This window comes from Mobula hypostoma, chromosome 3 (assembly GCF_963921235.1).
Source record: "Mobula hypostoma chromosome 3, sMobHyp1.1, whole genome shotgun sequence".
In the NCBI taxonomy this organism is placed as follows: Eukaryota; Metazoa; Chordata; class Chondrichthyes; order Myliobatiformes; family Myliobatidae; genus Mobula; species Mobula hypostoma.
Genome location: NC_086099.1, coordinates 152,952,780 through 153,162,038, shown reverse-complemented (window position 1 = coordinate 153,162,038; position 209,259 = coordinate 152,952,780). Strand labels below are relative to the sequence as shown.

The window sequence follows — 209,259 nt, the reverse complement described above, 5'->3', positions numbered from 1 at the left end:
AAAACCTGGACAAAATTGGTGGAGAGTTTTTCTTTAACAGCCTGGCATTATTCAGATGCCAGCATCATGATATTTATCTCTCTTAAAACCAGCTTATGTTCATACACAAAAGAGATCCACAAAATGGTTCCCAACTAACGACATTCAAAATAACCTTTATTATATGAAATGTTGAAGGACATTTTAGGAAAGGGGAAAAAACAGTAGAAGTTAGCAGAAGTACTAGGTAGAGAGAGATCTGTGCAGGCAGAAAACAGATGAAAGTGTTCAGCAGGACAATGCTTAAATCACCTTGGCTACAGACCAAATGCTGGTAAATGGGATAACAGGAGATAAAAATAAACACGAAAAAGCCTGCAGATGCTGGAAATCCAAAGCAACACACACAAAATGCTGGAGGGACTCAGCAGATCAGGCAGCATCTATGGAAATTAATGAACGATCCACGTTTTGGGCTGAGACCCTTCTTCAGGACTGAGAAGGGAGGGGGAAGATGCCAGTATTAAAAGGTAGGGGGAGGGGAAGGAGGCTAGCTGGAAAGTGAAAGGTGAAGCCAGGTGGGTGGGAAAGATAAAGGGCTGGAGAGGAAGTAATCTGATAGGAAAGGAGAGTGGGACCATGGGAGTAAGGGTGTAGTTAAGTTCTTGAAGGTCAGCATGGAACATGGGTTGCCTGTATCACTCTAGGACAAGTGTCGCAAAGTCAGTGAAGTGGGAATACATGGCGCAGGTGAAGCATGGAGATGGAATAAGTTAGTTTGAATACTGCATTGTGTTCAAGTGTGATGCTCAGGACTGTGCACCATAAAGACAAAAAGACTGCTTGAAGGATACTAGGCAAGACTTACAATGGAGAGTTTTTGAACAATCTTCACCATGTTTGAGCAGCATCATATACATGTTATGCACATAGTTTGTTAAATTTTGCTTACACTAAGCTGCAGAAGTTCCAAATCATGTACAGCAGTTTCCAGTTAATTGCGCCATTGGTTATTCGGGGTAACTGCTTACTTGGGACAATTCTTAAAGAAGGAAAAACAACTGTGAAAATAGCCAGGATTCCTTTTGTTTATTTGGGACACTATGCCACCTAATTGGGGCAGGACACTGCTACATTTTTGTGGCTGTTAGACACCACACTGCACGTTAGTGAACAATTTTGAAATAGCATCAGTTGCATGTGTTTGTGTTCAAATGCAGTGATTGCTGTCACTGATTGTTAGTGAGAAATAAGCAGTAAGACAATTCAGAACTGTTCCGCTCACTGTGGTTTTGAGCATTCATGCTTGGTGATGCCAGAAATAGCAGAGTGAAAAATGAGATGTTTTCACTACTTCAACGAGTTAGGAACTGTGAAGGATTTGAAGATATAGACAACCATCTTAAATGTTACAATAAATGTTGAAGATTTGGAAGATGCACTCATCGCTAGCATCCTATGAAGGAAGTACACAGCATGAATTCCTCTGTTGATAAATATTAGGAACTAATACACAAGTTATAGTACTTTAGTACTATTGATAGTGTTCTAATTGTTCTGTATTTTATTTAAGTATATAATTTGTTACTCAGTTAAACGATAGTTTGTCTTTTTTATTACCTTGTTAACTATTTCCGTGAAATTTTGGATGGGTCAAAACGTACTGGTCTCGATGTCCAGTCAACTGAAATCCAGTGTATAGGGGCAGTACAGTAGAATGCAGTTAGTACAATTGCTTTATAGCACCAGTAACCGAGGTACAATCCCGGTCACTGTCTGTAAGGAGTTTGTATGTTCTCTCCATGACCGTGTGCTTTTTCTCCGGTTACTCAGGTTTCTTCCCACATTCCAAAGCCAGACGGGTTAGTAGGGTAATTTGATCAGATGAGTGTTTATTAGACAGCACGGCCACATTGGCCAAAAGGGCCTGTTAACGTTTGTATCTCTAAGTAAATAAATATCTGCCAGAAGAAACATAGGATACCATTACTCCAGAAGGTATATAGAATATTGACAGAGAACGCAGTTCCGCTGAACTGAGAGGAGTCTGGAATATGTTCAAAACTAAGCTAAATCTGTTTAAATCCTGTACTGCCTGAAACATAATATGTTTCCGCAATTCCTCTCTCCATCACTCCAGTTTACGTTTAATGCCAGAAACTCAAATTGAATAAGATGAACCAACCTTGATATTCAGTTCAAGAGATAGTTTTAAGAATGAAAGCTGCCACAAACAGTCCTTCCGTGATCACATTCAAAATCTGTGCGATCAGAGTTGCCGCAACTTGGGTTCAATACTGACTGATGTGACCACGTGGGTTTCCATCCACATCTCAACTGCCCACAGCATATATGGGTGTGAGAGAACCAGGAGAGGGTTAACGTGTGTATGAAAGAAAAGGATACAGGGAAATAAGTGGGAGAATGTGAATGTTCAGAGGTAGCAGAGAGATGGCAGTCTGACTAGCCTCAAGTGTTGCAATGAGTGAAAAACTATCAAGCAGAATGCAGCACAATGCCAAGGTAAAATAGAATTTCATTTCATTTCACATCCCTAAATACTCACAAGGCTTAGCATACAGAGATATACAGATATATGCAAACAGCTACTTAAATAGGCTTATTGAAAATCTGAAAAAGTAAGTTACATGAAACAGATAGGTAATTTACTAAAGATTAGATTCAGGTTCACATTAAACCCACATGAATAAATTCTCACCTTAGGGAAACAGGTTTGGGAGCAGGCTGATTAACAAGACATGAAAAAATGGAAAGATGCATGTCGTTAACAGAGCTGATTTAAGTAGAAATCCCCCAAGGACAACCTCATTAAACATTCCAAATAAAATATTGAAAAAGCTTTCTTCTATAAGTAGTACTCCTATTTGTGTTATATAAGCCGCAATTTGGTGAATTACAGGACAAATGCCCAGATTTGTTTTGCAAAATCTGGGGAACAATTAACTATTATGTGTGCAGCTTCAGTAACTGTCAATTTCCAGCAAATGAGTAGATTAAGCAAAAGAAATCCCATATTGCCATCTGCGATTTAAACCCTCCTCTGCATTGAGCCAATCAAAGACAACTGACAAGGATCCCAGGTATTTACAAATTAGACTCACTGCAAACTCCCTAGAGATATTATACTTGGTTGCACAAATTCCTCATGAATCTTTGAAGGCACAATTACTGCTTAGTAAAGCCTTTGGTTCTTAAATTCATAATTTGTGTGTATGAATTCTAAGATCCTCAAATGTTTCTATTTATAATCGGCAAAATTCTTTTCAAAAAGTTTGAAGTATCACTTTATTACAGTCACATGAGTCAGCCTCAAAATAATTAACTGCTGAACAAGCTAATGATTTCATATTTGACAGACATGAGAGAGCTTTCGAAATGAAGCCCGATAGCAACCATCCTCAGAACAGTGGGAGTTTCACACCACAGAGTTTATTATGTCTTTGTAAGCAGTCTTCCTCAAGATCACAGCAAGTGATATCACTCCACTGCTGACCATAAACTTTAGGCTGAGAAAAGGCATTTCCTCCAAAGCTTCTGAAGTACTTGCTCAGTTATAAATTGATTGTAGTTAACTTGATAAGACAACAAACTGTTGTGGCTGAAAATCGAAAACCAACAGATGTTAAGAAACTAAATAAAAACTGAAATTGCTGATAAATGCAGAAAGCCAGGCACTTCTATAGAAAGAAAAGTGGTGTTAACGTTTTAGACTTGCATGCTGGTGAAGGGTCCTTGACTTGAAACATTATCCACATATTTCCACAGATCCTGCCTGGCCTCCTGAGGGTTTCCAGCAATTTTTATTTTAATTTTATACAGGTGAGTGTACTATCATTTTGCAGCAAACATTGTGTTGTTGACATTCTCATTAAAACTAAATAGTACTAAAGAGAAATTTAGCCTGAAAGAAAAGTTACATTAAGACAGGATTCGCTTAACATTCTATGCAATTAAATCCTGTAACTGCTAGTTGCTTTTCTTTTACATGTGATTTAACTTTAGATTTCAGGATGATAGTTAATAGACAGCCAAGATGGAAGCTAATCTCAGATCACCATTGTAGCTTTCTGCAATGAGATGAACATTATAATTTTAAGTACATTTCACTTCTGTGTAAAAGTGGGTCGGCATGAAGAGATAAACATTTGGTATAAAAGAGAAAAAAACTGAAGATTTGGATTCAGTACTAGTTTAGTGAGGCGTGTGCTTAAAACATGAGCAGTAGTAGATGTTGATTAAGTACATGAGGATTGAATGAAGAAATGTTTTTTTGAAATATCAAAACAACAAGATTTCAACTTTTTCAGGGAACATGGAAAAATTTAAATGAATTGATTTAACAAGTGTGTGGTGAAGAGAATGAAGATATATGCATTCTGTACAAGTAATCAGAATGAAGGATATGGCTTGATGATGCATTAGGAATATCACGAATATCAAAATCAAAAGTAGCTAAAGGATTGATGACCTAGCAAGCCATTGAACTGATAGAAAAGAAGATGGATCCCTAATGTTCGGACAGGTGCTATGAGTTGAGAACAGACTGACTAAGCAAAAGCATAGACTTGATAACTGTTATATATGTAGTACCTTGCTTGAAAACACACAGGAGGAAAGGTTTTCTAAAATTGAAACTATTAATTAGACAGTTGACCTACACGAAAAAACCATTGCAAAGCACTATTATTGGCTGATCCATTGGAAAGAGCTTAATAATTTGAAATATCTGTATATATTTTTTCAAAGTTCAAAGTAAATTTATTATCAAAGTACTTAAATCTCACCATATACGGCCCTGAGAATTTTTTTTGCGGGCATTCACAGTAGATACAAAGAAACACAATAGAATCAATGAAAAACTACATACAGACAGACAAGCAATCAATGCGCACAAGACAAACTGCGCAAAAACAAAAATATCTAAGTAGTGAATAAGTAATAAGTAATATTGAGAACATGAGTTGTGGAGTCCTTGGAAGTGAGTCCTTAGGTTGTGGAATGAGTTCAGTGTTGAGGTGAGTGTAGTTATCCACACTGGTTCAGGAGCCTGAAGGTTGAAGGGTAATAACTGTTCCTAAACCTGTTGAAGTGGGACTCAAGGCTCTTGTACCTCTTTCCCGATGGCAGCAGTGAGAAGAGAGCATGACCTCAATGGTGGGAGTCCCTGATGATGGAAGCTGCTTTCTTGTGGTAGCTCCATGTAGTTGTGCACAATGGGAGGGGGGCACGTGGGGAAGGCTTTTCCTGTGATGGACTGGGCCATATTGTCAGCCGTTCTATATAAAAGCTTCCTTGAATTGCTTGGATAGTTGAAATGACTTGTTCTACTTAGAAAAGTAGAACTGTGGCGAAGATTTTTTTTAAAATCTCAAAATATACTTTATTCAAAAATAAATATATACAATAAACCATTCAATAAATTTTCATCCTTTACATACGTTTCCATTATAGTCAGTACATATCCATATTTATAGCCACCCACGTGGCACTCCAGTAGTTCAGCTTACCATATCATTGTTGAGGGGTATACTCCCCGCCCCCTGACCCCTCCCACTCCCACAGGTGGAGAAACCTATACTGTGGTCCTTCCCCACCGGGCGTCCCTCAGCATGTACTCTTGCAACCGAGAATGTGCCAGTCGGCAGCATTCTCCCACGGACATCTCCATGTGCTGGTAGATCATCAAGTTTCGGGCTGCAAGTGGTTTGGGATTAACCAAGCTCACCTGGCTGGGTAGTTCAAACGATAGAGGATGAGAGGTGAACCAGTAACAACTTTACACTTCCAGCAGGGCCAATGCAAATCTCCCGGGTATACACCTCACTATTCTCACTGCATGGAAGGAAAACACAAGGCTTAAGTTATGCTGCATTAACACTGATCCTTGCAGCTGAGGTTATCGATAAGAATTGAAAGCAGAGATACCCTATTTTGCTCTTCCATTTGAAACTCCACCATTCCACAAGACACTTTACTGCAGCTCCACTTTTTAAGCACCAAACCAATCGCCCTCAAATCCATCAATGTATAAAAATTGTTCACTCTCTAATGTGAGCACAATCAGCAATTGAACCACTGCAGCCCTCTTGGACAGAGAATTCGGATAATTCATCAGCCTCTGGATGATGAAATGATGGGCTCCTAAAAATCCAACTCACAACAACCAATTTGCCCTCACCTGCACTGTTTGTTACAGCCTCAGAAAGTTCCCAGATTTGACAAACATGATTTCCCCTTCATAAATTGATGTTGATTGTGCTCAATGCTATTGTTTCTTAAGTGTCCCTTATCACTTTCTTAATAATAGATTCTACCATTTTTTCTACGGTTGTTGCCAGGCTAATTTTTCTACCATTCCCATTTTTTTCAATCCCTTTGCACTTAAATGGTGTTTTGAATTCCAAACAGATGTCAGAGGCTCTGTCAAGGTGGAAGACTATTACCAAGTTCGTGCAGCTGACCATTTGCTCTGTGGAGGGCGTAATGGAGTCCAGGTACACCATAAAGCTCCAAGTACATCGAGTCCTCCATGTTCTAAGATCAAGCTCATTCTCAGTGTCACAAACGAGAGACAATCTGCAGATGCTGGAAATCCAAACAACACACATAATATATGGGAGGAACTCAATAGGCCTGAAACATCGACTGTACTTTTTTCCCCATAGATGCTGCCAGGTCTGCTGAGTTTCTCCAGCATTTTGTGTGAATTGCACATTCTCAACATATTATATTTGCCATGTATTTCCTGCCATATGCCCTGCTCCCTATTGTAACCAGTGTCCTTAAAGTCTACAATACGTACAGTTGTTAAGATTATAATCGGGAAGGGATAAGATTATAAATTCCAAATTTACAGATTCAATATAATAAAATATATGCTGGATTGGGCGCACCAAGACTGGATCAGGGAGATCGTTAGCTAATTGAGCCTTAAAGTTTGAGGGGCCGTATTAACAAAGGCAATCAGAAAATATGCCAAAAGGCAGCTCACTTTGAGAAATGCTTCCAAGAAGTGGCAGTCACTGTACATGCTCGGGTAAAGACACATGGAATGCAAAATCAATTACATGCACATCTATAGATCATAGGGAAACCAATTACATGTGAAACTTCAGATCATAGGAACTCAATGCTCCTACACAACACTACCAGCTCCAATGTCAACTAATCGATTCTGTCAAAGGCTGCCTTCAACCATTTCCTGACAGGAAAGCTTTCACAGCTGAAACAACTACAAAAGGTAAACAAGTTGTTAAAAAACTCCAGCTGCTTGGAGCACAAATGGTGAGAGATTAGATCATCACAAGCAAGCCATACATACATTAAGTAACTTCTTTTTGTATTAATTACAGTTAGTTTAAGCTTCTCAAAACACTGAGAGGATGCTCTTCAGAAATTGCCATTGACATATATACTTGATAAATTATTTACTTTATACTGTATTGAAATATTTCTGGGAAATTAAAATATTTTGCACATACACACACACAAAATGACCCAACCAGGGTCTTGACCCTTTAAAAGAACATCAGGAGAGTAAATGAATGTCAAATATATTATTCATGCCCCTATTCAGAATTGCTTGCTTGCTTTTGGAAGCAAAATTAGAAATAGATTTAATTATTTTCTGTTTAAAAATATGGTGCAAAATATTAAAATACCAGATATATACAGTTTATATTAATACTGTGTATATAAATATGATTGGTTTAAAAGATGTACCTTTGTAGATATACGATTTACCATGCTCAATATCAAACCTCTTTAAATGTGTTTTGGGTCAGTCTCAGAGTAATCTTGCATTGCAGCAGTTGCTCCATTCAGTTTGCTCACAGTACTGAATCAATGTTTAAACAGGTGTGGACAGAGCTCCTTAATGATGCACACACCTTTAATAAATTTGCCAAAGTGTTCTCTAAAATTATTTCCCAGTCTAACCATAGCAAGCATTTTGAAGATCTTAAGGTATTATATTTGCTCTCCCTGAATCCTCCTTCTATATGTTTTTGATTAAGGATTGATTGTTGTCCAATTTGTCGGCAGTACTTTTGCATAGCACTGAACGGTTTTTAGAAATTAATGGTCTCATGGGTTGAAACATCGTCTTGACCTTTGGCTGATAAGCAAGCTATTTTAAAGGAATGAGAGAGAGTTAAGTGCCCCTGTGGGAATCCAGATAACTATACAGTAATTCTTTGGCAATTGCACCTGCCCAAGGGAGTTCTTTCAGGCTTTCTATTGGTAATTGACTGTCAGTTTTTATATTATCTGTGTTAGATGTCAGTTCTGATAGCAAAAGTTTCATGTGAGCATACAAAAAGGATGTACAGCAGTAACTGAACATATTTGGTTCTACAAATGAAGATAATTCATCAAATAGTCATAGAGCAGGAGGCAGTTATTCAGCACTATGTAAAATAGCGAAACAGCTACGGTGCTACTCCTGGAGCCTTAGCCCCACAAACCCTCGTCTTTCTGATAGCTACCCTGCTCTCTTTTTGAACACTACTAATAGATTTGCTTTTACTACTATCTCTGGCAGTAGATTCCAGGCTCGGAATCTATTAATTTTAAAACTACTAATTACAAAATCCATGTATCAGTCAAAACAAAAGTATATCATAAATAGGTATGCATACTTTCCTTTCTTAGGGAGGGGCTGGTTGGTGATGAACCAACTATCTCAGGGCTTCTTACTAAGAAGTATCCATTCTGCATTCCATAGATTGAAAATGAAAATCCCTAGTTTTGGACTTCATGAGAAAGTCCCAACTGCAAATTAAATTTACTCCTGGGCCAAAGAAACAGGTTTAAGTAAGAGTCAAAGCTCAGACTCTGGAAGTTCAAACACAGTATCAATAACACCAAATTTTTAATTTAAAAATTATTGAGAAAATTAAATACTTAATGGAATGTATACAATTCCAGAAATTGCAACATAACTATATTTCATAATCTGTACTAAGATATTGATGGTTTCTGTTACTCATTGGGCACATTGCCCAAACACTTAAATGTACAAAATTGAAGTAATATCACCATGTCCCACACTCTGAAATCAAAAATTGAACATAGCAGTATAGCAAATAAATAAAATATATTTAAGGGTCTCTTCAAAGGTGTAGTTATTTGAAGAAAAGTGATCACTGTCCTTTGTCCTTTGGCTTCAACTTCTAATACGTAATGTAAATTGGAAATTCTTTCCTATAGCACACCATTTCACAGACATTCACAGTTAGAAAATATCCACTGTGTTATTGCCAATTTACTTTCCTATCAAGTGCACATCTGGTTATAAACTCTTATTTGTGCAAATCATTTAAAGATTTAAAAGAGTCATACAGCATGGAAACAGGCACGTTGGCCCACAGTATCCTCTCTGCTCGTCCCAGTTGCCTACGTTTGGCCCATAGCCCTTCAAGCTCTTCCCCTCCATGTACCTATCCAAATGCCCCTTAAACATTGTAATTTTATCCACCCAACCAGCTCCTTGGACAGTTCATTCTGGGTATTCACTACGTGCTGTATAAAAATGTTACCTCTAGGTCCTTTTAATTTTCTCCCCATTTATGTTGTATCTGTGCCTTCTGCGTTTGGACATCCCCAACCTAGGGATCATCCACCCTATCCATACCCCTCATGATTTTATAAACTTCTGAGGTAATCCCTCAATCTCCTGCACTCCAGGGAATAATGATCCAACATGGTCAACCTCTCCCTATAACTTAGACCCTCTAGTTTGGACAGCATCCTCATAAAACTCTTCTGCACCCTCTTTTTCTTGACAATGCCTTTTTCATATAGCAGTGTGACCAAAACTTCAAGTGCAGTCTTACCAATGACTTGTATAACTGCAACATAATGTCCCTACTTCTAGACTCAATGCCTTAACTGAAGGCAAAGCATGCTAAATGCCTTCATCACAACCTGTCTACATGCACAGCTACTTTCAGCAAACTGTGCACTTGTACTCCCGGGTCCCTCTGTTCCACATACTCATCAACGCCTTGCCATTCACAGTATAGGTCCTTCCCTGGATTGACTGTCCAAAATGCATCACCTCACACTTATCCAAGTTGAAATCCATTTGCCATAGCTTAGTCCATCTCCCCTTGTAATTCATTGTAACTTGCTTCACTGTCAACAGGATCCGCTATTCTGGTATCTTCAGCAAACTTGCGAATTTTGCCATGTGCATTCACATCCAAACCTCTTCAAAAAACTCCAAAAGATTCATTAGACATGACCTCCAATGCACAAAAAGATGCATCACTATTCTTGATCAGGCCTTGACTATCCAAGTGATGGTAGATCTTGTCCCTCAGAATCACTTCCAGTGACATCCCGAGAACCGAAGTCAGACTCACCAGCCTGTACTTCCTGACCTGCCCCAGCGACTTTTCTTGAACAATGGAACAACATTAGCCACCCCTCCAGCTTCTGGAACTTCACGAGTACATAACGACAAAGCAAATATCTGTACAAGGACCTCAGCAATTTCATCTCTGGCTTCACATAAGTTCACACGTCAGGCTCTGGGGATTGCCCACCTTAATGTGTTTCAAGGCTGCAAATCCTTCCTTCTTCGTAATTTGCATGTAATCAAATACCTCACTACTTACCCTCATTTCTTTGGCTTCCATGGTATTCTCCTCAGTGAACACCAAGGAGAAATAGACATTAAAATTCTCAGCCATCTCCCAAAACTCCACACGTAGGCAAGCCTGGTAATCTTTAAAAGAAACTAGTCTCTCCCTAATCACTCTTTTGCTGTTAATATAACTGAATAGCCTCTTGGGATTATCTGCAAATCTATTTTATTGACCCTCGTTTTGCCTTCTGCATTTCACTCCAAAGAGTGTGCTTAAATATCTTGGATTAGTTGAGGGATTCATTTGTACCCATCTGCCTAAAAGCAATGTCTCCTTCCTTCTCTTTCCTTACCAGTGCCTTGATATTTCTCATTAGTCATGGCTCTCTGAACTTGGTATGTCTAACGGGAACATGCCGTCCCTGGGCTTGATATGATATTTTAAAGCCCCCAGCTTTGTCAATTACTCCTTTGACTTTAAAAAGAGTCACACAGTCAATCCTGGCAAGATCCTGCCTAATGCCCACAAAGTTGCCCCTACTCCAGTTTAGGACTTTTAACTAGTGAACCTGCTCTATCTTTTGCCATAACTATTTTAAAACTAATAGAATTGTGGTCACTGGATCCAAAGTACACCCCAACTACCATTTTAGTAATTGGCCCACCTTGTTCCCTAACAGGAGGTCCAGTATTGCTCCTTCCGGAGAAATCAGAACCAGAATCTGGTTTGATATTGCTGGCATATGTCATGAAATTTGTTGTCTTTACGGCAGCAGTACAATGCAATACATAATAATGAGTATTTACATTAAATAAGTGTGTATATATATAAAATAATTAAATTAAATAAGTAAAAATAAAAATAAAGAATAGTGAGGTGGTGTTCATGGTTTTAATGTCCATTGTAATCAGCTGACAGAGGGGAAAATGATGTTCCTGAATTGTTGAGCATGGGACATTTACAAAGACAGGTGCAATAAAAGAGCCCGAAGGATCGTTGGGGACCCAAGTCACCCCAACCATGGTCTATTCCAGCTGCTACTATCTGGAAAACAGTACCGCAGCATAAAAGCCAGGACCAACAGGCTCTGGGACAGCTTCTTCCACCAGGTCATCACACTGATTAAGTGTATTTCTATGTTACATTGACTGTTCTAGTTATTATAAATTACCATGATTGCACATTTAGACAGAGACGTAACGCAAAGATTTTTACTCCTCATGTATGTGAAGGATGTAAGAAATAAAGTCAATTCATTTCCGGCTTCTGTACCTCCTTCCTGATGGTAGCAATGAGAACAAGGCATATCCTGGGGGATGGGCATCTGCTTTTTGAGGCATTGCTCCTTGAAGATGTCCTGGATACTAGTGCCCATGATGCAGTTGAATATGTTTACAACCTCCTGCAGCTTATTTTCGTCCAAGTCAAAGTTCAAAGAAAATTTATTATCGAAGTACATATATGTCATCATATACAGCCTGAGATTCATTTTCTTGTGGACATTCACAGTAAACACAAGAAACACAGTAGAATCAATGAAAGACCACACCAACAGGGCAAACAAGGTGCAAAAGGCAACTATGCAAATACAAAAAGAAACAAAAATAAATAAACAAACAAAGAAGCAATAAATATTGAGAACAGGAGAAGAAAAATCCTTGAAAGTGAATCCATAGGTTATGGGAACAGTTCATTGATGGAGTAGTTATCCCTTGACGCTTGGGGGTAATAACTGTTCCTGAGCCTGATGGTGTGGGTCCTGAGGCTCTCGTACCTTCTATATATTGCATGACGAAACTGTCTTGAATGCACATCACATGAGCACATCAAAATGATTAATAATTTTGATAAATAACATCTTCACAAATAATTCAAATTAGGCTTAGATTCTAGATACAAAGCTAATGTCCAACTTTCAATATGTGTTGGAAAACACCTTCAAATATTCTAATAGAAATATAGAAAACATGGAAAACTACAGCACAATACAGGCCTTTTGGCCCACAATGCTGTGCCAAACATGTACTTACTTTAGAAGTTACCTAGGGTTACCCATAGCCCTCTATTTTTCTGGCTCCATGTACCCACCCAGCAGTCTTTTAAAAGATCCTATCGTATCCACCTCCACCACGATCACTGGCAGCCCGTTCCACGCACTCACTACCTCTGCATAAAAACTTACCCGACACCTCCTCTGTACCTACTTCCAAGCACCTTAAAACTGTGCCCTCATGTTAGCCATTTCAGCCTCCGGACTACCCACACGATCAATGCCTCTCATCATCTTATACATCTCTATCAGGTCACCTCTCATCCTCTGTCGCTCCAAGGAGAAAAGGCTGAATTCACTCAGCCTATTCCAATAAGGCTCACTCCCCAATCCAGGCAACATCCTTGTAAACTTCTCTGCACCCTTCTATGGTTTGCACATGCTTCCTGCAGTGAAGTGACCAGAACGGAGCACAGTACTCCAAGTGGGGCCTGACCAGGGTCCTATATAGCTGCAACAATGCAATCTAGCTTTTGAGCTTTCAAATGATGAAATGAAATCAAATTTAGCTCCAAAATAGAAAATATATTAATAGTATACAAGAAAACTGGGCATATTAACAGAAGAAAGTAAGGACCCAGCATTTCCACTTCATCAGATTGTACAAACAAAGGATAATCACTTTTCAATACTTTCAGAAGAAAGTGGCCAATTTTGTTGAACCTTTTTTTTAAAAAAATCAATATTTCATAATAATATTATTCAATCTTCATAGTTTGCAAATGTGCTTGCACTTATGTTATATGATGTATTTTGTAGGTGTATAGCAGTAAGCAATCTTATCTAAGGAGTGTAAGTTACTTCATTATCTTAAAAATAGCACCCGTTCAAACAATATCCACGAATGAGAATATTATTATTTTTATATATATATCTCCCAACTATCTAATTGTGTAAAAATGAATTGGTAAGTTATAAGTAGAACATATTGTGTATCCCTTTTGCCAGTCTATTTATAGTTTTACATAAATTCCATTGTATTGCTGCATTTTACTGTAAATGCAAGAAAATGAATTTCAAGACAGCATATTGTGAATACATACAGTACTCACTTTATTAGGTACCCCATGTATCTAATAAAATGGCCACAGAACTAATGCTTACTGTTTTTTCTTGTGCCATCTTCTGTAAACGCTAGAGACTGTTGTGCGTGAAAACCCCAGGGGAGCAGTAGTTTCTGAGATACTCAAACCACCCCACTGGCACCAACAATCATTCCATGGTCAAAGTCATTTAGAGATCACAATTTTCCCCCATTCTGATGTTTGGTTTGAACAACTAAATCACTTGACCATGTCTGCATGCTTTCATGCATTGAGTTGCTGCCACGGTTAGCTGATTGGATATTCGCATTTGAGGTGTACAGGTGTAACTAATAAACTGGCCAGTAAGCATATATCACCAAACATTGGGGAGGGGATGATAGGCCATGAAATGAAAAGAGCTATTATGGTCACAGAGAATTAGTTACATTGCTGTATATAGAACATTCCAGTCATTGATCTAATAAACTAAAACACTGAAATGTGATTGAGTGCAATTTATCAATTAGAACACTTTCATAATCCAGTTTAAAAAGCATCAGATGTTTTATGGTCACAGATCTCAAGTTCAAGCTATTAACTTGCTCCCTGCGGTTAAAAGACAATAGAAGATATTGCTTTTATGCTTATTGAGCAAAGCATCAATAACTCCAATTCACTGAAATAACATCAAATATTAAGTGATACTGTAATATTATCAATATGCTGCTTTGAAGGTACAATTGAGGAAAGTATTTAGTTGGGATCATTAAATTGTAATGTTAGCATTATTTCATAGGGTGTCCATACATCAATAAATGTGCTATTTATCCTTTCCATTTTAAATATTTAGCGTCCAAAAAAACATGTAAAAAATTTGAATATGAAAATAGAGTATCTTAATACTTGCTTCCTATTAATTTCAAAAATGATTGTTTGGGGAGTTGCTACTGTAAATTTAGATGCAGATCAGGTTCCAGCAGAGCAATCTCAGAAGTCCTATTAACCATCCTTACTTCCACATAGTTCTGTAACTTCGTTGATTCTTTTACCATTCATCTTCACTGAGAGTTAGTTTGCAGGAGACAATTAATATGCAGCATATCGTTAAGATGAAGGAGTAAACCAGTGCATCAGTTGGAAGCACATAGATGACTAGGAGAAAATGTAAATTACATAACTGTCCATAGCTGCACTAAGCTATCATACCAATTACATTTACTACAGAAAGCACCCAATTCCCAGCTTGGATTTGAAACTCTGGCAACTATGATGCTAATTTTAAGATTGTATGAACTTTCATTATACAATTTTAATAACCACATATTTATTGGCATTCATTCTCATTGCACAGTAAAAAGGACAGCCAATTTTGACACAGCACAGCCTTTCTTTGCAGGAAGCTTCTTTTACAATACTATAAAATAAATTGATGAAAATTTCAGGAAAAAACTGGTCTTGCTGTAATCCCCACAAAGTGTGCTGCTTTTTCACACAAGGCCTCAAATGAAATAAACAAGCAATGTCATTATTACTTTTAGCCTTGGGCCTAAATAAAAATGAGTCACTCCCTCAAATATTTCTGAATAATAATGTTTTTTTCCCCTCAATTGATATTTGTCTTGTACCTTATGCTTAAAATGCACTTTAATATTTAGCACTCTAAAATATTTATCATTTTTTTAAAAATTGGGCTTATCTTTAAATCTGCAGTCAGCTGACCAACTGCTCAGCCAGTTATAGCATTACAGGGGTCCCACTGAAATGATATCAACCAATGTTGCAAAAAGAAAGGAAATGTGTGTCAGAGATCTTATCTTGTGTTCAACTCTATTTAACAATGAATGCTATCACTGGTCTTTACTCAAGCTGCTCTAGATTGGCTTTGTTCTCAGCGGAACAGGATCTGATGAGTCATAATCAACTTGATGTATAACTCCAGTTATTTTGCTTACTTTTCCACCAATGATATATAGCTTGGGAAAGAGGAAGAAAGCCTGAAACATCTATATATAGTTGTTACGTTTAGCAACTTAAATCTGCAGGACAATTCTGAAACACTGCTGTTTTGTTTGCATCAGAGAAACTTGAAATGACATGCAGAAGAGATACACAATCCACATCTGAAGCAGTTTAGGAAAGTAAAGTAAAGAGAGGAAAATCCTTTTACCTTTGCTGCAGTATTTCAAATGTGACTCATTGTGTTGTAATGGCAGAAAAAGTCTGCAATCATTTCCAGTCCTCTCAATTACTTTAAGACTACATGCTCCTGTATAAATGCCACGAAAAGAGAAGCTGGCAAAAGCATTATTGGGTCCTCTTGTTTTGTCTTCTACTCAATTGTCCAAATGAATAAAAGCTATGCTCTTCACAGTACTTCGTCTTCAGTAGAATTGTTATAAATCTTCATTATATTCACATTAGTAAGGCATGATAATAGCTTTAAATACATTTAAAATGTTTTTAGATTCATGTTATTTATCAGTGCAATTAAAATAATTCTTACAGAAACACAATTTAAAAGAAAGTAATGCCATTTCAATAGTGTGTGCAAAAGGGCTGGAAATATTAAAATGTCTTAAGTTAAATACCCAGGCTTATGTATACCAGATTATTACAAAAAAATAAGGACCAAAATAAAGGTCTATCAATTTTCCATGGCAACAAGATTAGTATCAGAGAACTGGAGGACTATTAACATGGCACCATTGTTTAACAAAAGGTATATTGAGCATTTGAAAGCCCATCAAGCCTAACAACAGTGGCAGGCAAACTAATGGAAAAAAAATCCTAAGGGACGATAGAAATCATTATATAGAAAGCAAAGATTAATAAAGGACAGTGTCCGCTCTGATTAACAATGATGTTTGACAAGGTTCCATGTGGCATAATGATCTGTAAAGTAGAAGTCCAGAGATCCAACTAAAGTTTCAATCTGATTCCAGGACTGTTAAGATTAGCCAATGGTTAATCAACTCTTGGTGACTGGAAAATAGCACCCACACTCCACAGGTTGTAGTGCTAAGCCCCAGTTTTAAAATTTTCCTCTCCAATCATGATCTTTATTTAATCAAAACATACAAAAAATAACTAGATATGAAAATTAAAAGGAAAAATAGCAGAGCTTTGGCAAAAAAATACATGTGTGAAACTAGTGAAGGCCACATTGGGAGCACCGGGTGCAATTGACGGCCCCAGCAGATTTGCAGGTGAAGTGTTGCTTCACCTGGCACAGACTCAAATGGGCAAACTGCCTTCTTATGCTGTACAGCAACAGGAATTCTGCAGATGCTGGAAATTCAAGCAACACACATCACAGTTGCTGGTGAACGCAGCAGGCCAGGCAGCATCTGTAGGAAGAGGTGCAGTCGACGTTTCAGGCCGAGACCCTTCGTCAGGACTAACTGAAGAAAGAGTGAGTAAGGGATTTGAAAGTTGGAGGGGGAGGGGGAGATCCAAAATGATAGGAGAAGACAGGAGGGGGAGGGATGGAGCCAAGAGCTGGACAGGTGATTGGCAAAAGGGATATGAGAGGATCATGGGACAGGAGGTCCGGGAAGAAAGATGGGGGGGGGGGGGGGAGAACCCAGAGGATGGTCAAGAGGTATATTCAGAGGGACAGAGGGAGAAAAAGGAGAGTGAGAGAAAGAATGTGTGCATAAAAATAAGTAACAGATGGGGTACGAGGGGGAGGGGGGGCCTTAGCGGAAGTTAGAGAAGTCGATGTTCATGCCATCAGGTTGGAGGCTACCCAGACGGAATATAAGGTGTTGTTCCTCCAACCTGAGTGTGGCTTCATCTTTACAGTAGAGGAGGCCGTGGATAGACATGTCAGAATGGGAATGGGATGTGGAATTAAAATGTGTGGCCACTGGGAGATCCTGCTTTCTCTAACACTTCACCCGTGAGTCGACTGGGGTGATATACTGCGTCCGGTGCTCCCGATGTGGCCTTTTATATATTGGCGAGACCCGACACAGACTGGGAGACCGCTTTGCTGAACATCTACGCTCTGTCCGCCAGAGAAAGCAGGATCTCCCAGTGGCCACACATTTTAATTCCACATCCCATTCCCATTCTGACATGTCTATCCACGGCCTCCTCTACTGTAAAGATGAAGCCACACTCAGGTTGGAGGAACAACACCTTATATTCCATCTGGGTAGCCTCCAACCTGATGGCATGAACATCGACTTCTCTAACTTCCGCTAAGGCCCCACCTCCCCCTCGTACCCCATCTGTTACTTATTTTTATGCCCATATTCTTTCTCTCACTCTTCTTTTTCTCCCTCTGAATATACCTCTTGCCCATCCTCTGGGTCCCCCCCGCCCCGTCTTTCTTCCCGGACCTTCTGTCCCATGATCCTCTCGTATCCCCTTTTGCCTATCACCTGTCCAGCTCTTGGCTCTATCCCTCCCCCTCCTGTCTTCTCCTTTCATTTTGGATCTCCCCCTCCCCCTCCAACTTTCAAATCCCTTACTCACTCTTCCTTCAGTTAGTCCTGACGAAGGGTCTCGGCCTGAAACGTCAACTGCACCTCTTCCTACGGATGCTGGCTGGCCTGCTGCGTTTACCAGCAACTTTGATGTGTGTTTCTTATGCCGTAACCTTTTCGTAATTCTGTAAAGTAGACAAATTGTTTTCAAGAGTATGCAAAATGACTGCAGCTCTGAGAAGACAAAGCAGGTATTGACTGTCTTGTTGGATGAACAGAGAGAAAGTAAAATCAGCAAAATGAATTAAAGTGTGAAAAGCCTAAAATACATCTGGAAGGCAAACAAGAATGCACAATAAATAATATTGAGGTTTGTTGGAACAGATTGCCCTTGATATTTATGTTCACAGACCACTGGAAGGAGGACACATAAATAACATTAAGGCAGAGATTTTCTTTTGTTGATCAAACTAACGGATACAAAACTTGAAAGATCAAGGTAAAACTGAATATTGGTCAGGCAATAAAAGGAATACCCTAGGGGAAGAAGAAACTTTGCTGTGGGTTTTCATACTTGCCTTAAGTCTGAGTACATCCAGTATTTTCTCTTTTTATCTGTTTTAGAGTCTCTGCATTGTAGGGTACAAATCAATATAATTTTCAGCATTGTCAGTAAAGTAACATTTAGGCTCCGAAAATGAATTTGTCTGGCTGGAATTGTTTTCTTTAGGAAAGGAAGAGCTTACAGAAAATTTAATTGCAGTGCACTAAATTGTGATAAACTGGAGTGGACGGTAAGGACCTGTTTCCTCTGGCTGTGAGGTCAATAACTAGGTAATTGGAAAGAGGTTTGCAAAAGAGTTGAGGAAATGTTTTTCCACATACAATATGTGAGAGATCTGAAACTTCGTGCTCGAAAAACTGACAAGGGCAGAAACTTGATGCATATAAAAAGCATTTAGATGAGTGCTTGAAATAACCTACAGAACAATGGGCCAAAATCAGGAATTGGAATTAAGTTAATTGTCTGTTTCCTACACAGCAAGAACACTGTGGACTGAATGGATTTGTTCAGTGGCACAGATTTCTGTACTTCTATGTTCATAATGCTAATGGACCAAGGAATGAAAAAAAATTAACAGCTTGAAGTGTGTTTCTGTAGACATCCAGTCCTCAGATCATTTCTCTAGTGAGCTAAAAATCTAATCATAGACATTTACATTTTTACTATACCACCTCATTTCATTGACTTTGCTCCAGAATGCGTACTTGGTTTCAACAAGTCTTTGATACAGGGCCATATAATGGAATTTTTGCCACTGATCACAACACAACTGTGCCTGGCAGGTGCTGAGATTTTTAAACAAGCTTTCCCATTTGAAGATCTTATGATAACAGCTTTCAAAACTAAATGGCTTACAGAAAAAAATTACAATATGAACCGTCCATTAAGCATATTTTATACTCCCAAGAGATTTCCACTCATGGATCTGTAGTTTGAAAAGGTATCTTCACATTTCTGTTATTAATTCACTTCAGGTCATTGTTATTAAAACAAGTTACTTGAATTTTCAGTAGAGAACACATGAACTCCAAAACGTCATAAGTCACTGCAAATTTCTGGTATCTGAGCTTATTTTCAGTTATCTTAAAAATATTCCATGTAATATTTCATGGTACTATGCTTGTTGCCTTCCTTAAAGCCAAATAACCAGTCACAATGTCTGAAGGAAGCATCCGGATATATGAAAACTCCTTTGTGCTGCTAAACCGAAGTTTGCTTTGTGGGTCTGTATAACTAGCCTGTAAGAGAAAAGCAAAATAAAATCACTTTACATGCCAAACAAACGAATGAAACACAAATTGGGTCACTATATTGAAAATTTTAACACACGGTGTGCACAAACATCATAAAAAAACTGAAGATAGAATCATTCAGCTCAACCTGTATTTAATTGATGGCCATTCAATACTGAGTAACAGTATTGCTCAGTTTTTGTTTCATTTTGTGGTTTTTAAATAATTCCATTTGTCAGTACATCTTGATTTTGGACAAGTGCTTACTTGATGTTTTGTAAAACTGCATTATTACAAGTTCACACCAGTCATGTCATTTGTTTTAAAATGAGAATTTAATGACAATTAGTTTATTTGGAGGTAGCATCTGTAGTACAATTTGCATGAATTAGCTGAAGGGAGTCAATGAGGCTTGTGTCAATGTTTTATGGATGCCAAATGAACACTTGCCACTGGGTGAGGTTTGAAAGTTTCAACTATTCTGACTCCAACGATCTTTAGCAGTGTAGTTGTGCGAGAACACAAATGACATTATTTTAGCACAAGCTTAACATATATAATTCATAGCTACCTCCATTTCTACATTCAGTAACTGATTGCTTTTTTCTCCTGTATTATTCTCAACCCCTTGCCACTGGCCTAGTTCAACCACAGCCCTCTGCTACACAACATACGCAAACTGGTTGCCACCACTGCTTCACAGATCTCTTTTTCTTTCAACTTCCTGCTCAGATTTATGTGATTTTCTGCTCTACTCTCAACATGTTCTGTTATGTAGATCCTGCTCCTACTTCTCTGAAAGCAATAAACTCTCTCATCTGAAGTCCAAGCATCAGTCATTTAATTGAACAAACTAACGGCCTGTAGCATGCTGAGTCTTGGGGTTCCAATGCTTTTGATGCAATGATTTTCCAACTCTCTTCTCTGTGCTGAAGTTGAACAGCCCTACTACAATGACACACCGCACTTCAATTCTTGGCATGAAGCTTCTTTATTCCTACAACTTCATGGCAAATTCACAGATGAAATTTTTACTTGACCACCGCACGGAATGAATCCTACACTCGTTCATTCTTTGTCACGAGTTGCCCATTTGAACTGAGTGAATATTTCCAGCTACAAACTCAGTGTTACTTATTTGTCTTCCAAATATCAACACAGAAATGCCAATTTGCCAGATCTACGAAAGCCTTATTAAATGAAATTTAAACAACAGGAATTCTGCAGATGCTGGAAATTCAAGCAACACACATAAAAGTTGCTGGTGAATGCAGCAGGCCAGGCAGCATCTCTAGGAAGAGGTGCAGTCAACGTTTCAGGCCGAGACCCTTCGTCAGGAGTCCTGACAAAGGGTCTCGGCCTGAAACGTCGACTGCACCTCTTCCTAGAGATGCTGCCTGGCCTGCTGCGTTCACCAGCAACTTTTATGTGTGTTGATTAAATGAAATTGTTCTGTTGGCATTCATGTTATAGTTAATTTGTTCTATGAGTGGAGCTCCTGACATTGTCCTAAAAGTACAAAAATTTCCAGCAATTGCTACATGATTGACATATTTATTGCTAACACTTAAAGTAGCACAATCAGAGCACAAATTCATCCTCACCCTGACACATTCATGGAGGTGTTCATTTTATATACTGGAAGCCCCTTGTAGAAAATGGTCCACATCAGAAATTTTTGTAACACAAAGCCACAACATCTGCGCAAATATTATGAAAAGAGCTGGAAAAATAGATCTTGTATTTACATTTTAAATCACATAAATGCTGTGAGAGTAATTTTTTTATTCTGTAGTTCAAATTTTTTGGTAGTGACATATGTACAAAGGAAAATTTGTTATTGAATGGCCATGATACAGGGGCCACCTGTACTTATAGTCCAGCAATGTTCTTACAGCTCTTTTATGAGGAATTAAAAATTATATTATTCTGTTCTTTTGTTTATAGATCTCTGAACAAAAAAGCAGTAACGTATGGTAGTAAGTCCAATTGTATAAAAATTCAGACAACTTTCCAGGAGAGTGAATTATTCTTGCATAATTAATCAGCACTTATGAATGAAAACAAGTCCTTATATGTAGTTGCAGACTCTCGCAATCCTTGCTTTGTACTATCCTCTGTTCCTCTTCCCTCATTAAAAATTCACATTAATTATATTCTTACCAAATCACTTGTTGAATACCTTGGCTCTATAATATGATTCTGTATCTACAGTGTGGCTCCTTCATTTGTTGTGATTGTTGTAATTCTACATGGACATGGGTTACTGCTAGGGCCTTATAGGCATCAATTCTATTTTTGCACATTTGTCCAATATCCCTCAAGATTCTTACCCACCAACTTTAAAAGCACAAATTGACACAAATTCCAAAGCATTTTGGAGAACTTCTGGTTTAAGATGGCACTGGTAAAGTGCAGAGAATTCTTGCTGGCAGCAAAAACAACTATTAACTACTTTATAAATTACACTTTTTCTCAAAACCAATCATTGCAATCAATAGCCTGTAACTTCCCTTTTGGAGTTGAACTTTTGATTCGCCTGCATGACTTGGCATTTTTGCGGTGTGAACTGAAGTCTCAACGGTGCAGCACAGGTGTGACATGGGATTACAGGCCAAAATGAGGCAGTGGGGCCTTGGCCCTGGGCCCCAGAGCGAGGAACAAGCCGAGGTTTGTCTGCAGGAGTGGACTTGGGAGGCGATTCGAAGCAGGAGAACTGAGGTGAGGCAGAGTCAAGGTGGCAGGCCCCAGGCCCAAGAGCCAAGAAAAAGCTGAGGTTTGACTGACTTGAGCACTGGGCCAAATTGGAAAGGTTGGGTATGGACCAAATCAAGGCAGTGGGTCCCGGGCCCTAGAGCATATCAAAGGGGCAGAGCTCTGCTCGGACTGAGAACAACCCATTATTTTGCCAATTTAAGTGCTGGGCCAGATTGAAAAGGTCAAGGCACTGAGGTCAGCGGTGAGGGAACAGGCCGATGTTCAGCCTGCTCCTCCGTGAGGTTTACTTGCCTCTGTGCTGAACTGAGGCTGTGGCCTGCAACTAATGGGCTCCTGGACCAGCTGCTACTGGCTTCCTCATTGTGGAACACACACAAAATGCTGGAGGAAATCAGCAGGCCAGCAAGCCTAGCTGTGGACTCACTTTCATGAACTTCAGTTCTGAATGTTATTTGCTTATTTTTATTGCCTGTAAGATTTTTGATTTTTTTCAGTACATTGGGTGTTTGACAGTCTTTGCTTTTACTGGGTTCTTTAGGATTTCTCTTTTTTGTGGCTGCCTGTAAGGAGACAAATCTAAATGTTGTACATAGTATACATACTTTGAACTTTAGAAAGTTCTAAACTGATTGTATAAAAACAAAACGCTGGAAATATTTAGAGGTCAGGCAGATTTTGTGCACGAGAATCAAAAGGTTTCAGGTTGATGGCCATTTTCTCTTGGTCTCCACCTCATCACAGATGCTACTCTTTATCCAACAGTACAAGAGGCCAAACTGGGAGCATGATAGCATCTGACAGCTTAGGATTGTCCTTCTAGGCCGGACAAATGTTCTGGATACAGATAAGTGAAATGGACATATAATTACATTCCCTAAGGTAAAGCAGCCCACACCAAAGCACGCAATGTAGAAAACTTTATTGAATATCATACAAATACAACACTGCTTTGCCTGGAGGAAGTGCTTGGGTGCCTGGATGATGGGAAAAGGAGGTAAAGAGGCAGGTGTTGCAACTCTTACATTGCAAGGGAAGAGAACATCTGTCTGGTTGTAGTATTACATGAAGAGAATGGAGGTTATACAAGTTAATGTGCTGAATATGGAAGCTGGCAGGGTGAAATAAAGAGAGACTCTGCTGTTGTTCTAGGAACAAGTATAGGGGCAAGACCAGACATATGGAGTAATGGAACAATTGCGGCTTAAAGCCCTGTAGATTGAAATAAAACATGACATATTCCAGATTGATAATAAAAGCCAGAACTGATTGAATATAGAAAATAGAGGGCAAGTGAGAAAGGATATGAAAGTGAGAAAGAAGCTACAGGAAAACATTCTAGCAGTTAACATGAAAGGGAACCTGAAAGCCTTTCTAAGAACAATTTTTACTGAATAAACAGGCAAAGTGTGGATACAACTACTGAGACGGTTGGGTTAAATTCAGCAAGAGGATAATAACTAGGTCTGAGTAAGAGAGGTAGAACTAGATGATATGCAAATTGATAAGGACAGTATACTGAAAATTCTGGTCATCATTACGGTGAATGAGTCACCTGGCCCAGACAAGTTAAATCCTAGATTGCTTAGAGATGAAGGTGTATACGTAAATCTTCCCACTATATAAAGGTGGCCTGAAAAAGTTACAGAATGACCAATGGCTACTTCTGGCATCTACCTCTTCACATATGCCCTCTATCCCCACCTGACTCGTCTTTACAAAGCAAAGCTCCATTTGCTGTTGCAACGGAAGGTAAATGTCCCAGAGGGCTGGACCACTGATGCAGAGATGAGCATGAATCCCTTCAAGGCAGCTGAGGTATTTAAATACAAGGATTAAATTTTAAAAAATGGAAATTTAAGAAAAAGAGGGCTTCAATAACAGCAGTAATAAAATTACTTAATTTTCAAAGCTCATCTGGTTCAATAATGTCCTTCATAAAAGTAACTCTGCCCTCTTTATCCACTTTGGTCAATAAACTGAGATCAGTGTGGTTGACTCTTTATAGTCCTTTAGTTCAAGTAATGAGAGATGGACGATAAATACAGACAATGCCTGTGATGTCCATTTCCCATGACCAGATTAAAAATGCTGGAACTTTGCTTTTAATACATATTAACAACCAAGCATGAATATTCAAGGTAAAATTTTAAAATTTACAAATGACAAGTTTGGATGTATGATAACAATGAGGTTATCAGTGAACATTGCTAACTGGAATGGATATGTACAGTACATAGATAGTGAAAACTCCTGTACTGTGATGTGATATATTAGGCAGGTAAAATAAGAGAGTAAATGGCAAAATTCTAAACCAGATCCAATAATGAGAGGGAACAAGTGCTATACAGGAAGTCTATGAAGGACAGAATTTTAATAAAAGCAAATGGCAACATGGACTTCGTACACAGAAGTATAGGGTAAAAGAATGAAAAAGCTATGCTGAGCTTCTTAGATGATAAATCTATGTAAAATGACCATTTGCATCTAATTATGATTCACTCAACACAAGGTTGTAAAACGGAAGTATAAGATATTTTTGCATTGTATGACTTTTCTGTGGCAGCTGGAAACGTGCTGGCAAGATTGCTTTTTGTATACAGGTGTCCCCCGCTTTTCGAACATTCACTTTACGAAACCTCGCTGTTACCAAAGACCTGCATTAGTTCCCTGTTTTTCCTAACAGAAAGTGTTTTCACTGTTACGAAAACAGCAGCACGCAAAAAAAGGCAGCGCACGCCCCGAGTAGCCGCTCTCCCCCGGATTCGGAACTGCATTCTAGCCAGCATTGCTTAAACACGTGCCTGTGAGCATCCATTAGCAAGGTGAGTTCTAAGGTATCAGAAAAGCCTGAAAGAGCTCGTAAGGGTGTTACATTTACTGTAAAACCAGACATAATTAAGCGTTTCGAGCGTGGTGAACGAAGTAAGGACAAAGTGAGTTTGGCTTGTGGAAGTTGACGAAGATAATGTTGAAGAGGTTTTGGCATCCCATGACCAAGAACTGATAGATGAAGAGCTGATGCAATTGGAAGAGGAAAGGATAACAATTGAAACTGAGTGCAGTAGCGAACGGACCGAAAGGAACTGAACGTGAAGCAACTGCGTGAGATTTTCGCTGCAATGATAAAGTACGACTTTAATTTTGCAAGGGTACGTCGGTTTAGGGCATATTTGCAGGATAGTTTGAGTCCTTACAAAGAACTGTATGATCTAAAAAACGCGCGAGGCTAAGCAGTCAAGCAAGCCTTCCAATCAGCCTCAGCAGATGACAAACCTCGACCTTCGACATCGAGGCAGGCATAGAAGATGACCTGCCTGCCCTGATGGAAACAGACGACACCTCAGTGTTCAACCACCCCAACCCCTGAGCTGTGGACAGATTCCGATTCGCAGAGAATGCAGCAGTAGCCGGGAGGCACCCAGCACATCTTTAAGAAAAAAAGCCGAAATAAACAAGCTAATTAATTAGGTGCCGCCCGGCACGTAAACGTTGGCCCAGATCAGAGGCGATTGCCGATTGCGTCGCCCCTGATCTGGGCCGACAGTTACGAACCGGGCAGCACCTAATTAATTAGCTTGTTTATTTTGGCTTTTTTCTTAAAGATGTGCTGAGTGCATTCCAGCTACCGCTGTACCCCTGCATGCTTCACGGATCGGTATCGGATCGCTGCCCGGAGGGTGGGGGCCACTGCACCACCCCAACCTCCGACGACTCAGCTTAACACACCAGCAGTGTGCTCAATGTCTTTCCGATTCCCGTAAGTGATACTACACTGTACATACATTATTTCTACTTTATACAGGCTGTGTATTTTTATGCGTTATTTGGTATGATTTGGCAGCTTCTTAGCTTAAAGGTTACTGGAGAGCACTCGCGCCGTGTTTTTGTCGACAGTGCTTGCATGAGAGTTTTGCTACAGAGAACAGTTCAGGCAATGATTGTGGAAAAGTATTTCTACTTGATACAGGCTGTGTATTTATCATATCATTCCGGCTTTTACTACATGTTATTTCGGGTTTTGTGTGTTATTTGGCATGATTTGGTAGGTTACTTCTGGGTCTGCGAATGCTCACAAAATTTTCCCCATATAAATAAATGGTAATTGCTTCTTCGCTTTACGACATTCCGGCTTACGAACCGTTTCATAGGAATGCTGTACCTTCAGATGGCGGGGGAAACCTGTATATTTATTATGTGTGTGCGAGCTGCTGTGATTCCATACTTCAAGAGCTTTCATAGGCTGTAAAGTGCTTATCATTCCAAGTCATGAAAAGCATTATACAAATACAATCCTACTTTAAAAGCTGTTTTACATTAAATACGTCAGGCCCTCTTTGGTTGCAATTGTAGTGACAATCAAGGTCTTCAGGAGACAGAAAAATAAGACTGCATACATACACAATAAAGGCAGAATTAGATTCCATTATCTCCTTAATAATCTATCTGCTCACTTATCTTTGCACAAAAATATCCTGTAAATAGAATAAGAGCCCACACCAATGAAAACTGTTCATAATGGTAGCTATCAGAGATGATGGAAGAAAACTGGCAGAAACTTTTACAATGATTCAATCAATTAATGAATTTTGTTATCTCAATGGTGTTCTCATCTCCAATATGTATTATATAATACTCAGTGACCACTTTATTAGGTACACCTATTCGGTAATGCAAATAGCTAAACAGCTAATTGTGAGGCAGCAACTTAGTACATAAAAAGCATGCAGACACAGTCAAGAGGTTCAGTTGTTCAGACCAAACCTCAGAATGGGAAGCAAATGTGATCGAAGTGACACTGACTGTGGAATGATTGTTGGTTACAGTTGCGGTGGTTTGAGTACTACAGAAATTGCTGATTTCCAAGGATTTTCACACAGAGCTTACAGAGAATGGTGTGGAAAACAAAAAATAAAAACCAAGGAGCAGGGGTTCTGTGGGTGAAAATGCCTTGTTAATGAGAGATCAGAGGACAATGGCCAGACTGATTCAAGCTGACAGGAAGGTGACTGCAACTCAAATAACCATGAGTTATAACAGTGGTGTGCAGAAGAGCATCTCTGAATGCCCAACACATTGAACCTTGAAGTGGAAGGGCTACAGCAGAAGACCATGAACATACACTCAGTGGCTACTTTATTAAGGACAGGAGGCACCTAAGATTAGGAGTATGTCGTTTGGCCCCAATACTATTCGATTATTTAATAAGATTCTGACTGACCTGCCTCTAACCACCATATTCATGTCTTCTCACTTCCTTATTTATCAAGCGTCTCTATGCAGTGCTCCCTTGAAAATAGTCAAAGGCACTGCTTCCATCTCATTCTGAGGTTAAGGGTTCAAAAACAACTATTTCACAGGAAAATACTGCTTACTCCGGTTTAAATGGATGATCCCTTACTCGTAAATGGTGATTTCTTAGTTCTATATTCTCGCATGAAAGCAAGCAAAATTTGTCAAGACCCTTCATGATTGTATGTATAACATCGCAAAGAAATATTATGACATACATTTTGAAGCTTATTCATCAATTAGTTACAAATCATAACCTTTTGCTTATATTTTTCATGTTCTCATTCCTCACTAAGCTTTTAGCTACCAGTGTCTATTTGATGTTTACTTGTGGCCATGCTGTCAGTGAACCGCACCCCCCACCAGCTCCTTTAAATAATAATTTGGTGAAGCATTTGTTTTTTGTAAATGTCTATTTTTCCCCAGACATTTGAACTTTTTTTTGTTTGTTTCAAAAGCACATTTTTTTTTATTTTAAAGGGGCCATATAATGAAAATTGTCACTACTTCATTATTCGGGAAAATATATCGAGCCTTTGAGGTACAAACAACGTGGTGTAGCCTAACTTTGGAGAATAGCATTGCATAAAAGATTGAGCTTTTTGCATTAACTCAATGCAATGAAATAAAACAATGCACTTTACTTACAGGAAGTCCTGAAATATCTGAGTACTTTTTGGCTGGTTTAAAGGAAGGAAGAGCATCTATGCTGCAATCTGAAAATTCAAAAGAAATGGGAAATCAACACCTGACTAGGTGAACATGACATTTTTACAAACATATAAAAACACATGGGGTTACATATTTTGAAAACACTAATAATCGCTCAAAAATATTATTTCTAGTAATATTCTAGGAAAGCTAGATTTCTGCACATCTTCAAACTATGACCACACCACCAAAATCAAGACCACATACTCCTTCAATAAACAATTTCATTTCTCACAATAAATTGGGTTTTTACACAATCTTATTAACTTAGTCTAAAATATTAAAGCTTAAAATATTCTACTCCCAGCGTACTGGCAGAGTCTAAAGACCTCAGCACCAGTGGTGAGGACCAAGAAGGCATAGTCGTGAGTTGGAGGAGTATTTATAGGACTGCTTTGAGTGGACTGGACAACATTCAGGGATTTATCTTTGAATCTGAATGAATACATCACAGTTGTCCCTGACTTTATCAATAGCTGTGTGGATGGTGTACCTGGTGGGGTATGAAAACCTGTGCCAACTGGCTGGAGTATTCAAAGACATCTTCACTGCTCTCACTGCTGCAGCTGGAGGTTCCCAGCTACTTCAAAAAGGCAACAATTATACCAGTGCCCAAGAGCAGGGTGAGCTGCCTCAATGACTATCACCCAGTTGCATTCATATCTACCGTGATGAAGTGCTTTGAAAGGCTCGTCATGGTCAGACCTTAACTCTTGTCTAAGCAAGGACCAGAACCCGCTGCAATTTGTCTTTCGGCACAGTAGATCTTCAGCAGATGCAATCTTAGCTTTCTGCTCGGCCTTGGATCACCTTGACAATGCCGATGACACAGCTATTGTTGGCAGAATATCAGATGGGGACGAAGCAGCATACAGGAGCAAAACAGATCAACTGGATGAGTGGTGTTGCAAAAGCAACCTTGCACTCAACATCAGTAAGACCAGAGAATTGATTGTGGCCTTCAGGAATTGAAGTTGAGGGAACACACACCCACTCTTATCGAGAGATCTGAGGTGGAAAGGGTGAGCAGTTCCAAGTTCTTGAGTGTCAACATCTCTGAAGATCAATCCTGGGCCCAACATACTGATGAAATTACAAAGAAGGCAGGAAAGTGAATATATTTCATTTGGAGTTTGAGGATACTTGATATGCCACCAAAGCCACTCTCAAATTTCTACAGATGTACTGTGGAATTCATTCTAGCCGGTTGTATCCCAATCTGGTATGAAGGTGCCACCACACAGGATCTGAAAAAGCTGCAGGAAGTTGTAAACACGGCTAACTCCATCAGGGGTACTATCCTCCCAAGTACAAAAGACACCTTGAAAAAGGCGACATCCCCCATCACCCAAGATAAGCCGCCTTCTAATTGCTACCATCAAGGTGGTGGTACAGGAGCCTGACGATGCATGCAACGTTTCAGGAACAGCTTCTTCCCTTCTGCCATCAGATTTCTGAATGGACAATGAACCCATGAACACTACTTTACTATTTATTTTGCTCATTTTTGTGCTACTCATGTAATTTTTAAAAATATATTTATTGTAATTCATAGTTTCTTTTATTAGTATGTACTGCGAAGTACTGCTGCCATAAAACAAAATTTCACTACATATGCCAGAGATATCAAATCCGATTCTGAATATCTGTCAATTTCATACAGCAGAATAACAGCACCGCTTATTACACTTTTGTGACAAAACTTCAACCCACAATTACAAAGTAGAAATACTACTAATTTATATGCTAATTGTAAGATGCAAATTAGAAATTTCAGCATTATGGAAATTTTTCTAATAAATATCAGCAATGTTCTAAAATGAAAATTTAATTTTGCCATGTTTATAATTGATCATATTTTATTACTAAATCTAATATATCCATTATTCAAAAGCCTACGATTATAATAATTTTATTGTAGTCAACCCCGAGATGCTTTAATTAATCATATGTTCTTATGGTAATGCTTTTTCCTCAATAATTTAAAAACAAACTTTGCATAAGTTATGAAGATGTAAAAAGTTGTTAAATCATTCTGGAATCAGGTTAAAAAAACAGCTCTCTTGAATATACAAGAGAAGAAAGAACACGTGTTTGATTCTTATTTGATCTATTGTAGGCACCAAATTACAAACACAAGTTTCTCAGGGATTAGGGAAATTGCAGTGAAAATGCAGATGGAGGAAAATAAAAATGGTAGAACCTGTGTTAACAACAACTACAAAAATCTTGCCAGGCTTCAACGTACATTTTGGACATATTCTGAAAATATAATAAACTGTCAAAGGAACTTACAGTTCGGATCGTTTAGCTTCCATGGTAGCATTCTCTCTGCTGCAAGAATTTGTTTCAGATTTTTCCAGACACGGCTCTTCTTGCCTGCACCTGCACCGCCAATGCCAGAATGCTAGAAATTAAGAGACCATTTCAAAAGAACTGCAATAGGCAATACACATTTACTGTGTTATTCTTGGAAATAATGCTTGCTTCAACCTGTTCACATGATCAACAAACATTGGATTTATAGTTTCAAAAATATCACTCAGAACCTGCTCAGGAACAAATAAATTAAACCATATAAATGTCTATCTGTGTCCAAATAATGAAGAGAATCAAATAAAATACTAATATTTTCAAACTGCTTACTTGACACAGCACAATAAGAATAGCTTGACTACAAATTTCCCCAAAGGAAGCCCTGTTGAACTGCTACTTCCATGCTGAAAATACTAATATTAGCTAATTAAACAAGCCATGAAACAGCTCAGAATTAGTTGTAGTTGTAAAATGGTAGGTCAATATTCCAATGTACAGAAGTTTTGGACATAACAGAATAGGATATAAAGAGGTAGAGAGAATGTCATGACTGCATTTAAGAGAGAACATTTTGGAGGGTTTGCTCAGCAAGGCCATACGGGTAAATAAAGATGGAGTTTATAGTATAGCCTTTGAGTAGGTATATAGGAGCCGGAGGAACAGACATGCAGGCATATCATGAAAGATGCAGAGACGCCTCACCAGAATACACCATTCTCATACATTCCTCTTCATCTTTAGCATTCTCAACATGAGCTGAGGGGTCAGAAATATCCTTAAACCAGAGGAGCCATCAGAAATTAGAGGCTCAACTGGCAGAATTTGTTTGGTGCTCCCAGGAGGGTTTCTTGAAACAATAACTGGAGATGGGACCATACTAGACCTTTAATGAGCCTGGCTAGGTGATCAAGGTTTCAGTGGGGGAGCATTCTGCAACAATGACCATAATTCCACAGTTTTTAAAGGTAGTTATGGAAAGGGCAAGATTGATTCTTGGCTTAAAGTGTCAAACTGGGGAAAGACTCTTTGTGCCCAATACTGTTGTATTGGGCACAAAGAGGAGAAATCTGATCAGAAGCAGTTGTTTGAAGGCAAGTCCACATCTGACATGTGGGAATCTTTTGAAGGACAGCTGATTTAAGTTTAGGACCAGCACATTCCAATGAGGAGGAAAGATTTTTAAAAAATCATAATTTTAGTTAAAAAGAGAAAAAAAGCTATATATTATTTAAGAAACTGAAATTGGGTAGTTCTTTAGAGGATAACAAAGAAAGCAGGAAAGAACTTAACGAGAAATTAGGAAGGCTAAAAGGAGCCAAGAAACATCCTTGGCAAATAGAATTCAGGAAAACCCCAGAGCATTTTATACATACATGTGGAGCAAGAATGTAGCTAGGGAAAGGGAAGGGACATTTAAGGCATAGTGCCAGAGGAAATGGGCGACATACCAGAAGAGCAATTTGCATTGGTACTCTCCAAGGGGAACTATTTGGATGACAGTGAGATTTTGGAGGGATATACAGTATTAATATTCCAGGGCATGTTGATACTAATGAGCAATGTTGGGTGATGAATCCAGTGCCTGATGCAATTTATCCCAAAATTCTAAGGAAAGTAAGGGAGGAGATGACTGGTGTCTTGAGTATAAAAGTTGGCAAATCATACTGTAGCTGAATAAAACTTTGGTTAGGCCACACTTATACAGTGGTATGCAAAAGTTTGGGCACCCCGGTCAAAATTTCTGTTACTGTGAATAGCTAAGCGAGTAAAAGATAAACTGATTTCCAAAAGGCATAAAGTTAAAGATGACACATTTCTTTAATATTTTAAGCAAGAAAACTTTTTTTATTTCCATCTTTTACAGTTTCAAAATAACAAAAAAGGAAACGGGCCTGAAGCGAAAGTTTGGGCACCATGCATGGCAGTACTTAGTAACACCCCCTTTGGCAAGTATCACAACTTGCAAACACTTTTTGTAGCCAGCTAAGAGTCTTTCAATTTTTGTTTGGGGGATTTTCACCCATTCTTCCTTGCAAAAGGCTTCTAGTTCTGTGAGATTCTTGGGCCGCCTTGCATGCACTGCTGTTTTGAGGTCTATCCACAGATTTTTGATGATATTTAGGTCGGGGGACTGTGAGGGCCATGGCAAAACCTTCAGTTTGCGCCTCTTGAGGTAGTCCATTGCGGATTTTGAGGTGTGTTTAGAATCATTATCCTGTTGTAGAAGCCATCCTCTTTTCAGCTTTGGCTTTTTAAAAAAAAAACAGATTGTGTGATGTTTGCTTCCAGAACTTGCTGGCATTTAATTGAATTCATCCTTCCCTCTACCAGTAAATGTTCCCCGTGCCACTGGCTGCAACACAAGCCCAAAGCATGATCGATCCACCCCCTATGCTTAACAGCTGGAGAGGGGTTCTTTTCATGAAATTCTGCACCCTTTTTTCTCCAATCATACCTTTGCTCATTGCGGCCAAAAGTTCTATTTTAACTTCATCAGTCCACAGGACTTGTTTCCAAAATGCATCAGGCTTGTTTAGATGTTCTTTTGAACTTTTTCAATGAACTTTTTGGCCGCTATGAGCAGAGGTACGTTTGGAGAAAAAAGGGTGCAGAATTTCATGAAAAGAACTAGGGATAGTCCGGATAATTATGGACCAGTGAGCCTTACGTCTGTGGTGGGAAAGCTGTTGGAAAAGATTCTTAGAGATAGGATCGATAGGCATTTAGAGAATCATGGTCTGATCAGGGACAGTCAGCATGGCTTTGTGAAGGTCGGATCGTGTCTAACAAGCCTGATAGAGTTCTTTGAGGAGGTGACCAGGCATATAGATGAGGGTAGTGCAGTGGATGTGATCTATATGGATTTTAGTAAGGCATTTGACAAGGTTCCACAGGGTAGGCTTATTTAGAAAGTTAGAAGGCATGGGATCCAGGGAAGTTTGGCCAGGTGGATTCAGAATTGGCTTGCCTGCAGAAAGCAGAGAGTCGTGGTAGAGGGATTACATTCGGATTGGAGGGTTGTGACTGGTGGTGTCCCACAAGGATCAGTTCTGGGACCTCTACTTTTCGTGATTTTTATTAATGACCTGGATGTGGGGGTAGAAGGGGGGGTTGGCAAGTTTGCAGACGACGCAAAGGTTGGTGGTGTTGTAGATAGTGTACAGGATTGTCAAAGATTGCAGAGAGACATTGATAGGATGCAGAAGTGGGCTGAGAAGTGGCAGAGGAGTTCAACCCAGAGAAATGTGAGGTGGTACACTTTGGAAGGACAAACTCCAAGGTAGAGTACAAAGTAAATGGCAGGATACTTGGTAGTGTGGAGGAGCAGAGGGATCTGGGGGTACATGTCCACAGATCCCTGAAAGTTGCCTCACAGGTGGATAGGATAGTTAAGAAAGCTTATGGGGTGTTAACTTTCATAAGTCGAGGGATAGAGTTTAAGAGTCGTGATGTAGTGATGCAGCTCTATAAAACTCTGGTTAGGCCACACTTGGAGTACTGTATCCAGTTCTGGTCACCTCACTATAGGAAGGGTGTGGAAGCATTGGAAAGGGTACAGAGGAGATTTACCAGGATGCTGCCTAGTTTAGAAAGTATACATTATGATCAGAGATTAAGGGAGCTAGGGCTTTACTCTTTGGAGAGAAGGAGGATGAGAGGAGACATGATAGAGGTGTACAAGATAATAAGAGGAATAGATAGAGTGGATAGCCAGCACCTCTTCCCCAGGGCACCACTGCTCAATACAAGAGGACATGGCTTTAAGGTAAGGGGTGGGAAGTTCAAGGGGGATAGTAGAGGAAGGTTTTTTTACTCAGAGAGTGGTTGGTGTGTGGAATGCACTGCCTGAGTCAGTGGTGGAGGCAGATACACTAGTGAGTTTAAGAGACTACTAGACAGGTATATGGAGGAATTTAAGGTGAGGGCTTATATGGGAGGAAGGGTTTGAGGGTCGGCACAACATTGTGGGCCGAAGGACCTGTACTATGCTGTACTATTCTATGTTCTATGTTCTAACCCCTCTCCAACTGTTAAGCACGGGGGTGGATCGATCATGCTTTGGGCTTGTGTTGCAGTCAGTGGCACGGGGAACATTTGCTGGTAGAGGGAAGAATGAATTCAGTTAAAATACCAGCAGATTCTGGAAGCAAACATCACACCGTCTGTAAAAATGCCGAAGATGAAAAGAGGATGGCTTCTACAACAGGATAACGAACCTAAACACACCTCAAGATCCACAATGGACTACCTCAAGAGGTGCAAGCTGAAGGTTTTGCCATGGCCCTCATAGTCCCCTGACCTAAACATCAAAAATCTGTGGATAGACCTCAAAAGAGCAGTGCATGAAAGACAGCCCAAGTACCTCACAGAACTGGAAGCCTTTTGCAAGAAAGAGTGGGCAAAAATCCCCCAAACAAGAATTGAAAGACTCTTAGCTGGCGACAGAAAGCGTTTACAAGCTGTGATACTTGCCAAAGGGGGTGTTACTAAGTACTGACCATGCATGGTGCCCAAACTTTTGCTCCGGATCCTTTTCCTTTTTTGTTATTTTGAAACTGTAAAAGATGGAAATAAAAAAGTTTTCTTGCTTAAAATATTAAAGAAATGTGCCATCTTTAACCTTATGCCTTTTGGAAATCAGTTCATCTTTTACTCGCTTAGCTATTCACAGTAACAGAAATTTTGACCAGGGACGCCCAAACTTTTGCATACCACTGTAATATTATGTGCAATATGCAATTTTTCCACACAGCAGATGAGTACAATTCATAGATTTAACAGGTTGATAACTTTAAAGGGAGTCTGAGGGTGGTTGGTTTCCAGAAAGCACTGCCTGAAGGGGTGCTGGAGGCAGAAACATGTACAACATTTAAGTAGTATCTGCCTGAATTGTCAAGACAGAAAAGGCTTTGGGGCAAGTAAGGCTAAAAATGGGATTGGTATAGATGGATGCTCGATAGCTGGCATGGACAATGTGCCTTTTTCTGAGTGGACAAATTGGTATCTCTCTTACTGCAATATGCTTACAATTGCAGCATCATTCAAAGTCATTTACACTGGGAAAAAGCAGCCTTTGTCACACAAATATGGAGGGATATTGAGACGCACCCTTTGGTCACATAATACGAACAGCACGATTTTAGGATGGCACTGATGTGTTACAATTCTATTTTTCAGGTTTCTTACTTGCAGCAAACTGTCAAAACATTGCAAGATTAAACAAATGTTTCATAATTACAAAAAAACTTAAAAATTGTAGGAGAATGAGGGTATATTTTAAATACAGCAAGCATCTTTCATCTTTTTGATTAAATGACACAACACTGCAGATGTTATTAATTGGTTATTTAAACAAACCTACAGGAATCCATGACAAAGGCAAATATAAAATTACTATTTATACACAAAAGTTATTTCTTCTTGCCAAATGCAATTATTCCCAGCCATTAAAATGGAAACAAATGATAAAGCACCACACACAAAATGCTATAGAAACTCAGGTCAGGCACCGTCAATGGAGATAAAAAACAGTTGATGTTTTGGACTGAGACCCTTCTTCAGGACTGGAAAGGAAGGGGTAATACAGCAGAGTAAAAAGGTTGGTGGGCGGGAAAGGAAAGGACAGTAGGTAAAGCCAGGTGGATAGGAAAGATAAAGGGCTGGAGGGGAAAGAATCTGATAGGAGAGGAGAGTGGACCACAGGAGATAGGGAAGGAGGAGTGGACCCAGGGGGAGGTAATTGGCGGGTGAGAAGAGGCAAGAGGATAGAGTGGGAAATAGAGAATTTTTTTTTTTTTTTTTTTTTAAAAGCAGGAGTAATCTATATTCATGCCATCAGGTCGGAGGCTACCCAGACAGAATAGAAGTCATCACCCCTTCACCCTGAGGATGGCCTCATCATGGCAAAAGAGGAGGCCATTGACAGACATGCCGGATCAGAAATCAGAATTAAAATGTTTGGCTACTGGGAAGTTCTGCTTTTGGTGGATGGAGGGGTGCTTGATGAAGTGGTGCCCCAATTTACGACGGGTCTCACCAATGCAGAAGCTGCATCGAGAGCGCCGGACACAACAGATGATCCAAGCAGATTCGCAGGTGAAATGTTGCTTCACCTGGAAGGCCTGTTTGGGGCCATGAGTGGAAGTGAGAAAGGAGGTGTACCACTTTGACCACTTGCAGGGCCAAGTGCCAGGAGGGATGAGAGGACAAATTGCAGAAGGAACAATCCCTGCAGAGAGTAGGGGGGAGGTAAAGGTACGTTTGGTGATAGAATAGTGGAAATTGTGAAGGATGATGTGTTAGATGCGGAGGCTCAAGGGGTAAGGACAAGGGGAACTCTATTACCGTTAAGGCATCGGGAAGATGGGGTGAGCACAGATGTTTGGGAAATGGAGATGCTGGTGACGGTAGCAACAATGGTGAAGGAAGGAAACATCTGCTCTTTGAAGGAAGAGGACATATCTGATGTCTGGAAAGGAAATCAGTATCCTTGGAACAGATGTGTTAGAGACGAAGGAACTAAGAAAAGGGAAGGATTGAAGACTATGTGAAACAGACATGCAAGAGAACCTTGGGCACTTAACCACGGTCATATTAAATGTTAAGGCAGATTTGAGACAGCCGGGTGGCCTACCCCTGCTTCTACTTCCTTGAGTTCTTCATGCACAGCCTTGCAGACCACACACAAGAGGTGAGAGTTGGGATTAACCAAAAAGCTCTGTAAATTTCCAATTGTTCAGCCAAACAAATCCTATTGACAATTATAAAGCTCCTTGAAGAACTAGAATTCTATTTTGAGTGATGGAAAGGAAAGGCTACATCTGGCAGCCAAAGGTTAAAGAGCAAAGTGAATTACTAGTAATGACAAAAGTACTTACAACAAAATTTGGATCCTTAAAGGCCAGAGGTTTTACTGCAGACTCTACATGTCCTGGACTAGAATCTGCAGCCACACTTTTATTCTCACCAATAGAATCCAATGTGGCAGTCTATAAAACAAAAGAAAAATTTGATTTCTCAGTAGTATTTAAAACAAAAGCAACTGTTTCTTTCTAAATCAACAGTACAGGGACAAAGTTTGATCAATAATTTTCTTTCAGGCAAATCCTAATTGGTTGCATTGAATCTATATTTGCCACCCCAGTCTACAGCAAACATAGCTTTAATAGTTCTGCAATGGAGAACCTAGACAACCACAAACGCTGTGAATTTACTCTGAGGCCTATGTGAGAACATCCTTCAGAAGGGTGAACCCATGGAAAGCATCTGGCCTAGACAGTGAACGTGGCCAAGTACTGAAGATCTGTACTAATCAAGTGGCTGGAGTGGTTACTGACACCTTTCGCTTTTCACTTGGCAGTCTGAGGTACTCAGTTGCTTCAAGTAGGTTTCAATCATGCTAATGCCCAACCAGCACAACAGGTCAACAGCAGATGCCATTTTATTGACTCTCTACTCAGCTCGAGAATATCCGGTCAATGTAAATACATGTATCAGGGTGCTCTTCATTGAGTACAGCTCAGCAATCAACACTATTGTCCCCTCAAAACGAGTCAATCTCCACAGCATAAGCCTTAATACCTCCTTGTGCAACTGGATCCTCGATTTTCTCACTTGCAGACCCCATTCAGTTAAGATTGCAAACAATATCCACTCCACAATCTCCATCAACACAAGTATCACTACAAGGCTGTACACCTAGGCCCCAGCTCTACTCATCTTATGTTTACAAGTGAGGCTACGTGCAGCTCCTATGCCACATTTAAGTTTGCTGATGACACCACAGTTATTGGCCAAACCAAAGAAAGTGACAAATCAGCATTTATGAGGGAGACTGAAAATCTGGTTGAGTGATCTCACTCAACATCAACAAAACCAAAGAGCTAATTATTGATTACTAGAGGAGGAAACTGAAGGTCCATGATCCAGTACTCATTAGGGAATCGGAGGTGGAGAGGGTCAGTACACTCGAAATTCCCTGGTGTTATCATTTCAGAGGATCTGTCCCGAGACCACTACAAAGGCGGCACAGTAGTACTTTTCTTCGAAATTTTCACAGATTCAGCATGGTCATCTAAAACTTTGATAAACTTCTACTGATGAACAGTATCCTGACTGGTTGTATCATGGTCTGGTATGGAAAGACCAATGTCCAACAATGAAAAAGCCTGCAAAAAGTAGTGGATACTGCTCAGTACATCACAGGGAAAGCCATCCCACCATTGAGCACAACTACAAGGAGCACTGCCACAAGAGCAACATCCATCATCATCAACACACATCAAAGTTGCTGGTGAACACAGCAGGCCAGGCAGCATCTCTAGGAAGAGGTACAGTCGACGTTTCAGGCGGAGACCCTTCGTCAGGACTAACTGAAGGAAGAGTTAGAAAGAGATTTGAAAGTGGGAGGGGGAGGGGGAGATCCAAAATGATAGGAGAAGACAGGAGGGGGAGGAATGGAGCCAAGAGCTGGACAGGTGATTGGCAAAAGGGATATGAGAGGATCATGGGACAGGAGGCCCAGGGAGAAGGAAAAAGGGGAGGGGGGAGATCCAGAGAATGGACAAGGGGTATAGTCAGAGGGACAGAGGGAGAAAAAGGAGAGAGAGAGAAAGAATGTGTGCATAAAAATAAATAATGGATGGGGTATGAGGGGGAGGTGGGGCATTAGCAGAAGTTAGAGAAGTCAATGTTCATTCCATCAGGTTGGAGGCTACCCAGACGGAATATAAGGTGTTGTTCCTCCAACCTGAGTGTGGCTTCATCTTGACCGTAGAGGAGGCCGTGGATAGATATGTCAGAATGGGAATCGGATGTGGAATTAAAATGTGTGGCCACTGGGAGATCCTACTTTCTCTGGCGGACAGAGCGTAGGTGTTCAGCAAAACGATCTCCCAGTCTGCGTCCGGTGCTCCCGATGTGGCCTTCTGTATATTGGCGAGACCCGACGCAGACTGGGAGATCGTTTTGCTGAACACCTACGCTCTGTCCGCCAGAGAAAGCAGGATCTCCCAGTGACCAAACATTTTAATTCCACATCCGATTCCCATTCTGACATGTCTATCCACGGCCTCCTCTACGGTCAAGATGAAGCCACACTCAGGTTGGAGGAACAACACCTTATATTCCGTCTGGGTAGCCTCCAACCTGATGGTATGAACATTGACTTCTCTACCTTCCGCTAATGCCCCACTTCCCCCTCGTACCCCATCCGTTATTTATATACACACATTCTTTCTTTCACTCTCCTTTTTCTCTCTCTGTCCCTCTGACTATACCCCTTGCCCATCGTCTCATTTTTTTCCCTCCCCTCCCCCCTTTCCTTCTCCCCAGGCCTCCTGTCCCATGATCTTCTCGTATCTCTTTTGCCAATCACCTGTCCAGCTCTTGGCTCCATCCCTCCCCCCCTTGTCTTCTCCTATCATTTTCGATCTCCCCCTCCCCCTTTCAAATCTCTTTCTAGCTCTTCCTTCAGTTAGTCCTGACGAAGGGTCTCCACCTGAAACGTCGACTGTACCTCTTCCTAGAGATGCTGCCTGGCCTGTTGCGTTCACCAGCAACTTTGATGTGTGTTGCTTGAATTTCCAGCTTCTGCAGAATTCCTCATGTTTACCCATCATCATCAAATATGCCCATCTCTTCTCGCTGCTACCATTGGAAAGGAGGATCAGGAGCCTTAGGTCTCACACCACCAATTTCAGGAACAGTTATCACACTTCAATCAGGCTCCCGAACAAGCGGGGATAACTTCAATCACCTCAACAATGAACTGACTCCATAGCCTATGGACTCACTTTCAAGGACTCTACAATTCAGGTTCTCAATTTTTTTTGGGGGGCAGGGGTGCTTGCATCGGCACAGTGGTAGTTTGTCAATCTTTGTGTGTAGTTCTTGACTGGTTTATTGTATTTCTTTGTTCCACTGTGAATGCTCACAAGAAAATAAACGTCAGTGTAGTATATGATGACCTACACATACTTAGATAATAAATTTACTTTGAACTTTCAGCAAAGCATACATCAAGCTGATTACAACTAAGCGTTCAACACAAGTATCCCCTTAGGACTAATCACCAAGCTTCCAAACCTGCTCCACTTTCTGCTACCTCCTCTGCAAACGGATCCTCAACTTTCTCATCAGGAGACCACAGTCAGTGCAGTTCAGTAATAACATCTCCTCACTGACACCAACACTGCTGTACCTTCATGCTTAGTCCACTGCTCTATTCTCTCTACTGAATAGTGTTGTGACAACAATCTTGCAGACAATATCAGCAACATAAAGAATTGATTGTCGACTTCAGGAAGGGGACGTCGTGAGAACACGCACCAGTCCGCACTGTGGGGTCAGCAGTGGAAAGAGTGAGCACTTACAAGTTCCTGGCCATAAACATCAGAGGGCAGTCCTGGGTCCAACTCATTGATATGATCATAAAGAAAGCATACCAGCAGTTCTACTTCGTTCAGTGTTTGAGGACATTCAGTACAGTACTGTGCAGAAGTTATATTTCACCCTCTGAGTGAAGAAGTTTCCCTTTCACCCTTAACTCATGAACTCTAGTTGTAGTCTCACCCAACCTCAGTAGAAAAGCTTGCTTGTATTTACCTTATCTATGCCCCTCATAACTTGTATACCTCTTTCAAAATCTCCCCTCACGACATTCTAGGGAATAAAGTTCTAATCTATTCAATCTTTCCTTCTAATTTAGGTCCTCCGGTCTTGACAACATCCTTGTAAATTTTCTACGTACTCTTTCAATCTTATTTACATCTTCCTATAGGTAGGTGACCAAAACTGCACACAATATTCCAAGTTAGGCTTCACCAATACCTTTTCCAACTTCAACATAACAACACAACTCCTGTTCTCAACACTTCAATTTATGAAGGTTAATGTACCAAAAGCTTTCTTTACAGACCTACCTACCTGTGGCACCATTTTCACTGAATTATGGACCTGTATTCCCAGATCTCTATGTTCCAGCACACTCCACGTGCCCTTCTGCTCACTGTGCAACCCCTCACACTTGTCTGCATTAAATTCCATCTGACATTTTGCAACCATTTTTCCAGGTGGTCCAGATCCCACTACAAGCTTCAACAGTATTCCTTGCTGTCCAGTACACTCCCAATCTTAGTGTCATCTGCAAATTTGCTGATCCGATTAACTACATTATCACCCAGCAATGATCCCTGTGGCACTCCACTAGCCACAAGCCTCCAGTCAGAGGGGCAACTGTTTACTACCAACATCTCTGGCTTTTCTCACAAAGCCAATTTCCAATCCAATTTACTATCTCAACTTGAATGCCAAGTGACTGAAAGTTCTTGACCAACCTTCCATGTGGAATCTTGTCAAATGCTTTGCTGAAGTCTATTGAGACAACATCCACTGCTTTGCCTTCATCAACTTTCCTAGCAACTTCCTCGAAAAACTATAAGATTGGTTAGAAATAACCTATCACGCACAAAGCCACGCTGACTATGCCTAATTAGTCCCTGTCTATCCAAATTCTCATATCTAGTCTCTTAGAAAATCTTCAAATAACTTTTCCACTACTGACGTCAGGCTCATCGGTCTACAATTTCCTGGCTTATTCTTAGAGCCTTTCGTAAACACCGGAACAATATTAGCTATACTCTAACTTTCCAGTGCCTCAACTGTCACAAAGGATAAATTAAATATCACTGTTAGGGCCGCTGCAATTTCTACGCGCCTCCCACAAGGTTCAAGGGATTTGTCCATCCTGATTTGCCTCAAGGTAGCAAACACTTCCTCCTCTGTAATTTGCATAGGGTCCACGACATCACTGCTGCTTTGCCTCATTTCTATAGACTGTCTACCGAGTAAATACAGATGCAAAAAATCCATGTAAGATCTCCCCCATCTCTTTTTTGGCTCTATGTATAGATTAGATAGATAGTTTATTGATCCCAAAGGAAATTACAGTGTCACAGAAGCATTATAAGTGCACAGATATACAAATATTAGAAGAGAAGTAGGAAAGAACAAAAAATAAGCTACCTCAAACAGTGTAATAGAAGGTGGTCATCACTTCCCCAGCTATAGCTTGACACATTATCCATATACTACTAAAACTCTCATGTTCTGTCTGTCTGTTTGTGATCCCCAATTAGCGCAAATGGTGCATTACAGTGGCATTTTTTTTTGGCTAAACTGAATTAAAATGCGCTAACTTACAGAATGCAGGCGAAGTTCAGGGTCATATATTCGTATAAAATTGCTCATTCGCCAAAAATCAACAGGCTGGCTTTTACCCGAGACCCGATCGGCCATCATGAAAATCGAGATGCGACAACCCAACGCCTGCGCAAGGCCAGTCTCAGCAGCGACACCTACCGGAGCAAAAAGGCAGGGCAGCTCTATTTCAAGGGGTTACATTTTGCTAATCATCATCAGCATGTGCAGGATTGGGACAGATCTAACAGTCACCCATCAATAAGAGATAATTAAATCTTATTGCAATGACGTACTTCGAGACACCCATAAAACCCTTTGCTGCAGTCAAAGAACAGCGGTGACTATATCACATCCATTTAGGAGAGCGCCAACTGCATCATCAAGAATAATCAGTATCCTTTTGATAAAGTTTAAGGGAATGGGGGATTCTCAAGATTCCTGTAAACAATGGATTCAGTACTATGTCTGTGACTGCAGTGTGTTTGAATAATGTCTCACAGGTGCCTTCTTTGGAGCAAGATAAGGGTTAAAGTTCGCCCAGATCTACATAGATGTCTCTGGGCTTTTCACACCTTTTGATTTTGACAAAAAGCAGTACCTGATGGAAATTAGACAGAACATTCCTTTCTTAATTAAAGCATAAATTTGACAAATGTACTTATCCTTGTAATTAAGTTGTGGCTCCAGCAAACCAGGTAGGACATTCTTTTCTTTAATTAAGGTGGCTGGAGTGTCTAACAAATTGATTGTACTTTTGTATCAATAGTGCATTGACTTGGCCAGAATAGTTATCAAACTGATTGTTCTCTGTATCAATAGTCCATTGACTTGACCGGAATAGTTATCAAACTGATTGTTCTCTGTATCAATAGTCCATTGACTTGACCAGAATGGTTACCAAATTGATTGTTCTTTTGTATCGGTGGCCTTATAACTTCTGACAATTCCAACATCAGGCAGTGAACTTGTAGAACCGCCGGGGAGATGAGAAAAGTTCTTTCCCTGATGTCGGGTCCAAGTTCACTCGCTGGCTGAGCTCGAAGAAATAAACGGGTGAAAAGATAAGTAACAATTTTCCTGTGCTGTCGTTATTTGATCTAGCAAAGTTACGTTTACACTTTGGTGTTCGTGCGTCATATCTGCTATCCAGCATTAGGGTAAAAAAAATCCTCAGCCTAATTATGCCACGTGGAAAGAGAAGGGGGACATTATGGTCAAGAGATGTCATCAAACATCGTCGGGAAGCAGCAAGGAGAGGGAGAGAACAAGAATCAGATGAGGTCAGGGCCACACGACTCCAGGATCAAAGAGTCAGGACAAAAAAAGATGAGAGAAGAAGAAACAGGAGGAGGAGAAGCATGCACGTTTCCAGAAGGACAAAAACAGGCACAGAAGGAGGATAGAGGAAGAGACAAAGGAGCTGAGAAATGCACGTCTCCAGGATCAGAGACAAAGAATGAACAGAAGAGATGGGGGATGAAAGGACTGCATGTCTCCAGGATGATGACAAGAGGAACGAGGGTAGCAGATGTGACGACAAACCAAGTCATCAGAAGATTGATACTGATGAGAGAGATAAGGGAGACAATGGAGACGTGTTCAAAATGTTAATGAGAGAGGAGAGAGAGATAACGGAAGAGAAACACAATTAAGAGTATTAACAGACCGGTTGCTTTGAACCTGAACTGTTTGAAGTTTGATGGACAGGCGATACCCCAGCAGGGGGATAAAAGGAACAGGTTCGCTAAGGCACGAGACACCACGAGATCACAAGACCCTGGAAGAGCGGTGTGTCCCCACAAGTTGGTGGGAGTTGGAGGTCTGGTCGCGGGAACCGACCATAGACGCACAGGGTGAAAAGGTACGATCGGCAGGAACCTGGTGTGTGTGTGTCCGCCCTTGCCTGGGTGCCGGGTTCACCGCGGAAGAAAGGTCGTTTCCGGAACGGAGGGGTCATAGTCGGTGACCACAGAAGACATTAAAAGGGTTCTCCCAAAAGCTAACTGCGAAGAACAAAGGTCTGTCTGAATCAGATTTGCATATTATCTCTCTCTCTCTCTCCCCCCAATGGCGCAACAGCGATTACTGCGAACTGTACTAAGCTGAACTGAACTCTGCGTCACTTGAGACTGATCATTTTACCCCTAGACTGCGATAGAGCTTGATTGATTCCTATTACCCTAGTTCTGTGTACATGTGTGTTTTATCATTGCTAACCTGTTGCACTTATATCCTTACGATTAGAGTACTGTGTTACTTATTTCTTTAATAAAACTTTATTAGTTTCTGTTAAACCAGATTCCAACTAAGTGGTCCATTTCTGCTGGTTTGGCAACCCAGTTACGGGGTACGTAACACAGGTAAACCAGAAATGATGCCATCAAAAGTGTCCTTCGTTAAATGAGGAGGAGCTATATTTGCTTTGCTATGCGTAGTTCTTCTTTAATAACTGAGGTTTTCTACTTCAGTTTCCAAAGCAAAGCGATACCAATAGCATTCAGGAAAATTTAATGTTCATTCTGGTCACATTAGACTGCACTACCCTTCTCTCAAAGGGTGCCCCAACGGGTCACCCCATTGTCTAGTAGAACCTAATGGCCAAGGGTAAGAATGTCCTTATACAGTGTTCTTTAGAGCAATGCAGTTGTCTTCGTATTACCATTCTGATCTTCCAGTTTTCCCGTGCAATTCTTTTGCTCTTAACATATCTCTATGCCATTTAGTCCTTTTACAGTATGGGAGTTCTACTCAATATGTGGGAAGTTAAAATCACCTGCTATCACAACCTTATGTTTCTTTCAACAGTCTGCAATCTCTCTATAAATTTGTTCCTCAAAATCCTGCGCAATGTTGGGTGGCCTAGATATAGCTCCATTAATGTGGTCAGACCTTTCTTATTCCTCAGTTCCACCCTTAAAGCCTCAGTAGATGAGTTCTCCAGTTTGTCCTGACTAAGCACTGCCATGACATTTTCCCTAATTACACCACCCCTCCCACTGTATCACACCTAAAGGAACCCCAAAATATTGAGCTGCCAGTCGTGCTCCGCCTTTAACCAAGTCTAATGTGTTGATGAATTTCCTGAGCTTATCAGCCTTTCCTACAATACTCCCTGCATTGAAATATATGCAACTCAGACTATTAGTCCCATCACATGCTTACCCTTTTGACTCGTGACTTTACCTGAGGTCTTAACAAGATGTCTCCACAACCACTCCACTCTGTTCAGGTATTCTGGTCCCCATACCCCTGCAACTCGTTTATATCCCCCCACCCCAGCACCATCTCTTCTGTGCAGATCCCACCTTCCCTGGAAGAGAGCCCAATGATCAAAAAATATGAAGCCCTCCCTCCTACAACAAATCTTTAGTCATGTGTTAAACTGTAGGATCTTTCTATTACTGGCCTCATTCGTATGTGGCAAAGGGTAGCAATCCTGAGATCATTACCCTGGAGGTCCTGTCCTTTAAATTAGCACCGATCTCCCTGAACTCACTTTGCAGAACCATGTCTGGCTGCTTACCCTCCCACTTAAGAATGTTGAGGACTTGATCCGAGACGTCCTGGACCCTGGCACTCGGGAGGCAACATCTCATTCAGGAATCTCATTCTCATCCACAGAATTTCTTTTCTGTTCTCCTAATTAATGAATCTCTTATCACCACAGCTCACTTCTTTTCCCCACTTCCCTTCTGAGCCACAGAGCCAGAGATCTGACCACTGTGACTTTCCTCTGCTAGGTCATCCCACCCAAAAGAATCCAAAATGATATACCTGTTTCTGAGGGGAATGGCCACAGAGGTATTCTGCTCTGGCTGATAAACCCCTTTCATCCTCCTGACTATCACTCAGTTTCTTGTGTTCTGCACCTTGGATGTAACTACCTCTCTTATATGTCCTATCACCCCTTCAGCCTCCCGAATGATCGTTCAGTTCCAGCTCCAACTCCTTAACACAGAGTGTTAGAAGCTACAGCTGGATGTACTTCTTGTAGGTGAAGTCATCAGAGACACTGGAGGTCTCCCTGCCTTCCCACATCTCGCAAGAGGAACATTCAACTATCCTGCCTGGGATCCCGATTGTTCTAACTCTGCAATTACAAGAAAGGAAACAATAAATAAACTGGAAAAAAAAAATCAGAGCTTTTTTTTGCCTTCTCTCACTCGAGTCTCTTGTTGCTGAAGCCTTAGAGCTAAAGTCTCAAATCCACACTCTAACACTGTCCACTCCACTTGCCCCCGCCTTATTTTTATTTGTCCTCACTATCATGTTTGCTGTTAAGTGCTGGGGCAGCAGGCTGAGGGTAGCAGACACCAACGGAATCAAGAAACTCATTCGTAAGGCCAGTGATGTAGTGGGGATGGAACTGGACTCTCTCACAGTGGTGTCTGAAAAGAGGATGCTGTCTAAGTTGCATGCCATCTTGGTCAATGTCTCCCATCCACTACATAATGTACTGGGTGGGCACAGGAGTACATTCAGCCAGAGACTCATTCCACCGAGATGCAACACAGAGCGTCATAGGAAGTCATTCCTGCCTGTGGCCATCAAATTTTACAACTCCTCCCTTGGAGGGTTAGACACCCTGAGCCGATAGGCTGGTCCTGGACTTATTTCATAATTTACTGGCATAATATTTACATATTACTATTTAACTATTTATGGTTCTATTACTATTTATTATTTATGGTGCAACTGTAACAAAAACCAATTTCCCCCGGGATCAATGAAGTATGACCATGACTAATAAATTCTGATCGGCCTCTGTTCAAATGCCAAAAGTCCTGTGAAGTGCTGCATTTTAATGCACATTGTCTCCAATTTGCCACTGTGGGAAGGGGGTAGAGAGAGGGGAATCATGGTTGGAAAGGAGGGGATGGGAGAGGGGAGGAAGCGGGAAGCACCAGAATCAAATAACCTTGCCTGGTGTCTGAGGCCTGGGTGTGACTGCAGCTGCGCCATGTCCCCGCCCTGGCACTCTGCCACCTTTCCCACACCTCTCCTGCAGCACTCGTTTCTCACCATTCCAACATCCTTTTCTCCTGCCAGATTTACAAACTCGCTCTCTGTTCCACATTGACAAATACACGAGTGTGCAAAACTCTTAGGCACCCTAGCTAAATATACGCACCCAAGACTTTTGCATAGTACTGTATATCACCAAAGACTCCTGCAAGTTTCTATAGATATAGGGTGGAGGACATTCTGACTGGTTACACCACAGCCTGGTACGGAGCTGGACTGCAAAAAGTTGCAGACTCCGCCAGTTCCATCACAGGAACAACCCACCACCTTACTGGGAGCACTCATCAATAAAGACCCACGTCAACTAGGGCATGCCACCTTCTGAAGCTACAAGAGCCTGAAAATCCACATTCAATTATTCAGAGGCAGCTTCTTCCCCCTTTGCCATCAGATTTCTGAATGGTACCTGAACATTACCTCATTATTCCTTTTCTGCAATTTATAGTGATTTTATGTCTTTGCACCGTGCTGCTGCGGCAGAATAATAAACTCCATGTCATACAAGTCAGTGAATAAATCTGATCCTGATTCTCTGTGCAGCATAAGGTATTCAGCATATATACATGTTAAATCATACAACATGGAATCAGGCTCTTCAGCCCAAAGTCTGTGCTAATCCTCAAGCATCCATTAGTTTGCATTTTTATGCAATTCCTACTGAGCCAATAGGCTCATGATATTGGAAATCAGTAGCAGATCATGTCCCAGATTGCCATATTGTTTAAAATTTATTAGTGTCAGGAATTTCAAAGGTTACACATTCATTGATTTTATTGAAATATAAAACTCTCATGGCATCTAACAGGATAGACACAGCAAGTTGCCTCTGGTCTTGGATGTTTAGAAACCAGAAGCAAGGGGTCCTGGTTGCACTGTTACCTGCCAGGCTGAAGACAGCATGAGTAACAAAGGCAGACAATGAAATACAGCAGAATGAATGAACTGACTTTCATTGGGAGTAAATGGTGAAAATGTGGCTAGACTGCAAATTACACGTTCTCCACAAGGCTGCTTGATGGATATTACTAAGGCAGTAATGATGCAAGCAACTATTTGGACCCAAATTAATATAATAACTAGAATAAATAGGAGAAAGTAGACCACATGGGCCCTTGACCCTGCTATGTTTTTCCATTATCTGTTCTTAGCTTAAAGGACTATTCATCTGTTTCTTCATCAACTTACCTGTCATTAAAAATCTGTCAACCCTAGCACTGGAATAAATGTGGTTTACATTCTATTTACATAACTGATCATATGGCCAAGATCTGCTATATTAGAGGTGTCATGAAATTTTATTAACATCACAGCCGTCTTATTCATTATTTCTGGCATATGACAGAAGAGGAAAAGATGGATTTTCAAAAAATATTAGAACAGAACATTTCATTGTAAATGATGCTTTAAATCCTTACTCATACTACAAATATATTCACTGAAAATTTGAAAATATAATAAAAACAACAGGTACTGGAAAGCTCATATAAAACAAAACGTTGCAATCTCGAAACTGAGTTTCCAGCATTTTCTGTTTTTCATTTATATAGAAATAATTGGAAACATACAGCACAAACAGAAAATTCTGGAAATATTCACCAGGTCCGCAAGCATTTATGGAATATAATTAAGTAAACGTTTTGGTCTAATGGCATTTGCATCGGAACTCTAGCCCTAACCTTTCCCAGGTAAGTTTGTCTTCCTGAAAAGTTCATCCCTAACTTTCTCCCTATTTTGCGTTGGAAGGTCTTTAGACTATACATTAACCCCATTTCCCCTTCTACAAAGCTAGTCTGACCTGTTGACTATTCCCCGCGTTTTTTATTTATTTCACGTTTGCAGCATCTACGATGGAACTTGACTCCATAATACAGCCTCATATGCCCAGGCTCTACCTCATTGGCGACCGCAAACATTTCTCTTCGTTACCTGCCCTGTTTTCTTCTTCTTCGCAGTTGTACTGCCACTGTTTCCTGGACTTGTCGGTCTCTTCTTATTACGGACCTTAGAGGGAGTGGAAGCTGCTACCGGTACAGGAGAGCCGGCCATCGCCGCCATTCTTTTCCCGTCACGTCGAAACCAGGGCAACTGTTACGTACTTACGTCACACGCGGAATATTATTAGCACGCGCAGTGCATTCAAGTCCAATTGTCTAATTCTGGCAGGAAATTAGAAATATAACAAAATAAGAGTTTATATGTTTTCATTTTTACTGTTCTATGACAAAAAGTAATTTTGCAACAGGTTAAGATGAGGCATTTTTTATTATTGTAATCTCAGAAAACTATAGATGTTTTTATTCGTTTACCATTTTAACTATTGCAACGACCGTTACTAATATAGCACTCTTCCATTTCAAGCAAACTGCAGTTCAGCCAAAGTAATAATTTGTCAGTGATTTCTCTTTTTTGCTTTTTCTTTCCTCGTTGATTCATACACGTGATTTCGAACCCATGTATGTTCCGACATGTCAGGTTTTGGCCAGCGTCTCAACCATTTCAGGCACATTGTGAAGGATTTAAAGAACACCATTTTCTGTTACAGGCACCATGCGAAACTTACCCTTTTTTTGTTTGAATGAGGGAAGTCCCATTTGTTGCAAAGTGCTGTTAGTTCCATTAGATCTGCACGTGAGTACAGTCGTAGTTCGTTACCGTTTTCTGTTACAGATACACGAAAAAAATTATAATGAACGCCATTCGACTTGCTATAAATACACAAGTTAATCAATAAACAACCAGGATAGAGAGTTCAGTAATAAAGACATCAAACTTGGCCGCGCTGTGCTGTGTGTGCAGTGACGTGGAAGCCGCTGCTGCCGTTTCATTTCCGGGTGGCGCAGCTGGTGTGTTTTCGCCATCGGGTGGAGCGCGGTGCGGCGCGGCGCGGCGCGGGCTGGCGCTAACGGTGAGGGATTCGGCACGGGGCGAGCGTCACAAAGGGGCGCGCGGCGTCAGCTAACCGACGCCATCGGGTCGGGCGCACGGCGAGCCGGCTCGGCTCCGCTCAGCCGATGACACGGCAGTAATCAGCCCAGCGGCGGAATGGTGTGCGCCCGCACCTCTCGCACCATTTCTCTGCGCGCAGCTCGTTCTCCCCCGAGAGTGATCCCCGAGCGGAGTGATCCCAACTACCTGGCTGACCTGCTCTGCCTGGCACGGACATTGCCATCAGACAGAGCCCTCGCTGGCCTCTGAAAGGCGAAGGCGAGCGCCCTGCTCACAGACTAGAAGCGGATTAAGTGCTGGGCGCTGTGAATTCAGTTTTGCGGAGCGAGGTCTCTGTGAAAATGTGTCATTAAAAAGGAAAGAGGGGCCAAAGGAGTCAGTCCGTTCAACCCGCACCCATCGAGACGGTAAGTGTCACGCGGGGCCCGACTATAGTAAGAATTTTACCTGAATACTAGAGTTGTTGAAAACAACTGCAGCATGTTTGAAGCCCTCAAAAGTCGACCTGGCCGACCTGCTTGGACAACAACTTGTGTTCTGCCTTCTAATTTGGGTACATGATTTTCTTCTCTCTGTCCGCGCTTTGAATGATTTTGAGCAAAGTATTTTGAGATCTAATCTGAATTGACGCTAACACACTCACACAGCCTAGCAGTCTTTCCCAGCCCAGCTTTACCATTATCACGCACATTATACATTGAGCAATGCAATTCTGTATCATCTGTAAGCTGTTATGATGAGATTTCACTTTCAAGCACCGTTTCCGGGTTTTAACTTTGCTTTTCAGAGTTGAATTGCCGACCATAGCCTATACGCTTCTATATTCCCTTTATCCAATTATGGTATTAGAGTAAACCTGCAGCTGCAATGTGTCACCAGGAACATTGTTTTACCACCCAGGACCATTTTTTGCGGTTTGCAAGTTTCTGCATAACTGAGCTGCCAGATAAGTACTGGATGATATTACCGTGTTAACATCTTTTAACATGATTAAGGAATTTAATTGTTCATGGGTTTAATTTTATCCGTTTTGCATCTAATTTTTGGTTAAAAGGGAGATTAAAACATTGTTTACATATTTAGTGATAATACGATATAAGTAAATTGTAATACTTAATTATATTTTTGTTTGTTTAATAAAAACTAATGTGACAAAACTAATGAGCATTATCACATTCTTGGTTATGTTGGACTTTAAGAATTTCTGCAACAGAGAAAAAAAGTAGCTTATTTGGAAAATGGCCACTGGGGGTGATTGCATGGCATTTGATGCTAGTTGCGTGAACTTTAAACAATGTATTCTTGTTAAATTTTATCGTTATGAAAGTGGATAAGCTGTGTAATTTTGGAAGCTGATTATACCAATGTACAGTTACTTTTATGAACACACTACAAACGTATTTGCAACCACTGTGCATTTAGCAGATTTTCATATCTCCATGGTTTTTAAATTGTAATTTCCATTGCTTTTGTCATCACCAGTTTCAGTTTTAATAAAATCTGACTAAAATTGGCAGCTGATAGAAGCTTGTTTTGTGGATTAGAAAGCAAGAATTATGAGGAGGGACCAGGAAGTAGAGTCAAATTTGCTTCTCAGTTGAATATTTAATTCATGCTTTTTTCTTTAGTTTTAATTCCATGGGTTCTGTCTACCAAAATTAAAAGTCTGTGATATTATTATAGCCATTATTGAGTTTTTTTTTACTGTTAATTGAGTCAGAGCTATAATTATATTGGAAAGGTTCTTGAACCTGTAGGATAACTTCAATCAACTTCACTTGCTCCATTACATAGTCATGCAGTACTTTATTGATCCCGAGGGAAATTGGTTTTCATTACAGTTGCACCATAAATAATTAAATAGTAATATGCAAATTATGCCAGGAAATAAGTCCTATTGGCTCAGGGTGTCTGACCCTCCAAGGGAGGAGTTGTAAAGTTTGATGGCCACAGGCAGGAATGACTTCTTATGACGCTCTGTGCTGCATCTCGGAGGAATGAGTCTCTGGCTGAATGTACTCCTGTGCCCACCCAGTACATTATGTAGTGGATGGGAGACATTGACCAAGATGGCATGCAACTTAGACAGCATCCTCTTTTCAGACACCACCATCAGAGTCCAGTTCCATCCCCACAACATCACTGGCCTTACAAAGGAGTTTGTTGATTCTGTTGGTGTCTGCTACCCTCAGCCTGCTACCCCAGCACGCAACAGCAAACATGATAGCACTGGCCACCACAGACTCGTAGAACATCCTCAGCATCGTCCGACAGATGTTAAAGGACCTCAGTCTCCTCAGAAAATGGAGATGGCTCTGACCCTTCTTGTAGACAGCCTCAGTGTTCTTTGACCAGTCCAGTTTATTGTCAATTCGTATCCGCAGGTATTTGTAATCCTCCACCATGTCCACACTGACCCCCTGGATGGAAACAGGGGTCACCGGTGCCTTAGCCCTCCTCAGGTCTACCACCAGCTCCTTAGTCTTTTTCACATTAAGCTGCAGATAATTCTGCTCACACCATGTGACGAGAAAGTTTCATCTCAGCCTCCTCTCCCTTGCTGATGCATCCAACTATGGCAGAGTCATCCGAAAACTTCTGAAGATGACAAGACTCTGTGCAATAGTTGAAGTCCGAGGTGTAAATGGTGAAGAGAAAGGGAGACAAGACAGTCCCCTGTGGAGCCCCAGTGCTGCTGATCACTCTGTTGGACACACAGTGTTGCAAGCATATGTACTGTGGTCTGCCAGTCAGGTAATCAATAATCCATGATACCAGGGAAGCATCCACCTGCATCGCTGTCAGCTTCTCCCCCAGCAGAGCAGGGCGGATGGTGTTCAACGCACTGGAGAAGTCAAAAAACATGACCCTCACAATGCTCGCTGGCTTGTCCAGGCGGGCGTAGACACGGTTCAGCATGTAGACGATGGCGTCCTCAGCTCCTAGTTGGGGCTGGTAGGTGCACTGGAGGGGATCTAAGTGTGGTCTAACCATAGGCCGGAGCAGCTCCAGAACAAGTCTCTCCAGGGTCTTCATGATGTGGGAGGTCAATGCCACCGGTCTGTAGTCATTGAGGCCGCTGGGGCGCGGCGTCTTCGGCACAGGGACGAGGCAGGACATCTTCCACAGCACAGGAACCCTCTGGAGACACAGGCTCAGGTTGAAGACGTGGCGAAGTACTGCACATAGCTGAGGGGTACAGGATTTGAGCACCCGGGTACTGACACCATCCGGGCCTGCAACCTTGCTTGGGTTGAGACGTTTCAGCTGTCTTCTCTCCTGTTCAGCTGTGAAGCCCACCGTGGTGGTTTCATGTGGGGAAGGAGTATAGTCATGAGAGCAGGGTGGGGGACTGTGAGGAGGGGTAGGAGGGGAAAGTGGAATATGTGTTGGTTGGGGGCCAACAATAGATGACTCGTGGGGGATGGGCAGGGGCCACAATGTCAAATCTGTTAAAGAACAGGTTAAGTTCGTTGGCCCTGTCCACACTGCCCTCAGCTCCTCTGTTGCTAGTTTGCCGGAACCCAGTGATGGTCCTCATCCCCCTCCAGACCTCTCTCATGTTGTTCTGCTGGAGTTTCCACTCAAGCTTCCTCCTATACTTGTCTTTAGCCTCCCTGATCCTGGCTTTCAGGTCCCTCTGTATTGCTGTCAGCTCCTCCCTATTTCCATCTCTAAACACCCTCTTTTTAGTATTCAGGATGTCCTTAATGTCCTTTGTTACTGAACTGTTCCCACAACCTGTGGACTCACTCTCAAGAAATCTTCCTCTCATGTTCTCCATATTATATTATTATTTTTTTTTCTTTTGTATTTGTGCAGTTTGTTGTCTTTTGCACATTAGTTGCTTATCTGTCCTTTTGGGTGCAGTTGTAGGTTTTTGCAAATAAAACGACAAGGTATTTTATGTGAAGAAAAACCACAACTCATTTATTGTACTCCAAGCACTGAACACAAAAGTGTGGTAACTGTACTTTACATGATCATGTCATCACATCGGATCAACCTCTTACAGTGAACTCCAACTCAGTGTTGGTGTTTGTGAATTGTGGTTCTTGGATTTCCTGCATATACCCCAAGAAAATGAATCTCAGGATTGTATATGATAACATATATGTACTTTAGTAAATTTCCTTTGTACTTTTGTAGTCCGAAAACTTTTGGGTGCATCTTTTAATTTCAAATATAGGAAATGGACATTGACATATGTTAGACAGAGATGGTCTCCAATATACTAATTATGTATTAATATTCTTTTTTGGAGCTCTAAATATTTTTCATTTCAATCAAAGTTGGATAGTTAGCATTGTTATGGTATATAGATCATTGCTAGGAAGTATAGGTCTCTACAAATGACTGTTAATGAAAGTACTGTATTACAAAACAATACTTTAACCTTTTAAATATCTATGGGGATTTTCTACAGTACTTCTATTTTCAATGGTGATGTCAGAATTGGATTTAATATCACCAGCATATGTCGTGAAATTTGTTAACTTTGCAGCAGCAGTACAATGCAATACATGATAAATATAGGACAAAATGAATTTCAGTAAGTATATGTATATTAAATAGATAAGTTAAAATAAGTAATACAAAACAGAAATTTAAAAAAAAAAGTAGTGAGGTAGTGTTCATAGGTTCAATGTCCATTTAGAAATCGGATGGCAAAGAAGAAGAAGCTGTTCCTGAATCACTGAGTGTGTGTCTTCAGGCTTCTATATCTCCTTCCTGACAGTAACAATGATAAGAGGGAATGTCCTGGTGGTTGGGTTTTTGATGATAGACGCTGCCTTCCTGTGGCACCACTCCTTGAAGATGTCTTTGGTCTGCAGAGGCTAGAATCCATGTCGTGGAGTTTTGAGTCCAGAAACAAAATTGTTATTTTATTTTGCTAGAAATTTAGTTCTGATTCAATTCTGACATAAATAACTAAAATGATAACACTGAGGTAAGGTCTCATCATAGGTAATCCCTGTCATTTTCACTGAGAATGACCAGGCTGCACTGTTTTAACCTGTTCGGTTAAATACTCTCAGAGAATATTTAAGATAACGATCAGCTTGATTTTATGATGTGCTGGGGGCAGGCTGCAAGGTGTCACCATGCATATTTTTATATTTATAAAAGGAGAGTTTAGACAATTTAACTCGTGAGAGTGTGCTGCGGTAATATTATAAGCCGACAATATTGTGGGCTGAAGGGCCTATACTGTGCAGTATTGTTCTAGGTTCTACTGCAGGGTTCCCAACCTTTTTTTTGTGTCATGGACCATGATGCTGCAAAGATTATATAAAAGGAATGCTGCGCACGCAATCCACAATGAAGAATGGCAGGTTTTAGTCCTGTTGTTATGGTTGTTCATCAATTACAAGGTAGCCAACAAAGTTCTGAAAGTGATGTCAAACTTACTACAGATGTTGCATTTCATTTTTTATGTTGATGTTTCAGTGGCTACAAAGTAGTTAGCAGGCTCTGAAACTTGTTTCAAAATCAGCTGAGATAAATTCTGAAAACAGGAGACTGCCAATGCTGCAATCTGGAGAAATATGATCAGTTTTACTACCTAGCAAACATCAGGTTGTATTTTGAAAGGGCAGAATCATTATTTGGTTATGCTTGTGTTTCTGAAATTCAGATAATAGGTTGAAATTTTCTGTACAGGTGTTGGAACATTGGAAAGCTGAGTCTTTGCTACTTCATGTTTCTATGACAACCATGGAACAAATTTGGGCACTCAGTTTTGCACATTCATTGTCAGATGTGAACTGCCAGTTTCTACTTCAGTAATGCAGGCCATGGAAATTGAGGACATGTTTCAATTGCATATCATTTGGTAGCATGTAGATTTGCTGGAGAAAAGGGTAAACCTTTTGTTTAATTTGTCTAGTTGCTATCAAAATGCATCCCACTTTGTCATCTAGCCCAGACTGCTGTGGGTTTCAAGCACATATAAAAAGACCATGAAACACAATAGTTCTAGTAAGGATTGAATTTAAGTTGAATAAATAGTGCAGCAGGAAATAGACACAAAATTCTGAAGAAAGTCAGCAAATCAAATCAGGCAGCATCTATGAAGGGAAATGAACAGTCAAAGTTTCGTGCTGAGACCTGTCATCAGGACCTTTCATCAATTCTTAGACTAAAGCAAAGTGTCTGTTTATTTCACTGCCTGACTTGCTCAGTTTCTCCAGAATTTTGTGTGTGTTGCTCAAGATTTCCAGCATCTGCAGAATCTCTTGTGTCTTAGCAGGGAATATACATTGCATTTAAAAATAGCATTTGAATTGACTTTATTTCTTACATCCTTCACATACATGAGTAAAAATCTTTACGTTACATCTCCATCTAAATGTGGAATGTGCAATCACTGTAATTTGTAATAATTTATAATAAACAGAGCAGTCAATGTAATATAGAGTACACTGAAATCAGCCTGAATTCATCAGTCTGGCCTGGTGGAAGGAGCCTGTTGGTCCTGGCTCTTAGGCTGTGGTACCACTTCCCGTATGGTAGCAGCTGGAATAGATTGTGGTTGGGATGGCTTGGGTGCCCAGTGATCCTACGGGCCCTTTTTACACACCTGTCCTTGTAAGTGGCCTGAATCATGGGAAGTTCACAACTACAGATGCGCTGGGCTGTCCACACCACACTCTTCAGAGTCTTGTGATTAAGGCAGGTACAGTTCCCATATTAGGCAGTGATGCAGCCAGTCAGGATGCTCTCAATTGTGCCCCTGTAGAAAGTTCTGAGGATTTGGGGGCCCATACCAAACTTCCTCAACCGTCTGAGGTGAAAGAGGGGCTGTTCTGCCTTTTTCACCACATAGCTGGTGTGCACAGACCACGTGAGGTTATCGGTGATGTGGAAGCCGAGGATCTTGAAGCCGTTTACCCTCTCAACCCCAGATCCATTGATGTCAATAGGGGTTCCTGCAATCCACAACCAGCTCCTTTGTTTTTGCGACCACTGAGGGAGAGGTTGTTTTCTTCACACACTATGTCAGAGAGATGACTTCTTCCCTGTAGGCCACGTCATTATTGTTTGAGATAAGGCCAATCAATGCAGTGTCATCAGCAAATATTTAATGATTATTAAACATTATCTACCATAGAGCACTACAGAGTCTTGTCATCTTCAGAAGTTTTTGGATGACTCTGCCATAGTTGGACGCATCAGCAAGGGAGATGAGGTTGAGTACAGGGCTACGGTAGGAAACTTTGTCACATGGTGTGAGCAGAATTATCTGCAGCTTAATGTGAAAAAGACTAAGGAGCTGGTGGTAGAGCTGAGGAGAGCTAAGGTACCAGTGACCCCTGTTTCCATCCAGGGGGTCAGTGTGGACATGGTGGAGGATTACAAATACCTGGGGATACAAATTGACAATAAACTGGACTGGTCAAAGAACACTGAGGCTGTCTACAAGAAGGGTCAGAGCCGTCTCTATTCCCTGAGGAGACTGAGGTCCTTTAACATCTGCCGGACGATGCTGAGGATGTTCTACAAGTCTTTGGTGGCCAGTGCTATCATGTTTGCTGTTGTGTGTTGGGGCAGCAGGCTGAGGGTAGCAGACACCAACAGAATCAACAAACTCATTCGTAAGGCCAGTGATGTTGTGGGGATGGAACTGGACTCTCTGACGGTGGTGTCTGAAAAGAGGATGCTGTCTAAGTTGCATGCCATTCTTGGTCAATGTCTCCCATCCACTACATAATGTACTGGGTGGGCACAGGAGTACATTCAGCAAGAGACTCATTCCACTGAGATGCAGCACAGAGCGTCATAGGAAGTCATTCCTGCCTGTGGCCATCAAACTTTACAACTCCTCCCTTGGAGGGTCAGACACCCTGAGCCGATAGGCTGGTCCTGGACTTGTTTCATAATCTACTGGCATAATTTACATATTACTATTTAACTACTTATGGTTCTATTACTATTTATTATTTATGGTGCAACTGTAACGAAAACCAATTTCCCCCGGGATCAATAAAGTATGACTATGACTATTAAGCAGAATTAAGATACATATAGACATTTCAGTATCGTTAATCCAGGGAATTAAATTTGCAGTTAGCATTATGTGTGTCTTTAAATATACCACACATGGGCTTCCATTAGAGACCTTATATATAACACCCATAACAAAACAGGAAGAATTCTTTTACTTATTCAGCTATGTGAGATAAATAGCTGACAAATTTTGAATGTGAATTTGAACGAGTACGTGAGGAAATGTTAGAAACCGAAATTAAGGTGAAGAGGCAGAGAGGAGACGTAGAAACATAGAAAATAGGTGCAGGAGTAGGCCATTCAGCCCTTCGAGCCTGCACCGCCATTCAGTATGATCATGGCTGATCATCCAACTCAGAACCCTGTACCAGCCTTGCCCCCATACCCCCTGATCCCTTTAGCCACAAAGGCCATATCTAACTCCCTCTTAAATATAGCTAATGAACTGGCCTCAACTGTTTCCTGTGGCAGAGAATCGCACAGATTCACCACTCTTTGTGTGAAGAAGTTTTTCCTAATCTCAGTCCTAAAAGGCTTCCCCTTTATCCTCAAACTGTGACCCCTCGTTCTGGACTTCCCCACCATCGGGAACAATCTTCCTGCATCTAGCCTGTCCAATCCCTTTAGGATTTTATATGTTTCAATAAGATCCCCCCTCAATCTTCTAAATTCCAATGAGTATAAGCCTAGTCGATCCAGTCTTTCATCATATGAAAGTCCTGCCATCCCAGGAATCAATCTGGTGAAACAACATACATCAAAGTTGCTGGTGAACGCAGCAGGCCAAGCAGCATCTATAGGAAGAGGCGCAGTCGACGTTTCAGGCCGAGACCCTTCGTCAGGACTAACTGAAGGAAGAGTCTGACGAAGGGTCTCGGCCTGAAACGTCGACTGCGCCTCTTCCTATAGATGCTGCTTGGCCTGCTGCGTTCACCAGCAACTTTGATGTATGTTGCTTGAATTTCCAGCATCTGCAGAATTCCTGTTGTTTGCGTTTAAAATCAATCTGGTGAACCTTCTTTGTACTCCCTCTATGGCAAGATTGTCTTTCCTCAGATTAGGGGACCAAAACTGCACACAATACTCCAGGTGTGGTCTCACCAAGGCCTTGTACAACTGCCATAGTACCTTGCTGCTCCTGTACTCGAATCCTCTTGCTATGAATGCCAGACCTATGGAGAGTAAACCCCCGCAGTCTCTGTGCCAAAGTATGACTCTTGCGCTGTACATTCTTTGTTGAAAATTCATCAAATTTAGTTGTGATTATGTTTACAAATCATTCTTTTGTCTCACCTGTTCCTTTCTTCTGCATTTGATTCTGAATCCCAATCCACACTCATCGCTCAAACTGCTCTGACATGCTCTTTTTCCCTTTCTCTATTCTACATTCAGTTATAGAGTTAGGAGTTGTCAGTCTGCCAAATCTATTGTTTTTCACTTTCCCTCATGTGGAAAGATTGCATTATTCTAAGATTTGGACAAAGTTATAAAAATATTGATGTACTGACGGTTGGTGATAATTATACAAATAAGTGTGAAGCTCGGTATAACGAGTAACTATGGACTGCTGAAAGGCTGCTAAACATGAGAATTCACAATGACTTTTGAATGGTACCTTTTTTTAAAAAAAGCATGTCTTCATAAAGGCTTTGTTTTCAACTAAAATGTTTTAGTACCAGGTTATTCCAGAATAATTGTTAATGTACAAAATAATACATAGAATTTTCTCAAATTCAAATCACTGGTTAAAATATCACGTCAAAGCTTTAAAGTACAATTGCTGTCTTATTTGCCAGGACTAATTGTATCACAAGATTGTAGTTGCAGATTTATATCTGTTCATACAAAGGCTTGATTAACTTTGAGGAAGCTCTAATTTGCATTTCCAGGGAGGACAGGAAAGATGTAATATCTCCTCTAAATGAATGTTGATAGAAAGTCATAGAACACTACAGCACAGAAACAGGCCCCTCAGCCCAATTAGTCCATACTGAGCTACTAATCTGCCTTGTCCCATTGACCTCCACCCAGACCATAGCACCCCATATCCTTCCCATCAATGTACCTCTCTAAGTTCCTCTTAAATATTGAAATCAAGCCAGCAACTACCACTTCTGCTGGCAGTACATTCCACACTCACACCACATTCTTAAGTGACGAAGATCCCCCCCCTCCATGTTCCCCTTAAATGTTTCACCTTTCACCCATAACCCATCACCTCTAGTTTCAGCCTCAGAGGAAAAAGCCTGCTTGCATTTACCCTATATATACACCCATCATAATTTTGTATGCCTCTATTAGATCTCCCCTCATTCTTCTACGGTAGGAAATAAAGTCCTGATCTATTCAACTTTTCTCTATAAACACAGGTTAAAGCGGGTGGGAATGGTGTGCCGGTGAATTTTAAAAGGTATGTTGGGTCAAAGGTCTATTGAGTTTAAAAGGATGATTGAGATGGAACCAAGTGAGCCCAATGCCAAACTCTTGGAATCTATGTAAAATAAGATAGTGGATTATCAAGAGTTTTTTTGCATAATATTGGAGCATTGTTTCCCTTTTCCTAGCTGATGTTAATCTTGTCTCCAAATGATACTATTTGTGGCAAATTAATGCAAATCAGTTCATACAGTTCTTGGTTTCAATAGTTACACAAAGTATTTTGGGATACCCTGAGAGGTGCTTTATAGATACAGCTCCTTTCTGTTACATTGCAGCAAAGCAACAATAGAGGAACTCACAAAGAAGACTGTGCCTTGACTTCATTCGCAGAATTTAGATGTAACTTGCTATTAGGATTTTTTTTACATTTGAGCTGGTATTGCTTATTTGAAGGCAAGTAGATCATTAGTTGTAAAGTGACAAATGTATTACTCACAAATTCTAGCAAAATCAATATTGATTTTTGATGGGTTATTGGAGGATTGAGTACAAGTGTTGGGCCATATTGTAACAGCTGTACAAGATGTTGGTGAGACAGCACCTAGAATACTCGTGTAGTTCTGATTAACATACTATAGGAAGAATGAGATTTAAAGTAGAGAGGGCACAAAAAATAAAATCAGAAGTATCTTGCCAGGACTGTAGGGGATAGCTATAATGAGAGAATGGATATGCTGAGATTGTTTTCCCTGGAGCAAAAGAGGCTGTGGTTTAAAAGTAATGAGGGGTAGAGATAAGGGAGTTGCACAATCATTTTCCTAATGTAGGGGAGTCTAAAACTGGATGGAATACATTTAAGATGAGAAAAGAAAGATTTCAAGGGGATATGGGGATAGGTTTCTCCACACATTGTGGGAATGTGTACAAATACAATAATTAAAAGATATTTGGACATTTTCATGGGCAAGAAAGGTTTAGAGGGAATATGTTCCTAATACAGGCAAATGGGTCTAGTTCCAGAGGACATCTTGGTTGACAATGGGCAAGTTGGGCCAGAGGACCCATTTTTCCATGCTGTTTCCAATGTAACTCGAGCAACAATTTGCTATGCAATGTTGTAGGTATTTTTACTGGTGTAATGATTTTTAAATAATTTTTTATAAGAAGTGTTTTTGTTTCAGGGTGACTGATGTATCTTTTCACACTTTTCTGAAACCTTGGTCTTTCAGTGTTATTAATTTTCTGTTGTAGCAAAACTGACTCTATTCATCTACTGGCAAGTATTTCCTACTTAGATGTTAGCTTATTTATGTGATGCTTTGCACTTCTACTGATTTATATGTTATCTTTCTAGCTTTATTAATTTGAAAAAATATCATATGGAATGTTTTAATTAAAGCAATGAGTGCTTGATTGGCTCAAGAAAAACAAGTTTAAGCATCATAATAGGTAGTTGCACAGTTCAGACTGAGTATGCTGTTGTTTCAAGCTGAATGGTTCACTTACTTGCATTGTACTGAAACTTGCAACTTCCTAATCTTCTCCATCACCTCAACTAGCTGCTTCCAGCTTCATAATATCTGTCCTTTCATAGCTCATCTATGCCTTTGCTACCTCCAGACTGAACTACTTCAGTCCTCTCTTGGTTGATTGCCCACCTTGCATCATTGTGGTAACTCTGCTAACCTGTTACTTAAACCAAACCCATTTCTTACTAATTTACAGTAGCTCCCTATCTAAAAGTGGCTCAGTTTTAAGTATTCTTTCCTTACTTGACTATGATCTTGTCTTCCCTTTCCTCTGCAAACTATAAAATGTTAATGTTTCCAATCTATACTGACTTTCAAAATTGGTAGCCATAGCTTTGGTTTCCCCAAACCCCAAGCTTTGAATTTCACTTCCCAAGCCTGTCTATTTCTTGTTGCATAATATCCGATTCCTTTGGCCTAGTTTATGGTTATGTATCTCCTTTTGAGTTCACCTTTATCTAATGGTGCTTGACTCCAGTAACTGTTATGTTGAGTCCTGCAAGATAGTTTATTGAGAACTGCATCTCTGAAGACATTATTTATATAGGTATGGAAAATTTCCATCACTGTAACTAAGTTTCATGGCTGATGTTCCTCTCTGTTAACCAACAATAGGTGCATGATCATTTCATGCTACTTTTAGTCATAGTTAATTAGGATTTGTGGTGTTAATGCCAATTTTTGTCACTATATCAACCATATATTTGGTTGAAGGGTCCAAGCTGGGTCATGGGAGTGGAGTCAAAATCATAGGGCATGCAGATGAAACTTCTGAGGTGAGCTAAGGTAGTTAAGCAACTTTAACTTGCAGAGATCCCAATGGAGAACTGCCTCACTAAAGTATAGCTCTCTTTGGACAAGATCGGGTTCCAGGACATTTTAGATTAAGGTCGTTAAAAGAGAATCTAAAAAGAGAATGATGTAATGATTTTGCAACCCAACAGTTCTCAACCCTGATGCAGGAGATGCCCTGAGCCCTTTCTGCTGGCATCCGTATGCAGTACATATGGCAATCGGGGTCTGCAAAAGCCAGCACAGGCGCCTGTGTCAGCAGCTCCTTCAGTGACTGAAAGGCTCTTCACATTTTGCATCCTACTTTGGTCCAAATGGCTCGAAAGGGCTAAAATACTCTTTACCCCCCTCTCCTTTGTCTTCCTCCCTTTCTTCCCCAAGGGAGGCTAACCACACAGAAGCTGATTTAGAGGGTGACTCACTTTCCTGTGGCCCTTCATGAACCTCTGATAGTATCCACAGAACCCAAGAAACAAGAGCAAAGCACTCACAGTCTGGAACCTTGGCTATGTGGTCACCGCCTCTATCTTGGACAGATCTGCAGCTACTTCATCCCATGAGACTCTGTGTCTGACACAGCTGACAGATAGTTTGCAGAATTGGCACTTGTCCAGGGAAAGTTTTAACCCTTCAGCTTTCAGGCGGCCCACCACCTTCAGTAGCCTTGCTTCATGTTCGTCCTAGGTGGACCCAAACACTGAGGTCATCCAGATACACCAATACCTCAAGCAAGTTCATATCCCTGACTGTTTTCTCCATGACAGGCTGGAAGATCGCAGGGGCTCCTGATATGCTGCCCTGGGGCATCCTTTTGAATTGGAAGAATCCCAGTGAATATATAAATGCCTTCTTCTCATTGTCAGCCTCACTCATGGGGATCTGGTAATATCCAGTCCTCAGGTCCAGCACACTGAAACGCTTCGCGCACTCAGACAGACCAGTACGTCTTCGATCCTCGGGACTGTATACTGATTGAATACGGTACACCTGTTCGGAGTCCTATAGTCTACACACATCCGTACCTTCCAATTCCCATTCCTCTTTCTGGCCACTAATATTGGGGACACATAGGGGCTTCTGGACTCAGTGATGATCCCAGCTTCCTTCAGTTTACAAAAATGCTGCCAAATGTCTTCCACCTCTGCTGAGGCTCGTCGCTGCAACGTCTCTCAGAACGGAGTGTCCTCAGTCATCTGGATAGTGTGACGAGTGCTCTTGGAACAACCCACATCAAACTCGTCAGTGGAAAAGACACCTTCTGGCTTCAACATCTCTTCTATCGGCCTCCTCTTCCAACCTGCAGGTACCGGGCAGTCCCCAAAGTTGAATGACTCAGCAGTCAATTTTCCCCCTTTTGCAGATAATTTCTCCCCACTTGTCTCACAGGACACTAGACATTAGAAGAGATGCGCCAGGGGCATCCCCCGCTTGAAGTTGACCTCCCTCTTCATAGTGTTCTTGACAATCACTGCCATCCTGTTTGCATGTACAACCGAGGGCTTCTGCAGTTCAGGCCTCACCAGTACTGCAGCAGGCACGCCTGATTCCTTTTTGTGGTCTTCCAGAGTATCCACCAAGAGGGATTCACCCTAAGGCATTCTGGGAAATTTGTGGTTTCCCATTACTCCCGCTACTTCCCCGGGCCATAACACAATTGGCTTGGACTGAGTGAACCACACAGTCCCTTGTCTAAGCTCGTTATCTGGCCCAGTGCAGCTACACACTTCCTCAAGAGCAGCTCAAAACACCGGGTGAACAGACAATGTTCTCTGGAAGCTTTCTCCTTGCAGGCTCCCATGAGCCTCCTCACAATAGGAATGTTGGTCCCCACGAAAAGTGAAATCCTGCCCTTATCAACAGGGGATGCATAGGGGCTTCTCGACTCGGGGAAAAACCAGCGCTAATGTAACAAGGACCTCAGCCACTCTCACATCGGCTTCTGAAACCTCCAGCTTCACTGACAACTAACCACCGTATGGATAATCCCCACAACCAAGACCCCAGATCTCTAGTGCACTGAATGGTGTCAATGGTAAATATATCAAATACTGGTTGTAAAATAAACGGCACAGCAAAGTGAACTGCGACCCTGTGTCAAGTATGGCTCAAACATAAATACCCTCTCTCAGTAGTGATACACTGGAGCTTGGCCCCACTAAGCCTTCAGGAATATGGTTTTTCGCTTTAGGGTGTTCCTTGATATATTGCTGGGAATGTGTTTCCCCCGATATGCCAGGCTGTCCCCGCGCTGGGTCCCTTTTAAGTTTTCCAACGTCTCTCTCTGCTTTGATACTTGCGGACTCGCTCTCCAGGGGGTTTCCCATCATTCACACTCCTGTCTGAAGTGTCCCTCTTCACAACAGTTATAACAGACAATACCGGCCGTTCCCCTTCTCGTGGGAGCCTGGCTGCTAGCAGCCCTCCGCATAGTCTGCCCCCTTAGGGGATCCGCCTCTCTATCCACAGCTCCATCATCTGGGGGGGGGGGCGGCGGGGGAGGTGGTGGTGGCCACGCCTACACTTACTGATAATAACTGGGACATCTCAGTTCTCAATTCTGCCATGATCTCCTCTACCACTACCGAGGACTGTACCCTGCTGACAGAGGCCTCCCGCGCCTCCATTGCATTCTCCTCCTCCTCGTACTTCTCTGATCAGTTCAATAAACTTTGGGGGGGGGAGGGGGTGTGTCTTACGAGACAGTCAGAAACCCCAAGGGATCAGGTTCTGGGACTGGGCGCCTTTCGCTATTTGGTCCATTCTTAACTGATCCACCTCAGCCAACTGAATGGCCCCTCTGCGCTGCAAGCAATTTAGCTGCCTCTCCAGCAGAAAAGTGTCGGCAGAAAGCTTCTCCCTGTCCTCCTGGCACGTTCTGAAACTCACTTCTCACTGGGGGGCTAATCAGACATTCCAAATCAGACCACTCCTTCCCCTTGCTGCGCAGAAACACAAGCACCCTGTCATTGAAGTGTCCGCCCCCAGCTATGGGAGATTCGACTTGCGATTTGGCCCGCTCCCTTACACTCCCCTTCTGCAAAGTATGGACAGTCCACGGCACACCCCCCGCCCTCTCCTGGGGCCCCAATAGTACCAGGCAGTTCCACCGTCATTATGTTAGTGCTAGTCTGAACTAAAACAAAGTCTGTGCCCACCACTTTATCAAACCTCCGCCCCACAATTGTAACTTCCCTACAGCTTTAACAGTACTTAAAAGTTGAATTAACAATTCATCAGGAGTACGAATATCTACCCCACTCAACACACATGCATTCATTACCAGTAACCCCATGGATTCACACCACCGCTCAACCCCGGCAGCATCCATACCCACGTATTGTAATCACTTTGCTGGACAATAGTTTAGTACACAACCCACTGGATCAATGCTCAGGGCAATCACACAGCATCCAACGAAATCAATCCCGAACGATACCCAACAATTGTAACCCTCAGGTTCCGTCGGCTACATAAGTGTAGGGAAGACAATCTCTGGCCCTGCCAAACGGCTGAGATTGAGATGCGAGTCCACCCCGAAACCACCCCGTTTGTGTGGATGCTGCATGATTTGTTCCCTGTTACAATTCAGTACCATGAGATAACAGACAGTACACTGCATACAATTAAACAATTTAGCTTTATAATTCTTAATTTGACTACAGGGTTAATGAAGAAAAAAGCAAAAAAAGAAAAGGCAAACAGTCTAATGTGCACAAGTTGCAGCTCAGTTTCCCCTTCATTGATCCTCCTTTGGTTACTCCCCCGCCCCGGGGCTTTCGTCGGGTCATGACCCCGCTTCGGTGTCTTCTCTCTTCACCTCCCGCTGAACAAAAGACCCAGGCACACAGCACGAAAACACCTTTCTGTGATTGGACAGCTCATGTTCCAAAGCACCTGTTATCTCTAACCATAACCCAAATACTGCTTCTACAGAAAGACCACTACATTAGCAGTGAAACCTTTCCCAGGGTGTTACACATATAGCTAGGGAGCCTACGAATTTTGCACAATACTCAATATTATGTCTTTCCAGTTACTAAATAACACTTAATACCACTGAGGTAATACTAAGTACTCTTATTCCTGTTTTCCAGGCACCTTCCTATTTTAAACAATGTATAGTACTGTAGTGTCAGAAATATAATCTTGGATAGGATAATAAAAGGAGGCTCCATTATGTTGGGTGATGGAATTATCATTGGTACCTTGATAATATTTACCCTATTATCAGTATCATTAAAATAGTGTCACATTGTTGTTTGTGATGGTCACGGGTACTATGCTCAGAATCAGGTTTAATATAATTGGCATATGTCGTGAAATTTGTTATTACTAATCAGTTACTATATTATGACATTTATTACATTTGAAATGTACTTTTAACTGTGTTTAGTGAATTGTGCTTTCATGAAAGACATTTTTTGAATACAAATTAAAATATTTTAGTTTCATATGAAATGTGATTTTTATTTTGGGTTTTTTATCATATTGCAATCACAATGAAGGAATGTGGGTGGTGTTTCTGGCATCTGAAAATTGCTTTAGTGAAATGAACATGGACAGCTGCATCATGGTTCCGAGTAGATAACATTCTATAGTAAAAGCTTCAGTTTGGAATGTTAATTTTCAAAGAATTAGAAGTGTTCACTTAGAACTGCGATGAAGTTCCTTTTGTTTTTTTTTAAAAAAAGAGAGATTGAACCAATGCACACAAATGCTGAAGGAACTCAGCAAGTCGGGTAGCATCTATGGAGGGGAAGAAACAGTTGACATTTCAGGCCAAGGCCCTTTATCAGGTCCTGATAGTGACAGTGCAGTAAGGGCTATAATAACATTCATTCAGATTAGATTTTTAATCAGTATTTGAAGGTTATAAAGTGTCTCTAGAGTATTCCTACCAAAGAGTCAGTTCAGGTCGCTGAATGATCTCCCATATATATATTCTGTGGTGGTAGAAGTATATTTAGTGTTTAGATTTAATTGAGAAGTTAATGGTATGAAGCATTAACGTGGACTAGTTCGATTAAATAACTCGTGTTGCAAATTTGTATGAACTGTTTGAAAATGCTGCGCAATCTAATAGTTTAATAAAGTTTTGCAGTCTTTAATACTTTAGATGAATTATGTTCCTTCATCATTTTTCAGAAGCCAAAATGATCCAGATTTCTCAGTTTTAAATTAAGATGTATCTTGAAGTATTTTTAATTTCTTCCTCATTGAAATTCAGATTGGGAATAAACAATACATTAAACCTTTGACCACCCTATGCAATAAACAGAATGTTTTGAAATAATATCATGCAGTTATTTATTACCACTAAGGTAATAAAAACATCCCACCAGAATCCCTGGGCATTTTTAAGCCATGCAATGAAATATTCAGACAGATGAAACAGTATTAAAGATAGCTTTTAAAATAGAGTAAGAAGGCAGGACATTTTAGGGATGGATTTTAAGTGATTCTGTGCCTTTCTATAGCATTATTTCCAATGTTGGAGTGATGAACTTGGGCCTCTGTACCTCTCTCTTCAAGTGGATCCTCAACTTCCTAACCGGAAGACTACAGTCTGTGTGGATTGGTAATAACATCTCCAATTCAACACTGCCATACCTCAGGCTTAACCCACTGCTTTATTGTCTCTATACCCTTGACTGTGTGTGGTTAGGCATAGCTCAAATGCCAATCTATAAATTTGCTGGTGATACAGCTATTGTTGGCAGTATCTCAGATGATGATGAGAGAGTGTACAGGAGTGAGATATACCAGCTAGTTGAATGGTGTCTTAGCAATAGTCTTGCACTTAATTTCAGTAAGGTCAAAGACCCATTTGTGGACTTCAGGAAAGGGTAAGATGAGGGAACACGCAAACCTTAGAGGGATCAAAAGTGGAGAGAGTGAGCGGTTTCAAGTTCATAGAGTAAGAAGTTGTTGTTGTACCACTAAGCGAGATTTTCAATCTCCCTCCTATATGCCGATTCATCACCACTTTTAATTTGGCCTAAAGCAGTGGTGTCATCAGCAAACTTGAATATGGCTTTGGTGCTGTACTTAGCCACACAGCCATAAGTGATTAGAGCAGGAGATTAAACATCTCCTCTACAATCTCAATCAACAAAGGAGCATCACAGTGATGTATGCTTAGCCCCCTGCTCTACTCGTTTTATACCTATGACTGTGTGGTTAAGTAGAGCTCCAACACCATGTACAAGTTTGCTGATGACATCGCTGTTGTGGGCTGTATCAAGGTGGTGGTGAGTCAGCATACAGGAGGGAGATTGAAGATGGTGTAGTAACAACAACCTCTCACTCAATGTCAAGACCAAGGAACTGATTGTACACTTCAGGAGACGGAAACCAGAGGTTCTTGTGCCAATAATCATCGGAGGATCAAAAGTGGAGAAGGTCAGTAACTTTAAATTCCTGGGTGTCACTATCTCAGAAGATCTGTCTTGGGCCCATCATATAAAGCATGATAGTGTCTCTTCCTTAGGAGTCTGTGGAGATTTGGCATGTCATCAAAAACCTTGACAAACTTCTATAGATGTGTTGTGGAAAGTGTGCTGACTGGCTACGGGAACATTCTACAAAAGGGAGTGGATTCGGCCCAGCACATCACGGGTAAAACCCTCCCAACAATTGAGCACATCTACAAGAGATGTTGCCGTAGAAAAGCAACATCCATCATTGAAGATCTTCACCACCCTGGCCATGCTCTTTTTTTCGCTGATACTATTGGTTTAAGGCATAAGTGCTTCAGGACTCACACCACCAGGTTCAAGAGCAGTTACTACCCCTCAACCATCAGGCTCTTGAACAAAAGGGATAACTACACTCATTCTACTTCTGATGTTCCCACAACTGATTGTCTCACTTTAAGGACTCCTTTACCTTGTTATTTCATGCTTGTTAATTTATTGGTATTCGCTTATATCTACATTTGTGGTTTGTTGTCCACTGATCCTGTTTACAGTTACTGTTTTATATATTAACTAAATATGCCCACAGAAAATACATCTCATGGTTGTATGTGACAACATGTATGTGCTCTGATAATAAATTTTTCTTTGAACTTTAGCCTCTGTATGCAAGTAGAAGGACAGTCATGTGATCAAATTTACCGAAATATGTTCTGGGATAGGAAAGATAGGTAGGCATTGCTCATCTTAGTATACACTGGTGTAATGTGTTGAGACCACTGGTGCTACAAGTTGTATACTGATGGTTTTCTTCAAACAAACCTGGTTTAAGTACCCAACTATGATTTGAAATGCATTGGGTTGGACTGTTTCTTGTTGGAGATGGCATTTTGCAGTATCTTGATTATAGTCTGCCACTGTGGCCAGAGCTATGGAAGAGAAGAGAACTCCCTAAGTCAAGAGAATGGATGGCATTTGACCATTAGGTGTTCGAAGTCAGGGGAACACATTCTCAGCAAAACCACCACATTGGAGCATCACTGAGAGTTTACCATGAAACACACACCACCACCTATTGTTTTTACCACTGCCAACAAACACTTCCATTGACATAAAAAACTAGCTCTCATTTGTGTTGTCATATCTCTTCCCTTTACATAAAAGGGACGTGTATTGTCTAATTTTTAATATTTTAATAGCATTTTTATGGAATTGTGTCAATGATGAGCAGCTAAGATAAAAATGCTTTAAGAGCATACCCATATCTGTTCCACTTGGTGAAGGATACAATATTCTTATTGAATATAGAGGTTAGGAAAGATAATCTAGTTATTGGGTCAGAATCAGGTTTATTATCACCGGCATGTGACGTGAAATTTGTTAACTTAGCAGCAGCAATTCAATGCAATACATAATCTAGCAGAGAGAAAAAATAATAATATAAAAATAATAAATAAGCAAGTAAATCAATTACTTATATTGAATAGATTTTTTTTAAAACATGCAAAAACAGAAATACTGTTTTTTTTTAAATGAGGTGGTGTCCAAAGCTTCAATGTCCATTTAGGAATCGGATGGCAGAGGGGAAGAAGCTGTTACTGAATCACTGAGTGTGAGCCTTCAGGCTTCTGTACCTCCTACCTGATGGTAACAATGAGAAAAGGGCATGCCCTGGGTGCTGGAGGTCCATAATAATGGACGCTGCCTTTCTGAGATGCCCTGGATACTTTGCAGGCTAGTATCCAAGATGGAGCTGACTAGATTTACAACCTTTTGCAGCTTCTTTTGTCTGAACTAATGTTGATATTGATTGTTTTTTAAAAATAGTAACTGTAGTAATAATCATATTTGCAACCACTTCAATAGCACTGAATAAAACTTCATCTGTGTAATAACATTACTGGAGTATATTTTTGAAGAAATGCACATATTATAAATTGGCAGTGACACTCTAACATGAAAATTAGAATATAAGCAAAAAAAGTAAGTTCCCATGGCCTCAAAAAGGGGAATAATCTGGAAAATATACCAAGTGGTAAGATATTCAAACAGTGATATTTTGAAATGCAAACAACAGGAATTCTGCAGATGCTGGAAATTCAAGCAACACACATCAAAGTTGCTGGTGAATGCAGCAGGCCAGGCAGCATCTCTGGGAAGAGGTACAGTCGACGTTTCAGGCTGAGACTCTTCGTCAGGACTAACTGAAGAAAGAGTTAGTAAGAGATTTGAAAGTGGGAGGGGGAGATCCAAAATGATAGGAGAAGACAGGAGGGGGACGGATGGAGCCAAGAGCTGGACAGGTGATGGGCAAAGGGGATATGAGAGGATCATGGGACAGGAGACCTTGTGAGAAAGACAAGGAGGGGGAACCCAGAGGGTGGGCAAGGGGTATAGTCAGAGGGACAGAGGGAGAAAAAGGAGAGAGAGAGAAAGAATGTGAGTATAAAAATAAATAACGGATGGGGTATGAAGGGGAGGTGGGGCATTAGCAGAAGTTTGAGAAGTCAGTGTTCATGCCATCAGGTTGGAGGCTACCCAGACGGAATATAAGGTGTTGTTCCTCCAACCTCAGTGTGGCTTCATTTTCACAGTAGAGGAGGCCGCGGATAGACATGTCAGAATGGGATGTGGAATTAAAATGTGTGGCCACTGGGAGATCCTGCTTTCTGTGGCGGACAGAGCATAGGTGTTCAGCAAAGCGGTCTCCCAGTCTGCGTCGGGTCTCGCCAATATATAGAGCCTACTGACTCTCACAGCTATCAGGACTATTCCTCTTCTTACCCTGTCTCTTGCAAAAATACCATCCCCTTCTCGCAATTCCTCCGTCTCCGCCACATCTGCTCTCAGGATGAGACTTTTCATTCCAGGACGAGGGAGATGTCCTCCTTTTTTAAAGAAAGGGGCTTCCCTTCCTCCACCATCAACTCTACTCTCAAACGCATCTCCCCCATTTCACGTACATCTGCTCTCACTCCATCCTCCCGCCACTCCACTAGGAATAGGGTTCCCCTGGTCCTCACCTACCACCCCACCAGCCTCCGGGTCCAACATATTATTCTCCATAACTTCCTCCACCTCCAATGGGATCCAACCACTAAGCACATCTTTCCGTTCCCCCACCTCTGCTTTCCGCAGGGATTGCTCCCTACGCGACTCCCTTGTCCATTCGCCCCCCCCCATCCCTTCCCACTGATCTCCCTCCTGGCACTTATCCTTGTAAGCGGAATAAGTGCTACACGTGCCCTTACACTTCCTCCCTTACCACCATTCAGGGCCCCAGACAGTCCTTCCAGGTGAGGCGACACTTCACGTGTGAGTCGGCTGGGGTGATATACTGCGTCTGGTGCTCTCGATGAGGCCTTCTATATATTGGCAAGACCCGACGCAGACCGGGAGATCGCTTTGCTGAACACCTACGCTCTGTCCGCCAGAGAAAGCAGGATCTCCCAGTGGCCACACATTTTAATTCCACATCCCATTCCCATTCTGATATGTCTATCCACGGCCTCCTCTACTGTAAAGATGAAGCCACACTCAGGTTGGAGGAACAACACCTTATATTCCGTCTGGGTAGCCTCCAACCTGATGGCATGAACATTGACTTCTCAAACTTCCGCTAATGCCCCACCTCCCCCTCGTACCCCATCTGTTATTTATTTTTATACACACATTCTTTCTCTCTCTCTCCTTTTTCTCCCTCTGACTATACCCCTTGCCCATCCTCTGGGTTCCCCCCCCTTTGTCTTTCTCCCCAGGCCTCCTGTCCCATGATCCTCTCATATCCCTTTTGCCAATCACCTGTCCAGTTCTTGGCTCCATCCCTCCCCCTCCTGTCTTCTCCTATCATTTTGGATCTCCCCCTCCCCCTCCCACTTTCAAATCTCTTACTAACTCTTCCTTCAGTTAGTCCTGACGAAGGGTCTCGGCCTGAAACGTCGACTGTACCTCTTCCTAGAGATGCTGCCTGGCCTGCTGCGTTCACCAGCAACTTTGATGTGTGTTGAGTGATATTTTGAACCTGAAGTGCACTTTGAGATGATATTTATTATAAAATGCAGTTTATTTCTCCCGCTTTTTGTGGACATAATACCTTCCTTGCATTTAAAAATATTTAACTTTTGCTCAGAATCTAAGTTAGTAACAAGAAAAAGTTAAGTGTGGGCTTTAGAATTCTATGTACAGTTGCAAGAAAAAGTTTGTGGACCTTTTGTAATTACCTGGTTTTCTGCATTAATCATTCATAAAATGTGATCTGATCCTGATCTTCCTAAGACACAATAATAAACAAGCACAATCTGCCTAAACTAAGTAACACAAACAATTGCGCTTTTCATGTCTTTTTTGAGCACATTGATTAATCATTCATAGTCCAGGCTGGATAAAGTATGAACTGTAGTATTTAATAACTGGTAGAACCTCCTTTAGTAGCAATGACCTCCACCAAAAGTTTCTTGTAGCTCCTGATCAGACTTGCACAACAGCAAGGAGGAATATTAGACCATTCCTCCATACAAAACTATTAGTTCATGAATATTTCGGAGATATCATGCATGAACAGCCCAGTGCAGGTCATGCCATTGCGTCTCAATTGGGTTAAGATCTGGACTCTGACTTGGCCTTTCCAAAACACAAATATTCTTTTTAATCCATTCTGTTGCTGGTTTTGGATTATTGTCTCATTGCATCATCCAACTTCTATTAAGCTTCAGGTGACAGACCCCTGCCCTGACATTCTCTTGTAAAATGTCTTAATACAATTTTGAATTCATTGTTCCTTCAACAATTGCTGGCTGTCCAGGCCCTGAGGCAGCAAAGCAGCTCCAAACCATGATGCTCCTTCCACCACGCTTCACAGTTGGGATGAAGTTTTAGTGTTGGTGTGTAGTGTCCATTTTCCTCCAATCATAGCAGTGTGAATTTCTGCCAAGAAAGTTCAACTTTTGCCTCATCTGACTACAGAACAATGTCCCAGAAGTGTTGTGGAACATCCAGGTGATCTTTTGCAAACCTGAGACATGCAGCAAGTTGTTGTTTTTTTTGGATATCCTTCCACAAGCACTATTTTTGTTGTGTTTTTTTTATAGAGCCACATGAACAGAGACTTTAGCAAGTTCTGGAGATTTCTGCAGGTCTTTTGCTGTTACTCTTGGATTCTCTTTCACCTCCTTCAGCATTGCACGTTGTGCTCTTGGTGTGATCATTTGCAGGACACCTACTCGTAGGGAGAGTATCAACAGTATTGAATTTCTTCGATTTGCAGACTATTTCTCTTAATGTGGACTGATTCACACTCAGGTCTTTAGAAATGTCTTTGTAGCCTTTAACAGCTTCATGTATTTCTACAATTCTTCTAAGGCCCTCTGAAAGTTGTTTTGATTGAGGTGTGGTGCACATAAAGACATCTCCCTTGGGAAGAGCAGGCTCTGACAGTAACCTGATTTGTGTGTCTTTTTTGTAGGGCAGGGCACCTCTACAACCCACACCTCCAATCTCATCTCATTGATTGGAGCACCTGACTCTAAATAGTATTTGTAGAAGTTCACTTACTTTTTTGAAAGTAGACTGTGATTGTTTAAATGGTGTATTCAGTGTTGACCAGAAGTACAATTGTCTGTGATTAGTTTAGGCTATTAGTGTTTGTCTATGATTGTGACCTAGATGACAATCAAACCGTATTTTATGAGTAATTAACACAGAAAACCAAGTAATCGCAAAGGGTTCACAAACTTTTTCTTGCAACTGCATGTACTTCGGTAATTTACTTTGAACTTTGGCGATATGAAGTTGGCCAATTAACTGCAAAACTATACTACCTCTTCAAAACTGTCCACCTATTAAGATATATATGCATAGATGTTTTGAAGTTCAGAAAAAAATTAGTGTGATCTCATTTTAGTGTTTCTAATAAAGATATTGGCAGAAAAGATGCTGAGAGGCGGTTTCATCTGGGTAGAAAGCCAATGATTATGGATTTGGGAGTTTAGACTTGAAATGACACAATGAGAATTTTCTCCTCAAGGATTATTTGATTTTTTTTTGTGTAGTGTTCAATCAACCTCATTGATAGAAGAATGTGGGAGTTAGATGACATTTGCTTGACATGTACACACAAATTCTAACATGAGTTGTAATTTTGGACACTTGGGAAATGGATACATGTAGAGAAAATGTGGGAAAACGCTGTTGAGTAGGTCTGTCATGATTTGTGTTAAAGTGTAGAGCAGGTTTGAAGGGCTACATTTCAAGACATGATTTTATTTATTGGGTTCTTACTATTTGTAACAATAACAGCCAAGTTACTGGTTTCAGGTATAAAGTACTTATTGTGCTTCATTGCATCTATGATTTAAAATTAAACTTGCTACCCATCTATCATCCTGATTTCCAGATGTAGATGTTATACATATTTTTAACAAATTTATCCAAATGTATTGTGAATAGCTGAGGCTACATCAATAATCCTTACAGCACCTCACCAGTTACAGTTTCTCAATCCATTTATTGCCACTGCTTTCTATCAATTAGCCAATCTTCCATCTGTGCTTGAGAGAAAGGTGTTGGATCTATATATATGGGCCAGGAAGTGACAGGGATAATTTCCTGCACTGTAAATCATGAATTTCACTAAGGTGATGAGAATATAATATTTCAGTCTCCCAGATGACAGAGAGAAATGTTTGGCTTTTTGGCATTAGCAGAGAAAGGAACTAAGAGACAAAGTTGCTCAGGAAATATTGCATCAAAAAGGAAACCTTTGGTTAATTAAATCCTAGGCATTAGGAACAAAGCAAAAGTTTTTCTTTCAACTGTATGTCATACCCTACTCTCATAAATTCATTTCTACCACCTCTAAGGGTACCCAATAATAGGCATACAACAAGCTTTCATATACTAACAACATAAATACAAACCCAGATGGCTGTTTGGCTCACTGATTCAAGGAACAGGATTTTGATTTTATTTTTTCTCCCTATGTACCTTCCCTGTTTAAGCTTTATTCTGATAAGAAATTTTTCATTCCAGTACTGCGACCTCCATATTACTGATTGTTAAGAGCACCAAATGCTATTCCTGTCAAAGTAATAATTTCATAGAAATAAAATCATTAAGCAACAAAGTAAAAACATCCTTCCCATCCACTTTTACTCTAGAATATTCTTCTTTGAGCCTTGGGAGCTGGGAAAATTGAAACAGGAAGTCACTATTGTAAAATATGTTGACGCCTTTATAAAATCATTACTTTCCCTATTGTGCTTATTTTACATTTATAGAAGAATATCCAGATTTTGAAATAGAAAGGAACCTATGTACTTCCAAGTGTTGTTGTTATTTAGTTTGCAAATTCATCTGCAGCTTTTGGATTCTTGTAAGCAAAGGAGAGGGGCTGTAGCCCACATGTTTTAATGAAGACAAGATGAGAATTTGAGATGTATTAACTCTATAGATGTTTCCAGAATCTTACCTCCTTAAACAAAAGCAAAGTTAATTGCAGAACTACTGTAACCACAATCTACTACCATTTCATTAATGACTATCATTTATCTTTATTCCGTTATTTAAAATGAAAAAGTTGCATTTGGAGTGAAAAATATTGCATCCATGAAACAAAGGCTGAAAGCAGCATCTTTACTGAGTGCAAGATTGTATTTTGATTTTATATCCTCTGATACCTTTGGGGTTAGCTTCAGTTTGGCTTTGCATGGGGTACACTGATAATCATTTCTAAATAGTCATTGACATTGTTGTCGGATTTTCCTGGTGGTGGCTGATGGAGTAACAGCAATCTGTCATTGCTCCAACTCTAATTATCTTACTATTTCTAACCTGTCTGGAAACTTTTTTAAGTATGATATTCTTTCATTATGACTGGAAGGAGTGCCAGAGGTACTAAAAAGGATGATCTCCCTGCTGCTTTGAATTATGGATTTGCTGCAAAGTCATACATGAGAAGCCTCTGAGAAGTTTCAACAAATCAGCTCTGAATTTAGACAAATAGATGGTAAATCGGATTCTATTCAACAAACTCTTAATGAACACGATAAACATATAAAAAATAATGAAGCAATTTTGTCATCTCTGGAAACGGAAGTGGATGAATTGCAAAAGCTTTGTGAAAAGAAATCGAAGTCCAACGAAAAGTTAAGATAGAAGATGATCAACCTAGAAAATAGAAGAAACAACCAATGGGTTCTGGGTCTCGAAGAATTAATCGAAGGTCATCATCCTATGGAATTTTTTGCAAACTTCTTGCAAGAATTATTTCTGGAAATTTTGACGTCTTTGCCTATGATTGATCGAGTTCACAGATCTTCTGTGTTTAGACCTGGGGGGAGAGACCAAGATCAGTAATAATCTGTTTTAATGAATTTAAAACAAAGGAACTGTTAATTTGCAAATCTCATCAAAGAGGCATGATTTACTATAATGGTCGTAAGATTAGAATCGTCAAAGATTACTCACCTGAGATTATGCAGGCATGTGCTAAATTTAAAGAAGTTATGTCCATGTATTTTAACAGGAGTTTCAAGCCTTCCCTTCTCTACCCAGCCTGACTCAGAATCACACTTAAAAATGGATCTTTCGAATGGTTTTGTTCGACTGTTGAAGCACAAAGGTTTTTAAAATCCGAAGGCTAGCTGTTTAATTTGTCTTTACATGAATACACAAGATTAAATGAGAAACTTCCATTCGTAGATCCTGTCGAAGGGGCATGATTGGTTATAGGTTGGAATATTAAGATCCTCGAAGATTATTCGTTTGAGATTATTACTGGAGACGAGGAATGTTCCTTTAGACAAAATTAAGAATCTCTGGGAACAAGATTCACAGGCATCTATCTGAGGAAACTTGGAATGAAATTTTTAAACTGGGTTAATACTTCATCGTTATGTGCTCGCCATTCCCTCATACAATTTAAGGTGGTACATAGAGCTCATATGACTAAGGATGAGCTCTCTCGTTTTTATTCGGATATATCTCCCTACTGTGACAGATGTAATAATGGAGAAGCTTCATTAATTCATATGTTTTGGACTTAGTCCGAGTTTTGAAAAATATTGGAAGGAAATTTTTCAAACTTTTTCTTTACTTTTCAAAGTCAATTTTAAGCCAAATCCTCTGACGGCTCTATTTGGTATTGTTGCAGGACAAGATATTAAGCTGAAGACATCTGATTTACATATTTGGCCTTTAGCTCTCTTATAGCTAGGAGGGCGCTTTTGTTTAAATGGAAAGATGTTTTTCCTCCTCCTCATGCTCAATGGTTATATGACGTTATGTCATGCATAGATTTAGAGAAGATTCGCTGTTCAATTTCCGAATCTCATCAAGACTTTCAAACATTGTGGGGACCTTTTCTGAATTATTTTCAAAATCTTCAATTCGTTATTTAAATTCAGATGTTGGCTATTATTATTTTTTTATTTATATAAGAAGGTATTTTACCTTTTTTCTTCTTAATAAACAGCTTTGGTCTTGGTAAGGGTTAGATTCTTTGTAATAAATTAGTATATTTCAATATAACTATTGATTAACTTGCATGAATACGGGGTAATGAGATCATTATTATGAATAGATATAATGTAATTGGTAGTTTTAATCATTGACCTTTTATATATACTTTCTTATAACCATTTTTAACCATATAACAATTACAGCACGGAAACAGGCCATCTCGGCCCTTCTAGTCCATGCCGAACTCTTACTCTCACCTAGTCCCACTGACCTGCACTCAGCCCATAACCCTCCATTCCTTTCTTGTCCATATAGTTGTCCAACTTAACTTTAAACGACAACATCGAACCTGCCTCAACCACTTCTGCTGGAAGCTCGTTCCACACAGTTACCACTCTCTGAGTAAAGAAGTTCCACCTCATGTTACCCCTAAACTTTTGCCCTTTAACTCTCAACTCATGTCCTCTTGTTTGAATCTCCCCCACTCTCAATGGAAAAAGCCTATCCACGTCAACTCTATCTATCCCCCTCATAATTTTAAATACCTCTATCAAGTCTCCCCTCAGCTTTCTACATTCCAAAGAATAAAGACCCAACTTGTTCAACCTTTCTCTGTAACTTGGGTAACTTTCTTGTACTCTGTATTCTTCTATGTAGAAACTAATAAAAATATTGTACTCTGTATTCTATGTAGAAACTAATAAAAATATTGAAAGACATATATTAAAATTTTAGCTGAAATATAGAGGCAGATCTTTGGTTGCCCAGTTATTTTGCTGAGTGGCTGCAGTGCACCCTTGTCTTAGTGGCCTGCTGCAAATAGCTGACCTCTGGGGAGCCCCATCCGTACGATCACCACCTGTCAAAACTGTCAGTGCTTAAAACGATCTTGAATGTAATACACTACCCAACAAATAAATGAATACCCAACAAATTGGAACCTCTTTGGGGGGGGGGGAATGTTTACTGTTGAACGAAAAATATGTCCGCATTCAAAATGTACACAAAAGTTATGAAATTTTCTTGATTGGTTAGGGCATGAAGGGATATGAGGAGAAGGCAGGAGGTTGGGGCTGAGCATGATGAAATGGTGGAGCAGCCCCAATGGGCCAAATGGCCAAATTCTGCTCATATATCTTATGGTCTTAAATAGTAAATGCCTCCATGCCTTTTGTTTAGCAGCCAGTTTTCCCCTAATAATTTGCATACTAGCGCTTAGTTTAAATTGATACAGATGTCCTATCTTTAAGAGCTACAGTGAAATAATGTGTGAAAATTTTGTTTCCCATTTTATTCCATGAAGAGTTTGCAGTTCAATACTACTGTAGCTCACAATTGTTACTGCTGGCTGGGGTACCTGGCTAAGTCCTGGTATTGGGGCCTGTATGGAAATGTTTGTTTGTGCACAAGATGTTGCATGGGATGTAATGCAAGTTTGGACTTAATCTTCCTACATTGATAATGCAAAGGAATATGTATGAAATAGCAGTAAGGAGATTCCAAAAATCTGATGCGGATTTGTGCGTTTTTTTAACTGCGGTGAAATCTAGACAAACATGGAAATTATTTCTTCTTTAGTTTGAAACAACAGAACAGAAATAACCTTTGCAAAATCATAATATTTTAATTGAAAGCTACTCCTTTACAGGATTTTTTCTGCAGTAAGTGATTTTAAAAAAAAATTTAAACTGCAATTACTCATCCAAGGTTAAAATATTTATTGTGGTATCTTTGTCTTAGCAGTCACCGTAGCAGTGCTGTCTGGCTGGTTGCCAACTCAAATCGAATTCTGCACTATCTGAATCAGTACCATGAGAAGGTTTGCATATTGTAAGGTGGTTTTGGCCACCTCTTTGGTCTGGGTGCTACTGGATATGTTCCTACTCCTTTACTTCAGTGAATGTAACAAGTGTGAACAGAAAAAAGAACAAGGTCTACCTGCTCGTGAAGGTAAGACAAATCCCACTTAGATTAAACAGTCTTTTTGAAGGTGGAACACAAAATAAGTCTGGAGAAAATGTTATATGACTAAGCTTTCAAATGTAAATGAAATATCACTGATTATTCCAGGAATTGATCTGAGAGGTGGGGAGAGAGAGGTGGGGGGGAGAGGATTGAGAGGAAGGGGAACTCCACCTTACTCTGGCTCCACTTCCACCTTATTTTGGCCCCTGCCCCTCCATCCACCTCCATATTATTTTGTCTCCTTCTACCCCGGCCTCGTCTCACTGCCTCAACCCATATAACCATATAACAATTACAACACGGAAACAGGCCATCTCGGCCCTTCTAGTCCGTGCTGAACTCTTACTCTCACCTAGTCCCACCGACCTGCATTCAGCCCATAACCCTCTATTCCTTTCCTGTCCATACAGCTATTCAATTTAACTTTAAATGACAATATTGAACCTGCCTCAACCACTTCTGTTGGAAGCTTGTTCCACACAGCTATCACTCTCTGAGTAAAGGAGTTCCCCCTCATGTTACCCCTAAACTTTTGCCCTTTAACTCTCAACTCATGTCCTCTTGTTTGAATCTCCCCCATTCTTAATGGAAAAAGCCTATCCATGTCAACTCTATCTATCCCCCTCATAATTTTAAATACCTCTACCAAGTCCCCCCTCAACCTTCTGCGCTCCAAAGAATAAAGACCTAACTTTTTCAACCTTTCTCTGTAACTTAGGAGATGAAACCCAGGCAACATTTTAGTAAATCTCCTCTGTACTGTCTCAATTTTATTGACATCTTTCCTATAATTCGGTGACCAGAACTGTACACAATACTCCAAATTTGGCCTTACCAATGCCTTATACAATTTCAACATTACATCCCAACTCCTATACTCAATGCTCTGATTAATAAAGCCCAGCATACCAAAAGCTTTCTTCACCACCCTATCCACATGAGATTCCACCTTCAGGGAACTATGCACCATTATTCCCAAATCCCTCTGTTCTACAGCATTCTTCAATGCCTACCATTTACCATGCATGTCCTATTTAGATTAGTCCTATGAAAACGTAGCACCTCACATTTTTCAGCATTAAACTCCATCTGCTATCTTTCAGCCCACTCTTCTAACTGGCCTAAATCTCTCCACAGGCTTTGAAAACCTACTTCATTATCCACAACTCCACCTATCTTAGTATCATCTGCATACTTACTCATCCAATTTACCACCCCATCATCCAGATCATTAATGTATATGACAAATAACAGTGGACCCAGTACAGATCCCTGAGGCACACCACTAGTCACCGGCCTCCAATCTGACAAACAATTATCCACCACCACTCTCTGGCGTCTCGCATCTAGCCACTGCTGAATCCATTTTACTACTTCAATATTAATACCTAACCATTGAACCTTCCTAACCAACCTTTCATCTGGGACCTTGTCAAAGGCCTTATTGAAGTCCATGTAGACAATATCCACTGCTTTACCCTTGTCAACTTTCCTAGTAACCTCTTCAAAAAATTCAATAAGATTTGTCAAACATGACCTTTCATGCACAAATCCATGTTGACTGTTCCTAATCAGACCCTGTCTATCCAGATAATTATATATACTATCTCTCAGAATACTTTCCATCAATTTACCCACCACTGACGTCAGACTCACAGGCTGATAATTGCTAGGTTTACTCTTAGAACCCTTTTTAAACAATGGAACAACATGAGCAATACGCCAATCTTCCGGCACCATCCCCATTTCTAATGACATTTGAAATATTTCTGACAGAGCCCCTGCTATTTCTACACTAACTTCCCTCAAGGTCCTAGGGAATATCCTGTCAGGACCCGGAGACTTATCCACTTTTATATTCCTTAAAAGCTCCAGTACTTCCTCTTCTTTAACCATCATAGTTTCCATAACTTCCCTACCTGTTTCCCTTATCTTACGCAATTCAATATCCTTCTCCTTAGTGAATACCGAAGAAAAGCGATTGTTCAGTATCTCCCCCATCTCTTTCGGCTCCACACATAGCTGTCCACTCTGATTCTCTAAGGGACCAATTTTATCCCTCACTATCCTTTTCCCATTAATATAATGGTATAAACCCTTGGGATTTATTTTCACCTTACTTACCAAAGCAACCTCATATCTTTTAGCTTTTCTAATTTCTTTCTTAAGATTTTTTTTACATTCTTTATATTCCTTGAGCACCTCATTTACTCCATGCTGCCTATATTTATTGTAGATATCGCTCTTTTTCCGAACCAAGTTTCCAACATCCCTTGAAAACCATGGCTCTCTCAAACTTTTAACCTTTCCTTTCAACCTAACAGGAACATAAAGGTTCTGTACTCTCAAAATTTCACCTTTAAATGACCTCCATTTCTCCTCTTACATTCTTCCCATAACACAAAGTGCCCCAATCCACTCCTAAATCCTTTTGCATCTCCTCAAAGTTAGCCTTTCTCCAATCAAAAATCTCAACCCTGAGTCCAGACCTATCCGTCTCCATAATTATATTGAAACTAATAGCATTGTGATCACTGGATCTGAAGTGCTCCCCAACACAAACCTCCGTCACCTGCCCTATCTCATTCCCTAACAGGAGATCCAACACTGCCCCTTCTCTCGCTGGTACCTCTATGTATTGCTGCAAAAAACTATCCTGCACACATTTTACAAACTCCAAACCATCCAGCCTTTTTACAGTGTGGGCTTCCCAGTCTATGTGTGGAAAATTAAAATCTCCCACAATCACAACCTTCTGCTTACTGCAAATATCTGCTGTCTCCTTACAAATTTGCTCCTCCAATTCTCGCTCCCCATTTGGTGGTCTATATATAATGCACCCCCATAAGAGTTACTACACCTTCTCCATTCCTCAATTCCACCCAAATAGCTTCCCTAGATGAGCCCTGTAATCTATCCTGCCACAGCACCGCTGCAATATTTTCTCTGACAAGCAATGCAACACCTCCCCCTCTTGTCCCTCCGATTCCATCACACCTGAAGCAATTAAATCCAGGAATATTTAGTTGCCAATCACACCCCTCCTGTAACCATGTTTCACTAATAGCTACCGCATCATACTTCCAGGTACCAATCCATGCTTTAAGCTCATCTACCTTTCTTATAATGCTGCTAGCATTAAAATAAATGCATTTAAGAAATCTTCCACCTCTTACTCTCTGTTTATCACTAATGGTGCAAACAACTTTACTATTTTCTTTTTCTTCCTTCTCCCCTACATCTGTTCCGGCACTCTGGTTCCCCTCCCCCCTCGTATCTAGTTTAAATCCACCGGAGCCTCTCTAGCAAACCTACCTGCAAGAATATTTGTCCCCCTCCAGTTCAGAAGTAGACCGTCCTGCCAGAACAGGTCCCACCTTCCCTGGAAAACTGCCCAATTATCTATAAATCTGAAGTCCTCCCTCCTGCACCATGTCTTCAGCCACGTGTTGATCTGCGCTATCTTACTATTTCTAAACCCGCCTGCATGTGGCACTGGTAGCAATCCTGAGATTGCTATCCTGGAGGTCCTGTCCTTTAACTTGGTGCCTAACTCCCTAAACTCACCTTTCAGGACCTCCTCACTCTTCTCATCCACGTCATTGGTCCCAACATGGACCACGACATCCGGCTGCTCACCCTCCCTCTTGAGAATACCGAGAACTCGATCCGAGATATCGCGGACCTTGGCACCAGGGAGTCAGCAGGCCATCCAGGATTCTTGATACCTTCCACAGAACCTCTTATCTGTCCCCCTAACTATTGAATCCCCATATCATTACTGCTCTCCTCCTTTCCCTCCTTCCCTTCTGAGATGACGGTCCCATCTCGGTGCCAGAGATGCAACCACTGCAACTTGTCTCTGGTAGGTCATCCCCATCAACAGTATCCAAAACGATGTACTTATTATTGGTGGGAACAGCCACAGGGGTGCTCTGCTCATTCTATCTATTCCCCTTCCCTCTCCTGACAAGTCACCCAGCTACCTGTCTCCTGACTCTCAGGGGTGACTATCTCCCTGTAACTCCTCTCTGTTTCTGCCTCTGCCTCCCAAGTGATCCGAAGTTCATCCAGATCCAGCTCCAGCTCCAGTTCCCTAACTCGATTTATCAGGAGCTGCAGCTGGATGCACCTTTCGCAGGTGTAGTTATCAGGGACGATTGTGCTTGCTCTGACTTCCCATATCCTGCAAACTGAGCACTCAGCTGCCCAAACTGCTGCCTCCATTACCTACTCCTAAGGTTATTAGATTTATTAAAGGAACTTACCCGGCCTTACCTCATTTGGAGTGAAGCTCTTCCTCAACCTCTACTCGCCAAAGCCTTCCTACTTGTCTCCCTCTACTCCGTCGCCTGCTACAATGTTGCCTACTCCGTTAATCTGCTCTCTTTTAAATACTCCCACTGCCTCACGGTCCGACTTACACGCACTAGCGCAGTCGTGCCCCATTCAACTGCCGAAGAAAATGACCAACTTCCATAAACTGCTCTCTTTTAAATACTCCTGCTGCCTCACAGTCCGACTTGCACGCGCTTGTGCAGTCGTGTCCCGTTCAACTGCCGAAGAAAATGACCGACTAACACAAACTACCCCGTCTCGCTGCCTCAGTGGAATGGGGTTGAGAAGGTTAATAAATTCGGCATGATGAGCCAAGTGGCCTAATTCTGCTCCAGTGTTTTATGGTATACTGTGAACTGTGCAACTGCAGAAAGTCTATGTAAAGTGAAACATTGCGCAATTGGCAAAGGAAAATAAAATAGCCATATGTCAGTGGATTATTTCTGCAGAGAAATGTCATGGCACTTCTAAAGGATAGCTTGATAGAATAGTTGGTCAAAAAATGCTCCCCTGCTAGTGGGTGAAATCTCCTCAACTAGGTGAAATTCTTTTCTCATCACAAGATGGTAAAGGTCACAAATGTGGCTTCTGTTATCTAACTTATAGATGTAAGTGAATGGATGCTTTAGAAGGAATTTGGTCCAACTGATACTAAAGCTTGTTAGTGAAGGAAATTACTGGAAATCTTCTTGGGGACTGGGTGAGAGAACATTGCTACTCTCCAGTCCAGAGAAGTAGTTCCAAAGTGGAGAGAATTTTCCTTTTTACCAAGTGATGTCTATGCTCTTAAAGCATGTTACTATCATATATCATACAGTACAGGAACTGTCCATTCGGCCATGGCGTCTGCACCAGAGATTTTACTATCTCTTCTTTCAGTTAGTCCTGACGAAGGGTCTCAGCCTGAAACATCGACTGTACCTCTTCCTAATGATGCTGCCTGGCCTGCTGCATTCACCAGCATTTTTTTGTGTATGTTGCTAGATCTATATATGATTGCTTTTCAAATAAAAAGATAAGAGGAGTGCTGTAATATAATTGGTTTGTTGATGGTATAAATTAAATTATTTGCTTCAAATACAAGGTTTTAAAATATTTTTAGCTAACATTTTAGAAAATTTGCAGTTACTAAACTTGTGATTTTTTTTTTCAAAACCACTTTAAAGCTGGGTTGCAATTAATAAAGCTTTTCCATATTTCAGATGTGATACAGAAGCCGCAAGAAGGTCCTGGGGAGATGGGGAAGCCTGTAATAATCTCCAAAGAAAATCAAGAAAAGATGAAGGAGATGTTTAAAATCAATCAGTTCAATTTGATGGCCAGTGATATGATAGCACTCAACAGAACTTTACCTGATGTTAGGTTAGATGGGTAAGTATTCCTTTCTAAACAATTTTTCTTTATTTTGGTGCAGATCCTAAATTAAATGAAATTTCTACCCACTAATATGTATAAATCAAAAATGTGCTGACACCTTCTTGTCCTCGACTCCGCGAGCTAACTGGCATGTTACATCTTCATCCTTTCTTTTTGAGCAGAAGCAAGAAGCAGGTGCCTTCATCCAGTAAGAAGAAAGATTTTTTTCTTTTGTTCACATTCTGTATGTACATATTATTGTCCATCTCCAATTAGTTTAAAGTGGTGGAGAGCTATCATCTTACACCCCCGAAGTTGTGATGATGCTTTCAAAGTTGCTATACCATTTTCAGAAGGAGGTTAAGAGTCAACCAGATTGCTTTTCCTTAAATGAAGGCAAGACTAGATAAAGACAGTAGACTTCATTTAAAAGATTAGTGAACCAAAGTGGATCTTTAGAACAGTTCAATAGTTTCTTCAGTTGTTACTTTTCAGTTATATTTATCTATATTCCCATTCACTCATCTCTAAAATCAGTTATCATTCTCGTAACTCTGATTAGATCAGTTTTGGTCACTCATTATAGGAAAAGTGTGGAGGCTTTGGAGAGGGTGCAGAGGACATTTACCAGGATGTTGCCTGGAATTAGAGTGAGTGTGGTATAAGGAAAAAGGCTAGGGCATTTTTCTTTGGAGCATAGGAGGATGAGAGGCAATTCAATAGAAGTGTATAAGATGATAAGAGGCACAAATAAAGTGGACCGCCAGTGCCTTTTTGTTCCTGTTGGCAATGGCTAACACTAGAAGACGTATTTTTAAAGTGATTAGAGGAAAGTATGGGAGGGATGTCAGAGTTTTATTTCAACCAGCATGGAGTGCATTGCTGTAGGCAGATACATTAGGGATATTGAAGGGACACTTAGATAGGTGCCTGATGGGGAGGAAAAAATGGAGGGCTATGTGGGAGGGAAGGGTTAGATTGCTCTTGAAGAAGGTTTAAAGGTTGGTACAGTATTGTGGGCTGTACTGTTCTATGTTTAACAACCATTAATTATGATACTCTTTTCATCTGCAACCCCTGCCTTCACTTTACCTAAGTGGGTGTCTCCATTGATTTCTAGCATTGCAGATTTTCTTTTGCTCCTTATTCTACCACGTTTTTTTTTTAACCACTAGTGAAGTTTGTAGGTTACTAGAGCTACTCACCAAGTCAAATCCCCTTCCTTTCTGCACACTGATCCTGATGTTAAATTTATCTTTGGACTTGCTTTCACTACTTTCAAGGTACCTTAAGAGCTACAGATTCACTCACTGGTCATCTGATTAATGACAATATTCCCTATTCTCCTTTTCTCCTGTACACTTCATTGTTTACCTCACCTTTCCTTAACCTCTTGTTCCATCCCACTTCCTCTTCATTATTTTTCTTAAATCCTCTCTCCCTCTGCCCTTTCCTACTTCTGTCCAAATTTTGCATCAATTCATTTGTTCTCTAATCTTAATTTGTTAGCTCCTGTTTTTCCTTGTCCATTACCAGAGATTACCTCTAGTATATGCTGGACTGCTTTTTAACACACACTTATAACCTTTTTATTCTATAAATTTTTGATTTGACTGAGCCTAATACTTGTTAAAAATTTCTGTTACATTTCAAAAACTGAAGGAAATATAGATGGGGAGAGGACAGAGATAGCGCTTTCTGTTTGTCATCTTGTGCATGCGATCAGATACCAACATAAATGACGATTCATTCAAAGTAAGACTTTGTTATTGGAAAATTAATTCATAAGCTGTAGTGTGTAAAATTAATTTGATGTGCCCAGAAATGTCTGCAGGATCCATATGTTATACCAGCATTTTCCTAAAATTTCCTTAAAGAAAATTTCCTCAAAGTTTCCTAAAAGGAACCTTTTGTGAATTAGTGTGCCATTCTGGCACATTTCTCTTCCACTGCATATAAGAGTTATGGTGAGGGCTGGTGAAACTGTAGTGAGGGTTATGAGTGAATAAATGCTGCCTGATAGCACATTCTGCAATACTTACTATAATTCTGTTCATGATTGAAAGTACACATATAAATTGCAGGACTGAATGTACTGCTGTAGTTGTACACTAGATGAAAGTGCTATACTGTTCTGTTCTATGACTGTGTGACAGTCATTCCTACTCTCATGAATGTACGTATGAGCTGAAGTGAATTTGGTCAAAGTTTGTATTATTTCTTATATTTTTTAATACAGTGCAGAATAGGCACTTCTGGTCCTTCAAGCTGCGCCACCAGCACCCCACTAATTTAATCCTAGCCTAATCATGGAACAATTAACAATGACCAATTAATCTATTAAATGCTATGTCTTTGAACTGTGGGAAGAAACCAGAGCACCTGGATGAAACCCACGTTTTCACAGTAAGGACATACAAACTCTTTCCAGATGATGTTGGAATTGAACTCCAAACTCTGCCCTGAGCTGTAATAGCATTGCACTAACGGCTATGCTACAATGTTCTGTTGCTTCTTTCACTGACTGCAGTGGACCCTGTCTGTCAGGCTAGATCTGTTATTAGTGGGCCTATCACACCCTTCTTGGTGATGAATATTGAATTCACTTAGGCAATTGTTGAGATATAATATGATTGACTAAAGTTTTGGTGAGAGCAGAATGCAAGTGTTTTTGTAGCAAGTCTTCAAACTGGCTCTCCACTTTTTTTCAGTAACTCCATTAGGAATTAAACAGGTTACAATGGTATGACTTGCTAGTCTGCTTTGGTGACCAGACCGAAGGAAAAGGCCAAAGCTGAGGCCGTTTGTATGAGAGAAACAATTGATGTTTCTACTTTTGCAAAGCTTTTATTTGTACAAAATTTGTAAGTACTTGAAGAAGTAATATCCATTTCCACTTGGACAGAAATACTGCGAAGAAAAGAAATTCAGGAATAAGAACAATGCAGTCAATTTGGAATAACTGATGAAAAATTAAATTTAGTTTACCAGATTATGATTCAGTCAAAATATTTAGAGGTTTTATTGTGTCAAATCTGAAGACAACTTGGGTACATGTTTGGCATGCATTTTTGGTACACAATGTTTTGATCCAGAGTTATTTCAAATGTTAGAAGACTAATGAAGTAATTGGTACTAAAAGAAACAAGTTTTACAGTTTAAACATTTCGCACCAGGGCTTTTGTTATCCTGAATGGTTTCAGTTAGCAGAAAATGTAGAGGATTTTTTCCCAAAAACTGATGTTCTTTCTATTTTAGAGGTGTATAAGATGATATGGGGCATTGCTTGTGTGGAGAGTCAGAGGCTTTTTCCCAGGGCTGAAATGGCTAACACAAGGCAGCACAGTTTTAAGGTGCTTGGAAGTAGGTACAAAGGTGATGTCAGGGGTAAGTTTTTTCGCAGAATGGTGAGTGCGTGGAATGGGCTGCTGGCGATGGTGGTGCAGACAGATACGATAGGGTCTTTTAAGAGTCTCCTGGACAGGTATATGGAGCTCAGAAAAATAGAGGACTATGGGTTACTTTATACTTTATTGTTGCTAAGCAATTGATACTAGAACGTACAATCATCACAGCGATATTTGATTCTGTACTTCGCGCTCCCTGGAGTAATTTTTAATCGATTGTAAATATTAAAAATTTAAATTATAAATCATAAATAGAAAAGGGAAGTGAGGTAGTGCAAAAAAAAACAGAGAGGTAAGTCCAGATATTTGGAGGGTACGGCCCAGATCCAGGTCAGGATCCGTTCAGCAGTCTTATCACAGTTGGAAAGAAGCTGTTCCCAAATCTGGCCATACGAGTCTTCAAGCTCATGAGCCTTCTCCCGGAGGGAAGAGGGACGAAAAGTGTGTTGGCTGGGTGGGTCGTGTCCTTGATTATCCTGGCAGCACTGCTCCGGGGCCCAGGTGTTGGGGTGGTGGGACATGGGGGTGTCATCTCATCATCGATCAGGGCAGGCAGCTCATCTTCTCCTATGATGTCGAAGGTCGAGGTTCATCGTTTGTTGTGGCTAATGTGGAAGGCTTGCTTGACTGCTGAGCCTCGCGCATTTTTCTATCATACAGTTGTTTGTAAGCACTCAAACCATCCTGTAAATATCCCCTAAACCTACGTACCCTTTCAAAATTAAAGTCGTACTTTATCATTGCAGCGAAAATCTCACGCAGTTGCTTCACGTTCAGTTTGCTACTGCATTCAGTTTCAATTGTTATCCTTTCTTCTTCCAAGTGCATCAGCTCTTCATCTATCAGTTCTTGGTCATGGGATGCCAAAACCTCTTCAACATCATCTTCGTCAGCTTCCACAAGCCAAACTCACTTTGTCCTTGCTTCGTTCACCACGATCGAAACGCTTAATTATGTCTAATTTTACGCAAAGTGCAACACCCTTACTCTTTCAGGCTTTTCCGACACCTTAGCACTCATCTTGCTAACGGCTGCTCAATGCAGCACTTCTATATAAAAAAAGTTTAAGCTCTTAAGCTTCAAATGGGCCATAAAACAGCATTTACCTGCTTGAATGGATATAAAGTTTCTGTGAAAGGAGTGAGTTTGCCAATATTGATATTACTTCCTCAACTGGAAGTACCAAATAGTGCAGATTTTGTATTAAGAATAATGGAAGTCAACAGTGCTCATCATTATTAAAGAGCAAATGGGTTAGCAATACAGAAGTAATCTGTTGATTGTAAAGAGCTTTTGAGTATCCAGAGCATATGGATAACTATATAACGCAAGCTTTATTTTTCTATGCTATTTTTATTGCTGGTTTTAAGGAAAATTAGAAACGTAGACTGATGTATCCTTATAATTCTCTTCTGTTAACTGGAACTTGCCTACAAGCTTCCATGCCTGTAGCTGAATAATGGTCACTTTTAAATTTCACCATGTACAATTTTAGAAGAATGATTCACATGTGAACGCATTTGGGAAAATTGTCCCATTTAATGCATGTGATAGAAGCAACGACTTCAATTTCTACTGCACCTGCCAAGTGGAAAGGCATTGTATATGTTTTATATGAGAGCAGGATATCAGTTACAGTTTACCAAGGACCACTCTGACCTTGAAGTTGGGAACTATGGTCTCTTTCTACACTAGAGGATTGAGCTTAAAAGTGTAGGCTGACAGTCTAGTGCTGTACTGAGGGAATGATGTATTGTCAGAAGTTACCACAGGTGGATGAACTGTGGAGTTGAGGTCTCATTTGGATAAATAATAATCATATTAAATAGCACAATACATTTGAGGGGTGAGTAGCCTAATCCTGCTTCAAATGTGTTTCTTGTGTATCATCCAAGGTCCTTTCTGCTGTCAGATTGACTAGGAAGATTCTGTATCAAAGAAGAGCAGAGGACTTAATACCTGTGTAGTAGCCAGTATATTAGCCATCAACCTACAAACTTTAACTGCTGCATTTGCTACATAAGAATGACTACACATCAAATTACTTTCTAGGCTACATCCTTGGATTATGAAAAATGCCCCATCATGATTTTAGGGACATCATTTATTAGTTGGAGCACTTTTTATGCAATTCAGTCAAGAAAGATTTACTGTGCATAAAATGAATGCTGGACGAATATGATACTTTGATATGTGTATTCAAAACATGTTTTTATTTTTTTATATAAGTTTTGACACAGAAATAGTCACTTAAATGAATTCAAGTTATACTAAAGTAATATTCAGTTTTGAGTCTCTTTATAATGACTTGGGATATTTAAATGCTTATTTCTTGTGAGTACATTCTATTTGACAACAACTTTAATTTGTATTTTTCCACTGTGTGACCATATTACTGTTTTAGTAACTGGAGGAGGATCATGGTGTCATTAATCTCATGCAAGTTAATATTATTAATTGCTAGGTAGAGGAGGATCTCAACATGACTAAAATAGACATTGTATTCTGATATACCTTTTATCAATATTAATTTGGAAGAACAAGTCTGAAATGTTACAACATAAAATATATCCATTGCTTTTTCTGTTCAGTAACAGAAAGATGAAAATTGATTTTAACCGGAGTAGAAAGTATTTTTGACCATTTTTAGGCCATGTTGCATTATGCTTGAAACTCAGCCAAGCATATTGAGTTGCAATATGTACATGTGCCAATAACATGTTTTTGATGTTGGACATGCACCCAATGATGGAAATTCACATGCAGCACCATTTCAAGAATTGCCAGTCGAAATTAACTGATATTGATTCAGAACACTGAATTGTTGGGTTGCTTTCTGTAACATTGCTCTCTCTCTGCTATCTACTTAAAGACCCATTCACTTTGAAAGTTCAGTCTTCTATAATCTACTGTAGAATTTTTTGGAGGGTGATGACACATTATGGGAACAGTCCCTAGTGATCACAGAGATTTTCTACTGTCATGCAGTTGCTTAATACTCTAGTAAATTGAACTGTCTCTTCTCCTTAGTGAAGAGGGAGGCTAATCAAGTGGGTGGATTTAACAGCGTACTAGTTTCCTGAATGCCCAGACAGTGATGCACTGCATTTGGCTGATATTTAAGTCTCTCCCTCAGAGCCCAGCGATCTTTGTGAACCAAAAGAGCTTTTACTCCCTCAGTGTTGAGCCATAGCTGAGAATAAAAGAAATCTTCTCAAAGTCAGCATCAGATGTCTTAGAGGCCTGCATGAGGCAATATGACATAGGGAAAGAATTAGGTTATTTGGCTCATAGAGTCTGCTCTGCCATTCTATTATGGTTGTCTTTTTTTCTTCTTTCAAACCCATTTTCCTGCCTTCGCCAATAATCTTTGATATCGTTACTAATCAATATCCTATGAACCTCTGTTTTAAGTATACCCAATGACTTGGCCTCTATAGCCATCTATGGCACTGAATTTCACAGATTGTCCATCCTCTGACTAAAGAAATTCCTCCTCATCTTTATTCTAAAGAGATATCCTTCTACTCTGAGGCTGTCCCCTCTAGTCCTGGACTGTCTCACTATTGGAAACATCCTCTACACCTCCACACTCTCTAGGTCTTTCAGTATCAACAAGTTTCAATTAGATCCTCCTCCTCATTCTTCTAAATTACAGTGAGTATGAGATCAGAGTCATTAAATGCTCCTCATACATTAACCTTTTTTTTCCATTCTTGAGATTATTCTTGTGAACCTCTGGACCTTGTCCAATGCCAGCATATCCTTCCTTCATTAAAGGACCAAAAACTGTTCACAATACTCCAAATGCGGTCTTACCGGTGCTTTATAAAGCCTCAGCATTAAATCTTTGCTTTTATATTCTAGTCCTCTTGAAATGAATGCCAACATCACATTTGCCTTCCTTACCACAGGCTGAACCTGGAAGTTAACCTTTAGGGAATGCTACACAAGCACTGCACTCCCAAGTCTCTTTGCATCTTTGATTTCTGAATTCACTCCACATTTTGAAAGCAGTCCATGCCTTTATTCCTTCTCCCAAAGTGTATAACCATACACTTCCCTACACTGTATTCCATCTGCCACTTATATATGCATTTTCTTAATCCAACCAATCCCTTCTGCAGACTTCCTACTTCCTCAACATTGCCCGCCCCTCCACCTACCTTTGTATTATCTGCAAACTTGGCCATAAAGCAGTCAGTTCTGTCAAATAGGTCTTTCGTATATAACGTGGAAAGTTGTGGACCCAACACCGTCCCTGTGGAACACCACTAGTCACCAGCAGCCAGCTAGTAAAGACCCCTTTTATTCCCACACTTTCCCCCCTGTCAGTTAGCTAATCTTCTATCTATTCTAATATCTTTCCTGTAATACCATAGCTGTTATCTTGCATAGCAGCATCTTGCCAAAGGCCTTCTGAAAATCTAAATAAACATCCACTGACTCTCCCTTGTCTATCCTGCCTGTTATTTCCTCAAAGAATTCCAATAGAATTTGTCCGGCAAGATTTCCCCTTGATAAAACCATGCAGACTTTGACCTGTTTAATCGCATGCCTCCAAGTACACTGAAACCTCATCCTTAATAATGGACTCCAACATCTTGCCAACCGCTGAAGTCAAGCTAACTGTCTTGTATTTCCCTGTCTTTTGCCTCTCTACCACCTTAAAAAGTAGAGTGACATTAGCAATGTTTGAGTTCTGAGGGAATCCACTTATCCAAATATCTTTTGGGTCTGCCACTGCCTCAATGGCTGGGTTTTGGTGAGTAAGAGCTATTACTTCCTCCCCTGGCTTCTGAACCCGGTACATGCATCAGCTCCAGCTTAGTCACTGCCTTGAAAGTCGTCATATTGCAGTCTAGTAAAAAATTACATGAACAACTCTAAACAGAGATTCTCCACTTGTAGTCCAGGGCTACAATTGTGCAATGTCTGTCTTAGTTTGTCATTATTTCCTGTATTCTGAATGACTGAGCTTCTTGGAGAACTTAACTCTTCTCTGAGTGACCATGCCAAGAGGAGGAACTCTAGAAATAAAGGGTGTGCTTCAAGAGTAAAAAGATAACAAACAGAATCTGGCATAACTCGTGTCAGTGTACTAGGAACTTGTAATGCACTGTAAAACTGAGGTCATGATATTGCAGCCATATGTTCTTATTTGGCAAGGTAACATGAACATTATTCTCTTCACTTACGGTAAACCTAACACACTATCCAAATAAAACCTTCAGTGTTGTTAGACGACATATGGTTTGAGGCATCACACATAACTGCAGATAATGCCAGGGAGATTTCATTCATGGATTTTCTCTGCATTATTATTCTTTTTTGGTACTTTCTAAACTTGGCTAACAAATCTCCTGGCTTTGGGTGTTTCCTGATTCACTGAAAGCTAGAAAAATTCTAAAAGTCAAGATATTTGATTCAGTAACAATAAAGTGAAATGTAAGCTGTGTAGGTAGGTCAGGGAAGAACCTTCACTCAGAGCTTTTGTGGATTAAATAGAATCAGTGTTCAAGGTAGATGGTATCGTGGTCATAGAATTAAATTGATTGAGTTGAACAATTTTCTTTTTCCATTCTTTCTTTGTAATTAAATTGACATCTATAAGATGATCAATGTACCCTGACTAGTTTTACTTACACTATTGATGTGATGAGGTAGATGGAGAAATGAATATTTTTTTTCTTTGACGGAGAACTTTTATTTATTAAGAACGTAGGTAATCCACAGTCAGGAAATTGTTGCAAGCCTTTGTCTACAGTAATTGTACCTTTCAGTACCATGTTCTGTTGTTTCATTACGTTTTAAAACCTGATTGTCTTCAGATAGACTGCACAATAAAAATTATATTCTGCAAAAATGCAATGGATGTTTGTGTAATGAGTATGTTTTCTAGTGGCAGAAGACATTGCATTTCTTTCATCTTTATTGGTCTTTTATATCGGTTCATCTCAAAAAATTTGTAACAAAATCATCAATACTTTCTGTGCACCTGATGATGAACTTGCATTTTTCTTATATAAAACTCTGCAATTCACCTTTTATCAAAAACTAAAGTATATAGCAAAGGTTGTGTGGAAGATGAAATGTATTTTTTAAAAAATCACTTTATGCACATTATCCTGTAATGTTTCTGTTTCCTTTAGGTGTAAAACCAAAGTATATCCTGATGACCTGCCAAAAACCAGTGTGGTGATTGTTTTCCACAATGAAGCGTGGAGTACTTTGTTACGCACTGTGCACAGCGTGATAATAAGGTCGCCAAGGCATTTATTGGAGGAGATTATCCTGGTAGATGACGCTAGTGAAAGAGGTAAGCTAACATTTCAAATTTAAGGGAAATAGCTGTCAGCAGTTCCTAAAAAGAAATATTAAGGATAAAAGTTAGAAAGGGAAGTGGTCAAACACTATGTTTCCAGAACAGAGATTGTTGTCTTTAAATGGAAGCAGACAGTTAAAACAGAATGTCCTTGAATGGATTAAATTTGGCTCGTATTTCAACAGGGAAATGAAACCAATGTGGTCAAGGCTATACAAGTGTGCATATTTTAATATTATAAATAATTCTGCAAATTTTTCAGAACCATATTTTGAAACATCCAATTATTAGAAGCAATCGGTGAAAGCAGTCATACATCTTGCTCTTAAATTACTTCTATGTTGCGTTGTATCAAAAACGTCTGCAGGTCCATTTTCAGATACCGGACTTAATGTTCTAAAATGAAATCTGATTGTGACAGGCAGTGAAGCTAAATTTAATAATGTGACCACATGTGAACTGACCTGCAAAAAGAAATTAACGATAAAAACAGTTGAATTGCCATGCACTGCTGGGCCTATATCTGACTTCAGTCTGACACAGTGTTTTACTGATTTCTGAAGTAATCCATTAAACCACTTTGTTATAACCAATAAAGACCTAGCAGAAATCTATTGGAGAATCATTTTTCATTAATTTCCTTTTATAATCTAACTACAATTGAGCTTTCTATGTGGTTTAAAATGTCATCGCTTTTGAACTCATGGGACGAGAGCACAGAAATCAGAAGCACAGTTATTTCTGGAGAAAATGCAGTCTCATTTTTTTAAATAAAGAGTTCATTTTTTCAAGAATGTGACTATCAATTAGAATTATTGATTTCCACATATTGCAAAATAGCTTCAGTGATATAGAGGGGAAACAGACTCTTAAAAAGTCCTGCAACAATGCAAAACATACTGCATCTATTTTTGCCTCAAACATTGATTTCATCCTCTGGGTATTTTTTGTAAGGAGATTAATGCCAATATAAGAAGTACAGTGGCATGCAAAAGTTTGGGCACCCCGGTCAAAATTTCTGTTGCTGTTGAATAGTTAAGTGGGTAGAAGATGAACAGATCTCAAAGTCATAAAGTTAAAGATGAAACATTCTTTTCAACATTTTAAGCAAGATTAGTGTGTTATTTTTGTTTTGTACAATTTTAGAGTGAAGAAAAGGAAAGGAGCCCCATGCAAAAGTTTAGGCACCCCAAGAGATTTGATCTCTCAGATAACTTTTACCAAGGTCACAGACCTTCATTAGCTTGTTAGGGCTATGACTTGTTCACAATCATCGTTAGGAAAGGCTAGGTGATGCAAATTTCAAAGCTTTATAAATACCCTGACTCCTCAAACCTTGTCCTAACAATCAGCAGCCATGGGCTCCTCTAAGCAGCTGCCTAGCACTCTGAAAATTAAAATAAATGATGCCCACAAAGCAGGAGAAAGCTATAAGAAAATAGCAAAGCTTTTTCAGTTAGCAATTTCCTCAGTTTGTAATGTAATTAAGAAATGGCAGTTAACAGAAATGGTGGAGGTCAAGATGAGGCCTGGAAGACCAAGAAAACTTTCCGAGAGAACTGCTGGTTGGATTGCTAGAAAGGCAAATCAAAACCCCCATTTGACTGCAAAAGACCTTCAGGAAGATTTAGCAGACTCTGGAGTGGTGGTGCACTGTTCTACTGTGCCGCGACACCTGCACAAATATGACCTTCATGGAAAAGTCATCAGAAGAAAACCTTTCCTGCGTCCTCACCACAAAATTCAGTGTCAGAAGTTTGCAAAGGAACATATAAACAAACTTGTTGCATTTTGGAAACAAGTCCTGTAGAATGATGAAGTTAAAATAGAACTTTTTGGCCGCAATGATCAAAGGTATGTTTGGAGAAAAAAGGGTGCAGAATTTCATGAGAAGAACACCTTCCTAACTGTTAAGCACGGAGGTGGATCGATCATGCTTTGGGCTTGTATTGCAGCCAGTGGCATGGGAACCATTTCACTGGTAGAGGGAAGAATGAATTCAATTAAATACCAGCAAATTCTGGAAGTAAACATCACACTGTCTGTATAAAAAAAAAGCTGAAGCTGAAAAGAGGATGGTTTCTACAACAGGATAATGAGCCTAAACACAGCTCAAAATCCACAATGGACTACCTCAAGAGGTGCAAGCTGAAGGTTTTGCCATGGCCCTCACAGTCCCTGGACCTAAACATTATCGAAAATCTGTGGAACTAGAAGCCTTTTGCAAGGAAGAATGGGCGAAAATCCCTCAAACAAGAATTGAAAGACGCTTAGCTGGCTACAAAAAACGTTTACAAGCTGTGATACTTGCCAAAGGGAGTGTTACTAAGTACTGACCATGCATGGTGCCCAAACTTTTGCTTCGGGCCTTTTTCCTGTTTTGTTATTTTGAAACAGTAAAAGGTGGAAATAAAAACGTAATCTTGCTTAAAATATTAAAGAAATGTGTCATCTTTAACTTTATGCCTTTTGGAAATCAGGTCTTGTTTTACTCGCTTGGATATGCAATGGCAAGCATTTAAAGGTTGCATGGATGAACTACAACAATTGTTCATCCCAGTTTGGCAAAAGAATAAATCAAGGAAGGTAGTGCACCCATGGCTGACAATAGAAATTAGGGATAGTATTAATTCCAAAGAAGAAGCATACAAATTAGCCAGAGAAAGTGGCTCACCTGAGGACTGGGAGAAATTCAGAGTTCAGCAGAGGAGGACAAAGGGCTTAATTAGGAAGGGGAAAAAAGATTATGAGAGAAAACTGGCAGGGAACATAAAAACTGACTGTAAAAGCTTTTATAGTTATGTAAAAAGGAAAAGACTGGTAAAGACAAATGTAGGTCCCCTACAGACAGAAACATGTGAATTGATTATGGGGAGCAAGGACATGGCAGACCAATTGAATAATTACTTTGGTTCTGTCTTCACTAAGGAGGACATAAATAATCTTCCAGAAATAGTAGGGGACAGAGGGTCCAGTGAGATGGAGGAACTGAGCGAAATACATGTTAGTAGGGAAGTGGTGTTAGGTAAATTGAAGGGATTGAAGGCAGATAAATCCCCAGGGCCAGATGGTCTGCATCCTAGAGTGTTTAAGGAAGTAGCCCAAGAAATAGTGGATGCATTAGTGATAATTTTTCAAAACTCGTTAGATTCTGGACTAGTTCCTGAGGATTGGAGGGTGGCTAATGTAACCCCACTTTTTAAAAAAGGAGGGAGAGAGAAACCGGGGAATTATAGACCCGTTAGCCTAACGTCGGTGGTGGGGAAACTGCTGGAGTCAGTTATGAAAGATGTGATAACAGCACATTTGGAAAGCGGTGAAATCATCGGACAAAGTCAGCATGGATTTGTGAAAGGAAAATCATGTCTGACGAATATCATAGAATTTTTTGAGGATGTAACTAGTAGAGTGGTTAGGGAGAACCAGTGGATGTGGTATATTTGGATTTTCAAAAGGCTTTTGACAAGGTCCCACACAGGAGATTAGTGTACAAACTTAAAGCACACGGTATTGGGGGTAAGGTATTGATGTGGATGGAGAATTGGTTAGCAGACAGGAAGCAAAGAGTGGGAATAAACGGGACCTTTTCAGAATGGCAGGCGGTGACTAGTGGGGTACTGCAAGGTTCAGTGCTGGGACCCCAGTTGTTTACAATATATATTAATGACTTGGATGAGGGAATTAAATGCAGCATCTCCAAGTTTGCGGATGACACGAAGCTGGGTGGCGGTGTTAGCTGTGAGGAGGATGCTAAGAGGATGCAGAGTGACTTGGATAGGTTGGGTGAGTGGGCAAATTCATGGCAGATGCAACTTAATGTGGATAAATGTGAAGTTATCCACTTTGGTGGCAAAAATAGGAAAACAGATTATCTGAATGGTGGCCGATTAGGAAAAGGGGAGGTGCAACGAGACCTGGGTGTCATTATACACCAGTCATTGAAAGTGGGCATGCAGGTACAGCAGGCAGTGAAAAAGGCGAATGGTATGCTGGCATTTGTAGCGAGAGGATTCGAGTACAGGAGCAGGGAGGTACTACTGCAGTTGTACAAGGCCTTGGTGAGACCACACCTGGAGTATTGTGTGCAGTTTTGGTCCCCTAATCTGAGGAAAGACATCCTTGCCATAGAGGGAGTACAAAGAAGGTTCACCAGATTGATTTGTGGGATGGCAGGACTTTCATATGAAGAAAGACTGGATGAACTGGGCTTGTACTCGTTGGAACTTAGAAGATTGAGGGGGGATCTGATTGAAACGTATAAAATCCTAAAGGGATTGGACAGGCTGGATGCAGGAAGATCGTTCCCGATGTTGGGGAAGTCCAGAACAAGGGGTCACAGTTTGAGGATAAAGGGGAAGCCTTTTAGGACCGAGATTAGGAAAAACTTCTTCACACAGAGAGTGGTGAATCTGTGGAATTCTCTGCACAGGAAACAGTTGAGGCCAGTTCATTGGCTATATTTAAGAGGGAGTTAGATATGGCCCTTGTGGCTACGGGGATCAGGGGGTATGGAGGGAAGGCTGGGGCGGGGTTCTGAGTTGGATGATCAGCCACGATCATAATAAATGGTGGTGCAGGCTCGAAGGGCCGAATGGCCTACTCCTGCACCTATTTTCTATGTTTCTATGTTTCTATTCACAGTAACAGAAATTTTGACCAGGGTGCCCAAACTTTTGCATGGCACTGTAGAAGCAGAAGCCAGATCCTTGTGTCTGCTCAACCGTAAATTAGAAACATGGCTCATCTATTATCTGAATAGCACTTTTTGCATAAATTCCATATCTTTTGATTTCCTATCTCTTTTCTTTAACATATTCAAACAAAGATTCGTTATTCTCTGGGTTAAGAAATTTCTTATCTCTGTCCTGAATGGCCAGCCTCTTTGTTTTAACTCTCGGTTCTAGACATCCCAACCAAATGAAGTGTTAATTCCATCCTGAAGCCCTATGTGAATTTTGTATATTTCAATGAGATATAATCATGTTCTTCTGAACTTACGAGTGGAAGCGTTTCACGAAGGGTCTCGGCTGGAAACGTCGACTGTACCTCTTCCTATAGATGCTGCCTGGCCGGCTGTGTTCCACCAGCATTTTGAGTGTGTTGCTTAGAGGGAGAGTTGTGGTTTTGTTGTCATTCTTCATGTACAAGTTATTTGCTTTCCCATGTGTTTCTAATGCCTCTTTGTGCTGCAGTGTCTTTTATTACCTCTACCCCTCAGCCCAGCCAATGGATCTTAATCTCATTGATTTGGCAAGCAGTAAAAGGACACTAGGTACCCAACTGTTTCCTGTACCTGCGTGGGTTATGCAAAAAAGAACATTCTCTCCAGTTTATCCCATGTATTTTTAGAAAATTTACACAGACCATTAATTTCAGTAACTAGTAATTTGATTTATAATAAGGTCAAGACAGCAGCATTATGGCAGGAGAAAGCATATCTTCTGTCAGCAATCTGTCATGAAAATTTACAAAACTTCGTGTATCATAACTGGTTTGAAAGTGTCAACATAAAAAAAATATTGAATTAAAAATAGAGAACAGGCTGGGTGGTCAATAGGTAGATAGGCCTAGATTTTTAGTGAAATACTGTTCAATGTTCATTCAGAAATCTGGCAGAGGGGGAAGATATCTTCCTGAATCATTGAGTGTGTACCTTCAGGCTCTTGCACCTCCTCCCTGTTGGTAGCAAAAAAAGAAGAGGGCATTCCTGGATGATGGGGGTCCTTAATAATGGATGCTGCCTTTTTGAGGCATTGCTCCTTGAAGGTGGCCTGGATGCTGGGGAGGCTAGAGCCCAAGAAGGAGCTGAATGAGTTCAAAACTTACTGTAGCTTATTTTGATCCTGTGCAGTGCCCCCTCCCAAACAGATGGTGATGCAGCCAGTTACAATGCTCCCCTCAGTACAACTGCCAGTGTCTTTGGTGACAATTCAAATCTCTTCAAGTGCTAATGAAATATAGCTGCTGTCGTGCCTTCCTTGTAACTCCATCAATATGCTGGGACCAGGAAATCGCCTGAATTGGATGTTTCAGCAATGATGGTGGTCTGGATTGATTTTTTTTGAGCAGAGGAGGCAGAAAGAAGGCTTGATAGGGGTGTACAAAATTATAAATGGCGTAACTGGAGTAGGCAGTGGAAAACCCTTTTTCCCCCTTACAGAGGTTATGTAAGCCCATAAGGTATAGATTTAAGGTGAGAGGTATGAGGTTCATGGGGGATCTGAGGAAGAGTATTTTCATCAAAAGAGTGATTGCAATCTAAAACACATTCCTTGAATAGATGGTAGAAGCAGGTACTCTCACATTATGAAGGAAGCAAATTACTAAGCACTTAAATTTCCTAGGCATAGTAGGCTTTGGATTAAGTGCTGGTAAGTAGATCTGAACATGAAAGTTAATGTGTGGCAGGGTGAATCAAACGGCTTGTTTCTGTATCGCATGACTCTTGTGACACTATGGTTTGATAAGTCTTTGGGATGAGTAGTTACAATTGGTATAACTAATTTCAAAATGCAATTGAGGATATTGATAACTAAATAGTGAAATAAAATTCAGACATCATGGGGGGAAATATTCAACTTGTCTTGTCTTACCTACTAATGTTTTACTCTTGCTCTTCTGTAGCAACTGATTGTTATATTTTCAAGTTGTTAGGTTTATAAAATGATGAACTGAGTAAAATGAGAGGTAGAGGACTACATCTGGTTATATTTATGACATTGGAAGTATTAAGTGATCGAATAAATTAATGTATGTAAGTATACTATAGATAAAATATTCACTCATGTTGGGCTGGGTGGTGTTTGTGGAACTGCCTCCCTCCGCCTGCTGCTGCTTAGTGCATCTTTGACTTTCACAGTAAGATCAGATGCTGGTGTATCTGACCTCCCACTTTGCATCTGGGCTCACCATATGGCTGCTCAGCTTTATGGCAGCTGCAACTACTGAATAAGCAGCAGCTTCATTTATTGGAACGGGGTACTGATATTTAGTTTTTTTCATTTTTGTTTCATTTTTTTTGTGTTTATTTAATTTACAGTGTTGTGTATTTAACTAAAGTTATTGTGTTTTTTTCTCTTTTAATCCAGTTTAACTGCTTTGGAAAAAAAACTGAATTCAAAGTAGTTCTAGGGCTACAGGCCAGTGCTGAGGTGTTTTTGTCAGTGTGTGTGGCCTCCTCCACTTCGTAGAACGTCATGTAGTGGAGGCATCCATCATAACCATTTGCATTGTTGCATTCTGCTGGGTACTGCTGTCATGGAAAGTGTAGTCAAGGTAGTTTTCTCCCAAAATGTGGGGAGCTGGTAGCTAAATTGACAACAGTGTGTAGAAAGTGGAAGATTCTGATGAGGAATACAGTTATGGGAATGTGAAGATAATAAAACTGGTTAGGGGATTATTATTGTAAAAACAAGTATTTGATTGACAGCACAGCTTCAGTGGGTCAAACGGCTAGTTTTGATATTGTATCTTACTATCACTCAATGACTAACTGTATCCTCTTATGATAAATCTTGTTCGCTTTCTCAATCAATTCATTTGATTATCTTTAACAAACAAATTTGATCCAGAATAGCATAAATGCTTAGCAGAACAGGTTTTGAATAATTTAACCAATGGTTAGTCCAAGGTATCATTTTTTTAAATCTGTTCTGTAATGTGGACGGTTATAGAAATTTTCTTGATACGCTGACAAAGAATTAGATGATTTCTCCTGCCATACTGCTACAGCACTGAGCCCACTATAAATCACTTTAGTACATATGGACATGAGTGCTGATGGTGCAGATCCTCTTACAACTTGTTGGATATGTAGGGAGTTGTGAATTTGTATGGGGAAAATATTAAGCCGTTCCCATGAATTCTTTTACTATATGTCACCTATGCATAAACCACCTTAAAACTCGTTAATAATGGATTCCATTTCTAGAATCTCTGGCTTATAATTGATCAATGGGGTCTTTGTTGAAAATGAATGGCCTGCCTTGATTGTTAGTACATAGATTTATTTTTAAGATATCGCTGTTGAGTTTGTTCTAAAATTTTAAACCAACAAGTGACATGCACACACATGAATAAATTTCAGTTTATGACCTTTAGATGGAACTAGTAAACATTAGAAAATAAACATGTTTTATTTTGCAAAAGATGAATGTTATCATGTATTATAATTGAGTGCAATCAATCTATCCAGTCTTCCCTCTTGTAACTAATGTATAATCTGTATGTCATAATATAGGCTAATTTAATCCTTTGCTTGAATATTTGGATAATGTTTGATTTGGAAATTACTTAATTACAGCATCAGTTTTAGGTGAATTTCTTCAAGGGTGAGTAGAATCATGGTTTTCCTAATACATCACAAGATTTTCAAAAATTATATGTAATGCAGATACTGCAACACATACCATAGCAGTATCATATGAAGAGCGGATAATAGTGCTGAAGATGAGGTAGCTGGTTTACAAGCAGATGTAATGTGTAGTGAGGAGAGGCTGTTGGAAAACTTTTAAAACCAACAGAAGGCAACTAAAAAGTCATTAAGAAGGTAAAGATGGAATATGAAAACTAGGTGATTAATATTAAAGTGATACCAAAATTTTCCTCAGATACATGAAGTGCAAAAGAGGCGAGAATGGATATCAGACAGCTGGAAAGCGATGCTGGAAAAGTAGTAAGGGGGGGCAATGAAATGGTGGATGAAGTTACTGTAACTAGAGAGAAGGTTCTGGGGGAAATTGAAAGGTCTGAAGGTAGATAAGTCGCCTGGACAAGATGGTGTACACCCCAGAGTTCTTGAAAGAAGTGGCTGAAGAGATTATGGAGGCATTAGTAATGATCTTTTAAGAATCACTAGATTCTGGAATGGTTCTGGAAGACTGCAACTGTTACTTCACTGTTTAAGAGGGAGAGAGGCAGAAAAAATGAAGCTATAGGCCAGTTAGTCTGACTGCAGTGGTTGGGAAGATGTTGGAGTAGATTACTAAGGATGAGGTCTTGGGGTACTTGGAGGCATATGATAAAATAGGTTGTAGTCAGCTTGGTTTCCACAACAGAAAATCTTGCCTGACATATCTGTTGGAATTTTTTGAAGAAGTAACCAGCAGGATAGACAGGAGAATCAGCTGATGTTGTGTACTTGGGTTTTCGGCTGGGCTTTGATAGGTGCCACGCACGAGGCTGTTTAACAAGCTACAAACTCATGGTATTACAGGAAAGATTCTAGCATGGATAAAGCAGTGGCTCATTGGCAGGAGGCATAGAGTGGGAATAAAGGGAACCTATTCTCGTTGGCTGCTGGTGACGAGTGGTGTTCCTCAGGGGTCTGTATTGGGACCGATTCTTTTTATGTTATATGTCAGTGATCTGGATGATGGTATTGATGACTTTGTTTTGAAGTTTGCAAATGATGTGAACATAGGTGGAGGGACAGGCAGTTTTGAGGAAGTAGAGAGGCTACAGAAGGACTTGGACAGATTAGGAGAATGGGCAAAGAAATGGCAGATGGAAAACAGTGTTGGGAAGTGTATAATTCTCTCCTTTGGTAGAAAAAATGAAAGGGTTGACCTTTTTCTAAATGGAGAGAGAATACAAGAGACTGAGGCACAAAAGGACTTGGGAGTCCTTGTGCAGGATTCCCTAAAGGTTAATTTGCAGGTTGAGTCTGTAGTGAGGAAGGCAAATGCAACGTTAGCATTCATTTTTACTCCTCACGTATGTGAAGGATGTAAAAAAAAAAGTCAATTGAATTCATTTCAAGAGGACTAGAATATTTAAGCAAGAATGCAATTTTAAAACTTTATAAAGCACTGGTGAGGCATTAGTTGCAGTACTGTTGAGAAGCTTTTGGCCCCTTATCTTAGAATGGATGTGCTGAAACTGAAGACCATTCAAAGGAGGTTCACAAAAATGATTCCAGGGTTGAATGGCTTGTCATATGAAGAGCACTTGATGGCTTTGGGCCTGTATTCACTTGAATTCAGAAGAATGAAGGGTGACCTCATTGAAATTTATTGAATTGTGAAAGGCCTCGATAGAGTGGATGTGGAGAGGATGTTTCCTGTAGTGGGAGAATCTAAGACCAGAGAACACAGCCTCAGAATAGAGGGGCGTCCTTTTAGAACGGAGATGAAGAGGAATTTCTTAAGCCAGAGAATGGTGAATCTGTGGAATTCTTTGCCACAGGCCGCTGTGGAGGCAGAAGTTGATGGATTCTTGATTGGTCAAGGCATGAAGGGATACAGGGAGAAGGCAGGAGATTGGGGCTGATTGGAAAATTGGATCAGCCTCAATGAAATGGCAAAGCAAACTTTGTGGGCCAAATGTCCTATTTCTGCTCCTATATCTTGTGGTCATATGTTATAGTGCTGTTATATGAGACTGATTTTCCAAGAGAGTTATTGGATAAGAATTAAGAATAGATATTAGCAGGTCATTTCTTTCTTTTTTTTTGCATCATTTTCAGAACCCAATTCTGTAAGAAATTCAGAACTTTGAACAGCACATCACTGTTCTATACCCCCATGTTTTCAGTAATATGTAGTTTTTGAACAGTTGATAGCACCCTGTCGGAAAATATGTTAAATTATTTGAATGCTGATACCAGACAGTGGAAGAGATGAACATTGACACTATATAGTCATTTTACATGCTAAGCATTCCCTTTTATTTCCTATGTTGCCATTACCCAAAGGTTTTGAGTTATTGTTTCCAAAGAAAAGAAGCAAACATACAATATATGTCTTCAGATTTTTTTATGCCAGTAGATTCAATAATTCTGCATAATGCCTGACATCAGCCTCCTGGAGCAGACTATTTCACCGGAAGAGAGTAGAGGAGAACCATAAAACATTCAAATATACTTTCAAAGCTCCTTTAATAAAATGTAACATCCCCACTGAAGCTGGGGATTCATGACCTGGCCTGCCAAATTGGAGGAGGAGCATTTGGGATGGCAATGAGAACATGGGGAGTACACAGAACCCTGTGTAGGCAGCACACCATCCCACAAGCGAAGCCTCCATTGTGTCAGGCTTCTGTTGCCACCTATGTGTAAGAGTCCACAGTTCCCACATTGGCATCATCAGCCATTGAGAACCTATAAAACTGGAGTGGAAACAAATCTCTCTCTCTTTTCTCATTGCTTCAGTAAAACATAACAGATGTAATCAAAGACCCCATCTGTTATGTTTGCTAACTCCAGAAGCTAATTGAAAGAGTAGCAGAAGAGCCCGGGGGTAACTTGAGTACATTTTTTTTAGGAAGGTGCGCATTTATGATGTGGTGGTATGATGACATGTCATTCACGTACCTTTACATGTAACCTGTAATGCATTTTGTAAACAAAGAAAGCTTAATCAAACAGTATATTTACAATATTCCTTGAATATTACTGAAATATTAATACACAACATACTCCCTACTTAGCTACAAACTCCAACTCAATATAGAATGTATTGTCTATAACACTGGCAAAGGGATTTATTGCTATGATAGGCTTGTTTTTGAAGTAGCATCTGCACCTGCACTCTGGCAGAAAGCAATGGACCAGGTACTGCAACGCTGCCCAGCCACTCAGTGTTACCTGGATGACATCACTGTTACCAGTGAGGATAACAAGGATCATCTCAAATCTCAGGACAGTGTTAAAAGGATGAGAAGATTATGAGCTCAGAGCATGATGTAACAAGTGAGAATTCTTTAAATTATATGGCATACAGTCTATAATAGAAACATTACTATCTTGACATCCACAGCATAGTAAATTTTAAATTATCCCATTCAGGCCTAAAGATTTAATCACTTTGGAGGGTTTCTTACTCTTGGGAGATGATGTCTTTCCTGACAAGGAGAGACTTGTGGCTGTGAAACAACTTCAGGTCTGGGGTCTCCTTTGTGGTGTTTGTAGAAGTTGATTCTGGGACTGAAGGAAATGGTTCCTGCAGTTCTGGACATCTTTCTTCTCTAACATTTGACTCTGCTCTCCTCAATTGATTAATGTATTGTCTCCAGATGGTATCAGTTATAATCCTCACTGTAAAGGAGAGTGGTCCAGTTCCATCCTTAATCTTTCCAAGTACCCACTTTTGATCACTTCCGTAGTCCCTCGCCAGGACTACATGTCCAGGAGTGAAACATCAAATCCCCTTGTTTGAGGAGCCTTCAATTTGCCTCAGCTATTTGTCCTTCATACTCCTTGTGAGATTAGGTTTGAGGAGATACAAGTGTGAGCACAATTGACGACCCAGGAACAGCATAGTGGTGAGTTGTAAGTTGTGAAGTGTGCTACATTGCAATATGCAAGGAGGAAATTGACAAGCTTCTGATTCAGTACAGTGTGTTTTCGTCTGACGTTGCTCACACTGCTTTATTTAGACTCTGGATAAACATTTCTGCCAAGCTATTTGTAGCTGGGTGGTACGGTGCAGATGTAATGTGTCTTATTCCATTCATTTTCAGGAATGACTGAAACTGTTCCGCAATAAACTGTGGTCCATTGTCACTGACTGAGTGCTCTGGAACACTAATCCTTGAGAAGAAGTTTCTCAACACATCAACAGTATGTGAGGCTGTTCTGGAGGTTGTTGGGAACACTTCTGGCCACTTTGTAGCGCATCCACCACTATCAAGAAATTTGTGCACTTGAATAGTTCAGCAAATTCCACATGAATCCTGTGTCAGGGAAATTCAGGCCATTCCAGGGGATGGAGAGGTATCTTCTGGGTGTTTTGGCATCATTAAGAGTGCATGGCAAGCTGCTTGATCTGCTGATCTATCCCAGGCCACCAGACAAAGCTTCGAGCCAACGCTTACATTTTGACCATGCCTCAATGACCAGCAAGTATCTCCTTCAGCACTTTAGCTCTCAGCTTAGATGGTACAACAACTCACAATCTCCACATAAGGCAACCTCTATTAACGGCAATTTCATCCTGGCGCTGATAAAAATGGAACTGAAATTTCTGCAGCACATTCCAGAGATTTTGAGTGGCCATGTAGATAGACACTTTTTTCTTGGTTTCCCTTTGGATTATCTCTGCTGTAATTGGGAGATTTTCAATTGGCATTAGGGAGAATACATCAAGAGGAGTGTCCTCTTTTGTAAATTTTTCAGCTATTTCCCTTTCTGAGGGTAAACAGGACAATACATCAGCATTTCTATGATTAGTTGTCCTCTTGAATTTGATCTTGTAATTGTGTCCTCCAAGAAATCGAGCCTGTCTCTGCATTCAAGTTAGTGGAACACCCTTCTGTGGATTGGAAATGGGCATTGGTGGTTGACGATCAGTAATATGGGTAAACTCTCTTTCTTACAATATTGGTTGAAAGATTTTGCACCCCAAACCAGATTCAAGGTCTTTCTGTCAATGTGTGCATAATTTTTCTCTGCAGTGGTATAGGAATGTGGTGCAAAAGCTCTGGGGTGTTCACTTCCTTCACTCATAACATGTAACATGACTGCACCTATTCCATAAGGTGAGACAAGTAGGCTTCACTGGATAATAATGTGTGAGTACAGAGTCTGACATCACACTTTCCCTTGACTTTTTGGAAAGCCACCTCACACTGCTTTGCCCTTTGCCATTTCTTCCCAATCCGTAGTAATCTGTCCAAGGATTGGAGCACAGTACCCAGATTAGGCAGCAACCGTTATAGTATTTCACAAATCCTAAAAAGGACCACAACTGTGACATGTTCTTTGGCCTTAGGGAATCTGCCACTGCTTGAATTTTCTCAGCACACGTGTAATCCTTGTGCATCAGTAGTGTGACAACAGTAAGTGATACTTGGTTTAAAGAATTCACACTTCTTGTATCATGCTCTGAGCCCATAATCTTCTAATCTTTTTAGCGCTCCTTTGAGATTTTGGAGACATTCTTCATCATCCTCACCAGTAACAATGATGTCTTCCAGGTAGCACTGAGTGGCTGGGCAGCCTTGCAGCACCTGATCCATAGCCTTCTGCCAGAGTTCAGGTGCAGATGCTTCTTCAAAAATAAGCCTATGATGGCAATAGATCCCTTTGTGAGTGTTTATGGTGAGAAATACTTTGGAATCATCTTCCATCTCCATCTGTTGGTAGGCCTCAGCTTTGGTGAAATGTTTCCCTCCAAAAAGCTTTGCAAAGATATCCACAATCCTGGGCAAAGGATATTGATCTACTTTCAGTACTAGGTTGATGGTGACCTTAAAATCACCACAGATCCTGACAGACCCACTCTTCTTGGCTCCTGGAGCCACTGGTATTGACCAAGGGCTTCATTCAAACTTGGAAAGAATTATGTCAGCCTCCATGCGATCTAGTTCAATGGTTACTTTTATCACAGATGGTATAAGGAATCAGACAGGCTTTGTAAAGCTTGGGTGTGGCATTTTCATTTAACACTATTATTCTTGATATGTTAAAGTTTTCCAGTGTCATCCTTAAACATTGCTGTGGCATCATCCAGTACGTTTTTTAACTTGTTTTCAGTTGACTCTATTGCGGGGGATGTGGCATGCACATGGTGGATGGATCTCCAATCAAGTTGTAGTTGTCTCAACTAGTCACATCCCCGCAAAGTTGTCCCTTCTCTTTTTACCCTATACAAGCCGAAAGTGGCTTGTTGATTGTAACAGTGAAATACAACAATGTCATTCCCACAGGAGTTATAATTTCTTCAGTATAAGTTGTTATTTAGATATCTGTAAGCTTCAGAAATGCCATTCAGACTTATTTTATGGAATGACCGGAACAGTTGAGCTGGTTGTTTTCACATTTTAAATCTCAAGGCTACTCAGTCCTGTGTCACTCTCATCATTATCAGATTTTTCATCAGTAGCATGCGGATTAGTGTTCTTTTTGAAACTGCAACTCTACTTTTTATCAGAATCTGGTTTAATATCACCAGCATATATCATTTGTTAACTGCAGTAGCAGTACAATGCAATACATGATAATATAGGGGGGGAAAACTGAATTATAGTAAGTGTATGTTTGTGTATGTATATCAAAAGTTAAATAAACTAAGTAGTGCAAAAACATAAAAGTAACAAAATTTGTTCATACAGGAAGGTTTCTGTTTGGACATTGCAATTTTGTTCACACTTTCATTCCTGACTGTGACTCAATTGCGTCTTTGGCTGCAGTTTCCATTGATACAGCAATTTAAGCTGCACTTTTAAATGTGCTTCACTTAAAATCTGTTTTTGAATGCTTTCTTGTACGATTCCGCAAACTAAATGGTCTCTCAGTGCATCACTGAACTGACAATGCTTAGACAATTTCTACAATTCAGCCACATACGACGAATTGGCCTCTGCTTTCCTTTTCTTTCTTTTTCAATCTTTTTATTAATTTCGAAATACAGAAACAAAACATAGCAATAATACAAATAATAGGAGATATATTGTTACACTTAAGAAAAATAATTGTAAAGTCAAATAGTGTAAGTTAACAAAGCTCCCAATCATGTAGAACTGACAACGGATAATACAAATCAAAAAAAAACTGAAAAAAAATCATGAAAAAGAAAAAAAAACAAAACCAAAAAAAAAAACCCCATCCCCAAAGAAAAACAAAATTAATCAACTAAACTAAAAGACTTGGGCAAAACTAACAACTTAAAAATGGAAAAGAAGAAAACTTTAGTGTCGACGACTCCATTCCCCTCCAACAACAGTACAGAGAGATAAAACAAGTTTGGAAATGACCAAATTAACATCAAATGAAAATGCTGAATAAATGGCCTCCAAGTTTTTTCAAACTTAATAGAAGGGTCATAAACTGCACTTCTAATTTTCTCCAAATTCAAACACACCATAGTTTGTGAAAACCAATGAAATACAGTAGGAGGGTTGATCTCTTTCCAATTCAACAAAATGGACCTTCTAGCTATTAAAGTAAGAAATGCAATCATCCTTCGTGATGAAGAGGTTAAATTATTTAAGTCTAACATTGGTAGTCCAAAGACAGCAGTAATTGGATGAGGTTGTAAGTCTATATTTGAAATAATATCAAAAATATCTTTCCAATATTTCTCCAACAAGGGATATGACCAAAACATGTGGGTTAAAGAAGCTATCTTGAAATGACAACTGTCACATATTGGATTAATATAAGAGTAATAACGAGATAGTTTATCTTTGGACATGTGAGCCCTGTGCACTACTTTAAACTGTATCAACCTATGTTTAGCACATACAGAGGATGAATTCACCAACTGAAGAATTTTTTCCCATTTTTCAGTCGGTTTATTAATCTCAAGTTCTCTTTCCCAGTCAGCTTTAATTTTATTAGAAGCATCAGGACATAAATTCATAATTATATTATATATAATTGCTACTATACTTTTCTGAGAGAGATTTAAATCTAAGATTTTTTCCAAAGTGTCCATTGGATATGGGTGTGGAAAATTAGGGGAGACAGTAACTAAAAAGTTTCTAATCTGTAGATAACTAAAAAAGTGAGATCTGGGTAAGTTATATTTATTAGAGAGTTGATCAAAAGACATAAAACAATTATCCAAAAATAAATCACGAAAAGATATTATACCTTTGGTTTTCCAATCAAAGTAGGCTTGATCCATTGTGGAAGGTTGAAAAAGAAAATTTGATATAATGGGACTTGCTAGGATAAATTGATTAAACCCAAAAAATCTTCGGAATTGAAACCATATACGTAAAGTATGCTTAACTATTGGGTTATTCATTTGTTTATATGATTTAAAAGAAGTAAAAGGAAGTAAAGTTCCTAAAACGGAACCCAAGGAAAACCCTTGTAATGAATTAGATTCAAGATTTACCCAATGAGGGTTTAAAGATGCGTCCAAATCTTGTAACCAAAATTTTAAATATCGAATATTAATTGCCCAGTAATAGAATCTAAAATTCGGGAGGGCGAGCCCCCCCTCTGCTTTCCTTTTGATTCCATTCATGAAACCTAAAGCATTCTGCAATCAACATTGATTTTGGTTCTAAATGTTCCTGCATTATTGTCATAATATGAGCAAAGCTCTTGTTGGCTGGTTTGGTTGGAGCAGTCAAACTTCTAAGCAAATTGTATGCTTTCTTACCTATTGCAGTCAGTAAAACAGGGATTCACTTTTCATTGGCTTTTTTATTTAGTTCAAAACACTGCTCAATTTGTTCAGTATATATTCAGTTATCTGTTATGCAATTAAACACATTTATCTTTCCATTGTAGCCACCCTTTTCTGCATTTTGAAATTTATGATAATCATAAATAATAATCAGTTTATGAACCGGGGAATTTTGTCTATTTTCTGTCTCTGTTTTTACTCAACCGTCTCTGTCCGCTTGTGAAGAAACACGTGCTTCAGTTTTTTTTTAAAAACTTGTACAGCTCTTTATCTCTTTGTGTTTCAACAGGTAGGTACTCGTCTCGAGTTCATTTTAAAACTCTTCGTTGTCACTTATCTTTTGTCTCTCCAGAAACTAAATGAAAGAAATATACAGGAGCCCAGGGCCCTGGGGTAACTTTTGTATGTTTAGTTTTTCTTTAGTAGGCGTGCACTTATGATGTGGTAGCATAATGACGTATGCCATTCACATACTTTTATGCATAACCCATAATGAATTATGTAAACAAAGAATGCTTAATCAAACAATATATTTACAATATTATGCAAATATTACTGAAATATTAAATGCACAATACTACCCACCCTAGATATTCTCTCACTTCTCCCCTCCCATTAGGCAGAAGATCCAAAAGCCTAAAAACTCCTACCACCAGCTCAAGAACAACTTTTGTCCCACTGCTATAACACTATTGAACAGCACCCAGTATCAAATGGATTCTTGACCTCACAATCTACTTTGCTATGGTCCCTAATCTTATTGGTTGCCTGCAATGCATTTTCTCTGTAACTATGACACTTTATTCTGCATTCTGTTTCTGGTTTCCCCTTGTACTTTACATAAATGTCCTGATTAATGAAATTATCTGAATGGATGGCATGAAAAACCAAAGTATTTCACTGTACCTCAATACATGTGACAATAATAAACCAATTCACCGAGAAAAGGATGATGAATGTAGGAAGACACTAAAGCTTATTTTTCCTGATACAATTCTGAGGTTTTAGAGAGTTTGCTGAATATGTTAATTGGTAAGGATAAACAGCTTGAATTTCCATCACACATTTCATGCATGAAAATATTCCAAGATACTTAACAAGAAATCTCATTAACTGAACTTGATACTATGGTACAGCGATGTGAACAAACAATCAACAACTTCCTCACAACTAGTTCTGACTTCACAAAAGATGAAAAAGAAGGATGGCACAGATAATCCCCAGATTTTGCCACTCACTTACACACTAATTCAATCTATTGTTGCTAATCAGGGTACCAAACCATATATCTTTAGTACACAAGAAAGAACTGGAGCAGCCAGAGGAAACGCGTGTGGTCATAGAGTGTGTAAACTCAACATAGACAGTGTAGAGATTATGATTGAACTTGGATCGCAGATTCCCACAGCTCACGAATACCTTATGATTTTAGTCCCTGAGACTGACATGAGAGCACACTTCAAAAGGGTGAACCCAAGGGGAGCATCTGGCTCAGATAGTGTACCTGGCCGAATACCAAACACCATTGCTGATCAGCTGGCTGGAGTGTTCACTGATATCTTTAACCTCTCATTTTGGCAATCTGAGGAACCCACCTGCTTTAATAAGGCTTCAGTTATACAGGGCCTAAGAAGAACATGGTAACGTGCCTCAATGTCTGTCGTCCAGTCGTACCTGCATCCACTGTGATGAAGTGCTTTGGGAGGTTGGTGATGAAATTCATTAACTCCTGCCTGACAAGCAACTTGGATCCATTCAAGTTTGCCTATCATCACAACAGGTCCACAACAGATGCCATTTCATTGGCTTTTCACTCAACCCTGGAACATCTGAACAGCAAATATTCGTACATCAGGATGCTCTTCAATAACTGCAGCTTGGCATTCAATACTATCATCTAATCAAATCTATAAGCTTCAAGATCTTGGCATCAATAACTCCTTGTGCAATTGGACCCTCGATTTCCTTACTTACAACCCACTTACAAAAACATCTCCTCCACAATCTTTACGTGTTTTATACTTGTGACTGTGTGGATAAGCACAGCTCCAATGCAATATTTAAGTTTTTTGATGACACCATTGTTGACTGAATCAAAAGTGGTGATGAATCAGCATATAGGAGGGAGATTGAAAATCTGGCTGAGTGGTGCCACAACAACCTCTCACTCAATGGCAGCAAAACCAAGGAGCTGATTATTGATTTCAGGAGGAGGAAACCAGAGATGCTTGAGCCAGTCCTCAGTGGGGGGGATCAGAGTGGAGAAGGTCAGTAACTTTAAATTCCTCAGTGGTATAATTTCAGAGGATAAGTGCCATTACAAAGAAACCACTGCAATACCTCTACTTCCTTAGAAGACTTGCGAAGATTTGGAATGACATCTAAAATTTCAACAAACGTCTATAGATGTATGGTGGAGGGTCTATTGACTGACTGTCTCACAGCCTGGTATGGAAACACCAACACCCTTGAAATGAAAATCCTAACGAAAAGTAGAGGATATGGTTCCAGCCCATCACAGGTAAAGTCTGCACCACCATTTAGCACACCTATATGAGGTGCTATTGCAGAAAGACAGTATCTATCATTGAAGACCATCCCCCGCCACCACCACCATCCAGACCATGCTCTATTTTCAATGCTGCCATGAGGAAGAAGGTACAGGAGCCTCACAGCCCATATCATCGGGTTTAGAAACAGTTATTACCTCTCTACCATCAGGCTCTTGAGCTGGAGGGGGTAACTTCACTCAACTTAATTCACACCATCACTGAATGCTTCCCACAACCTATGGATTCACTTTCAAGAACTCATCAACTCATGTTCTTGATATTTACTATTATTATTTATTTTTCTTTTTGCACAGTTTGTTGTCTTTTGCACATTTGTTGTTTTTCTGGCCTGTTGACTGCAGTGCTTCATTGATTCTATTGTGTTTCTTGGATTTACTTTGTATGCCAGCAAGAAAATGAATCTCGGGGTTATATGTGATTTCATTTACAGTTGCAAGAAAAAGTTTGTGAACCCTTTGCAATTACCTGGTTTCCACATTAATTACTCATGAAATGTGGTCTGATTTTCATCTGGCACAATAATAGCAGAATCTCCTTAATACCACACAAGCTATTGTACTTTTCATGTCTTTATTGAACACTTTGTTTAATCATTCACACTTCAGAATGGAGAAAGTATGTGAACCCTTGTATTTAATAACTGGTAGAACCTCCTTTAGTAGCAATAACCTGTACCAAACTTTTTCCTGCCGCAGCTGATCAGACTTGCACAATGTTGAGGAATTTTAGACCATTCCTCCATATAAAACTGTTTCAATTCATCAATATTTCTGGGATAGCATGCATGAATAGCCCTCTTCAGGTCATGCCACAGCATTTCAATTGGGTTAAGGTCTGGACTCTGACCTAGCTCTTCTAAAACATGAATTTTCTTGTTTTTAAACCATTCTGATGTTGATTTACTCTTGTGTTATTGTCTTGTTGCATCATCCAACTTCTATCAGGCTTCAGGTGATAGACCACTACCTTGACATTGTCCTGTAAAATGTCTCGATATAATTTAAAAATCATTGCTCCCTTGACTATTGCAAGCTGTCCAGTCCCTGGGGCAGCAAAGCAGCCCCAAACCATGATGCTCCTTCCACCATGCTTCAGAGTTGGAATGAGGTTTTGGTGTTGGTGTGTATTGCTGTTTTTCCTCCAAATATAGTGGTGTGCATTTCTGCCAAAAAGTTGAACTTTTGTCTCATCTGTCCACAGAACATTGCCCCAGCAACACTGTGGACAATCAAGGTGGTCTTTTTCAATCTTGAGATGTGCAGCAATGTTTTTTTTTTGGAGAGCAGTGGTTTCCTTTGTGGTGTCCTTCCATGAACATCATTCTCGGTCAGCATTTTTCTTGTAGTGGATACATGAACAGAGACTTTAGCAAGTTCTGTTGATTTCTGCAGGTCTTTTGCTGTTACCATGGATTCTTTTTCACCTCTTTCAACATTGCACATTTTGCTGTTGGTGTGATCTTTGCAGGATGCCCACTCCTAGGGAGAGTAGTGACAGCACTGAATTTCCTCCATTTGTAGACAATTTCTCTTACAGTGGACTGATGAACACTCAGGTCTTTAGAAATGCTTTTGTAGTGTTTTCCTCATACATTTCTACAATTCTTCTAAGTTCCTTTGGAAGTTGTTTTGATTGAAGCACGGCACACATAAACAGATCTTTCTTGAGAAAAGCAGGCTCCATCAGTAACCTGATTTGTGTGTCTTTTTTGTAGGGCAGGGCACCTCTACAACCCACACCTCCAATCTCATCTCATTGATTGGAACGCCTGACTCTAAATAGTATTTGTAGAAGACATTACCCCAGAAGTTCACTTACTTTTTTGAAAGTAGACTGTGATTGTTTAAATGGTGTACTCAGTGTTGACCAGAAGTACAATTGTCTGTGATTAGTTTAGGCAGATAGTGTTTGTCTATGATTGTGACCTAGATGACAATCAAACCACGTTTTATGAGTAATTAATGCAGAAAACCAAGTCATCGCAAAAGGTTCACAAAATTTTTCTTGAAACTGTATATACTTTGGTAATTTACTTTGAACTTTGTTGATATGAAGTTGTAGGTCTATTACATGCACAATTATACTACAAAGCTGTCCACCTAGTCAGACATATGTTCATAGATGTTCTGAAGTTCAGAAAAAAAAATGAGTATGATCTCATTTTAGTGTTTCTAATAAAGATATTGGCAGAAAAGATGCTGAGAGGCAGTTTCATCCGGGTAGAAAGCCAATGATTATGGATTTGGGATTTTGGATCTGAAATGACACGATGAGAATTTTCTCCCCAAGAGTTAATTTGAATTGTTTTATTTTGTGTAGTGTTCAATTAACCTCATTGGTAGAAGAATGTGGGAGGTAGATGACATTTGCTTGACATGTACACACAAATTCTAACATTAGTTGTGATTTTGGACACTGGAAATGGATACATGTAGAGAAAATGTGGGGAAAATGATGTTGAATGGAAGGTCAGTCATGATTTTTGTTAAAGGGTAGAGCAGGTTTGAAGGGCTACATTTCAAGACATGATTTTACTTATTGGGTTCTTACTGTTTAGAACAGCAACAGATAAGTTATTGGTTTTGTGTATAAAGTACTTATTTGTGCTTCATTGCTTCTAGTGATTTAAAATTAAATTTGCTACCCATCTATCATCCTGATTTCCATATGTAGATATTATACATATTTTTAACAAATTTATCCAAATGTATTGTAAATAGCTGAGGCTACATCGATAATCCTTACAGCACCTCACCAGTTACAGTTTCTCAATCCATTTATTGCCACTGCTTTCTATCAATTAGCCAATTTTCCATCTGTGTCTGATAGAAAGGTGTTGGATCTATAGATACAGGCCAGGAAGTGTCAGGGAGAATTTCCTGCACTTTGAATCATGAATTTCACTAAGGTAATGAGAATATAATATTTCAGTCTCCCAGATGACAGAGAGAAATGTTTGGCTTTTTGGCATTAGCAGAGAAAGGAACTAGGAGACAAAGTTGCTCAGGAAATATTGCATCAAAAAGGAAACCTTCGGTTAATTAAATTCCAGGCATTAGGAGCAAAGCAAAATTCATATTTTTCAATTAAACTTATTATTTTCACTTTTATAAGATATTCCATTCTTCTATTTTGCATACATAGTGGTAAACTTGGCAAGAATAGTGATGTTAAAATTTTTTGCATTTGCATGTAAGTGTTAAATTGATAAAGTTGAATGTCTAGAAAGAGTTCTCTTGGGTCTTACTTTGATCATGCAACTTTTGAATTGTATTTTAGTATCTCTGCTCTCAGTTTTTGATATGTGGAGCTATGAAGTTCATGTTCAGAGCAAAAGCTGCTCCCGTGAGTAACTTTTCCAAGTTTAGAACTGGTACCAGGTTTAATATTTATAAAGAAATAAAAGGATAGATATATAAATTCACAGCATGCCGAGATGTTTTAAATCCAGAATTAGTCTACTTTGTTTTTTTTTTAATGACTAATGTGAATTTTTTGACCACATTGTTTTCATTGAGGATTGGAAATATCTTTTGCATTAACACCTGTTGGCTTCATTTGAAGTTCAAAAATAGAAACCTATTATAACCTTAAAGGCTGCACCAGCTAGGATGAACCCTGTTCACTTTTCCTAATGCAGTACTTGGCAGTTCTCATATTGCATACAAGTTAATTTCCATATAAATTAGAAATGCAATGCAGCAGCCATCCCACACCTGTATGAAATTGTTTTGTTACTGTGTAAACAAAAGCTACATCTTTAAGATCACTCTTCCAACTGTTTGTATGATAGGGAATTTAAATGATCTGCTATTGCCTGTCTTTGCTATTGTTTTATAGTCCTTAGAATTGCAGGTGACTTGTTTTCAATCCAGTTTTGTGGATTCTGAGGTGCTTAATGGGGTGGAAAGCCTAGTACATTTGGTGGGGTGTATTCCTTATGTTGTTACCTGGAGCCTCAGTTGCCCAATGAATAGACTTTATCTTCTCAATATCATTCAGAATGCTACTCCTCCATTTTCAGCAATTTGTAGTCATTATATAAGGTGTAAATGTGTGTGTGTGTGCATACTAATATGTATAAATGCACATATTAGAGAAAGTTTCATCCGAGGTTAGTTGTTGCATTTGGCTGAAAAGATGCGTGTGATTTTAAGAGATACAAAGAAATTGTGTGACTATAGATGACCTTCAGTGTTATGTTCAGATTGCTTATAGTGCAGACTTTTAATATTACCTCTTTTTGCATGTCTATCTTACACAAATCATTAAAATTGAGAAGGCAAGTTGCAGAAATAGAAAACTGAGTTAATTTCAAAGCCTTGTAAAGCATGTGATGCCCAAGATGTATGCTACTGAACAGACTTTACAAGTACAGTGATGCAAAGGATATCAGTAAGAGTAGAGTAAAAATGGTGTATAGTTTGTGGGAACGAGACAGATTGGTAGAGATTAGCTGGACAATGTTGAAACTGGGTGTGTGGTCAGTGTGCAAGTGGCACCACAGATTGATAAGAGTTGGACTGAAGGTTAGAAGGATAATTGGATCAAGAGGTTAATGGTGAAGGTGTTAGGTTGGGACTTGCAAAGAAAAAAAAAGAAAAAGGTGCGAGACAAATGGAGAATCAGTAACTAGTGTGAACCTATTAATTGTAGATCTCAATGCTGTACTTTGCAAGTCTTCATATTGAATTCATGTCTGCTTCTCTGATTGGTCACACCATCCTTCAATGCATATATAGATGAAAACCGCATCAATAACATTCAGAATTGAACACCATTGTGCATATTTGGGGTGTCCCATTAGATAAATGGAGGCCTTGAAACAAGACATTATATTACTCAGAATAAATAACTGATTTTTTCCTTTTAGTCATTCATATTCTATTGAAATTTAATTTGTAATATAATGTTACACTATCTGTTTTCTGGCAATTGGAGTCCTCTGTTTCGTGACTGAGTGTTTTTTAAATAACCTCTAAAGTTAAGGAGATGATTCTAAGTTTGGGGGAAAATATTTGATTAGACCAGAATTCAAGGATTGTTGTTAAAGCAGAATGCCAGAAATGTTGAACAACTTTTAAAGAACAAATTATTGGCTGCGATTAAAATGCAGTAGCACGCAATGGAAAAGTTTCATTAATTACATAGTTATAAATTGGTAAGAATTTTTCTGTGCTTTTCACCTTTCATTATTTAGATTGCGATGATTGAAATATTATAAGCAGGGGATAAACAGTAGCAATGCTGTTGAAAGCATTTTGTAAATGAAGAAATACTGCTTTTCCTTGATTTATGAAAATTAATTTTATTCCTTTACCAAAAAGTGTCAAGCTATGATGTGATGTGACAAATATGTAATGTGTAGTATCATTTTGCTCAGCATTTAAATGCTTAGAATGTATACATACTTAGAAATAATTATGTAACGTCCTGCTGAGTAATTTGAAACAAATTTCACATTTCTGATAGTGATGCTAGGTTAATCTGTAATGGATTTTTCAGATGATTTGTTCATTATGAAATGCTGTTTTATCTTTGGAAACAATTATTGTTTTCTAACTTATTAAGGAGTTTCTGATTTGTTTAAATTCCTCCATAACATATGCACATTACTAACTGTTTACTGTCTATCTATATGGCCTCTGAACATTCAACAGTTAACACTCAACACATCAGTGGGGTTAGAATCAAATAGAAGCCGAAGAAGGACAGTTTTCCTTCCCTGAAGGGCCTTAGTGAGCCATGTGGGTTTTCAATCACTATTTGGTAGTTTCATGGTTAACATTATTAAATGTGGGTTAAATTAGGGTATATAGTATTTTTTTCATACACATGATAACGATAATGTGATATGACTAATGTGTACTTATTGAAGCATTAATAAATTTGGCACAGTTGGTGGGTATTACGGCTGAAAGCATTTCTGGCTTCATCTGTTACTCTATGAAAGGTATTTATAAAAAAGGGAGTTGCCAGATCTCACATGCATCACAGACCCTGGGTTTACTGACTTCAAGGTGAATCGAAGTCAGTAAACCCAGGGTGAATCACAGGCAAAACCTTCAGCATTGAGTATATTTACATAAATGGCAACCACAAGAAAGCAGCATCCATTATCAAAGACCCCCACCATTCAGGGTATGCCTTCTCGCTACTACCATCAGGAGGTACAGAAGTCTTGGATACCAGGCAGTCAGATTCAGTTACTACCCCACAACCATCCAGCTCCTAAGTCAACATGGATAACTTCAGTCACCACTAATTCTACAACCTACGGACTCTCTTTCAAGATTTCTACATATCATGTTCTCAGTATTTTTTAAATTTGTCTTATTTTCTTTTGCACATTGGTTGCTTCTCAGTCTTTTTCCTATTGATGCAGAGTTTTGTACAATTCAATGTAAATGCATGCAAGAAAACTTTGAACCAGTATTTGAGTGTAATATAGAACAATACATTACAGAACAGTTTAAGCACTAGCAAATGTGCCTGTATGTTCCTAATAAGTGTCAATTACAAATACATTTTCATTTGTAAACTGGATTGAAGAAATTGTTCGTTTATTCACTGGCAATAGAAAATTGGAGCATTAAAGTAAATAACTGTATACACCTGACAATATTAGACAATACAAAATAAATGTAGTGGCACAGCTTATGAGCATTTTGTTCACTAATTTCAAGACCGAATTGAAGAAATTGCCAGCTCAGCATTTTAAGTGAGTGTTGTGCTTTGCTTTTTAAAGATAAAATGAAATGCATCATTGTGACACAAATGATTTGAAGATATTATTTTTTAAATGTAATTTTTCATGATTGCTGTGCTTTTTAAATTTTCAAAGGTAATAAATGCGCAATTTTAGCTGAAAAAATATTGTTGTTTTCTAGATTTTTTGAACAAGCCCTTGGAGAAATACGTGAAGAAATTGCAAGTACCAGTTAGAATTCTACGCATGGAACAGCGCTCAGGTTTGATTCGAGCAAGACTGAAAGGGGCAGCAGCTTCTACTGGACAAGTTATCACTTTCTTGGATGCACATTGTGAATGCACAGTGGGCTGGTTGGAACCACTACTAGCAAGGATTAAAATGAACAAGTAAGAATAATTTTGTATATAAGTGTTGTGGTTAAGTTCTCAATCACTTCAAATATTTCTAAGAGTTTTGAGCAGGTATACAGAATAAAAGAAATCAGTATACTTCATAAAAATGAAATTAGTTTTGAATTTTACCATCATGTACAAACTAGGCTTAATAAACAGTAAACAAAATGAATGGCTAGCTATTTATATTGGGGCTGATATTAGCCATGACACTGTGCTAATGTTTGAGCTTTGCCAAGGAATTCTGAAAGAGTTTTGTGTAGCATTTCATGCAAAAATAAAATGTATTCCACGCTGCTCCTCTTGGTATAGCATTAAAGGTGTCTCTGAGATATTTGTATGATGCTTGAGTTGGTCAGAACCTATTAAGGCTGCCATCTGAGTTGAGCTGAAACTTCCTTCTAACTTACTTCGTAAAGTTGGCTTGTAAGACTAGCAATTTGTAGTTGGTTATTAATTATTGTATATAATGTGTTGAATAGGAATGTTGTGTTAGGATCAGGAATGGGCTGTCTATCCTTCAAGCCTAATGTGCCATTCATTAATCATTTATCTCAGCATTTATTTCATTGATTGCCTCAATATCTAGAAAATTACCCACTTCTGCTTTGAATGAACCCTTTGACTAAGCCTCCACAGCACCCTGGGGGTGAGGAATTTCAAAAATTAACAACCATCCTCTGTGAGTGAATAAACTTTTCATCTCAGTCTGGGGTGCCCATTGTTTCTTTCTGATTCTGTGATCCCACCTGTACGCTGTGCCCTAGTCAAGTCTTAGAATAATTCTTGGAGGCTTTATTAAGATCTGGAAAAGATCATTAGCCCAGTACACAATTTCAGGGGTTCCTTCCTGTGGAGTAACATAGTATGTTTAGCAAATTATTCAACCTGTCACTCTTTTAATAGCTTTTTGAGGAATTTCTGTGTTAGTTTAGTGATGAGCAAATTCACTTGTTAAGAGTTGGTGGCTGTTCAACATCTGCTTTTGATGTGAATAAAACTGTGACTTCCTTTAAAATGCATAATGTTTAAAGGAAAGTTCTACGTTTTATCATCCTTATGTAACTGTTAATTCTATCAGTCATTGGTACAGATGGATTTTTTTGGTAATTGATTTCACCCGTTCCTGTGAAGGCACAATATAAGATGCTCTGAAAACATTGAAGTAATTCTGGTAACCTTTTTGCAGGTGTGGCAGCTTCAGAACCTGAGCTGTAAATATTTTGGGAGAGGCATCCCACCTTTTGAGTGAGATTGCTCACATGGGTGGACTAGTTGGATTCCACCAAAATTAACAATCATGTATTTGGTCACGATTGTTAGTTCATGAGTTCAAATGGAAATTGGTCCTCTGGTTAGCTCTTTAACTAATAGTGCCTGCGGTAATGTGGCCCCATCTTCAACCCTAAACATTCATACTGTCTACCACCAGCACACAGTGGCTGCTCTGTGTCCTGTCTACAAACTGCTTCCAGTTGGTCCTCGGTGCTTCTTTGACAACAGTTCCCAAGGTTTCAGTCTTTATCACCAAGAAAGACAAAAGCTTCAGCTACATTGGAATGTGAATGACTGGAGGTTTCCCTCAGAATTTCATATCATCTGACTGGGAAATATATTACTGTTCCTACCACCAAAAATGTAAAAAGCAGAAGCAAGAGCTGTGACTTTATAATTCCTCAAGTATTAAGTAAAATGGTTAATCATGCATAATCTCCACTTTCCTACTTGGTTCCTTTAGTGTCCAAAAAAATCTGTCAATCTCAATTATCTTTTGTCTGAATTTATAATTTGATTTTGTGTACCCTAGCCAAGACTCTTCATGCATGAGCAAGAGTCATGCAGTTTCTTAACCTCCTTAATCCATCCATTACCTTTAGTTTCAAGGGAATCAACTCTGAATTCCCTAAATTCCAATGAGAATAATAATGATTTCTTGGCCTGTCCCTCTAGGACAGGCACCCAATCCAAAGAATTGAGTAAACTTTTACTGGATTGAATCTATTCCTTGTCCATTCTTTTGACAAAAATCAAAACATAAATAGGTGAATCCCCCTCCTGGTTCTACCCACCTACCATCCACACATTTCACCCACTAAATCCCTCTCTCTCTTCCCCCCTCCAACAGCCTTGGTCTCTCAAATCCCTCCCCCTACTTGATACCATCTGTCCTTCATCCTTCACCAGTCCTCAGTCCACCTATTGCCTACTAATCTGTTTCTCACCACTTTCCTTCCTTTTTATACTGGCTGTTTTCCCTTTCCACACTCAGTCCTAACACAAGGTTTCCCCAAAATGTTGAAATTTCCTCCCTCCCGCCCCCACAGATGTGCTGTTCAATCCACTAAGATCCTGCAGTAGATTGTTAGTTGCTGCAGATTCCAGCATCTGCAATCTCTTGTGCCTTTTGCCAACTCCAATGGGAGTTCAACATTATGTTTGACTTTGAAGTTGCTTGTTGTACCTACATATTAATTTTTTCTATTTCATAAGTCAGCACAACATTTAGTTATTTTCACTTTTTGACAGTGTTAGTGTTCTTTCTATTAAAATGAATATCCTTACTATTCCTTTATGTAATATGTTGCCAACTTTCTTAACCTCTATTATTGAAGATTCTAGAGCTCTTTGCAATTTTCTGAAGTATCTTTGTATTGCTGTCCATTTTGATTTGTTGCATTGTGCTTTCTCCTGCCACTATACTTAGTGACCATCCCTAATGGCCTCATACATTACTGTGAGAAGCTGAGAGGCCAGTATAAATTTTGGTGGCATCTGGCAGTGGTTACTTCCCTCAGGTCGCTATTAAATTATATTCTTCTGTTAGAGTACAATGCTGGCAAAAAAAAGCCGCATGATTGGATAGACTTGGGTAAACAACCTAGAGATGAGAATTCAAATACTTTTTAAAAAAAAATTCAAATACAAAAACTGGCAATTATATACTTTAAATTCATATTAATAATTTAGAATTAAAGAAAACTTGTCATTAGCAATGATGATGCAATGTTACCAGTTTGTTTTAAAAATTTATCTAGTTCACTCATGTCTGACAGGGAGAGGAAATCCGGAAATCCATATTAGCCTGATTGATTACCTTTACAGAGCCCTCCAAAATAGTCAAGAAGGTCACTTAAGAATTCCAACAGATTTGTCAGGCAAGATTTTCCCTTGAGAAAACTTTGCTGACTACGGCCTATTTTATCATGTGCCTTCAAGTACCCCGAGACCTCATCCTTAACAGTCGACTGGAACATCTTCCTAACCACTGACGTCAGACTAGGGAGGGAGGGGAAGAGAGGAGGGAACGTCGACTCAGACCTTGAGAGGCCTGCGTCGGGCATTTTCATGCCTTACAAGGCGCAGATTGGAAGTCTCTGTGGGGCACCACTCCTCACGCAGACACTAGAGCAATGTGTGGTTAAGTGCCTTACTCAAGGACACAAACACGCTGCCACAGCTGAGGCTCGAACTAGCGACCTTCAGATCACTAGATGAACGCCTTAACCACTTGGCCACGTGCCCAACAGACTAACTGGCCTATCATTTCCTTTTTTTTTCCTGCCTCTCTCCCTTCTCGAAGAGTGGAGTAACACTTGCAATTTTCCTATCTTCCAGAACCATCCAGAATCTAGTGATTTTTGAAAGGTTACTAATGTCTCCACCATCTCTTCAGCTATCTCTTTCAGAACTCTGGGGTGTAAACTATCTGGTCCAGATAATTTCTATCAACCTTCAGACCTTTCAGTTTCCCAAGAACCTTCTCTCTAGTTATGGTAACTTCATGCACTTCATGCATGAGGAGGACAAAGGGCTTAATTAGGAAGGGGAAAAAAGATTATGAGAGAAAACTGGCAGAGAACATAAAAACGGACTGTAAAAGCTTTTATAGATATGTAAAAAGGAAAAGACTGATAAAGACAAATGTAGGTCCCCTGCAAACAGAAACAGGTGAATTGATTATGGGGAGCAAGGACATGGCAGACCAATTGAATAATTACTTTGGTTCTGTCTTCACTAAGGAGGACATAAATAATCTTCCAGAAATAGTAAGGGACAGAGGGTCCAGTGAGATGGAGGAACTGAGCGAAATACATGTTAGTAGGGAAGTGGTGTTAGGTAAATTGAAGGGATTGAAGGCAGATAAATCCCCAGGGCCAGATGGTCTGCATCCCAGAGTGCTTAAGGAAGTGGCCCAAGAAATAGTGGATGCATTAGTGATAATTTTTCAAAACTCGTTAGATTCTGGACTAGTTCCTGAGGATTGGAGGGTGGCTAATGTAACCCCACTTTTTAAAAAAGGAGGGAGAGAGAAACCGGGGAATTATAGGCCGGTTAGCCTAACGTCGGTGGTGGGGAAACTGCTGGAGTCAGTTATCAAGGATGTGATAACAGCACATTTGGAAAGCGGTGAAATGATCGGACAAAGTCAGCATGGATTTGTGAAAGGAAAATCATGTCTGACGAATCTCATAGAATTTTTTGAGGATGTAACTAGTAGAGTGGAAAGGGGAGAACCAGTGGATGTGGTATATTTGGATTTTCAAAAGGCTTTTGACAAGGTCCCACACAGGAGATTAGTGTGCAAACTTAAAGCACATGGTATTGGGGGTAAGGTATTGGTGTGGGTGGAGAATTGGTTAGCAGACAGGAAGCAAAGAGTGGGAATAAACGGGACCTTTTCAGAATGGCAGGCGGTGACTAGTGGGGTACCGCAAGGCTCAGTGCTGGGACCCCAGTTGTTTACAATATATATTAATGACTTGGATGAGGGAATTAAATGCAGCATCTCCAAGTTTGCGGATGACACGAAGCTGGGTGGCAGTGTTAGCAGTGAGGAGGATGCTAAGAGGATGCAGGGTGACTTGGATAGGTTGGGTGAGTGGGCAAACTCATGGCAGATGCAATTTAATGTGGATAAATGTGAAGTTATCCACTTTGGTGGCAAAAATAGGAAAACAGATTATTATCTGAATGGTGGCCGATTAGGAAAAGGGGAGGTGCAACGAGACCTGGGTGTCATTATACACCAGTCATTGAAAGTGGGCATGCAGGTACAGCAGGCGGTGAAAAAGGCGAACGGTATGCTGGCATTTATAGCGAGAGGATTCGAGTACAGGAGCAGGGAGGTACTACTGCAGTTGTACAAGGCCTTGGTGAGACCACACCTGGAGTATTGTGTGCAGTTTTGGTCCCCTAATCTGAGGAAAGACATCCTTGCCATAGAGGGAGTACAAAGAAGGTTCACCAGATTGATTCCTGGGATGGCAGGTCTTTCATATGAAGAAAGACTGGATGAACTGGGCTTGTACTCGTTGGAATTTAGAAGATTGAGGGGGGATCTGATTGAAACGTATAAGATCCTAAAGGGATTGGACAGGCTAGATGCGGGAAGATTGTTCCCGATGTTGGGGAGGTCTAGAACGAGGGGTCACAGTTTGAGGATAGAGGGGAAGCCTTTTAGGACCGAGGTTAGGAAAAACTTCTTCACACAGAGAGTGGTGAATCTGTGGAATTCTCTGCCACAGCAAACTGTTGAGGCCAGTTCATTAGCTATGTTTAAAAGGAAGTTAGATATGGCCCTTGTGGCTACAGGGGTCACGGGGTATGGAGGGAAGGCTGGGTTCTGAGTTGGATGATCAGCCATGATCATAATAAATGGCGGTGCAGGCTCGAAGGGCCGAATGGCCTACTCCTGCACCTATTTTCTATGTTTCTATGTTTCTATGTCCTCTATTGACTGGAATTTCCAGTATATTGCCTGTGTCTTCCACAGTGAAGACTGATGTCAGGACTATCAAAGGACTATGAAAAATAAATGTGCTAGGTTTTCTAAAATTAACTCCTTCTACCTTAGGCCACAAACTTATCAATCAACCCTCGTATCTCATCATTGCCACATCATTTCAATGGAGTTGTAGTTATTATCATACATGCTTGCTTAAAATGACTTTTGTTCCACCAGGAGTACTGTGGTATGCCCAATAATTGATGTGATTAGTGATGACACATTTGAGTATATGGCAGGATCAGATATGACTTATGGTGGATTTAATTGGAAACTGAACTTCCGTTGGTATCCTGTACCTCAGCGAGAGATGGATCGAAGGAAAGGAGACCGAACGATACCAGTAAGGTAAGTGCAAGTGATTTTTTTTTTCCCAGTACATGGGCATAGAAAATAAGGAGAAATGTAGCAATAAAATATTATTGTAGTGCTGCTTTGTGTTGTGGTTTCATAATTCTGTGAGACATGATCTTAGTCTAAATTGTTCCTTTATTTATATAAGAAGGGTGCTGGGGAAAAAAAAAATAAAACCAGTTTATGTAAAACAAGATGTTTCATGCTTACTAGAAAACTAATAAATAAGCTGTTTACCATTTCCACTAAATGACTATTGAGTAATCCTGTGCATTAATCGAGGCTTTTTTTGTATAATCATCCAATTGATTACAAGTATATACAACAGCCAAGGTTTAAAATCTATAATTTTCTCTTGAAACTCTATTTTCTCATCAAATAGGAAGTACGCTTGAGTATGATATTATATTGGACTGTTGTAACTTACCTGATTAGAATTTTATATTACATTAAGGGCATTATTTAATCTGTGATAAAATTCTCCATTTTATGCGTAGTTTGACACCAAGTTATTCAAATTGCTAATATTACTGTATTACTTAATGTCAGTGCAATAAGGGTTGCTCCTTTTCACTTCAAATTCTGAATTTAAAATGCTTCCGAATGTTCTTTTGTAAAGGTCATAGTTAAAAGATGTTAATAAACAAGGTAACATTTAAAAATAACCTGCAAATTTTGAAGTTTATTTTGAAACAGGCAGATTTTTGATGCTCCTCTTCTACTTGAATATTTTTTGCCTAGATACAGTTCTTGGGGCAACTTGAAGTGCCATTAAGTTTCTTTGCCCAATTCTTTTTCTAAGGCCCTGACCACCAGTGAAAGCCCCCCGAGTCACCATAGCCAGGTCTTGTGCATGACAATCTTGCACAGATTTTTTTTGAGGAGGAGGGCGTGCATGAGCATTACTGGGTGACAATGGGGTGCCTTGCTTGTTACACTCTAAAACAGGTGAGTAAAACGCATAAAATGCTTGAGGAACCCAGCAGGTCAGGCAGCATTTATGGAGACGAATAAACAGGAGATATTTCAGGCTGAGAATCTTTATCAGTACTGGAAGTAAAAAGAGAAGGGTAGGATTTTTCAGTGGCCAAACATTTTAATTTCACTCCCCATTCACATTCTGAAATGTTGGTCCATGACCACCTCTACTGCCATGATGAGTCCACTCTTAGGTTGAAGGAGCAACACCTCATATTCCATTAGGTAGCCTCCAACCTGATGGCATAAACTTCGATTTATCCAACTCCCAATCATTTCTTCCCCTATCCCCTTTTCTCATTTTCCATTCCCCACTCTCGTACCCTGTTACTCCTTTTTTCCCCAGAACCCCCGCCCCCTCCCCTTCTCTCTCCCTGTCTACCCCCTCCCTTTTCACCTATCACCTCCATCTTCTCACTTCACCTATCACATGTCAGCTTGTAGTTCTTTCTCTCCCCTCACCTTATTCTTGCTTCTTTCCCCTTTGTTACCAGTGCTGATGAAGGATCCCAGCCTGCAACATCAACTGTTTATTCCTTCCATAAATCCTGCCTCACCTGCTGAGTGTCCAGGCATGTTTTCAAGCATTTGCAGAATCTAAGATAATCCTCAGGTACATTTGTTAAGGTGTCAGTGCAGATGCAGAAACTTGCATTCTTTCATGTACATTTAGAGAAATCAACTAAAATATATAAGTGGTTAGGTTGTTAAAGTGTAAGAAAACACCTTTAATAGAGTACAGTCGGCCCTCCTTATCCGCGAGGGATTGGTTCCGGGACCCCTCGTGGATACCAAAAATACGCGGATGCTCAAGTCCCTTATTCAACCTGTTTCAGTGCGGTGGACCTTAGGACCCAGTGGAACCCCAGACCTTATTTAACCTGTCTTAGTGCGGTGGAAATTAGGACCCGGCGGCGGAGCTCTGAATCTGCAGTGTTTCTGTTCACGAAAATAATCACGATCACGATTGAAAATGAAGTGGAAATAATAAAGCGATGGGAAAGAGGTGAAACGCCATCGGTCATTGGAAAAGCGTTAGGCTACAGTCGGTCAATGATCTGAACAATTTTAAAGGATGAAGTGAGAAAGGACCTGCCCAGATGAAAGCAACAATTATTACTAAGCAATGCAGTGGTTTAATTATTGGGTTTTGGGTTTTTGATCCTCCACATCAACCCGGCTTGGGAGCGGTCTGTCACTGGATCACACTCGGGAACTTCCGTTCCCAAGCCTGGCACTGAAACATACGTTTCTTAAGTGTTTTATATGCATAGAAAGGTAAAATATATACTAAGACAAACGTTTGACTAACTGACGCTAAATAATACCAGATGTACCTGTTCCGACTTACTTAGTAAGAGAACTTACGGGTTTTTTTCAATCCCAATCCACGATGACCTACGCACATCCTCCCGTATACTTTAAATCATCTCTAGATTACTTATAACACCTAATACAGTGTAAATGCCATGTAAAATAGTTGTTATACTGCATTGTTTAGGGAATAATGACAAGGAAAAGAAGTCTGTACATACCTGAACAACAAGTGCTGGAAGAGCACTTCCGGGTTTTCTAGATTTGCGGTTGGTTGAATTCGCGCATGTGGAACTCACAGATAAGGAGGGCCGACTGTAGTAATAGAAGCTTTACTTTAGTAGTAAAATCCTTGAAGGGTTTATTAAAAAAAAATGAGATTATTTGAGGTAAGAAAAATATTAATAAACAAATGAGAGCAGTTAAAGGTGACAATGTACATATAATGAAGATAGGAGACAGATGAACAAAGTGGCTAAAAATTTTCCAAGTGTACTAGCAGAGGTTCCCATTGTTCACAGTCTATGAAACTGGAAAGAACTTTAGAACTTTTGCATATGCATTAACTTGACAACAGTCAGTGATTGACACATCCCCACAGGTTGTGCTATTTGTGACATTCACTACAGTAATCAAACTGAAATTGCTATACACATAGGAAATTAGGCTATTTATAACCTACTCTCACTTAAACTGAAATCTTGTTCTTGGTTCTATGAGGTGTGAATTTTTAATGGCATATATACCAATCCTGCAAATTAGCAAGCTATCTTTTACTAAAGGCTCATTTTGCACATGTAATTCCCTTGCATGGATATTTTGAAAATAATCTGATTTACACTTCTTTTGTATCAGCTTATAATTTAATAGTGTGTATATTCCAAATGATCACTCTTCATATGTTTAGTTATTTAGCTATTCAGCCTTTTTGATGGCATCATATTCTCAGATTTCTGAAAGAAAGGTCTCACCACAAAGTTTAGATTTTTGTAGGAAGCCTTTATTAGGAATTTCAAAAACCACTCTTGCTTCACTTCTGAATGCAATTTCTGGTCTACTGCATGTGACCTAGAAAGTCCAGTAAGACTTCAATTGATTGGACATTTTGTACCACAGTAGAAGTACAGATCATTAAAATTGATACATATTGGGAAGATGATGTTGTTCAGAAGACACTTTTTTTGGCAGGAAAACAAAGATGATTGTGCTTGCTTTAACAAGCCTGAGATTTTTATGCATCTAAACATGCAGATGAATATTATATTGTTGTCAACTATTAAAAAAGACAACTTTGGTAATCTTGGCTATAATCTTTCAATCTTCTTTGTTTATAGAACACCCACTATGGCAGGAGGACTTTTTTCAATAGACAGAGATTACTTTGAGTTAATAGGAACATATGATGCAGGCATGGATATATGGGGAGGAGAAAACCTGGAGATATCTTTCAGAGTAAGTACTTAATTATTGATTTTATTTGTTTTGACTGGAAGGCAAATGATTTAAATCTGCTCATCTAGTCCACACCAAACTTTTGACCTGCCTATTCCCCAGGGAATAGAAAACTAATCTATTCAACCTTTCCTTATAACTCAGGTCCTCAATTCCCTGCAATATCCTTGTAAATTTTCTCTGCACTCTTCAATTTTACTTGCATCTTTCTTGTGGTTAGGTGACCAAAGCTGCACACAATACTCCAAATTAGGTTTCACCAACATCTTATAGAATGCCACAGTACATCCCAACTCCTGTATTCAAAATTCAAAGTAAATTTATTATCAGACTACATATATACCACCATATACAACCATGAGATTCGTTTTCTTGTAGGTAATCACAGTAAATACAAGAAACACAATAGAATTAATGAAAATTGCATCCAACAGGATGAACAGCAACCAATGTGCCATAAAGAAAGGGAACTAAAAAAAAGTAATAAATAAATAAGCACTAAGTAGTGAGAGCATGAGATGAAGGATCCTTTGAAGGTCATTACATATGTTCTGGGAATATTTCATTGATTCTGTGAGGGAAGTTATCCCCTCCAGTTCAAGAGCCTGATGGTTGAGGAGTAATAACTGTTCCTGACCCTGGTGGTGTGGGTCCTGAGGCTCCTGTACCACCTTCTGATGGCAGCAGTGGAAAGATAGAATGGCCTGAGCGGTGGGGATCCTCAATGACGGATGCTGCTTTCCTATGACAGTGCTCCGTGTAGATCTGTTCAATAGTGAGGAGGGCTTTATCCATGATGGACTGGGCCATTTCCACTACTTTTTTTTAGGCCTTTCCTTACAAAGGCATTGGTATTTCCTTACCAGGCCACGATGCAACCATGGTAGCGGTTAGTGCAATGCTATTACAGCTCAGGGCATTCTGGAGTTCGGAGTTCAATTCTGATGCCATCCTGTAAGGAGTCTGTACGTCCTCTCTGTGGAATGCATGAATTTTCTCTGGGTGCTCTGGTTTCCTTCCAAAGACAAACCGGGTAGGTTAATTGGTCATTATAAATTGTTCCATGATTAGGTCAAGGTTAATTTGGTTGTGGGGTTGCTATGATGGCATGGCTGGAATGGCCAGAAGGTTGCTGAATCACTAAATAAAATAAAATGCTCTCCATTGCACATCTATAGAAATTTCATCAAAATTTTAGATGACATGCTGAATTTTCGCAAACTTCTAAGCAAGTAGAGGCGGTGCCAGGTTTTTTCATTCTTGCCTGCTGGGTCCAGGACAGATCCTCTGAAGTGATGACACCAAGGAGTTTGAAATTGCTGATCCTCTCCACCTCTGATCCCCAAGTAAGGACTAGCTCATGGACCTCTGGTTTCCTCCTCCTGAAGTCAATAATCATCTCCTTGGTCTTGCTGATATTTAGTGAGAGGTTGTTACTGGGGCACCACTCAGCTAGATTTACAGTCTCCCTCCTATATGCAGATTTGTCACCATCTTTGCTTCAGCCAACAAGAGTGGTGTTGTTGGCAAACTTAATGCATTGGAGCTGTGCTTAGCATCGCAGTCTTAAATATAAAGCAAGACAAAGAAGGTCGCTAAACACATTGTGGTGCATCTGTGCTGAGTGAGATTGTGGAGGAAATGTTGCCAATCCAGACTGACTGAGATCTGCAAGTGAAGAAATTGAGGATCTAGTTGCCTATTTTTCCAGCTGATTCTGGTCCTGCTGCTAACTTTAATAGTCTTCTTCGCTGTCCATTACGCTCCCGATTTTGGTGTCATCTACAAATTTGCTGATCCAGTTTATCACATTATTATCCAAATTGTTGATTTAGATGACAAATAACAATGGATCAAGCATCGATCCCTGTGGCACACCACTAGTAACAGGCATCCAGTCAGAGAGGCAGCCATCTACTACCACTCTTTGGCTTCTTCCACAAAGCCAATATCTAATCTAATTTACTACCTTATCTTGAATGTGTGACTGAGCCTTCTTCACCAACCTCCCATGTGTAACCTTGTGAAAAGCCTTGCTGAATTCTATGTATACAATGTCCACTACCTTGCCTTCATCCACTTTCCTGGTAACTTCCTCAAAAAACTCCTCAGATTGGTTAGATATGACCTACCATGCACAAAGCCATGTCGACTATCCCTAATCAGTTCCTGTATCCAAATACTTATATATCTGGTCCCTTTGGATACCTTCCAATAACTTTCCTACAATTGATGTCAGGCTCACTGGCACCTCACCCATTGCTAGGGATGTTTTAAAAATCTCTGCTGACGCCCTTGTAATTTCTGCTCTAGGGTCCCACAGGTTCTGACGGAACACCTTGTCAGGCCTTGGGGATTTATCCACCCTAATTTGCCTCAACATCAAACTCCACCTTCTCTGTAATCTGTATAGGATCCATGACCTTGCTGTTGTTTTCCCTCACTTCCACAGACTGTGTCTGTCTCCTGAGTATATACAGATGCAAAAATAATCCATTTAAGATCTCCCCTATCCCTTTTGGCTCCATGTATAGATTACCATTCTGATCTCCCAGAGGGCAAATTTTGTCCCTTGCTATCCTTTTGCTCTTAACATATCTGTAGAAGCCCTTGGGATTTTCCTTCACTTTGTCTGCTAAAGAAATCTTGTGCTTTCTTTTAGCCTTCCTGATTTCTTTCTCAAGTGCTCTCTTGCATTTCTTGTACTCCCCAAGTACCTCATTTCTTCCTTCCTGCCCGTGCCTGTTATAGAACCATAGAACGCTACAGCACAGAAAACAGGCCATTCGGCCCTTCTAGTCTGTGCCAAAACTTTATTGTGCTAGTCCCATTGACCTGCACCCAGTCCATAACCCTCCAGACCTCTCCCATCCATGTATCTATCCAATGTATTCTTAAAACTTGAGTGAACCCGCATTTACCATGTCAGATGGCAGCTCTCGTTCCGCATTCCCACCACTGTCTGAGTGAAGAAGTTCCCCCTAAACTTATCCCCTTTCACCCTAAAGCTATGTCCTCTCGTATTTATCTCTCCTAATCTAAGTGGAAAGAGCCTACTCGCATTTACTCTCTCTATACCCCTCATAATTTTGTAAACCTCTATCAAATCCCTCCTCATTCTTCTACACTCCAAGGAATAAAGCCCTAACTTGTTCAATCTTTTCCTGTAACTCAACTCCTGAAGACCTGGCAACGTCCTAGTAAATCTTCTCTGCACTCTTTCAGTCTTACTGATATGCTTCCTATAGTTAGGTGACCAGAACTGCACACAATACTCCAAATTTGGCCTCACCAATGTCTTAATACAACCTCACCATAACATGCACCACCTTCTTAACGAAGCTTCAGGGTGTTGTGAGGGCAGAGTTCCATGTTGGAATTTAGATCATTTGCATTAAGATATAGTCAGTTAATTGCACACTTTGCATTTTTAACTTGCTTTGGAGATGTAAAATACATTCTCTTAACTCTTTAGCTTTTCTGAGAACAGTGCATGAATTGCATTACTTTAACTGAAACCTCTTAAATACTCAACGAATACTCAAGCAATGTTTATTTGGGTTACTAACATGTACAATTGTCTCAGTTTACAACAATTTTGTGTCACAACTTTGTGTTGGTTGCATTATGTTGCCAGTGCATTAACTAAATATGTGATATAACAATATGTACATTTTAAAACCATGTGCAGCTTTACTTTAAAGCAATAAATAAAGTTTGTACTTGTTTCAAAAACACCAAAATGTCATAAGGTTGTGAAATGTGCTTTGTAAATGCATATTGTTTTGTTTAGATCTGGCAGTGTGGTGGTACTTTGGAAATAGTTACGTGTTCACATGTAGGCCATGTATTTCGCAAAGCTACTCCTTATACATTTCCTGGAGGCACAGGACAGATTATAAACAAGAATAATAGAAGGCTTGCAGAGGTCTGGATGGATGACTTCAAGAATTTCTTCTATATTATTTCTCCTGGTAAGTACCATTGACTAATTGTACAGGAAATATCCCTTACCCTCCAAAAACAATTGCATTTCAAATCATTTTTCAGTTGAGGGTACTTCATTGAGCTCACATCACATAAGAGCATAACTTCAGATATTTGCTTGTTGATCCAACGCAGTAAAGAGCATATTTCCCAGTTGTTTGGTTTCAATATTTCTGCTAGTTTGTAGGAACTTCCAATGAACTTCAGTGATAAAAATCAGGCAGTCTTAACAGTTACTCTTGGTTCAATGAGTGGTAACACAATAAAATTTTATGACACTTTGCAAAGTGAAGTAACACTTTAAACAACAAAATTTAGTGAGAACATTCTGGTACGTTATTGGACTATTTTATTTCATGTCATAGAATGGAAGATAATACTTATTGTGTTCATTTGAGTTACCAGTTCAAGGCACTCTACTTGGGAGAGACAGGCGTGCAGGACCACGGAAGATTGCATTGATCTTTAGCATCAAAGCATTCAAATGGATATCTGAAAATGATTTATTAAACAAACAAAAATTATTTTAAAAATAAAAGTTGCTAATTTCTGTTTACAAGTACACCTGGGATAATCCTAGAGGGAAAAGATGTGTGGATCACATTCATATCTACTCCTATTTTCCCTTTTGAAGTAAGATGTCACTTGCCATTCAGGAGACGCTGTTGCCTCAAGTTGGAAATCATCACCTCATCAGAACTAAAGAAAATGGGAGTCCATAACCTGGTCCTTTTGGTTCCTGAGAGAGCCACCAATTTCAGGATTCTTGGATCAGTGCAGAGTCTGGCTGCGCTCCACCACTGATTTTCCTGTTGTTCCAACATTGGTCTCCATTTGACTCGCAGCAGAACACACACTTGCTGAATTCACCATCTGGGGAATTTTTCTGATAAATATGTACCAGGCTTGCAAATGAATTTGGATAGTAAGGAATAGTGGTGAGAAAGAAAGGATAAATATAAGCAAAAATACAATTTTCTTTGATACAGGTTTCCCCCGCCATCCAAAGGTAGAGCGTTCCTATGAAATGGTTCGTAAGCCGAAATGTCGTAAAGCGAAGAAGCGATTACCATTTATTTATATGGGAAAATTTTGTGAGCGTTCACAGACCCAAAAATAACCTACCAAATCATGTCAAATAACACATAAAACCTAAAATAACAGTAACATATAGTAAAAGCAGGAATAATATGATAAATACACAGCCTATATAAAGTAGAAATACTTTTCCACAATCATTGCCAGCACTGTTCTCCGAAGCGAAAATCTCACGCAAGCGCTGTTGGCGAAAACACTCTCTCCAGTAACCTTTAAGCTATGAAGCTGCCAAATCATACCAAATAACACGTAAAAATACACAGCCTATATAAAGTAGAAATAATGTATGTACAGTGTAGTATCACTTACCAGAATTGGGAAAGTGCGGAGCGCACCGATGATGGTGTGTTAGACTTGTTAGAGTTTGGGTGGTGCAGTGGCCCCCACCGTCTAGGCCGCCGATTGATACATTGCCATGAAGCACGCAGGGGTCCAGCGGTAGCAGGAAGGCACACAGCACATCTTTAAGAAAAAAACCGAAATAAACATGCTAATTAATTACCTGCCGCCCGACACCGTAATTGTCGGCCCAGATCATTGCCGATTGCAACACCTCTGATCTGGGCTGACATTTACATGTTGGGCGGCACCTAATTAATTAGCATGTTTATTTCGGCTTTTTTTCTTAAAAGATGTACTGTGTGCCTCCCGGCTACTGCTGCGTTCTCCGCGAATTAGTTTCCGTCCGTGGCCTCGGGGTTGGGGTAGTGGGACACTGGGGTGTCATCTCATCGTCGTTTGTTTCCATTAGAGCAGGCAGCTCATCTTCTCCTATGACTGCCCGCCTCGATGTCGAAGGTTGAGGTTCATCGTCTGCTGTGGCTGATGTGGAAGGCTTGCTTGACTGCTGAACCTCGCACATTTTTCTATCATACAGTTCTTTGTAAGCACTCAAACCATCCTGCAAATATCCCCTAAACCTACGTACCCTTTCAAAATTAAAGTCGTACTTTATCATTGCAGCGAAAATCTCACACAGTTGCTTCACGTTCATTTCGCTACTGCATTCGATTTCGATTGTTATCCTTTCCTCTTCCAATTGCATCAGCTCTTCATCTATCGGTTCTTGGTCGTGGGATGCCAAAACCTCTTCAACATCATCTTCGTCAGCTTCCACAAGCCAAACTCACGTTGTCCTTACTTCGTTCACCACGATCAAAACGCTTAATTATGTCTAGTTTTACGCTAAGTGTAACGCCCTTACGAGCTCTTTCAGGCTTTTCCAATACCTCAGAACTCATCTTGCAAACGGCTGCTCACAGGCACGTGTTAAAGCAATGCCGTTCCGAATCCCGGGGAGAGCGGCTGCTCGGGGCACGTGCTGATTTTTTCCGTGAACGTGAAAACACCTTCTGTTAGCGAAAACAAGGTACTAATGTAGGTCTTTCGTAACAGTGAGGTTTCGTAAAGCGAACGTTCAAAAAGCAGGGGACACCTGTATTTTAAATTGTTTAAAAGTATTTTTATACTGTATATCTAGGGTGTAGGATGTTACGTTTTCGTAAATCCAAAACATAAAAAACTAATTGAAAGGAAAACAAGTGAACTGGAAGATAACTTGTATACATTGTTTTACTTTAAGCAAGTGCGCCATATGACGTGGCATGACAACATATTCCATTCGCATATTTTTACATATAACTCGTAATGAATTATTTCAACAAAGAATGCCTAACAACATATTTGCAGTATTACTCAAATATTAAATGCACAATACTCCACCCTGCTTAGCTATCAATTCCAACTCAATGTAGAATGCATCTCCACTATATACATAGTATACTATATATACAGTACACAATAGAGTACAATTGCTATGCAGACATTCACAACATTGTAATTTTAAATTGTCCCATTCAGGCCTAAAGTTTTAATTGCTCTGGAGGCTTTCTTTCTTTAGTGGGATAATTTGTTTCCTGACCAGGGAGATCACTCTGGCTGTGAAACAGGTTGTGGGGCCTCCTTTGTGGTTGTTGTAGGAGTTGGAAATGGTTCTGACAGCTCTGGCCACCTTTCTTTCTTTTCAAATCTTTTTATTATTACTATTATATTAAAAAATAACACAAGTACATCGAAGTAAACAACACTTACAATGTCTCAAGGAAAAAAAACATTATTTTAAGGATTGAAAATTTTTTGGTGATAATAAAAGAACCCTATTAAGCAGAAAAAGTTGGGGGGGGGGACCCATTAGGTGTACAACCCGGAGCCATGTGTCATACAAAAAGCTTCTAAAGATAAACATCAAACCGCCAGCAAGAAAAAAAAACACAAAAATTTACAATTAGATCTTGGAGGAAATCTATCAATTAATTCAAATAATAACGAGCAAATGAACCCCATCTTTTCTCAAGATCAAATAAAGGTTCAAAGGTTCGACTTCTAATTTTCTCCAAACTAAGACATAGCATCACTTGAGAGAACCATTGTGACAAAGTGGGAGTTGATGTATCCTTCCACTCCAACAAAATGGCCCTCCTAGCTATCAATGTAACAAATGCAATAACACGTTGGTCAGACACAGAGATACCACGGATATTTTGAGGTATTACTCGAAAGAGCACAGTTAATTTGTTAGGTTGTAAATTAATTTTAAGTGCATTAGAAATTGTCAAAAAAACTGACTTCCTGAACTGTTCCAGTATAGAACAAGACCAAAACGTGTGTCAGTGTAGCTGTCTCAGTTTTATATCTATCACAATAACTATCAACATTAGGAAATATTTTAGACAGTCTCTCCTTCGTCAGATGGTAACGAAGTACAATTTTAAATTGAATCAGTGAATGACTAGCACAGATCGAAGAAGAGTTAACCAGCTTCAGAATCCGCGTCCAGTCCTCCATCATAAAAGTCAAATTGAGTTCCTTTTCCCAATCTTGTTTAATCTTAAATAAAGGACGCTTATCCCAGTGTAATAATAGATTACAAATTCTTCCAATAGAGCCCTTCGTTGAAGGGTTCATACTCATAATAGTATCTAACAAGTCAGCCTCCAATATATAAGGAAAGTTACTTAAGTATTTTTGTAAGAAATGTCTAACTTGAAGGTATTGTAAAAAGTGTGAGAATGAAAGAGAATATTTATCAACTCATTGTTCAAAAGGCATCAATCTATCTTCTTTAAATAAATCCAAATTCACAATTTTTAACACTACGCAAGAAGTGGGGATCGATTATAATATAATCAAACCTCGAATATTTTTATAAACATGTGAAAAGAAAGAATAATCTTTGTTATTGGGGTGCAGATACCTCCATAATTCGATCAATCCAAAATCAATCAAATAGGAGTTAATAAGTGACGCGGAGCAATTTGGAAGTCGCTGATTGGTTGAGCTGTTGTCAATCAAGGATTTAAACAACAGATAAAATCCCCGCCCATTATCATCATATATTCATTTAAAGGAAATACCTTTTTAAAAAAAGGATCATCTAAGTTAGGACCGTACAGATTGACCAAAACAACTTTTCTGTTACAGATCACTCCTTTAACAATTAAAAATCTACCATTAGAATCTGACTCAATATCCTCTTGAATAAATATATTGGATTTAATAAAGATGGACACACCTTTAGTTTTACTCTGAGAAGTAGAGTGGAACTGCAAATCTCTCCACCATCCAAAAAATCTATTTTGATCTCCCGCCCTGATATGTGTCTCTTGAGCAAAAATTATATCAGGTTGGAATCGGTTAATAATTTTAAACCACGTACATTCCAACTTATTACATTAATCCATTTAAGTACCATACTATAATTTTATTCTACTTTATACATGCGCAGAGCACATACCAATATGGGATGATCAGAAATGGCGGTGATGAAGAATACAACCACATAGAAAACACGCTTGCTCCAGAACCACCCAATGGGGAAAAAACTCCTAACTCTATAACCCCACCCACCTTCCCAAAAGCCGGAAAAAAAAGGCAAGCAAGCTATGATAGAATACGAAGCCAGGGACCGCTCTGTCTGAACGAAAAAAAAATTTTTTAAGGATTTTCTTTCCCTCCCCCAGTTAATAAAAAAAACTGAGTGACCTTGTAAGAAAAACAATAAGGTCTCAACAAAGGAAAGTATTTACATTCCAGCATCTATTAAACAAGAAAGAACCAAAATAATGTTATCTCTTAAAAAGAAAAATCAGCACCATTTTTAAGTTTAACATTAAATCCCTAAACATTAAATTGGTTATAAGACACTATAATAAAGCAGAGAAAAAGTTAATAGCATATTTAACCCAGCTAAATTTTTAAAAATACTAAATAATACCATAAGTAATTAAACCCTCCCAAATATATATATGAAAAGAAGCCCCATTAGTGGGAAAAAACTACCAATTAGTTAATTAAGAAAGAAACAAAAAAAAAACAAACCAGATATTAGGTTAAAGAAACAAATTCCTTTATCTTCTTTTCGCAGTCGAATGTCCGAGTAACCATTTAAACAGTCATACTTGAACCATAAATCTTCTTTCCAAAAGAAAACCAATAATATGCAATAATGAATAAATCTCCTTATCTTCTTTTATTAGTTTCTCAATGGAATATCCAAGTAACCTTCATAAATCTTCTTTCTGAAATGCGAATAATATACAGATATCCAAACAACCTTTCAGATGGTTCATTCGGTAGCGGCGGCGGGTATAGTTTGAACAAACTCCAGTGCAGCTTTTGGATCAAAAAATGTACGAGGAGGAGAGTTAGGAGGAAAAACTTTAATTCTTGTTGGGTAATGCAAAGAAGGAAAAAGTTTGTTATCATATGCCTGTTTCATTACCAGAGCAAATCTTGATCTTTGTTCCATTACCTACCTCGGATAATCTTCATAAAAACGGAGCTCGGATTCCTTAAATCTAAAAACTCTGTTTTCTTGCCTGTCGCATTATTTGATCTTTAATTTTAAAATAATGAAAACAAACCAAAACAGATCTTGGTTTATTTGGATCTTTAAATTTCAAAGTAAAAGCTCTGTGTGCTCTTTCTCTAGCAGGCGGCTGTGATACTATGGTAGGAAATAAAGTATGAAAAAGCTTACTAAAGTAAGCAGTTAAATCTCCATCTTCAGCTCCTTCTTGCAGCCCAACAATTTGTATATTCCTTTGGTGAAACCTAGTTTCCAGGTCTATAATCTTATTTTGATATCTTTCCAAACGGGTGTAGCTTCAAACAATTTTTGCTTAGTTATCTTCAATTCCTCTTTGTGTGTAATAACTTGAGTTTCCAAGTCTTTAAGTTTTCCCAGAAATGACTTCATTTCATTACTATTCTTTTCTAATTGATCTTTAATTGACCCATTCTGATCTTTAATTGAATTCAGTGTCCAAACAATATCTTCAGCCTGTGTTGGCATTTCATCAGATCTTTCCTTTCCCATTACCTTTTATCAACTAGGTTCAGACAAGTTCTTCCCACTCCTCCCAGACATAGACATATTGTTCCCCCTCGAGAATCAGCAAATAAAAATTTTTAATTTGAAGTTTAAACTAGGGGGAGAGAGACAAAACTAAGAGCAGCACAAGATTGCTGCTACTCCATTTGCAGACAGGCGAGGTCTCCCCCTGGCCACTCTTCATCTGGATGTGTTGCCATCCCAAACAGTGCATGGCAAGGTTCACTGGATAATGTTATTCATGTGTGAATACAGTGTCAGACTTCAACAAATCCTTTATACTTTGGAAAGTCACCTCACACTGCTTTGTCCATTGCCATTTCTTCCCAATCTGTAGTAATGAGTTCAAGGGATCGAACACAGTAGCCAGGTTTGGCAGGAACCTGTTTCAGTAATTGACAAATCCTAAAAACTGTGACATGTCCTTTGGCCTTAGAGCATCCACCACTGCTTGAATTTTCTTAGCACACTTGTATAATCCTTGTGCATTGGTGGTATGATCACAGTAGGTGATGCTTGATTTAAAGAATTCACTCTTGTTCTGAGCCCATAAACTTCTAATCTTTTTTTACACTTCCTTGAGATTTTGGAGATGGTCCTCGTCATCCTAACCAATTACAATGATGTCATCCAGGTAACACTTAGAAGCCTGGACAGCCTTGTAGCACCTGGCCCATAGGTTTCTGCCAGTGCCTAGATGCAGATGCTACTCCAAAAATAAGCATACTATTGTGGATGTTTATGGAGAGAAACACTTCTATTTACATCTGTAGGTAGGCCTCAGCCAAGTCCAGTTAGCTGAAGTGCAAAGGTTTGCAAAGTTATCTGCTATCCTAGGCAGAGGGTAGTGATCTACTTTCAGTACTTGGTTAATGGTGACCTTAAAATCACCACAGATTCTGACAGACCAATTCTTCTTGACTATTGGGACCACTGGCATTACACATGAGCTCCACTCAAACTTGGAAAGAACCCTTTCAGCCTCCATGAGATCTTGCTTACTGGCTGCTTGGTATGTTTGAGTTTTCCAGTGTCATCAGTGAACACTGCTATGGCATCATCCAGTACGTTTCTTAATTTGCTTCCAGTTAGATCTCTAATCAATTTGTAATTGTCACAGCCAGTCACAACCCCACATTGCTGGCCCTCCTGCTTTTACTACATACAAGTCCAATGTGGCTTGTTGGTTGTTCTGTTTCACTGTTGCTAATGTCATTCCACAAGAATCGTCTTTTCTCCAGTATAGGTTTTTAGCTGGATATCTGCAGGCTTCAGTTTAATATCTTTGAACTGCTGTTCAAACTTATTTTGTGAAATGACTAAAGCAGCTGAGCAAGTGTCCTATTTTAATTAATTTGTCATTCATTGCTGATGTAAGCCATATTGCTTGCCTGTTCTTGGTTTTCACATAGTAAATCTTAAGGCTATCCAGTCTTGTGTCATTCCATCATTATCAGATTTTTTGTCAAAAACACGCAGATTAATGCTCTTTTTGAAACTGCAACTTGATTTTTTTTTTCTTTTCCCTGTGCAGTCCGTTTATTTTTGTCTGCCCAACATGCTTTTTGAATTTGTCCTACTCTGTGGTATATTCAACATTATTGATGTGGTGTATGTGAGGCCCTGTCACAATGGTAACACACTTTCTTTGTTTCTGTTTATTTCTGTTGGTTTCTGTTTAGACATTGCAAGTTTGTTCATGCTTGCTTTCATTTCTGACTGCAATGCAGTTGTATGTGTGTCTCTCTGTCTCGCTGTTTCCATTGAATACAGCATTTTTGAATGCTTTCTTGCAAGATTCCACAAACTAAATTATCTCTCAGTGGATCATTAAGCCCATCACTGAACTGTAAATGCTTAGACAATATCTTCAGTTCACCCACGTAAAGGGGGAAATAGACTCGTCTTCCTTTTGATCCCGCTTATGAAACCTAATACATTCTGCATGAAGCCTAAAGTTTCTGCATTACTTTCATGATATCAGCAAAGCTCATTTCGGTTGGTTTGGTTGGAGCAGTGAAAACTCTAAGCAAACTGTGTGCCTTTAAATCCAATGCACTCAGTAAAATTGGCACTCGCTTCTCATTGGCTATTCCATTTGTTTTAAAATACTGCTCAATCTGCTCAGTATACAGTATCCAGTTATTGTGTAATCAAACATGTCAATTGACATGACTGACACAGCATGTCAATCTTTATCTATGTAGCAAGATATTTCTGTTGTATTTTTATGATTACTGTATTATCAGCTGGTACTTATTGTTTATGAACTGGTAAATTCTTCTGTTTTCTGTCTATCTTCATCGTCTTTCCTTATGCGAAGAAAATGTGCTGCGCTTTTTTTTAACTCGACCATTTCTCACTGGTGCTTTTTTTTTACTTGAACAACTCACTGTTCAGCAGGTAGGTAGTTGTGTCAGGTTCGTTATAAAAATACCTTGTCATCATTGTTATGTTTTGTAATTTAGGATATTGTCTGTTGCTAACAAGTTAACATGCCAACAAGTGCATGCAGCTTACCTCTGACAGCAGTTTCTGGTCCTCTATCACTGACGAAGGAGATTTTTACCCCAATCTGTAACACTTGAACCCTATATTTTGGAAGGAATTAAAAGGCAGAATTGGCCTATTTGTGTTTTTTCTCTCAGTTGCCTTTGATGTAATAATAGTGGCATCTCTGACTACCACAGAGACCAAAACACAGCCTCTCTTCAAAATTTTCGGCTAGAGTTACTGATATATGAACTGTATAGTGTTGAGGGGGGAGAGCAAAAAACTGCTTGTGTATATCTTGTAGATGGTACATGGCACTGTTGTAGGAAGGGTGGGATTTAAAGCAAGATTACTGATTTAGTATCCTGGACGGGGGAAGTATGACTCTTATCTTGTCCTTTTGTCACTACAGTGTCAAAGTAGATTCGTAAGAATACCAAGGACACTGTCATTACAAAATGATTTGAAGTAGGACCTTGCCCAAGTTGTGAGGGCCAATTTTGCAAACTTTCTGCATGTGAGAGTTGGGTAATGAAGTCTTCTGGGAGTATGGTGCAGAGGATCTGCTGTCACCTTCCTGAATGCTTTTGACGGGCTTCAGCAGGACTGAGCCTAGTCTCTCCTCAGAGGCCTGTTAACAATTTTTTTAAAATATCTGACATTCAGTGTCAGTTAAAACTATTAAAACTGAAGTGAATTATTTAAAGATAATTGAAAGAGTTAATTCAAAATGCAAAATCAATAGGAAATAATTAAAAACATTAAAGTAGACTTTTTAAAGTTTCATTTTGCTTCAATACCCCAGAATGCTGAGGAATCCCATTGGGACTCCATGTGGAGTGATGGATCCAGTGTTGTCTTAGTCTATCTCTTTCCACTGTGTGAATGCAGGGGTCTGAGTTCAAATAGATAATTGCCAGTGATGGATCAGCTAGCAATACTTGACCCAGTAATTAGGCACAAAGGCACACAGAACAGAATGGGCTCTTTGGTCCAACTCGTCGATGCCAACCAGGATTCCCATCTAAATTAGTCTCATTTGCCTGTATTTGGCCCATATCCCTTTAAACCTTTTCCGTCCATGTGAAGTTTTATATTTTGTTAATGTACCTGCATTAACTACTTCCTCTGGCAGCTCATTCCATTTACTTCACCCCCCTTTTGAATTGAAAAAGTTGCCTCTTAGATTCCTGTTAAAGCTCTCCCTTCTCACTGTGCAAATCTCTAACACCTAAATGCTGTAAGATTTATTACCTTTTTATCATAAACAAATTGATTTGTGCATTATTCTGAATTTGTGCAGCCTAGTCTAATCTAGTTATTTCAAAAATAATAATCGCCAAAAGAAAACTTCAGTTGCTTGAAATCAGGAGCAATTAATCTTGCAGCTTATTGTCTACCTGCACTGCACTTACTCTATAACTCTAACACTTTATTCTGCATTCTGTTATTGTTTTACCTTGTACTATCTCAGTGCACTGTGTAAAGAATTGATTTGCATGAAGATTTTGTAAGACAAGCTTTTCACTTTTCCTTGGTACACGTGACAATATTAAATCAATTCCAAATTAATAAAGCAGTATGTGTTGGAAATATCCAGCAGGCAAGTTAGTATTTGTGCATAAAGAGATGAGTTAACATGTTGAGTGTAATTGTTTTTATCGTTACCAATGATGATGTTTTTGTTTTGTGATTTATGGTAATTCCATAGGTGTTACAAAGGTTGAATATGGAGATATAACAGCACGCAAAGCATTAAGACAAAAGCTGTCATGTAAACCTTTCTCTTGGTTCCTGGAAAATATTTATCCTGACTCTCACATTCCACGACATTATTTCTCCCTGGGAGAGGTAGGATTTCTGAAACTGACTTGAATTTTAACAATACATTTTTAGTCGAACTAGCTTTTATCACTATTTTCATTTAGGTCATTATATTTTTCTCTGTTTGATAACAATCCAAATTGTGGAATTATTGAGTACTGGTTTTATTGATTGATCATGTGTATGCTATAGCTTTTTGCAGGAAAGGCCAGGTTGAAAATCCAAATAATTTCTTGTGAACACAGGAATTATACATTCCCTGAAAAGCTCGTACTGTTGCTATTCTGACTGTACTTCAATATTAGACTGTGTTTCCGCAGATCCTCGGCAATTTCCCAATAGTTATGCTTGGAAATCTGTGCACTGTATATATCCCAGATTAAAAATGAGTACTTCCCACTTGTAATTGGAGTTCTCTGTAGCTCATCCACAAGATTGGAAAATGCAAAATAATTTTCTTTATAACTGCAAACTCACCTAACATTATTCTATTGTTCTGACAATATAAAATAGAGTAAGTTATTTTCATTTCAATTGAATTTCTGTTGTCACCTTCATGACAAGTCTGTCCTTCTGATTCTTGTACAGTATATGTTTGACAATTGGCAGATGTGACTTGAAATTTCCATTTTCATCCCTCTTTATTTTAAAAATGATTTTTTTGACTAAGCCTTCAATCACCCGAAATTGTTTTTGGTCTATTTTTTGTGTATATGACTACATTTCTGTGAAGCACCTTGAAAATTCTATGTTAAAGTTCTACTGTTACAAGTTGTTAATAATAGTGAAACCATTATCAGGTAGGTATAAATAAAATAGGTATGTTGACTAATTGTGTATTATGTGAAAATCGTTTCCAAATTTGTTTTTTCAATCTGCCAATACAAGCCAAAGTTGCCTTTCAGCATCATTACCCCTTAATATGCTTTCAAGAACACATTGATTAAAATAAAAATATCCTTTAAAGAAACATTAAAATCTGGTTTTTGATAGAGTAGTAGTCACCTTTTAAATAAGAAAGTCCAAACTTTCCTAAGAATTAAAACAGCTAATACTTTATAGGTACCGGCAGAGAAATATCAGAGAATTCAAAATATTGAAAGAGAGCTTATATCCCTATTGACTTCACTTTTCATATGGAGATGCCTCAATTCTAATTCAGTCTTCTTCCCCATTTAGTTTCATGTTCTTTTACAAATAACTGTCTAATTTGCATTTCAGTAATATTGTTGGTCCTAATAGCTATGCCTAATTGAGTATTTTGTTTTTACTAATTTCATACTGAATAAAATTTCCATTTTCCTTTCTATTCTTTGTTTTATCTACTCTGTGATACAGTTAATTAACCAACAGAACAGTTTTATTCTTCAGCTTTTCAAATCTTTCTATAATAGAAACCTGTGGAGCCTATTTTCTATTTTCCAGTGCTAAGCTTGATTTTACAAACGTCTTTCATAAACATACAGTTTGTTCTTGTATCATTCATATGATTTTTATTGTATTATTTTTCAATGCCTCATGAATAATCCTACAGTGATTACAGGTACATAGTTTTGCCTGCAATTATCCAGGAATAGAGTGATCAGTAACTAATGCAAATTCAGGTAGAAAATTAAAGGTTCCAAAAATCCTTCATCAAACAACAATGAAAGTTCTTTGTCCTGCTTTTAGATTGAATAAATTTGTTACAACATTAGTTTTTTTTTAGAAAAGGGTAATTGATAGGCATGTGTGGAATTTTCTTGCATTTATTTGATCCATGAAAAATTGCAATCAGATGTTTCAAGGGTAATATTTTTAAAGTTTTAAAATTCAGTAAACATGTAATACTCAGTTTTATCAGAAAATTTCCTTTTTCAATAATACTGTCTAAATAGAAAATTTACTTACAGTGCCTTGAAAAAGTATTCAGCCCCCAACCCTTTGTTCACATAAATGAGATTGCAAACCGGAATTTTGATCAATTTAACTGAGAATTTTTATTTTTCAATCACATGCTCCTTTTTTCCCCCACAGTAAAGCCCAAAAAAAAACAGGCAAAGTTATAAAGCATGAAAAACTTAAAATACAAAAACTGAAAGGCATTCCCATAGCATGATGCTACCTCCATCATACTCTACAGTAGGGATGTTACCTGGCTGATGCGTACATGTACTGCTTTTAAAAAAACATATTCTTGCCTGTAAAGACTTTGAAAAGTGTCACTTCAAAGATACTGTAAAGATATGGAAGAAGGTCTTGTCGGATGAAACTGAGGTGGAACTTTTTGGTCTCAGCACTAAGCTGTACATGTGGCATAAATTTAATACTGTATATCAGCCAGGTAATGGCATCCCTACAATAAAATATGGTGGAGGTAGCGTCATACTATAGGGATGCTTTTCAGCAGCAAGGACTGGAAATCTGGTCAGGATTCCTGTGAAGGTGAACGCTGCTAAATGCACAGAAATCCTGGATAAAAACGTACTAGCCTCTGCCAGGAAACTAAAACTGTCGAGGAAGTTTGTCTTTCAGCAGGGTAACAATCCAAAGCACACTGCTAGAGCAACCACAGAGTGGCTTCAAATGAAGAAAATTGATGTCCTTGAATGACCTAGTCAGAATCCTGACTTTAATTAACCCAATCAAAAGTCTGACAAGACCTCAAGGTTGCTGTGCACTGCTACTCCCCAACTAACCTGGCACAGCTTGAGCAATTTTGCAAGAAGGAATGGGCAAATCTTGCCCCATCACATTGTGCAAAGCTACTAAAAGCTTATCGAAACAGGCTACTGGCTGTAATAGCTGTGAGAGGTGGTTCAACTAAGTACTGAGCAAAGGGGGATATATACTTCTGAACTGCTGACATTTCAGTTTTTGAAGTTTTAGTTTTTTATGTTATAAAATTTTCTGTTTTTTTTGGGGGGGGAGCTCTGCTGTGAAAAGAGGATGAGCATGTGATCCACAAATAAAAATTCTCAGTTAACTTGGTCAAATTCCCTGGTTTATAATGCTCAGAGAACAAAGGGCTGTGGGCTGAACACTTTAAGACACAATATCATTTAAGTAGCTGTAATAAAATTGAACTTTAAAATGAGTCAAGCTTATTATAAGGTCAAGATATTATAAGGAAAAGGTAAATAGGATGATTTAAAATGTTTCTTTTTATAGATTATAAGAACAGGATATTATACTGAAGCATTTTAAAACAATAGTCATAGCTTGAATACAGCATTCCATGCAGGTAATAAAACCATAAGACATAGAAGCAGAAGTAGGCCAGTGGCCCATCAAGTCTGCTCCATCATTGTCTTTCTCCCCCCTCTTCAGCTTCACTCCCTGTAACCTTTGATGCCGTGTCCAGTCAAGAACCTGTCAATCTCTGACTTAAATACACCCAATGACCTGGCCTTCACAGCTACCTGTGGTAACAAATTCCAAAAATTCACCACCCTCTGGCTAAAAAAATTTCTCCGCATCTCTGTTTTAAATGGATACCCCTCTATCCTGAGGCTATGCCCTCTTGTCCTAGACTCCCCCACCTGGGAAACATCCTTTCCACGTCTACTCTGTATAGACCTTTCAACATTTGAAAGGTTTTAATGAGATCCCCCATCATCCTTCTAAATTCCGGCAAGTATAGACCCAGAGCCATCAAACGTTTCTCGTATGATAACCCTTTCATTCCTAGAATCACCCTTGTGAACCTCCTCTGAACCCTCTCCAATTCCAGTACATCTTTTCTTAGATGAGGAACCCAAACTTGTTGATATTATTCAAGGTGAGGCCTCACCAGTGCCTTACAAAGCCTCGGCATCACAACCCTGCTCTTATATTCTAGACCTCTTGAAATGAATGCTATAATTGCATTTGCCTTCCCTACCACCAACTCAACCTGCAAGTTAAACTTTAAGGGTGTTCTGAACAAGGACTCTCAAGTCACTTTGCATCTCAGATTTTTGGATTTTCTCTGTTTAGAAAATAGTCTGCACATTTATTTCTTCTACCAAAGTGCATGACCATGCATTTTCCAACATTGTATTTCATTTAGCGCTTTGTTGCCATAAGACCATAGGAGCAGAATTAGGCCTTTCGGCCCATCGAGTTTACTCCACCATTCAATCCTGGGGCTGATCCAATTCTTCCAGTCATCCCTACTCCCCTGCATTCTCCCCATACCCTTTGATGCCCTGGCTAATCAAGAACTTATCTATCTCTGCCCTAAATGCACCCAATGACTTGGCCTCCACAGCCACTTGTGGCAACAAATTCCACAGATTTACCATCCTCTGACTAAAGTAATTTCTCCGCATCTCTGTTCTAAATGGATGTCCTTCAATCCTGAAGTTATGCCCTCTTGATCTTGACTCCCCTACATGGGAAATAACTTTGGCATATCTAATCTATTCAGGCCTTTTGACATTCGGAATGTTTCTGTGGGATCCTCTCTCATTCTCCTGAACTCCAGAGAATACAGCCGAAGAGCTGCCAGACGTTCCTCATACGGTAACGTTTTCATTCCTGGAATCATTCTCATGAACCTTCTGTGAACTCTCTCCAATGTCAGCATATCCTTTCTAAAATAAGGAGCCCAAAACTGCACACAATATTCGTGAGTGTGGTCTCACGAGTGCCTTATAGGGCCTCAACATCACATCCCTGCTCTTATATTCTATACCTCTAGAAATGAATGCCAACATTGCATTCGCCTTTTTCACCACCGACTCAACCTGGAGGTTAACCTTTAGGGTATCCTGCACGAGGACTCCCAAGTCCCTTTGCATCTCTGCATTTCGAATTCTCTCCCCATCTAAATCATAGTCTGCCCACTTATTTCTTCCACCAAAGTGCATGATCATACACTTTCCAACATTATATTTCATTTGCCACTTTCCCCATGCCCCTAAACTCTCTAAGTCTCTCTGCAGGTTCTCTTGTTTCCACAACATTACCTGCTCTTCCACCTACCTTTGTATCATGGGCAAATTTAGCCACAAATCCATTAATCCCATAGTCCAATTTATTGACATACATCATAAAAAACAGCGGTCCCAACACCAGCCCCTGTGGAACTCTACTGGTAACTAGCAGCCAGCCAGAATAGGTTCCCTTTATTTCCATTCTCTGTTTTCTGCTACTAACTCCCCTGTAATTCTGTGGGATCTTATCTTGCTAAGCAGTCTCACGTGCGGCACCTTGTCAAAGGCCTTCTGAAAATCAAAGTGCACCACATCTACTGCATCTACCCTGCTTATAATTTCCTCAGAAAGTTGCAGTAGGTTCGTCAGGCAAGGTTTTCATTTCAGGAAACCATGCTGGCTTTGGCCTATCTTGTCATGTTTCAAAGATACATTTAATGTCAGAGAAATATATACAGTATACATCCTGAAATGCTTTTTCTTTGCAACCATCTATATGGTGTGCCCCAAAGAATGAATGACAGTCAAATGTTAGAGCCCCAAAGTCTCCCTCCCCCCACTGGCAAAAGAAAAGCATCAGCACCCACCACCGAGCACTTAAGCGTGAGCAAAGCAACAGCAGAGACACAGATTTGCAGTTACCCCATAGACTTTGCGTTTCACCTGGTATTCGACATACCTCTCTCTATCTCTCTATCTCTCTATCTCTATTTCTCTCTCTCTCTCTCTCCCCCCTCTCTTTCCCCCCTCTCTCTCCCCCCTCTCTCTCCCCCCTCTCTCTCCCCCTCTCTCTCCCCCTCTCTCTCCCCCCTCTCTCTCCCCCTCTCTCTCCCCTCTCTCCCCCTCTCTCTCCCCTCTCTCTCCCCCTCTCTCTCCCCCTCTCTCTCCCCCCTCTCTCTCCCCCTCTCTCTCCCCCTCTCTCTCCCCCTCTCTCTCCCCCTCTCTCTCCCCCTCTCTCTCCCCCTCTCTCTCCCCCTCTCTCCCCCTCTCTCTCCCCTCTCTCCCCTCTCTCTCCCCCTCTCTCCCCCCTCTCTCCCCCCTCTCTCTCCCCCTCTCTCCCCCCTCTCTCCCCCCTCTCTCTCCCCCCTCTCTCCCCCCTCTCTCTCCCCCTCTCTCTCCCCCTCTCTCTCCCCCTCTCTCTCCCCCCTCTCTCTCCCCCTCTCTCTCCCCCCCTCTCTCCCCCCCTCCCCCCCCCCCTCACCCCCTCTCTCTCTCTCCCCCCCTCTCTCTCCCTCTCCCCCCTCCCCCTCCCAAATAAGGGAGAAAGAGGTGTTTTCATTTTCACAGTGAGTGGGGAGACATAGCAAACAACTCGGTGGTTTACGATGTTAAAAGTCTGCCACGTCGCTTTTTCTGAGCTCTGTGCCCAAAAATCACGAGTCTCTGGGTACCCTGTAGATATCCTGACTCCCCCAACGACACATGGGTCTCCTGTCATGACACCAACCCTTGATCGACCCATTTCCCCGAGCCCCGAGATCCTAGGCTTCCAAATCCAAGCTGAATACTTGGGCTGAGCCCTTGATGTTCCGAGTAATGGCCAGTCATGAAACCCTGAAAGTGGGTCCCATTCCTGCAAAGAACCGGAGTCAGCATGTAACTCAAGGTTAGGATCTTCAAAAGAACCTTGAAAGGGAAAAATAAAGATATTAATGATGGAAATAGAGCAGTTTATGAAGATGCAAGCAAAGCAGTTGCCATTTAGTGACATCATCACTCTGCTCCACCATGTGCCTCCAGGTACTCTATATTCTCATCCCTAACAATCGATTCCAACAACTTCTCAATCACTGGTCAGGCTAACAGGTCTATAGTTTCCTTTCTGCTGCCTCCCACCCTTCTGAAATAGTAGAGTAACATTTGCAATTTTCCAATCATCTGGTACAGTGCCAGAATCTATCGATTCTTAAAAAATGCCTCCACAATCTCTCCAGCTACTTCCTTCAGAACCCGAGGGTGCATTCCATCAGGTCCAGGAGATTTATCCACCCTCAGACTATTAAGCTTACTGAGCACCTTCTCGATCATAATTTTCGCTGCACATACTTCACTTCCCTGACATTCTTGAATGTCCGGTATACTACAGATATCTTCCACTGTGAAGACTGATGCAAATTATGCATTCAGTTCCTCTGCGTCTCTTATTACAATATCTCCAGCGTCATTTTCTATTGGTCCTATATCTACCTTCAACTCTCTTTTACCCTTTATATACCCTTTATAAGAAAGCTTTTAGTGTCTTCTTTGACATTGGTCATCAGCTTCCTTTCATAATTCATCTTTTCCTTTCCTAATTCTTAGTTTCCTTCTGCAAGTTTTTAAAAGCTTCCCAATCCTCTATCTTCCCACTTGCTTTGGCTTCCTTGTATGCCCTCTCTTTTGCTTTGGCTCTGACTTCACTTGTCAGCCATGGAGTGTCCTTCTTCCATTCAAAAATTTCTTCCTATTTGGAACATATGTGTCTTGCACTTCCTTCATTTTTTTCTGCAGAAATTCCAGCCATTGCTGCTCTGCTGTCCCTCCTGCTAGTGTCTCTTTCCAGTCAGCCTTGACCAGTTCCCCTCTCATGTCATTGTAATTTCCCTTATTCCACTGAAATACCGACACGTTGGAATTTAGTTTCTCCTTCTCAAACTTCAAAGTGAACTTTATCATACTGTAATCACTGTTCCCTGAAGGTTCCTTAACCTTAAGCTCTCTTATCACCTCCACATCATTGCACAACACCCAATCCAGCACAGCCGATTCCCTAGTGGGGTCAACAACAAGCTGTTCTAAAAAGCCATCCCTTAGACATTCTACAAATTCTCTCTCTTGAGGTCCATTACTGGCCTGGTTTTCCCAATCCACTTTCATGTTAAAATCCCCAACAATTATCATGACTTTGCCCTTCTGACACACCTTTTCTATCACCTGCTGTAATTGTAATCCACATCCCAGCTGCTATTTGGAGGCCTGTATACAACGGCCATTAGGGTCCTTTTACCCTTGCCATTTCTTAACTCAACCCATAAACACTCTACACCTTCTGATCCTATATCATCCCTTTCTAATGATTTAACATTATTTCTTATACACAGGGCCACACCACCCCCTCTGCCTACTAGCCTATCTTTCCGATACACTGTATATCCTTGGACGTTCAGCTCCCAATGGCAGCCATCCTTTAGCCAAGATTCAGTGATGGCTGCAATGTCATACTTGGCAATCTGTAGCTGAATTTCAAGGTCATCTATTTTATTTCTTATGCTGCGTGCATTAAATATAATATTTTCAGTGCAGTAGTTGTTGCTTTCTATTTTAACTGCACCACACCTCTATTGCCCTGTAACTCATCCCATTGGCTGTGACTATGCCTCAGCTCCTGCCTGTCTTTTCTGTTGCACGTCATCTTCGATTGATTTGTTTCCTCCTTCCTCAGTCCTGTCACTCTGGTTCCCATGCCCTTGCCAAATTAGTTTAAACTCTCTCGAACAGTGCTATTAAGCCTGCCTGCTCATATATTGGACCCCTTTGGGTTCAGGTGTAACCCGTCCTTTTTATAGAGGCCCCAGAAGAGGCCCCAATGATCCAGGAACCCAAAACCCTGCCCCCTACACCAGTCTCTCAACCACGCATTAGTATGCCTGATCATGCTATTCTTGCACTCGTTAGCATGTGGCACAGGCAGCATCCTGAGCTTACTACCCTGGAGGCCTTGCTTTTCAGCTTCCTACCCAACTCCCTTCAGGACCTCCTCCCTTTTTCTACCCATGTCATTGGTACCAATGTGTACCAAGACTTCTGGCTGTTCACTGTCTCCCTTCAGAATACTCTGCACCCGATCCGAGACATCCCGTACTCTGGCACCTGGGAGGCAATACACCATGTGGATATCTCTATCAGGCTGACAGAACCTCCTGTCTATTCCCTTCACTATGGAATCCCCTATGACTACCGCGTTCCTCATCTTCTTTTCTCCCTTCTGCACCGTGGAACCAGGCTCACTGCCAGAGACCTGATCACCGTGGTCGTCCTCTGTCAGGTCACCCCACACCCCCCTTGCCTATTCTCCTAATCTAAGTCCTTCTGCAGCCCTCCTGTTTCCTCAACACTGCCTGCCCCTCCTCCAATCGTCATATCATCCACAAACTTGGCAACAAAGCCATCTGTTCCATCATCTAAATCATTGATATACAGCATTAAATGAAGAAGTTGCAACACCAACCCCTGCGGAACACCACTAGTCACTGGCAGCCAAGCAGAAAAGGATCCTTTTATTTCCACTCACTGGCGTCCCCCTGGGAGTTCATCCCTCACAACAGTATCCAAAACTTGTTTCCATGATTTAAACAAAATGAAATGTATGGTCTTATTACCAATTTTAAAATGAAATTTACAAACAGCACCTGTTACTAAATGAATCTTTTTAATATTTCAGTAATAGTTTTGGATCCTCCTTGCAATTCATTTTTATGAATTCTTAATAGCTTTTACCAAATTAGTATTTAGTATTTCTCACATTTGTATAAAAATGATGAGATTTGGATTTTTTTAATTTTATATTTTATAGTTTTCTTTGATCACTTAGTCATTTGTTTCTCATAAGAGCTGATATATAATAATCAATATCAAAAACACTAAATTCCATTCTACAGCAATTAGAATATTTCCCTGGATTAAATTACTTAACAGACAGTAAAAATCAAGACTTTGGCCTTCACATTAGTACAATTTGAGTGATGACTGGGCAATTGAGTTAAGGTTCTAAAGGATTGTATGTTTTCAAATGTGTCTCAACCGATTAATTGTAATCTACTTCCTCTTTCAGATCAGAAATGTAGAGACAAACCAATGTCTGGATAATATGGCAAGAAAGGAAAATGAAAAAGTGGGAATATTTAACTGCCATGGTATGGGAGGCAATCAGGTGAGCTGCTGTCCTCCTTTTCATAGTCATAGTCATACTTTATTGATCCCGGAGGAAATTGGTTTTCGTTTCCGCTTAGCTGTTTCAATAAGTGGTTGGACATCACAGTAGCACATATTGAGCTTTGAATATTTCCATAATTAACACTTGTTCTACTGATTTTTAACTTGTATGAAGTAATAACTAATAATAATAGTTCTGCCTTTGTGGTTACCTACATAGCAGTAAGTTCCTTCTGATGAATTTGTACATGCATTCTTGACTCCAGACAAAATTTCAAAGACTGGGTTAATATAAGTGATTGTAAGGCCTTGATATTAATGTTTGGCTGTAAACTCTGGGCTGTAATTGACATCAAGAAAATAAATATTTCAGGAACATTGTGAGAGTTTGCATTGTGGTTATGAGATGTGTGCTTTGTGTTTTTTTTGCTACTGATAGTTGGAAAATCTGAGCTACTTGAAAGCTACTTGAGCTTTTAGAAGTTTCTCTGGGGCATTTGGTGGATGAATAAGTTCATGTTAGAGTTCTGAAAATGGAGGATAATGGAGAAAATATGTTTGGAAATGTATATGGAATGAAATATTGAGTTTTAATTTGTAATTTTAGAATGATACAATCTGCAAACCAACAAAAAAGTTAATGGAAAATTATAACTGAAAATATATCTAGAATATGCCTATAGACTTTGTAGCACTAACATTGCAATAAGGAGAATTAAAACTTGGAGCCCATTAAAGCAGTCTACAACAAGTTTGTGTTTTAATCATCTGTTCAGGTGCAGCATTTGTTTAATCAAACACTAGCTCTTAAAAGTAAATTGAAGATAAAGTGCAAAAAAATTCTTAAAACATATTGTAAAATATCTCATTTTACATGTGAATTAGATTTTTTTCCTTAATCTAAAATTAACCTTTTTTTATATTTTCTAGGTGTTCTCCTACACTGCAAACAAAGAAATTAGAACTGATGACTTGTGCCTAGATGTGTCCAAACTTAATGGTCCTATCATGATGCTGAAGTGCCACCATCTAAAAGGCAATCAGCTTTGGGAACACGATGCTGTAGTAAGTGCTGTCTTTATGATAAAAGGAAGGTTAAATTAGTTTTTCAAGGAACTTAAAAATTTGCTGCGCACATTTGACAGCAACTTTGGAGCTTAGAAAAATGGAGGGCTATGGGTAACCCTAGGTAATTTCTACAGTAAGGACGTGTTCGGCACTGCATTGTGGGCCAAAGGGCCTGTATTGTGCTGTCAGTTTTCTATGTTTCTATGTTTAAGGCTCTGTCTATTTACTTGGCTAGTCCTAACAGTTGGTTCAATGTTGAAACTGTTTTGTAGCTGCTGTAACCTTACTAAAATAAACAAGCAAAAAAAGTATACAGAGAAATTAACTAGTTTACCAAAGACAATATCACAGGCTCCCAGTTCACGGTGGAGGCCACTTAATGGATTTGCTATGGAAAATACAAGGCAATCTCCTACTGATACTTGCACAATGATAATCTATCAAACAATGTAACATCCATTTCTAGTTAATTAAAACAACAACTCTTTTTCTTCTGCCTCCAATACAATCGAATTCCCTCGCCTGTACATGGAGCATTAGTAATTGAGAGAAGAATTTTCCAGATTCATGGATTCAATGGGGCAGGTGGGAGTGACAGTGGAAGAATTCAAAATGCACAAAACTGCAATACAATCAGTTTGCTAGGAATGCAATCTCTCTGTAATACGAGGGTATAAAAAACCTTTTCTCTGTAAACTATAACACTCAATAATCTTCTCTTATAAACCCTACTGAATGGACAACTGAAAATGGCTAAAGAAAAATGGTGAATCATATCACCATAATGAATGTTTCATTTCTTTTGGCTACAAATATACACAAATGTGATGGCTTAGCATTGCTAATGTAACCACTCCTGGGCAGCTCTGCAAACTAATAGAATCATATTCAAAACTTGTTGTACCATTGGAAATGCTAGATCAGAGCTTGATTAGCTGATGATCTCCCAGTGTTTATTTCACTCTGATAGTTACTGGTTTGGCGCTGAGACACTGATCTTCTTTCAATAGGAATTAGAATAGGCCATCCAGCCCCTCTTCTCTGCTCGACCATTAAATTTAATCATGGCTGATCCTTTCATTCAGGCTTACTTTATTGAACTAGCTCCATATCTCCTGATTCCCATCAAGGCTGGGGCGGGGTTCTGAGTTGGGTGATCAGCCATGATCATAATAAATGGCGGTGCAGGCTCGAAGGGCCGAATGGCCTACTCCTGCACCTATTTTCTATGTTTCTATATGTACAATTCTGTCTTGAATATACTCTACACCAGGAATTCAACAGCCTCTTCTGTAGAGAATTTCAATTGGTCACCTGTCTCTGCGTGAAGAAATTTGTCTTTGATGCAGTTTGAAATGGCTGACCTTTCGTATTGAGACCATAGCTCCAGGTTCTAGATAATGCATTAAGGGGAAATAATCCCACTTCAACACTGTTGGATAAGTACAAAGGCTTGGGCTTCTCCATTGCTACTTTCTGGAGCCCCATGTCTGTCACATTCATGGTCGTCATCCTGTTTCTTCGTACTGGCATTTTCTGCAATCTTTATCTAATAGGTCTGACTGGTTCTTAGAACAGAACTTCCAGCTCTTTTTCTGCCTCCCTGATACATGGCAATGTGTACGCCTGGGACTGGAGGTCATCAGTTCCAAGCCATCTTCTTCAAACTGCGTTCTACCACTTCGGGAGTGTACATTATGATTCACAGTGGTTTCTGCCTGTTGCCACCTGGTACTGCTCCAACACACCATCTGCCTTGATATTTATTTATTTATTTATTTATTTAATTCACTTAGTTTACTTAGTTCCATAAATATAAAACTATCTTTCCTCTTGCGCAGAAGTCCCTTATCAAAGTCTGTGCTCCATAGACACTACTTGCTGTCAAGATACACATACTGGACCCACAAATTTGAATTCCCGGGTAATACTAATTTTGAGTCAACTGACTACAGTCAGCCTGTTCCAGTTGATTAACTGATTTACCTGGGGGTGGTGGACTGCATACTCTTGTGTTTACTACTACAAATTAAAACTGCAGGAACATTTACTGTAAGAAAATCTAAGAGTAAAGCCAAATGAAACTGCTAAGTATTTAAAATGAAGTTGCCTCCATACTCACTAAAGTCCACACACTTTATATACTGGGCACTATACATCATTGCTTTTTCACACTTCTGGCACCAGATTCTACTGACTTCTGTTCCACCTGATGCTCTACCAATAGATGCTATTTTCCTGGTTCTCTGAAGTCATTTGAATCAGATTGTAGCAACACACATAAAAGTTGCTGGTGAACGCAGCAGGCCAGGTTGTGCTCCTTTGGTGTTGACTGAACTTTCAAGTAGTTTTGATTCTATTGTATTTCTTCTACCATGAATGCCTGTAAGAAAATTAAATTCAACATAGTGTATGGTGACATATACACTTTGAATTTACTTTGAACTGGATTTCAATCCTTCTCCAGTGTCTGAACGGCTGTTTTGCTGCTGCTGGTTTCAAACCGATCCTTTGTTCTCCTACCAGCCACTGATCTGATTTCAGTCATCTTTGGACTTTTTGATTCGCTTAAACCATTCTGTGGCAATATTTCAAACTAGAACAGAGAAGTTATTCTCAATTACATGTCAATAATTGCCCTCCAGAGAGCTTCACTATCATAACTTATGAAGTTGCTGTTTGAGGAAGTTAATTACACAGAAGTTGGCTGCTGCATTTCTACAATGTAGGTAGCTAGTCATATGTAAAAAGATACTTGAAAATCCAAATTCTGCAGATACTTAAAACAGGGGCCCTCCATTGGGAGGGGTCAACCATGGATATTGCATCCTAGCTGTCTAGGTGTTATGCAAGCCAGGGGAGTATCATATGGAGAGCAAGCCATTGTCCATCCAACAGGGTCTCCCTCTCCCTCTCCACGCAGTTGATGAATCCAAAGGAATGGTAGAGACCAGTACAGTTTGCCAGCAACAGCATCGCAGGAGTTACCAGTCAGCGTTCAACTCAGTGTAGGACTGCCTTAGGGGCTCTAGCTCTGGGGTTTACTCCTGAAGCCTTCCACATGAGTGGATATAGCCACAAGGCAGTAGGGGTTTGAGGTCAGTGTTTTCCTTCTAGATGAGGGGAGCATTTAATAGGTAGAGGGAGATTATCCCCACTATCTCCCCTGGCTAGGATGACCTTAAGGAACCTGGCTATGGTGTATTGTGAGCAGTTTTGGGCCGCTTATCTAAGAAGAGATGAGAGTCCAGAGGAGGTTCACAAGAATGATTCTATTATTGAAAGGGTTAAAGTATAAGAAGTATTTGATGGCTCTGGGCTTATACTCACTGGAGTTTAGAAGAACGGGGGTGATCTCGTTGAAACCCATCGACTATTAAAAGACCTATATAGAGTGGATGTTTCCTATAGTTGATGAGTCTACGACCAGAATAGATGATGCCCATTTAGAACAGAAATGAGAAGGAATTTCATTAGCTGGGTGGTGGTGAATCTGTGAAGTTCATTGCTATGTATGGCTGTGGAGGCTAAGTCATTTAAAGCAGTGGTTGATGGGTTTTTGGTTAGTCAGGGTGTCGAAGGTTATGGGGAGAAGGTAGGAAAATAAGGTTGAGAGTGATAATAAATCAGCCATGATGGAATGGCAGTGCAAACTCGATGGGTCAAGTGGCCTAATTGTTCTCCTATGCTTTTTTGGAATTAGGTCCTCTTATTTAGTCATACTTCTATGCACCTCCATTTAGTCTCAATTCAGCTACTTCTGTTCCAAAGGAAATAACAATTCCATATCCAATTGTTTCTTATAATTTTCTTCACTTGTCTTCTCTGTTCTCTGTCCATGCAATCGTTCAATGTTGTGACCAAAAATATGCAAATAAGTCAAAGTGAGGTTTACCTGGTGATTTAACAGTAGTACAGCATTTCTGCTCTTAAATTCTGTGCTTCTGCTAGCAATGATGAGATGAGCATTTTATTGAGCTTTAAGGATTTGTGCAAATATCCTTTGTTCCCTTAAAATGTAAGAAATAAAAGTAGAATTAAGCCTGCTGACATTTAGCACATCTGACTATGCCACCTGAATTGCTTGAAGAAATTTTGTATATTTGTATCTTCATATTAAAATGATAAGTGAATTTCTCTGATAGGAAAGTAATAACAATATTTTCTAATGTTTCAGAAACTGACCCTGTTGCATGTGAACAGCAATCAGTGCTTAGATAGAGCCACAGAGGCAGACAGCCAAGTACCCACCATGAAGGATTGTAATGGAAGCCGCTCACAACAGTGGATTCTACGCAACGTCACACTCCCTGAGGCTTTCTGATTGGTCAGCTCTGAAGATATAATGGGCTACCTCTGTGCACCTTACTGCTAGATCCATACTTAAAATGAACTTTCATCTAGGCAGCGAATAGGTTCCTCCTACGAGCATATAGACAGTTGAAAGGATATTACAAAAATCTGTATTCCTTATTGGCGGTTTGAAACCGTAGACTTTGGAGAAACTGTGCACACTGATGTTTACATTGTTCTGAACTGATTTAAAAAAGGGGAAGGTGGGGCTGTCGAGATTGTTTAAATCTTAGTGAATGAACTTGCACTGTTCATTAAGAAAATATAATTTTAATGAAGTGGTCCTAAAACATCACTGTTTTTCTGTTAGCAGCATATCATAGTAATTTAATTGCACAATTGTTGTATTTGACTGAAAGCGTGGCTTAGCCCCAGAAATGTTCATAATATTACAAAACATTTTGGTTTATTTGTGGTAACCAATGTTACATAATATCAGTGCAAGAAGTCAATGAACATGTATCAAAAGTGCATTTAAATCACTTTTTTATGAATAAAAAAAATCTATTTAACTGGGATAGAATTCATGGAAAAATTAATATTACAATTATGAGGACTTTAATTTTGTGTAGATTTTTATACCTCAATGAAGAATTAACCAGCTCTGATTTACAATTTTTGAACATTATTTTCCATGGAATTGTTTCAGTTAATTCATTCTTAATATTGGTAAATTTTAAAGAAGTAGAGGCCACATAGAGACGGGGAACTGAAGGAATGTCGTTTTTTGTCAAGTATCTTACTTCATTTAATGTTTCCTCTTTGCAATTTCTTGTCCTGGTTCTGTCGGCTATTAAATATTGTTTTGGCTCCTTCCTGAATTCTTCTTGAATTATTCTCAAAGTACTGCTGCTATGAACCAGTTAAGGAGCATTTCATTAAGCAGCTTCTGAAGTACAATGAATCAATGTTTCTGTATATTTCGACTTTGTGTTCTTGATGAATACTCCATTTTCTCATAATGTTAGGAATGTGTGTGGCCTAGGTTCAATGGGATGTAGATTTTTTTCCCTTTTTATATATTTTGTTTTATAAACAAAATTCACTGAAAATTTCTCTTTAATAGGCTGGGCTGCATCTGGAGTTTTTGCAGGATGAAGTCTTCATTCCATCCATAAAAATATCCTGCTACTTCACTATTTGCGTAACTATACTAGATTCTGTGAAATACTGGTGATTGCTTTTTTTTCCTAATAAAATTTTTGAAACTGATTTAATTGTGTGTTTTCTACCTATCCATTTCGTACAGCAATAAAATGCCCTTTCAGTATAAATCCTTAATTTTGTATGTCTCTATTTTCCTTCAATCTATGCATTCCAGTGCCTATTTTAGTTGATCTTTTTGGGTGTTCTCCTTGAGATCGACTGCTGTTGTATTACTTGGCATAGAGAACATCGTGGTCAGGTTCTGGCTTGTACTGAGTAGGCCACATTTTCACAACTTTCCAGCAGGATCCATTGTGAAACTTTCTGATTTCCTTCATAGTGGACGTTAAACACTTCAATTGCCAAACTGATGGCTCAACACAAAATGAAGACAAAATGGTCTGTAGCTCAGAATTGAAGTTTCTTTAAGTTTCTCTTACTTAAACTGTACTTGGCCACACAGTCTTGAGCGTAGATAGAGTAGAACAGTGGGCTAAGCATGCACCCTTGAGGTGTCTCTGTTGGTAACTAGCGAAGAAATTTTATTTCTGATCTGGGCTGACTGTGGTCTCCCAATAAGGAAGTCGAAGATCAAGTTGCAAAAGAAAATACAGAAACCCAACTTTTGAAGCTTGGTTATCGGTACTGAAGGAATGACGGTGTTGAGCCGTAATTGATAAAAGTCAAGTCAAATTTATTAATATAGCACATTTAAAAACAACCCACATTGACCAAAGTGCTGTACAGATCAGAGCAGATAGCTAAAATCACAAATACAAGAAACACAGACATAACCAACAAGGCAAACAGCTTATAGGCATGAAAGAAACAACACAAGGGCCTGGGCACAAACCAAAAATCAGCCACGTCAGAAGGATTCAAGCGCTAGTGAATAAAAGTTTTGAGCCTGGATTTAAAAGAGTCGATGGAGGGGCCAGATCTGATAGGGAGGGGAATGCTGTTCCACATCCTTCGGGAGGACAGTGTCAAGGGGGCAGGTTGCAGGTTTCATGGTGGACACAGTCTTTGTAAGGAAGGGAAGTGTGATGGGTTGGAAACAGTCCAGTTTAGATGAACAAACCAGTGAGACAGCTAGGTCACGGGTGGGGGTGGGGGGCGGTGGGGAAATGTTCTTTATAATGTCCTTAACTTTGCGGTCACCCCTGAGCTTAAGCCAGGAGCTCCATGTCAGCCGACCTGAGGGACCTGGAAGTAGAATAAGGGGTTAGAAGGTCTGTGATATAAGGGGGGCCAGCCCATTTAGGGCTTTTATAAACAAACAGGAGAATCTTAAAATCAATTCTGAACCGTACAGGCAGCCAGTGGAAGGAGGCCAGGATAGGAGTAATATGGTCCCTCTTCTGGGCACCTGTCAGGAGCCTAGCTGTGGCGTTCTGGACCAGTTGCAGACGGGACAGGGACGACTGACTACTCCCAGTATACAGGGAGTTGGAGTAGCCCAGGCTGGAGAATATAAGGGCGTGGATGACTTTCTCAAGATCTTTGAAAGAGAGAAACTGCTTGAGATAGTACAAAGCTGGAAAAAACAGGCTTTTACTACTGTATTAACTTGCTTGTTAAACTTAAAGGTGGAATCAAATATCACACCAAGGGATTTAACATGGGGTTTGACAAGGGTGGACAAGTTACCAAGAGTGTTGGTAATCACTTTGATGGAGTCGGGGACCAAATGGGACAACTTCAAACTTGCCTTCATTCAGCTGTAAGAAGTTTTGTGCCATCCAACACTGTATTTCCTCAAAGCAGTTCATGAGGCTGGCTAGTTTTGACTGGTCGTTTGGTTTCAGGAGCAGGTAAAGCTGTGTGTCATCAGCATAACAGTGGAAAGAAATGTTGTATTTTTGAATGATTTGGCCGAGGGGAAGCATATATATATATATATATAAAAGAATGGGACCTAGGATGGAACCTTGTTGGACCCCGCAGGAGAGACTAGCTAGGGGAGAAGAAAATTTGCCTATGTTGACGGAGAAGCTTCTATTTTTGAGGTAGGATGTGAACCAGTTCAAGGCAGTGCCATCAACACCAACCCCGTATTGGAGACAGTCTATTAAAATGGCGTGATCCACAGTATTGAACGCTGTGCTGAGGTCAAGAAGAATTAGAATGACAGAGTCACCTGAGTCGATAGAGAGGAGCAGGTCATTGTACACTTTCAGCAGGGCAGACTCTGTGCTGTGATAAGCCTTAAAACCTGACTGAAATCTTTCCAAGATATTGTTTTGCTGTAAGTAGGGCAGCAATTGACTGAGAATAACCTTTTCGCGAACCTTTGGCAGGAGCGGAAGTTTAGAAATAGGTCTGTAGTTACTAGGTAAGGTAGGGTCTAAGTTGGGATTTTTCAGGAGGGGTTGGACCATGGCGCGTTTGAAGCAGGTTGGGACAGTACCAGTGCCCAGGGGGCTGTTAATAATAGAGAGGATGCTGGGACCAGCTATGTCAAAGACATCCTTCGGGAGGACAGTGTCAAGGGGGCAGGTTGCAGGTTTCATGGTGGACACAGTCTTTGTAAGGAAGGGAAGTGTGATGGGTTGGAAACAGTCCAGTTTAGATGAACAAACCAGTGAGACAGCTAGGTCACGGGTGGGGGTTGGGGGGCGGTGGGGAAATGTTCTTTATACACCAGTCATTGAAAGTGGGCATGCAGGTACAGCAGGCGGTGAAAAAGGCGAACGGTATGCTGGCATTTATAGCGAGAGGATTCGAGTACAGGAGCAGGGAGGTACTACTGCAGTTGTACAAGGCCTTGGTGAGACCACACCTGGAGTATTGTGTGCAGTTTTGGTCCCCTAATCTGAGGAAAGACATCCTTGCCATAGAGGGAGTACAAAGAAGGTTCACCAGATTGATTCCTGGGATGGCAGGTCTTTCATATGAAGAAAGACTGGATGAACTGGGCTTGTACTCGTTGGAATTTAGAAGATTGAGGGGGGATCTGATTGAAACGTATAAGATCCTAAAGGGATTGGACAGGCTAGATGCGGGAAGATTGTTCCCGATGTTGGGGAGGTCCAGAACGAGGGGTCACAGTTTGAGGATAGAGGGGAAGCCTTTTAGGACCGAGGTTAGGAAAAACTTCTTCACACAGAGAGTGGTGAATCTGTGGAATTCTCTGCCACAGCAAACTGTTGAGGCCAGTTCATTAGCTATGTTTAAAAGGAAGTTAGATATGGCCCTTGTGGCTACAGGGGTCACGGGGTATGGAGGGAAGGCTGGGTTCTGAGTTGGATGATCAGCCATGATCATAATAAATGGCGGTGCAGGCTCGAAGGGCCGAATGGCCTACTCCTGCACCTATTTTCTATGTTTCTATGTTTCTATAATGTCCTTAACTTTGCTAATGAAGAATTTTAAAAATTCTTCACACTTAGCAGGGGACACATCTAAGCTGATACTAGGGGCGGGACAAATGACAGCATTTATGGTACTGAATAATACCCCGAGATTATGAGAGTTGTTAGAAATGAGGTCAGAAAGGTATTTTGCTCTCACAGCTTTAACTGCTTACTGATATTAGTGAAGATTGTTTCTCAAAATTTCAAAAGAAATTTGAAGCTTATCACACTTCCACTTTCATTCGGATATTCTGCACTCCCTCCTCAGGGCTCTGGTGGTGTCATTAAGCCAAGGCAAGCCTTTAGGCTTAGGCATTTTCAATTTAAGGGGAGCAACAGTATTCAGAATAGAAGAGCAGGTGGTATTAAATAAGGAAGAAAGTTTCTCAGTGCTGAGATGGGGAGGAGAAGCTTCAATCATGGAGTGTTGAGAGCCTCAGAGAACTTACTGGCAGTCAAAGAGTTAATATAACGAGAATAACGTACAGGAAGATGAGATTTAATAGAGGGAAAAGGCAGAGATACATCGAACATAACAGCGCTATGATCCGACAGACAAGCGTCAATTATTACTGCATTGCAGATCGGAAAACCAGACGATAAGACTAGGTTGAGTGTATGGCCTAGCTTGTGAGTGGGTCGGGTGATAAGCAGAGCAATAATCCTTTGATCCTGCACAATTCCAAAGCCTGAGTCTCATATAATCAACTTGTAATTAAAATCTGAAGCATATGTCTGTGTCTCTGCAAACCATTAAACTCTAGCATTTTCAGATCTTATGGTTAACAATGATCATTTCAATTGAAGTTTTAGCTCAGGCCTGTACTTTAGAAGCCTCAATCAACTTAACTACCTAGAGGAGACCAAGGCCAGAATGGCAGGCTGATCTTGTTCAAGGACAAAATGGCATACTGTCTCTTAAAGTCAATCATGCTATAAATTCATGAGCATTCTATTCACTCCAAGAACCGAGCAGCATCCACTGCCACGACAGCACCCACCCACTTGTGTCCCACATGTGGGCGAGCCTTCAGGGCCCAGATTGGCCTCATCAGTCACCTCCGGACCCACAGCCACCAATCTCCCATTTGACTTTGAAGCCATGGTCATCTTCGACTACGAAGGACGAACAACAACAACAACAACATTCACTCCACTAGTTCCTCTCTACAACCGTCTTTATGTACAGTCTGTATAGATACAGACCACTCTTTTAATTGATTTTAGATTCTCAGGGTTGATTGCTGTTATACTATTTGGCACAGAGAATGCCATGGTTAGGGTTTGGTACGTGCACGGCAGACCAGAGTTTCCCAAACTTTCAGCAGTGTCCATTGCCATGCACCCAGATTTTCTTCGTCTTGAACAATAAAGAGAATTGTTAACACCTCAGCCGCCTACCAGATGCTTTGGAGCACCTAGGAGACTGCAAGACATAACAGGCTGCTGTTTTATCAATTACAACTCAACACCATCATTCCTTCAGCACCGATAACCAAGCTTCAAAAGTTGGGTTTCTATACTTTCTTCTGCAACTTGATCTTCGACTTCCTTATTGGGAGACCACAGTCAGCCCAGATCAGAAATAAAATTTCCTCGCTAGTTACCAACATGGTCACCTCAAGGGTGTATGCTTAGCCCACTGCTCTACTCTATCTACACTCATGACTGTGTAGCTAAGTACAGTTCAAACGCTCTCTCTCAATTTACCAATACCAGAGCTGGTAGAATCTCAGGTCATGATGAGGAGGCTTATAGGAGTGAGATAGATTAGTTAGTTGAGTGGTGTTGCAACAATCTCTCAGTCAACATTAACAAAACCAAAGTAACAAAGTTCAAAGTAAATTTACTATTAAAGTACACTTACTGTATGTCACCATACATTACTGTGCGATTCATTTTCTTGTAGCCATTCACAGTAGAAAAAAGCAATACAATAGAATCAGTGAAAAGCTATGCACAAACAAAGACTGACAAGCAACCAATGTATAAAAGCTTGACAAGGAAATGAGGAAGAGAATCTTAGAGCGCTTGCCAGTTCTCATTGAAAGGTCAGTGGGGGAAAGGGTGTGCAGCTTTAAGTTTCTGGGTGTCAGCATCTCATAGGAACTAACCTGAGTTGAACACACTGATGCATTTTCTTTAAAGAAGCAAACTAGTGGCTCTGCTTTCTTAGGAGCTTAACAAGATTTGGTATATCAACAAAGACTTACAAATTTCTGTAGATGTACAGTAGACTGGTTGCATCACAGCCTTGTATATAGGCTCCAATACAGAAGATCACAAGAAGCTGCAGAGGGATTATATACAGAAGCAGCTACTTCAGAGGCACAACCCTCCCCAACATCAAGGACATCTTAAAGAGGCGAAGCCTCAAGAAGGCAGCATCCCTTGTTAAGGACCCTCATCTATAAGACTTAGGAGCAGAATTAGGCCATTTGGCCCATTGAGTCTGCTCTGCCATTCCATCATGGCTGATTTATTATCCCTTTCAACTCTGTTCCCCTGCCTTCTCCCCATAACCACTATATCCAATGACTTGGCCTGCACAGCTGTCTGTGATAAAGAATTTCTCAGATCTACCACCCTCTGGCTTAAGAAATCCCTTCTCATCTCTGTTCTAAATGGATGTCCCTCAATTCTGAGGCTGTGCCCTCTGGTGCTAGAATCCGTACTATAGGAAACATCCACTCTCTCCAAACTTCTCAATATTTGATAAGTTCTAATGAGATTCTCGCCCATTCTTCTAAACTCCAGCGAATACAGGCCCAGAGCCATCAGACGCTCCTCATATGTTAACCCTTTCATTCCTAGACTCTCTCCAACACCAGCACATCCTTTCTTAGAGAAGGAACCCAAAACTGCATAATGCCTTATAAAGTCTCAGCTTTACATCCTTGCTTTTGTATTCTTGTACTCTCAAAATGAATGCTAACAATGTATTTACATTCCTTACCACTGATTCAACCTACAAATTAACCTTTAGGAAATTCGGCATGAGGACTCCCAAGTCCCTCTGCATCTCTGATTTCTGAGTTTTCTCCCTATTTACAAAACAGTCCACACCTTTATTCCTTCTGCCAAAGTGCATGACCATACACTTCCCTACATTATATTCCACTGGCCATGTCTTTGCCCAAACCCCCAATTCTCCTTCTGCAGACATCCTATTTCCTCAACACGACCTTCCTTTCTGCCTATCTTTGTAGCATCCGCAAACTTGGGCACAAAGTCCTCACTTCCTTCATCCAAATTATTGACATGCAGCATCAAAAGAAGTGATTCCAACACCGATCTCTACAGCACACCACTAGTCACTAGCAGCCAACCAGAAAAGGTTCCCTTTTATTCCCATTCTTTGCCTTCTGCCAGGCAGCCAATCTTCTATCTATTCTAGTTCCTTTCCCCTATTACCACAGACTCTTATCTTATTAAAAAGCTTCATGTGTGGCACCTTGTCAAAAGCCTTCTGAAAATCTCAATAAAGAACATCCACTGACTGTCCTTAGACTATCCTGCCTGGTATTTCGTCAAAGAATTCCAAAAGATTTGTCAGTCAAGATTTCCTCTTTAGAAAACTATGCTGACTTTGGCCTATTTTATCATGTGCCTCCAAGTACCCCAAAACCTCATCCTCAACAATAGACATTTTTCCAACCACTGAAGTCAGGCTAACTGGCCTATAATTTTCTTTCTTCTGCCTCCCTTCCTTCTTAAAGAGTGGAGAGACATTTGCAATTTTCCAGTCCTCGTCATCCATTCCAGAATCTAGTGATTCTTGAATGATCATTGCTAATGCCTCCACAATCTCTTCACCTATCTCTTTCAGAACCATGGGGTGCAGTCCAGCTGGTCCATGTGAATTATCCACCTTCCGACTTTTCAATTTCCCAAGCACCTTTTCCTTATGTAATGCGCTGGTTAAGATCGCTACTACTATGCTGTGAGGTATTTTTATATTAGCATTTTTCTGCAAAAGCAGTATGTCCAGCTAGTAAGGGTGTTTTGGCTTCAGCTAATGATGAGGAGTCATGTAACTTTCTGTCCAGTGGGATGATGTCATGGAGCATTTGAGAGAGCTAGGCAGGATCAGGTTTCTAAAGGGCAACAGACTAGTTTGGTTCATTTGGCAGGAGCTGTGAAGTGGGGCACAAAGGAAGATGCCTCCCAAATGCCATTCAAAGGAGAGACCCCTTTGTAAGAACTTTGTTCAGATAAATGGTTTCAAGAAGGAAGTGCCAATACTTCTGAGATCTCCAGTTCGTTCAAGACAGTCTTCAAGGGAAGTTCCAACTGTGACTGGTATCTGTCATGCAGAACATGGATTAGCGTGTGAGTAAAGCAATACACCTGACTACTCCAGAAATGAGCTCCAATGTTATGTGCATATTTAGACTGGTTTAACTGTAAATGGGCCCTTTTTTTCTTTTCCAGTAAACTGTATGATAAAGTAGAAAAATTGGTAAATATACTTTCTTTATAATTTTATGCAGGTGTATGATCTGTCATTTCTTGGCAACGGATACAGTACTTGTATATGGGCAGTATGTACACAGCATTCACTACAACCCATGTTCCTTAATTGGGACATCCCAACTTTCCTGTTTGGTTAAACCCCAAATCATACCGACCCTAGGAGTAAATTGCTTATGAAAGGTAGCTTTCTCACTGCTGTGTCACATGGTTGTTAGCACAGTTAGCTAATGAGCCAAGTTTGCATACGAGCCCAGTGAGAAGGATGCATTGTGGGGTGTTCGTCCAGAATTCAGGTGCTGTGTGATGCTGTACAGGCATTGATTTAGTGGTTTATTTTTGTGTTAAGCCAGGGTTTAAACTAGTGTTGGTGAAAAGTGAGGTGTGTTGTAATTAAAGTACATTGTTTTGGATGCTGCAGGGATTAAAGTCTTGTGCAATTTGAAAAGGGTATCCACACATAATGCTTGCATTCTGAGCAGGATGAACGTCCAAGTTCCCGACAAACTGCTACTTAAAGTGCTGAGTTCTGTACAAGTATTGGGGAAAGTGATGCTAACTGAATGGCATTTTGACCAATCAACTGGTAATGATGTCATGTTAGTCCAGACTACCAGCTGCCCAATAAGATAGGGGCATCTGGAGAGGCGGAGCCATGGCCATTTCCTATCTCAAGAAAGTGTGAGGGGGGGGATGTAGCAGAGAGTGAAAACTTCAAAGATAAGTTGTTCTCGTTTCTACAAAGTGAGGTAAGAAGTTGTCTAATAAGTCCTTTAGCTGTTGATTTAAATTCTGAGCTTGCTTTGGCTATTGCATCTCTGGCTGATAAATCCAAAGTGTACCCGCAGAGAGCCAAAGTTATCATAGGCCAGGAGTGTTCTCTGGGGTCAAGCCCACACCCATTTGGGAAGAAGAATCTGAGGCTTGGGCTGAACAGTCATCTCAGTATCTGGATGAGTGGCAGTGCTCAGATAAAATGAAAAAACAGAGACCGGCAGAGAGTTGAAAAGGTCCAGATGCTGAAAGTGTGAGGCCCTTAAGGGCAGAAAACCCATCGATCATGTCTGTGAACTACATGCAAGCATTAGAAAATGTTCTTAGCATGACAGGCAGCCCAGCTGATCTTGTGATGAAGTTCGGGCACACGTTCTAGGAGGAAGGAGAGAAGCTGTCTGCCTACCTTTTCAGCTACATTGCTTGTAAAGGGGCCATTCAACTGGCTGAGATAAATTGATTAAGGATGGAGCAAGTTGTGAAGGGTGCACTGTCACATGACATGACTGCTCTACGCATTTGAATGAGCCACAAGATACGTACCCCTCCCTTGTTTGTTGAGCGGCTTTCAAGTAGATGTACTTAAAAGTAGGAAGGACTTTTCCTGTGATGGACTGGACTGTATCTATTACTTTTTGTAGGCTTTTCTGTTCCCAGGCATTGATGTTTCCATACCAGGCCGTGACACAACCAGTCAGGATACTCTCCACTGTGCATCTATACAAGTTCGTCAAAGTTTTAGATGACAAACTTCTAAGAATGTAGAGGCACTGCTGTGTCTTCTTTGTAATGGCACCTGTGTACTGGTCCCAGGACAGACCCTCTGAAATGATAATTCTGAGGAATTTAACAAAACCTAGGCCTCTGTACTTCCCTCTGCAATTAGATCCTTGACTTCTTCATTGGGAGACCACTATCAATGCAGACTGCAAATAACACATCCTTACTGACGATCAACACCGGCACACCTCAAGGATGCATGCACGCTTAGCCCACTGCTCTACTCTCTCTACACCCATGACTGTGTGGCCACACATGGCTCCAACACCATCTATAAATCTGCCAATGACACAACTATTGATGGAAGAATTTAAGTTGGTGATGAAGAGGCCTCTTGCCCACCACCACCAGTTTTCTGAATAAACAATGAATCCATGTACACTACCTTACAATTTTTGCTCTCTTTTTACACTACTTAATTTAATTTTTAATATATCTTTCTTGTAATTTATAGTTTTTTATTACTATATATTGCAATGTACTGCTGTCGCAAAACAACTTATATCATGACATATGCCGGCGATATTAAACCTAATTATGATTCTAATAGATCAGCTGTTTGAGTAGTGTTGAAACAACAACCTTGCACTCAATGTCAGTAAGATCAAGGAATTGATTGTGGACTTTAGGAAGGGGAAGTTGAGGAAACATACACCAGTCTTTGTCAAGGAGTCAGCAGTGGAAAGGGTGAGCAGTTTCAGGTTGCTGGGTGTCAACATCTCTGAAAATCTATCCTGAGCCCAACATATTGATGTAATTACAAAGAAGACACAAAAGTATCTACATTTCATTTTGAGTTTGAGGAGACTTGGTATGTCACCAAAGGCCCTTGCAGATTTATACAGACGTACTGTTGAGAGCATTCTAACTGGTTGCGTCACCATCTAGTATGGGGGTGGGGGTGGGGGAAGCATTGCAGAGGATCAGGAAAAGCTGCAGAAAGTTGCAAATTCAGCCAGCTCCAACATAGGCACTAGACTTCTCAACATCAAGGACACCTTCAAAAGGCAAATCCTCAAAAAGGCCTCATCTGTCATCAGGGACCCCCATCACCCAGGACATGGCCTCTTCTCATTGCTACCAACAAGGAGGAGGTACAGAAGCCTGAAGACCCACACTCAACATTTTAAGAATGCTTCTTCCCTAGCATCATCAGATTTCTTAATGGACAATGAACCCATGTACACTACCTCACTATTTTTATGCTCTCTTTTTGCACCACTTAATTGATTTAATTTTATATATATATTTCTTCTTGTAATTTATAGTTTTTTATTATTATATATTGCAATGTTCCTCTGTTGCAAAACAATATATTTCACAACATATGCCAGTGACATTAAATTTGATTCTGATTCTGATTTTCAATCTCCCTCCTATATACAAATTCATCATCAGGTTTGATTCAGCCAGCAACAGTGGTGTCGTCAGCAAACTTATATATGGCATTGGAGCTGTATTTAGTCTCACAGTTGTACGTATAAAGCAAGTAGAGCAGGGGGCTAAGCACACAGCCTTGTGGTGCACCTGTGCTGATGGAGATTGTGGAGGAGATGTTGCCGATAAGAACTGACTGGGATCTGCAAGTGAGGAAATCGAGGATCCAGTTGCATGAGGAGTTATCGAGGCCTATTGGAGCTTATTGATTAATTTCGAGGGGATGACAGTGTTGAGCTGTAGTCTATGATTGCTGATGTATGAGTCTTTGCTGTCCAGATGTTCCAGGGCTGAGCCAGTGAAACGGCATCTGTTGTTGACCTGCTGATCAGTTGTGCCAGTAGGCAAATTTGAGCAGATCCAAGTCACTCCTCAGGCAGAAGTTGATACTTTTCTTATTAAGTGCAATCGTGAACAATAGCCAGATCAGAAATGCTGATCAAGTCAACTAGTTCCCAAAGAGAACTCTGATAGGCCAATCAGATGGTTCACTGCTGCTCAGCGATAGAACACAAAACAAGCACAAGGGTCGCTAGCCCCTGTACCCCAGCAACACACCTGAGCGGTGCGGCAGAGGTATGTGCTATGCTTGACCTGATCTGAAAGCATCATGTTGACTCATAACAGATTGTGTTCACAGTGGAACAACTTGGTCAAGGATGGGGTGATCAGCACTGATGGACAAATTATACCTCCACTACCCCGAAAATGTTTCAGGACCAAGCTCTCAAAGCACTTCATCACAGTGGATGTACGTGCTACTAGATGATAGTCACTGAGGCAGCTCACCACATTCTTCTTGGGCATAGGTATGATTGAAGCCTGAAGCAGGTGGGTACCTTGGACTGTCAAGGTGAGAGGTTAAAGATGTCAGCACACGCCAGCTAGTTGATTAGCACAGGTCTTCTGTACTTGGCCAGGTACACCATCTGGGCCTGATGCTTTCCATGAATTCACCCTCCTGAAGGATGGCCTCAGAGACTGAAATCACAGGGTTGTCAGGAGCTGTGGGAGTTTGTGAAGGCACCTCCATGTTTTGTTGGACAAAACAAGCATAAAAGGCATTGAGCTCATCTGTGTGCAAAAGCTTAATGTCACATACTGTATATCACCTGGTTTTGCTTTGTAGGAGGTGATAGCATTCAAGTTCTGCCACATCGGTCGAGCATCCTTCTATCATTCAAGTTTGGTCCGGAATTGTAACTTTGCTTGCGAGATGGATTTCCGAAGGTCATACCTGGACCTCTTGTACTTTCCTTGGTCACCAGATCTGAACACCATCAATCAAGCCCTCAGCAGACTGCAGATCTCTTGATTCATCCAGGATTTTGGTTGGGGAAGACTCTGAATGATTTTGTAAGGACACATTTGTCCATGAGTTCTGAGTGGCATAAATACTTACATGAAACAATTGAAAACTCTTCTGAAAAGTGAAAAGGGTTAGCTATCTAATTTGGTTCAATTGTGATCTGCTTTTCAATTAGCTTTTCAGTTTTAATGGCTAGTCACTGGTTTATTCCACAATGTCACTTAAATCAGGCCAGAGGAATACTTCCTTATGAGCTCTAACTGGTGTTATACAAAGAGAACTGTTACAGTACAATTTGCTACATCTTGGAATTATTTTCAAGGAAGTATAAAATGTGCTTCCTTTCTGGGAGCAAGTTTTCTACAATCCTCTTTGAGAACTATTTCTGTGACAATAGACAATAGACAATAGGTGCAGGAGTAGGCCATTCGGCCCTTTGAGCCAGCACCGCCATTCACTGTGATCATGGCTGATCATCCACAATCAGTATCCAGTTTCTGCCTTATCCCCATAACCTTTGATTCTGCTAACTTTAAGAGCTCTATCCATCTCTTTCTTGAAAGCATCCAGAGACTTGGCCTCCACAGCCTTCTGGGGCAGAGCATTCCGCACATCCACCACTCTCTGGGTGAAAAAGTTTTTCCTCAACTCCGTTCTAAATGGCCTACCCCTTATTCTTAAACTGTGGCCTCTGATTCTGGACTCACCCATCAGTGGGAACATGCTTCCTGCCTCCAGCGTGTCCAATCCCTTAATAATCTTATATGTTTCAATAAGATCCCCTCTCAGCCTTCTAAATTCCAAAGTATACAAGCCCAGTCGCTCCAATCTTTCGACATATGACAGTCCCGCCATCCCGGGAATTAACCTTGTGAACCTACGCTGCACTCCCTCAATAGCAAAAATGTCCTTCCTCAAATTTGGAGACCAAAACTGCACACAGTACTCCAGGTGTGGTCTCACCAGGGCCTTGTACAGCTGCAGAAGGACCTCTCTGCTCTTATACTCAATTCCCCTTGTTATGAAGGCCAGCATGCCATTAGCTTTCTTCACAGCCTGCTGTACTTGCATGCTTGCTTTCAGTGACTAATGTACAAGAATACCCAGATCTCATTGTGCTTCCCCTTTTCCTAACTTGACTCCATTTAGATAATAATCTGCCTTCCTGTTCTTACCATCAAAGCGGATAACCTCACATTTATCCACATTAAACTGCATCTGCCATGTATCTGCCCACTCACCCAGCCTGTCCAAGTCACCCTGCATTCTCATAACATCTCCTCACATTTCACACTGCCACCCAGCTTTGTGTCATCGGCAAATTTGCTAATGTTACTTTTAATTCCCTCATCTAAATCATTAATATATATTGTAAACAGCCGCGGTCCCAGCACTGAACCCTGCGGTACCCCACTGGTCACCACCTGCCATTCCGAAAGGGACCCATTAATCACTACTCTTCGTTTTCTGTCAGCCAGCCAATTTTCAATCCATGTCAGTACTCTGCCCCCAATAGCATGTGCCCTAATTTTGCCCACTAATCTCCGATGTGGGACTTTATCAGAAAGTCCAGGTACACTGCATCCACTGGCTCTCCCTTGTCCATTTTCATAGTTACATCCTCAAAAAATTCCAGAAGATTAGTCAAGCACAATTTCCCCTTCGTAAATCCATGCTGACTTGGACCGATCCTGTTACTGCTATCCAGATGTGTCATAATTTCATCTTTTATAATTGACTCCAACATCTTTCCCACCACCGACGTCAGGACTAACTGGTCTATAATTCCCTGTTTTCTCTCTTTCTCCCTTCTTGTAGAGAGGGACAACATTAGCCACCCTCCGATCCACAGGAACTGATCCTGAATCTATAGAACATTGGAAAATGATTACCAATGCATCCACGATTTCTAAAGCCACCTCCTTAAGTACCCTGGGATGCAGACCATCAGGTCCCTGGGACTTATTAGCCTTCAGACCCAACAGTCTATCCAACACCATTTCCTGCCTAATATAAATTTCCTTCAGTTCATCCATTACCCTAGGTCCTTTGGCCATTATTATATCTGGGAGATTATTTGTGTCTTCCCTAGTGAAGACAGATCCAAAGTACCTGTTCAACTCGTCTGCCATTTCCTTGTTCCCCATAATAAATTCACCCGTTTCTGTCTTCAAGGGCCCAATTTTGATCTTAACTATTTTTTTCTTTTCACATACCTAAAGAAGCTTTTATTATCCTCCTTTATATTCTTGGCTAGTTTACCTTCGTACCTCATTTTTTCTCCGCGTATTGCCTTTTTAGTTACCTTCTGTTGCTCTTTAAAAGTTTCCCAATCCTCCGACTTCCGCTCGTCTTTGCTATGTTATACTCCTTCTCTTTTATTTTTATACTGTCCATTACTTCCCTTGTCAGCCACGGCCTCCCTTTACTCCCCTTGGGATCTTTCTTCCTCTTTGGAACAAACTGATCCTGCACCTTCCACATTATTCCCAGAAACACTTGCCATTGCTGTTCCACTGTCATCCCTGCTAGGGTATTGTTCCATTGAACTTTGTCCAGCTCCTCCCTCATAGCACCATAGTTCCCTTTGTTCAACTGTAATACTGACACTTCCGAGTTTCCCTTCTCCCTCTCAGATTGTAGATTAGAACTTATCATATTATGGTTACTACCTCCTAATGGCTCCTTTACCTCAAGGTCCCTGATCAAATCCGGTTCATTGCGCAACACTAAATCTAGAATTGCGTTCTCTCTGGTAGGCTCCAGTACAAGCTGTTCTAAGAATCCATCTCTGAGGAACTCCACCAACACCCCTTCTTGGGGTCCAGTACCAACCTGATTCCTCCAGTCTACCTGCATGTTGAAATCCCCCATAACAACTGTAGCATTACTTTTGCGACATGCCAATTTTAACTCTTGATTCAACTTACACCCTACATCCAGACTACTGTTTAGGGGCCTGTAGATAACTCCCAAATGAAGCAGACCACACAGTAGACATTGTACACATTCAGATGAAAGATCTCAATCCAAGATGCCAACAGTTTAATTTCCTCCACTGATTTTGCCTGACCTGCTGAGTTTCTTCGTGGTTTGTTTCTTCTCGTCTCCAGATTCTAACATCTGCAATATTTTGTGTCCACACAACACATGTTAAGTCACTATTCATTTTGGGGATTCGAACAAGGCAATAACAACAGTGGATTAACAGTAATGGCTAATTGGGGCAGCCACTTATTTGGGACAACACTTAAGGAACAAAAAGTAAGGGAGAAAATAGTCAGGAATCCCTTCATTTATTTGGGACACTGTGCCACTTAATTGGGGCAGGAGGCTGTTGCCAAACAGTTTCCAACCAGCATCAGTCACCTATATTTGCATGCTATTCAACACAACACCATTCTTTGAGTGAACAGTTTTTAAATAGCATCAGCTGCACGTGGTTGTGTTCAGAAAGGAGTGATTTTTGTCACTGACATTTGATGAGAAATAAGCAGTAAAATGAGATAGAACTGTTTTGATCACTGCAGTTTCAAGCATTAAGGCTTGGAGATGTCAGGGAAGGCTGGGAGTGGAAGTGAAACGACTTCACTACTTCAATAAATTAGAAACTATGAAGAATTTGAAGGTATCAACAAACGTCATGAATGTTACAATGAAAATGAGGATTTGGAGGATGGAATTATCTACAGCATTGCATGAAGGCAGTCCATTATCTGCGCAAGGTGTCTGCACTGATATTGTTCATTTACATTAAAAAAGAGAATGTGATGTGGATGAATTCCTATGTTGATAAGTATTAGGAACTAATCCAGTTTTATAATAATGCAGTAGCATTGGTGGCGTTCTAATTTGTTCTGTATTTTATTTAAATATATAATCTGTTACTCGGTTTGTCTTTTTTCATACCTTTTTAACTATTTCCATTAAATATGGCTAATTTGGGCAGTCACTTAATTGGGCCAAAATGTGTTGGTCCTGATATGTCCCAATTAGCTGGAATCCACTCAATCTGAGGCACATGACTTTGTTAGCTACAAATTACATAACCAATATCATAAATCAGCCCATTTCCAGGGTGGACAGATTATGTAAATAAGGCTAATTGGTGTGTACAAGTACACTTGTAGGCTATTTTGCCTGTTCCAGCTCCCTAACAGAGAGGTTTCAATTTATTGAATGACCTGTTCCTCTGACAGTTTCCTCTCAAAGATCTTCTGTTAAGTCCCTTTTTTAAATCTTACACTGAATGAATTGGGCACTTTCAGTTATAACCAAAACTGAATCAAATCTAGACTGAATGTCCATTTTACATGATAAGAGAATTATCCTTCAAAATGGTTCTGTTAGGATTTGGCTCACTAGGGAAATTAGACTGAACAAACAATCTATAAAAAATATTTTCACATGTTTTGGGTATTAATTGGATGTGGTTGGATAGGGTTTGTATAAAGTGGATCAGTAGTGACAGATGTGTCATTTCAAAATGCAGATCTTCTATTTAATACCCTGCAGTTTCCCTCTGTTAATATTTTTGCACATTAGACTAAATTATGATCCAGGTTTAGAAGTTAGTTGATATAAACTTAAAGAAAGTTAAGTGTAAAAGAAGGACAAAATTGAAAAGGGTAATGAATACAGGACTGAACATGTTATATTTGAATACACACAGTATACAGAATAAAGTAAATGGTCTTGTAGTGCATCTAACAATTGGCAGGTATGACGTTGTGGGCATCACTGAACTGTGGCTGAAAGAAGATTATAGTTGGGAGCTTAACATCCAAGGATACACATTGTACTGAAAGAGCAGGCAGGTAGGCAGAGGTGGTGGCATGGCTCTGTTAGTAAAAAGTGAAACTAATCATTAGAAAGAAGTGACATAGGATTGGAAGATGTAGAATCCTTGTGGGTAGCGTTTAGAAATTGCAAGGGTAAAAAGACCCTGATGGGATTTAAATACAGACCTCCAAACAGTGGCCAGGATGGGGGCTACAAATTATAATGGGAGATAGTAAAGCATGTCAAAAGGGCAAAGCTATGATAGTCATGGGGGATTTCAATATGCAGGTAGATGAGGAAAATCAGATTGGTGCTGGATCCCAAGAGAGAATCTGTAGAATAGGGAATCAGCTATTTTAGTTTTTTATAATGAACTGGATTTGGTTAGGTTAGGGAGCTTAGGGTAAAGGAACCTTAGGAGTTGGTGATCATAATATGATAGAATTTACCCAGCAAGTTGAAAGGGAGAAGCTAAAGTCAAATGTATCAGCATTACAGTGGAGTAAAGGGAATTACAGAGCAATGAGAAAGGAGCTGGCCAAAGTTAATTAGAAGGGGTTACATGCAGGGATGACAACAGAGCAGCATTGGCTGGAGTTTCTGGGAGTAATTCAAAAGGTGCAGGATAGATACATCCCAAAGAGGAAAAGGTATTCTAAAGGCAGGATGACTCGACCGTGGCTGACAAGGGAAATCAAAGCCAACATAAATCAAAAGATAAAAACATAGAAACATAGAAAATAGGTGCAGGAGTAGGCCATTCGGCCCTTCGAGCCTGCACCGCCATTCAGTATGATCATGGCTGATCATCCGACTCAGAACCCTGTACCAGTCTTCCCTCCATACCCCCTGATCCCTTTAGCCACAAGGGCCATATCTAACTCCCTCTATAGGATATATAATAGAGCCAAAATTACTGGGAAGTTAGAGGATTGGGAAACTTTTAAAAACCAACAAAAGGCTACTAAAAAAGCCATGGGGGGTGGGGGGTAAAATGAAATATGAAGGTAAGCTAGCCAACAATATCAAAGAAGATATCAAAAGTTTTTTCAATCATATAAAGAGTAAAAGACAGGCGAGAGTAGATATTGGGACGTTAGAAAATGACGCTGGAGAGGAAGTAATGGTAGACAAAGAAATAGTGGACTGAATAAGTATTTTGTATCAGTCTTCACTGTGGAAGACACTAGCAGGATACTGGATGTTCAAGAGTGTCAGGGCAGAAGTGAGTGCAACTGCTATTACTAGGGAGAAGATGCTTGGAAAACTGAAAGGTCACCTAGATCAGATGAACTACACCCAAGGATTCTAAAGGAAGTAGCTGAAGAGATTGTGGAGGCATTAGTAATGATCTGTCAAGAATCACTAGATTTTGGAATGGTTCCTGAGGACTGGAAAATTGCAAATGTCACTTCACTCTTCAAGAAGGGAAGGAGGCAGGAAAAAAAGGAAATTATAGGCCAGTTAGCCTGATCTTAGTGGTTGGGAAGATGTTGGAGTCAATTGTTAAAGACATGGTTTCAGAGTACTTAGGGGCACATGATAAAATAGGCCAAAGTCAGCATGGTTTCCTTAAAGGAAAATCTTGCCTAGCAAATCTGTTAGAATTCTCTGAGGAAGTAACAAGCAGGATGGACAAAGGAGAATTGGTGGATGATGTGTACTTGGATTTTCAGAAGTTCTTTGACAAGGTGCCATTCATGAGGTATTACAGGAAAATTACTAGCATAGTTGGAGTATTGGCTGATTGGCAGGAAGCAAAGAATGGGAATAAGGGGAGCCTTTTCTGATTGACTGACTTTTTTTTATTGAAACTAGTGGTGTTCCACAGGGGTCAGTATTGGAACCGCTTCTTTTTATGCCTTAGGTCAATGATTTGGATGATGGAATTGACGGCTTTGTGGCCAAGTTTGTGGACAATATGAAGGTAGGTGGAGAGGCAGGTGGTGCTGAGGAAGCAGGGAGTCTGCAGAAGGATTGGACAGACTAGAGAATGGGCAAAGAAGTGGCAGATGGAACTGAGGGATTCTGGTGAATGCAGCAGGCCAGGCAGCATCTCTAGGAAGAGGTACAGTCAACGTTTCGGGCCGAGACCCTTCGTCAGGACTAACTGAAGGAAGAGTTAGTAAGAGATTTGAAAGTGGGAGGGGGAGGGGGAGATCCAAAATGATAGGAGAAGACAGGAGGGGGAGGGATAGCAACCAGCAACTTTGATGTCTGTGGCAGATGGAATACAGTGTTAGGAACTGTATGGATATGCACTTTAGTAGAAAGAGTAAAAGCATAGACTATTTTCTAAATGGGGAGAAAATTCAAAAATCTGAGGTGCAAAGGGATTTAGGAGTCTGTGGCCTAGAACATCAAAGTAAGATATAATGTTGAGGCTTTATATGGCACTGGTGAGGCGTCACTTTGAGTATTGTGAGCAGTTTTGGGCCCCATATTTAAGAAAGGACTTGCCATCATTGGAGAGAATTTAGAGGAAGTTCAGGAGAATGATTCATGGAATGAAAGGCTTATCATATGGGAGGTGATTGATGGATCTGGGCCTTTACTCACTGGAATTTGAAAGGATGAGGGTGGATCTCCTTGAAATCGATCAAATTTGGGAAGGCCTATATAGAATGGATGTGGTGAGGATGTTTCCTATGGCGACCCAGACGGCACAGCCTAAGAATAGAGGGACATCCATTAAGAATGGAGATGAGAGGAATTTCTTTAGCCAGAATGTGGTGAATCTGTGGAATTCATTGCCAGAGGTGGCTGTGGAAGCCAAGTTATTAATTAAGGCAGTGGTTGATATGTCTTTGATTAGTCAGGGTATGAAAGGTTACAGGGAAGGGCAGAAGAATGGGGTTGAGAGGGAAATGGATCAGCCATGATGAAATGGCAGAGCAGGCTTGATTTGAAGAATGTCCTAATTCTGCTCCTATGCCTTATGGTCTTATGGAAAGTTTCTTTGAAGCTGTTCAATTTTTGGAATTTTCCAGATGTTTCAATAAGACCTTTGAATGTTCACATTATCTTTACATTAATAGAGTCAATAGAGTCATGTTTATTTGATGTAAACTAAAGTCTCCATTTGTCTTGTGAAATGTTGGTTAGGGTAAACTTACCAACCTACTGCCCATTACATCTCTGCCACTTAGGGCAGCAATGAAGGTCCTTCATTTCTGGCGGTGTTCAGGGCTTTTTTCATCATGCCAGTAACTTCCTTTTGGTTTTCACTACTGTCAGTCATGTAAGTTCTGACTGGAGACTCAGGGATACTGTTGCACTCAGATATGGAAGGATTCTTCATTGCTGTTCTCGTGACGGTTTTGTTCGACCAGTCATGGTAGTTAGCCCTGAGCTGAAACCCTGAACCTGAGTGATTGGTGGCTCACTCTTAGTCTAACCTCTACCCCTTGACCTCTCTGGCATGGGTGATCCCAGAAAGAGCCAAAATATAAAGCCCTGAGTCCGGCCAACATTGCTCTCAAGGGCTTTGAGGCATGCAAGCCTCCAGCCCATGACAAGGTTGTTGTCCTCTTGAAGGGGTTAAGGTAAAGCCAAATATTTGTAGCTTGGATTTTTGGTGTAAACTTCTTTTGTTCTACTATTCAATGTCAATCAAATAAAAATAGGTTTTTATGGGATTACAGCAGAAACTTCTACAGTGAAGCCTTGAGACTTTCTGATGGCTGTTGTTATTTTCACCCTTTACAGCTAAATCAATACTACTGTGTCCATTAAATCATTATGTCCACCCACCAAATCACTGAACAAGTACATGATTGATTTTATACCACTCAAAGTAACTTGGGATATAATGTAGCCATTTTTTTCAGGAACCAACATCCAAAAAGAAAGGAAAATATGTTCATTGTCATGGAGAGTATGACTTCTTAGAAAAATATCCTGTGGTTTTTATTATTTGGGGTTACTAAAGACAAGCATCAAACTTATTTACTTCAGCTGTGAAAGAACGGTGCACTTCTTGAGTGTATTAGTACCCTGCACAGGTAACAGTCTCCTTCCTGCAATTTATCTTCGATATCTAACAGATGTAACTTGGAAGCTACAGTAAAGGTTTACAATGCCTTTCCCCAGAGATGAATACCTAATTATCTTCCATGAAATGGACTTCTCAGAGACACATTGTAAATTGTTGTTCTTATCTCTTTCAACAGTTGGTTAGTTCTCAGGTTGTAAAGATCTGAAATAAAAACAGTAATACTGCACAAGTTCAACAAGACAACATATCTGTGAAAAGAAAAATTGTTTCAGGTTGGTGAACTGTGATCAGAATGTTATTTATCTCTCTCTCTCTCTCTCTCTCTCTCTCTCTCTCTCTCTCTCTCTCTCTCTCTCTCTCTCTCAATATTTCTATTTCCATTTATAGTGTCTCACAGAACTGCAGGTAAACCATTACACATAGCAGGAACTTCACACATAGCAGGAACTCAGGTCCCGCTACAAGATTTGATACTCACACCTGAGAGATATCACTAGCCCATTTGAAAAGGCAACACAACAACACAGACGCATTGGGAGCATTGTGTACCACGTTCTCCGCAGAACAGTATGCAGTTTCTATACCAGAACACATGCTCAGAAACGTTATACCACAATATATGATTTTTTATTCTGATATCATTGACTGTGTTCAAAAAGAAAAATTAACATCAAAATATGTATATGTTATCGTATCCTACTTTGAGATTCATTTTTTGGCAGGTGTTTGCAGGGAAAAAGGAATTGCAATAGAATTTATGTGGAACTATTTATAAACAGATTGAGACTGACAAACACCAATGTGCAAAAATTAAAGGCAAGCTGTGCAAATATAAATAATACAGAGAACATGGATGTGAAAAGTCCTTGAAAGAGAGTACGTAGGTTGTAGAATCAGTTCAGAGTAGTGTTGAAAGAAGTTATCCACGCCGGTTTAGGAGCCTGATTGTTGAAGAGTACTGACTGCTCCTGAACCTGGTGGCATGTGATCAAAGGTTCCTTTACCTCTTGCCCACCAGTTGTAGTGAGGGGAGGGCAAGGCCTGGATGGTGGTGGTTTTTGATGCTGGATCCTGCTTTCTTGAGGCAGCACACTATGTAAATTTCACCTGTGATGGTCGCTGCAGCCACCACTTTTGTAGACTTTTACATCCCTGAGCATTGGTGTTTCCATTCCGGGCCATTTGCAACCTGTCAGGATACACTCCCCTGTGCCTCAGTAGAAGTTTGTCAAAGTTTTTGGTGACATGCTAAATCTACGCAGACTCCTAAGACAGTAGAGGTGCTCTTGTACCTTCTTTGTGATGACTCCTACGTGCTTGTCCCAGGAACAATCCTCTGAAATGTTGACACCAACTGACTTAAAGCTACTGACCCTCTCCATTTCCATCCCCTTAATGAGGACTGGCTCATGGACCTCTGACTTCTTCCTCCTGAAGTCCATAATCTGCTTTTTGGTTTTGCTGGCATTGAGCGAGAGGCACCATTTTCACTCTCTGCCTTTTATGCCGATTTGTCACCATCTTTGATTTGACCATCAACAATTGAGGTGTCCTCAATTTACAAAGGTACAGTGAAAGAGAGAGGAAAGGAAGACAAACTCTTTTGGCAGGCTATGCACAAGTTTGGAAAGCATATAAATCACTCTTGATAATGTACTTCCTCCTGATCAAATGAAAATCAATAAACATAATGCACTTTGTCAGAATGGGAAAGTGAGAAAACAAATTAGTTTTCTATAGCACAGACCATGGGGGGCGGGTGGCATGAATAAAGTGAACATCTCAGCTCAGGTGGGGCCAAATTAGTCCCTAAGAAAGGAGGGCTTACCCTGGCAATATTGACGTGATGGTATTAAAAACTGCTCCAACAACAGTGCTGTCGAAAACAAAAGAAACTGGCTGCTTTGAAGTACTGTATTAGCTAGGTTAATAGTTCAACTGGAGAACATGCAGCTCTGAAAGAAGGCACTGCAGGCCAAAAGATTATGTGTTAGATGTAAAGATGTTTGCTGAATGAGGGAACACATAGTTTAAATGCTGGGTGTAGGGTGGGTGGGTGGGAGTGGGAAGTATTTTTGATAGGATGGAGAGCAAATGTGACTGAATGAAGCAAATGCTGCCAGCCGACAGAGGCCATTGCTAATAAGTGACTTTTATCTGCCCCCTGAAGTGGTTTAGCCAACTTTACAAACTGAAATCACAATCAATGTGCTACGGAAATAATCCCTAGGCAGCACTGCATAACACAGGGACCTTAGTGTACAGGTCCAGTGATCCCTGAAGAAGTTGTACACTTGGACGGGGTGCTGAAGAAGGCCTGCATCATCAGCTGGCAACAGGCCATAAGCAGCACGCACTGGAGGAACAAAGCAAGTCAGGCAGTGTCTATGAAGGGGAATAAACAGTCAATGTTTTGGGCTAAAACCCTTCAAATGGGACTGGAAAAGAACAGAACTGAAGCCAGAATAAGAGGGTGGGGGGAGGGGAAGGAGTACAAACTGCCAGGAGACAGGTGAAGCCAGGTGAGGGGGAAGGTGGATAGGTGAAGGAAAGGGGATGAAGAAGCTGCAGGGGGATAGGTGGGAGAGATAAGGGGCTGAGAAGGAAGAAATCTAACAGGAGAGGATTGTGGCCGTTGGAGAAAGGGAAAGAGGTTGGGAACCAGAGGGAGGTGAAGAGGAGTGAGAGGGTAACCAGAATGGGGAATGGAAAAGAGGAGAAGGAAGGTGGGGGACGGGTAGAAATTACCAGAAGTTAGATAAACAGCTGTTCATACCATCAGTTTGGAGGCTATCAAGACGGAATATGAAGTATTGCTTCTCCAACCTGAGCTTGTCAGTAAAGGAGGCCGTGGACGTAACACAAGAGCAGAGAGCAGCTTCGTAAACTTTTGTTAGGGCAAAGCTGGAGGGCTGCATGCAGTCCTGGTCATCACACAATAGGAAGGACATGACTGCACTAAAGAGAATACAGAGGAGGTCTGCAGGAGCAGGGTCAGTTATGAGGGGAGACTGAAGGGTTGAGTTTGTTTTCCTTGGCATAGAGGAGGTTAAGTGGCAGAAGGGTACACTGTGGGAGTGGAGGTAGCTAAAAGGCATATGCAGAGGAGATGTGCCCACTTGGCTGAATATCTGACAGTGGACAGTGTGTGCAGACAGTACATAGAACTTACTGTAAAGCACATCCAAAGCTCACTGTATCAGTTTATGTGCAGCGGAGTAAATAGTTTTGCTCAGAGCCCTGGCACAGTACTTAGAAATTATTGCTAATTGAGTGGAGGGACTCTGACACACTAAGGTTAGTCGTCCACTTGTTTGAATGTGCATTTGGAAGTTTTGTTGCTGACCTTAAGCAATGAAAGGCATAACCTTGTGGAGCTTGCTTCCGGGTGACTTCTTGTATTTCCGCTCACGACCTCCATGGTGCATGCCTTGGAGATCGCCTGGCCCACGTGAACACAGGACATCTATCTGTGCCTCTGAAAACACTGCAGTCAGAGCTCCTAGTTATTTCTTTTCTTTCCAGCTTCCAAGCAGTTCCTTTTTTAGGATATTGCACAACAGGCCTTCTTTGAGGAGCACAGGATTACTTTGAATGGTGCCAGACACATGCCATATTGAGTCTCTGCTGACAATGAGCTGTGTTGTTAACAGAGGCTGCATGCAGTCTGCATTGAGAGAGCAGGCAGCACGATTCAACAACAGCACAACTACCGTGATCTTCACCTTCACGGTCAGTCATATTCTGTTCAAGAACTTACATCTTCATTGAGGAAGTATTAATATAACCTCTTTGAGATGAGCCAGTCTAATTCTCTCTCCCAAGTACACACTGGCATATATACACTTGCACTCACTCAGTTTCTTTCTTTCGTTCTCTCTCGTTCTCTCTCTCTTTTTCATTCTCTCTCTCTCTCTCTCTCTCTCATTCTCTCCCTATCTCTCATTCTCTCCTTCTCTCTTTCTCCCTCTCTCTCTCTCTCTCTCTCTCGTTCTCTCCCTCTCTCTCTTTCATTCTCTCTCTCTCTCTCTCGCTCATTCTCTAATAAACACACACACACACCCACACACATGAAATGGCAGACATTTGGAAAGGCTGGCATATATCCCCATTTGTATTTCAGTTAAAAAAATGCTTGGAGAAAAAACTGAACAACAGCAAAAAAAATCTGATGAGTGGTTTCCCACTGAGTGTCATCAACTGCTTATGTTGGAATATTTGGCAGTAGCTCCACTGTTGATAGATGCTGGAGAAATCAATTTTCACACATTGCTTGATCTTCTCAGCTGAAATCCACAGAATAAGACAGATTTGTGATGGTTAACTTCCCAGCAGTGAAAATATGTTCATATCATGTTCACCAAGTTAATGATTTCAGCTGAGCCTCTGATTTTACTGTATGAATAAATTCATTATAATAGAATGTGCCGAAAGTCTTTTTATTTGGATGAAGAAAATCTCTGAAAACATAAACTTATGGAACATTCCTTTTGGAAAATTAGCTTCAGGAAAAGCAACTGGAAGAACTTATGCATAATATGAACTCACTGAAGACTGCCATGGCACCAGCCCTTGTACAAACAGCTTATCATAATTAAACCTGTTTTTTTTTAACAAACCAGTGAAAAATACAGTCCAAAGCTATGGTTCGAAATTTCAGTTTACATCAGCAAACTCATTAGATGCATTAGTTACAGATTTCTCCCTGTTTTTACCCAGTTGCTGCTAACATAATAAATCTGAAACCAAAACAGAAACTATTCATTTTATTTCACAATAAGCTATGTAGTCAGACTCCTAATATTTCACTTCCTTGTACAGCTTCTTTACAGGGGATGGGAAGGCATCCATTTTAATGTATCTTATAACTTTTGGTAGGTTTGGAAAACATTATTTTAATATATTAAAGAGATTTATTGCCTTGATTTTACTCTCTCTTTTCAAGTGGATGTGTAGCATTCAAGATTAAAAATTAAAAACCATGCATTTGGAATGCTGAATCCGGAGCAAAACGAATACCTTAAATATTGCACATTTATTGTAACTACTAAGAGAAAATCCATTTCTAAAGCATTAATGAAAATTATTACAAATGGGAAACTGCCATTTTTGTTCAATGCAAATTCTGTTAAGGAGTAATTCTGGACTGAAATGAATAAGCAGATATTAATTTAAGCAAAAACGAGTCTTCAGTTCTCATTGCAAGCAGTAGATTAACATTAAACTGGCTCACAGAATACCAGCTATATTTACATAACTCCAGAACATTTCCTACCAATATAGTTATCAAAAAACCAATTAGCAAAAATTAATTTCTTAATATTAACAGTTTATATATCATTTTGAATATGTGGTCCTAAAGCTAATGTGCAATTTGATTAAAATAAAAACAACTTGCCAATTATTAGTAATATTTTTATGACTAATGTAACCAGTACTCCAGAGTAGATATTAGTACACAGATGTTTTGCAAAATATTCTTATTCTTATCCAAACAGTTATTTCTGGATGTGGGCACATGGCCAAGTGGTTAAGGCATTGGACTAGCTACCCGAAGGTCGTGAGTTTGAGCCCCAGCCGAGGGAACGTGTTCTGTCCTTGAGCAAAGCACTTAATCACACATTGCTCTGCGACGACACTGGTGCCAAGCTGTATGGGTCCTAATGCCCTTCCCTTGGACAACATTGGTGTCGTGGAGAGGGGAGACTTACAGCATGGGCAACTGCTGGTCTTCCCTACAACCTTGCCCAGGCCTGCACCCTGGAGAGTGAAGACTTTGCAGGCGCAGATCCATGGTCTCGCAAGACTAACGGATGCCTTTACTTTACTATTTCTGCATGTCTGATCTGTGTTCGGACAAACAGTCTCCAGTGAGAAACACTGACCACAGATGAGCCCTGACCGGCTGACTACTTCCAGTATTTTCCGTTTAGGCTTTAGATTTCCATCATATGCAGGCCTGTCTTATTTCCCCTCTAAACCTCCCATCTTATCCTAAGCTTGTGTTATACTTGAGTAAAAGTTGTTGTTCCTCTTCCCTGCATCGTGGCGCATCGGCTGGGAACCTTGCTGTTTCTTTAGCATTTGTCTGTTCCTAATGAGGCCGAATTGCTAGCTTGATGCTTATCCCAGCACAGATGGAAAACATTCAAAGAACCACCTGGATTCAAACCACTCGCATCGAAGTCTGGTGCGGGTGCCACTAAAAAAGAACGAGATGCTCCTCCTGGGTTGTTCACATTCAGTATTTTAGTGAGCATTCTTAAATTCGTGGAGCGTTCAGGATGATTTTTGAGGTGTGAAAAACTGAGACTGGACGGCATTATGGTTCACAAATGTTATTTCTCTCTGGAAGGTAAATTTTCCAAGTTATCCATTTGAGAACAAGAAGTGCCATACGCATAGCCATTAGCAGAATCTGATCTGCTAATTGTAAAACTGGCATTCAAATATTGTTTTGCAAAATATAAGTAAACCTGAGTTCTATTAAATTATTCTTGAAAGGTGGGTATATGGTTAAAAAAAATAGTAAAGATTTATTTAAGGTGAAGAAAAGTATAGGTGTCTGGTGTGATTGCACTTTCTTAGATTAAATAAAAAGCGCCAAATTTGCCTCATTAGAGAAGGATGTGGAAGCTTTGGAGGGGGTGCAGAGGAGATTCACCAGGGTGCTGCATGGATTAGAGAGCATGTCTTATGAGGAAAGTGAGCTCAGACTTTTCTCTTTAGAGTGAAGGACAGTGAACAGTCTCTTGATGAAGGTATACAAGATATAGTTTGAGCATACAGCCAGCACCTTTCTCCCAGGGTGGAAATGGCTAATATGAGGGGGCATCATTTTAAGGTGGTTGGAGGGAGGATGTCAGAAGTAGTTTTTTTTTACAAGGAGAGTGAAGGCTGCAGGGAACGTGCTGCCAAGGGTGGTGGCACAGGAAGATGCATTATGGGATTCTTAAATAGCACATGGATGAAAGAAGAAATGGAGAGTTATGTGACAGGGACGGGTCAGATTGATCTTGGAGTAGGTTAAAAGGTCAGCACAATGCTCTGGGCTGAAGGGCCTGTACTGTTCTATGTTCTCTGTTAAGATTTTAGAGCACAGTTAAATTTTAGTAGCTTTAATTTCAAAGAGCAACAAAGTAAAGTGAATAACAGGCAAGATCCATGGAAGCCCCTCAGCTGGGCTTTGGCATTATGGTGGAAAGCACTTGTTTGCTGTGAATAATGTGTTGGTCTAAAAATCTGAACAGTGCATTTATTTGAATTTCTTAGTTAAATTATTGTCATGAAGCTGGTCTCTCTAACAATTTTTTAATAATTCCTCAAAAAGTAGTTGATAAGATAAATTTTTGAGAGCAGATGAGTTACCAAAGAGTGCAGCCTTCAATTGTCAAAGGTGCTCACCTGATGAGAGTTATTAACATTCCATTAACGTAACATTAGTCACACTATTGTGATTTTGGCTACTTCTCAGCACTCACATATACAGTACACTGAATACCTAATCAACCAAAATATGTCTTAGTTTGGACCATGAGTATGGTTGCATATCTTGGTCGAATGATTAACCCTGGCGATTACATATTATTCAGTGTAAAATGTGCAAAGGTCACCAAATCTGCTATGACATCTAAATGCAGAAAATGTCAGTAGTGCAGCTTGCATTTACTTTAGTCATGAATGCAAGAAGGGAAAATACATATACATCAAGCAGCTGAAAGGGTGACAGTATTATGAAGGTAGGCTTGCAGCAGAGCCTAGCTGATGATGAGCACAGATAGGACAATCAATCCTTAACCTCACATGAGCCATTTTCCCACTGTTCATTTCTCTCAGTCCTCCAGAGTAAAAAGTGGCAATATTAAACCTTTGTTTGTATTGTTCATTTATTTAAATTAGATACCATAGATAAATTAGTTTCTCGTTTCTGATGAGGCTACACCTCCAGTGTGCATCTGGCCATGCAAAATGGACACATACACTCAGTGGCCACTTTATTAGGTACTTTCTTGTCTGAGTGCATTGAGTGACACTGAGCGTATGTTCATGATCTTCTGCTGCTGTAGCCCATCCACTTCAAGGCTGAATATGTGTGTCCTGAGCTACTCTTCCGCACTACTGTTGTAAGGTGTGGTTATTTGAGCTACTGTCACCTTTCTGGCAGCTTGAACCAATTTGGCCGTTCTCCTCTGACCTCTTTCACTTACAAGGCGATTTCACCCACAGAACTGCCACTCACTGGATGTTTTTGCTTTTCACACCATTCTCTGTAAACTCTAGAGACCTGTGCGTGAAAATTTCAGGCAATCAAACCATCCCGTCTGACGCCAATAATCATTCTGCAGTCAAAGTCACTAAGATCACATAACTCCCCCTTTCTGATGTTTGGTCTGAACAACAACTGAACCTCTTGACCATGTCTGCATGCTTTCACGCATTGAGTTGCTGCCACATGATTGGTTGATTAGATATTTGCACTTAAGAGCAGGTGTACAGGTGTAGCTAATAAAGTAGCCACTGTGCATAGATCAATGAGCTTCAGTATAGTTCACAGGTTGTGTTACAACAACTAAGGAAGCCAATTCGGCCCATGAATTAATCTGACTCACAAAACAATCCCATTGCCGCACTAGTTTTCCCTGCATCTAATTTCACTACATTCCCATCAATTTCCCTTAGGCTCTACCGTATTTACTGTAGGCCATACACCGCACATCTAATGAACTGTGGAATCTACAGTCACAGAGAGAACATGAAGAGTCTACAGGGATATGACCGGAGTCCAGGTCTGAACGTGGGCTGCTGGAACTGTGAGGCAGTAGCTCTGGCTGCGCCACTGTGCTGCCTTACTTGGTGCATGCTCTTGCCTGTAAGGGTTTATCTGCTTTTCACCATTGGACCCAAAACAGTAGTGAGGCAAAAATGGAAGTTAAAGTGAGCAAGTCTGGTTGGCAGGACATGGAGAGAGGTAGGTCCGGCAGGCTAAACTGCTTTTATTTATTGAGATAGAGCGCGGCCCCTCGGGCTGCACCACCCAGCAACTCCCAATCTAACCCCAGCCTAACCACGGGACAATTTACAATGACCAATTAACCTACCAGCCAGTTCGGTACGGCTTGGGATTGTGGGAGAAAACTGGAGCACCCAGAGGAAAGAAACGCAGTCACAAACTTCTGACAGGCAGCAGAGGGAACTGAACTCCAGGTCGCCAGTACGGTAAAGAATTGTGCAAACCACTACGCCCCTTTTAGTTCCATTTTGATGCAAGAAACTTGACAGGTAAGCAGGTGAACTCAGGGTGTATGCAGGCACATGAGACTGGGATATTATACGTAGCAGGATTGGCAGCTCAGCGTTCCTGGGTAGAGCTGCTACAGGCAAAATAAGGTGGAGATAGGTGAGGGCAGGGGAGCTACGCTTCAGATTATACAACACTGCAGGATATTTCTGGAGGAACATCCAGTCAGGCCACAGGGTAGAACTCAGATACACGAAGGGGAGATCACTTTGATGCAATTGTATTATAGCAACCCCCACCCCCCTGTAGTCAAGGCAATCACAGATAGCTGTAATAATAAGAGAATTATAATAGTAGGTGGTTTTAACTTCCCCAATATTGACTGGAACTACTGCAGTGAAAGTAATATGTTAATGCTGTCCCACAGGGTTTTCTCAAGCACTATGTAGATGGCCCTACACGGGAGGGGACAACACTCAACCTTCTATTGGGAAATGAAGCGAGGAAGCTGACTGAAGTTTCAGCGGGGAGCTGTTTGCACCAGCAACAATAATTCTATTTGTTTTTGATACTTATGGGAAAAGATAGGACTGGTCCACAGTTTAAAGTCCTCAATCAGGGCAAGGATAGTTTAACAACAGGTCACATGGACCAGTAATACACAGGAACAGACTCCTTGGCCTGTGATGTCTGTACTGAACATGATACCAAATTAAATTGATTTCTTCTGTCTACTCATGACATATATCCTTCCCATTCCCTGCATATTTGTGTGCCCATCTAAATACCTCTTAATCACCACTACTGTATCGGGTTCCAGCACCAACCCTGGTGACGTGTTCCATTCTCTATATAAAAACAACTTGCCCTGAACATCTCCTTTAAACTTTCTCCACTCACCTTAAACCGGTAGTATCTGTCATTTTTGCCCTGGGGAAAAGATTTTGGCTGTCTAGCATATCTATGTGTCTCAAGATTTTATAAACTTCAAACTTGTCTCCTATCAGCCACCCACAGAGTAAGCAGTTAAAGCTTGTCCAATCTCTCCTTATGGGCATTAGGTAGGGACTTTCTGGTAGTTCAAGCAATTTCTCATTTTAAGTTCATATTTGTGCAGCAGATGGAATCCATTATATCTAATACAGTAACTTATAGTCATCATAGTCATAGTCGTACTTTATTGATCCCGGGGGAAATTGGTTTTTGTTACAGTTGCATCATAAATAATAAATAGTAATAGAACCATAAATAGTTAAATAGTAATATGTAAATTATGCCAGTAAATTATGAAATAAATCCAGGACCAGCCCATCGGCTCAGGGTGTCTGACCCTCTAAGGGAGGAGTTGTAAAGTTTGATGGCAGGCAGGAATGACTTCCTATGACGCTCTGTGCTGCATCTCGGAGGAATGAGTCTCTGGCTGAATGTACTCCTGTGCCCAACCAGTACATTATGTAACCGATGGGAGACATTGACCAAGATGGCACGCAACTTAGACAGCATCCTCTTTTCAGACACCACCGTCAGAGAGTCCAGTTCCATCCCCACAACATCACTGGCCTTACGAATGAGTTTGTTGATTCTGTTGGTGTCTGCTACCCACAGCCTGCTGCCACAGCACACAACAGCAAACATGATCACACTGGCCACCACAGACTCGTAGAACATCCTCAGCATCGTCCGGCAGATGTTAAAGGACCTCAGTCTCCTCAGGAAATAGAGACGGCTCTGACCCTTCTTGTAGACAGCCTCAGTGTTCTTTGACCAGTCCAGTTTATTGTCAATTCGTATCCCCAGGTATTTGTAATCCTCCACCATGTCCACACTGACCCCCTGGATGGAAACAGGGGTCACCAGTACCTTAGCTCTCCACAGGTCTACCACCAGCTCCTTAGTCTTTTTCACATTAAGCTGCAGATAATTCTGCTCACACCATGTGACAAGGTTTCCTACCGTAGCCCTGTACTCAGCCTCATCTCCCTTGCTGATGCATCCAACTATGGCAGAGTCATCTGAAAACTTCTGAAGATGACAAGACTCTGTGCAGTAGTTGAAGTCCGAGGTGTAAATGGTGAAGAGAAAGGGAGACAAGATAGTTCCCTGTGGAGCCCCAGTGCTGCTGATCACTCTGTCGGACACACAGTGTTGCAAGCACACTGTCTTACAGTGTGATTACAGGTAATCACACTTAACAGGTAATTTGGACCTGTCTTACACATGTACTTCAGATTCTGAACCAAAATTGACCACAGAATCAGTATCATTGTCACTGAACAGTTTACAAAAATACAGAACAAATGTCCATTTTTGCAGTCTGAGATTGTGCATTTGTGTGTCAAATTAACAAGAGTGAGTTCAAAGCTCAAAGTAAATTTTGTTTATCAAGGTACATATGTGTCACCATATATAACCTTGAGATTCATTTTCTTGTGGGAATACTCAGCAAATCTACAGAACAGTAATTCTAACAGGATCAATGAAAGATCAACCAGAGTGCAGAAGACAACAAACTGTGCAAATGCAAATATAAATAAATAAATAACAAGAACATGAGATAATGAAGTAAAGAGTCCTTGAAAGTGATATCATTGGCTGTGGGAACATTTCAATGATGGGACAAGAGAAGCTGAGTGTAGTTATCCCCTTTTATTCAAGAACCTAACAGTTAAGGGGTATTAACTGTTGTTGAACCTGGTGGTATGAATCCTGAGGCTCTTGTAGCTTCTACCTGATGGCTGCAGCAGGAAAAGAGCATGGCCTGGGTGGTGAGGATTCCCTCAAACAATTTGAAAAGCTTTTTCAGGCAAGATTTTCCCTTTAGGAAACCATCCTGACTTTAGCTTATTTTATCATGTGTTTCCAGGTACTCTGACTTCAACATCTTTCCACCCCCTGAGTTTACACTAATTGGCCTATAAGTTCCTTTCTTCTGCCTCTCTCCCTTCTTGAAGAGCAGAGTAACATCTACAGTTTTCCAGTCCTTCAGAACCATGCCAGAACCTATTGATTCTTGAAAGATCATTACTAATGCCTCCACAATCTATTCAGCTATCTCTTTCAAACCATGGGGTGAAGTCCATCTGCTTTAGGTGACTTACCTAGCTTCAGACATTTCAGTTTCCCTTGTAATAACAAATGCACTCACTTCTGTTCCCTGACACTCTTGAACTTCTGGAGTCTTCTACAGTGAAGTCTGATGTAAAATACTTATTTCGTTTTCTGCCATTTCCTTGTCCTCCATTACTACCTCTCCAATGTCATTTTCCAGTTGTCCAATATCTACTGTCACCTCTCTTTTACTCTTTATACACCTGAAAAAAACTTTTGATATCCTCTTTGATGTTATTGGCTAGCTTACATAGTCATACTTTATTGATCTTGGGGGAAATTGGTTTTCATTACAGTTGCATCATTAATAATAAATAGTAATAGAACCATAAATAGTTAAATAGTAATATGTAAATTATGCCAGTAAATTATGAAATAAGAACAGCACCAGCCTAGTGGCTCAGGGTATCTGACCCTCCAAGGGAGGAGTTGTAAAGTTTGATGGCCACAGGCAGGAATGACTTCCTATGACGCTCTGTGCTGCATCTCGGAGGAATGAGTCTCTGGCTGAATGTACTCCTGTGCCCAACCAGTACATTATGTAACCGATGGGAGACATTGACCAAGATGGCATGCAACTTAGACAGCATCCTCTTTTCAGACACCACCGTGAGAGAGTCCAGTTCCATCCCCACAACATCACTGGCCTTACGAATGAGTTTGTTGATTCTGTTGGTGTCTGCTACCCTCAACCTGCTGCCCCAGCACACAACAGCAAACATGATAGCACTGGCCACCACAGACTCGTAGAACATCCTCAGCATCGTCCGGCAGATGTTAAAGGACCTAAGTCTCCTCAGGAAATAGAGACGGCTCTGACCCTTCTTGTAGACAGCCTCAGTGTTCTTTGACCAGTCCAGTTTATTGTCAATTTGTATCCCCAGGTATTTGTAATCCTCCACCATGTCCACACTGACCCCTTGGATGGAAACAGGGGTCACCGGTACCTTAGCTCTCCTCAGGTCTACCACCAGCTCCTTAGTCTTTTTCACATTAAGCTGCAGATAATTCTGCTCACACCATGTGACAAGGTTTCCTACCGTAGCCCTGTACTCAACCTCATCTCCCTTGCTGATGCATCCAACTATGGCAGAGTCATCCGAAAACTTCTGAAGGTGACAAGACTCCGTGCAGTAGTTGGAGTCCGAGGTGTAAATGGTGAAGAGAAAGGGAGACTAGACAGTCCCCTGTGGAGCCCCAGTGCTGCTGATCACTCTGTCAGACACACAGTGTTGCAAGCACACGTACTGTGGTCTGCCAGTCAGGTAATCAAGAACCCATGACACCAGGAAAGCATCCACCTGCATCGCTGTCAGCTTCTCCCCCAGCAGAGCAGGGCGGATGGTGTTGAACGCACTGGAGAAGTCAAAAAACATGACCCTCACAGTGCTCGCTGGCTTGTCCAGGTGGGCATAGACACGGTTCAGCAGGTAAACGATGGCATCCTCAACTCCTAGTCGGGGCTGGTAGGCGAACTGGAGGGGATCTAAGTGTGGCCTGACCATAGGCCGGAGCAGCTCCAGAACAAGTCTCTCCAGGGTCTTCATAATGTAGGAGGTCAATGCCACCGGTCTGTAGTCATTGAGGCCGCTGGGGCACGGCGTCTTCGGCACAGGGACAAGGCAGGACGTTTTCCACAGTACAGGAACCCTCCGGAGCCTCAGGCTCAGGGCGAATGCTTGGCGAAGTAATACCTTCAATATTTCATCTTTTCCCCCTTATTAGTTGCCTTCTGTTGATTTTTAAAAGCTTCCCAATCCTTTAATTTCCCACTTATTTTTGCTCTATTATATGTCTTTCTTTTGCTTTTTTGTTGGCTTCAACTTCCTTTGTCAGCTACAGTTGCATCATCCTGCCTTTAGAATACTTCTTCAGGATATATCCGTTCTGTGCCTTCCATTTGCTCCCAGAAACTCCAGCCATTACTGCTAGTGTTCTCTTCTAACTAACTTTGGCCAACTCCTCTCTCATGCCTCTGTAATTTCTTTACTCCACTATAGTACTAATAAATCTGACTTTAGCTTCTCCCTTTCAAATTGCAGGGTGAATTCTATCATTCTATAATCACTGTCTTCCGAGGGTTCCTTTAACCTAAGCTCTCTAATCAAATTCAACCAATCCAGAATAGCTGATCCCTTTGTGGGCTCAACTACAAGCTGCTCTAAAAAGCCATCTTGTAGGCATCCTATAAATTCTCTCCCTTGGGATCCCTTCAGAACCATTTTACCCTTGCTGTTTCTTAACTCTACCCACAAGGATTCTACATTTTCCGATTCTATGTCATCTCTTTCTAAGGATTTGATTTCATTTTTTACCAACATAGCCACACCACCTCCTCTGCCTATCTGCTTGTCCTTTCAAATCAATGTGTATCCTTGGACGTTAAGCTCGCAGCTATAATCTTCTTTCACTATGACTCAGTGATACCCACAATGTCATACCTGGCAATCTCTAACCGCGCTACAAGATCATCTACTTTATTCTGTATACTGTGTGCATTCAAATATAACACTTTCAGTCCTCTGTCTATCACCCTTTACGATTTTGCCCCCCTTTTACACTGCAACTCACCCCAGTTTTGCCCTATCATCTGCTATTCCTTCCTGACAGTCCCACTACACACTGCCTTGTAAACCAACAGTGCTATCCACAGCCCTATCACTCTGGTTCCCATCTTCTTGCCAAATTAGTTTAAATCCTCCCCAGCTGCGCTAGCAAACCTGCCTGCAAGAATATTGGTCCCCTCTGGTTCAGGTGTAACCCGACCCTTCTGTGCAGATCATACCTTCCCCAGAAGAGATCCCTATGATCCAGAAATCTGAAACCCTGCTCCCTGCACCAGTTTCTCAGCCACACATTCATCTGCCAAATCATCTTGTTCTTTCCCTCGCTGATGCATGGCACAGGCAGGAATCCAGAGATCGCCACCCTGGAGGTCCTGCTTTTCAGCTTTCTACCTACAGGAGCTCCCTAAATTCTCTTTTCGGGATTTCCTCATTTTTCATACCCATGTCATTGGTGCCTATATGAACTTCTGGCTACTCAACCTTCCCCTTTAGAATGTCATAGACCCAATCTGATATTGTTGGTATATGGCTTGAACTGCTGCTAGCTCCTCAGAAATCTGGGTCCGGCTCTGACAATGAAAATGAGGAGGGTAGGAGGAAGGCAACAAGAGGCAGCTCCTCAGCGGTCAGACTTTCAGAAAATAACTGACTGTAACACCCCTGAATATGACCAATGTCCCATGCCTACCTCTGTGGCTGTGTAACTACTCTGCAAGATTAAAGGGAACCATTTTTAGTGGCATAGCAACTTCAAATAGTCACTCAAGGACACTCCCTTAGCACCTGCTGAAGGGGTAGAAATGGAAAAAGTTAATAACTACACAGGATGTAGTTTATGCTGATGTGGTAATAGGGGCCATCCGTAGAGAGATGGGATGCAGCTGTAACTCCAACGTGCTACAGAGGCTTGGTGGATATATTATAGCACGCTGCTATTGTCGTGGCTGAAACTGAGAAGCGTAGTTAGCTAAGTTTGACTTAACTGTTTTATTCTGTAACTGAGATTAGTTTTACTGTTTTCTATATAATGACATGTACAAAGAAATGTAGCCATCAAAACTTAATCAAGTTTTCCATGTACTCACATATACAGAGGAATGCTGAAGGCTGTCCCAAAATCATGTTTGGGTAGATCTCCGTTGACTGGTCCACTAGTGCACACCAGTTTCAATAAACCACTTTTTGTTCACATACGAACTCTGTGTCATCTTTCCTGTTCACTCCAATGGAACCTGTCTGTGAGCATATGGATGCTCACGTGCCCTACTATCACGGTACTGTTGGTCATAGCGCTCAGCTCCTCCAGTGGCTGGGATAGGATGTATACTGCGACCAGGATAATAGCATTTAATGTGAGAACGCTTTCTCTAAGGAGAAAGTTTAAAGCTAATATTCAGGGCAAGAGTCTTTTCTTTTACGGAGAGTGGTAGGTGCCTGAAATGGGCTGCTGGGGAAGTACTGGAAGTAGATATGATAGTGGTGTTTAAGAGGTTCCTGGATAGGCACATGAATATGTAGGGACTGGAGAGATATGGATCATGTACAAACAGAAGAAAATCAGTTTGTCAGCATCATGTTTGATGCAGGTATTGTGGGCTGAAGGGCTTGTTTGTAATATACTGTGCTCTATGCTTCATAGCCCCAGTGGAAAGGATACCTTCAAAATCTGTATAAGATTTGTGCAACCTCTCAGTTGCTTGTCCCTGCATGCAGGGTTTCTGGAACGCCTTTCAGTGCAAAGCATTTCATTCTATGCACCTATCAGCCTACGTTTGTGGCCTTCCCTGGCCTTCTACAGTGGAGAGCATCCTATCATGGTGTCTTATGGCATGGTATGGAGATTGCACTACAGCAGACAGGAAGATGCTCTACAACTGGTAGCCAAAACTGTCCGGTGCATCACTGGCACCAGCCTACCTGCCATCAAGGACATACAGAAAGGTGTCAGAAAAAGGCCCCCACACTGTTTGACGACAACGACGACGACGACGAGACAGAGAGGAGGTAGAGTGGTTGGTAGAATGGTGCGAGCACAAAAACTTTGTCTCAACGTGGACAAGACTAAAACGAAGATTGTTGTCTTTAGGTGGTTGAAGACTGACCACCTCTCACTGCACATGAACTCACTCTCCGTGGAGAGAGTTAGGAGCACCAAGTTTCTGGAAGTTAACATAATAGACGATCTCACCTAGTCCTTCAACACCCCCTCTTTAGTCAAGAAAGCACATCGGCATCTCCAGCTCCTGAGGAGATTGAGGTAAGCAATTCAGAGCAATGTCCACAGGAGCACCACTGGGTCTCCTGACCAGCCACATCACTGCCTGGCACAGGAACTGCAAGGCGTCTGACTTCGAGACCCTACAAAGGATTGTGAGGATCATCAGGGTCTCTCTTCCACCCATCAGAGATATTTAGCAGGAGGGCTGTGCACACAGGGCCCTTAGCTCTCTCCCATCCATTCAACAATCTTTTTGACCACCTACCATCAGGCAGGAGGTGCCGTAGCATTAAGGCAAGGACTGTTGGGATGGGAAGCAGCTTTTTCCTCCAGGCCATAAAGCTACTGAACACCCTCCCACCACCCAGGTCTCATCATGTATGAAGCACCAGTAGCATTATACTGTTTACTTTTTAATTTGTGTCATAAATGCATCTTATTATTTGTTAATCTATTTGCATTAATATTATTTTATGTGTTGTGTATGAGCTATATGTACTGTGTTTTGCACCTTGGTCTGGAAGGATGTTGTTTCATTTGGCTCTATATATGTATATGGTTGAATGACAATGAACTTGAACTTGATTTGACTTGACTATTCATCCCTCTGGCATCAGGGAGGAGGCTACATAGCATCCACACCAGGATGACCAGACTCAAACAACAGCTCTTTCCCCAAGCATTAAGGCTGATCAACACATCCACCCACTAACCGCCCCCCCCAACCACCATCACGTTATCATTTCCTGTTAGAGTGACCTTTTGTGTAGATACTCTTGTGCCCAGTGCCACTTTATGGATAAACAATCAATATATATGCCATCTTACGTATTTATATTTTTTGTGTTTCTATATTTTTGTGTTCTTTATCTTACCATGTTTTTTTTTTGCTTCATCAAATCTGCAATAACAAGTATTTTGTTCTCCTTTACACCTGTGACCTGGAAATGACTTTAAACAATCTTGGACAAGAGAAAATCTGCAGATGCTGGAAATCCAAGCAACGCACACAAGATGCTGGAGGAACTCAGCAGGCCAGGCAGCATCTATGGAGAAAAAGCACAGTTGATGTTTCAGTCCTGCTGAAGCGTTTCAGCCTGAAATGTCAACTGTACTTTTTTTCCTAGACATTGCCTGGCCTGCTGAGTTCCTCCAGCATTTTGTGTGTGTTGAACAATCTTGGATCTTGAATCTTGAGTTCCTTTAGCTCTGAAGGAGCAGATACCTGCTCTATGCCTTTGTGCCTGTCTTAATTTAGTGCACCTATACCAATGCTCACTCACCTCAAAGTTCTGATCTAAAATACTGTATGTTCAGTTGTATTGTATGAGTTTGTGGTTGTGAGACTTAAATCCGGTCAGTTCACCCTCACAGTCCTGTTGCTCCCTGCCACATGTGGTAAGTTTTAGCTCCTGGCTATCTACGGAAGGAAAAGGCTGCAGCTTAGCAGGTAACATCCTGACTTCCTCTTTCTGGGCTCTAGTACCATTCTAGATATTTTAATGCAATAACATAGACAGGCACACTGCAGTACTGTTGGAAGTACAGCCTTGCAGGTTTAACGTTACAGCAACGCCTGAGCAACAGGAGAATGCAGGTGCTGGAGTCAAGAGCAAAGAACAAGCAGCTGGATGAACCTAGCAGACAAAGCAGTATGGAGCAGAGATGGCCAGGTAAGACCTCCATTCAGCATGGATCGCCGACAGCTCAGTGGTATAAACCAGTGATTCCCAGCGGGGGCAGTACTGCCCCCCAAGGGGTAGTGATATGTGTCTAAAGGGGGCACGAGGGGAAATTGAAGTCATTACGGGGCATTCAGGATTTCCGGGGGTGGGGGGGGGGCACCGTAAGCAGCACACTAACTTGAAGCACGAGACCTGACTGACCACTAGTAGAGCAGGCATTTCCAAAAAGAAAGGATGAGGCACTGGAACACAGGAAGAACCATCGCTCTGCAGGCAGTGAGCACTCGTTGTCACAAGACATCTGAAATTCGCCAATCTCATCCAACTTTAACAAACAGACAGACATCATTAGGGATGCATAAATTAGCAACCAGAGTGCCCAACAGTTCCCCTTGATTCGCAGCATGGAATGAATTCATGCAATTTAACAGTTGGTAAGTCAAGTACACCCTCTCAACTTTCTCTACAGATCTGCAGAAAACAGGTCACACAACGATACAGCACTGGCCAAAACCAAACGGTGAAATAGAGCCAATCAGTGAACCTGCCGACCCCGAGGATTCCTATTGAGGTGTCCAAAGTGACCTTGGCTTCATTGTGCGGTCAAGAACCATCTTTGGTGATTACAAGACTTTATGGGATTGGTCAATCGTGCTAACTGGAATAATATAACGGCAGCTTTCCAAAAACCAGCTCTATCCTGAATAACATTCAGATTCCAATTTGAATCCTCGTCAATGTAATTTTAGCTGTTGTTCTCGTCTTCATCTTCGCCTTGCTCCTCCTTTGTGCGCCACGACCATGCTTCCATTCATGTCAACTCGCTGCTGTCGTCAACAGGTGATAGACATCCCCAGTTTGTGTTAATTTTTTATTTTAATTTAGCCCGTTAATGATGGATAAATACGTACGGTGTGACCTCTATGAGTCTGAAGGCAGTGAAGCCTGTTCCTGCTAAGAAACAGAAACTACAGAAATTGCGTCAATACAATCTTACATACCTGGAAAATGGTTTTGTTCCATTCCCGTCACCCCATGTGTCTTATTTGTAATACTGTACTGTCTAATGAAACCATGAAACTATTAGGAATGCAGGAACACTTCTGTAAAAGACACCCTGAAAAGGCTACTTATACTGAGTTCTAGAAGGTGAAAGAAGCATTTGAAAAACTTTGCACACTCCAGTCATTTGCCAAGACAGCTAAGAATAACCTTGATAGTGGTCTTGTTGCTTCTTATAACATATCCAAAATGATAGTAAAGTGTGGAAAATCTTATATAATTAGTGAAAGATTAATGATGTCTGTTGTATCAGAAGTGCTCACCACTGTTCTCAAAATGGATTCCAGTACTTTAATATCAATTCCTCTGAGTGATAACTTGGTAGCTCATCGTGTTGACGAAATGTGTGAAGACATTGAGTATCAACTATCCACGGAGCTACCAAAAGCAGAATTTGGGATACAACTGGATAAGTCAACTGTGCAAGATAATAAGGCATTGAAAATGGGATATGTACAGTTTATCAAAAATGTAAAAAAACTATGAAGAGATTCTCTTTTGTAAAAAGTTAAAAACAAGTATCAATGGAGAATTGATCTACAATAACCTCAAAATGTATATTGAAGTTAAAAGTATTCTGACTAGGAGGGTGATTTTTTTGTGCAGCAGATAGAGAACCATATATAACAGGTTGCCATGCTGGTTTAGTGGCATTGATGAAAATAGAAATTCCAAGTCTGTTTGTAATCCGTTATGCAATTCACCATCAACATGAAAAGAAAAGCTTATGAAAGGTTCAAAAAACTAGATAGTGATAGAGATCTAGAAGAACTAGAAATTAAGAGAGCCAGAAGGGGCCATGAGAAGGCCTTCGCGAGCAGGATTGAGGAAAACTGCAAGGCATTCTACAAGTATGTGAAGAGCAAGAGGATAAGATGTGAGAGAATAGTGTGACAGTGGAAAAGTATGTATGGAACTGGAGGAGGTAGTGGAGGTACTTATAGAATACTTTGCTTCAGTGTTCACTATGGAAAAGGATCTTGGCAATTGTAGGGATGACTTACAGCGGACTGAAAAGCTTGAGCATATCGACTTTAAGAGAGAGAATATGCTGGAGCTTTTGGAAAGCATCAAGTTGGATAAATCACCAGGACCGGACGAGATGTACCCCAGGTTACTGTGGGAGTCGAGGGAGGATATTGCTGAGCCTCTAGCAATGATCTTTGCATCATCAGTGGGAAGGGGAGAGGTTCCAGAGGATTGGAGGGTTGCAGATGTTGTTCCCCTATTCAAGAAAGGGAGTAGAGATAGCCCAGGAACTTATAGACCAGTGAGTCTTACTTCAGTGGTTTGTAAGTTGATGAAGAAGATCCTGAGAGGCAGGATTTATGAACACTTGGAGAGAGATAATATGATTAGGAATAGTCAGCATGGCTTTGTGAAAGGCAGGTCATGCCTTATGAGCCTGATTGAATTTTTTGAGGATGTATCTGAACACATTGATGAAGATAGAGCCTTAGATGTAGTGTATATGGATTTCAGCAAGGCATTTGAAAAGGTACCCCATGCAAGGCTTATTGAGAAAGTAAGGAGGCATGGGATCCAAAAAAACCTTGTTTTGTGGATCCAGGATTGGCTTGCCCACAGAAGGCAAAGAGTGGTTGTAGACAGGGCATATTCTGCATGGAGGTCGGTGACCAGTTGTGTGCTTCAGGGATCTGTTCTGGGACCCCTTCTCTTCGTGAGTTTTATAAGTGATCTGGATGAGGAAGTGGAGGGATGGGTTAGTAAATTTGCTGATGACACAAAGGTTGGGGGTGTTGTGGATAGTCTGGAGGGCTGTCAAAGGTTACAGTGGGACATTGGTAGGATGCAAAACTGGGCTGAGAAGTGGCAGATGGAGTTCAACTCAGATAAGAGTGAGGTGGTTCATTTTGGTAGGTCAAATATGATGGAAGAATATAGTATTAATGGTAAGATTCTTGGTAGTGTGGAGGATCAAGGGATCTTGGTTTCTGAGTCCATAGGACACTCAAAGCTGCTGCGCAGGTTGACTGTGGTTAAGAAGGCTTACGGTGTATTGGCCTTCATCAACCATGGGACTGAGTTCAAGAGCCAAGAGGTAATGTTATAGCTACATAAGACCCTGGTCAGACCTCACTTGGAGTTCTGTGCTCAGTTCTGGTCACCTCACTACAGGAAGGATGTGAAAACTACAGAAAGGGTGCAGAGGAGATTTACAAGGATGTTGCCTGGTTTGGGGAGCATGTCTTATGAGAATAGGTTGAGTGAACTTGGCCTTTTCTCCTTGGAGCGACGGAGAATGAGAGGTGACCGGATAGAGGTGTATAATATGATGAGAGTCATTGATCGTGTGGATAGTCAGGGGCTTTATCCCAGGGCTGAAATGGCTAACATAAGAGGACGCAGTTTTAAGGTGCTTGGAAGTAGGTACAGAGGAGATGTCAGGGGTAAGTTTTTTTTTACGCAGAGAGTGGTGAGTTCGTGGAATGGGCTGCTGGCGACGGTGGTGGAGACGATACAATAGGGTCTTTTAAGAGGCTCTTGGATTGGTACATGGAGATTTGAAAAATAGAGGGCTATGGGTAACCCTAGGGAATTTCTAAAGTGAGTACATGCTTGGCACAGCATTATCTTGTACATCTCTATCTGGTCACCTTTCATCCTCCGTCGCTCCAAGGAGAAAAGGCTGAGCTCACTGAACCTATTCTGATAAGGCATGCTCCCCATTCGAGGCAACACCTTTGTAAATCTCCTCTGCACCCTTTCTATGGTTTCCACGTCCTTCCTGTAGTGAGGCAACCAGAACTGACCACAGTACTCCAAGTGGGGCCTGACCAGGGTCCTGTATACCTTGTTGAAAGAGGCTTCAGAGCAGTGAACCACATAAACTCAAAAAACAGAAACTGCTTAGACATTGTTATGGGAGGGGGCTGAACATTTTTGCTCACAACTTGAACCAGATATTTCAACTCTTGCTAAAAACCATCAAGCTCAAGGATCACATTGATATCGAAGCTGCTGTACAGTGCACAGATGCTGTGTAGGCTCGGTTTAAAGCAAATAAAATTTAAAGCAGAATAACTAGTATATGGTAGACATGTTTTTACACTATGGGGGCATTGGAAAGTATATTGTGCCTTAGAGGGGGGTTGGCAAGTATGTAAGTGCTTTAAGGGGCATTGGCAAGTAAGAAGGTGCTTTAGGAGGGCATTAGCAAGTATGCTTTTAGAGGGCCATTGACAAATGTGAAGTTGCTTTAGGTGGGCGTTGGCAAGTATGAAGGTTTTTGAAGGGATAGTTGGCAAGTATGAAGGTGTTTGAAGGGATAGTTGGCAAGTATGAAGGTGTTTGAAGGGATTGTTGGCAAGTATGAAGGTGCTTTAGGGAGGTGTTGGGCTAAAAAAAGGTTGGGAAACTGGTTAAACACTAAGTTTTCTAATTTCAGCTAACCCACATTTCCCTGTGTTCCTTTCACATGCCGATCAGTTTCGCCACATTCTCTAATTCTCTGCTGTTCTTTTCCAATCCACCACTCCCCTCCTCCGTCCACATATCTATCCACTTGGGTTTCTTCTCCCCTGCTTCTTCATCTTTTTTACCTCATCACTTTGCCCCACCACTT

General features: G+C 40.4%; 2 protein-coding genes across 5 annotated transcripts; one reads left to right on the top strand and one right to left on the bottom strand.

The window, feature by feature from the left end:
• Positions 1-3,799: 3,799 nt before the first annotated feature.
• galnt1 (UDP-N-acetyl-alpha-D-galactosamine:polypeptide N-acetylgalactosaminyltransferase 1) lies at positions 3,800-165,002 on the top strand. Of its 3 annotated transcripts, none has more exons than XM_063043908.1 (12): positions 3,800-3,819; positions 81,429-81,635; positions 87,191-87,359; positions 96,904-97,070; positions 123,621-123,828; positions 129,797-129,967; positions 133,600-133,717; positions 137,511-137,691; positions 148,399-148,538; positions 158,220-158,318; positions 159,251-159,385; positions 163,566-165,002. In XM_063043908.1, the coding sequence occupies exons 2-12, from the start codon at positions 81,497-81,499 to the stop codon at positions 163,710-163,712; spliced, it is 1,674 nt and encodes a 557-aa protein (XP_062899978.1). In that variant the 5' UTR covers positions 3,800-3,819; positions 81,429-81,496; the 3' UTR covers positions 163,713-165,002. The 3 variants fall into 3 exon arrangements, with proteins under 3 accessions (XP_062899978.1, XP_062899977.1, XP_062899976.1); XM_063043907.1 differs by lacking the exon at positions 3,800-3,819 and adding an exon at positions 50,972-51,510; XM_063043906.1 differs by lacking the exon at positions 3,800-3,819 and adding an exon at positions 50,972-51,510 and having other exon boundaries at positions 81,426-81,635.
• On the bottom strand, positions 18,208-52,186 carry ino80c (INO80 complex subunit C). Of its 2 annotated transcripts, XM_063043909.1 has the most exons (7): positions 51,551-52,186; positions 50,718-50,815; positions 50,084-50,313; positions 37,810-37,920; positions 30,911-31,022; positions 28,553-28,620; positions 18,208-19,903 (listed from the first exon to the last, which is right to left on the bottom strand). In XM_063043909.1, the coding sequence occupies exons 3-7, from the start codon at positions 50,210-50,212 to the stop codon at positions 19,772-19,774; spliced, it is 552 nt and encodes a 183-aa protein (XP_062899979.1). In that variant the 5' UTR covers positions 50,213-50,313; positions 50,718-50,815; positions 51,551-52,186; the 3' UTR covers positions 18,208-19,771. The 2 variants fall into 2 exon arrangements, with proteins under 2 accessions (XP_062899979.1, XP_062899980.1); XM_063043910.1 differs by lacking the exons at positions 50,084-50,313; positions 50,718-50,815; positions 51,551-52,186 and adding an exon at positions 43,133-43,484.
• Positions 165,003-209,259: the final 44,257 nt, after the last annotated feature.

Coding starts and splice junctions, on each gene's coding strand:
- ino80c (XM_063043909.1), bottom strand. CDS start 50,212: ATGGCGGCGATGGCCGGCTCTCCTGTACCGGTAGCAGCTTCCACTCCC. Junction 37,921..50,083: donor AGAAGAAGAAAACAGGGCAG/GTAACGAAGAGA, acceptor TTTGTTTTATAG/ACTGCCACATTGGATTCTAT. Junction 19,904..28,552: donor CAGATATTTCAGGACTTCCT/GTAAGTAAAGTG, acceptor TTTCTCTTACAG/GCTAGTTATACAGACCCACA.
- galnt1 (XM_063043908.1), top strand. CDS start 81,497: ATGAGAAGGTTTGCATATTGTAAGGTGGTTTTGGCCACCTCTTTGGTC. Junction 133,718..137,510: donor ACCTGGAGATATCTTTCAGA/GTAAGTACTTAA, acceptor TGTTTTGTTTAG/ATCTGGCAGTGTGGTGGTAC. Junction 158,319..159,250: donor ATGGTATGGGAGGCAATCAG/GTGAGCTGCTGT, acceptor TATATTTTCTAG/GTGTTCTCCTACACTGCAAA.